General features: G+C 43.6%; 5 protein-coding genes across 12 annotated transcripts; 2 read left to right on the top strand and 3 right to left on the bottom strand.

The window, feature by feature from the left end:
* Positions 1–1638: 1638 nt before the first annotated feature.
* Positions 1639–123070, bottom strand: anks1aa (ankyrin repeat and sterile alpha motif domain containing 1Aa). 7 transcript variants are annotated; one of them, XM_029719200.1, is made up of 26 exons: positions 122617–123069; positions 88069–88149; positions 87748–87904; positions 86653–86718; positions 75903–76199; positions 74863–74938; positions 74615–74716; positions 74388–74474; positions 74029–74198; positions 71712–71774; positions 71239–71365; positions 69924–69970; positions 68585–68702; positions 59899–60425; positions 36504–36551; positions 34146–34215; positions 28964–29079; positions 12855–12953; positions 12575–12721; positions 11986–12402; positions 11803–11874; positions 11312–11398; positions 10749–10886; positions 7680–7862; positions 6015–6115; positions 1639–5074 (listed from the first exon to the last, which is right to left on the bottom strand). In XM_029719200.1, the coding sequence occupies exons 1-26, from the start codon at positions 122790–122792 to the stop codon at positions 5059–5061; spliced, it is 3588 nt and encodes a 1195-aa protein (XP_029575060.1). In that variant the 5' UTR covers positions 122793–123069; the 3' UTR covers positions 1639–5058. The 7 variants fall into 7 exon arrangements, with proteins under 7 accessions (XP_029575060.1, XP_029575061.1, XP_029575058.1 ...); XM_029719201.1 differs by having other exon boundaries at positions 1639–3581; positions 122617–123068; XM_029719198.1 differs by having other exon boundaries at positions 1639–6115.
* Positions 123071–124263: 1193 nt separating this feature from the next.
* taf11 (TAF11 RNA polymerase II, TATA box binding protein (TBP)-associated factor) lies at positions 124264–126098 on the top strand. Its single transcript, XM_029719211.1, has 5 exons — positions 124264–124745; positions 124880–125010; positions 125116–125203; positions 125318–125414; positions 125551–126098. The coding sequence occupies exons 1-5, from the start codon at positions 124584–124586 to the stop codon at positions 125679–125681; spliced, it is 609 nt and encodes a 202-aa protein (XP_029575071.1). The 5' UTR covers positions 124264–124583; the 3' UTR covers positions 125682–126098.
* A 2738-nt stretch (positions 126099–128836) lies between these two features.
* LOC115165806 (UHRF1-binding protein 1) lies at positions 128837–183874 on the bottom strand. Of its 2 annotated transcripts, none has more exons than XM_029719195.1 (21): positions 183551–183874; positions 157501–157663; positions 155714–155752; positions 155445–155536; positions 155086–155275; positions 151970–152110; positions 151581–151751; positions 146831–147014; positions 146401–146487; positions 141615–141785; positions 141262–141398; positions 140046–140187; positions 139650–139843; positions 138031–139304; positions 137718–137881; positions 137276–137424; positions 132667–132817; positions 130586–130842; positions 130290–130398; positions 130066–130154; positions 128837–129451 (listed from the first exon to the last, which is right to left on the bottom strand). In XM_029719195.1, the coding sequence occupies exons 1-21, from the start codon at positions 183592–183594 to the stop codon at positions 129335–129337; spliced, it is 4065 nt and encodes a 1354-aa protein (XP_029575055.1). In that variant the 5' UTR covers positions 183595–183874; the 3' UTR covers positions 128837–129334. The 2 variants fall into 2 exon arrangements, with proteins under 2 accessions (XP_029575055.1, XP_029575056.1); XM_029719196.1 differs by lacking the exon at positions 183551–183874 and adding an exon at positions 183020–183506.
* A 43-nt stretch (positions 183875–183917) lies between these two features.
* Positions 183918–187150, bottom strand: LOC115165815 (U1 small nuclear ribonucleoprotein C). The gene is made up of 6 exons (XM_029719218.1): positions 187046–187150; positions 186328–186370; positions 186070–186178; positions 185853–185942; positions 184878–184985; positions 183918–184694 (listed from the first exon to the last, which is right to left on the bottom strand). The coding sequence occupies exons 1-6, from the start codon at positions 187051–187053 to the stop codon at positions 184582–184584; spliced, it is 471 nt and encodes a 156-aa protein (XP_029575078.1). The 5' UTR covers positions 187054–187150; the 3' UTR covers positions 183918–184581.
* A 5792-nt stretch (positions 187151–192942) lies between these two features.
* Positions 192943–199787, top strand: LOC115165811 (protein ILRUN). The gene is made up of 5 exons (XM_029719210.1): positions 192943–193702; positions 195078–195232; positions 195463–195660; positions 197035–197348; positions 197491–199787. Exons 1-5 carry the CDS (start codon positions 193545–193547, stop codon positions 197524–197526), a joined length of 861 nt encoding a protein of 286 aa, XP_029575070.1. The 5' UTR covers positions 192943–193544; the 3' UTR covers positions 197527–199787.
* Positions 199788–207126: the final 7339 nt, after the last annotated feature.

Raw genomic sequence — 207126 nt, 5'->3', positions numbered from 1 at the left:
AGTTACAAAACATATTCATGCAGTACAATACATACAGTGATTAACTTTACAAATGTCTATTGAAACAGCTGCATATAGTGTAGTACAGTAAATTTGCAATTACAAAACTACAGTAGTATACTGTCCCTGTTCTCTTCTCTGAGTGTCCTTACTATGGTGGACACAGAAAATCGGCTCAAATTGGGTTGCACTCTAAGTCCTGCTTCCCTCATTGTCAGTCCATGGACAAGAACATGGTCTATAACTGTTGCTCGAATTTCATCAGATATTTCCACTCTTTGTCTTCCTCTTCCTCTTCGTCCTCCTCTTCCTCTTTCTTGCCCTCCTCCTCTTCGCCCACCTCGCATACGCACTCGTCCTCTCACATTGTTTCTTCTGTCCATTCTCAGACTTTCTCCTTCCCACCTTCAACAACCTGTTTGCTCTCTGAACTGGCTTATATTGGTTGTGTCGCATCATTTGAAACAGGTTAAATCAATTTTGAGTGGTTGTGTTCAGTCAATGACATGTGTTCTCTATTTGTATTTGATTGTTGCCACTTGTGTTTACCAGTATGGATGACATCTGCATTAGAGTGCAGAATGTGTTTTGAGAAAGAGAATGTGTTTAGAGTTTTGCTGAAAAGTCTAAGTGAGATCTGCAAATTGTGTTATACCATGTGAAATGGTTTAAGGTATTGACAACAAACTGCATAATTAGCTAAATGAGTCCAGGCAACTGAGAACTTTGTTCAGCCAATGGGTTTTAGTGTTTTAGCAATTGAGAAAAACTGTAACAGTTGAAAGATATGAGAAATAACATGCAGGTTTAATGCTTCATTTAAAAATCCTCCAGCAGGTGTAGAGGCCAGGGTTTCCCAAACTCGATCCTGGGCCCCCCCTTGGGTGCACATTTTGGTTTTTGCCCTAGCACTTCACAGCTGATCCAAATAATCAAACCTTGATGAATTGGTTATTTGAATCAACTGTGTAGTGCCAGGACCCCCTGGTATAGACTGTCACGAAGCTCCTTAAAAATATTTTACTTCTTGTACCTGTGGCTTGAAAAACACCTTTTCCTTACACCTCTTACATCTTAACGTTACACAGACAAGCTCTTTTACCTGTGTATTGGCTTTATGCTCCTAAACACCTTACATCTTAACGTTATAGACAAGCTCTTTTACCTGTGTATTGGCTTTATGCTCCTAAACACCTGACAAGCATGACACAGCTCAGCTATTACAGCTGCAAATTACAAGTATAAAGCAATTAAACAAACACCATCTGTAAAAATTTAAACCTGTCCCATTCCCAACCACTTGTCGAGCTCTTCTTCTGCTCTACTCCTCACCGTCATCTTATTGAAACATGAAATATATTTGTTATCGACTATCCCGGCCCTCAGTTAACACTACCAACTAAGTCCAATGAGGAATTCATTTTGGTGCATCTTTTGAAACAGCTCAATATCAGCTGCTTCAAAGGATGCACCGTCAAGCCTGTCTGTTTTCCTTGCCCAGACTTGTTCATGTTGGTTTGTCATATTACAGTATCATCACCATTACCTTTTGTCTGTCTGGGACTACGCAAATGTAAAGGATAGTACTATGCAACTCTTCATGGCTGAACGATTGTCATGAAAGAAAGAAAACAGGAATCTGGTTCATAATTTCTTCATTTATTAGTTGTACAATTATGAAAAATAATAAATCATAAAAAGACTGGAAGCCCAAGATTATTTACAATCTTTTTCTTTGTTTCTTTAGTGCGGTCGCTCTAAGTTCTTTGTTTGTTTTCAATCGTTGGGTATCATGATATGTTGAACTTTATAAGACGCAGTCCTTTTTCTCTTTACGACAAATGTGGCAAAAAATTACATACATATATATATAGATATCTATAAAAGCAAAATCATTCAAGTATCAAAATACAGACTGCTAGAGATTAATTTACAATCCAATATTGTTCTCATCATCATAGTCATCATCAATATCATCAGAATAGTCACATTGTACTACCAATGATCCTTAGTAAATGTGCAAATGCGAAGATGGGACCAGATTGATGGCTGCAGGTGCTATCAACCAGCTGAAGCCAGTGTACCATATTGAGTGTACCATAACTAGTCAACATACCAACAGACTCAGCATTCACAGAGTACCCAAAACAGACTCAGCATTCACAGAGTACCCAAAACAGACTCAGCATTCACAGAGTACCCAAAACAGTCTAAGTACCAGGAGAGATAGCGCATGGGGAGAAAATGCTTGGTACATTATTGTACCTAAAATCTTACATGACTGGTTTTGTGGTTTGACTAGTTCAAAATTAATTCAGAAATAAAGTGAGGGGGAATAAAATGCAATCAGTAGGACTATCTCCTAACACCAGCCTGGTCATATAGTATCCAGCATCAGGACAGTTAAAACGTACAAAAAGACAATACATTATTATTATTTTTATCAAATAAAAGCCATTCACCCTGTTTAAATATGATCTGTAGTGTCAGTTTAACAGCCGTCCAAAATTCCTCCCGCACACTATTCCATTATTTATCACAGTTCTGTATGTTATGAATGAGGAAATGAAAATAAGGAAGAGATGCTTTGATGTCGCTGACCTGGTGCTTGGATGGATGGACAGGAGAGAGTCTGTGAGTGTACTGCTGCATCTCACATTGTAATCATTTTACCCAATTCTTCCCAAATGTAGCTCTCATTTCCCATAGGTATTGCATTGAAATAGTCAGGTAGGATCTCGATTTTCTCTGCTCAAAAATCTATAATTTATGTTGATTACTATCACTGTCAGAGTAAAGAGTAGCTTAGCGTAGTCCTCAGTGAAGACACATTTAAGTGTATGGGAAAGGCCTCTCTGAGGAGGAGTTGTTTGAGGCACCAATCTAGAGGAGGCAACCATCTTCACCTCTCATGGAATGGATAAACAAGTCACAAAATGTCTGGCAAAAAACAACAACTGAGAACTTGTCACTCTCGTACCCATAAATAGAATACACTGTCTGTCTGAACAGCATTCGCAGGCCTGTAAAGGATAAACATGCTTAATTTGTACCATGTTTATGTTTAATTTGTACCATGTGTACCATGTTGTACCAAGGTGGGATGTTGAAGTTGAGTGCTTCACAATGAAAGAGGGACACGTACCAAACAAACACCCACCTTTGTGATCTCTAGATAACTGACCAAGTTTTGACATATTGAGTCCATTGTTCAGTATATGTAAGTGGATGCAGTGAGGGTGTTGGTTGATTCGGTTTACTGCCTGGGGGCAGTCAGTCACAGTGCTCAAAGGACAGGACAGGGTGGAAGAAGCCAATAGCTGACTTCCTGTCTGTCTGCTACAGAGCTGACCCCTGGAGCTGAAGAAGTGGAGGATGAGGAGAGGGCCGGGGGCGGCAGAGAGCAGGTAGGGCCTTCCTGGTGTATGCAAGCACAACCCCCAGTGGGTGGAGGGGTGCATGGAAAGTGGGCCTGGCCTTTCTCTTGATTCCAAAAGGGCATCCTGCCCCACAACAAAATACCATTTGTCTGGGCACCCCTGATCTCTCACTCTGGCTGGGTGTCTGGTCATGGTAGTCAGCTACATGGAAGGGAGATACACACCAACACAGCACTGGGGTTAAAATAATGTATAAACATGACGGAGCCAACTGAAAACTAAATGGAGAAGATATAAAAATGATGGATTTTTCTAGATAATGATCAACTGCCGCTTCAATGTTAGCACTGAATATTGACTGAGGCAGCGTGGATTCTAAATCAAACACAGACAGACATCCATTAATGACAACATGAACATCAAGGCATGAGTTCTGAAAAGGAGAAGAAGGAAAGGAAAGCTGGGTTTAAAGCTGGGTTTAAGTTTCAACAGTGGGTTGATTGGGTCTTAACACTACTTGGAATATGGCGATGAGTTTGAATTTTAGATGGATGTGAACAGTGATTTGAACACTTAATGCACTGAACCTAGCACACCAACAGTAAGTAATGATGTACTTTTATTATGTCTATATGTAGAATCAGTGCCTTGCCAACCTAATGCCTTCCTCTTTCAGTCCATTAAGACATGCTTGGATTGTGAACAATGGTATATATATATATATATATTTTTTTTTTACGTACTTCATATAACCTCTCCTCTCCACTGAGAGATATGATGAGCTCTCTTCCTCGTCATTAAGGTTACTGGCACTAATCAGCTCTATATTGACTGATGTACCAGCTAGGCTGAGTTATTACCCTAAGACCATCACCCAGGTCTATTACGGGTGGCTAGAGCAGAATTCACCCATTTCGGCATCTCTTTGGTTCCTACTCTATTAAATGAACAGTCAATTCAATTTCTCTTCATATCATCTTGGATGCACACAATATTTCCCCAGCATCCAAGCACTCACAAAAAGTGCTCATGACACTCCAAATTAGGATTGCACTAGATATTAAATCAAAGTCATCTCAGTCATAAACAGAGAAAGGCATGCTCAAATAGATGTCCCACTAGGCTGTCCGTCTATAACAGTAAGCACCTCTACGTAGGACACTATATTCTGTGTGAGCCTCTGTGTCCTATCCTGTCCACTGTCGTTCCCTAACAAAAGGCCCCGTCAATGTTAACTCCATTAGTTCCCAATAGAGATCTCCTATCACAGAGCTGGACCCTAGCCTCCTTTGGCAGCCTGACACAGAGGGACAGTTTTCCCCAGACAGTTTCCGGTAAACCCACACAAAGAGTGTAAATCAGTCTGACAGGACACGCATGTACGTGCCCTTCCCCCTGTTAAACCAAATGGACCAATCCCAGGGGGGGATGGGTTTAGGGTTTAGTCCTGTGCAACAAGGTTGTCATCCATCCCCTTGCAGGGAAACAGGCAATGTTCCTACTAATGTGTGTAGAGTTAGAACAATGGAACAGCCGGTCTCTTACAGATTCTTCTAGAAAACAATGTTCATCCAGGTAGTTGATCCTTGGCTGTAGAGAATCATTAATTTTTTTCTGAGCACTGGAGTCAGGAGATTATTGTTCAGAAAACAAGGAGGGAAAGTTCTTCAAGAGCATCTCACAGTGGCCGTCGCCTGGTAGAGCAGGAAAAGCACCCAGAGGAGAAAACAAGATTGATGAGTAAAATGAATGAAAAACAAAGGAGGGATATATTGAAGGAAAAATGAAGGATTGTTCTAAGAGAGTTTGGGGGATAGTAGTTTGTGAGTAAGAGGTAAATTAGAGTGGTGAGAAGTGGGAAGGTACTGTAGGTAGAATGGAGATCGCTACCACTGAACAAACTTAGTCAGTGACTTGTGGATTACACACTTCACAGCTACTATACTGGATCGGTCAGATAATGCCACTGAGCCTACTAGCATTGGTAAATGCTACAAATAACAGCACCATACATTACAAAATTGAAAGCAGGGCTAATGCAGTGCCAATGTGAATGTGAGGAAGCACAGGGTTCATGAGAAAACGAAACAGAGGGAAGGTTGTAGAAGGATAAGGTCTCATGCTTCTTGGTCACAAAGGTAAGAGGAACTACAGTAAATGCCTGGGGAACGGTTGATGATTGCTTCACAATCATAGAGGAGGTTGGAAGGATTCAGGGCCCAGTAGTTGGCAGGACTTATTAATTAGAGGGAAGCAAGAGGTACGTGTTCCAGTTAGGAGAGCGGTCCAGTAACAGTTAGTCCCCACAGTCAGAGCTGTGGTTGGGGGGAGACAGCACAGTGGCGAGGAGAGCAGAAGGTAGACGTGGTAGACTAAGTTGGGTAGGGAGGGGGGTGGGGGGGGTTGAACTTCTCAGACAGCAGGGTCCAACAGTGGCAGAGGAAAGGAGGTGGAGGGAGACAGGAGAGCAGGGGTCAGGCCTGGAGCGGAGACAGGCAGAGTCACATTGAAAGGCACACAGAAGGAGAAGGAGAGGAGGAAAGGTACAGTAGATTAGGAGGTCAGATCCAAGGTAAAAGGTCAGGAGAGGTGAGGTGAGGAGGCAGGTCTACTCAGAATATGGTGGTCTCGTACTTAGTGCTGATGGTCTTCTTGGAGTCCTTGGGGACGGGGTCCACCAGCCACGTGGCACTACCCTGGGACTGGGAATCCCCCACCAGCTCCAACGGGTCCACCTGTAGGGGTAGGGGACACAGAGGGGGGTCAGACAGGATACAAGTCAGATTTAGGGTGAGAGAGCCAACAAATGAAAAATCGGTGTGCTGAGCTACGTTAGTCATTCTGAGATGATCATTTCCTCTCCCTGAAAGCGTTGTGAAATCAGAGAAATCATCAGAGGAAATGATGACTCATTGTACTAAGTGTGATTAAGAAAATATGAACAGAAGAACCCCTGAGGGAAAAGCTATAGCACATCATCATCACCAAATCAAAAGTGTGATTACCAACCTGGAATGTTCATACCACTAGGGGGCTCCCAAGGGTCTTACAACTATCAAGGGGTCTAGTAAAGAACAACACAGTAATCAACAGAGTTGATGGTGTTTCAAAATGTCATCTTTTGAAAGAAAAAAGAATAATGTGATTCCAGGTTGGGAACCCCGTTGAGACAAAAACAGAGAAAATTAGGTGTGAAGAGGAGAGATAAATGAGTAATGTGGATGGATTGAAGGTGAGGAGAGAAAATGTGAAAACTGTATTGGTGATTGGGGGGGGAATCAAGCCAAAGCGGTAACATTATATAGAAAGGGTAGATGATAGAAGGATGCAGAGAGAGAGAAAGGATGAGAGAGAGGGAGAAAGAGCAGCACCTGGGCGGCAGGGCTGGCAGAGTGGTGCAGCGGAAGAAAGGAGGGATGGTGGATGGTGCAGGTGTGACAGTAACAGCAGGAGTGAGTGTCCAGCTGGGGAGGAGAGCCCTGGGAGAGACAGACAGGACAGCCAGGAAGTGAATGGACAACGAGAGACAGACAGGACAGCCAGGAAGTGAATGGACAACGAGAGAGAGACAGGACAGCCAGGAAGTGAATGGACAACGAGAGAGAGACAGGACAGCCAGGAAGTGAATGGACAACGAGAGAGAGAGAAAAGAGAGAGAGAGAGAAAAGAGAGAGAGAGATACAGAGAGAGAGACAGAGAGGGACAGGGAGGAGGTAGGGACAGATTCTTACAAGACCCTGGTTAGTGGGGGACATGAGATGTTTGTGTGATTTCAGGTGTGTGTACCGATGAGAGGGATGGGAGTGATGTGCCCATGCTGTGGTGAATCATCCCCCGCTCCACTACAATAACATCACTACATAACTGTCTTTGTGTGGTTTTCATGCCAAGCAAAAATCACACCATTCCCATTAAAGGCGGGATGAGATTGTGTGCGAACACACATTCTGGTTGTTATATCTAATGAATGTTCCCAGCTGTGTGATCGTAACATTATCATTAAGTAGCATTCCATCCGTTAATGTTTTAATGCTAATGGAGTGTTGCTACTGGCAGATTTTCACAATGTATTCACAATGAGAGAATTGTGTGTGCGTGTGTTGGCAGGTAGCCTAGCGGTTATGAGCGTGGGGCCAGTTACCGAAAGGTTACTGGTTCGAATCCCGAGGCGACTAGGTGAAAAATCGGCCGATGTGCCCTTGAGCAAGGCACTTAAGCCTAATTGCTCCTGTAAGTTGCTCTGGATAAGAGCGCCTGCTAAATTAATAAAATGTAAATGTTTGCGTGTGACAAACTCACCCCTAATTTTCTTACGCTGCCCCGTGGTTTAGGAACGGGCCGGCTGGATTTGGTCTCGATGACCTCTGTCCCAGGTCCTGCTGGGATGCCCTGGTGCTGTTTGGTCCTCTGGGCCTGGAGAGCCAGCTGATAGGCCACCTCAAAAGCTTGTCCCAGTGTCAGGATAATCTCATAGGTCAGGTTCTACCAGAGGGGGAGGAGAGAGAATCCTGCTCAGTATTCTACTCCTCAGTAGGGTTGGGGGAAAGCAGAAACATCCGGTTCTCAGGGATACAGTATGTTCAACCTAGCTTCCTTTTCCCCTGAAAAATGGATGTGGGGACCTCGCTCGGGTGTTTCTTTTACACCTGCTATGTTAAGTTACATGTCAACAGACAGACAGACATGGTCCTGAATATAATGCTGCTGCATCACTCTACAGCAGACTGAGTCTTAGTCATTATGAAAGTAAACACAGGCATACGGTGCATCTATAATTCCTAGGTAAGACAAGTCAGGGGCTAAGTATGTACAGTATTTAAAAGCATACACATTGAGTGGATGAGACAACAAGCCACAATCTCAGCTCGGCTCAGTCTCCTCCAAAGACCCAGGAGAGATGCTCAGTCATACAATGGCATCGAATACTTTACTCTAAAGTTGATTTTCCTGTGCAACTTTGTAAACAGACTTAACTCAATGGCAGAGAAAGCAGTCAGGTAGAGAGGAAGTGTAGTGAGAGAGCAAGCAGTTCCCCCCTGACTGCAAACACATGCTACTGCAACCCACTGAGGCTGGAGCTGCACCACATTAAAACAGTCAGATTCTACATAGTGGAAAGGTGCAGCTGAAGGTGAACATGCACTTGGGACCAGAGACAAACACATTGGGTGGGGTCCATGTGTGTATTTATTTGTTCACCCAAAAAGCCCTGGATTTGTTTTGCATTGAGAAAGATGGATTTTAATGGCTTCCTCTGATACTCTTTGTCGCTGACACATACAGCACCATGGGAAGCTCAACCCAGTCCAGTGAGACACCACCTGATTGGCTCTGTTAAACATATTCTTGTAAAGTTAAGTAACAAAATAACTCCAGCTTGAGAAAAACAGAAGGCTGATTATTAGTCTCTGTCTCCGAGGAACTTTCTCTTTGTTTATTTCCTTTGATCTGGGATCCGTCCCATTGTGTGGGCTGGTGAAAAATGAGCCTGTGGCGTCCGATAGCAGCCTGGTCAATACTGTTTAAAAGCTCTGATCACATCTCCGGCTATTACACCCCCCCACCTCACCTCATCTCAGATAGTCATCAGCCTGCTGCATTACCCCTGAGGCCATTCAGTTCACAGCCCTATTGAGTACAACACAAGCCACAGGGCCAACAGCAGACCTCTCAGAAAGGTGAATTGTCCTTATGTTAGGTCCTGATCTGGCTATGCCAAATGGCTGTGGGCTACACTAGTTCATTTAGCAGATAAGATTTGCTTAGAATTCCGTGGCATTATGATTTGAAAAAAGGCATGAGCTCTGCTTTGTTCTTTGCACAGGATTCACTGTTTATTGCCTTAAGCTTGGCATCATTCACAAGTGATAATATATAATTCACAAGTGATAGGCTAATATTGTCACTCATCAGACTATTCTTAATTTAATCTTGTCTTTACATATACTGAATAATATACGTGTGAAATTTGGTTTGATTTAGAATGGACCATTATCATGCACCTGTCTCGAAACAGAACTGGGAAAAAATACATGTAATCTATGCACTTAAATAGCAAAAGGACAATGCTTTTCCCATGGTTCATTTTCATGCCAGCCTGGTGGGCTATACTCCTGTTGTAAATAGAACCAAACATGCTTAATATTAGGAAAGTTGAGAAATAAATATAGTAGGCCTATCCTATGGAAAGCTGATGGGATCCTCCTCTTTTTAATAGAGGCCATCACTCTGTTTTCTCATGCAATTGCATAGCCTATAGAAATGTTGCACAACATGAGCTCATGGGCTCTCATGAAGTGTTTGATTAGATGTTCGAATTCATTTGCATTGATGTCAGAGTGATTAGAGGGACGATAGAGTGCTGAATACCAGGCGGTTAGCAAGTTTGGTAGGCTACTAATGACTAGCAGCAGCATCAGAGCTTGGAGAAGCCTAATTACTGTGACTAAACGTTTATGTGGAATTTGACTGCCGTCATGACCCGTGACCACCGGTGTGGCGGTAATACGGTCACCGTCACGGGCCAATTTTGTCTTGAGCAGATGGTTTGTGGCCAGAACATGCTTCAAACCTTGATTACATATGATCAAATATGCCTCTCTATTTATGCGTGGGAATACTAGGGACAGATTTTCTAAATTAAAAGCACTTTGAGCTGAATTCCTGGTGATTTCACTTTTTTTTTCTTCATTTTAGCAGACCCTCTTATCCAGAGCGACTTACAGTAGTGAATGCATACATTTTTTTCTCCTTACTGGTCCCCGTGGGAATCGAACCCACAACCCTGGTGTTGCAAACACCATGCTCTACCAACTGAGCCACACGGGACAGTCCTTAATGTCCAACATTTTTGTTAAAGTACCCCCCAAAAAAATTCACTCAGAAAACATGGGTGCCCGCCTATTGGGGAACCCTGGATTAGACAAATAATCAGTTCTCAGGAGGAACGGCGTGGTGGAGGTTGGCAGTTTAGTGATGGCCACATAGCGCCATGACTGTTGGAAAAAGGCAATCAAGCGTTGCTGAAGTGTGAAACCTCACAGGTAGATAAGCTGGTCTAGAGAGTAAAGATAACAGAGATAACAGAGATGCTGCCAATCAGAGTCACATCTCCTCTGAGGATTAAAAAAAGGTGTCTGGGAAGGATCCAACATGAGGACAGAGGAGAGGACATCACAGACCATTCTGTATGGACCTGCATCTACAGCTGAAAGATATTTGTATATGTACTGTGGCAATAACATGTCTTAGTTTGGACATATTCTGAAACGAATGCGATAGTATAACGTACAATGAAGTCAAGTCACGTCACTGCACGCTGGAGTGATTGGGTTAGAGTGGGATGATTGTCTAGGCATGTATTCTCACCACGTCCACCGTGCTGAACACATGGCAGTAGTGGTGGTTGGTCTGCAGGTCCTTGGTGATGTAGGCAAACGTGCACAGATCCTCTGGGTCCTGGGCCGCACACGAGATGTTCCGGATCTCATGCTCAGCTATGATGTTCTGTATGGGAGGAGAGTCCAACAAGACACTACAATGAGTATACTGTATGTATAGTCACAGAGACATCAATAAATATCACATTCACATCTCCATTATGAAAGAACATGTCAAAATGTTCTTAATTGCAATGGCGACACAGAAGTTTCTACCCTTGTGACCCCTCAAAAAAGGCCTATCGGTCATGTCTATGATACACTTAACAGACACACTTAACAGACAGGGGTGACATTTAGTATGAAGGAGGGAGAGGGTGAGGCTTGATCAATGTGATAGGTGAGATGTGATGCTGGGCAGCCTCTTCCTCCCCTGGTGTCTAGTCTCCCTGGCTGGGACAGGTGTGTGTGTGTGTGTGTCTGTGTGTGTGTGTGTGTGTCTGTCTAGTTTTCAGATATCGCCGTATGGTCAGGGGCACCCAGCCAACCAACCTTATTGGCTGCGTCAATGAACTTCACCCCTTTGTATGTGATGGAGAGGACGATGGTGGGGACCTTCCTCATCTGCTCTGTCGACCTCTGGGGGAGGGAGAGAGAGAGAGAGAGAGAGAGAGAGAGGGAGACAGGGAGAGAGGGAGAGATGGAGAGAGGGAGAGAGGGAGGGAGAGAGGGAGAGAGGGAGGGAGAGAGAGAGAGAGAGAGAGAGAGGGAGAGAGGGAGGGAGAGAGAGAGAGAGAGAGAGAGAGAGAGAGAGAGGGAGACAGGGAGAGAGGGAGAGATGGAGAAAGGGAGAGAGAGAGGGAGAGATGGAGAGAGGGAGAGAGGGAGGGAGAGAGGGAGAGAGGGAGAGAGGGAGAGAGGGAGAGAGGGAGGGAGAGAGAGAGAGAGAGGAGGAAATGAGTCTGGGTCCTTTCAGCAGAGATAGAGAATGATGTCTCTCTAAACATGAGGAGACTAGAGCAGTAGTTAAAGGCGTGACCTACCCTCATTTTGGCACAGGCGTCCTGGGTGGACTCTGTCCCACGTAGCTCCTTAATGAGCATAGATCCCAGGTACTGGATTTTGAGTGAGAGAGTGTGAGAGTGAGAGACAGAGAAACATGAATATAGTAGTACATAGAGTGGGAGACCATATATATTAATGAAAGCCATTAGTGAGTCCCTTACATTGGCTTCATAGTCACAGGACTCAAAGATGAGCTTCTCAGGCTGGTGGTGCCAGTTCTGTACAGGGGTGTAAGGGGCTGCCAGGCTGGGGGGTCGCAGGGTCAGACGGGGCTCCCGATGCCGCTCCTCATACCTCTCATGTGAGCGGTGTCTTCCACTGCGGGGCCGGTGGGGGTCCACATCGTAAGCTGGGTCAGGCCCCTTCCTCCTCCCAGGCTCCCCCAACGGCAGGAGGGGGTCCATGGAACGACCCGTGTAGGAGTCCATGTGACTGATGGGAGAGGAGGTCTGGGATACCAGGTCCTGACACCTGATCTGGGACAGGCGGGGGGGCTTGACAGGAGGTTCCTCATAGGGCCGTTCTGCCAGCGAGGCGATGATGCGTTTTCGGTGTCCCAGCAGGGTGATTTTCAGTACCTGGAAGATACAAAACAGTCCTAACCACTGAACAAACCCCAACACACATTTCAAGTTAAGTCCACAGTAACTCATCGAGCATATTGCCATTTGAACATATTTACTATTTAAAAATGAAATGACTATTTCAAAATGTGCTCTCTCAAAGTAGATTTCAGAGAGACACACTCACGTTGACAATCTCCAGCTCCCACAGGTTCTTGACACAGTCGAGGCTGCGGTATCCGCTGGACAGGAAGTTGTGGAGGTACTCCTGCAGGCCCAGGAGGTCCAGCCAGGAGGTGAGAGAGATGCTGCCGTCACAGCCCAGGGCCTTCACCTGCAGGGGGAGACAGTCACACACTGATCACTCCACTCCCCACGTAGTCAGGGCTGATGACACTCGCTAGAGCCACTTCATGGGGCCGTAGGGGAACTCATTAAAGTCAGGAGTTTGGAGAGACTAGGCTCACCTTTGGCAGGGACCGAGCTGCATGCAGGATCTTCCTCCGATGTCCTGGGTCAGTGATGCCAATCTCCCTCAGGTCCTGTTCCTCCATCACATTACTGCCCTGTAACAGAGAGGACAGGTTGGGTTAAAATGACATCACAGTGACCATACTAACATGGCTTCAATGTTGCCGTAACAGGCTTAGCCGTGTAAACTGGACAGTAATTCAATGGAGGTGGTTTTCTCATATTGTCAATAGAAATCTAACACAGCATTTTAGTGTTAAAAGGCTAACCAGACCCAGACACACCCACGTGGTTGGTTAGTGAGCTGCCTCCCCTAATGCTGCCATTGCAAAAATAAGGGGTCCATTTCTTTGGAGTGTCAAGCACTTCTCCCTTCTCCCATAGAGAGAACATACAGCTGACTACAGCACTGAAATAAACGTCAATAAATCACTCTAGTAAATGTAATTTAAGTGGATGAGAGAGGAAAGGGGAGGGAGGGGGACAAGCACCAGGGAGCATGAGCAAGGGTCAAACCTTGCTCATGCGGCAGGTAGCCTAGTGGTTAGAGCGTTGGGCCAGTAACCGAAAGGTTTCTAGTTCGAATCCCCAAACTGACAAGGTAAAAAAATCTGTCGTTCTGCCCCTGAATAAGGCAGTTAACCCACTGTTCCTAGGCCTTCATTGTAAATAAGAATCTGTTCTTAACTGAACTGCCTAGTTTTAAATAAAGATAAAAAAACAAAACATCTACAGTTCCACACAATACCATCTCCAAGGCTGAGACAGCCAGCCAGCAGGAGCAATGGGTGGCTAATCAATGGATCAATCAGGGAACTTCAGGAGGGGGACAGGGAGGAGCAAGGTGGGAAGAGCTGAGTCCTACTGAGTCGACAACCGCAGGCAGCACTAAATGACTTTGACCACAAAGGAAGGTTAGCCTCCCTCCACTGAGTGTCATTCATCAGGGTCACTCAATGGGTCCTTCCGTGGGCCTGACGTGGTCAAATGAAGAGGAATTACTAGCCATTACTCAAATGACCAACTAGCTAGAAGTCTGCTTGTGTATGAGCATTGTAGACTTGGAAGGTGCTGCTGGCACACACTTAGTAGAAAAGTGTGTAAAGCTCCATGGACCCTGCAACAGTGTTGTGCATGAGCCCTGTCAGTGGGGTGGAGGTTCAGGAGCTGACAAGCTGCTTTCCTGCAGGGGCAAAGGGCAAAGGGAGTGAGATGAAGCTGGATAGGAGGGAGGGGGCATCAGTGTGTTACACAGCGTAATCTATACAGGGGTGAAATGAGGACTGTGGCCATGGCAGATACCCAGGGATTGTGTGTGTGTACTTTCTTTTGGCTCTACTGTATTAACCTGAGCATGTGCAGTGTGTGTGTAAAGATCATGACTCAGGTATTTTCCACTCTGTTAGGATTATGTATGTGTTTATGGGAAGAGGGTAGATACAGAGAGAGATTCAGAGAGAGACAGCGAGAGACAGAGAGAGAGAGAGAGAGAGCTAGGAGTGTCAGTGGGCTATCAGAACACAGCTGCAGTCAACTTGAACAGAGCCATACTCAATCATGAGGCATCAAAGCCAAAGGAACTGAGTAATATTAAGAAATGCTATAGATCGAAGGAATGTAGTTTGGAAACTTACCAAACAACAGTTAAGCAACAACAAATTAAATTCCTTTTAGACAACTTCCTGGACAAAACGTTCCACTGTAGTAGTGAAGGTGTAAACTTGACAGTATAAAATCTTAACAATATATTTGACCTCTCAGCTTCCCTATCAAATCTAAAAATCTCAAATAGATAACCGAAGAAAATGAACAACAATGACAAATGGTTTGGTGAAGAATGCAAAAATCTAAGAAACAAATTGAGAAACCTGTCCAACCAAAAACATAGAGACCCGGAAAACCTGAGTCTACGCCTTCACTATGGTGAATCACTAAAACAATACAGAAATACAATATGAAAAAGAAGGAACAGCACGTCAGAAATCAGCTCAATGTAATTGAAGAATCCATAGACTCTAACCACTTCTGGTAAAATTGGAAAACACTAAACAAACAACAACACGAAGAATTATCTATCCAAAATGGAGATGTATGGGTAAACCACTTCTCCAATCTTTTTGTCTCTATAACAAAGAACTAACAGCAAAAACATACACATGATCAAATACAAATCTTAGAATCAACTATTAAAGACTACCAGAAGCCACTGGATTCTCCAATTATCTTGAATGAGCTACAGGCCAAAATAAAAACCCTTCAACCCAAAAAGGACTGTGGTGTTGATGGTGTCCTCAATGAAATTATCAAATATACAGACAACAAATTCCAATGGGCTATACTAAAACTCTTTAACATCATCCATAGCTCTGGCACCTTCCCCAATATTTGGAACCAAGGACTGATCACCCCAATCCACAAAAGTGGAGACAAATTTGACCCCAATAACTACTGTGGGATATGCATCAACAGCAACCTTGGGAAAATCCTCTGCATTATCATTAACAGCAGACTCGTACATTTCCTCAGTGAAAACAATGTACTGAGCAAATGGCAAATTGGCTTTTAACCAAATTATCATACGACAGAACACGTATTCACCCTGCACACCCTAATTGACAAACAAACAAACCAAAACAAAGGCAAAGCCTTCTCATACTTTGTTGATTTCAAAAAAGCCTTTGACTCAATTTGGCTTGAGGGTCTGCTATACAATTGACGGAAAGTGGTGTGCGGTTAAAATAGTAAAAAACAAACATTTCTTCCCACAGGGCCATGGGGTGAGACAGGGATGCAGCTTAACCTCCACCCTCTTCAACATATTTATCAACGAATTGGCGAGGGCACTAGAAAAACCTGCAGAACCCGGCCTCACCCTACTAGAATCTGAAGTCAAATGTCTACTGTTTGCTGATGATCTGGTGCTTCTGTCACCAACCAAGGAGGGCCTACAGCAGCACCTAGATATTCTGCACAGATTCTCTCAGACCTGGGCCCTGACAGTAAATCTCAGTAAGGCCAAAATAATGGTGTTCCAAAAAAAGGTCCAGTCGCCAGGACCACAAATACAAATTCCATCTAGACACTGTTGCCCTTGAGCACACAAAAAACTATACATACCTTGGCCTAAACATCAGCACCACAGGTAACTTCCACAAAGCTGTGAACGATCTGAGAGACAAGGCAAGAAGGGCATTCTATGCCATCAAATGGAACATAAAATTCGACATACCAATTAGGATCTGGCTAAAAACACTTGAATCAGTTATAGAGCACATTGCCCTTTATGGTTGTGAGGTCTGGGGTCCGCTCACCAACCAAGAACTCACAAAATGGGACAAACACCAAATTGAGAATCTGCATGCAGAATTCTGCAAAAATATCCTCCGTGTACAACGTAGAACACCAAATAATGCACGCAGAGCAGAATTAGGCCGATACCCGCTAACTATCAAAAAGAGGTGTTAAATTCTACAACCACTCAAAAGAAAGAGATTCCCAAACATTCCATAACAAAGCCATCACCTACAGAGAGATGAACCTGGAAAAGAGTGCCCTAAGCAAGCTGGTCCTGGGGCTCTGTTCACAAACACAACCCACAGAGCCCCAGTACAGCAACACAATTAAACCCAACCAAATCATGAGAAAACAAAAAGATAATTACTTAACACATTGGAAATAATTAACAAAAAAAACAGAGCAAACTAGAATGCTATTTGGCCCTTAACAGAGAGTTGACAGTGGCAGAATACCTGACCACTGTGACTGACCAAAACTTAAAGAAAGCTTTGACTATGTACAGACTCAGTGTGCATAGCCTTGCTATTGAGAAAGGCCGCCGTAGGCAGACCTGGCTGTCAAGAGAAGACAGGCTATGTGCACACTGCCCACAAAATAAGGTGGAAACTGAGCTGCATTTCCTAACCTCCTGCCCAATGTATGACCATATTAGAGACACATATTTCCCTCAGATTACACAGATCCACAAAAAATCTGAAAACAAACCCCGATTTTGACAAACTCCCATATCTACTGGGTGAAATACCACAGTGTGCCATCACAGCAGCAAGATTTGTGACCTGTTGCCATAAGAAAAGGGCAACCAGTGAAGAACAAACACCATTATAAATACAACCCATATTTATGCTTATTTATTTTCCCTTTTGTACTTTAACCATTTGTACATCGTTACAACACTGTATATATACGTAATGGCATTTGTAATGTCTTTATTCTTTTGGAACTTCTGTAAGTGTAATGTTTACTGTTCATTTTTATTGTTTATATCACTTTTGTATATTATCTACTTCACTTGCTTTGACAATGTAAACATATGTTTCCCATGCCAGTAAAGCCGCTTGAATTGAGATACAGAGATACAGAGCGAGAGAGATAGAGATACAGAGCGAGAGAGATAGAGATAGAGATACAGAGCAAGAGAGATAGAGAGAGAGAGATACACACAGACAGAGAGATGCACAGAGACAGAAAAAGATAGACAGAGAGAGAGAGACACACACAGAGCGAGAGAGCGGGATACACAGAGAGAGACACAAAGATACAGAGAGAGAGAGAGAGAGAGAGAGAGAGAGGAGAGAGAGAGAGAGAGCGAGATACAGAGAAAGAGAGAGTTAGAGAAAGAGAGTTACAGAGAAAGAGAGAGTTACAGAGAAAGAGAGTTACAGAGAAAGAGAGAGATACAGAGAAAGAGAGAGAGAGAGACAGAGAGAGAAAGAGAGGCAGAGAAAGAGAGAGAGACAGAGAAAGAGAGAGATAGAGAAAGAGAGAGAGAGAGACAGAGAGAGAAAGAGAGAGACAGAGAAAGAGAGCGATACAGAGAAAGAGAGCGATACAGAGAAAGAGAGCGATACAGAGAAAGAGAGAGAGAGAGAGAAAGAGAGGCAGAGAAAGAGAGAGAGACAGAGAAATGAGAAGAGGAAATAAAACATTGAGACAAAGGCTCATTGTGTTTCCTTTATTCCTCTAATAACTCATAGTGGAATGACAGCTCTGGGGACTTCTACACTCACACCTTATCTGATCACTTCATTCATCTCTCCAGCTGACGATTTAGAGCTGAACAATACAATGATGAGGGGAATGAAGCCAGAGTACAGCTGCCCACATTTTCTTGGAGTGTTTAGAGTTTGGAGCACAGACGGTACTACTGCTGCTGGTGCAGATGAGGCTATAGCTGATCAATGGCTCTTTCTGTGTATGGAATACTAACGGGGGAGTAGCTACCATTCACATCAGCCCCATACGTCCGTCAGCACCAGGATTCAATTACGTTACGCAACAGGTATAACAAAAGACCACTGTGGAACACATACCGCTACATTTTTACTGCTGGGCCGGGCTGGGGAGTCAGTGAGAGGCACGAGGCAACATGGTGCAAGGCACCGGTAAATTATACAAATCAGTATATTTTCCAATCAGGCCATCATATGAGGATCCAAGATGTAAAGGGGAGTTATTCAACAGTGTAGTAGCATTCATAAGACATTCATAAGGTTTTTCTCTATTGGAGACCATGTTTGGAAGATTTAGTGTCCTTCACTAATGGCGTCAGAGGCTGCCGTCCACGTCGACAGAGTGATTTCCAGGACCAACACAGACACACATACTGTAGATCCCTCATCGCTGGCTGACTGCATCTCTCTGATCCTGACACTCACACTAAACGCCTTCTGACAACCCCCCACATCTACACCAGTTACCACAGAGACTAGAGAAGGGCCCTTGCCTCAATGACAAAGGAAACTTGAAATGGATTATCCAATTTCTGATGAAAGGCAATTGAGTGGAGGAAATTCTCTAACTGCCTGATATGAGACAAAATGCAACATTCACCCCAACCTATCCCTGCTGTATAAGCGTTCATCGGTCAACCCACCAAGGCCACAAACTGCAAGAGAACTTGTGATACAGTCTTAATCAGACTCCGACGACTGGGAGAATCTCTCATGGACTTTGACCTCTTTGCAGAATATAGTGAGAATACATTACATAGAGCTGACTACAGCACCAAGGACTGAAGGGGACATGCTCAGTCTGGAAAACGACTGGTGCAGACAGCCTTGTGCCATGAGCCTGGGGGACTGAGGCAGTTAGCCTGGCTAATGGATCATACCACCTATGTTATGCCAACCGAAGAAAAAGTGAGTGGTGGGCTGGAGGGGGTGTGTGTGTAGATTGTGAAAATGTTTTAACAAACGGACCTCAATCAAGAAATTCCCTTCCAACTTAAAGCTAGTCCTTTTTAAATAGCTCAACGCACACAACAATGTAAAAATCAATTAGGTCCTTCCTCCGCTATCCCTGAGTTTACCGGGCGCGGAAGTTAGTCTGTCCTCTCTCTGTAATTTATTCTCACTATAACTCACACACACCACTGCCTCAGATGAATAGGTAATGGAAATATTATTCCCATTAGAGGCTGTGGTGTGTTCATTACGTGACTACTTTGAGCCAAACCAAACAGAATAGAAGAGAGAGACTGGACTGTGAGGATCACACAGGCTGGCGTATTAACAGAGGAAGGACTGGCTGGCTGCTCCTCTCCTCTGATATTGCTCATTGGCATCATTGTGATGTTTGATTACAAGCCGAGCAGCAGTCTGAGCCTCTTCCCTGGGCAATCATTACCGCTACTGTGTGCCTGCGACTTCTCCGCTGATCTCAGAGACTTCAAGGAAATACATTTTCCCTGGCTGCCTTGATGAACACACTCTCTACTGCTGTGAAGTCTCACCAACAGAGCGGGAGCCTCAACGAAGATAAGAGATGTTGTGAATGCTAACTCAGTCTCGTTTCTATCACAGTACCGCTTGCCACTAGTAGGATGCTTTTGAAGTTAGAGTAGTCATTTATGTAGAAGGAAGAGATGCCCGTTTCTTGCGACAGGCATTACCAGTCCAGCTGACAGCGTGCAGAGTACAGATGGATGCTTGCTTCTTCCACTCGTTCTCTCTCTGGGTCAATATAGATTCAAGCTTCAATGTCACGTGCACAAGTACAGTGAAATGCCTTTCTTGCCAGCTCCAAACCAAACAATGCAGTAATGAATATCAATGTAGCACTAAAAAAATACAAAGGTAGAAACACAAGAGAAATAAAAATAAAAGGAACATGATAAAGTAAGAAGCTGTATACAGGGTCAGTTCCAATACCATATTTACAATGTGCAGGGATCCTGGGGTTATAGAGGTAGATATGTATCGGGGTAAGGTGACTACGCAACAGGATATAAGATAAACAGAGTAGCAGCAGATAAATTAAGATTGTATGTGAGTGTGTGTGCGTAGAGTCAGTATAAATGTGTATGCATGTTATGTGTGTGTTGGCGGGTCAGTGTGCAGAGTCCTGTGAGTGTGCATAGAGGCAGTGCAAAGATCAAAAATAAATACAAGGGTCAACTCAGATGGTCTGTGTAGACATTTTGTTAGCTATTTAGCAGTCTTATGGCTTGGGGATAGAAACTGTTAAGGAGCCTGTTGGTGTCAGACTTGATGCACCGTTACCGCTTGCCGTGTGGCAGCAGAGAGAACAGTCTATGGCTTGGGTGGCTGGAGTTTAACAATTTTCTGGGCCTTCCTTTCACACCGACTGAGGTCCTGGATGGCAGGGAGCTTGGCCCCAGTGATGTACTGGGCTGTCCGCTCCACCCTCTGTAGCGCCATGCGATCGAGGGCGGTGCTGTTGCCATACCAAGCAGTGATGCAACCAGACAAGATGCTCTCAATGGCGCAGCTGTAGAACTTTTGGAAAATTTGAGGGCTCGTGCCAAACTTTTTCAACCTCCTGAGGATGAAGAGGTGCTGTCTTGCCTTCTCCACGATCAGCTCCTTGGTCTTACTGATGTTGAGGGAGAGGTTGTTGTCCCTGCACCACACTGCCAGGTCATGGACCTCCTCCCTGTAGGCTGTCTCATCATCGCCGATGATCAGGCCTACCACTGTCATGTCATCAGCAAACTTGATGATAGTGTTGGAGTCGTGCATAGCCACGCAGTCATGAGTGAACAGGGAGTACAGGAGGGGACTAAGCACACACGCCTGTGGGGCGCCCGTGTTGAGGGTCAGCATGGCGGATGTGATGTTGCCTACCCTAACTACGTAGGGTCAGCTCGTCAGAAAGTCCAAGATCCAGTTGCAGAGGGAGGTGTTCAGTCCCAGGGTCCTGAGCTTGGTGATGAGCTTGGAGGGCACAATGGTGTTGAACGCTGAGCTGTAGTCAATGAACAGCATTTTCACATAAGTACAGTATCTTATCTAGGTGGGTGAGGGCAGTGTGGAGAGCAATTGAGATTGTGTCATCTATGGATCTGTTGGGGCGGTTTGCAAATTGGAGTGGGTCTAGGGTGTCTGAAATGGTGGAGTTAGCGTGTGCCATAACCAGCCTCTCAAAACACTTAATGATTACTGATGTGTGTGCTCCAGGGCGGTAGTCATTGTGACATGAAGCCTTCGAGTTCTTAGGAACAGGGATGATGGTGGTCAACTGTGGGGATTACAGACTGGGACAAGGAAAGGTTGAAAATGACTGAATATGCCTGCCAGCTGATCTGTGCATGCTCTGAGAATGCGCCCTGGAATACCATCCAGCCCCACGGCCTTGCGAGCCTAAGAGAGCGAGATCACCTGGATCGGTGGGGGCCCTCACGCATGGTTCTTATTGTTTTTATTGTCGAAGCGTGCATCAAATGTGTTGAGTTCGTTTGGTAGATCACGGCTGGGTCTTCCTTTGTAATCCTTAATGGACTGTAGACCCTGCCACATGCGTTGGGCGTCAGAGCCTGTGTAATAGGATTCCAATTTATTCCTACATTGTCCTCTTGCTCGTTTGATGACTCTGCGGAGGTCATAGTGGGACTCCTTGTACTTGTTCTGGTCCTCAGCCATAGCCTCAGGGTGGTCTACGATGGCCCCATGTGTGGTAGCCCTGTCCTTTATTTTAGTGCCAATCTGTTTTAATCCAGAGTTTTTGATTGGGAAAGCAGCGAACCTTCACTGTGGGGACAACGTCGCAGATGCATTTCCTTATGATGCCAGTGACGGAGGTGCTTAGCTTGTTGATGTTATCGGCAGAGTCTCAGAACATATAATTTTAATTATTTAATTTTTTACCTTTATTTAACTAGGCAAGTCAGTTAAGAACAAATTCTTATTTTCAATTACGGCCTAGGAACAGTGGGTTAACTGCCTTGTTCAGGGGCAGAACGACAGATTTGTACTTTGCCAGCTCGGGGATTCGATCTGGCAAACTTTCGGTTACTAGTCCAACGCTCTAACCACTAGGCTACGCTGCCGCCCCATATTCCAATCAGCGTTAGCAAAGCATAATCTCTGATTCTGATGATCATTTCTCAACAGAAGCGAGTCACGGGTTCTTCCTGTTTGAGGAAGCAGGAATACGGAGTCATGATCTGATATAGAAACACATCTCATAATTTTTTAAAAGGGCTTTCCTTCACTCGTATCCGACAACACAATCACTGTTATCGTATTGATCTGGTGCTGGGAGCAGCTCGAGGGCCAAGGAGAGATCACAGTACTCAGACTGCTGGAATAAATTGAGTTTAATTAGGAAACTTAAAGGCAGCTCTGTACAACATACATTACGACACAACACTGACTCCCCCCAAAACCATGGGTAAAATCTTCAGATGGGTTGTTCTCAGATAGCCATCATTTCATTTCACATGCATTTTTGTGCAGTCAATATGAATTGAAGATGGGGGGGAAACTGATTAAAATGTATTTTAATTATTTTCTGACAGCAGACTCTTTGAGCAGCTGAACCTAAAAGCTGAGAGTTGTCCGGTAGCTGGAATAGAGGTCTTAATCACACACACAAAAAAAATGTGTGTGTGGAGTCTGTTTTTGTACCCCATTGACAGACATGTGGCAGAGTGACTCAGTGCTGTGAAGGTTTATTAATGAGAAGGGTATATGAGGAGCTTATGCAGCTTTCAAAACCTACTGGTAATGGACCAGGAGATGAATATAAAGGGGTTCAGCTGTCTGGTAAGCACAGTTTTAATTACTTTTGGCAAGGACCATCATCTTCCTTCCAAATTCGGCAACAGATATAGGTCCAGTACAGTTGGCACGAGCAGATAGATAGATATACACACACACACACACACACACACACACACACACACACACACACACACACACACACACACACACACACACACACACACACACTCTCCATGCCTCCCTGATGATTTGTGCACATCAGATATTCATAGCGCATAGGGAGGGATGTAGAGTCACTGGTGCTTAGCATGCCTGGCACTTGTTGTAGGCCCAGTGCTGTCACATCCCTGGGCCAAAATATTACACTTGTTTCTATGTGTCTCAAGCTGGAAATGCTTGATCGATTACAAACCAGTCCACGCACATTTGAAAGACTGTACAGATTCCTGTGGGTGGTTTAGGGGGGGGGGGGATATGGAACAAATTGAGAACTCTAAAAAGGTCACCATTTACTGAAATATCTGACAAGAAGAAATGCTACAAAAAAAGTTACTGCTTTTATCCAAATCCCTCATACAGAATTGGGCAAAGCAGGTGGTATCTGAGCCTAATAAAGAGGTAAAAAATTGGCAGTGCCATCCTTTGGAGAGGATTGAGGGAAAGAGGAGGGAAAGAATGAAGGGAGAGGGAGATCAGAGCTTCACGTCAGAGCATTTAACACAGGTACTGATGTGAGAGAGAGAGACAGTTAGACTTTCCCAACCCCATGTCCTTCTCGCAAGCTCCAGAATCTAGACACTCTATACAAACTTGTCTGTCTGTGCGTTAGAATTTCAAAAGGCTGATCATGGATTGTGCAGAAACCCAGAGAAATAAACCAATCAGGAGGTGAGAGAAAATGTAAACGACTCAGCCCTTTAAAATCCCACTGGAGAATGATCTGCAATTCGCTGGCGTATGCAGAGTATGCACCCATGATGTAGTAGTTCATTAAAGATAATCATAGCAGGTGCATTTTCATGTAGCGTATCCACTCTGACACAGCTGGTCCATTCAGCCATTAAACCAAAGTGGCAGTATAGACAAGGCCAGGGGCAGGTCAGGATCATAAACCCAGGCCAAGCTGCTCCTGGTCAGACTGCTGTCTCCAAGGTTGTGTTGAAGCCACGGGTGACTTTTTTCCAAAGTACACCGCAAAGCTGGAAAATACTTCAGATTGGCGAACCGCCCTTGCTGTCTCTGCCTGGCCGGTTTCCCCTCTCTCCACTGGGATTCTCTGCCTCTACCCCTATTACAGGGGCTGGGTCACTGGCTAAATGGTGTTCTTCCATGCCGTCCCTGGGAGGGGTGCGTCACTTGAGTGGGTTGAGTCACTGACATGGTCGTCCTGTCTGGGTTGGCGCCCCCCCTTGGGTTGTGCCGTGGCGGAGATCTTTGTGGGCTATACTTGGCCTTGTCTTCGGACGGTAAGTTGGTGGTTGGAGACATCCCTCCAGTGGTGTGGAGGCTGTGCTTTGGCAAAGTGGGTGGGGTTATATTCTAAACAGATTACCGACCATTTCGAATCCCACCGCACCTTCTCCGCTATGCAATCTGGTTTCAGAGCTGGTCATGGGTGCACCTCAGCCACGCTCAAGGTCCTAAATGATATCGTAACCGCCATCGATAAGAAACAATACTGTGCTGCCATTTTTCATTGACCTGGCCAATGCTTTCGACTCTGTCAATCACCACATCCTCATCGGCAGGCTCAATAGCCTTGGTTTCTCTAATGATTGCGTCGCCTGGTTCACCAACTACTTCTCTGATAGATGATAGAGTTCAGTGTGTCAAATCGGAGGGCCTGTTGTCCGGACCTCTGGCAGTCTCTATGGGGTTGCCACAGGGTTCAATTCTTGGGCCAACTCTTTTCTCTGTATACATCAATGATGTCGCTCTTGCTGCTGGTGAGTCCCTGATCCACCTCTACGCAGACGACACCATTCTGTACACTTCTGGCCCTTCTTTGGACACTGTGTTAACTAACCTCCAGACGAGCTTCAATGCCATACAACTCTCCTTCCGTGGCCTCCAACTGCTCCTAAATACAAGTAAAACTAATGCATGGTCTTCAACCGATCGCTGCCTGCACCTGCCCGCCTGTCCTGCATCACTACTCTGGACGGTTCTGACTTAGAAAATGTGGACAACTACAAATACCTAGGTGTCTGGTTAGACTATAAAAACTCTCCTTCCAGACTCACATCAAACATCTCCAATCCAAAGTTAAATCAAGAATTGGCTTCCTATTTCACAACAAAGCATCCTTCACTCATGCTGCCAAACATACCCTCGTAAAACTGACCATTCTACCGATCCTCGACTTTGGCGATGTCATTTACAAAATAGCCTCCAATACCCTACTCAACAAACTGGATGCAGTCTATCACAGTGCCATCAGTTTTGTCACCAAAGCCCCATATACTACCCACCACTGCGACCTGTACGCTCTCGTTGGCTGGCCTTCGCTTCATAATCGTCGCCAAACCCACTGGCTCCAGGTCATCTACAAGACCCTGCTAGGTAAAGTCCCCCCTTATCTCCGCTCACTGGTCACCATAGCAGCACCCACCTGTAGCACGCGCTCCAGCAGGTATATCTCTCTGGTCACCCCCAAAGCCAATTCCTCCTTTGGCCGTCTCTCTTTACAGTTTTCTGCTGCCAATGACTGGAACGAACTACAAAAATCTCTGAAACTGGAAACACTTATCTCCCTCACTAGCTTTAAGCACCAGCTGTCAGAGCAGCTCACAGATCACTGCACCTGTACATAGCCCATCTATAATTTAGCCCAAACAACTACCTCTTCCCCTGCTGTATTTATTTATTTTATTTTGCTCCTTTGCACCCCATTATTTCTATTTCTACTTTGCACTTTCTTCTACTACAAATCTACCATTCCAGTGTTTTACTTGCTATATTGTTTTTACTTTGCCACCATGGACTTTTTTTGCATTTACCTCCCTTATCTCACCTCATTTGCTCACATTGTACATAGACTTATTTTTCTACTGTATTATTGACTGTATATTTGTTTTACTCCATGTGTAACTCTGTGTTGTTGTATGTTGTCGAACTGCTTTGCTTTATCTTGAAAAAGCCAACTGACACTTACTCTTGTGTTACTGACTTGTTGCACCCTCGACAACTACTATGATTATTAGTATTTGACCATGCTGGTCATTTATGAACATTTGAACATCTTGGCCATGTGCTGTTATAATCTCCACCCGGCACAGCCAGAAGAGGACTGGCCACCCCTCATGGCCTGGTTCCTCTCTAGGTTTCTTCCTAGGTTTTGGCCTTTCTAGGGAGTTTTTCCTAGCCACCGTGCTTCTACACCTGCATTGCTTGCTGTTTGGGGTTTTAGGCTGGGTTTCTGTACAGCACTTTGAGACATCAGCCGATGTAAGAAGGGCTATATAAATTCATTTGATTTGAAATTTGATTTAGCACCTGTGACTGTAGATATTTTAAGGGAAGTAGCCTCTAAATATTCTCTCACCAGCCCACACACACACACAGACGAACACAGGCACTAACTCTTTTGAGATGTGAATGTTTCAGGGAAGGTGTGTGTGTGTAGGATAGAGCGTTAAGCCTAGGTGAGGAGGGACATCTTCATTCTGACACAACATGGCTCTCTAATTTACAGCTCCCGGCCCAACGGCCTACTCTTCTGCCTGGCCAGCAGGGACCTCCATCCTCTCCTCCATCAATCATTACTGAAGCTGCTAAAAACCAACATGTCTGGAAAACAACAACGCAGCACATCGGGGGCTGGATAACCCTTGTCAGCCTGGTAACACCACAATAACAGCAACCCACCGGTTATTGGCATACAGTTCAATTATGGTGAGGCAGCAGCTGGTACTCAGGCAGTCAACTGATTGTGAGTGAAAGAATGTGAGACTGTGGAAGTGTTGGCTGAGTAGCTGTAAGGTGAGAGTTAGGCACAATGGGGCTCCCAACAGTAATAATGGCATCAAACACATAACTGCTGACAGCTACGTGATAACACAGGTTGTGTTGGACTTGTGAACAGGCTGAATAGGTTTTGTGTGTACTGTGCAGCTTTCTGTTCGGCACAGAGCCTAGATACCTCGAGTGTTAAGCCTTTCCTTGTCCCCCTCACTCAACCCTGACTCGGGTTGCAAAGCTACCGATAATTTACCAAAGTTACAGGAATTTTCTGTAATTTTGGTAATTAACAGAAAATCTATGGCAATCTATCATAACTTTGGTAATGTATAATTGAATAACTTAAAAAAAGATATATTCATATATAGTATTCATTGTTTGTGTCTATATTGTCCATGAGTTTCTAGTAGATAAACCATATGGTTCAATAGAAAATAGCCTAATTAATGAAAAAATCTTAACAATGCCATTATTTTCTATTTACTCTGCAACTCTTCAAACTATTGACTTATTTCACAACTGCCCCCAGTTTGATGCCAAAACATTGACAACAAATACATATTGACATAGTGAAATAAATAAAAGTGTGTATAAAAAATAATGGTATTCACGGAGTTGATGGTTTATATTTAGGATAATGTTTTACCGCTTTGTCAATGTATGTTTTACTTAAAATCATGTTATTTCATTATTTCAAATATTTTACTTGTGATACGGCCACACAGTAGCCTAGAGATAATTACAGACACCTGTGATAATCTCAAGTACCCAAAAGGGCCACCAGATGTCTTGTGATAGATTATATAAAATCCTTGAAAGATACCAAAATGATGGTAGTTTACTGGTAATGTTTCCAGTAATACACCCTCTGGTAGTTTACTGGTAAAGTTTCCAGTAATATACCCTCTGGTAGTTTACTGGTAAAGTTTCCAGTAATATACCCTCTGGTAGTTTACTGGTAAAGTTTCCAGTAATATACCCTTTGAAACCCTAACTGCTCCATCTGCAGTGCTGTGGTGTGCTCTTGACTGCGGCGCTTTATTAATCACGGCACTTTCCTTGGAAATATTTAACAGTAATTTATTCACAGCAGTTGTGACTGACTGTCAGTGTGTGTGTGTGTGTGTGTGTGTGTGTGTGTGTGTGTGTGTGTGTGTGTGTGTGTGTGTTAGAAATAGTGTGAGAGAGAGAGAGAGGAAGCCTAGGGGGTTCACTGGTATTTTCATCTTTAAACGCTTTCGTTAATTTCGTTTACAGAGTAATTTAGTAAACAGGAACATCACATTAAGGGGATTCGATGCCAATGTCACCAACCATGTGAACATCATCTAATCAGACAGCCACTGAGAGGGGGGGACCCAATACATCAACCTCCAAGCATCAAACCAACCAACTGCTACAGTCCTGTCAGAAGGGCAATGCTAAAAGGTGACCTTTCCAATGAGATGATGCATGCCTCAACACTGTACAGCACATGTAATCTGAGCAGGGAATTTGATTAACTGTATTCAATTATCCAATGAGGAAAATTGCATGGAATATTTGGTGACATTACATACATAAACACGCTTATCAATTCTTTTCAACATAAAGCTTAAATCATGAAACACAATGATGCAATCAATCATGCAATGTAGGCTTTAACCTGTGTGAATGAAGAAATGGCAATTCTTCAAAAAGTTCCTGACGTGAATGAGATTTCTGACAAAGACATCACACAAGAAAGGACAGGACCCCTTGAGGACAGGGGTCTTATTGCACAGAGGAGAATCAGGAACGTGTGATTGAATGAAAGGGTGAGGCAGGGATCTCAGGGGGGTTTCAGTAAATTGGAATTTACAGGGAAAGCTAATGGGATCTGCTAAGGCTAATGGATGGCTGCATCGACACTTGATTAATACCAACTGAAGGAAGAAGAGGAGACTGACTCTCTGAGGTCTGACTGACTTTGAAAGGAGGTAGGCAGGCAGAACAAAAGAATAGACAGAGTTCCAGAAGATGAGAGAAAGAGGCAGTGAGATAGGAAGGCGGGAGTGAGACAGCCCCAGATTAGCCCCCAAAGGAGTGAGAGGTAGGTACAATTTAAGAGGATAAGGAGAGAGCGAGAGAGACAGCGAGCGAGGAAGGAGGGGTGTGTTTGTGTGTGTGAGAGATTGACTCACCATGTAGTGCAGGTCGTCAAAGCCATTGAGCAGCAGCTTGCTCTCGTACTGCGGCAGCCCCACGTGTTCCAGCCAGTCTCCCACTGGCTGGTCCAGCAGCCGCCCAGCCGCCCCACCTGCAGACAGAGGGAAGCGCTTGAGCAGGGAGAAGCCTTTGAGCCGGTAGCAGCGGCACTCCGACGACGACACATGGCACTGCCACATCATCCTGGGCCAGCAGAACCGAGCGCACCAGCACCACGAGGGCAGGGGAGACAGCGTGATGGTGGCACCACGAGGGCAGGCCGTGGCTCCCGCACAACAGCGGGGGCCAAACCACTTTCACCTGGGATCGGGTTAAAGACCACTGGGTCTCAGGGGGCGAGGGACTTCTGGTCCCCTCTCCTAGTTAACAGCTCGAGTGCTCTGTCCACTCTGCTCTGGTTACCAGCTCAAAACCACTCAAAAACAGAAATACATTCAACAGAGTCGAGAACAGCCACACATGTAACATTGTCAATGGTCCATATACTACATTTTATTTACACAAGATGAGTTCCCTTGAAACAGGAAATAGGCTATTCTGTCTAAAGTTGCAAGCTTGCCGATTCCTCCTCGCGCTAATTTGCTCCAGTTGTTAATGAGGGAGAGGATCTCTGAAACGAGAGAGAAGCATATCACAGCAGTTGGGGGGGTTTGTCTCCCAGTGAAAAGTTCTTTAGAACTCGCAATGAGCAGCAGGAGACGAATGATTAAGACAGTTCATCCGTGGCCCATCCCAGTTTCTCGCCACTTCTCCACACGGTCAGCAGATCACACTCGCGGACACACACACACACACACACACCAGGCAGGAGTCTCCCACCTGGATTACATGTGTGAATCAGGAAACCCAGCGTGGCAGAGAGGAACGACAGACAACGGTGATAATTGAAAACAGAGTGACAGTAACTAGCTTTAGATGGCTATGATGAATCGATCAAGGTTTCTTTCTAGCTGTGCTTAGAATGAACTCAATGTCTACATGTGACTCCTGAAACAGACAACACCAGAGTGGGATGGGTAAGTGCTGAGATGGGGCATTCACTCTGGACCTGTAAACAATTTAATCTAATACATGAAGTAACTAATTCTGATCAAAGCTAACTCAAAACGTGCACTTTTGAGTTAATCCTAACGATTTAGGCTGTAAATGGTCACAAGCTTGCATGACTTGGGATCAACATCACTCATTTAACTCAAAGCTGAATATTAAAACTTTCCAGCAAAAATAATCTGTCCCCCTGTGCAGCCATCTGCCATCACCACTCAAACAGTTGGTCTAGTATCCTTCAAATGAACTGCAAATCATTTCAATATTTAAATAGGGCACTCACTGCTTCCAGGCCAATCTTGAGAATCAATTATTTCTGTGCCAAAATGATGTTATAAATACAGTAGATTTAAGTCATCAATACAGAGATATCTAATGCAAAACAATCTATATTACAATCAATACGTTGTTAACCTATAGAAACACTACTACTGTCCTGTCTACAACCCCTGATCCTGTCCTGTCAGAGTGTACTACAACCCCTGATCCTGTCCTGTCAGAGTGTACTACAACCCCTGATCCTGTCCTGTCAGAGTGTACTACAACCCCTGATCCTGTCCTGTCAGAGTGTACTACAACCCCTGATCCTGTCCTGTCAGAGTGTACTACAACCCCTGATCCTGTCCTGTCAGAGTGTACTACAACTCCTGATCCTGTCAGAGTGTACCCAGAGTTCAGATCCTGTCCTGTCAGAGTGTACCAAGAGTTCTGATCCTGTCCTGTCAGAGTGTACCCAGAGTTCTGATCCTGTCCTGTCAGAGTGTACCCAGAGTTCTGATCCTGTCCTGTCAGAGTGTACTACAACCCCTGATCCTGTCCTGTCAGAGTGTACTACAACCCCTGATCCTGTCCTGTCAGAGTGTACTACAACCCCTGATCCTGTCCTGTCAGAGTGTACTACAACCCCTGATCCTGTCCTGTCAGAGTGTACTACAACCCCTGATCCTGTCCTGTCAGAGTGTACTACAACCCCTGATCCTGTCCTGTCAGAGTGTACTACAACTCCTGATCCTGTCCTGTCAGAGTGTACCCAGAGTTCAGATCCTGTCCTGTCAGAGTGTACCAAGAGTTCTGATCCTGTCCTGTCAGAGTGTACCCAGAGTTCTGATCCTGTCCTGTCAGAGTGTACCCAGAGTTCTGATCCTGTCCTGTCAGAGTGTACTACAACCCCTGATCCTGTCTTGTCAGAGTGTACTACAACCCCTGATCCTGTCCTGTCAGAGTGTACCCAGAGTTTGGATCCTGTCCTGTCAGAGTTCTGATCCTGTCATTCTACACAGAACATACTGTACACACACACACACGTTAGTCCTCACAGCACACACACACACTTCAGTCCTGTCCACAGCCAGTACACTTCAGATTAGGAACAAATCTAGCAAGTATCCAGAGTCCACTACTTCATGCGGCTTTTAAGACCCGCTGCAAGTCTCCAGGTTAAACTCCTATGCTGCCGGCATGAAAGCTTTGAGACCGCAGCTCTTCAGGCACACAGTCTGTTTGTCCCTCCTCGAGTCTAACGGCAGGCAGCTCTCTTCTGCTTTAACTCACATACTCCACTCAAGGTGTTCAGGCAAACGGACGGTCCACACACAATCCTAGAGATGCTCGGGGTGGTGTCCTTCCATTGTCTGGACTGTTCACAGAACAACTGCCTGCAATTCCTCTCTCTCTCCCTCTCGCTCTCTCTTTCTCTCTCTCTCGCTCACTCTCGCTCACTCTGACTTCCAACTCGCTTGCTCTTCCTCGATTACTCCCTCCTCTTCCCTTTCCCCTCCCCTCTCTCCTTCTCTCTTTCTCTGAGACACCACAGGGCTGCTGTTCATTGTCTGTGAGTGTGAGCTGCTGCCATTCCTTTCAGCTACAGGGAACCCTGTCCCTCACTGCTTTCACTTGTTCTCTGTTAGTCCCTGATCTTTTGATCACCATCCCTTTCTTTTTTCTTTCTATATCTCTCCATCTGCCAGCAGAGAAGAATAGGACAGGGACTTGGGACAGGCTCTATAGGGACCAGCAATGGGGAACTTCACAGCTCCGCTGCTATCCACCACCACCACCACCGTGGAGAAGGAATACACTGAATTCAATCAGAAGAGAGAACAGTGTCTTTTCACATGGTGTGCAACAGAAAGACAGCCTTTCTCAAAGAAGCCTTTCCTAGCAGCAGGTCCCATGATCCCATGACAGTCAACTCATTGAGATGGTGCTAAGGGGTGTGGCTGGTGGAAAATATGCTTTAGTTGATTTAGGCTCAAAGAGGAAGGTTAACAACCCAAACAGCCCACGGAGCGCAGCAGATGCCGTCCAGGGCAACAGCTTTACTGCAGTGGGCTTGCCTTATTGCAAGTTTGCAAGGCAAAATGAGCTCATTCCCTGAAATACATGCCTCTTAATATTTTAACAGCTCACTCCAAATGCAGACCACAACAAACAAGCGAAAAACTGCCAGAATGCAATAACGAGATGGCCAACGATTTTGGAACATAGCCGTCGGCTTAATGTTCAAGGCTGGTTCATCTTCCTTCTGTGACTGTAAAGAAGCAGCATGTTGTGGAGAGGAGGAGGAGGATGGAGGCTGACAGGAATGGAGGCCATGGTTCTGGTTCACTACCACAGTCCCCTGGTCCCTGAGTGACTATCCATCAGAGCTAAAGGACAGGCCAGCTTAACAGGAGAGTAGCAGACTGTACTTTAGGCTAACATAGGTGGTATATTCAGTTCCCATAATCCTGGGACTGCACAGATATCTGTTAATATGGGTCTATAGTAAATCCAATTTACGGAAATACACTCGGTCCCTTCCAAGTTTAGCCATATTGTCCTACAGCCACAAAGGAAACGAGGGCAAAACCAGCGCGTGGGGGGTACAGTGTCGGACCCCCAGTGAAGACATTTTGGCAGAAGTGGTGTACCAATCTGGGTCAGAAAACAGTGTCTGAGACACCCTTAAACCAAGGACAGCCACAGTGTGAGCCAATGGATTCATGTCCTCACAGTAAACCTTCTACTTAGGTTACATAGAATACACTGGGAATTGTTGAAAGTCGTTTCGAACAATGGCTGATTAAACTCAACTATTAATCTACATTCAAAATATGGCCATGTCCTTCACTGGCACTAATGTCATCTCTGGTCACCCACTATTATAACAGGTCCCTCGTGTGCTATTCAAAGAGCCAGCTGCCACCCGGATGGTACATTTGTGTGTCCGACTCAGTCATCACTAACATCAACCCATTCATCATTTCCCACATGCTCTCTGATTCCGAGGGGTTGGTGTTTAAATGCGGAAGACACATTTTGGTTGAATGCATTCAGACTAGCTATGCCCCTTCCCTCTATACCGCCAGTGTGGGTATCATGATTCATGTATTACAGTATCTTTCAGTTCCCCGGCTGTAAGCTATTCACATGGCTCAAATGACTGGTCTCCGGGACCATTACAAAGCCCAAACAGCATACACATGAAGTGGTGGTGGGTCCACTAACAGAATGCCTAAAAGACACACACAAGCACAAATAGGATGCCAAGGCGTGAACAACAATGCCAACTGAATTACATACTTTATTAAGACTAATGGACATGGCTTTGGAGAAAACAGAAAGCAGTGAAATGGAACATTCTGGAAAAAAATGTACTTGTTGAATTATCTCGGCCAAAATAGCCAGGCGTGTAATGAAAAGGTTTTACCTTATAGCACCAGGGACACATTGTTGGAATCACAGAGCACACCATTCTAACTGGGATGGAATGTATTACACAAGATGGTAAAGGACGATAAAAATCTAGAGGAAAGAAACGATCAAATGTATTTATTCTATTTATACCCAACCACACGCAGAACTGACTATAGGAAAGATAATACAAAGCTGGACTTTGGAAAGATGGATCATGGGAGTCTTAACCAGAAAGAGAGAGTTTCAATAGTAGACCAGGGAAATAAAAGTTGACATCAGGTTGGGATGTTCTTAAATGAAAGTGACAGGGGAAATGAAACCTGTACCATGTTCACCAAGCAGAGTAAGTGGATGCATTGCATATGCTATGATAATACTGCATGATAAGTTACGTAAAATGCTTTGGTTCAGGGGACTGTCATCTTACAGTACCTGGGGTAGCGTACTGCTGGTCTCTGGAGAAATCAATGCCTGCGCCAATCAGCGTCATGATCTTCTCAATCTGAGGAGAGGAACAGAGCAGAGTGTCAGAGGGAAAGACAAGATGGCTGCCACACCTCTCACCACCAAGGGGACAAGAGTTACCCACATGCATTGAATCCCACACTGCAGTACAGTAACCCTAAACGAACCCTTACATAATGTAGAATCTCACTGACCAGATTTGTCTGAGACCTGGGGGCTGTGAGAAGAGAATGGGCTAACCAATACATAGAAATGTTATTAAGAATTGATCAAAAATGACTACACATCTGAGGTTCATGTTACAACTTCATTTTTAGAGGGACTGCAGGGTAGTCTAATTCATTTAATTTCAACATTTCTTTCTTCTGAGCCTTAGCCGCCTGCAGTCAAAACATTGTAACAATGTAGCTAGGCTCGATATTACAGCAGCAGCCAGTGAGCCATTCTCCCATTAATTCATTTACAGTACCTGATGTCAAACTGAATCAGACTTCAACAGGAAAGAACACACATTTGGTTAGAGAAAAAGAACTGGGGCTGCATATGATGTAGCTATTATTTCCCTACTTCAGGGACCTCTATGTTTCCTTATTTGTCCTTTCTAAATATACGACAGAAATATGGCAATCGATCCAAGCCCAAGAGGACTTGTTATTGATTATTCCCCAACGAAGCATGCCTCTAACACATACAGAACACACCTCCCCCATCTCATCCATCATCCAACTATAGATGATGCCCAGGTACTCTGATGAGGTATAAATCACCATGAATCCACATAAGAATGGAAACACACACAACACACACTCCTGTCCCAAACCCATCTCCCTCACACTCATTCAGCAGCGAAGCAGCAGTACCAACAGGCTGTAGAGCAGAAAGATTAAAAATGTCACACACCAGACAGGCCGACCCAACATGAGAAATAGATTCCCTCATTCTAGTTCTGTGGACCCAGGGCAGAGACAGACGACCAACAAACACTGCTGTCAGCCACTATCACAGTGTCCCCCAAACACTTCAGTCTCCACTTGCAGGACAAATGTGCTCCGTCATGAGAGACAGGCTCTATTCTTTACATGAGGCCCCTTTTCATAGTATGGAACAGATGGCTGTTCCACATGACTGACACTTAATTAGTGATCATTTTCAAGGAGAGACGTCATTTCACACAGGAATAATTGTAGGGTTTTGATGTAAATGTCAACAGTGCTTTTGCACAGTTGTAAAGAAAAAGGCTAAAACTCTAAAAGCAATGGAATTTCACTACCTAGAGCACTTTATAGTTTATGAAAAAGCCTCGTCTCTATCCAGGTGAGAGGTTAGATGCAGTGCAGAGACTAGCTATGGGCCACTCTGCGTCAGCATGTCTGATTTGACCTCTCGGCTCTACGCTGACCTTTTCTACAAGGAGCACCTGCGCGGCTAAGTTAAAATATGTCGGCGCACGCAAAGAAATGTAGGAGCACAATGGCAAATATTTGAGATATTAAAGCTAGAATCCTTAATTTTTCTAGGCGCACTGGTGCTCCTAAACTAAAATTCCAGGTCGCAGAGGAAAATATTTAGGCGCATATGCAAGTACAATGGTCACAATGTAGTGCCCTGCCTCTGGTAGACACTGCATGCTGCTGCCTGGAGGCACTAGGAGAACAGGAAGTCTTATATAAACTCTTGTTAACAACTTAATAATACTATCTACCATTCTCAACCACTAGAACTAAAAGGAAGAGATGGGAAGTAATCCCACATTATAGACATCGGACCAGAATAATGAAATGTGATTGCCAGTTTCTCAGGTCAATGCACAAAGAACAGGCCTGGACTCTTATTATGTAACCTTACATTTGAAAAGGAGGAGAATGAAATGCATTAGTCCCAATTCCACATGAGAGGGCTACCTTGGAAATGACTTTAACTGGACACCTTAGTCAGTTAGACTGACTGCTCACCAAGTGTCAATGTATATTTCCCAGCAAAAAAGATAGTGTATATTAGCGTTCAGAGTGATCACGGTTTAGTCATCATGGGAAGAGGTAGCTAGCAATAAAAGAAGTTGACTATGAAATGTCAAGCAATGGAGCCTACTTAGGTAGGGGTCTTGCCTTACAGACAAAGCAGTGAACAACAGACTAAACGGTTAGATTGGTAGAGTAACAAGAATCTCACAAAAAGGTTATTCCCAGAAATGAACAATCGTATTCACCTCCATCAATAAGGACCAAGAAGAAGAGGAAAGACACACACCAGAAAGAGAAGAGTACCACAGGACAAAAAAAATTAAAAAAACACCAACGGAGATATATGAAGGACGTGCTCTCTTACACTTTCAGAGGACTGAGATCTCCGAGGAGGTAGTGTGGGAGGCATCTGCTGGGAGAGAGTCAGGTTGTTGTTTGGTTTTCATTTCCACATTCTCATTTTTCGGCCCAGCAGAGCAAAATGTGTGAGACCAGACCTGACTTCCTACATTAAGAAGAACATTCAAAATGGAAAACATAAAACAAAATTCCATATGGCCCTGACAAACATCCTCATTGAAAAGGAGAACATCCTGCATCAAGAACCAAACTGCAATTGTGAGAATACTTTGTTGATAAGCGATGCCCAGATCTTAATGCATATTAGATGATTGCAGAATTATTATTATTTTTTTGTAAACTATGAACTAGCATCATGCAGCCATCCGGCTGATCATTTAAAGAGCTGAAGTGTGTGGTAGTGCGTGTGTATTACTCTTTTGAAGTTTCCTTTCCCCTTGTTCACTTTCAAAGTTAATCCTGCAAGAAAGACACTTCATTTTCATTTCGATGCACGGTGTGAAAAGATAAAAAAAGAATTTGATCCATTTCATGCTCTATCCGATCTCAGACTTTTACGTCTCCCTACACTGAGGAGCAGCACACTCCAGAAGCAGCCTCAGCGTCACCCTCACCCTAGACAGATCAGGACCTGGATGAGTCACACAGCTCTATTAGAAACACCCACACACCTCTCCATGCAGTACCATCAGAGATGGCTCACGTTTTACTGAGGGTTTAACCCTCCAGGTGTCAAAACCTGTTTCATGTCTTTTCTGCCATTTAGAACAATACTGGAGCTGAAGGTAGGCCCGGAAATCTTCCTTGACCCTTCTTTTAACATTTTTCACTGACACTATGTACACTCACAGGACTCTACACACTCACACACAGGACTCTACACACTCACTCACACACACACACATTCATACTGACTCTACACACACTCACATACAATCATTATATACGCTGCTGCTACTCTGTTTATCATACATCCTGATGCATAATCAACTTACCCCTATACATATCTACCTCTATCACTCCAGTATCCCAACACATTGCAAATATTGTATTGGAACGGATACTAGAACTGATCCTGTATATACAGTACCAGTCAAGTTTGGACACACCTACTCATTCCAGGTTTTTACTATTGTCTACATTGTAGAATAATAAGGAAGCCATCAAAACTATGAAATAACACATATGAAATCATGTACTAACAAAAAATATTTTATATTTGAGATTCTTGAAAGTAACCACCCTTTGCCTTGATGACAGCTTCGCACACCCATGGCATTCTCTCAACCAGCTTCAAGAGGTAGTTACCTGGAGTGCATTTCAATTAACAGGTGTGCCTTGTTAAAAGTTAATTTGTGGCATTCTCTCAACTAGCTTCACCTGGAATGCTTTTCCAACAGTCTTGAAGGAGTTCCCAAATATGCTGAGCACTTGTTGGCTGCTTTTCCTTCACTCTGCGGTCCAACTCATCCCAAACCATCTCATTTGGGTTGAGGTTGGGTGATTGTGGAGGCTAGGTCATCTGATGCCGCACTTCATTACTCTCCTTCTTGGTCAAATAGTCCTTACACAGCCTGCAGGTGTGTTGGGTCATTGTTCTGTTGAAAAATAAATGATAGTCCCACTAAGCGCAAACCAGATGGGATGGCGTATCACTGCAGAATGCTGCGGTAGCCATGCTGGTTAAGTGTGCCTTGAATTCTAAATAAATCACTGACAGTGTCACCAGCAAAGCTCCCCACACCATTACATCTCCTCCTCCATGCTTCATGGTGGGACCCACACATGCGGAGATCATCTGTTTCACAACGACACAGTGGTTGGAACCAAAAATTTGGACTGATCAGACCAAAGGACAGATTTCCACCAGTTTAATGTACATTGCTTGTGTGTCTTGGCCAAAGCAAGTCTCTTCTTATTATTGGTGTCCTTTAGTAGTGATTTCTTTGCAGCAATTCAACCATCAAGGCCTCATTCATGCAGTCTCCTCTGAACAGTTGATGTTGAGATGTGTCTGTTACTTGAACTCTGGAGTATTTACTTGGGCTGCAATTTCCGAGGCTGGTAACTCTAATGAACTTGTCCTCTGAAGCAGCGGTAACTCTGGGTCTTCCTTTCCTGTGGCGGTCCTCATGAGAGCCAGTTTCATCATAGCGCTTGATGGTTTTTGCGACTGCACTTGAAGAAACGTTCAAAGTTCTTGACATTTTCCAGATTGACTGACCTTCATGTCTTAAAGTAATGATGGACTGTCGTTTCTCTTTGCTTATTTGAGCTGTTCTTGCCATAATACGAACTTGGTCTTTTACCAAATAGGGCTGTCTTCTGTATACCACCCCTACCTTGTCACAACACAACTGATTGGCTCAAACGCATTAAGAAGGACAGAAATTCCACAAATGAACTTTTAACAAGGCACACCTATTAATTGAAATGCATTCCAGGTAACTACTGTACCTCATGAAGCTGGTTGAGAGAATGCCAAGAGTGTGCAAACCTGTCATCAAGGAAAAGGGTGGCTACTTTGAAGAATCTCAAATATATTTTTATTTGTTTAACACTTTTTTGGTTACTACATGATTACATGTGTTATTTCATAGTTTTGATGTCTTCACTATTATTCTACAATGTAGAAAATATAAAAATAAAGAAAAATCCTGGAATGAGTAGGTGTGTCCAAACTTTTGACTGGTACTGTAGCTTACTGGCACTGACCCTGGAACTGATCCTGTATATAGCTTACTGACCCTGAAACTAATCCTGAATATAGCTACTGACCCTGGAACTGATCCTGTATATAGCTTACTTACTTCTCGTGTTTTTGTTCTACTTTACTTTATAGTACTACTGATATTGATTACTGCATTGTTGGGAAAGAGCTTGTAAGAAAGGCATTTCACTGTACTTGTCCACATGACAATAACTTGAAACTTGCTCACCAACAGAAATGGCATAACAAGCATAATAGCATAACAAGCATAAACACATTTTAACCTGTAAAAACATGCGGCAGGTTGCAAATGGGACTTCTATGACAGCAAGCAACAAGCTGGCTGGCACGCTGGATGGCTCATTCAGGTAGCCTAATTTGAAACAGATGGGACTAAACTACCTTTCCCATCACCATCTGCTGGTTCTCCATATCAGTCTTAACTGGCAGCCTCCATACTGGCTCTCCTCTCTGTGTGCTCACTAAGGATGAGGCACATGCATGCTCAAAAGAAAGGGGACAAGAGGGTTTAGCCTGAAGCATCTGTGGAATAGGGGGGTTCACTGAGCTTTTTGATCCCACTCTTTTCTCTCTGCCCCTCCCTCCTCATTAACTAGTCCACTCCATGGCACTGGCACTGTTCTCTTTACAATGAAAACACCATGGAATGACAGATCCCTCCCCCATTATTGATAGATAGGCTATGTACAGTGCCTTTGAAAAGTATTCAGACCCCTTGACTTTTTCCACATTTTGATACGTTACAGCCTTATTCTAAAATGCATTAAAAAAAAATGTTTTTACCCTCATCAATCTACACACAATACCCCATAATGACAAAGCAAAAACAGGTTTGTAGAAAAACGGAAATATCACATTTATATAAGAATTCAGACCCTTTACTCAGTACTTTGTTGAAGTGCCTTTGGGAGCGATTACAGCCTTGAGTCTTCTTGGGTATGACGCTACAAGCTTGGCACACCTGTATTTGGGGAGTTTCTCCCATTCTTCTCCACAGATCCTCTCAAGCTCTGTCAGGTTTGATGGGGAGCATTGCCGCACAGCTATTTTCAGGTCTCTCCAGAGATGTTCGATCGGGTTCAAGTCCGGACTCTGGCTGGGCCACTCAAGGACATTCAGACTTGTCCCAAAGCCACTCACGCATTGTCTTAGCTGTGTGATTAGGGTCGTTGTCCTGTTGGAAGGTGAACCTTCGCCCCGGTCTGAGGTCCTGAGCGCTGTGGAGCAGGTTTTCATCAAGGATCTCTCTGTACTTTGCCCCATTCATCTTTGCCTCGATCTTGACTAGTCTCCCAGCCCCTTCCGCTGAAAAACATCCCCACAGCATGATGCTGCCACCATCATGCTTCACCGAAGGGATGGTGCCAGGTTTCCTCCAGACGTGACACTTGGCATTCAGGACAAAGAGTTCAATCTTGGTTTCATCAGACCAGAGAATCTTGTTTCTCATGGTCTAAGAGTCTTTAGGTACATTCTGGCAATCTCCAAGCGGGCTGTCATGTGCCTTTTACTGAAGAGTGGCCACTCTACCATGAAGGCCTGATTGGTGGAGTGCTGCAGAGATGGTAGTCCCTCTGGAAGGTTCTCCCATCTCCACAGAGGAACTCTGGAGCTCTGCCAGAGTGACCATCGGGTTCCTGGTCACCTCCCTGACCAAGGCCCGTCACCCCCGATTGCTCAGTTTGGCCGGGCGGACAGCTCTAGGAAGAGTCTTGGTGGTTCCAAACTTCTTCCATTTACGAATGATGGAGGCCACTGTGTTCTTGGGGACCTTCAATGCTGCAGAAATGTTTTGGTACCCTTCCCCAGATCTGTGCCTCGACACAATCCTGTCTCAGAGCTCTAGGGTTGGTTTTTGATCTGACATGCACTGTCAACTGTGGGATCTTATATAGACAGGTGTGTGCCTTTCCAAATCATGTCCAATCAATTGAATTTACCAAAGGAAGACTCCACTCAAGTTGTAGAAACATCAAGGATGATCAATGGAAACAGGTTGCACCTGATCTCAATTTCGAGTCTCATAGCAGAGGGTCTGAATACTTTCGTAAATAAGGTATTTATGTTTTCTAAAAACCTGTTTTCGCTTTGTCATTATGGGGTATTGTGTATAGATTGCCGAGGATTGTTTTCATTTAATCAATTTAAGAATAAGGCTGTAAGATTTGGAAAAAGTCTCGGGGTCTGAATACTTTCCGAACGTGTGTTAGACACTCATGAGCAGGGATGTTTATTTTCAAACAGGACAGGTTTATTATATAGGGGTGGAGGAGCGTTGGGAACGAGAAAGAAATAAACTAACTATGAGAACAATGGATGTCATAACCATAAATCATGCTGAATAAAAGACAAAAAGGTCAATAAGGATACCTTCCTGAATACTGGTATTCTCACAGGATGAGGGCATTCTTTTCTAAATATATATTTATAGCTTGTGTAAAATACAATTTAGCTCACTCTAGTGTCCATAAATGACATTGCATTGCTTCCCTTCCAAACCTGATGTTGCAATTAAACGGAGAGATTGATGAGTTGGGAAAATTATCACCCTGTGGAGGAATGCTAGGTCTCCTGTAAAGTGGTTACACAAAGCTCTAAGTGTGGCCTGCCCAGATAAAGATGACAGGACTGTGGCTTCATTCAGATCTATAGGCTCTCTGTTTGCCTGCAGAATAAAACCCTTGAGTGTCATCAGTTCCCAGTAATGAGCAGTTTTGGACAATACAGCCCAGCCAGCATCCTCTATCTGTCTGAGTGGCTGTGCTATATGCTGCTGTCTGGTAATCTGGCTAGGAGCTGTGGCTCTCAGGGGGAAATGCTACAGTAATGTTATGCTACATTCTTTCATGGAGGAGATGTCTGGATTCTATCTCCCCCTCCAGAACCTGACTGCCAAACCCTGTACCTCTCTGTAATGGTCTACCAGCCTGTGACTCAGGACAATACCCTGAATACACCTCCTTCGAGCATATTGGACCCGAAAGGTGCCAATAGGAAGAAATGATTGATTACTGTACATCACACAGCTGTATACACACACACCAAGCTGTGCTCCGACACACAGACACGCACATGCACCCAACACACACACACAAAAACACACACTATGCGGTGCTAGCACCATTCAACTTTGATATTTTGGCACCCCTCATCCAACATAAGAATCAGCTTTCAAGGCTGCAGTTGGCTGGCTGTGACAGACAGGTCTAATATACTGTGAGACTAAGTAAATACATCCTGATCTGAGCAGAGGATATAACGGCCTGGTGGTTCCTCGAGGTACGGCCTATAGGCCTACATACACAGCCAAGGAAGCTTCTCACTGGGATAGATACTCATAACCAAACACAGAGCTGAGACAAGAGAGAAGGTTTCAATCCATATATAGGTCCTAGAGACACATCCATTGTGAGAGGGGCTCTCTAGTGTCTATGGGCACCATCGACCTGATAGGATGAGAAGAGGTCAGAGGGGTGTTAAAGGTCAACAGCTGAGAAAGGAGTGGGTTAGCTATCAGGTGGGGTTGGGGTCAGAGTGAGGCAGATAAAAAAAAATCAGAAAGAGGGAGGGAGATGGAAATGGAGAGAGAGTGATATAGAGAGAGAGAGAGAGAGAGAGAGAGAGAGAGAGACAAAGACAGAGAGAGCCCTTAGGCACTGTGACCCAGGGCCAGCTGGCAGAGTGTGCTGGAGGTAAAATAAAGGTCTTCCACATGGAAAGCTTGCCCAGACCAAGGAGCCGAGGCTCACATTGGCAAGCTGGCACCGAGAGCAGGGCCTGGAGAGGCCATTCAGAGGGCCTAAACACTAACACAACACCCTCTGAACAGGTGCCACAGGATCTACACTGACACTGGTACACAGCACAATCAATAGTCTCCACCAAATGCCCCAGAGTGACCCTCTGTTGGTCACCCCAGGCGATGACACACCACACAGAGTTTGATTTGATCCCAGCAGCAGGTCCTAACCCACAGCATGGGGATTTACCGCTCTTATTTCTACAGGGTCGCTAGCCATCTCCTCAGAGGGAGAATCTGGGAAAAGAGCTTAACCCTCTCCATACAAACAGAGTTGATATTAAACATGCTAACAGATACAGAAAAAGATCATAGCAACATATATATATACTCTCAAAAACCAGCCTGTGGAGTTTAAAATGCCACAGAAGATTAAGCAGAAGTCTTGATCAATGAGGTTGGCTAAAGTAGGAAAACATCCTTGGCTTAGTTAAAAAGAAAATGTTACAATATTATTAATATTAATGGAAAAATATCCTAAAAGAAAGAGAGGTAGGCTACAACATCATTTCTATGAATGGAAAATTGAAAGACACTGTAAAGAGAATCAATATACTCACAAAAGCTGGCTTCATAGTGGCCATGGGATCCGTGGGGAGCAGGACAAAAAACTGTTAGATGACTACCCTTTCTTCTCAGTCTGTCTATGCGTCGCCCTCCCGCTCTCTTTCTTCTTCTCTCTCTATCCCCTCCCATCTGTGGGTCTACTCTAACTGGCCCACACAATGTATCCCCTGGATTGTCATGTTTAGTATGATCCTAAGACTGAGACAAACCTGCATTAGCATGGGCTTTAAAACGCACACACACACACACACACACACACACACACACACACACACACTTAAATGCAGAAGCGCAGGCCAAGACCTCATGCAAGTCAAATCTCCTCGTCTGTAAAGGCAGGCTGTGTGTGTAAAGAGAAGAGGGTGTGAGAAAAGGAGGAGTCAGCAGACCCAGACACACAATGAAATAGCTTTTTTTGGTGCCCTGGGACCCCCTCGTCCACACGCTGTCACACAGCTCAGTAGAGTGTTCCAGAGCAGCCAGCCGTGACCAGCAAGATGGCCGCCCGCAGCCAGGCTGGCTGCTCCTTACAGCAACAGTAGGGAGTGAGAGACAGCTAAGAGAGGGATAGAGAAAATAGAGAAGGGCTACACTTTAAAAACTGACCTATTTACAGAGGATATTCGCAGGCTTCTAAATAACTAAAACAAAGGATGGGGAAAGTTAGAAAACATACTTTTGCTTAATATTGCTTTGATTTGTTATAAACATTCCATCAATGATGCAGACCGAGTACTTGAGGTTTTCTTGAAAACAGTGTGAGAAAAGAGTTTCAGCTTGAAAAATGTATCTTTGCTAAGAAGCAATTTGTTTATTTTGCTTGCTTTTGCTGCTTGCTTGCTAACCCAGTCTGCTAACTTGCCAGCCCCGGTCTGCTAACTGCTAGCTTGTTTAGCCCCAGCCTACTAACTGTTAGCATCGGCCTGCTAACTGACTGAATCACCGTGTCCCCAGTCAGCCCAACCACTCACTGGACCCATATGTTCACTTGGCTACGCATGCCTCGCTCTAATATCAATATGCCTCGTCCATTACTGTCCTGGTTAGTGATTACTGTCTTATTTTACTGGAGAGCCTCTAGCCCTGCTCAATATGCCTTAACCAACCATGTTGTTCCACCTCCTACATATGCGATGACATCACCTGGTTTAAACGTCTCTAGAGACTATGTCTCTCTCATCATTACTCAATGCCTAGGTTTACCTCCAATGTACTCACATCCTACCTTACCTTTGTCTGTACACAATGCCTTGAATCTATGCTATCGTGCCCAGAAACCTGCTCCTTTTACGCTCTGTTCCGAACGTGCTTGACGGCCAGTTCGTATAGCCTTTAGCCGTACCCTTATCCTTCTTCTCCTCTGTTCCTCTGGTGATGTAGAGGTTAATCCAGGCCCTGCAGTGCCTAGCTCCACTCCCACTCCCCAGGTGCTCTCATTTGTTGACTTCTGTAACCATAAAAGCCTTGGTTTCATGCATGTTAACATTAGAAGCCTACTCCCTAAGTTTGTTTCACTCACTGCTTTAGCACACTCTCCCTACCCGGATGTCTTAGCCGTGTCTGAATCCTGGCTTAGGAAAACCACCAAAAACCCTGAAATCACCATCGCTAACTATAACATTTTCCGCCAAGATAGAACTGCCAAATGGGGGCGGTGTTGCAATCTACTGCAAAGATAGCCTGCAGAGTTCTGTATTACTATCCAAGTCTGTACCCAAACAATTTGAGCTCCTACTAAAAATGCACCTTTCCAGAAATAAGTCTCTCAGTGTTGCCGCTTGCTATAGACCTCCCTCTGCCCCCAGCTGTGCCCTCGATATCATATGTGAATTGATTGCCCCCCATCTATCTTCTGAGCTCGTGCTGCTAGGTGACCTAAACTGGGACATGCTTAACACCCCGGCCATCCTACAATCTAAGCTTGATGCCCTCAATCTCACACAAATTATCAATGAACCTACCAGGTACAACCCCAAATCCGTAAACACGGGCACCCTCATAGATGTCATCCAAACTAACTCGCCCTCCAAATACACCTCTGCTGTTTTCAACCAAGATCTTAGCGATCACTGCCTCATTGCCTGCATCCGTAATGGGTCTACGACCACCCCTCATCACTGTCAAACGCTCCCTAAAACACTTCTGCGAGCAGGCCTTTCTAATCAACCTGGCCGGGGTATCCTGGAATGACATTGACCTCATCCCGTCAGTAGAGGATGCCTGGCTATTCTTTAAAAAGTACCTTCCTCACCATCTTAAATAAGCATGCCCCATTCAAAAAATGTAGAACTAGGAATAGATATAGTCCTTGGTTCACTCCAGACCTGTCTGCCCTTGACCAGCACAAAAACATCCTGTGGCATTCTGCATTAGCATCGAATAGCCCCCGTGATATGCAACTTTTCAGGGAAGTTAGGAAGAAATATACACAGGCAGTTTGAAAAAGCTAGCCTTAGCTTTTCTAACAGAAATTTGCATCCTGTAGGATGAACTCCAAAAAGTTCTGGGACACTGTAAAGTCCATGGAGAATAAGAGCACCTCCTCCCAGCTGCCCACTGCTCTGAGGCTAGGAAACACTGTTACCACCGATAAAACCACAATAATTGAGAATTTCAATAAGCATTTCTCTACGGCTGGCCATGCTTTCCACCTGGCTACTCCTACCCCGGTCAACTGCCCAGCACCCTCCACAGCAACCCGCCAAAGCCCCCACATTTCTCCTTCACCCAAATCCAAATAGCTGATGTTCTGAAAGAGCTGCAAAAGCTGGACCCATACAAATCAGCCGGGCTAGACAATCTGGACCCTCTCTTTCTAAAATTATCTGCCAAAATTGTTGCAACCCCTATTACTAGCCTGTTCAACCTCTCTTTCGTATCGTCTGAGATTCCCAAAGATTGGAAAGCTGTCGCGGTCATCCCCCTATTCCAAGGGGGTGACACTCTAGACCCAAACTGCTACAGACCTATATCTATCCTACCCTGTCTTTCTAAGGTCTTCGAAAGCCAAGTTAATAAACAGATTACCGACCATTTCGAATCCCACCGTACCTTCTCCGCAAATGCAATATGGTTTCAGAGCTGGTCATGGGTGCACCTCAGCCACGCTCAAGGTCCTAAATGACACCATAACCGCCATCTATAAGAGACATTACTGTGCAGCCGTATTCATCGACCTGGCCAAGGCTTTCAACTCTGTCAATCACCACATTCTTATTGGCAGACTCGACAGCCTTGGTTTCTCAAATGATTGCCTCACCTGGTTTACCAACTACTTCTCTGATAGAGTTCAGTGTGTCAATTCGGAGGGCCTGTTGTCCGGACCTCTGGCAGTCTCTATGGGTGTGCCACAGGGTTCAATTCTCGGGCCGACTCTCTTCTCTGTATACATCAATGATGTTGCTCTTGATGCTGGTGATTCTCTGATCCACCTCTACGCAGACGACACCATTCTGTATACTTCTGGCCCCTCTTTGGACACTGTGTTAACTAACCTCCAGATGAGCTTCAATGCCATACAACTCTCCTTCCGTGGCCTCTAACTGCTCTTAAATGCAAGTAAAACTAAATGCATGCTATTCAATCGATCACTGTCCGCACCTGCTCACCCGTCCAGCATCACTACCCTGGACGGCTCTGACTTAGAATACGTGGACAACTACAAATACCTGGGTGTCTGGTTAGACTGTAAACTCTGCTTCCAGACACACATTAAGCATCTCCAATCCAAAATTAAATCTAGAATCGGCTTCCTATATCGCAACAAAGCATCCTTCACTCATGCTGCCAAACATACCCTCGTAAAATTGACCATCCTACCGATCCTCGACTTCGGTGATGTCATCTAGAAAATAGCCTCCAACACTCTACTCAACAAACTGGATGCAGTCTATCACAGTGCCCTCCGTTTTGTCACCAAAGCCCCATACACTACCCACCATTGCGACCTGTACACTCTCGTTGGTTGGCCCTCACTTCATACTCGTCGCCAAACCCACTGGCTACAAGTCTCTGCTAGGTAAAGCCCCGCCTTATCTCAGCTCACTGGTCACCATAGCAGCACCCACTCGCAGCACGCGCTCCAGCAGGTATATCTCACTGGTCACCCCCAAAGCCAATTCCTCCTTTAGTCGTCTTTCCTTCCAGTTCTCTGCTGCCAATGACTGGAACGAACTGCAAAAATCTCTGAAGCTGGAGACTCATATCTCCCTCACTAGCTTTAAACACCAGCTGTCAGAGCAGCTCACAGATCACTGCACCTGTACATAGATGGGCTGTTTACAGATGGGCTATCTACCTACCTCATCCCCATACTGTATTTATTTATTTATCCATCTTGCTCCTTTGCACCCCAGTATCTCTACTTGCACATTCATCTTCTGCACATCTACCATTCCAGTGTTTAAATGCTATATTGTAATTACTTCGCCACCATGGCCTATTTATTGCCTTAACTTACCTTATTTGCACTCACTGTATATAGACTTTTTGTTTTCTTTTGTCCTACTGTATTATTGACTGTATGTTTTGATTATTCCATGTGTAACTCTGTTGTTGTATGTGTCGAATTGCAATGCTTTATCTTGGCCAGAACTTGTTCTCAACTAGCCTACCTGGTTAAATAAAGGTGAAATAAATAAAATAAAATACATTTTGGGCCATTTTAATTGAAAACAATCACAGTAAGGTATTCAATTGTTACCCAGAAATGATTTGATGTTGAGATAAAAACTGTATTAGACCTTTAAGAAAACTGTCCAATGGGTGATGAATCTGGTATAATGTAACCCAGGGAAACCCCTCCTGGGTGACTGAGCATTAGGGCCCTATTAACTATTCAATAGACAAAAAAAATAAGAAATAGAATAGTCATGAAAACGAGGATATAAAAAGAAATCTAAAATTAACTTTTTCTTGCCAAAGGAAAGAACTTGCATACCGTACTCTCTCTTACACACACATACGCATCACGGACAGGTTACATGCTAATCCGAGTGATGGGTTGAAAGGCAACGTTCGGCTGTTATCTTGAACACTGCAGCTCAGGGTTTCTGCATTAGCATTCACCTCGGCTAGGTTGTTGAGCAAACTGTCAACTCTCCGGGCTGCTACACCGCAATAAGTGATCCTACCTGACAACCTTCAGGCTGAGGGGGTGGCAGAGAGAGCGACAGGGAGGCTGTGAATACAGACAAGGTGGCAATAATGGGCGATGTAGAAACTGAGATCTCTGGTAACCGTCAAACCTTTACATGAAAGGTGTGTGAAGAAAATAAAAGATTGTCTTTTAAACGTTCAAATATGAAGCAATCCTGCTACTACTCACAGGAGGTACAAGTACTCAAAACAGGTCAGGGCACTCAAAAGATTGCAGTACCTAAATGAAGCCACTACCCTGAACACAACAGAAGGTCTCCTCATACCTACTTAGATTCCGTCACACAGGAACACAACTCCACCTCAAATCAAAGTTTATTTGTCACGTGCGCCGAATACAAGGTGTAGACCTTACAGTGAAATGGTTACTTACAAGCCCTAACCAACAGAGCAACTTTAAAGTAAAAAATAGTTATTAGGTAAACAATAGATAAGTAAAGAAATACAAAAACAAATGTGAAATGACAGTGAAAATAACAGTAGCGAGGCTATATACAGGTGGTACCGGTACAGAGTCAATGTGCGGGGGCACCGGTTAGTTGGGTTAATTGAGGTAATACGTACATGTATACTACCATTCAAAAGCTTGGGGTCACTTAGAAATGTCCTTGTTTTTGAAAGAAAAGCACATTCTTTGTTCATTAAAAAAACATCAAATTGATCAGAAATACAGCGTAGACATTGTTAATGTTGTAAATGACTATTGTAGCTGGAAACAACTGATTTTTAATGGAATATCTACATATGCATACAGAGGCCCATTATCAGCAACCATCACTCCTGTGTTCCAATGGCACGTTGTGTTAGCTAATCCAAGTTAATCATTTTACAAGGCTAATTGATCATTAGTAAACCCTTTTGCAATTATGTTAGCACAGCTGAAAACTGTTGTTCTGATTAAAGAAGCAATACAACTGGTCTTCTTTAGACTAGTTGAGTATCTGGAGCGTCAGCATTACTGGGTTTGATTACAGGCTCAAAATGGCCAGAAACAATGCACTTTCTTCTGAAACTCGTCAGTCTATTCTTGTTCTGAGAACTGAAGGCTATTCCATGCGAGAAATTACCAATTGAGCAGCGCAAACTGGCTCTAACCAGAATAGAAAGAGGAGCTGGAGGCCCTGGTGCACAACTGCGCAAGAGAACAAGTACATTAGAGTGTCTAGTTTGAGAAACAGACGCCTCACAAGTCCTCAACTGGCAGCTTCATTAAATAGTACCCGCAAAACACCAGTCTCAACGTCTACAGTGAAGAGGCGACTCCGGGATGCTGGCCTTCTAGGCAGAGTTGCAAAGAAAAAGCCTTCAATCAGACTTGTCAATAAAAAGAAAAGATTAAGATGGGCGGGACACAATGCAAATAGTTGGGGTAGCTATTTGATTACCTTTTCAGGAGTCTTATGGCATGGGGGTAAAAGCTGTTGAGGAGCCTTTTGGTCCAAGACTAAGTGCTCCGGTACCGCTTGCCATGCGGTAGCAGAGAGAACAGTCTATGACTGGGGTGGCTGGGGTCTTTGACAATTTTTTGGGCCTTCCTCTGACATGGCCTGATGTAGAGGTCTTGGGTGGCAGGCAGCTTAGCCCCAGTGATGTACTGGGCCGTTCGCACTACCCTCTGTAGTGCCTTGTGGTCGGAGGTCGAGCAGTTGCCGTACCAGGCAGTGATGCAACCAGTTAGGATGCTCTCGATGTTGCAGCTGTAGAACCTTTTGAGGATCTGAGGACCCATGCCAAATCTTTTCAGTCTCCTGAGAGGGAATAGGTTTTGTCGTGCCTTCTTCACGACTGTCTTGGTGTGTTTAGACCATTCTAGTTTGTTGGTGATGTGGACACCAAGGAACTTGAAGCTCTCAACCTGCTCTACTACAGCCCCATCAATGAGAATGGGGCGTGCTAGGTCCTCCTTATCCTGTAGGCCACAATCATCTCCTTTATCTTGATTACGTTGAGGGATAGGTTGTTATCCTGACACCACCCGGCCAGGTCTCTGACCTCTTACACTGTTGTGTCATCTACAAACTTAATGATGATGTTGGAGTCGTGCCTGGCCATGCAGTCGTGGGTGAACAGGGAGTACTGGAGGGGACTGAGCACGCACCCCTGTGGAGATCCAGTGTTGAGGATCAGCGTGGCAGATGTGTTGCTACCTACCCTCACTACCTGGGGAGGCCCATCAGAAAGTCCAGGATCCAGTTGCAGAGGGAGGTGTTTAGTACCAGGATCCTTAGCTGCTCTGTGACTAGATCCTGCCACAGGCAAGGGAACACTAGTCTCCAAGCGGATAACCCTCTGCTTTCCTTTGCTGCTTAGGTTCAACTCCTACATTATGCAACCAGATGCATTGAGGCTATTCTCATTGACGGACATTTAAGGAGAGCAGTGTAACGAGATTTCAATTTACACAAAACATACATAAAATGTTCAATTTACAATACATCCTTGCCTTACCTTTCCGTTGTGATTGGCAAAGTGACATTCTTATTAAGCTCAGTCAATTCAGATCTAAATAACTAACTGTAGAGAGTAGACATTAGACTGTATAATAAGGGAGAGTCGACCAGGAAATAACATCTGCAGGATTATAGCTGGTGCTGCTCTGATCAGTAGGGAGCTGCTGTGGTGTGGCGTCTCCTCTTCCTATCGCCACACAACTGCATCATGACTTAATCCACAGGCAGCCTCTCGGAAAGGCCGAATCCCATCTTCCAGCTCCAGGACTTCATGAGGTGAGGTGTTCAATCAAGCTGTGGGTGATTACAGCGTACAGAGTTGGGTCTGGCTCCTGTGTCACTCATAATGTAGGCTAGTCCCAGTAGCTACAGTATCACCAGGAGGGTATAAAGTAGTCTCATATTGCTGAACGTTTCAGCAGGGGAACTAAAGATTCAAGTCGGCAAGCTGTTCCAGTCTGGTGACCCCGTTACCCAGTTGGGACTGAATGCTCTACAACAGAGAGAAGACCCACACTGATAACACTAACACTGTGCCTGCAGGAGGGGACTGGAATGACAGAGCACTTTGAAGTAATGTGACAAAGTTCATTCTCTGCAACTTCTAATGAACTGTTTTTGATTTGAAGTAATTCGATATTGGAAAACGATGCATCTATTTAGAAGGTGAACTCTGAACGGCGGCTGTGACACAGACGTATTCATGAAGTTCACAGCATAACATTTGAACAGTAGCTTCATGAAAGTAATTTAAGTGGTGAATGAACACGTCTAATATGTCTTACAGTTGTACAAACAGAATGTTATGACTGGAGTCTCGATACAAAAGTGAAACAGTCTGTTCTCTTCAGTTTATCTTCTCCTCCTCTCTCTCCCATTGTCAGAGTGTAATAGTCAACACAGCAGAGACCCCCCCCGCCCCCCCCCCCCCCCCCCCCCCCCCCCCCCCGCCCCCCCCCCCCCCCCCCCACAGTCTACTTGAACAGAACAATGCTGAATGACGAGACATCAAAGCAGAACAAACGGCATACTATTAAGACGTGCTATAGATGGAAGGAAAGTAGTCTAGAAATCTACCGGGTCAAACCGTTTCACTGCAACAGTGAAGGTGTAAACTTGTCAGTAGAAAGCCTAAACAGTATATTTGACCTTTCAACTTCACTACCAAATCAAAACATTTCTATGCAGACAATCTAAGAAAATTAACAACAATGACAAATGGTTTGATGAAGAATGCAAAAACCTAAGAAATAAATTGAGAAACCTGTCCAACCAAAAACAGACTTGAGCCTACGCCTTCACTATGGTGAAACACCAAAACAGTACAGAAATACACTAAGAAAAAAGAAGCAACAGCACGTCAGAAACCAGCCCAATGTAATTGAAGAATCCATAGAATCTAACAATTTCTGTGAAAACTGGAACACACTAAACATACAACAACATGAAGACCTATCTATCCAAAATGGAGATGTACAGTGGGGGAAAAAAGTATTTGATCCCCTGCTGATTTTGTACGTTTGCCCACTGACAAAGAAATGATCAGTCTATAATTTTAATAGTAGGTTTATTTGAACAGTGAGACAGAATAACAACAAAGAAATCCAGAAAAACGCATGTCAAAAATGTTATAAAATGATTTGCATTTTAATGAGGGAAATAAGTATTTGACCCCTCTGCAAAACATGACTTAGTACTTGGTGGCAAAACCCTTGTTGGCAATCACAGAGGTAAGACGTTTCTTGTAGTTGGCCACCAGGTTTGCACACATCTCAGGAGGGATTTTGTCCCACTCCTCTTTGCAGATCTTCTCCAAGTCATTAAGGTTTCGAGGCTGACGTTTGGCAACTCGAACCTTCAGCTCCCTCCACAGATTTTCTATGGGATTAAGGTCTACAGACTGGCTAGGCCACTCCAGGACCTTAATGTGCTTCTTCTTGAGCCACTCCTTTGTTGCCTTGGCCGTGTGTTTTGGGTCATTGTCATGCTGGAATACCCATCCACGACCCATTTTCAATGCCCTGGCTGAGGGAAGGAGGTTCTTACCCAAGATTTGACGGTACATGGCCCCGTCCATCATCCCTTTGATGCGGTGAAGTTGTCCTGTCCCCTTAGCAGAAAAACACCCCCAAAGCATAATGTTTCCACCTCCACGTTTGACGGTGGAGATGGTGTTCTTGGGGTCATAGGCAGCATTCCTCCTCCTCCAAACACGGCGAGTTGAGTTGATGTCAAAGAGCTCCATTTTGGTCTCATCTGACCACAACACTTTCACCAGTTGTCCTCTGAGTCATTCAGATGTTCATTGGCAAACTTCAGATGGGCATGTATATGTATTCTTGAGCAGGGGGACCTTGCGGGCGCTGCAGGATTTCAGTCCTTCACGGCGTAGTGTGTTACCAATTGTTTTCTTGGTGACTATGGTCCCAGCTGCCTTGAGATCATTGACAAGATCCTCCCGTGTAGTTCTGGGCTGATTCCTCACCGTTCTCATGATCATTGCAACTCCACGAGGTGAGATCTTGCATGGAGCCCCAGGCCGAGGGATATTGACAGTTCTTTTGTGTTTCTTCCATTTGCGAATAATCGCACCAAATGTTGTCACCTTCTCACCAAGCTGCTTGGCGATGGTCTTGTAGCCCATTCCAGCCTTGTGTAGGTCTACAATGTTGTCCCTGATATCCTTGGAGAGCTCTTTGGTCTTGGCCATGGTGGAGAGTTTGGAATCTGATTGATTGATTGCTACTGTGGACAGGTGTCTTTTTTTACAGGTAACAAGCTGCGGTTAGGAGCACTCCCTTTAAAGAGTGTGCTCCTAATCTCAGCTCGTTACCTGTATAAAAGACACCTGGGAGCCAGAAATCTTTCTGATTGAGAGGGGGTCAAATACGTATTTCCCTCATTAAAATGCAAATCAATTTATAACATTTTTGACATGCATTTTTCTGGATATTGTTGTTGTTATTCTGTCTCTCACTGTTCAAATAAACCTACCATTAAAATTATAGACTGATCCTTTTTTTGTCAGTGGGCAAACGTACAAAATCAGCAGGGGATCAAATACTTTCCCCCCCCACACTGTATGGATAACCCACTTCTCTAATCTTTTTCGCCCTATAACAAAGACCAAACAGCAAAAACATACACATGATCAATTACAAATCTTAGAATCAGCTATTAAAAAGACTACCAGAGCCCACTGGACTCTCCAATTACATTGAATGAACTACAGGACAGAATACAAACCCTCCAACCCAAAAAGGTCTGTGGTGTTGATAGTAGGGATGCACAATATATCGGTAAGCATATCGGAATCAGACGATATTAGCTAAAAATGGCAACATTGGCATCGGCCTGATGTCTAGTTTAACGTCGACGTGTAAAACCGATGTCAAAGCTGACGTACATATTTCACCCTGCACACCCTACAAACGTAGGTAGATATAGCGCTACACATGCAACACAGCATTCCTAACCTAGCCCACAATGTCTGCTGTGTGCATCGAGCAGTCAACAAGTCGAGCAGTCATTTGAAAGAGTAAGAATATTGTAGCGAGACAACTGAAAGGTGAAATCCATTAACACCAAGATAATGGAATTCATTGCCCTTGACAATCAACTGTTCTCTGTCGTGGGTGATGTTGGCTTTCGCCGACTGGTCGAGCACCGGTACACACTACCAAATAGGCGCTATTTTTCAGATGTTGCCCTGCCGGAGTTACACAGTATTGTTGATACTCACATCCATGAGCTAACGTTACTTGCTATGGGCGTCACTGCTATTAGCTTCACGACGGACATTTGGACCAGCGATGTCAGCCCCATGAGCATTATTAGTCTGACAGTACAGTGGGTCGACGAGCATTTCGTACTGAGGAAAAGCTGTATTGCATGCTCAAGGACGTGCTGGTTCTCATAACGCTGCTGCCATTTCAATGGCATTTGAGAACATGTTTGAAACTTGTAAACATGAACACTCCTAGCTCCATTCAAAACAACTGACTCGAGAAAAAAGCTCAACTGCGTCTGCAGCAGACGTGATACCCTCTGTCATGGCATTGAAACGCCTACTCAACAAAGATGTCAACACAGACCGTTGGGTTAACTTGGAAATGTACTCTACTAGAGACTGTGAACAAGCGATTCGGTGGCATTCTCTCTGAGCCTCTGCTGTGTCGCTCGCCACCATGCTCGATGCTAGGTACAAGTATCCAAAACGAAATAAAATACACAGACCACAAATTCCAATTGGCTATACTTAAACTCTTTAACATCGCCCTCAGCTCTGGCTGATCACCCAAATCCCAAAAAGTGGAGACAAATTTGACCGTGAGATCAAAATGAACCTTGGGAAAATCCTCTGTATTATTATTAACAGCAGACACCTACATTTCCTGAGCAAATGTCAAATTGGCTTTTTTTAACACATTTCTGTACGGCAGACCACATATTTCACCCTGCACACCCTAACTAACAAACAAATAAAACAAACGCAAAGTTTTCTCATGCTTTGTTGATTTCAAAAAAGCTTTTGACTCAATTTGGAATGAGGATCTGCTATATACATTGATGGAAAGTGGTGCTGAGGAAAAACCTTATAAAGTTCATGTACACAAATAACAAGTGTGTGGTTAAAATTGGCAAAAAATGCAGATTTCATTCCTCAGTGTCGTGGGGTGAGACAGGGATGCAGCTTGAGTTGCAGCCTCTTCAACATACAGTATATATCAACAAACTGGCAAGGTCACTAGAACAGTCTGCAGGCACCCAGCCTCACCCTACTAGAATCTGAGGTCAAATGTCTACTGTTAGCTGAAGATCTGGTGCTTCTATCTCCAAACAAGGAGGGCCTACATTAGCACGTTGATCTGCTGCACAGATTCTGTCAGACCTGGGCCCTGACAGGGAATCTCAGTAAGACAAAATGAATGGTGTTCCAAAAAAGGTCCAGTTGCCAGGACAACAAATACAAATTCCATCTAGACACCGTTGCCCTAGAGAACACAAAAAACTATACCTACCTCGGCCTAAACATCAGCACCACAGGTAACTTCCACAAAGCTGTGTACCATCTGAGAGACAAGAAAAGAAGGGCCTATGCCATCAAAAGGAACATAAAATCCAACATCCCAACTAGGATGTGGCAAAAAAATACTTATAGAATCAGTTATAGAACCCATTGCCCTCGACAGTTGTGAGGTCTGGGGTCCACTCAACAACCAACAATTCACAAAATGGGACAAACACCAAATTGAGACTCTGCATGTGGAATTCTGGAAAAGCATTCTCTGTGTACAACATAAAACACCAAATAATGAATGCAGAGCAGAATTGGGAGGATAGCAGCAAATTATCAAAATCCAGAAAAGACAATCACCTAAAAGGTCAGCGATTCCCAAACCTTCCATAACAAAGCCCTCACCTACAGAGAGATGAACCTGGAGAAGAGTCCCCTAAACAAGCTGGTCCTGCGGCTCTGTTCACAAACACAAACAGACCCCACAGAGCCCCAGGACAGCAACACAATTAGACCCAACCAAATCACGAGACAACTAAAAGATATATTGGAAAGAACTAAACAAAAAACAAAGCAAACTGGAAAGCTATTTGTCCCTAAACAGAGACTACACAGTGGCAGAATACCTGACCACTGTAACTGACACAAAATGAAGGAAAGCTTTGACTTCACTCCCATATCTATTAGATGGAATACGACAGAGTGGTATTTGCTTTCCCTTTCGTACTTCAACTATTTGCACATTGTTACAACACTGCACATAGACAATAATATAACATTTGAAATGTCTCTATTATTTTAAAACTTTTCGCTGTTAATTTGATCGTTTATCATCTATTCAACTTGCTTCAGCAATAGAAACATGTTTCTCATGCCAATAAATTGTATATAAATAAATACATTCCCTTTGCATTGAATGTAATAGCCTTTTGTAGATAAAATAGCTGAGTGTGTTGAGGAGAGGCATCAATGGCTCAAATAAACAGGTTACTGAGATAATGATCTGTGGTTCAGTTCCCTGAGTGGTTGTGTGGGTCACACTCACTGACTCCCTCCACTTCCTCTCTACAGCTGTCATCACAACTATACTACTGGGGCTGAGTCTGAGCTGTGTGTCTGAAATCACACCCTATTCCCTAGGCCTATACAGAGCCTTAGCCAAAAGTATTGCACTATATAGGGAATAAAGTGCTAATTTGGATACAGCCAGAGCCTAGCTCTTGTTATCATTCCTCTCAGCTGAGGTGAAGGTGGGGCACAAAAGGCTCTACTCTGGGTTGATTATCAATCATTTTGGCTGATGGAACAAAAACACAATTCTCTCCTGCTCCACCACCCCTCTTGGAGAGGTCAGGGAGAGGGGTCATCTAAAAGCATACTTCTGTGTAGGACACTCAAGGTCGGGCACACAGGCAGACTCTGCTCTGGCCACCTGCATACTAACCACAGAGAAGAGAAACCAGGATATCGACCCCCATCTCTCCCATTATCACGACTCCCAGTGCCTGTTGGTATAGGGTTGTGTAAAGGTACACCGACTGACCGCAGAGCAACGTGATCTGGTCACTGTGGAGAGCCTGTTACTTGAGCCCCTGGCTGACTCACTCTGCTCGGCATCACAAATGCATCATGGCTGATTCTGCCACAGACATAATAGGGGAATCGAGTCATGCCAGTTCGCAGACAAAGGATGTAAATAGTGGAAGATTTAAAAATCCATGCAGATTGCATCTCAAAATACCATACTGGTGCAGTTACACACGTACACAATGTTGCGGATAACACTTATTCCAAATGGCTCTATTTTAGAATACTGAATGAAAAGTCTCTCTCTCCCTCGCTCTCTCCCTCGCCCTCTCCCTCTCCCTCTCGCCCTCGCTCTCTCACCCTCCCCTCTGAATATATACAATTTTGAATATTATCTTCTCACTGCAGTGATAGACCGGGTTAGGCTCCTATTTCAGCAGGGTTAATACAGAGTTTAGGGGCAGAAAAACAGCAGATATGAATGTGAAAACCTGGCTAAAGAGAGGGGTGTGTGTGTGTGGATCTCACTCATGCAGGCCTAATGTTCCCGGGTCTCTCAGCTCCATGATGTCATTCTACTGTACAGCTTAACCCCTCAATAACTAGACAACAGCTCCATGATGTCATTCTACTGTACAGGTTAACCCCTCGATAACTAGACAACAGCTCCATGATGTCATTCTACTGTACAGGTTAACCCCTCGATAACTAGACAACAGCTCCATGATGTCATTCTACTGTACAGGTTAACCCCTCGATAACTAGACAACAGCTCCATGATGTCATTCTACTGTACAGGTTAACCCCTCGATAACTAGACAACAGCTCCATGATGTCATTCTACTGTACAGGTTAACCCCTCGATAACTAGACAACAGCTCCATGATGTCATTCTACTGTACAGGTTAACCCCTCGATAACTAGACAACAGCCCCATGATGTCATTCTACTGTACAGGTTAACCCCTCGATAACTAGACAACAGCCCCATGATGTCATTCTACTGTACAGGTTAACCCCTCGATAACTAGACAACAGCTCCATGATGTCATTCTACTGTACAGGTTAACCCCTCGATAACTAGACAACAGCCCCATGATGTCATTCTACTGTACAGGTTAACCCCTCGATAACTAGACAACAGCCCCATGATGTCATTCTACTGTACAGGTTAACCCCTCGATAACTAGACAACAGCTCCATGATGTCATTCTACTGTACAGGTTAACCCCTCGATAACTAGACAACAGCTCCATGATGTCATTCTACTGTACAGGTTAACCCCTCGATAACTAGACAACAGCTCCATGATGTCATTCTACTGTACAGGTTAACCCCTCGATAACTAGACAACAGCTCCATGATGTCATTCTACTGTACAGGTTAACCCCTCGATAACTAGACAACAGCTCCATGATGTCATTCTACTGTACAGGTTAACCCCTCGATAACTAGACAACAGCCCCATGATGTCATTCTACTGTACAGGTTAACCCCTCAATAACTAGACAACAGCTGCATGTCATTCTACTGTACAGGTTAACCCCTCGATAACTAGACAACAGCTCCATGATGTCATTCTACTGTACAGGTTAACCCCTCGATAACTAGACAACAGCTCCATGATGTCATTCTACTGTACAGGTTAACCCCTCGATAACTAGACAACAGCCCTATGATGTCATTCTACTGTACAGGTTAACCCCTCGATAACTAGACAACAGCCCCATGATGTCATTCTACTGTACAGGTTAACCCCTCAATAACTAGACAACAGCTCCATGATGTCATTCTACTGTACAGGTTAACCCATCGATAACTAGACAACAGCCCCATGATGTCATTCTACTGTACAGGTTAACCCCTCAATAACTAGACAACAGCTCCATGATGTCATTCTACTGTACAGGTTAACCCCTCGATAACTAGACAACAGCTCCATGATGTCATTCTACTGTACAGGTTAACCCCTCGATAACTAGACAACAGCCCGATGAGGAGGGCTATAATGTGTCTCCTTTCACCTGTAACACTATATGGTGATGGTATAGAAGTCATCCCGGAGAACTCACCCAGGTGAGTGTATAAACTATGAATACAGAACACCATATTATAACATAAGTCCAACGGAACAGTGAAGCAAGGGTCTTACCTCGTCCCATTCAGAGGTGAAAGAGGGCGACTTCTCCAGCCGCTTCTTGGCTGCGCTGCAGTTGGAGACGGACTCACTCCGGCTGCCCAGCCCTCCTTCTTCCTCGCTAGGCGGCGATACCAGCAGGTCCGAGTCCGACTTGGAGAGGCTGCGGGCCAGCTTCAGGTCCCCAGGGGGACGCATCCTGCCAGCAGGCACAGCCCCAGACCCAAAGTCCCTCATCCTGTCTCTGTCTCTGTCCCTGGGCACCCCCTTAGACACTGTGGCATAGATGGCTTTGGGGTCACAGTCTGTCAGGATGGCAGCCATGTTGATGTTTGGAGGAGGCAGAGGTGGAGCTTCTGTTGTTTTGGTGGGTACCGCTGGAGCTGGCGCCGGCTGTTGGCCCTGGCTGGACTGTGTCAGTACCCCACCTGGCAGCCTGCTGAGGGGCTCCACCTGACCGTCAAACACAGGCGAGGATCCGTGCAAGAGGCCTGTGAACACTTCAGGTACTGCGACTAGGTCCTGGCCGAGTAGGGAGTTATCTGTAGAGATGAAGAGACCAGGAGAGTTAGGAGGAGAGACTAAAGAGCAGGGAGTTATCTGTAGAGATGAGGAGACCAGGAGAGTTAGGAGGAGAGACTAAAGAGCAGGGAGTTATCTGTAGAGATGAGGAGATCAGGAGAGTTAGGAGGAGAGACTAAAGAGCAGGGAGTTATCTGTAGAGATGAGGAGACCAGGAGAGTTAGGAGGAGAGAGTAAAGAGCAGGGAGTTATCTGTAGAGATGAGGAGATCAGGAGAGTTAGGAGGAGAGAGTAAAGAGCAGGGAGTTATCTGTAGAGATGAGAGGAGACCAGGAGAGTTAGGAGGAGAGACTAAAGAGCAGGGAGTTATCTGTAGAGATGAGGAGACCAGGAGAGTTAGGAGGAGAGACTAAAGAGCAGGGAGTTATCTGTAGAGATGAGGAGACCAGGAGAGTTAGGAGGAGAGAGTAAAGAGCAGGGAGTTATCTGTAGAGATGAGGAGACCAGGAGAGTTAGGAGGAGAGAGTAAAGAGCAGGGAGTTATCTGTAGAGATGAGGAGACCAGGAGAGTTAGGAGGAGAGACTAAAGAGCAGGGAGTTATCTGTAGAGATGAGGAGACCAGGAGAGTTAGGAGGAGAGACTAAAGAGCAGGGAGTTATCTGTAGAGATGAGAGGAGACCAGGAGAGTTAGGAGGAGAGACTAAAGAGCAGGGAGTTATCTGTAGAGATGAGGAGACCAGGAGAGTTAGGAGGAGAGACTAAAGAGCAGGGAGTTATCTGTAGAGATGAGAGGAGATCAGGAGAGTTAGGAGGAGAGACTAAAGAGCAGGGAGTTATCTGTAGAGATGAGACCAGGAGAGTTAGGAGGAGAGACTAAAGAGCAGGGAGTTATCTGTAGAGATGAGATGAGACCAGGAGAGTTAGGAGGAGAGACTAAAGAGCAGGGAGTTATCTGTAGAGATGAGAGGAGATCAGGAGAGTTAGGAGGAGAGACTAAAGAGCAGGGAGTTATCTGTAGAGATGAGGAGATCAGGAGAGTTAGGAGGAGAGACTAAAGAGCAGGGAGTTATCTGTATAGATGAGGAGATCAGGAGAGTTAGGAGGAGAGACTAAAGAGCAGGGAGTTATCTGTAGAGATGAGAGGAGACCAGGAGAGTTAGGAGGAGAGACTAAAGAGCAGGGAGTTATCTGTATAGATGAGGAGATCAGGAGAGTTAGGAGGAGAGACTAAAGAGCAGGGAGTTATCTGTAGAGATGAGAGGAGACCAGGAGAGTTAGGAGGAGAGACTAAAGAGCAGGGAGTTATCTGTAGAGATGAGGAGACCAGGAGAGTTAGGAGGAGAGACTAAAGAGCAGGGAGTTATCTGTAGAAATGAGGAGACCAGGAGAGTTAGGAGGAGAGACTAAAGAGCAGGGAGTTATCTGTAGAGATGAGACCAGGAGAGTTAGGAGGAGAGACTAAAGAGCAGGGAGTTATCTGTAGAGATGAGAAGAGATCAGGAGAGTTAGGAGGAGAGACTAAAGAGCAGGGAGTTATCTGTAGAGATGAGACCAGGAGAGTTAGGAGGAGAGACTAAAGAGCAGGGAGTTATCTGTAGAGATGAGGAGACCAAGAGAGTTAGGAGGAGAGACTAAAGAGCAGGGAGTTATCTGTAGAGATGAGGAGATCAGGAGAGTTAGGAGGAGAGACTAAAGAGCAGGGAGTTATCTGTAGAGATGAGGAGATCAGGAGAGTTAGGAGGAGAGACTAAAGAGCAGGGAGATATCTGTAGAGATGAGGAGATCAGGAGAGTTAGGAGGAGAGACTAAAGAGCAGGGAGTTATCTGTAGAGATGAGGAGATCAGGAGAGTTAGGAGGAGAGACTAAAGAGCAGGGAGTTATCTGTAGAGATGAGGAGATCAGGAGAGTTAGGAGGAGAGAGTAAAGAGCAGGGAGTTATCTGTAGAGATGAGAGGAGACCAGGAGAGTTAGGAGGAGAGACTAAAGAGCAGGGAGTTATCTGTAGAGATGAGGAGATCAGGAGAGTTAGGAGGAGAGACTAAAGAGCAGGGAGTTATCTGTAGAGATGAGGAGATCAGGAGAGTTAGGAGGAGAGAGTAAAGAGCAGGGAGTTATCTGTAGAGATGAGGAGATCAGGAGAGTTAGGAGGAGAGACTAAAGAGCAGGGAGTTATCTGTAGAGATGAGGAGACCAGGAGAGTTAGGAGGAGAGACTAAAGAGCAGGGAGTTATCTGTAGAGATGAGGAGACCAAGAGAGTTAGGAGGAGAGACTAAAGAGCAGGGAGTTATCTGTAGAGATGAGGAGACCAAGAGAGTTAGGAGGAGAGACTAAAGAGCAGGGAGTTATCTGTAGAGATGAGAGGAGATCAGGAGAGTTAGGAGGAGAGACTAAAGAGCAGGGAGTTATCTGTAGAGATGAGAGGAGATCAGGAGAGTTAGGAGGAGAGACTAAAGAGCAGGGAGTTATCTGTAGAGATGAGAAGATCAGGAGAGTTAGGAGGAGAGACTAAAGAGCAGGGAGTTATCTGTAGAGATGAGGAGATCAGGAGAGTTAGGAGGAGAGACTAAAGAGCAGGGAGTTATCTGTAGAGATGAGGAGATCAGGAGAGTTAGGAGGAGAGAGTAAAGAGCAGGGAGTTATCTGTAGAGATGAGAGGAGACCAGGAGAGTTAGGAGGAGAGACTAAAGAGCAGGGAGTTATCTGTAGAGATGAGGAGATCAGGAGAGTTAGGAGGAGAGACTAAAGAGCAGGGAGTTATCTGTAGAGATGAGGAGATCAGGAGAGTTAGGAGGAGAGAGTAAAGAGCAGGGAGTTATCTGTAGAGATGAGGAGATCAGGAGAGTTAGGAGGAGAGACTAAAGAGCAGGGAGTAATGAGTAAGGAGTAGTGAGTCAAGGCAGGCAGGAGGCTGGACTGAGACTGAAGGTAGATATCTAGCAGGACTAATAACACCGCCCCCACAGCCTCAGAAACAGATCTGTGATTGTTTGGGCATGAGAGAGAAGGAGAGACGGACCTACAGAATGCTGTCTGAAGCACTGGAAGACAGATAATTCCAATCCCAGCTTGCAGCCATCTCTCTGGATGTTTGGAAGTTTGTTACATTACTCAATGCTCTGCCATTTTTTTCCCACTCCTCTATCCCTGCCTGTCTCTGTGTGTGTCTCACTCCCTTTGAGATAACCAGCAGCAGCCCCTGTTTGAGGTCAGGTTCCACAGAAATGATACAGCACTGAGGAATCCCCACAGGAAATCAGCAAAGGAAGAAACCGGATGGGAGCAAGACAACAAGCATACTGCACAATCTGTGCACACACACACACACACACACACACACACACACACACACACACACACACACACACACACACACACACACACACACACACACACACACACACACACAGAAACACAAGAACAAACAGAAACTTACTTCTTCTGCTTCGAGCTATAGCATGAAAACGATCCCTGCTTACAGATCCTGGACAGCCGATCCAGTTGAAAACAATACGCTTTTCCCCTCACAACAACAGGCCCTCTTTCTCTCCCCCTCGAAGGAGACACTGACACCCAAGCCTGTTTTTCCACCATCAAATCGACCACCGGATGAGAGTTGAGCCAGGTTGTGCCTCTGTTCCCCTTCTGCCTGTCAAGCTCCCCCTCTGTCCCTCCCTTCTTGTACTTCTCCCTGAGCAGGAGCTGTGTAAACCAAAGCTATGTAGAGCTGTAGCTGTGTGAGCTCTCTGCCTGCCTGTACCAACTCACTAGCCGCTGACTGCATCTCTGGGATTGTAACTCTAGGATCACTCCATCCCCTCTGTCTGATTCTCAGCCACAATCCTGATAATTAGGCTTCTGACACATGGTTCATGTGTGTGTGTGTGTGTGTTGGAAATTGGGTAGGGGGGCTGTTGTGTCGTGCTGCCCTGTGTGTGTGTGTCCTCATTGCCAATTCCGGTGAGAGGGTCGTGGTGTTTGGTGACAGGGAAACTGGGACAGTGTCAGTGACGTCACAGCGGAGCAGTGGCCCCTTCAGTGTGTTTTAGTTTGTCCTTCAGAACAGAAGACAGCTACAAAAAGACTGCAGTTACTCCAAGCATTCTAATGAAGCTCTCTCTCAACAGGACACAGGGTTGCCAATACCATTCAGTCATTCAAACAGCTCTCAAAACAATATATTCAACTCTAAAAAGAGCTCCGTTAGAGATGAATATCTGTCCAGGGGAAACAGTAAGAGTTACTCCACCCTGTATGTCAGCTTGGTCGTGATGAATACAGTTCAACTAGGAGCTGGTACACTATGCTCTATGCACTGTTTAGCTTACAGGCCATTTGCAGTGAGGCAGAGTACCAACGGCCTGTGCCCATCTACGCTCAGCTGCCTACTACTCAATTTGGAAAGATGTGTGTGTGTGTGTGTGTGTGTGTGTGTGTGTGTGTGTGTGTGTGTGTGTGTGTGTGTGTGTGTGTGTGTATAAACATATGGATAGACCACAGCCAAACACCCACCCTGTCCTTGGCAGCTGGAGAGCGTGAATGACCAATGAGCGAATCGCTATGGCTCCCTTCAACAATCCCCCAGTGTGTTACACCTCCAGGACCCAGATTACTACACCCATGATTCAACGGTCCGACCGGGGCAGGAAACACTGAGGGACTCAGTAACCCAATGAGAGACATATGGATATTTACACTGCTTTTATGCAGGGATGAGGACACTGGTTACAGAACACATGTGTGTGTGTGTGTGTGTGTGTGTGTGTGTGTGTGTGTGTGTGTGTGTGTGTGTGTGTGTGTGTGTGTGTTTCATTTGGTGGCCTTGTGAGCAGTGATGTCATGTTAATTCTACAGTTACTGTTGCACTGATATCACTGAGACAGTATGTAGGCCAATTTATTTACAGCCCCTGGGGAAATTGCTTTTCTGTACTCAGATTTTGAGAACATTTTTAGCTCTGTATGTCATGTGTTAGAATGACATTTAGAATCTTCATTGAAAAAAGTCTAAATGATTAAATTGACGTTATATGTTAGTGGGGAACCTGTGTATATGTGATAGAGACTGAGAAGGAGAGCACTTTGGAATGGACATTGTTGATGTTAAACTGACACACACATTGATTTGTTTGTTTGGGTGCTCGAGAACATCCCAATTCTAGTCATTCACTATTGGCCAAGTGCAAGGCCAGGATGGGCAGTGTGCTCCACTCTCCACAGGTCCCCACAGCAGGCAGAAACCACTAAACACAGCTGTGGTTCTCACTACAGTCAAGCTAGCAAATAGATATACACTGAGAATTTAGCAGGCTATCATCTATCTAGTGATGCTAGCCTCTCCTGAGTTCACTCTGGCCAAGGCCACATAACCTGATAGTCATAAGATATTATGTCTATGGCAGATAACCTTATCACTATTTCGTATGTGAAATCTATTCTGCACCCAATTACCTGTGGGTGAGAGTAGTGCACTGTGTGGTTAGTTGCCTGTGAAACAGGAGGCATGTGGAATCTGTTGGGCATCCTCTGTGATTCCTTCCTTCTGAGGAAGGCAGAGTGTGTGTGACAGGTGCTCTGCCTCCTCTCTGCTGCTGCTGACAAGGCATGTCTCCATCACACACACACACACACACACACACACACACACACACACACACACACACACACACACACACACACACACACACACACACACACACACACAGCCTCGATGGGGGAGAGATGTGATGGGGCGGGGGTTAAGAGTAGCAGGGAGTGTGAGCAGGGCCCTAATCCCAATCCCTGAGAGGAAGCTGCTTTCAGATGGTAATGGAGAGGGACTGGGCCTACCTGTTTATATTAGAGTCCCCAAACAGCACACATCTCTATCACAGACACAGTCCCCAAACAGCACACATCTCTATCACAGACACAGCATGCTTAGCTATGTGTCGCTATGTGTCTGTGTTTGCATGATTATGCCCTGCTTGGATATGCATGAGCCTGCTATGGTGTTCGTATCAGAGAACGGACAAACGCAGCAAGATAAACAAAGAACTAGACAGCAAGATGGAAGAGGATAAGATAAAGATTGTCCAATCTCCAACCAACGTATAAAGTGTACAACGTTGCATTTCTAGTAGTGTATTACTGTAAGTAGGCTGGGGGTTCTTAGATAATAATACACTGTATGGTCAAATCTGACCAAGAATTCTGTTCCATGTAACAAACCAGATTAGTTTTCTTCAGCTGGCTTGCCAGAGAATGTCAATTCAGCCTGATCTAAACAAGCCTAATCCAGAACCAGAGCTGCTGAGCCTCTAGAATGCCAATCATACATTCCCAGACGGCACTAATCCAACCCTACCAATCTCACTCTGCAGTCAGATGCTAATGCATTTCTTACATTACAGCGACATGCACGGGTTATGTTCGGCCAAGTCTGGCGTGTTTCTCAAGCAGATTTCTTGGCTCCTTTGGCTCCTCAGAGTCAGAGAAGAGCACAGAACTGCTCATGACCCAGTAGCTGTAACTAGAGTATAGCAGTGAGACATCTGGGACCATGGGGATAGAAGGATGTTGGATTAGAGCACATTTAACAAATCTGATCTAACAATAAGGCCCACAATGTGTTTTTGCTGCATAAGATTTACAAGTTGTCCCTTTTCAGGTTTGTGTTCGTGTAAACTGATAGCCTAGCGAAGTCGGTGGTGGTAGTCAAAGTCATTTTTAAATGTAATGCAGTTGATTGGTGAAAATAACATGAACATGTATTGGGTTTGACATCCATACAGCATTATCCTCCAATTTTTACCTCAACATAGTGTGAAATACACATATAAACAACAGCCTAAATGTAGGATCATTTTGCTGGGGGGCAATGAGGACATTCGGGATCTTTCCCCAACGGCATCTTTCCTCCACACGTTTCCATGGCATTTCCAATTTTTTTCGGCACTGAGCAAATTTCAGGTCTGCTGAGCGCAAACTTGAACATTGTGAAAATTCTGTGCAACTTCTGGCGCGCGTTTATTGTGAACACTTAAAGCGTGTACAGCCTAAGTTACAGTTGTAACAGTAGGCTACTGTGGCTATTTGATCATAACGTAGGCCTATCATAGTGGCCCACTATCAAAAATAATGGAGAAAATGTATCCCAATACATTTGAACATGGAAATAGTTGTTCTATCATTCAGCCTACAGTAGCAGACAATGTGTGGTATTTAATGTAGGCCTACATTCCCTGAGACTTATGCAGGGTTTGACATTAACCGGTTTATCCACTTGTCATTCAGACAAGGAGGTGACTGAAAATGTGTTGTTTGATACAAGAAAACACTTTACAAAATAAAATTTATTATTATTACGATACCATTATTACAGAGAATGAGACAAATTGCTACCCTCTGCCTACTTAGCTTATTCAAGCTTGTCTCAAAATACAACACTGCCCCTTTAAGAAGCTCTTTATCTGACTCACTTTTCAAAGATGGCTAGAAATGACATGTTTTGTGGTCTTGTAGGAAGCAACCGCTCCCTCATTACTGGCTAGAAATGAGCTATAACTAGGCTAAAAACCCACTTACTAGCAAAGAATATGAACAAATGTTCACACGTGGCTACATGCAGCTCTCACTTTGATCTCAAAACAAACACATCTACTCACCACCACTCATGCTGTAAACACGGTCCAGTTCAAAGGAATGGCACAGATCCATATATGGCAATGGTCTATTTGCATATAGGTATACTGCAGCTCTGATTGGTTATGCTGCACTGGTCTGTATAGTATGGGCTGAGTCTTGCCTGTCAATGCAATAGAATCCTACTCCGGTGCCTACAAGAAAATCTCTTGCATAGTTAGTTTTGCATACTAAGTCTTGCATAGTCCATTTTGTTTCGGTATGTTGCATTGAAATGGGCTTATATTGGCAATTCCCACAATAGAGGGACACGTTGATAGTGTTAACTAAAGGGGAAAACTAGAAAGTTAAGTGAAGTTCAATCTCGTGCTTCTCTGCAGGCTGATATTTCTTATGCTTGGCAGTCCCGTGGAAGCTGTGTGCCCACGCACACGCGCAGCTTAGAGGGAACATTGCCCTTTACTGCATCTATGGTCAATGTGGAGCTTAGAAACAAGCACATCTCTCCCACCAGGACTGCCATCCAGTAGGTAGAACATGTGGAGGGTGGAACTCACCACCAGTGGAGCGGAGTCCCGTCCGTCCAGGTCCAACCACAGGAGGTCCGGGGAGCTTCAGGGTGTTGCCCGTCTCGCCTGGTGGTCTGAGGTCACTAGGGGCAGTGGGCTTCTGCTGCTGGAGGAGACCAGGGGAGAGATGAGTACACTAACAGCTGTCAATCCCAACTAAAACCACCACCACACTCACTGCTGCCATCACAGCATAGATTAGCACAGCCCAAATTAGCCCCACACTATGATATTAAATTAAGAAAGCGTCCCAGTGATTGCTTCCACGTTGCCGTGCATCATCATTCCTAATATGGATGATAGCCTCAAATGGCTGGCTGCTGATTAGAACAGAGTACACCAGTCAGTCAGCCTGCAAGTCAGCGAGCCAGTCAGCCACACAGAGACTCATTTAAAAAAAGAATTAGGCAGCAAAGGGACAGTTGCTCCAAATAAGAACCTCAGAAAAAAAAACAGATTTGAGATGAAGTTATGGGAGGAGGGGGGAGAGCAACGCAAATAAAACCCTATGGCAAGCTAACTGTATAATAAAAAGGTAGTAGAAATAGATATGATAGGATAATAAATAGAAAAGACAGCTTTATAGGGCCCTCCAGTTACATAAGATGAGACAGGGATAGGAGAAGAGGAATTAAAAGAGATTGAGGGGAAAGAGAGGTGGAGAGAGGGAGGAGAGGAGTGAAGGGAGAGGCTGTAAATCTTCAGGAGTCCCGGTGGCCAGGGTTGGCTACAAAGTCACTAAACAGAGAGATTGACAGAGGACCTCAGTCAGGGAGACATATTTCCTGATGAAGTACCTGTATGTAAGATATTTATCCTCACATGGTGGAGCAGTACCATGGTGGAAAAATACATGTTTAGGGAAAAAGGTCAGACGCTATGGTTCGATTTCCATGTTAAAGCAAAATGTGGAGGAGCCCAGGGACCTTTTATTTTGCTCTTTGTCCATGTCTTTCTCTGTGTTCATTATCATAATTATGAATTGGAAATGTGTTTTTTGCATATCCTACTCTCCCTGAGACACCCTTAGAGTGTGGGGTCACGGCCAGGGTCTGCCATTATCAATTAGGGTTAAGTGCTTTGCTCAAGGGCACATCGGCAGGGTTTTCCCCTTAACGGCTTTTCTGTTACTGGCCTAATGCTCTAACAGCTAGGCTACCTGCCGCCCTGATATGTAGCTACTAGTGGTAAATAACATCTTATTCATCACACAGCGTTCCAGAGCACAGATGAGTCAGATGACAGGCATGGTGGGATGAAGGGAGAGATGGAGGGATGAGGGGATGGATGGATGAGAGGAGGAAAGGAGAGGAGATGCAGGTCATACCTGAGGTAGGAGACTGTTGGAAGACTGTTTGACTGTAGCGTTCCCATCTGGGGAGACAGGATAGACAGCAGTTAGTTAGGTCATCATGCGTAAGGTAGTACAATTATCTTATTTCATTTCTATTCAATCTCAAGACTGCCAGGGATGATATTATGCAAAGTGAATAGGAAAGGGAAGCATAATAAAGCTCATGTTTTATGCACATGGTATTATGGGTTGTATTGGAGACAATGGCCAGACAGACACTCAGACAGACACTCAGACGACAGACACTCAGACGACAGACACTCAGACGACAGACACTCAGACGACAGACACTCAGACGACAGACACTCAGACGACAGACACTCAGACGACAGACACTCAGACGACAGACACTCAGACGACAGACACTCAGACGACAGACACTCAGACGACAGACACTCAGACGACAGACACTCAGACGACAGACACTCAGACGACAGACACTCAGACGACAGACACTCAGACAGACACTCAGACAGACACTCAGACAGACTTTTAAAACAGAGAGAAGAGCAGACAATTAAGCAGCCAGCAAAGACAAGCCTTCCTCAAACCAACACATTAAACATCTTAACAACAGAACAGAGGAATGCAAGTCAAGGACTGGACATCTAGTCATTCATCAACATAAAAGGGGAAGTGATTACATCAGCAATCAGACTCTCCACATTAATTTCTATGACACTGTTTAGTGACACACAATTCATTCATTAGGAATGTGACAGAACAGAAAGCCTGGGGGACGGTTTAAAAACATTTATATCAACAGACAGGGACTCCAATGTGCTGTTAATTAAATCCCATTTAATCCAATGAAACGCAGTGTCATTCAAAAGCCAAAGCTAAGGGGAAGGAGTCCTCTGATACAGCTATGACCATCCTGAGTAGGATATCACACATTAGCATATTCCAAGCCCTTTCCTACTGATGCTGTTGAGGTTAAACCTTAGCTGTATTTGAGTAAACAGTTACAACCAAACAGAGTGGAAGCAGGAGGGGTTTAGGGAGCGGTTGGGAAACTGACCCCCTCTCCATTCCATCCCTGGTGTAATGCTGCTAGGAATGAGGGGTCACACTTTGCAAAGCACCAGGGAGGGGGCATGGGGAGGGGGCACGGGGAGGGGGCACGTGGGTGGAGTGGGGGAGAGGTTGCAAGCGCTCCTTATTCTTCAGGCTGAGGGAGCAGTGTTTTATCACACATCATTTTCCATCAATTAGGAATAATGAAGGGATTTGAATATCATCCTTGATCCAATCCAAATCCCTTTCTACACCCCCTGTAAGTGTCTACCTTTCTGGGATGGGGGGTCCAGTGCGGACTGGGGGACTTTGGTCTGGGCGGACAGCAGCAGTTCATACGTGTGATCCTCCTCCTCTGTCTCCCCCCTCTCATCGATGCTGCTGTTAGTGAATAGGGCCTGTGAGGGAGAGATGGGAGACAGGGTCAGCATAGTACAGAACACCCATACCACCTCTGTTAGGCTTGTGTAGCATTCATCTCAGACTGTCCTGTGACGTTGAGGACTCCTACAGGGCGATAAGTCACTCCACAGTGCCCTCTCATGGTTGTACTAGATCTCACGGTTTCCACACAGTCCTAGCAGGAACTAATTGATTGCTTTGGCCAAAAGTAATGGAAAGGGGAAGGGGATACCTAGTCAGTTGCACAACTGAATGCCTTCAACCGAATGCGTCTTCCGCATTTAACCCAACCATTACAACATGGTCCTTCAAAACGGAGCTTTAATGACCATAGATTCTGACCTCTGAGCTAAGCTCCTCTACATGGCCTGGGGTAGGTTGGGATTGGTGAGCCAGCCGGTCTTTCTGTAATTGACAAACAGAGAACGAAATCACTGACTGTGCTCAGACATTAGCTTGACACATATCTTGAAGTACTGTAGAAGGTCGGTACAACTGAAGCCTTGAATTCAAACATAGATTTTTGCTTTAACACTAGAAAAGCTCAGAGCATGTCATGTGGACGCAAAACGAATGTACTTTTCTAATTATACATTTTAGTCTTGTCCTCCCCCCGCCCACATTCTTGACTTTTTCTAAACAAGTCTATATAACACACTGTAATTATTTTCATCTTGATATCACAAGCAGAATTTGCTTTATAAGCCGTTTTAAGAGGACATGTCATTTTTTTCTGCCTACCCTCATTCACTGGCAGTCAGCCTGCACAGCTGATAATGGCCCATCAAAACTACACTCACTGGCCGGTTTATTGGGTACACCCATCTAGTACCGGGTTGGACACCCCTTTGCCTCCATGCAGCCGCGATGGCATCACGCAGTTGCTGCAGCTCGGACGGAGGTACATTCAAGCTGTGAACAGCCCGTTCCATCTCATCCCAAAGAGGCTGTATTGGGTTGAGGTCTGGGGACTGGATTGGCCACTCAAGTAAACTGAACTCGCTGTCATGTTCCAGGTGATGTTTTCCACTCCTCAATTATCCAGTGTTGGTGATCACATGCCCACCGGAGCCACTTCTTGATTTTAGCTGATAGGAGTGTAACCCGGTGTGGTAGTCTGCTGCAATAGCCCATCCGTGACAAGGATCGACAAGTTGTTCGTTCTAAGTCACCACTGTTCTACTGAACAGCTATTTGTCTGTTTGTGGTCCACCTGTTAGCTTGCAGCATTCTTGCCATTCTCCTTGGAGTTCTCCCATCAACAAGCTGTTTTCACCCACAGGGATACCGCTGGCTGTTTGTTTTTTTGTTTGTTGAGGCCATTTCTGAGATACTGGATCCGGCACGCCTGGACTCGACGATCATACCACGCTCAAAGTCGCTTAGGTCACTCGTTTTTCCATTCAAATGTTGAATCCAACAGTAACTGAATGCCTCGATGCCTGTCTGCCTAATTTATATAGCAAGCCACGGCCAAGTGACTCACTGTCTGTAGGAGCGATCCATTTTTGTGAATGGGGTGGTGTACCTAATACACTGGCCTGTGAGTGTATATCGAAACTAATTTCACACATATAACTAGCTTAGAGTTAGCTTAAGACAAGATTACATTGGCAATAGTCTGATGGGTGAGAATAGTATCAATATATGAAGAATCTGATTAACAGCGCAGGGAAACAGAGCTTCAAAAAGTTACTTTTTCAAACTTCTACAGAGTCACAAGCAGGTAAGACGTTTTGATGTCTAGCAGATTCTGCAGTTTCCAAATCACTCTTAGAAATGAACCCTTGAGGTCTAATATTTCAAATTATAAACGGGGTAGTTTGGTCCCTGGTTGCTGATTGGTCGAAAGCTGTGTTATATCAGACAATATACCACAGGTGTGACGCAAAATGACTTGTTTACAGTTCTAATTATGTTGGTAACAATTTATAACAGCAATACGGCACCTCAGGGGGTTGTGGTACATGGCCAATATACCACAGCTCAAGGCTGCATCCAGGCACTCCGCGTTGCACTATGCCTAAGAACAGCCATTAGCCGTGGTATATTGGCCATATACCACACCGCCTCGGGTCTTTTTGGCAGAATGATGGCGATTCTATAAACTCCCCACATGCACTCGCAACATTCAAAGCACAGTAATATATTTAAACTCAAAATATGCCATTCTGTTCTTTTGAAATGCATTTTCTTAGTTTCATAATGTTCCTTAACAAATTAATAAGGAATGATCTTTCAGAATTGTTTTATTTAATGGATTTTAACACTTGAATTGTGGCATTTTAGTAGTTTATTTGTACATATAGCCTACAGTTACATAAACTAATGAAAATGCTACTGTGTACTTCGAAATACATTTTCTTTCGTAGTGTAATGTTACCTAAGACCTTCATAAACACAACCAAATGATTATATGAAATGTATTTATTAGACTGTTAGAATGTTGACGTCCAAAAGACTCGTCATTGTCCCAGGCTTTTCTAGTGTTAAAGAGATATGCTGTCATAATTTCTAAATCCAGTCCACTCAACAACAATTAAATGCAGAGAACTATTGCCCTCTAGTGGAGAAAAAATATTTTAGCTGCCTAGCCACGCAAACTTCCTGAGTCACATGTTGGGTGTTTCTGTGGTGGAAGGCAGAGTTCCAGACCAACCTTTCCGGCTTCACTGTCAGGCCGTCCAGAGTCCCTGTCGGAGGACTTCCCGCTGGCCAGGCTGTCTAGAGAGTGACAGGAGGTGGCCTCAAACAGAGCCTCATACGGGCTCTCTTCCTCAGGCCCCGGGGCCAGCCCCGAGAGCAGTGCACTCACCACCTCCATCTCTCCTACAACACACACATTTTAACACACATATTGGTACACATACAAATACAGGTGGCAATGCACAGCATCACACAGGTAGAGAGCCTTGGCTGGTGGTTACGTGTTGGCTGGTGGTTACGTGTTGGCTGGTGGTTACGTGTTGGCTGGTGGTTACGTGTTGGCTGGTGGTTACGTGTATAGATACGACATACCTTTTTTCCTCGGACTAGGGCTCTCATTAGGTGGAGGGAGAGGGGGAGGAGGCAAGTCCAAAACAGGGGGATTTCCTGACATATGACCTGCAGAAAGACAAGGAAGAAAAGGTCATTCAAATAATATCACTAGTCAGATAAAACATTTTGGGAAATCAGTTTGTGGTTAAGGTAAAGTCATCTTTCTTTATAATCCCATAGGGAAGCATTATGTCTGTATTTCTTACCCAGAATTAGAGCTGCTATCTGCCGGCTCGTCTGAGAGGGCATCTCTCTGACAGTGTCCAGCGCAGTCAGGCCCTTGTTGTCCACCATGTTGACATTAACCCCTGGAGCAGGACGGGGAAGAGACGCAGAGGACAGAGCAGGGGATTAGGGGAGGAGAGAGAGACGAGCAGGGGGTTATATCTGCATTATTCAGCGGGTAGAAACGTGTTGTGTCTTATAAGCATGTTGACTAAATGGAGTGTCTGACCTTCCCTCAGAAGTTTCTGCACCACGTCAGTTTTCCCAAAGAGAGCTGCTTCATGGAGGGCACTGCCCTTCTCCGTCTGCAGAGAGACAACAAACAGACCATCATCAAAACAATGGCTGAGCAATAACAAAACATGCAGCGACATCAGAGTAGACTCCAGACCAGCAACATACAGAACAGCAGAGGTCAGATCCCTAACCCAAACCCTCCCTGCTGAGAGGAACAGGTGAAGACCTGCTATCTAGACCGCCACAAAGCTTTGATTCTGATTCCTCTCATCTTGGTCAGCTAGGGCATACAGCTTAAAGCTAAACCAGCAGGATACTTCCTGAACACACAGGACAGGTTTGATCAGCGTGAAATAGAAGTTTGGCTTTGGTTATATATCCCCTGCTGGCCACCAGCCCTGTATGTTTTGCTATGGAGAATTATTTGGTTGAGGAATCAAGTAGATTATTTTCCAGCTCGCTGCGCCATGCTAATGGAAACTGCAGGAAGCAAGACCTGAAGGATTCTTGGTGGCCCAGACCTGCTACAGAGCAGAGATGAGGAAAGTGGAGGTAGGACACGACTGATGGATGGCACAGTCTGGTAGAAGAAGAGGGCGGCCAAAAGCCCCCTTAAACAGTCAAATATTGATGGGAAACTCTGTTACGGAGGAATGTAAATGCTTTTTTTAGGCTGGATCATGTTGTGTTGTTGTATATGTTAATTATGTAACGTATTGATCGTTGCTGCCTTCTTGGCCAGGTCTCCCTTGAAAAAGAGACTCTGGGTCTCAATGGGCTTTTCCTGGTTAAATAAAGGATTAATAAAATAAAACACTGCTTCTTTAGTCTAAATAAAGAGCTCAAGAGGTTTGAGTCAAGAGCCTATGAGTTTGTAGGCCTAAATGCTGCAATGGTGTGTACACAACATAACATTATGGACACATTCAGTCTCTATATATCCACATAACTACGCTCTCACAACACCACACTGAACCTGATCATTGAACAGGCAGGAGAGACAACAGACTCAGTGTCCTCCTCAGTCCTCACCTCATAGTTGATGTCCATGCCAGCGCCCAGCAGCACCTCCACCACGGCCAGGTGTCCGTTACGCGAGGCCAGGTGCAGCGGCGTGTGTTTCTTGGTGTTGCAGCTGAGCAGGTTGGGGTGAGCGGTGAGCAGCAGCTTGACCACCTCTAGCCGGCCGTAGAGCGCCGCCAGGTCCAGCGGCGTCTCAAACTTGTTGTTCCTCATGGTGGGGTCGGTCAGCTCCTCCAGCAGCAGACGCACCACCTGGGTGTGGCCATACTGGGCGGCACAGTGGAGAGGGGTCTCATTGTCATTGTTCTGTTGGAGGGGGGAGGAACGTGGACCAGAAAGGAAATGGGGAGGGATGGGAGGCAGGGGGTGAGCATCCACATAGAGGAGGTAGAGAAAGGAGGTAGGGGTGGATATTGGGAAGAAGGGAGGAAAGAAGGAAGGGAGGGAGCATTAAGTGAGTCATGGTCCAGCTTCCAGAAAGCAGTGATTGATGACTCATGATTGTGTCACTTTGGATAAGCAAATCGGTGCTTAGCAACCACCATATTAGCCAATATGTCTAAAGGTCACAGAAGAGCACCAATCAGGATGACGAGGCCCAAGGAAAGAGCTGGCTAGCTGAGAGAAAGGGATGCTGGGAGAATGCTGGGGAGTGGGAACTGAAGTCATGACTGGGAACAGTTCATGTTGAGTAGAACTGTCTAACACCTGCTTCTTACAGGGCATGGCCTGCTGTAAATGTGACGAAAGGACAATCTGTTGACATTTAGTAAAGGCCACCATATTTAGGAAAGACACTTCTGTGATGATAATATGTCATGTGTTGCTTGGTTGTTTAAGTAACTGCTTCGTGCAGACAGAGATAGGGGTGACAGCCAGTGTGAGAGAGTTGAGTGTTGTGGTGACAGACAAGTGTAGTGAGTGTGATCCATGCAGTGCTTCACATGCAGAGGAGGTATTCGTTACCAGGGTGACCCAGCTAGATCGTGCTAGAGGGACAAGGCTCATACGTCAATATAATCCATGGTCCTGAGAGCAGAACAGTGGCTGAGGAACTGGCTTGTCTAGTAACAGAGATGATGGCAATCCTGAGGTCAAAGTTCTGACTGCACAGGGATACAGCCTATGAGTGAAATGGATGGAATATATATATACATTTTTTAAATAGAAATTCTCAAAGTGCAGAGAGCAAGGATCAAAACTATATGTTCACTAGAACATTAAATCAATAGCATTACAAACACAGCTTTTACACTCAAAAAGTGCCCACAACACAAGCAATAAAGTTGACGCTGAGTGAGTTGCAGCATATTCTGTAGCCAAATGTAATCTCTATATCATATGGAGAGAATATCAGAGATAATATCAGAATACTTTGGGAGAGGATCAGACATATGTTCACATTGTAACATAATCACAAACGTCATATCATATGTCAGCAGCATATTCAGTAGAGTGGACTTGTGTTCAAATCTCCATTCCTTACTTGTTATTACCAAGTACTACCACCAGCAGCCAGAAGAGGGAGTACACTACAGAATGAAACATCAGCGGAGACAAAATAATGGTCTTAATAACCAATGTATATCCAACTCAGAACATTTTACATGTAGTGACATTATATTCTCTCTCAGATTCATCACAAAGGGTATTTGATGCTAGGTCATATTCCTAGAAGGGCAGACTGGGAACACTAGCTAACACACAGGACATTCCTGTGTCAACTCAAGTGGCCGACAACCCTAGCAGTATGCTGTGTACAACAGACAGGTTTGACAGTTTGTAAACACAATAGAAACCTAAAGGTAATGAATGAATAAATGTTGTAAAAGACCAACTATAACCTCCCCCAAGGCTAGCGACTCTGTGCCATTCCCCAAGGCTAGCTACTCTGTGCCAGTCCCCAAGGCTAGCTACTCTGTGCCAGTCCCCAAGGCTAGCGACTCTGTGCCACTCCCCAAGGCTAGCGACTCTGTGCCAGTCCCCAAGGCTAGCGACTCTGTGCCAGTCCCCCAAGGCTAGCGACTCTGTGCCAGTCCCCAAGGCTAGCGACTCTGTGCCAGTCCCCAAGGCTAGCGACTCTGTGCCAGTCCCCAAGGCTAGCGACTCTGTGCCAGTCCCCAAGGCTAGCGACTCTGTGCCAGTCCCAAGGCTAGCGACTCTGTGCCAGTCCCCAAGGCTAGCTACTCTGTGCCAGTCCCCAAGGCTAGCGACTCTGTGCCAGTCCCCAAGGCTAGCTACTCTGTGCCAGTCCCCAAGGCTAGCTACTCTGTGCCAGTCCCCAAGGCTAGCGACTCTGTGCCAGTCCCCAAGGCTAGCTACTCTGTGCCAGTCCCCAAGGCTAGCTACTCTGTGCCAGTCCCCAAGGCTAGCTACTCTGTGCCAGTCCCCAAGGCTAGCTACTCTGTGCCAGTTCCCAAGGCTAGCTACTCTGTGCCAGTCCCCAAGGCTAGCTACTCTGTGCCAGTCCCCAAGGCTAGCTACTCTGTGCCAGTCCCCAAGGCTAGCTACTCTGTGCCAGTCCCCAAGGCTAGCTACTCTGTGCCAGTCAACAACAATCGTGTACCAGGGTGTGGCAACAATGCCAGTCTGCAACATGCCCTGAGAGCCAGTCATGCCAGTCATGCCACAGACACCTAGGAGCAGCTGACAGCTGGCAGGAGAATACCCACACACTGTGTGCTAGGTTGGGTTGCTCCCTGGAGGAGGAGGTGCCAGCTGAGTCTTTATTCTGCCATCAGAGGCAGGATCATGGAGACAGGGGTAGGAGGGAGGTTACAGGGCACCCAGGACAGGGGTTGGTCCCTCCCCTCTGACTAACACAAAGATCAGTAGGTAACTACTCCTGTATTTTTCAAGGTACTGAGAGCGAGAGAGAGAGAGAGACAGAGAGAGAGAGAGAGAAAAGAGAGGTGTCGTACTACACTGGCAAAGACAGGTTACAGCTTGTGCTGAAAGAAAGGAGGAGAAATAAAAAATGACGATCCGAGGGAATACCAAACAACACCTGCCTTTCTGGAAAGACAGAGAGAGAGAGAGAGATGGGGGGAGAGAGAGGCCGGCTGAGAGTGGTCTGACCCTGTGTGAGCTGCACTAAACAAACACAAAGACCACGGAGCAGAAGAACACTCCAAAACAAAAAGCCTCTGTTAGGGAAATAAACCACAAGTCTGCTTGGGTTTTGTCAGTTAAGGTTTGGGATTTGACTAATTGTTTTTTCCTGCTTATCCTCTGTGTTTTTGGTCTAAATTAAGGTTTGGGTCTTTGTTTCTCTCTCAGTCTCCCTCTCACTCTCCGTCTCTGTTTCTCTCTCCCCGTTTGATGCAGGAGCATGGCACGACCACACACAAAGGAGCATGGCACAACCACACACAAAGGAGCATGGCGTCTCGCATCTGTGACGCACCATCAACTGTTTTGTCATCACGAGCTTTTTAATAGATTCAACTCTCAACTGTTAGATGCAGGCTACTTCAGAGGAACATGTTTAATAGCCTTGGGTATACAGGTTTACCTGCACAGCCTGGATAAATCTGCAATAACAATATCCAAATAGAAACCAGCTTCAACCTCTATGTGCGCTGGCTAACTGCTCGGAGTATGGCCGATTGAATTCTACCTGCAAAAACCAAGACTTCCTAAAGATTTACGGCAAAAAGGGAGACAGATTTGCCATATCATGAACACATGATCAGTGTCTAGTTTTAAGACACCAAAAACCACATCATCACCAATGAAGTCTGAGACTCCAGAGGATCCCCTCCTCTCTGTCTCAGTGGTGTGGCCAGTGATGTTCGTTCCGTGGCTTTGAGTCTGACAACATCTGATCATATTAGCCACGGCTGGCCTCTCCGGGCCGCAGTAGAGCAAAGCGTAGGGTGAGCAGCATGAATCAGACCTTCCCCGTGACGCCTCCTCCACTCCACACTAGCCTACTGCACAGGGGTCCACGTGAGCCTGCAAACCAACAGCTGTTCAAATGCTAACATAAGAAAGTAGATGGCCACACACACTCCTGTCCTGGTCACCCACATTGTGGAGTTGACTGACGTGATGGCAGCTACAATCAAGAGAAGGATTAGTACACTATGATGTAATCCAGGATAGTACACAGTATGAAGCCTGTGTGAACAACAGTGGTAGATTGCACAATAGGCGGCAGGTAGCGTAGTGGTTAGAGTGTTGGACTAGTAACCGAAAGGTTGCAAGATCGAATCCGCGAGCTGACAAGGTAAATATCTGTCGTTCTGCCCCTGAACAAGGCAGTTTTAAATTACCGTTACCCACCGTTCCTAGGTCATCATTGAAAATAAGAATTTGTTCTTAACTGGCTTGCCTAGTTAATTTTTTTTTTTAAATAGCATGATAAATGGGCCTTCATCTTAATCTAGACTCCAGTGCGTGTCAAACACACTCAGATTAAAGTGCTTTCTCAGATTAAAGCTGAACAGAACACTAACCAGGAACATCTGGAGATTAGGCCTAACTTCTGCACTGTTGTGATGCCAATCACACTCACACTAGAATGTTCCAGTTCCGGAAGAGAAGAAACGTGCTGCAGTCCGACTACGTACTGTAGGGCTACTGGCTGAGACGGTAACGAGGAGAGACTAGTGACCTCTGGCATGTAATGTGCTCGCTGGGCTGGCGGAGCGAGGAATAGGAGGGGTTACGTCATGCTCTGCCCTCTGGTTAAGGGGGGTGGGGCGAGGGACGGAGGGGCAAGCAGCTGTTGTGGCCACAGGGTTGCCCAAACGCTGCACACGACTACTCGTAGTATGCACACATATTTGTAAATCCCTGTTTCTCACATGTCCACACAGAGGCAAGCTCATCTCAAATGCCTGGAAACTGAAGACAGCAGATTGGGTAGCCAGGCAACCCAAACTCCTTGATTCGGCCAACAGCTACGCCACGCCCCCGGACGTTAGTTTCTTCTCCAGAGCCAGAACTCAAGTGGGTAAAGCAGCGTTTTGAAATGTCGTCATTGGCTTTGCTACTTTGATTTGTTAGAGATGATCCAATCGCTGATGACTTTGTTTTGTACAACACCCTTCATTTTGACATCACCACAAACGACTTCAACAATGGCAGGCTCATACTGAAGTATGTGGCGATAGTTTAAATCATCAGGCAAGTAGATAGTAGCTTTCTCCAGCATCTCTCTCTTCTCCTCCACTGGCCACAAGCAACAACTCTATCTACAGCAGAAAACCAGGCATATGCTGGATGTGATTATGCATAAAGGATGAAGGAAAAGAAACCTGTCCATCAACATGGACAGATGCCCTTCTCAGGGGCTCTAGCTTGCATGGATGTATGTAGGAATGTTGAAGGAGATATGATGGAGAAAAAGGGCTGGTGTCGGATGTGATGTGTGGCAGTAGACAGACGGACACAGGTGCTAAGCTGAAGCCAGTGAGAATGCTAACAGACTGTGGGGCAGTGTGCCTGCAGCGCAGGCTTCAACCCCTATTACCAGCCTGTTCAACCTCTCTTCCGTAGCGTCTGAGATCCTCAAAGATTGGAAAGCTGCAGCGGTCATCCCCCTCTTCAAAGGGGGAGACACTCTAGACCCAAACTGTTATAGACCTTTATCCATCCTGCCCTGCCTTTCTAAATTCTTTGAAAGCCAAGTTAACAAACAGATCGACCATTTCGAATCCCACCGTACCTTCTCCACTATGCAATCTGGTTCCCGAGCTGGTCATGGGTGCACCTCAGCCACGCTCAAGGTCCTAAATGATATCATAGCCGCCATCGATAAAAGAGTGTACTGTGCAGCCATCTTCATCGACCTGGCCAAGGCTTGACTCTGTCAATCACCGCATTCTTATCGGCAGACTCAATAGCCTTGGCTTCTCAAATGACTGCCTCGCCTGGTTCACCAACTACTTCTCAGATAGAGTTCAGTGTGTCAAATCGGACCTCTGGCAGTCGCTATGGGGGTGCCACATGGTTCAATTCTCCGGCCGACTCTTTTCTCTGTATACATCAATGATGTCGCTCTTGCTGCTGGTGATTCTCTGATCCACCTCTACGCAGACGACACCACTCTGTATACATCCAGCCCTTCTTTGGACACTGTGCTAACATACCTCCAAACGAGCTTCAGTGCCATACAACACTCCTTCCGTGGCCTCCAACTGCTCTTAAACACTAGTAAAACTAAGTGCATGCTCTTCAACCGATTGCTGCCCGCACCTGCCCAACTAGCATCACTACTCTGGACGGTTCCGACTTAGAATATGTGGACAACTACAAATACCTAGGTGTCTGGTTAGACTGTAAACTCTTCTTCCAGATTCACATTAAGCATCTCCAATCCAAAATTAAATCTAGAATCGTCTTCCTATTTCGCAACAAAGCCTCCTTCACTCATGCTGCCAAACATACCCTCGTAAAACTGACTATCCCACCAATCCTTGACTTTGGTGATGTCATTTACAAAATAGCCTCCAACAATCTACTCAGCAAATTGGATGTAGTCTATCACAGTGCCATACATTTTATCACCAAAGCCCCATATACTACCCACCACTGCGACCTGCATGCTCTCGTTGGCTGGCCCTCACTACATATCGTTGCCAAACCCCCTGGCTCCAGGTCATCTATAAGTCTCTGCTAGGTAAAGCCCCACCTTCTCAGCTCACTGGTCACCATAGCAACACCCACCCGTAGCACACGCTCCAGCAGGTATATTTCACTGGTCATCCCCAAAGCCAACACTTCCTTTGGCTGCCTTTCCTTCTGGTTCTCTGCTGCCAATGACTGGAACGAATTGCAAAAATCACCAAAGCTGGAGTCTTACATCTCCCTCTCTAACTTTAAGCATCAGCTGTCAGAGCAGCTTACCGATCACTGTACACAGCCCATCTGTAAATAGCACACCCAACTACCTCATCCCCATATTCCTCTTGCTCTTTTGCACCCCAGTATCTCTACTTGCACATCATCATCTGCACATCATCACTCCAGTGTTAATGCTAAATTGTAATTATTTCATCTCCATGGCCTATTTATTGCCTTACCTCCTTACTCTTCTACACTTGCAAACACTGTACATAGATTTTCTATTGTGTTATTGACTGTACATTTGTTTTTATGTAACTCTGTGTTGTTGTTTTGTCGCCCCGCTTTGCTTCATCTTGGCCAGGTCGCAGTTGTAAATGAGAACTTGTTCTCAACAGGCCTACCTGGTTAAATAAAGGTGAAAATAAAAATAAAAGATATCCTCCCCTCTTCAGACAAGCTGGCCCTTCCGATTAGAAGGCAAAGTCTTTTTTTTTTTTAAAGGCACATTGCATTGTCATTCAACACTAGCTCTCATCTCTGGTGTGAATCGCAGACTGACTGAAATTTCACACTGTTCCCTTTTTAGGTTCTCTGGTGTTATTTTCAGGGCACTGTCAGCCTACTGCAAGCAGTATGTATTACACTGTGTGTTTAACTTAGTGCCCCTGCCATCTCATTCTCCCTCTGTGTATAAAACTGGGAAGCTGGTTGCATGACTGTGTTCATATTTACCGCAGTCAGCCAACCATCTGAAGGTACAGTACATTTTGTTAGGCAGGTGACCTATATTGCAGACAGAGGACTGTTAGACTTGCAGCTTTGACATATTTCAAGAGCAGTACCGCACGTTCCTCGAAAATACCACTATCAGACACCCGGTTGTTTCGATGGAAGACATTGTTTTTAAAATAGGAGACGGGAAATAACAATAAGCAGGGAAATGATGACTAAGTGTTATATTTTATTTGTATATTACAATCAAGCTTCCATGATAAATGGCTTTTCCTTCCAAATCAAATGTTATCAAATCAATTGGGGCACTATTGGAATATCATCAAGTGGCAGGCCCATTGGAGATGGTAACACTGGGAGAACGTTGTAGCAACGCTTAATAAACATTACAGCTAGGCAGCACTAAGGCCAGGAGGACAGAGAGAGAGGGGCTGTTTGAGCTGTGTCCAGGCTGAGCTACGGTGCTTCCCTGAGGGGGAGAGCCTGCACTTACAGCCCCCTCTTCCTCCATAAACCCATACCCACAACTACCCCTCCCATCTCTAGCTAGCTAACTCCATGACACACACCCCTATCTTCTCTCCTGCTGCGTGTTCCACTGGGTCAGTCATTGCTGCTGCAAGACCAATCAGCCGTGACACCGTTACCATGACAACATCCCACCTCTCCCTTGCTCTCTTCCACAGTGGTGCAGACTCAAAAGCAGAAAAACAGAGAGGGAGACACACACACACACACTGAGCAGAGAGCACACTCTGCTTGACATTGATGCAAAGAGACTGTTACACAGAAAAGCACCCTCTCCTGGGAAGACATTTCTCTGGTTGTTACAACAACACTGAGATGTTAGGAACCCAAAGGCTCTTTTGGGGAACCCAAAGAGAGATCCACAGTCACATGATGCCATCACTGCAAGAGCATCCATCCATCCTGCTTCCATCCAGCCTGCATCCATCCATGTTTCTGATTTGTTCATAACAGCTTATCCATTATTTAGGTCTGCTGTGGTCAGGTACTGGACCCCATACTGCTGTACTCCAAAAGCAACAGAGAAGCTAACCCACACAGACGACAACTGGTCAGTCTGTCAACTAAAGCACATCCTAAACGTTTGCATTAAGAGGAGCAATAATTCTACAGCACTAGAGGACATGTAAGATGATTCAGTGTTTGGTAAACACATGCTGTATGGGGCTTTAAGGCAGCCAAAGCTAAGAGGCTTAAGTTGGCACTGAGGAAATGTGACACCATTTTAAAAATAGTTTGATTTCCAGATGCTTTCCCCAAAACACAAGCGTTGAACTCTCAACACTCCAGTGATGGTGTTAGCCTCAATTTGATGTGAAGGTAACATTGCCTCTGTCAGTAAACTAGATGAAGTGTTAATGGTGAAGTTAAATAATTCAGAATCTCCGGGGGAAAGACTGTCTGACTTGAGCTTGACTGTCGTGAATGATGCTTCTACACATACAGTAGGACGTAATGACCCTAGACAAACATGAGCACATACACGTCTAGAACAAGGTCAAATGTAGAGAGAAACACCAAGGAAAACACACAGGTCAGAAATGACTGACACGTAACACCTATGTCACTGAAATCACATCCATTCTATGTTGTGGTTCTGTCCCCAACGGACTAATTGTTCCCCACGATAAAATCGGGGAGGGGACTGTGGATCGGTCTCCGTCCATCTGTTCGTACGTTAGTCACATGCGATATTGCAGACAGCAATGGCCCCATTTTTACAAAACTTGGGTGAATAATGTGTCTTACCATAGAGAAGTGTTTCCCGACCCTGGTCCTCCAGGACCCCCAACAGTCCAACCCTGGTCCTCCAGGACCCCCAACAGTCCAACCCTGGTCCTCCAGGACCCCCAACAGTCCAACCCTGGTCCTCCAGGACCCCCAACAGTCCAACCCTGGTCCTCCAGTACCCCCAACAGTACACATTTTTATTGGAACCCTGGACAAACACACCTCATTCAACTTGTCAACAAGCCCTCAATGAGTTGAATGAGGTGTGTTTGTCCAGGGTTCCAATAAAAATGTGTACCGTTGGGGGTACTGGAGGACCAGGGTTAGGAAACACTGCCATAGAGATCCAGCATTTACAAAATGACACTGATTGGCCCAAAGCGGGAGCTATAGTAATTAACTGAAATGTGTCACACCAGAGAGGAAGAGGTGAAGCGAGAGGAATAACTGGGCCCAAAATCTGTCTTCTACAACAGGTGGTGTTTTTTGTAAAAGGTTTTTTTGCTCACCAAGCGAAGACTTTTTGTATGGAGGTCAATGAGTGTCAAATTTGGTTAACAAAAAATGTAATGGCTTGTTTGCTACGTGTGGCGTATTTAATCGAATAGAAGCTTCACAATGCTTAGGTTGTTACAAGTGTACGGATATAAGTAGGACACGTGACATCCCGACAACTTTGAGAAAAAACACTTTATATCAGAGTTATGCCTGTTGTTCACAAGCATATCTGCCCTCTCATTGGCTAGAACAGTCCCACCTGATCTTGCCTCCTCCAGACTGCCTTCTAGTCTGAGTAACAGTATCTTTAGGTAAAATGCCACTCCTTGCCATTGCTAAAGACTTGACATGGATTACACGGAGTTAAAGAGACTGGTATCCAGGCTAAATGCCATTTTTTAAGAATATTTTTTTAATTGTTACAGCGGCCACTTCAATCTGGTCAATATAATGGATAATCTGTGGTCACACACAATAACACACAATCTCAATTGGCCCAACAGGGGGCTGCATCATTCGTGGGGAAGACATGTTTACTGTTGCCTTACTCATATTTACAACTAATGAGAGAGGACAGTCCCAAAGAGACATACATCAGAGTCCTTCAGCATCACGTGACTGTATAAACAGGAAAACTGACTATGGAACAACAGCAGAGTACTAATAACATTGCAAATCCACCTTTCCAATTCTTCTGTTACCAGGTGAAAGTATCTAGAGAGAACCCCAAGAAATCCCAAGAAATACCCACAAGAAATACCCAGAAAAGGTGAAAGCAAGTCCCCTTATCTCTACAACAGACTGCCAGTGCAAGCTAAGCAAGCATCAAAACTATGCATCAAACCCAAGCATCAAAACCATGCATGGCGAAGAGATTGTGTGCAACTAGCTGTGTGAGTACAATGGAAGCAGGGAGGAGAAGAGGGCAGCAGCCTTCTGAGCAGCTGTCTGTCTGTCTGTCTGTCTGGGTACACACCTTGGCATTAATATGCAGGTCAAAGGGCCCACAGCGTTTCAACTCTTTGTGCTCTACAGAGGAGCTCTAGGAGGGAAGAAAAATGAAGCAATGGTTTTCACTCACACACAGGCAATGCATGACAGTCAGTTGCAAGGCTGAGTCAAAATAAATGAACAGAAATATGAACAAAGTTGAGTTAATGAACAAACAGATGTCATGAACAGGCATAGAGATGGCTGAGAGAAATGACACAAAATGAGCTGGCAATGGATCAGAGGATTATTCCAATAACATGACTCCAGTGACAGTCTAATAACCTAAAATGTCTTTGGAGTACTACTGGTAAGTACTACAGTGATGTCGTACTTTATCAGTAGGATCTTGGCTCTATGGCTATGACTGAATTTGTTCAATTGCCTCATAATGGGTAATTTCTGCCAAAATGGTAAAGACACTAAACATGAGATCACAGACAGGACAGGGTAAATACTGAAGGTGCTGCTGGTGGTTGTGCAGTGGGCAGTCTCTACACAGCATGCCTGGACTTAACACATTACATATCAAACAGAACAATCCATTAGTTCAAACATGACACATTCACTTGGCTGGTGTCAAGTCACTTCAAGACAAATATTAGTGCAGTCAAACTCATGATGCAATGCAGTTAATGTGTATGGTCTTGCACTGAAAGAACAAGCCCTGTCCTACTTTAATTTGTATTAAAAAAATATATATTTTTTCAAAAACGGCAAATGGTTTTTGCAAACCACAGAGTGAGATGAGGAACATGGTCCACAGTGTACCCAGTTAAAAATACATTCTATAGAAATGAGCATAGTGAGGTCAACACTGTAAATGAATGATGAGTTGTATGGATAAATGTCCATCTTTAATACTGCATGTGACTGGGTGTAACACTAAAGTTCACCGACTCTAGTTAACAGGGGAAATAGTGAAGGGTTATGGGGTGTTAACTGCACCCGACCTGTTACACAGATCAGATCAAAAACCACTGCTGCTGTGAGCAGAGGAAGACAGATTCCTGGAGGTATAAGGGGAACAGATGAGTGAGAAGAAACAAGGAGCCACACTTAGCAGGGGGGGAAGTCAGACCTGCTCGTTGAGTTTGGGGTGTGAGGGGCCTTGGTGAATGAGCAGCCTGACGATCCGTTGGTCCCCCTTCCATGCAGCCAGGTGCAGGGGGTAGCAGCCCTTATTGTCAGCGATGTTGGTCAAGGCCTCGTTACGTAACAGTGACTCCACAACTTCACTGTGGAACGGACAGGCAGACACTGTCAGAAGAGTTGAACATTATGTAGGCTGTTGACAGTGTACTATATCAATATTAACCACACAAATATGGCATTTCCCACTAGCTGACCTCAGTTCATCTAAACTCCCATGACAAAAGAGCAGAGCTAGCTCTAGATCTACCTGTGTCCGTTTAGGGCTGCGTGGTGTAGAGGAGTGTATCCAGTGCTGTCCACACAGTTCACATTAGGACCCCTCCAGATACTGTGGGGAGAGAGAGAGAGAGAGAGAGAGAGAGAGAGAGAGAGAGAGAGAGAGAGGGAATATTAGATCATATAACAGTATAATGCAGCTGAGGGAAGAGCCTAAAGCTAGCGTGAGCAGAGAGACAAGTTCAGTAGGCAAACGTTGTGACATGTTTCCGATGAAAACGGCAAGTCCTACCCCTCAGTGTCATTGGCAGTCATGCTGCATTGTAAGTTGTGTACCACGGTTTACATCCTAGCCCAGTCCAGGTTCACAGCCCAGCCCAGGCCAGCTCACACCCAGGTGAGAGGCGTTCCCTGAGGAATTGAACCACAGCACTGAGTGAGAGGGAAAGGAATGAGGAAGCATGGGCCAAGCCAGCAGCACCAGGCAGCAGAGGACAGAGGGGGTTGGCATGTACACACACCCACACTAAGACACAGCAGGAGGGCAGTAAAGTTGGTGTCACCAGTGGTAGACTTAGTGATTTGGAGGCCCCAGGCAGAAGCCAGTCTTTGCCCCCCCCATGTATATTTAACAAAATCATGGCAACTGAACGTAGAGCTGTTCGGAGCCAGCTCTTTTAGGTGAACTAAGCAGAATGAAAAGATCTGAAATCAAAAAAAAAAAAAAAATCTGCCAATTGGATTGGTCCCCTCTACCACACGAAACCCCACTAATCTACAGACGGAAACGCACGAGGTGGCTAAAAACAGACCTCCCTCCATCTTCTGCCAGCTTGCTACCTATGGCCCGGCTAGCTGTCTAAATCTCACTGGACCCTTTGATCACTCGGCTAAGCATGCCTCTCCTTAATGTCAATATGCCTTGTCCATTGCTGTTCTGGTTAGTATTTATTGGCTTATTTCACTGTAGAGCCTCTAGCCCTGCTCATTATACCTTATCCAACCTTTCAGTTCCACCACCCACACATGTTATGACATCACCTGGTTTCAATGATGTTTCTAGAGACAATATCTCTCTCATCATCACTCAATGCCTAGGCTTACCGCCACTGTATTCACATCCTACCATACCTTTGTCTGTACATTATACCTTGAAGCTATTTTAATCGCCCCCAGAAACCTGCTCCTTTTACTCTCTATTCTGGACGTCATAGACGACCAATTCTCATAGCTTTTAGCCGTACCCTTATCCTACTCCTCCTCTGTTCCTCTGGTGATGTAGAGGTGAATCCAGGCCCTGCAGTGCCTAGCTCCACATCTATTCCCCAGGCGCTCTCTTTTGATGACTTCTGTAACCGTAATAGCCTTGGTTTTATGCATGTTAACATTAGAAGCCTCCTCCCTAAGTTTGTTTTATTCACAGCTTTAGCACATTCTGCCAACCCGGATGTCCTAGCCATGTCTGAATCCTGGCTTAGGAAGACCACCAAAAACTCTGAAATCTTCATCCCTAACTACAACATTTTCAGACAAGATAGAACAGCCAAAGGGGGCGGTGTTGCAATCTACTGCAGAGATGGCCTGCAGAGTTCTGTCCTACTATCCAGGTCTGTACCCAAACAATTTGAACTTCTACTTTTAAAAAGCCACCTCTCTAAAAACAAGTCTCTCACCGTTGCCGCCTGCTATAGACCACCCTCTGCCCCCAGCTGTGCTCTGGACACCATATGTGAACTGTTTGCCCCCCATCTATCTTCAGAACTCATGCTGCTAGGTGACCTAAACTGGGACATGCTTAACACCCCAGCCATCCTACAATCTAAACTTGGTGCCCTCAATCTCACACAAATTATCAATAAAGCTCCCAGGTACCACCCCAAAGCAGCAAACACGGGCACCCTCATAGATATCATACGAACCAACTTGCCCTCTAAATACACCTCTGCTGTTTTCAACCAAGATCTCAGCGATCACTGCCTCATTGGCTGCATCCGTAATGGGTCAGCGGTCAAACGACCTCCACTCATCACTGTCAAACGCTCCCTGAAACACTTCAGCGAGCAAGCCTTTCTAATCGACCTGGCCCGGGTATCCTGGAAGGATACTGACCTCATCCCGTCAGTAGAGGATGCCTGGTTATTTTTTTTAAATGCCTTCCTAACCATCTTAAATAAGCATGCCCCATTCAAGAAATGTAGAACCAGGAACAGATATAGCCCTTGGTTCTCTCCAGACCTGACTGCCCTTAACCAACACAAAAAAATCCTGTGGCGTTCTGCATTAACATCGAACAGCCCCCGTGACATGCAACTTTTCAGGGAAGTTAGAAACCAATATACACAGGCAGTTAGAAAAGCCAAGGCTAGCTTTTTCAAGCAGAAATTTGCTTCCTGCAACACAAACTCAAAAAAGTTCTGGGACACTGTAAAGTCCATGGAGAATAAGAACACCTCCTCCCAGCTGCCCACTGCACTGAGGATAGGAAACTCTGTCACCACCGATAAATCCACTATAATTCAGAATTTCAATAAACATTTTTCTACGGCTGGCCTTGCTTTCCACACCGCGGTCAACAGCACTGCACCCCCCACAGCTACTCGCCCAAGCCTTCCCCATTTCTCCTTCTCCCAAATCCAGTCAGCTGATGTTCTGATAGAGCGGCAAAATCTGGACCCATACAAATCAGGCGGGTTAGACAATCTGGACCCTTTCTTTCTAAAATTATCTGCCGATATTGTTGCAACCCCTATTACTAGCCTGTTCAATCTCTCTTTCGTGTCATCTGAGATTCCCAAAGATTGGAAAGCAGCTGCGGTCAAAGGGGGGGGCACTCTTGACCCAAACTGCTACAGACCTGTATCTATCCTACCCTGCCTTTCTAAGGTCTTCGAAAGCCAAGTCAACAAACCGACCATTTCGAATCCCACCGCACCTTCTCCGCTATGAAATCTGGTTTCAGAGCTGGTCATGGGTGCACCTCAGCCACGCTCAAGGTCCTAAACGATATCGTAACCGCCATCGATAAGAAACAATACTGTACTGCCATATTAATTGACCTGGCCAAGGCTTTCGACTCTGTCAATCACCACATCCTCATCGGCAGACTCAACAGCCTTGGTTTCTCAAATGATTGCCTCGCCTGGTTCACCAACTGCTTCTCTGAAAGAGTTCAATGTGTCAAATCGGAGGGCCTGTTGTCCGGCCTCTGGCAGTCTCTATTGGGGTGCCACAGGGTTCAGTTCTTGGGCCAACTCTTTTCTCTGTATACATCAATGATGTCGCTCTCGCTGCTGGTGAGTCTCTGATCCACCTCTACGCAGACGACACCATTCTGTATACTCTGGCCCTTCTTTGGACACTGTGTTATCAACCCTCCAGACGAGCTTCAATGCCATACCGTGGCCTCCAACTGCTCTTAAATACAAGTAAAACTAAATGCATTCAACCGATCGCTGACTGCACCTGCCTGCCTGACTTAGAAAATTTGGACAACTACAAATACCTAGGTGTCTGGTTAGACTGTAAACTCTCCTTCCAGACTCACATCAAACATCTCCAATCCAAAGTTAAATCTAGAATTGGCTTCCTATTTCGCAAAAAAGTATCCTTCACTCATGCTGCCAAACATACCCTCTTAAAACTGACCATCCTACTGATCCTCGACTTCGGTGATGTCATTTACAAAATAGCCTCCAATACCCTACTCAATAAACTGGATGCAGTCTATCACAGTGCCATCCGTTTTGTCACCAAATCCCATATACTACCCACCACTGCGACCTGTACGCTCTCGTTGGCTGGCCTTCGCTTCATAATCATCGCCAAACCCACTGGCTCCAGGTCATCTACAAGACCCTGCTAGGTAAAGTCCCCCCTTATCTCAGCTCGCTGGTCACCATAGCAGCACCCACCTGTAGCACGCGCTCCAGCAGGTATATCTCTCTGGTCACCCCCAAAGCCAATTCCTCCTTTGGCCGTATCTCCTTCCAGTTCTCTGCTGCCAATGACTGGAATGAACTACAAAAATCTCTGAAACTGGAAACACTTATCTCCCTCACTAGCTTTAAGCACCAGCTGTCAGAGCATCTCACAGATCACTGCACCTGTACATAGCCCATCTATAATTTTTTTTATAAAAGAATAATAGGCCTATAGGTCCAGTATAATCTGTACATACAGTAGGCCTACCTTCTAACTGGTTTTAATTAGTTGGGATGCACTGATGTGGAAATTCTGGGCCAATGACTACAGTTGAAGTCGGAAGTTTACATACACCTTAGCCAAATACATTTAAACTCAGTTTATCACAATTCCTGACATTTAATCCGAGTAAAAATTCCCTGTTTTAGGTCAGTTAGGATCACCACTTTATTTTAAGAATGTGAAATGTCCGAATAATAGTAGACAGAATGATTTATTTCAGCTTTTATTTCTTTCATCACATTCCCAGTGGGTCAGAAGTTTACATACACTCAATTTGTATTTGGTAGCATTGCCGTTAAATTGTTTAACTTGGGTCAAACGTTTCGTGTAGCCTTCCACAAGCTTCCCACAATATTTGGGTGAATTTTGGCCCATTCCTCCTGACAGAGCTGGTGTAACTGAGTCAGGTATGTTGGCCTCCTTGCTCGCACACACTTTTTCAGTTCTGCCCACAAACTTTCTATATGATTGAGGTCAGGGCTTTGTGATGGCCACTCCAATACCTTGACTTTGTTGTCCTTAAGCCATTTTGACAACTTTGGAAGTATGCTTGGGGTCATTGTCCATTTGGAAGACCCATTTGCGACCAGGCTTTAACCTCCTGACTGATGTCTTGAGATGTTGCTTCAATATATCCACATAATTTTCCTGCCTCATGATGCCATCTATTTTTGTGAGTGCACCAGTCCCTCCTGCAGCAAAACACCCCCACAACATGATGCTGCCACCCCCGTGCTTCACGGTTGAGATGGTGTTCTTCGGCTTACAAGCGTCCCCCTTTTTCCTCCAAACATAACGATAGACATTATGGCCAAAGAGTTCTATTTTTGTTTCATTAAACCAGAGGACATTTCTCCAAAAAGTACGATCTTTGGAAACCGTAGTCTTTTTTATGCCGGTTTTGGAGCAGTGGCTTCTTCCTTGATGAGCAGCCTTTCAGGTTATGTCGACATAGGACTCGTTTTACTGTGGATACAGATACTTTTGTACCTTTTTCCTCTAGCATCTTCACAAGGTCCTTTGCTGTCGTTCTGGGATTGATTTGCACTTTTTTCGCACCAAAGTACGTTCCTCTCTAGGAGACAGAACACATCTCCTTCCTGAGATGTATGATGGCTGTGTGGTCCCATGGTGTTTATAATTGCGTACTATCGTTTGTATAGATGAACGCGGTACCTTCAGGCGTTTGGAAATTGCTCCCAAGGATGATCCAGACTTGTGGAGGTCTACAATTTTTTTCTGAGGTCTTGGCTGATTTCCCCAGGACGTCAGGCATAGAGGCACTGCGTTTTAAGGTAGGCCTTGAAATACATCCACAGGTACACCTCCAATTGACTCAAATGATGTCAATTAGCCTATCAGAAGCTTCTAAAGCTGTTTAAAGGCACAGTCAACTTTGTGCATGTAAACTTCTGACCCACTGTAATTGTGATACAGTGAATTATAAGTGAAATAATCTGTCTGTAAACAATTGTTGGAAAAATGACTTGTGTCATGCACAAAGTAGATGTCCTAACCGACTTGCAAAAACTATAGTTTGTTAACAAGAAATTTGTGGAGTGGTTGAAAAACAAGTTTTAATGACTCCAACCTAAGTCCAACCTAACCACCTTTGGCTTTCCTGGATATAGCCACTCTATTGTGATCACTGAATCCAATGGGTACGGATACAGCTTTAGAACAAAGTTCTACAGTATTAGTAAAAATGTGATCGATACACGTGGATGATCTTGTTCATGTAGTGTTTGTTTAACACCCTGGTAGGTCGATTAATAACCTGAACCAGATTACAGGCATTGGTTACAGTAACAAGCTTCCTTTTAAGTGGACAGCTTGATGAAAACCAGTCAATATTCAGTTCCCCAAGAAAGTCGACCTCTCTGTTTACATCACATACACTATCAAGCATTTCACACATATCATTTAGATACTGACTGTTAGCACATGGTGGCCTATAGCATCACCCCAAAAGAAAAGGCTTTAGATGTGCCAAGTGAACCTGCAACCACAACACTTCAATAACACTTGACATAAGCTCTTCTCTAAGCATTACAGGGATATGGCTCTAAATATATACAGCAACACCTCCCCCATAAGCATTTCTGTCTCTTCTATATGTAACCGATGTGAAATGGCTATCAAGTTAGCGGGGTGCGCGCTAATAACATTTCATCGGTGACGTCACTCGCTCCGAGACCTTGAAGTAGTTGTTTCCCTTGCTCTGCAAGGGCCGTGGCTTTTGTGGAGCGATGGGTAACGATGCTTCCTGGGAGGCAGTTGTTGATGTGTGCAGAGGGTCCCTGGTTTGAGCCCAGGTAGGGGCGAGGAGAGGGACGCAAGCTAAGCTGTTACATATAGATGTTGTTATCCTTATATTGCTACTGCTGTATCATCAAATGAATTCTTAGTTTCAGAAATGGCTAATATATGAATGTTATCTGATGTGAGCAAGTTATTGATTTCATGAACCTTATTTCTAAGGCTACATATATTAATATGGGCTATTTTCAGCCCTTTCCTGGGTAGCTTATCAGAGATCAACATAATACTGAAAAGAGCAAACAAAGCAAGGGAAAAAAATATACATTCAGCAGTCCATTAACTGGTGTGTGTGTGTGTGTGTGTGTGTGTGCGCGCACGCTGCGGGATTGAAGCTACGAATAATGTAGAAAACAGTAAAAATAAAGAAAAACCCTGGAATAAGTAGGTGTGTCCAAACATTTGACTGGTACTGTATGTTTTATTTAAATAAAAACACCCGCGGGATAAAATCGGCCCATGAGCCTCGAGTTGGGAAACCCTGCCCTATAGGGTTATGCGTGGGAATACTGATGATTTCGTGGTGTTTTTAACAGTCTGTTATGTCCAACAATGAAAATGCAAAAAAATGTAATGTTTTATTTATTTTTGCTCAGAAAACTTGCAGGGCCAAATAAAACCACCGGCGGCCAAATTCAGTCCCTGGGCCGCCAGTTGGGGAACCCTACCTTATAGGGTCCAAAGAGTCTGTACAACACTGCTCTTTATCATAATATAACATCTCTGTTCAGGGATGTCCATAGTTACGAAAAAGTAACAGTATCCAAAATGTGTGAAAAAGCACCTAATTTCGGTAAGAGCATAATTATAGTGCTCAGGGGTCACATTGAACCAGTATCTGGGTAGAGGAGGAGACAATGAATATGACGAGTCTCCTCTCTAGCCCAGTTAACTACCATTCATTTTCCCATTACACACCTTTGCAAGCGTAATAATGTCAAAATATGTTTCATTATTCACCAAATATGGAGTTTTGCTGGGCAACTATCGTTTACTGCCATGCTGCCCTGTATGCTCTTCCAAAAAAGCCCTTTTTTTAATTTTCTTTTTTTACAATCGAAAAATTGTATTGTCTGGAAATAATCTATGTATTGTTTTTGACAAAGTGCACATGCGCCAAATCCACCCCTGTGCCACCCCTGTGTAATGTTATTATCGACCCCTCACTTCATTCTATCCTCCACTGCTTGAATTGAAGGGTCTGGACTGGAGGATATATATAGGTCTAGATCTCTCATACACTTAGGGCTGAACTCAGCTGTCAGCTGAGATGGTTTGTTTCTTTTAATCAGCAGATAGAAAGAGAGAAATGGAGAGAGGGACTAATTAAACAGGCAAAGGAAGCCTGGGCTCTGGGAGGATAGCATGCCATGCCAGCAGCAGGTCTACAGTACCAATGGGATCTGTGCACACTGAGCACTTCCTAAATAAATAATTTGAATAGAAAATCCAGCCAAGCACTGGAAAAACAAAGGTCTGAGAGAGAGGAGAGATGGGATGGATCTCGTGAAGATAAATGAAAAGGAGATGAGAGCACTGAAATGGAACCAAGAGAGGGATTCTACCAACAGTGGGGAGGATGATGCTGCTGCACCATGCAACCATGTAATCTATCTAAGATAAAACCCCTGGAATGTACCAGATTAAAAGATGAACATTGATGTTCACGTGACGTAACATTAATCCATATCATCAACGCTGAAAACAAAAAAGAAACTGAAGACAGGCACGCAATGCACACACTTACATACTTAACAATGCTGACATGTTTAATCTCAGAAAGGTCTAATGGCTGGGGCGATGACTGTGACAACATGATGACATCACCATGGCCATTGGAGAGGGGGGCACAAGGCAGAAAGAGGACACGGGCAACAGAATGCTCCCTTCATCCCAGCACAGCTCCACAGTAGCATCGCTCTGATGAGAACCCTCTTGTTTTGTAATGGTCGCTTTTGCCCCCTAAAATAAATCTCCCATAATAGCTCTGAGAGCAGCCTGCAATTACCCAGTCGGAGCAGTCCCGTTAAATAAGTGTCTGCATTCTAGCTTTCAGAACAATACAGGCCAAGGCTCTGTAGCCCAAAGAAGAGACGCTGGAAGATTCATCCTTCCCTATATAGTGTCACATACACTGAGTGTACAAAACATTAGGAACACCTTCCTATTATTGAGTTGCGCCATCTTTTTCTCTCATAACAGCCCTAATTCGTTGAGGCATGGACTCTACAAGGTGTCAAAAGTGTTTCACAGGGATGCTGGCCCATGTTGACTCCAATGCTTCCCACAGTTGTGTCAAGTTGGTTGGATGTCCTTTGAGTGGTGGACCATTTGGGTGGTGGACCCTCTCTTTCTAAAAGTATCCGCCGCCATTGTTGCAATCCCTATTACTAGTCTGTTCAACCCGTCTTTCGTATCGTCCGAGATTCAAAGGGGCTGACACTCCAGACCCAAACTGTTACAGACCTATATCCATCCTGCCCTGCCTTTCCAAAGTCTTTGAAAGCCAAGTTAACAAACAGATCACCGACCATTTCGAATCCCACCGTACCTTCTCCGCTATGCAATCCGGTTTCCGAGCTGGTCACGGGTGCACTTCAGCCACGCTCAAGGTACTAAACGATAACATAACCGCCATCGATAAAAGACAGTACTGTGCAGCCATCTTCATCGACCAAGGCTTTCGACTCTGTCAATCACCGCATTCTTATCGGCAGACTCAACAGCCTTGATTTCTCAAATGACTGCCTCGCCTGGTTCCCAAACTACTTCTCAGATAGAGTTCAGTGTGTCAAATCGGAGGGCCTGTTGTCCGGACCTCTGGCAGTCTCTGTGGGGTACCACAGGGTTCAATTCTCAAGGCCGACTCTTTTCTCTGTATATATCAATGATGTCGCTCTTGCTGCGGGTGATTCCTTGATCCACCTCTACGCAGACGACACCATTCTGTATACATCTGGCCCTTCTTTGGACACTGTTAACAAACATCCAAACGAGCTTCAATGCCATACAACACTCCTTCCGTGGCCTCCAACTGCTCTTAAACGCTAGTAAAACTAAATGCATGCTCTTCAACCGATCGCTGACCGCACCCGCCCGACTAGCATCACTACTCTGGACGGTTCTGACATAGAATATGTAGACAACTACAAATACCTAGGTGTCTGGCTAGACTGCAAACTCTCCTTCCAGACTCATATTAAGCATTTCCAATCCAAAATAAATCTAGAATTGGCTTCCTATTTCGCAACAAAGCCTACTTCACTCACGCTGCCAAACATACCCTCGTAAAACTGACTATCCTACTGATCCTCGACTTCAGCGAAGTCATTTACAAAATAGCGTCCAACACTCTACTCAGCAAACTGGATGCAGTCTATCACAGTGCCACCCGTTTTGTCACCAAAGCCTCTTATACCACCCACTACTGCGACCTGTATGCTCCGGTCGGCTGGCCCTCACTACATACTTGTCGCCAGACCCACTGGCTCCAGGTCATCTATAAGTCTATGCTAGGTAAAGCGCCACCTTATCTCAGCTCACTGGTCACCATAACAACACCCACCCGTAGCACGCACTCCAGCAGGTATATCTCACTGGTCATCCCCAAAGCCAACACCTGCTTTGGCCGCCTTTCCTTCCAGTTCTCTGCTGCCAATGACTGGAACAAATTGCAAAAATCGCTGAAGTTGGAGACATATCGCCCTCACTAACTTTAAGCATCAGCTATCTGAGCAGCTCACCGATCGCTGCAGCTGTACACAGCCCATCTGTAAATACCCCATCCAAATACCTACCTCATCCCCATATTGTTTTTAATGTACTTTTTTTGCTCACACTCAAACCGGTGCACCTGGCACCTACTGCCATACCTCATTCAAAGGCACTTGAATCTTTTGTCTTGCCCAATCACCTGCTGAATGGCACACAACATCCATGTCTCAATTGACTCAAGGATTAAAAATCCTTTAACCAGTCTCCTCTGCTTCATCTACACTGATTGAAGTGGATTTAACCAATTACATCAATAAGGGATAAAAGCTTTCACCTGGATTCACCTTGTCAGTCTATCTCATGGAAATGTTTTGTGCACTCAGTGTGCATTAGTCCAGTCATTCCCATACAGTCAACCCCAATTACAGGCCTGTATGGACCCATAGGCCTGCCTGCTAAAGGCATCTCACACTCAGCCATAGCTGAGAAGGATACCAGTGGCTCTGTCAGTGGTACAGGTTAAATCTACACTAGCAAAGTGAGTGAGGAGGAGGATATGATGGGGAAGGATAGTATTTTGCTAGGGGAAGGAAATCACTCTAGAGGTCCAATGCAAATCCCTCCACACCCGCACCCCCAATGTACCTCAGCTAAGTAGCGAAGAGTACTGCCCAGGACTGACTGGATGTGCACATTTCCAGTTTCATGCCCACTGAACACATCATACACAAAAACTGTCCTCTCGCTAGTTGCTGTCCCAGATTAGAAATAGATTTTATATAACAATTTACTTCAAATAATGCATAACCAAATCAAAAAACTGCTCTGGTCGTGCTGCCTGCTTGATTACATACGCAAGTCTGACTACAAGCATGCAAGGCTGTTTGTCTCTATTGCATGATATAGTCTATGACTGTAAGCAGTGTGAAATGTAGCCTAAAACGTGGCGACAAGAGGCCTTTCTCCTGCCACCTCTAAAGCTTTGTTCACATTGGCAGTTTGAAATGACTCAAATACATCTTTTTTGCATATCCGATTTGAAATTGGTTATTTTTCCTGCAGTCTGAACAGCCAAAAGCCGCATGGAATCGGATATTTCAAGCCACATACAGTCAAATACAAATCTGATTCCTGGCCATAGACTGTTATTTGACATACCTTCTTGCTTGCTAGCTAGTTTGACAAGAACATGATGTGGAAGCTAACTAGCCTGTTGTTAATTGTTTACAAATAAAAGGCTTTAAAAGTGTTCTTACACTATGATTTTGAACATTCAAAGCAACTGGGAAATGTCCATGGCAGGCATTGTTGTCCCCTTAGCTTGCTACGTAACTTCTGAGTGATAGGAAACATGAGCACCACCACCAATCAGCCTACACCACTGTGCTCACACCCGTTGTCACTATGACAGCTACTGTAACTGTGTCAGCCAATGACTGCTGTCTGAACACACATCCGATTTAGTCACTTGTAACGTGCTGTTTGGACAGTCAGTTTTCCAAAACGTATTTGAAAAACTAAACTAAATTGAGCATCAAGGCCTGTAGTGTGAACAAGGCTTTAGTGTAAGGCTCACCACCTCCCCTGAGCATCTTAGTAGGGCAGAACTCAAGGGCATGAGGTAGTGGCACTTGACAATCCACTTCATCCTCTTATAGCTAGAGCGATTCAGAACCAACAACCGGACTGAGGGAATTCCACTTTGAAAGGAAAGAGCTAATCCTTAATTTCCCTGAGGGAATATCAACTTGATGAGGCTGAAGTCTGAAAGGGATTCTGCAGGCTGTAATTCCGCGTTGCACAAAGCCTTGCCACTAAGAGGACAAATGATAATAATACCATTCCTCTCCCTCTTTCTTGCATTCTTTATGTATAAGGAGAGGACAGCTGAAGCTACTCATGGACGTACGAGACATCTTCACGGACCCTATTCTTTGCCTTTTCCTCTGTGTCACTCTCCTAAAAATTTTAAGAAAATCCCTTTTTTAGCCTTTGTTGCTGCCCTCTTCTTGCCATTTGTCTATGTCTCTTTAGGATCCACTACATTAGCATCTAAAGTACTGTGAGCCAAACAACCCTCTTATTTTCAAAGTAGTAGCTAATGTCAAAACAAACTCAATTTCAACAGTACTACAAGATGACAGCTAAAACAACAGCTGGCGAGGTGAATGAAGCAGTTGAAAGGGAAAGCAGGAGTCCCACTGGGGCTAAAGGGATTTAGGTGCTGTGCTCCTGGGAGGAAAGACCAGGTGAGGCTGAGATCTGCTGTCAAATAAACAGATTTGTCCTCAGTCCAATTAAGCAGTGCGACCACACAGATAGGGATTAGCGGTGCGGCAGTGCCCTAGGGCGCCTGGCGCATGGCGGGGGCCAGGGCACTGCCAGGGTAATAGGGCTTAATTAAGCGGAGGGAGGGCTGCCAGCCAAGCATTGAGACCAGATGCACCATTTGCCAAACAGTAGCTCAGCATGCCTTGCAGTGAGTGTCCAACCTGTACTGTACAGCCTCCAGTCCCCATTAGAGAGACTGACACTTCTCTACCTGCCAATGTCCTAGCTCTTACAGTGGATTATACTGAATCACATTGACTTAATGAGCTCAGGGGGTGTAGAATACAGAAGCATGAGGTCTTCACGGATATACCCGAATACCAGAGAAATACAACATTTTGGATTCGACCTGGTCGTATCCCGGATCGGATCGAAGATGTTGTAGTTAACCCTCTGATCCCAGGTCAAATCCAGCTCGGTGGCCACGGATAATATTTGAAGACTTTAGTTCCTAAACAACATAGATGCAAATTTCACACATTTATATTTTATTCTATTAAAATGATTGGTTTCAGCAAACCAAATGTGTGAAAATATCATTGTGACAAAACGGCATATTCTCTTTATGAACACAATCCACTGCGCAGTGCATACTCTGTGAAACAGGGTATAGCTGGTGTGGGACAGCAAGCTGATGCAGCGGAAGAGAGTGATATCCTAAGCTATAAGGTGAGTTTCTGAAAAATCTAATAGTTCTTCGCTGATGTGAAGAATAAACTGAATGAAAGAGTACGGGAGGAAAAATCAACAGGCGAAACATCTGTATGGGCCTCACATATGCACATTGTGGATACAAAGGGGAAAAAGGTTGGTGCTGCGCTTGGCCCATATTTTGAAGACCTGAGCTATTTCATGTATTTGTTTCATTTATAAAATGTGCTAGTTTACATATTACTTATTTGTTGAGGCTTGGCTTATGTCGTAGGCCCATATGCTATTTTGTTAACTAATGTTGAATGACTTTAGTCAAGTTTGAAATGTCAGCGTAAAGATTACTCACTCATACTCTGGTTTTGTGGCTTTTACATTATTATTATTTTTTTACATTTAACCTTTATTTAATTAGGCAAGTCAGTTAAGAACAAATTCGTATTTAAAATGACACCCTGGCCAAAGCCGGATGACGCTGGGCCAATTGTGCGCCGCCCTATGGGACTCCCAATCACGGCCGGATGTGATACAGCCTGGCATCGTTCAAAATAATTAAGTTATAGTATAATGCAGCATTACCGACACATTCTTTATGGTCGTCGTTGATAAAGAACATTTTGGACCAAGTTAATCTGCTCGTGTGTGTTAGACTGATAGCCTAGGTTTATCTACAGAAAATATTGTAGCCCAATGTTGAAAGGCTGCCGATTTATTGATTGTGTAAGGCATGGATAGGTATAAGAAATATCAGGACAACGTCTCCTGATGAACCTTTAATTAACTATCCGGGCGATAATCCTAGGCTACATCTCTTGTATTCACACCAGACTGTGGTGCGCAGATTACTTTTCTATTAAACCCATCCAAACTAATCTCAGGCTGTATTGGCTAAGTATTTTCAGGAAAGGCTTTATACCTACTATTAATTTAGAACTAACAATTTTAGGCTATTATAATGAGTTAGAATTGAGTTACAGAAATAACCTAACAATATGTATTTATATACAGTACCAGTCAAAAGTTGACACACCTACTCATTCAAGGGTTTTTCTTTATTTTTACTATTTTCTACATTGTAGAATAATAGTGAAGACATCAAAACTATTAAATAACACATATGGAATCATGTAGTAACCAAAAAAAAGTGTTATTAAAAGTAACCACCCATTGATTTGATGACAGCTTTGCACACTCTTGGCATTCTCAAAAACCAGCATCATGAGGTCGTCACCTGGAATGCATTTCAATTAACAGGTGTGCCTTGTTAAAAGTTCATTTGTGGAATTTCTTTCCTTCTTAATGCATTTGAGCCAATCAGTTGTGTTGTGACAAGTTAAGGCTATCTTCTGTATACCACCCCTATTTGGTAAAAGACCAAGTCCATATTAGGGCAAGAACAGCTCAAAAAGCAAAGAGAAACGATAGTCCATCATTACTTTAAGACATGAAGGTCAGTCAATCTGGAAAAAGTCAAGAACTTTTAAAGTTTCTTCAAGTGCAGTCGTAAAAACCATCAAGCGCTATGATGAAACTGGCTCTCATGAGGACCACCACAGGAATGGAAGACCCAGAGTTACCTCTGCTGCTGAGGATAAGTTCATTAGAGTTACCAGCCTCAGAAATTGCAGCCCAAATAAATTCTTCAGAGTTCAAGTAACAGACATCTCAACATCAACTGTTCAGAGGAGACTGTGTGAATCAGGCCTTCATGGTCTAATTGCTGCAAAGAATCCACTACTAAAAGAAAACCAATCAGGAGAAGAGACGTGCTAGGGGCACGAAACACGAGCAATGGACATTTGACTGGTGGAAATCTGTCCTTTTGTCTGATGAGTCCAAATTTTAGATTTTTGGTTTCAACCGCTGTATCTTTGTGAGACGCAGAGTAGGTGAACGGATGATCTCTGCATGTATGGTTCCCACCGTGAAGCATGGAAGAGGTGTGATGGTGCTTTGCTGGTGACACGGTCTGTGATTTATTTTGAATTCAAGGCCCACTTAACCAGCATGGCTACCACAGCATTCTGCAGCGATATGGCATCCCATCTGGTTTGGGCTTAGTGGGACTATAATTAGTTTTTCAACAGGACAATGACCCAAAACACACCTCCAGGCTGTGTAAGGGCTATTTGACCGAGAAGGAGAGTGATGGAGTGCTGCATCAGATGACCTAGCCTCCACAATCCCCCGACCTCAACCCAATTTAGATTGGGAGGAGTTGGACCGCAGAGTGAAGGAAAAGCAGCCAACAAGTGCTCAGCATATGTGGGAACTCCAAGATTGTTGGAAAAGCATTCCAGGTGCCTACCTCATGAAGCTGGTTGAGAGAATGCCAAGAGCGTGCCAAGCTGTCATCAAGGCAAAGGGTGGCTCCTTTAAAGAATCAAAAATATATTTTGATTTGTTTAACACTTTTTTGGTTACTACATGATTCCATGTGTTATTTCATATTTTTGATGTCTTCACTATTATTCTACAATGTAGAAAATAGTCAAAAGAAAAGAAAAACCCTTGAATGAGTCATCGCTGGCCAAAGCTGATTCAACGTCCTAAAAATCACCACAAAACAATATTTTGCGGGTCCAATTCGGTTTGAATCTCAATTTCGGTATCCGAGAAGACCAGTAGCTTGAGGCAAGACTGACAAGTGTGCATGTCATGTCTGGGACTGGAATAATGATGCAAAACTGAAAATGAAGAGAAAGGGAATATTTCGAACGTTTCTAATGACATGGTCTTATATTCAAGTCTGAGGTCCTAGCAAGTAATTTTGCTCAGACCATGAAAGATTTGTTTAATATTGTGGTTTCCATCTCTGCCCATTTAAAGTTGCATTTCTCCTGGAAAGAACAAAATGCATTGTTTTACCATAATATTGCATACAGCAACAAAAAAACATAAGTAAAAGTACAAAGCACTGACTTGACAAGTAGTCCTATCACTCACAAGGAGATTTTTAGAGGATACGAAAATGTATTTTGACAAGGGGAACATCCTTGCCATTAGATCAATACATTTTCAGCAGTATAGGTTCATTAGCCATCATATACTGAACAAAAATATGAACGCTACATGTAAAGTGTTGGTCCCATGTTTCATGAGCTGAAATAAAAGATCCCAAGAATGTCCATACGCACAAAAACATCCCTGTTAGTGAACATTTCTCCTTTGCCAAAATTTTCCATAAACCTGACAGGTGTGGCATATCAAGAAATTGATTAAACAGCATGATCATTACACAAGTGCACTATGTCCTGGGGACAATTAAAGGCCACTCTAAAATGTGTAGTTTTGTCACACAATACAATGCCACAGGTTGAGGGAGCATGCAATTGGTAGGCTGACTGCAGGAACGTCCACCAGAGCTGTTGCCAGAGAATTTAATGTTAATTTCTGTACCATAAGCCGCCTACGTCGTTTTAGAGAATTTGTCAGTACATCCAACAGGCCTCACAACTGCAGACCATGTGTAACCACACCAGCTCAGGACCTCCACATCCGGCTTCTTTACCTGTGGGATCGTCTGAGACCAGCCATCTGGACAGCTGATAAAACTGATAAAACTCATTCTGATTGGCTGGGCCTGGCTCCCCATGGCCACGTCCCTGCTCATTCATGTGAAATCCATAGTTTAGGGCCTAATGCATTTATTTCAATTGGCTGATTTCCTTATATGAACTGTAACTCAGTAAAATCATTGAAATTGTTGCATGTTGTGTTTATATTTTTGTTCAGTATAGTTAGTAGACAGTTTTAGCTAGTTGTTAACTCAGAATATTTTGCAACAGTTCAGCCTCTGTGTCTGGGCAGCACGATTGAGTCTTTATTGCACGTGAACAGCTCTCAGTGAGCGTCTGTTTCACACATCATCTGTGATGCAGCAGAAGGCAAGGATAAACCGCTTACACCACACGCCGCTCTGACAGCAGAGCATGTTAATGGGCCAAAGGAAAACCAGAAAAACCACATCCCTTTACAAAGAAATGCTGGTACCAAAAAGGAAGGGAAGAAAGAAACAGATTTTGAAAGAGGTGAGGTGTAAAATCAGAAATTGAATTTCACTCTTTCTTTCAGCAAGTCCCTCAGACAGGCTGGCGTTTCCCACACTGATTTCCCAACAGATGCCACAACAGTAACTATACATCCCTGACAATCTTACGATCCAAGCTACAGTGCCTTCAGAAAGTATTCATACCCCTTGACGTATTCCGAATGCGTGTTACAAGCTGAATTCAAAATGTATTAAATGTTACCCATCTACACAAAATACCCCATAATGACAAAGTCAAAACATGTTTTCAGAAATGTTTGAAAATGTATTGAAATTAAATACCTAATTTACACAAGTCTTTACACCCCTGTCTCAATACATGTTAGAATCACTTTGGCAGCAATTACAGGTGTAAGTCTTTCTGTGTAAGTCTCTAAGAGCTTTGCACACCTGGATGGTAAAATATTTGCCCATTATTCTTTATAAAAATGATTCAAGCTGTGTCAAGTTAGTTGTTGATCATTGCTAGACAGTCATTTTCAAGTCTTACCAAAGATTTTCACGCAGATTTAAGAAAAAACTAACTCAGGAACATTCAATGTCGTCTTGGTAAGTAACTCCAGTGTATATTTGGCCTTGTGTTTTAGGTTATTGACCTCGTGAAAGGTGCATGTGTCTCCAAGTGCCTGGTGGAAAGCAGACTGAACCAGGTTTTCCTCCAGGATTTTGCTTGTGCTTAGCTCTATTCAGTTTATTTTTTATCCTAAATAACTACCTAGTCCATGCCGATGAAAAGCAAACCCATAGCACGATGCAGCCACCACCATGCTTGAAAATATGAGGAGTGGTACTCAGTGATGTGTTGGGTTTGCCCCAAACATAGCATTTTGTATTCAGGACATAAAGTTCATTTCTTTGCCACATTTTTTGCAGTATTATTTTAGTGCCTCGTTGCAAACAGGATGCATGTTTTAAAATACTTTTATTCTGTACAGGATTCCTTCTTTTCACATTGTCTATTAGGTTAGTATTGTGGAGTAACTACAGAACCAGTCAAAAGTTGACACCTACTCAGTTGACATCAAGTCAAAGGTTGACAGTGTTTCTCTTTATTATCCATGCAACACATGTGATTTGTTAAGCATACTTTTACTCCTGAACTTATTTAGGCTTGCTATAACAAAGGGGTTGAATACTTATTGGCTCAAGACAATTAAGCTTTAAATTTTTTATTAACTTGTAAACATTTCTAAAAACATTATTCCACTTTGACATTATGGGGTTTTGTGTGAAGGCCAGTGACACAAAATCTGAATTGAATCCATTTTTTATTCAGGCTGTAACAACAACATTTTGAAAAAGTCAAGGAGTGTGAATACTTTCTGAAGGCTCTGTATAACCTCTATCAACATTTTGTTTGAAATAGTGAGCTGCTGTTTAGTTTCAGCTACAATCCAACCGGACGGACCAGGCAGCAGCAATTCCCAGTGATGCCGATGACCCACTTCTCCCATCTGGAAATAGCTCAAGAACTTGTGTATTTTCTAGTTCGGCAAGGTCCAAGTTATTTTGCCAACTAATGCTTTGGCTGAGTATAGAGAAAATGTAATATCTTTATAAAAAGCTGCAATGTGAGAGCAACACCTCCGGGCCTGAATGATGAATCAGCGATGGAACGGAAACCCTATGTATCAGCCGACAGTAACCTCACAGGACCCAAGCTTTCACCTCGTAGCTCTGCCTTTCCTCCCTACTCTGCTGGATGTTGGCCACAGACAGGGGGGGGGGATTACTTTATCTCAACAGATCAGGCTAGGGAAGGAAGTGTCTAATAAAAAATAAATGTCAACCATTAGTCATCACACCGACATCCAGAATACACTGAAGAAACCTCAACACGATGGTGGGAAGTGCAAATAGACTCTGGAGAATACAGATTAGGCTGGTTTGTTCAAGACAACCATTTTAGCGCTGACATTTATTCATTTAAAAAAAAGACTTCCTCAGACAAAATAAATAAGACTGGGCTAGCAAAGGCAAGGAAAGTGAAAGCAAAGCAGAAGTTAAAAGGAGCTAGGGATAATTGGTGGCTAATGTGCATATTATTGAGGAAATGCATTTCTCTTTTCTGACTCCAAGTAAAACATGTTTGAAGTCTGGGAGTAGGGGATGGTGCTTTCAGAAGTCTTGCCGCGGTGCCAGCAGGTGGGCAGGAGACTGTTGAGAGCAGCAGGGAGGGAGATGGAGAGACACCAGCCAGGGCAGGCCAGGGAGACCATACCCACTGGGCACAGACGTCAATTCAACGTTGGTTGAACGTCATTTATTTGAAATGACGTGGAAACAACAAGTGTGTGCCCAATATCTGGGGCAGGAGCTTTTTTCATTATTTTTTATTTAACCTTTATTTAACTAGGCAAGTCAGTTAAGAACAAATTCTTATTTACAATGACGGCCTACCAGGGAACAGTCCAGGTGCAGGTGCAGAACGACAGATTTTTATCTTGTCAGCTCGGGGATTCGATCCAGCACCCTTTCGGTTACTGGTCCAATGCTCTAACCACTAGGCTACCTGTCGCCGGGGCGGCAGCGTAGCCTAGTGGTTAGTGTGATGGACTAGTAACCGAAAGGTTGCAAGTTCAAATCCCCGAGCTGACAAGGTACAAATCTGTCGTTCTGCCACACATTTGTCCTCCAGTGCTGTTGAGGCTATTCACTGTAAGGGGTGAAAGAAGGGTGGTACAAACAAACACATCGGAAAGGGTTCATTAGAGGTGCCTGTTTCTCTTGTGAAATACCAGGCCCATCGTGGAGAGGCGGAGGCCTTTTCTGGTTGTTTTAACACAGTAAATGCAGTGGGAGCCTATAAATAACACTAGTTTCTGTCGGGAACCAAGTTCTTATTTGGAACTAACGCACAGTAGTTTTCCTGTCAAGATTAGTTTCTATTTCTGCCTTCTCATTTTGGGCTGAGAAAATAACAATGGAATTTAAACATTTTGTGGAAAGGCATCTTTTCTGGAAACTACCCTAAAATCCCCCACCCAAATTGCAAAATCAAATTTGATAACCCAATTATGGGCAAGTTATATTCTGTTTAGGCTCCCAGTCCACAATGATGATCATTTAAAGCAATGACTTAGGTTAACCTTTTTCTTACATACAGTCTATTGCTTTTTGAAAGATGAACAGCAATCACAATCACAGTTCTGCAGTGAAACAACCTATTTAGAGATGTGTAGCGGCAGCAATTGTCACGGTCACAGCAAAGAGAATCCACCACTGTACATGACAGGGCCAAGAGAGGCCTCTTCACAGAAGTATCTCTGTCTTCCCCCCTCCCCTACCCTCCACACATCTGTGGAATTCATCATGCATAAAGGAGGGCTGTCAGCTGCATCTATTAGCCTAGTGCTTTCTCTGACAAGACAAACATGTTGGTCGTACACCGTACATGGCCTGGCATTCACACGGTCAGTGTCACCCCTAATTCAAATACTCCAAGAATGCCAACACGGGTGTTGGATTTCCCAGCAACCACTTCGCTCTCCTGGGTGGAATGGCAACATCGAAAGACCGTTCCGAGGTCCTCCTTCCATCCCCTGAACGTGACACTTGCTGCATGCTGTTTGCCAAACTCATAACTTGGCTTTTAGCTACTGGAGACAGGCAGCAGCTATTCCACAAATACCTGGGTGCCAGGCACTCTATTTAACTACCATTTCATGAGCATTCTCTTCCTGCTTCACCACATGCCTGGGTGGGTAGTGTCATGTTGTTAACATTAAACCACAGACACACATATGCTGGGAATTCAGAGTGACAGAGTGGTATGTGGAGACACCATGCTCACCTGAGTGGCTGACATGACTGAGTGATTACTCATCACAACATCCTTTTCTCTGATTCACTGCCTCTCTCCCAAAGACAGATATGAACACTCAATTGCACAAAGTGGACAAGCCAGTCATGCTGAATGAAAGATAAGAGGCATGCATATCAGTTTACATATGTGTATCATTGATCCCACAGCAACCACATTTGTTGTTATTGAACAACAAATGTAGCCTAAGCTAACATGCGCTAACAAGGCATTGGCTATTTTGTCTCGAGGTGTTAGCTAGCAAGTTACAGAGTAGCTTCCCAAACACTGCTAACAGGGCAAAATCCTGGCGGGAGATAACAGCTCAAGGGTAGTCCAAACTACGCAGAGACCATCCAGAATCCCTGCAAGAACATTTGAGAGGTCGCAAATTCACTTGCTGCAAACCGTTGTGGCTTTCACAATTACAGCTTAAGGCTTATTGTGATCACCACTCTGATTTGAGCAGAAGAGACCTCCACAGCTGAGTAACCTGACCCTGGCTCGCTCGCTCGCACACGCGCACACCTCTCTCTCCTCCTAGTCCCTTCCTCTGTGGCTACGGGTTAGAGTTCATCTGATGTCTGCACTCTGCAAGCTCTGTTTAGCCTACATTTATTCTTTCAAATGTAGTTTTTATGCAGATTTAAGAAAATTCTGAGTCACTCAGGGCAAGGACTTAACTCAAACTTCCTAAAACGTTACTAATGGTGACTAAAAGAGGCTAAATGCATTGCTTACTTATTTTAGTTGGCCTACTTGAACAACTTAATCCAACGCTCAGCTAGCCCTAAAATTGGCCGATTCTATTTCGCTTCCTTGACTGACTGATGTGGATCTTTCCCTTTCAAGACAATACGTGTCTAGATACATGGGCTCCGATACCATAGAGGAACGATACGTGGAGCTGACTTGTGTGTGTGTGTGTGTGTGTGTGTGTGTGTGTGTGTGTGTGTGTGTGTGTGTGTGTGTGTGTGTGTATATATATCATGAGCCTGAGCTGAGCCATAAGGGAAACTGGGCGTCTACCACCCCACTATCAGATAAGGGGGTCAACATTTGCTTTTTGTCCACCCAATTTTGATCTGAAATCACCATCAGCAATTCATTTGTCATTTTTGCAGATTCAAAGTGTTTGAGCTAGTAATGTATCAATATTTACCTTTAAATTATTTGCAATGACATAGCCAATGAATATACTGCACAACTTTGGATTTAACCTGTCTCCAAATCAAATGGTTAAGACCCTTTCGAAGTTCTCTTTTCCTCCCACTTTGCCAGTGCAGTCATGGTTGCCATGTCCGTGGTTTTCCCCAAAATTGGGCTACTTTGAAAACGATGTCGTGGGTGAAAATGTATTGGTCGCAGGTTTATGGGATACTTCTAAATTGCACTGTGGCCACCATGGCATTTCTCTTTAAAAAATTATATTTATATTAATTTCACTGTGACCTGCTACTGCTGACTGCCTATGAGACAGTGTGGCAGGATGTTGTCGAGTGAGTCAGTGAGTGGTTGGGGGGGGGGGGGGTGTTGAGCACAATCATTGGTGTAGAGAGAGTGCTGAAGCAGGCAGTCATGACAAGTAAAGTGAGAACAAACAAATTAACTAGCTAGCTACATACTTCTACGTCATAATTCTAGTTTGCCTCGTTCGTTGTATCCTGACCACCCCCAGTCTTACCAATCATTTGCCTACTACAGCCAACAGAATGGGACAAAAACAGTCAACAGTTTCAGAGAGAGGGAGAGCGGATCAAACAATGTGCTTTCTCTGTGGGTATGTAGCCAGGGCTCGAAATTAAGGGTGTCTTGTTATTCCGGGATGCTAAAAAAAAATTAAGACTCTGGGACAGTTCTGGGAGGATAGATACAAAATTCATACAACTATTGAACATCAAAAAATATAATAAATAAGCAATGAGGCTAACGCATCAGATCAGAACGTTTAGCTTAAAATGTTGATAAAGTATTATTTCTTCACATTATAAGAGCAGCAATGCGCACATGGCAGTCGGCTACACGCAAACGTTCCAAAATGCAATTAGCGGGAACACACCATTCTAAAAAGCGCACGGCCCATGTGAGCAATTTCATGTGACATAGATGTAAATATCCATTAGAAATTTTGAAAGAGGGGAGCTCTAAAGATGCAACTAGCATTGGTAGCTAATATGACTAGGATTGTGTCTTTGCCTGCTGAATAATGAAAGAAAGTTGATTTGAAAACCAATAGAACAATAGAAAATGCTGGCTTCAATTACTTAAGTGTTTATAAAAGAATTCCCTTAACATATGGTCTGATTTTAGCTAGGCTACTTTGAAACAAGGTTAAATATGCCTCATAAAATGACATAAAACCTCCAGATTTTAAACAATTATGTATATGGTTAAAAATTCTGACTGCCTCCACTCAGGTTACAAGGTGTGTGTGTGGTGCACAACAGGCGCGGGCCTTTCTCTCCACTCGTGACCACTTGATCTGAACGAACCGTGCCTCGAGTATGTCAACAGAATCAAGCTAATGGAGGTTAATGTTAATTATAATTGTCAAACATGACTGTTGTTCAGCCTATATTTATGTTATTAAAAGTCTCATTAAAAAGTTTGGCTACATTTTCTGGTGCCTCCCTCATGCCAGCATCGGTGTGGACATGAGGCTGTAGCAGATATGCATATAAACTAGGCTACAGTTTTACATGTAGGCTAATTATTTATATGGGCCTACATTTCTGAAAAATATTATTCCAAAAGTTTGACCTTTTTAGAGACAGTTTTTAAAATATTTTTTAGGTGAATTTCTGGCTCAGTTGGCAGCCCTGTTTATTAATTTCAGTAGTAGGCTACTAAATTACTGTGAATGACATAGGTCCAATGAGTAGACCCATGTTTGCATATCAAAACACTTAACCTACATTACAATTTTTGAGACAGTTTAAATTGCACTTCGGGACGATTCTGAGATGGTAATGAAACGTTAGTCTTGAGCCCTATATGTAGCAAGCTAACATTGGCCAGAAGTTGAAGTCAGAGAAGAGAGAGAATGTTCCGTAGTGGCGCAGAGGTGAGGACAGAGAGGAACCGATTAACTTCATCACTGACCATCAAATTCTAATAGGAATGACTGATTAATTAATAGCGGAATAAAACTCGATGTACTGGACATCCTCTCTCTCTTTTCTTTCCATCTTGCTCCAGAGGGACGGATGACTGGGACATCAGGCCACAGATGAAGACATGTCTTTATGAAATAAAAGAAACCAAAAACCAAATGCTTGGGGGCTTTTAGATTGTTATACTCCAGTTGAAAATACAATTATTTTAGAGAAATGTTACTTAAAATTAACACCATTTCACAATGTTTAACATTGTGTTAACACCATTTCACAATAATGTTTTCTGGAAAAAATTCAACATAAGTCTTAACCGTTCACGATCAATCACTTCTATAGTTAAGATTAAATAATTGTGTGATGAACCAATAAAGGGAGAAATGCAGATTACAAGGCAAAGCAATTTTATCAATTGTATTTAGATTGTCATTAAGGGTGATGTAACCAAGGGTGATGTATGCCTATTGTTTCAATATTGCGATTCCCCTCTTGCTGCTAACAAACATTTTTGGCCTCGTTTTCAGGCCCCGGGACCGGTTGTGTCGTCATTGGGCTGGACATTTTTGCTAGACCTAGCAACCCTGCGTGCATTGCAGGTAGAAAAAGCGATTGTTGTCCTCGTTATGAAATTATCAACATTACCTTGTATACCTAAAAATGACCATATGCACTGATTGTTCAGGTTCACCATCAGCAATAGTTTTGCTTAAAACAATCAAAATAACATCTAAAGCCCCGATCAGCAAGTGGGCTATATATAGCACTGTAGTACGAGTCATATTATCCATAATTTTTCCCATGTTTTTTTTAAAATAAACACTTCAAATTAGTGCTGAGTTTCGTGTAGGCTTACGCTAGCGTGATGTGATAACCGTGTAAAAATTGCTCTCGGACGATGTGACTTCTATCAATTTATTTGCCTTTATTTACCCCGCAAAAATGAACTGCTAATTAGCTGCTAACGTGACTATCATACAGACCTTAACTACAAATGCCTGTATCAAGCTTCACATCACTCACCAGGGCCATGATCTAGACGAGACTGCCAAATCGAGTCTCTCGATTAACTATCTAATGTAAACTAAATGTAGTACCCGTTATCTAGATAGCTAGCTAGCTAGCTCAAAATTGGCAACATTAATCTGGCTACATCAGCCGTCTATTTGTCTGGCCATTTAAATGCATGAGAAATTCTCTAAAACAACGTTAGAGGCAGTTTATGTTCGAGAAATTAACATGCAATTCTCTGGCAAAAGCACTGGTGGACATTCCAGCAGTCAGCATGCAAATTCCATGCTCCCTCAAAACTTCAGACATCTGTGGCATTGTGTTGAGACAAAACTGCACATTTTAAGGTGTCCTTTAATTGTCCCCAGCACAAGACGCACCTGTTTAATGATCATGCTGTTTAATCAGCTTCTTGATATGCCACACCTGTCAGGTGGATGGATTATCTTGGCAAAGGAGAAATGCTCACTAACAGGGATGCACACTAATTTGTGCACAAAATTGAGAAATACGCTTTTTGTGCGCATGAAAAATGTCTAAGATCTTTTATCTCATAAAACATGGGACCAACACTTTACATGTTGCATTTATATTTTTGTTAAGTATATAATAGGAATATGTTTGCATCGTTTAGTATTTTTATTTTGTTAAAGCAATGGAACTGTTGGAGTTCAGGTGTTTGACGGGTGACTAGGTGCATTGTCGTCAAATAAATATGATTCATTCATGATTATGGATATCTTCTGCAATGAGTTAATATGGCTTTGAATCTGCCACACAACATGTCAACAAGTTAGTTTTGAATTGCTTTAACAAAGTAGAGCAGTCTGACAATAGGAATTTAAATAGATTTCACCTCGTTCATAAAGTTGGCAGAAATTATAAGGGATTAAATATAGACATCCACCAGCTAAAGGAGGATCTGGTAAAATAAGGGTATGTTGCTAAAAAGGGTTGCAAAGGGTCGGTAAACTTTCCGGTGAATTTCCTGCATTTTTTGGGAAGTTTTCCATGGGGAAGATAAACCCGGGAATTCTGCTTAAATTCATTAAATTTAGCTTATAACAGTGAACCTTTTTTGTGGGATACACATAAGGCAATTCTAGGTCTAGTGGCATATTTTGGTTAAACTATCCCCAATTCAATGGAATTGCAACCCTCTGCATGCACAGTGCATTCTTCCATCACATTTATAGCTAATTCTTGCCCTCTAATGAGATACTATAGGGCCCACATAACTACACTGTCTGAGCCAGGAACTACATGCTTTCTGGTAAGTTTTGATTACAATACTGGGTGGGGTGAATATATTTTATGACACATGATTTGTTGTTAACTAGTAGCCTACAGCAAAGTGTGTTTAAATCATTTCTAACTTGTTAACAATTTCTGCTAGTTAGTTTTTGCTACCATGTGGGGTTTAGCTTGCTTGAGCCTGCTAACTCAGTGTTAATTCACCTGTTTCCATACGTTTCATTTTAAAACATTTATCTTACAAAAGGAGTTGTTTAATCTAACTGCTTAAATATTTACCTGTAAATGGAATTGTATGTTGTTTTTTTTAAACTAATTTTTTTCTAATCTTTACAGGGAAAAGCCCCGGGCACTATCTGATGTGGAGACATTTCACTGCAGCTAATGTAGAAGGAAAAGCTGTGTACATTTGCTAATACTGTGCCACATCATATGTGAAGAATGCAACAAAGATGCAGAATCATCTGGCCAAGTACATAAAGTCCCCGCAGCGCTCACAACAAGCAACCTCTGACAAAAGTCCCTCTACTTCTATTCGAAGTGAAAATTATGAATCAGACACCTTATCGATGGCAACAGCTCAGGGTCCTCCTGGAATCAGACGATTTTTTGACTCAATAGAGGAACGTAGTCAGAGAAATGCTGATGAATGTCTTGCTTGAGCTGTGTATGCAACTGGTTCACCTCTGATGCTCACAGGCAATGTGTATTGGAAGAGATTTCTGAATGTTCTTCACCCAGCATACACCCCTCCAACCAGACATGCTTTATCTACTAATTTACTGGATGCAGAATTCAACAGAGTTCAAGTGAAGGTCAAGCAAATCATAGAGAAAGCAGACTGTATTGCAGTCATCTCTGATGGGTGGTCGAACGTTCGTGGGTAAGGAATAATTAACTACATCTCCACCACTCAACCAGTATTCTACAAGAGCACAGACACAAGGGACAACAGATACACCGGTCTCTACATTGCAGATGAGCTGAAGGCAGTCATCAATGACCTTGGACCACAGAAGGTATTTGCACTGGTGACAATGCTGCAAACATGAAAGCTGCTTGGTCTAAAGTAGAGAAGTCCTACCCTCACATCACACCCATTGGCTGTGCTGCTCATGCATTGAATCTGATCCTCAAGGACAGCATGGTACTGAAAACAATGGATACACTCTACAAGAGAGCCAAGGAAATGGTTAGGTATGTGAAGGGTCATCAAGTTATAGCAGCAATCTACCTCACCAAGCAAAGTGAGAAGAATAAGAGCACCACATTGAAGCTGCCCAGTAACACCCGTTGGGATGGTGTTGTCATCATGTTTGACAGTCTCCTGGAGGGGAAGGAGTCTCTACGAGAAATGGCCATATCAGTCTGCTGATACAGACAGCCCCATCAAGAGGATCCTCCTGGATTATGTATTTTGGGGGAAGAGTGGTAAGCAGCCTGAAACTCCTGAAACCTATAGCAGTAGCCAATGCACAAATTGAGGGAGACAATGCCATTATGTCTCATGTTCAGACTCTGCTTGCAGATGTAAGAGAATAAATCTGTACTCCCCTGCCCACTTCACTGTTGCTCCAAGCAGAGGAAACTGCAGTTCTGAAATACATCAAAAAGCATGAAGACTTCTGCCTGAAGCCCATACACCCTAAGTATGCTGGAAAGCGCATCCTGTCTGGTGCAGAGATCCACAAGGCCTATGGTGTCATCAATACCTTGTCTCACCACCTTGGCCTGGATGAGGGCAAGGTTCTTGGCAGTCTGGTGAAGTACACTTCCAAGCAAGGGCTTTGGGATGGAAATGCGACATATTGGCACAACTGCCATATTGCATCAGCCACCTGGTGGAAGGGCTTTGTGGATCTGAGGCTCTTTCCCCTGTTGCCTCCATCCTCCAAATCCCAACAACATCAGCCGCCTCAGAGCGCAACTGGTCCCTGTTTGGGAACACACACACCAAAGCACGCAACAGTCTGACCAATACAAGGGTTGAAAAATTGGTGGCCATCCGGGCAAATTTGAGACTTTTTGAGCCTGACAACAAGCCATCCTCAACAAGGTTGGAAAGTGACAGTCAAGATGAAGCCTCAGAGTCTGATGCTCAAGAGGTAGACATTGAAGTCCTGGAAGAAGACATGGAAGCCTGAGAGGAAGACAACCAAAGCTTTAGTTTCTAGATTTTACAGATGTATGTTGAAAACTTATTTGGGAGATGCGATGGATCATTGGGGATCATTCAATATTCCATTTCTTTTGTTGTTCAGTGAAATCATTCCACGTGAAGAGTCAACTCATGTAATAATGGAGCTGTGAGTCGGGAAGCAGGTGAACGTTTAATAAAACTGGTGAGTGAACATAAGAGAGTGACATAAAGGGGAGGAAATGATGAAGGTAATGAAGTCCAGGTGTGAATAATAATGATTAACAGGTGGGCGTAATGAGTGCCAGGTGTGCGTAATGATGAATGCCAGGACCGGTGGTTAGTATTCTGGCGATGTCGTACGCCGGAGGGGAGGAGCAGATGCAGAGTTCCTCTGTCCAGTGTTTGTCTTCTTTGGCCCATCTTAATCTTTTATTTTTATTGGCCAGTCTGAGGTTCTAAGCAATTCTGCTTAAAAGGCCAGCATCCCGGAGTCACCTCTTCACTGTTGACGTTGAGAATGGTGTTTTGCGGGTACTACTTAATGAAGCTGCCAGTTGAGGACTTGTGAGGTGTCTGTTTCTCAAACTAGACACTAAATGTACTTGTCCTCTTGCTCAGTTGTGCACCAGGGCCTCTCACTCCTCTTTCTATTCTGGTTAGAAAAGGTTTGCGCTGTTCTGTGAAGGAAGCGTTGTACACAGCATTGTACGAGATCTTCAGTTTCTTGGCAATTCCTCACATGGAATAGCCTTCATTTCTCAGAACAAGAATAGACTGACGAGTTTCAGAAGAAAGTGCTTTGTTTCTGGTCATTTTCAGCCTGTAAATCGAACCCACAAATGCTGATGCTCCAGATACTCAACTAGTCTAAAAGCCAGTTTTATTGCTTCTTTAAATCAGAACAACAGTTTTCAGCTGTGCTAACATAATTGCAAAAGGGTTTTCTAATGCTCAACTACCATTTTAAAATGATTACTTGGATTAGCTAACACAACGTGCCATTGGAACACAGGAGTGATGGTTGCTGATAATGGGCCTCTGTATGCCTAGATATTAGATATTCCATATAAAAAAATTAAAAAAAAACATTTCCAGCTACACTAGTCATTTACAACATTAACAATGTCTACACTGTATTTCTGATCAATTCCATGTTATTTTAATGGACAAAAAAAAAAGCTTTTCTTTCAAAAACAAGGACATTTCTAAGTGACCCCAAACCTTTGAACTGGACAGCATTTCCATTAATTCCCACAGAAAGTTTCCACCTCTGAATATTCCTCAAAATGTGCAACCCTAGTTGCTAATAATCTTCTAGGTAGCTATCTAGCTATGGTCAGCATGTGAAGCAGCACACTATTTGTCCAGGCTACTGATATTGTCTGGGGTTGTTCAGCATACAAAATGACTTGCAGATCAATGACTGTCAACAGTTACATGCAGTTCGACACTAACAGAGGACACATCAGTTGTCACCAGAAATGTGAGGTATTTTCAGAAGGTAGAAAGAAAGTAATATGAGCAAAACAATTTAGTGAACAGGCGATTCGGAATATTTGAATCGATTTCCTGATTGATGCGTGATACATTTGGATAGGTTTGGGGTCCCCCGGACCTTGCACTCGCATTTGAACCGGGGACTGACGCGTATCGGTGAATCGTTACATTTCTACCTATAGTACTATTAAAAAAATTATTTAAAAAAAAAGAGTCCATTTGGAGAAAAGAGAATGCATTTAAAAATTTATTTTCTACAGCTGACAGCTTTCTTCACTTGGACATTGAGCCTAGAAAATGCCCAGACTGGTCCTGGGCAATGGCTGTTCTAGATGTTGTGTCAATGGGATAAAGGAGCTTGCTGTTAATTTGAGAGACAATACCCAACCCTTCATCTAACTAAGCTTGGTGAGTGTCAGTTCGGTTCGTGCTCCTCCATGTTAACTTCCCGTAAGTGGGAAGGCCAGGCTCTCTCTTGCTCTCCCTGGCCTGCCATGGACTCAACTTACCCTGGCCCTGGCCCAGCCACAGCAGCTGGGGCTGTTTGGACAACCTGGTACAGGAAGTGCCGGAGAGGAGCTCTTCCTGTGGACCTCCAGGATCGAGACGGGTCACGGAGCCCAAGTGAGATCCTGGCAGTATGTCGCAGTAAATGTACAGTTCACTATTTGTAAAGGCATAGCTTGCAGTTAATGTATGACATTCAGATTCGTTTCACCACTTCTGCTTCTTTAGTTGATCATAAGCCACTGGATTAAAGCACCTCCATTGGCCTAGGCCCAATCACATGTTTCATTGTAGAGAGGACGAGCACAGTGGTAGTCAAAAAAACACATCAGCAAACAAAAATAACAGAGGTCAATTATATTGAAATGGAATTCAATTCAGGAAGTGCATTGATATTCAACTAGTGAACTGAATACCACATGGTTATTCTGGCATTGACAGTGAAATGTCATTGAACCCAACCCTGGTGAAAAGGAAGCCATATCAGGCACCGCTCTGCTGCTGTTCAGTCTGAAAGGTTGTTATTGATGCCGAGCAGGGAGCTGGTAATGTTGACACTTTGGGCTGCCCGTCTCCTACCATGATAGCTGTGGGGAATACCATCCAGCGCCAGTCCATTCAATTCTCTTTCTGTTTCAAAGTAATACAAAGCACACGTGGGTCTTCTGAACATGACGGGCTCGTGTCTGTCCAATTGAGTCTTCCATTCAGGAAAAGTAGACATTCTGCAGAGTGAAGCTGTGCTCCTGCCTGGTTACAAAAGCAACAAGTCTCAACACGTGCTCCATTCCAAAGAAAGAACTGCAGAAAATTCAGCACAAACACACCGTCGCCACTGATGATAGTAAATGTGGGAATAAAAAACTGTTGCATGCATTATGCAAAGAAGAGCAACTACCTATGCTGTGCCTGTGCTGTAAACAGATGGCAGTGTTACAACCTACAGTAGCTGGTGGGGAAGTAGTGCAACATCAAAGTACAATATGCATAGATTTGGGCCTAGGCCTATAGGTTAGTGCTTTTCCGTCATGAAAATAAGTTGAGCAAGCTGCACACTACACAGGCCAACCAACCATCTTTAGGGTAAATCCATTTGAATTCAATCACTTTATGACATAATCCATTTTGATTCAAACAAAACTTTCCATACATGTTTTCCCATGGAAGAAGCGGTCAGAAAGTGTATTTTTTTTACCTGAATGCCAAAACATTCAGGAGGTCAAGGTGTTCCGTGTGGCTCAGTTGGTAGAGCATGGTGTTTGCAACGCCAGGATTGTGGGTTCGATTCCCACGGGGGACCAGTACGCGGGACAAATGTATGAAATGTATGTATTCACTACTGTAAGTCGCTCTGGATAAGAGCGTCTGCTAAATGACTAAAATGTAAAATTGAAATGTGTTCAAAGTTGACAGATATTGCATACCCCACCATGATAATTTATTATTTAAACGAGAGGCTGCCTGGATCTTTAACTTAAAGACCCTTGCTCCCTTCGGTCTCAACATAGACTTTGATCTGAAGCCATTCTTGTGACTATTGTGACTTTGCCATTGTAATTGTTTGTAAGCTTGTGTAGTCTAAAATGAATCTATGATCGTATGCTATCCATTTGTTTTTTGTATGCTGTTCTTTGTATACCATTTTTATATTTGAGAATTAACCAATGATATTAGGCCACACTTGGCCATGGTTAGACACCTGTGTGTCTTTTGATACTATATAAACGAGTCATCTCACAGTGTTTGTGATGATACCCTGATGAAGACAGCTTGGCTGTCCAAACGTTGGATATTACATTTTTGCATCTGAGCTCCTAGAGCGTGCGGCTCTCCCTTATTTTCAAGTTTTCTACTCCGCTAGCCAGCACCTCGCCTTAATAGGTGTGCGTTTCGTTTTCTTCTAGAGCATACCCCACCATACCATGAGACATTCATGTCTTAAATCACTGGAAATGATAAACGGTTGAGTTTGATAACATTTAAAACCTAACGAACAGTGTTGTCAAACGAATGGCCCTAAACGTATTGACCTTTTCATTACGTGTTAAATTAAATGTCACATACAATAGCAAACACTACCCCTGAGCCTCTCTGTGGTAAACATGTCAATAAATCTGTATAGCTCACATATACTTAGAGGCAATGCTAATGGTATATTGTAAAGGCTGAAGGGCCCACAGGCTTTCAGAGAAGTGAGGGATATTAGGCTGCAGTAGTGAAGCTTTTAACAGTCAATGGTTAGACCATCGTTTTTATTTATTTCCAACAAGTGCTAGCCAATCATTTCCAAGAGGAAGGTTGGCAGCCATTGATTAAGCGAGCCAGACCAGATGATACAATGGGCTCTTCAGTCCATGCCCGCCCACAGATCAGTAACAGAGAGGCAGGGATGGAGGCAGCCTTGACTGAATCATGACATCCCTGAATTTCCAATTAAGAAGGTTTAATGTAATTAGCTAGAGTACAGTCAGTGTAGTGTACAGCCTGGCATGAGTAGCGCAGCGATGCATCACCTAGGGGCTTTTAGCAAACACTTGTCTCAGCCACGAGACGTAGGCACCCTGATGAGGCTTATAGGAGGTTGATTGACAGGGCTGCTGCGCACCTGTATGTTGCCAGCATCCTGATTGTCATCGGTTTATCTGGTCCTAGAATGCAAAATAACAAATTAAAGCCCTTTCCGTGGTTAACACGGTTTCTTAGCCAAAGACATGAGATGGAAGGCATATCATGGCATAAAACCTTTGAGAGTTTAAGAGGGAGGTCCATGTTATGACCATGTTACCTCCAATCTTCTTCCATGTTAAACTTTACTGTGTAGGGTTGGGCAGTTGGTCCTTGTGTATTTTCTGTAAAAGGTTAAGGTCAGGAGGTGCTTTACCAACCCAACAGCACACAGTCCTTTGCTAGCTTGCCAAGTAGCAAAGGACCACTAACATGGCAGGTTTAAAGCACCTTGGAGAATGTTACTGAGTAGACAATAAAGGCCACCACAGGTCCCAGGGCAATGAATGACTCAAAGCCCAGTGGAAATGGCACTGACAGTCTCATAGGGCTCGAGTTAACCTAGGTCTAGGGCATTGTGTTTTCACTGTTTCCCTTTCTCATGCAACCTTTACCTGAAATGGCTGTAGAGGTGCCACCAACATTATTATTTCTGACATTGTCACCCCTCAGTGGGCGTTCAAGTGCACTCACTTCATCTATGCCTATGTAATTCTATCAGCACAAAGAACCCTGAGTAAGATGGACTGTGGTTAAAATAAACCAATATTTTTCCCTGCATGATCAAGTAAAAAACAGCATGCAACTGCCCAGGCCGTCGACAAACTGCATTCCACCCACTTGCTAGTAGAGACTAGCTCCAGGAGGGCATGGAACAACAATGCCAGGGGAAGAATGTTCCATTTCACTGACAGCTCGTGTTTCATTGCCTTTATCGCGGTTTATGTGAACCAAATTAATCGTGGCATATGAGAATGAATGGGTCTGGCGTCAATATGATCAAAATACTATAATTATGTTTGGGCGTTTGTAGATAATTTTTCTCAATGACAACGGTCCAAAATGTTTAGACAAACCAAAACCATTGACTAGTTAGCTACGATTAAATGGAGGACTAGAGTTTGCAATACGACATACTGGTAACATTATGATATGAATATCTTGCGTATGTAACAAGGATTCTGTTGCATGTGGCATTTTATTTATGTATTTTGCACTGACGATCATCTAACAAAGAGGCACTCCATTGCGCATGCAACGTTAATGTATTATTATTAAACATGGAAAGGGTCCACTGCATGGATGCAAATTAGCAAATGAATATCTACTGCTGTGATTGCAACCGAAATACAATAAAATGATTGATCAGGGGGGGTTGTTTACTGAATGTGGCTTTGCCGTTTACAACACACTTTATGAGCACCGACCGTTCTAGGTCGGAACCATCTCGCTCTGCCTTCCATTCATCCACTGCTCTCCCCTACCTGAGAAGGCTGGAAAGCGGGTGCGAAGCATTGTGACCACTGCTATTGCTGCTTCCACCAGTCCCTGATGATCCACTTCCACTTCCAGTCGATTGTCGTTTCCCAGAGAGAAGCTTTTCCACGGCGGCAAGATTTCCTGTGCGCGCCGCCTCTAGGAGTTCCTGCTCCTTCCCCATCTCGGATCGAGAAGGGGGTCGGAGGATTTGGGAAAGAGGGGGTTAGAAAGCGGGAGAAAACAATCCTTTGCGGTCCTCTACTAATCTCACAGGCGTACTCGTTCTTTCAACGCCGAGGAAAACGATGGTTCCCTCCACAGCTGGATCAGTCTCTCCAGCGTTACAATTTGACAGAATTTCTAATCCCCCACTGTGGCTCCGGGGAAAACTTTAGTTAAGCACCACAGAGCCAAATGAAACTTCCTTCGCCCAGTCTCAAGCGCGCGTCACTTCCTCAAAACTGCCCCTATCTGACGACGTCGATCAATCAGTTTGTTCATAATCTTGCATTATTGTATTTAGTTGGTGATTATTGTATTCCATTATATTCTACTACCAATGTTGAAGAACATAATCATTTTCCTACAACTACAAAAGCACATAATTCATCCCCAAAAAATTCTATGTACAAAATATATAAGTGCTGAAGTACACAGTACATGGTCATTACATTTACATTTTTGTCATTTAGCAGACGCTCTTATCCAGAGCGATTTACAGTTAGTGCATTCATCTTAAGATAGCTAGTTGGGACAACCACATATGACAGGCATAATAAGTACACGGGTTAGGGTTTGGTCGGCGTAGGCCGTCAATGTAAGTTGGAATTTGTTCTTAACTGACTTGCCTAATTAAATAAAGGTTAAATAAATAAAACACCTCCTCAATAAAGTGGCTATCAATAAAGTCAGAGCTAGAAAGGGAGGGGTGGTTATTTAAGATACTCTTTGAAGAGGTAGGGTTTCAGGTGCATTCAGAAGATGGACAGGGACTTTGCTGGCCAAGCTTCAGGGGAAGCTGGTTCCACCATTGGGTGGTCAGGACAGAGATGAGCTTGGACTGGGCTGAGCGAGAGCTGCCCTCCCATAGGGGTGCAATAATAAAGGTAAAGAAATATGTTTTATTTTCACATACACTGGACAGGTGCAGTGAAATGTGTTGTTTTACAGGGTCAGCCATAGTAGGTCAGCACCCCTGGAGAAAAGTAGGGTTAAGTGCCTTACTCAAGGGCACAGCAACAGATTTTTCACCTTGTCGGCTCAGGTATTCGAACCCGCGACCTTTCGGTTACATGTCCAACGCCAACTCTCTCTTTCTCCTGACATTTTTTTTTTGTTGCGAGACGCTGGAGGAGCAATCATAAAACAAAAAATGTCCTTATGGGTTCCAGAGAGTTAAATGTATTTTAAAGTTAATTATCGAGGCTATTGACATAGTTTAAAACGTCGATTACTTAGAGCACTGATCATCTTTCCCATTTAAACAAACACTGTAACAAGTATGACTAGTTGAATGGAAATACGCCACTGTACATAAAGCACTGGACCAAATATAATGGAATGTGTGTATCTTTTCTCAAATGATATATATATATATATATATATAAAAAATTGTTGTCAACGCTCTCTTAGTAAAGGACAATAGAGGGTTTAAGACGGAAGTTGATTTCAGCAGCAGCTTCCGGCCTGAATGTTCTCCATGTTGTTTTTTTGATGATGCTTCAAAACATTTCTCTTTCGCGCTTTAGCTAATATTTTGCTAAAGTAACGGTTTTATTTTCTTGATCAATAAACGTGGTACACAAAATTCCACGAGGATAGTAAGTCACGAGGATAGTAAGTGAGCGTAGCTGGCTGTGGTGTTGTTTGCTAGCAGTTAGCTGAGTTGTTGATGTTTCTCGAGTCAAACATTTCCGTTTTGACTGTTGCATAATTCTACATTAGATTGGTGTGGTAAGATTTCGAATGAGTTATGGCAGACCCAGCAAGGATAAAGACTGAATCCAACTCGGAGAAATCATTGGCTGCTAGAGAAAGCCCTAAAACCGAAGACACTGAAGAAGTGCCTGTGACCTCGGATGCAGACACCGAATCAAAAGATCCCTCACAATCAGTCAAACGCGAACACAAACAGGTAAGTGGCTTGTTAGAATAACTATAAAAAGTGTATTGAAACATTGGTCCTACATCCACATTCAAGATATAGTAAATCATTTCTTACTTTTCTACAATATCTACAATCCTTTGTTTACTTTGCATGACCTGAAGGACTCTGTGGCTGGAGATGATGAGGATGAGGGAACCTCAGATCAACCTGCTTCCAAAAAACTAAAAGTGGAGCCTGAGAAGAAAAAGGAGAAGCGCCAAAAGGTTGACGAGGATGAGATACAGAAGATGCAGTAAGATTCTGATACTGTACATTTTGTTTGTGTGGTAACGGCACTAAGACAATTATTTGTTGCAAGCATTCATACATTAACATTTTTCCCTCTGGTGTTGTCCAGGGTTTTGGTCTCATCCTTCTCTGAGGAGCAGCTTAACCGCTATGAGATGTATAGACGCTCTGCTTTCCCCAAAGCTGCCATCAAGAGGGTAAGACCTTTAGGCACATCTGCAATTATATTTAATCAGAATTAGTTCAATTTTAATTACATTTCACTGATGCTTGTATTTCAATGTATGCTTTTCTTTACCTGGTTGATACAGCTGATACAGTCCATTACAGGATCCTCAGTCTCTCAAAATGTGGTTATCGCCATGTCTGGTATTTCCAAGGTCTTCGCTGGAGAAATAGTGGAGGAAGGTCAGTGAGGGTCATCAGAGTTAATATTGACTAGTTGGCCAGATATGAGATCTGGATCGTTTGTCTTGTATCTTCACCAACGAAGGCTTTGAAGCATTTTGACTACGCTGACATGCTTCTCTGTTTGGTCCTGCAGCTCTGGATGTGTGTGAGAAGTGGGGGGACACGCCTCCCCTGCAGCCCAAGCACATGAGGGAGGCTGTCAGGAGGCTGAAGAGCAGAGAGCAGATCCCCAACACCAAGCACAAGAACATCCTCTTCCACTGAGCCACTCATGCCCTGCCGATTATAGCTAGATCAGAGCGGTGATGTATTCACCTTTCAGATGGTGGCATCTTACACACCACTTTCATGTTCATTCTCTATTCCAATGTCTATTGGTTTGGCCATGAAGGCAAGTGCAGTATACTGTTGTCAGGAACTCCAAAGTCAACCTTTGTGTTACATTTGAGGGCATTTCTTGGATATACTAATGGTCAATAATAAAATGACCACAGCATCAATGTTTGTGCCAATGTTCTAAAATACATCTTATTATTTGAGCTGTTGGTGAAGCATGGAAGTATCCAAAACTGGTCACTTCTAGTACTTCCTGGAAAAAAGTTGTTTCAGTTAAAGCATTTTATTAGACCAAGTCAATAATTGTGGGCCATATTTCAATAAATAAAAGGACACATTTGTTAATGATTTGTCTTCTCTTGTTAGATGAATACCGGTAAAGTCTCGTAAGATGAGCTTGTGTCTGACTTTAAACCTGCTCACTGGCCAATAAATGCGTAATACAACCATACTGAATATAGACAGCACACAAATAATGACAAAGTTGGTTCAATAGTTTATCACTTTGAAACATTTCACATACTAATTTGGTTCACAGAACCAAGTTTAGTCTTATTCAATGATGTGGTGACTAAGCAAGTGTTACACAAATATTACATAATACTGTCAGAGGGCCACCCACAACATTAGTATCAGGAAAATATCAGGGATGATCCTCTAAGTGATTCACATTAAGCAAGTGCAAGTTCTAGTGAACATACCACACTTAAAAGTGCAAATAATCCACAAGGTATAGAGCAAAAGAACAATCAGTTCAGTTACAATGCATGCACTCACTCCTTCCACAACAATGATAATATTTTTGCAAAGTCATTCTGATGACTAAGATGGAAGAAGAGAAAGCAGCCCATGTAGGGGACCCCCATACATCATGGTAACCCAAGCAAGATAAGGGATGCAGTAGAAGTGTAACTTGACAGGCAGTGAGGAGGGAGCTGGCTGGGGGCAGACTGGGCACCCTGCTGCGGACAGAGAGGTACTAACAGGGTTGTTCTAAGGAGAGGGTGAGGGTTGATTTTTAGACACACTTAGTCACAGTCAATCACATAACTGCATCCTTCCAACATGGGGATGTCATTTTCGTTCCCCATCACGCTGACAGCCAAGGCCATGCCAAAAAGCAAATATCAGCAAGAAAATTGGGGCGCAGCATGTGTTTGAGGGTTGCTGATATTATTGAGAACGGAATCACTGCTTTGTTACACTGACTGACCTTGAGGGAATTTTCAAATACAAAACATGCAGGACGGGAAAAAAACTGAACCATTAGACTATTTTTATTTGATAACTTTAGGCATTTGTACATGCCTAAAAAAAATTTAAAAAACGGTTCCCTCTCGGGATATGGGCAAAACAGACTTCCTCCTATTGCTTCATGCTACTTCCCACAATTAGAAAGTAACACTGTCATTCATATTCATATTGGAAGGCAACCAGAAAAACAGTGGCATATTATTCTGACCACCAGAGGTCTCAAGCTACCACTCAAGAGATTAAGAGAGTGGAGAATGACACTAAAAGCTCAACTGAGGGTTGTTTAGTTAACTTGTTAGCACTGTACCACATACACAAGTCTCTTGACCCATTTGAGTTTCTCACAACTCACACTTGTTTTGCGGAATGTGACTTGGATCTAAGTAACGTTACTCCAATGTCTCTCCTCTCCCTCATCAGGACCAAATACTAATCTAAATACAAAAAAAACATACAAATAATAAAACTTAAATACTTTTAAAGTCACCGCCACATCATACCCTAGAATTGCTACAAAAATATATAATTAAATCATAACCACATCATTAAATAATACTAGAAATGATTCCAATTAGTACAAAGGCTTCACGACTTTTACATAGTAATAGAAAGGTACCCAATGGGTGGAATACATCAACAAATTGGCATTAGTGCACCTGTCAGTTTTACTGTAGATAAAAGGATTAGTATTATACATATATTGTGCATATATAGACAATTAAGATTCATTATCTCTATTCTTTGATCTGATGGCTGTGCCACTAGTGTTTGTTTGAAATGGCTAGTAGCTACACTGTCTTATGGAAAATCATTTAAAAAAAGACAATAGCTGCAAAAAGTAAAATTCATGTTACATGCCTGTAAAAGTTCATATCAAAAGAATAACACTACATTTCATCCATGCAGTGAGGTATTAGTATATGCGTTTCTCCATGCAGATGAGTGAGTTAAGGAGATCAAGTAATACCGGTCTGAGGGCAGGGTACATCTCATGTAACAAACTAAATGAGTTAACATACCGCAACTATTGTGGAACCTTTCCTCAAAAGGCATGCGTCATCTGAACATTAAACGAAGAATACAAATATCGTTTTACAGTCACAAAATGTAATACTTTTTTTATGATGCAAAGATAACACTGGGGAATGACCTGGTGTCTGAAAAAGTCTGAACAGTGTGGAGACAGCTTGCCCTACCCTCTGATACACAACCAATCAATCAAAGGGATAAGTATGCAGGTTTGTCTGGTGCTCCCATTCACAGGAGCTCTATGGATACAGTGCAGTACTACTTGAAATCAAAGTGCTTTTCTTTCCCTACTCTTCTATTTAATACACTATGGTCCTAAACAATGGTTACATTAACGCATCTAAGATACCAGCTCCTAACTATACAGACCTACAGTTATGTACAACTATGGACAGGACCTACTAACATTGACAAGAAGTTTTATCTTTGAAGCTTTGTGGATGTTTGTAAACCCACACACCAAGGTTCCTAAAACACTAGTGATCTTCACACAGCATGCCTGACAGTGAATGATTTGTACAGAAAAACATATCAACAGACTTCAATTACAACTCTGACTGTTCTCTGGCATAAAAGACACAGTGCATATAATTAAGCAATAAGGCACAATGGGGTGTGGTATATGGCCAATATACCACGGCTAAGGGCTGTTCTTATGCACAATGCATTGCGGAGTTCCTGGACACAGCCCTTGGTATATTGGCCATATACCACAAACCCCCGAGGTGCCTTATTGCTATTATAAACTGGTTATCAACGTAATTAGAGCAGTAAAAATAAAATGTTTTGTCATACCCGTGGAATGCGGTCTGATATACCACGGCTGTCAGCCAATCAGCATTCTGGGCTCTAACCACCCAGTTTATAAGACACATTTTGGCATGTGTTCTTCAAATCAAAGATAAATGGCCATTGAGTTGCAGCCCAACAATGAGTTAACTGTTCTCTATGGTGGTTTAAATTAAAAATGCTTTTGTACAGCAGAAGGGAACATGTTTAGATTGTCAGATGAAACTAGTACCTGTTATGTACCTCAGAGTGTAAAGAGTGACTCCAGTGGGGCTTCTTGTTAATACAAGGGCCCCCTATGTGTTCTCTGGAAGTGACATGCTGTTTGTACAATTCATTACAAGAGCTTGAGCTTTCGAACTACCAGGGTGGATTCCACCATTGGGTGCTCATCTTTGTTGTTTACAAATTGTCATATGCCTGGGTACAGACATTTCATTCAGTTCCTTAACTCCCTTATTGAAGCAGTGTCAGTATATCGCCCTCTGCTGGTCGGGGGAGTAAAGCGGTCACAGGTGAAACATGGGGTCGTACTTCCTGACCTCCAGGAGGAGACGTTCTCGGTCAGTGAGGGCTTGAGAGAGGGCCAACTGAGCCTCCAATAGCTGGGACACCAGGGATGGACTCTGAAGGGAAAATGTTGTCGGCTTTATTAGTTTTCACTTCTAGCTAACGTTTCTCTGCTAGGGCAAGTAGCCAGATATCTCTTCAGCTATAGTTGGAATACCTGCTGCCCTGATTTGGCCCCTCATAGCCTTAACAAGATAACCAGAACAGGAGAACTACAACTGTCCCGTTGGCAACAGATCCTTCAACTATTACAACAGGAATACAGGATCTGTATAAGTAGATGGAATTGTGGACTTACCTTCATCTAATCATTTATCATTTAACTTACAGCATTCCATCTAAGCCCTATGAGTATGTGTTTCAAAATCAACGGTTTCACACACAGTTAAGGTTAAAAAAACATAGCTACTGTAAGTACAATGCAACTATTGTAGGGACTGTGCTATCATAAATAAACACCATCTATGCAACGCTTTCATTTTACACGGTGGTGAGAACTAGCCTTACTCACCCTAACACAGTCATGTTTTTGTTAACAGCTTGTGCTGTCTGTTTATCTTGAGTCATTATCTTGAGTTCATTAACCCTGTAATAATCTGTAATGGGTGAGCGAGCCAGAGAGTCAGTGGTTATAGAGAATATAAGTATTTAGGTTTTTGAATGCTCATACCGTGTTCTGCTTTGGTTGGACAGAGCAAGAACTGTCTGGTTTCTCCAAACATACTACAGCACCACCTACAGAGTCTGGGCCTGCACCACCTGCAAGACCGACAATATATATTTAAAAAACAGATGACTCATAACTGTTATTCCATATCAATCAAGCAGTGAGAGACAAAATAATTGTAATCATGGTGATACTCAAAGGCATGTCCGTGTCCTCCCCCCAATCACCTTTGATTCTCAACAAGCCATCATCAGAGCGCTCCAGAACCACCTGGTCTACGGTAAAGGTGGCAGGTTGGGGCTGGGGGGCCGTCGGGTAGATCTTGGGACCGTCATCCTAAACAGGAATGGACAACACTGGTTAGCTCCATGGTATGGATAGCAGGCTAACTGTCATTTATTTAAATCGGTCTCCTATGGATCGCTGTTGGGGTCTTACCATGTATAACAACCATAGGGTGCATGTCAAATGGTGTTATTTGACCCCAACAGAGTTCCATAGTCTCCTTGTGCCACCAGCTGACCTTCAGAGTGATGGTGACATTGTCCAGGTGGATCTTCATGGGCTGGATATCAGCACTGAGCTCATCCTCCAGGAAGGGCCCCAGGGTAGCCAGGGTGGAGGCCAGGAGCTCCGCCCGACAGCCCTGCACACCCAGCTCCAGGTGACCTACCAACGCAGAGAGGGGACCGTGCCGTGCTGCAGAGGGACCCATCTCCATTCGCATGCCCACCACTGGAGCTGACCTGCAGCCCTGTCTCTGGCCCAGGGTGGACCCACCTGGAGATTAGGACATCAAGGAAAGCGTGAGTTATATAGTCAGAGAATGGATACTACGGATATGGATCCCTGCTAGTCCGTTGGTTTCCACGATGACAACTTGTCCATGTCACTTCGGTTAATTGTGGGTTCTTTGAGTGGCTCAGGAGTCCGAGTTTTGAAGCGCAGACTCTGAAGCATGAAGGACAGACATGTGCTTCCGCTGGTGTTGTTGGTCCGGTTGTGCGGGAATGGTGCTTTGATCTGGCTACAGTTAGATGGTTGTTTCTGTCCCTCTCGAAGTGGTCTACTGCTGTGTGGGTTTTGGAGTGCCAGGTGGATCGGTTAGAGGTGATGTCTGTGAGTTGGCTGGGCTGGATATGGCAGAAATTTAGGTTGTGTTTAAGGTTGTCTTTGATGCGCTTTTTGGGTTGGCCTGTCTTCTGGTGCCCCTGCTGCTGCTCGCTAAAGAAGATCCTTCTTCAGAGACGATGTTGGGGCATCCTGATGGTGTGGCAGGTCCATCGAAGCTGTGTCTTAATGATCTTAGCTTTAACGCTGGTGCTGTTAGTTTCTGCAGTAACTCCAGGTAGGATACCTTGTCTTGCCACTGGATACCCATTATAGATCTCAAAGATTGTGTATGGAATGTCTCCAGCTCTTTGACCTGGAGACTTTACAGGGTCCAAGTTTCACAGCCATACAACAGAGTTGTGACGACTACTGCATTGTAGATTTTCATTATTGTGGAAAGTGTGATGATTTAGTATCCTGTTCCTCAGCCTCCCAATGACTGGCTTGCTTTCTGGATTCTGCTAGTTATTTATTGGTTGAGTGAGCCATCCTTGGAGATGGTGCTCCCCCCCAGATATGTGAGATGGTCAACATTCTGGAGCTCAGATCCACTTAGGTGGATGCTGTGGACCACTGGGTTGGACAGGGGTGGTGGTTGACTGAAGACTAGTTTTTTTCTAATCCGATGGTAAGACCGAAACTCTTGCAAGCTTCAACAAAGTTGTCTGCGAAAGACTGCAGGTCTGCCTCCGTTTGCGCGATTAGGGCACAGTCATCAGCAAAGAGGGCCTCACGGACAAGATGTTCTTGTGTTTTGGTCTTTGCTCTGAGCCTGTGCAGGTCGTAGATTGAACCCTCATCCCTGTATCTGATGTAGATGCCTTTGTTGAGGTCCTTAGTGGCATGGTTGACGAGGGCAGTGAAAAAGAGGTTGAACAGCACCGGGCCCCAAGACACATTCTAACTTGATGCTGTTGGAGATGGGAAAGGCTTCAGAAATATCACCACCACAGTGGATCTGGCCTTGCATGCCATCATTGAGTAGGATGTTGACTAGTTTTTGTTGCCTAGATGCTCGTAAAGATGTAAGTGGTTCGTCCAGGTGATGTTGGATGGCCTTTTGGGGCATCAGGTTTATGGCTGAGGGGTCGACAGTGGATGTTCTGTTCACGTGATTGTCTAAAAGTAGCATTGAGTCTTCAGTTGTAACATTGGATCGAGAGAGTAAGATGATTACATGAGTCATTATGTGACTATATGAGTGTATGAGTGATTCCCCCGATGGAAGAGAGAAAGTAAGAGTAGGTTGGGAGCGTTCTTTAACAAAAAGAACAGCTATTATTGGAGACGTTGAGTGACAGTGGCTTGCGACAGTTGTTCAGTTAGACCGATGCTATAGTAAGGTGCAGTGTCTTTTGCTAGATAAGTTCTATTTCATTCTGGATGACTGTCAAGAGGCAGTGTTTATTATCCAAATCCAGTGAAAGCACTGCCACTGGCGGTCATCCAGAATGAAATAGAACCATAGTTTTTTCCGTAACTTGAGGTTACCTGGCATTTGTCTGGCCAGCAGGTCAGAGACCCTTACGTTGCCCATCTGTCTGGAGGTGAGATGCTGGACCTCCGCTGCCACCACCAGGTCCTCTCCCTTCAGGTCCGCCACACAGGCAATACCACTGAGCACCAGCAACAACACAGAGGCCTGCACAGCACAGTACAGGAGAAGTAGTTACCCACAATAAGAATTATGCATTACCTAACTGTACAGTATGATTGCCGAGCATCCCTTCCATGCAAATACAGTGAGAGCGCTGACTAGGTCTGTGGCGGTCCTTAAATTTTGTCAACCAGTGATTATCATGCAAATAACTGCTGGTTTCATGTCTCACGTTAATTAACCGTTAATTAACATGTTTATCATCTCCTGGCTTCCACACAAGCCACTGATGCAGACCGTTGGAACATCTACATTTTAAAAAGTCTAATAAATGCATTTAACAAATATCCATTATTTATTTTAGACAGGTCTAAAGAAACATAAGAAAATGTATCCTATTTCAGAAGAACAGAATAGCATATGCCTGTGGGCTACACTAGTTCATTTAGCATACGAGATTTGCTTAAAATTCCATGGCATTATTTTATATTATTTTATAGTATGAAGAATCAATTGAACATAGCTGAATAAAATACAATGGATATTTTCTCTAAACGATTTCCGAGGGAGTGCGCACATGTGGCTATCCTGTTTTGAGCGGTTAACAAAGAAACAGGCCCTCCTATATACTTAACTTAGAGTTATTTATGCAACTTTAGTTGTGATGAAAATGTTAGTTAGGCTATACAGTATGTTTAGATTTGTTATTCATTCTAAGGCTGCATGATGCAACTCTAATGATAATTTGAAAAAAGTTTAGCTCTGCTCTGTTTCTTGCACAGGCTGCACACACAGACATCAGTCTCTCATTCACAATTTGACAAGCACTTGATAATATTCTCTCCCATCAGACTATGGTTGGCCCACAAAAAAAAAAAAATGCGCATCCATAAGGCCAGGGGAAGCTTTTCCTAAAGTAAATTGAATTGAATTGTCAAAATGATATAGCCTACTTCTGTCTATACAGAAATAAATTAAAATACAAATCGTTGGAAAAATATTGTTTGGAAAGGAAATGGTTATTGCTGTAAAGAGAAGACAAAGAAAAGACTGATCTGTATTTCAAATAAAAATTCTCAACTTAATCCAACCTTCCCTGTAGCTCAGTTGGTAGAGCATGGTGTTTGCAACGCCAGGGTTGTGGGTTCGATTCCCACGGGGGGCCAGCACAGGAAAAAAAAAGTATAAAATGTATGAAATGTATGCATTCACTACTGTAAGTCGCTCTGGATAAGAGCGTCTGCTAAATGACTAAAATGTAATTGAGCGAAAAACTGTATAGCCTATCTTATTGGCACCAGTGGAGAGCTTGCCAATATCCCCAGTGAGTGTGCATTGCACATATTCACTATTTATCACTGTTGATTCAGTGCTACTTAAGTTTGTTTTTAGATGGACGTCATATTCCATGTGTGTCTCCCCATCTCGTAGGCCTATTATATGGACAACGTTGTCTTTATTGATCTGTTTGTCAGTGTCAGCAGAGTAGGCTATCCTGCAATTTATTGTATTAAAAAACATTCTGCAAATGTCTCCAGTCATATGAAGTGTAGTAGAATTGCATGAAATGTGTTTATAAAAAGCCACATTTTTCCCATGCAAAGAAAGAAGAAACGTATCTGGTATAGCCTAGGCCTACTCTACGCTATATGCGCTCAGCCATCGAACAGTCTTTTTTCACAAACAGTGATTGAGTTATATTACTAGCCTAAATTATGACTATCCAATCTACTCATCACATTATGAATAATAGTAGGCTATCTTGCAATCTACTGCAGAGATAGCCTGCAGAGTTATGTCATACTATCCAGGTCCGTGCCCAAACAATTTGAGCTTCTACTTTTAAAAATCCACCTTTCCAGAAATAAGTCTCTCACCATTGCCGCTTGTTATAGACCCCCCTCAGCCCCCAGCTGTGCCCTGGACACCATATGTGAATAGATTGCCCCCCATCTATCTTCAGAGTTCGTACTGTTAGGTGACCTAAACTGGGATATGCTTAACACCCCGGCCGTCCTACAATCTAAGCTAGATGCCCTCAATCTCACAAATTATCAAGGAACCTACCAGGTACAACTCCAAATCCGTAACCATGGGCACCCTCATAGATATCATCCTGACCAACTTGCCCTCTACAGTGAGGGGGAAAAGTATTTGATCCCCTGCTGATTTTGTACGTTTGCCCACTGACAAAGAAATGATCAGTCTATAATGTTAATGGTAGGTTTATTTGAACAGTGAGAGACAGAATAACAACAAAAAAATCCAGAAAACCGCATGTCAAAATTTTTATAAATTGATTTGCATTTTAATGAGGGAAATAAGTATTTGACCCCTCTGCAAAACATGACTTAGTACTTGGTGGCAAAACCCTTGTTGGCAATCACAGAGGTAAGACGTTTCTTGTAGTTGGCCACCAGGTTTGCACACATCTCAGGAGGGATTTGGACAACTACAAATACCTAGGTGTCTGGTTAGACTGTAAACTCTCCTTCCAGACTCACATTAAGCATCTCCAATCCAAAATTAAATCTAGAATCGGCTTACTATTTTGCAACAAAGCCTCCTTCACTCATGCTGCCAAACATACCCTCGTAAAACTGACTATGCTTGACTTCGGCGATGTCATTTACAAAATAGCCTCCAACACTCTACTCAACAAATTGGATGTAGTCTATCACAGTGCCATCTGTTTTGTCACCAAAGCCACAAACACCACCCACCACTGCGACCTGCATGCTCTCGTTGGCTGGCACCCACTACATATTCGTCCTCAAACCAACTGGCTCCAGGTCATCTATAAGTCTTTGCTAGGTAAAGCCCCGCCTTATCTCAGCTCACTGGTCACCATAGCAACACCCACCCGTAGCACGCGCTCCAGCAGGTATATTTCACTGGTCATTCCCAAAGCCAACACCTCCTTTGGCCACCTTTCTTTCCAGTTCTCTGCTGCCAATGACTGGAACGAATTGCAAAAATCACTGAAGCTGGAGACTTATATCTCCCTCTCTAACTTTAAGCATCAGCTGTCAGAGCAGCTTACCGATCACTGTACCTGTACACAGCCCATCTGTAAATAGCAAACCCAACTACCTCATCACTATATTGTTATTTTTTTATTTAATTGTTTTGCTCTTTTGCACCCCAGTATCTCTACTTGCACATCATCATCTGCACATCTATCACTCCAGTGTTAATGCTAAATTGTAATTATTTCGCCTCTATGGCCTATTTATTGCCTTACCTCCCTAATCTTACTACATTTGCACACACTACATTGATTTTTCTATTGTGTTATTGACTGTACGTTTTTTTATCCCATGTGTAACTCTGTGTTGTTGTTTTTGTCGCACTGCTTTGCTTTATCTTGGCCTGGTCGCAGTTATAAATGAGAACTTGTTCTCAACTGGCCTACCTGGTTAATTAAAGGTGAAATAAAATCTTACATAAGTCTGCAAATGAGATGATGCCTGGAATGCTTTATTATAAGGGTTACTTTTTATCGTGAAAATTTGCTTCCGCAAACTTGAAACTCACACGTTGCCTATGAATGCCAGGTTGTAAAGCGGATTATTGTGCTTCATTTTAAGAAGTGAGCAATAAATATAGCAGCACGAGAAAGCTGGGATCCTCTTTTAAAAAATTGCCAGTCAAAACTCTGTTTTCACATGCGATTACGCAATGACTGGGCTTATAGGAACACATTTCACTAGGCTCTGTGCTCTCTAACCATGTTCCAGTGGTCCTCGGCCTAGAGGCTACGTTTGGAGTTACTTGGCCAAACCTTTTCAAAACATATAGGCCTATGGGCTAGGCTACATGACATGTGCGACTATGATTTAAAAAGTTTTAAAAAAGGCATATGCTGTTTCTTGATGCTGGGCATCATTCACAAATGATAGGCTAATATGGTCACCCATCAGACTATTCTTAATTTAATCCTGTCTTTACATATACTGAATAATATATGTGTGAAATTTGATTTGATTTAGAATGGACCATTATCATGTGCCTGTCACCACAGGGGCAGGGACAGAAAATGTTATCTATGCACATACATAGTGAATGGAGGACGCTTTTCCTGCAGAGCATTAAAATGCCAGCATGTAGGCTATACTCCTGTTGTAAAGCAAAGCAATGTGCTTAATATTAGGATAGTTGAGGAATAAATATAGTAATGGGCTCTCATGAAGTGTTTGATTTGATTTTCGATTGCATTTTCCTTTATGTCAGAGTGACTAGAGGGACAATAGAGTGCTGAGTACCAGGCAGTTAGCAAGTTTGATAGGCTACTAATGACCATCAGCAGCATCAGAACGCAGTTTTGGAGAAGCCTAGTTACCATGACTAAACGGTCAAGTGGAATTTGACTGCGGTCATGACTCGTGACTGCCAGTGTGGTGGTAATACGGTCACCGTAACAGCCCTATTTCTGACAATGCCTCTACTGTCGGTCTCTGTAATGTCACACTGGACAGTGTGTGTATGTAAAATGGGACTGACTGTGTCCTGTGTGATGTCCTCAATGCTCTGGGACAGGGAGCTGCTCAGGTCGGCTGATGACCCCCCCTCTGTCCCCGGGGCAGCGCTGCCTCCACTGGCCATGGGCCCCAGGGTGCTGTTGGGTTGCATCATGGACTCTACTCCTGACTCTGAAATCACAACAGAACACACAGGGGCAAAGAAAAGTGGGATTCAAGACTAATCAGCCTATTGTTTTGAAACCATGTTACTAGCGAGATAGATTCTGTTTCTTTTCAAATGTTCTGTCTTTGTGTGACTGTTCTTGTCTATCAGTGTTTTGTTACTTGTCATGTTTTATGTTTTTGTCTGGACCTAAGGAAGAATAGCTGCTGCTTCTGCAAAAGCTAACAGGGATCTGAATAAATCAATAAACTATTGATACAATATGCATCTATGTTGTGGAGTTTGGATGAGGAGTTACCATCCATGAGAATGTTGTCGCTAGTGTCGCTGTCCACTGATAGGTGGTCGTCGGGCAGGCTTCCGTCCAGGATGGCGCTGTCAAATGAGTACTGCGAGAGAGACAGCTTCATGGACTGGAGCCGCAGACTGGCCATAGGGCATCCCTCCTCAGGGCGCTGCTCCCTACACAAACAGAAAACAGGAAACAGCCTTTATGGTCATTCACACCAGTAAAACCACACATCCATACAGTTGACACTATCGACTTGATAGACCTTAACCATATGGTGTAATGACAACAGCAAAGCAGGAGAGCATGCTGGGAAACCTACTTGGCCTGTGTAGTGAACAGCTTGCTCATCCCCGACCCGCGACTCATGAAGCTGAAGGCATCTTTTGTGATGGAGAACGCCCCTTTAGTCAGGTCCAGGGAGGCACTAAAGGCATCTTTGGTGACGTCTTTGGTGGCGGTGAGGGCGTTGGACAGCTCTTCCTCCAGGCTGAAGGTAGAAGGGTCCCTAGACAGAAGGGAGGGATGGTGTTCAGGGGAGAAGGGAGGAGAGGGGACAGAACCATCCTCCTGGGTTGTCTCCCCCTCCATGACCTCTACTGCCTCGCTGGCCTCCTCTACCACACCATCCAGTTCCTGCTCAATGGGAGGAGAGCTGTTGACGGTGGCAGTACCGTTTCCTATCCCACTGTCCTCAAGAGGGCCTGGCGATGTAGCCTGGTGAGTGGGGGAGAGGTCGGAGTCTGTCAGGCTGGGGCTTTCAGATCCTGGGGTGTGGGCCTCCTCCTCCTCTGGCTCTGTGGCTGCAGGTGGTAGCAGGAGCCCCAGCTCCACTGAGTCCATTAGGAGGGCTAGGCACATCGTAGGGGGCTCAGACTCCTGACCCCTGGCCTGCTTAGCGTCCCTGGTGTCCCGGCCCAGCTCGCCCCCCAGCCTGGCCAGGGTGTCCTTCATCCGCAGCAGGGCCACATACTGGTAGTGGTTGAGCCATACTTTGACCGGTGTGATGGCCTGGGCCAGGAAGTGAATAGAGGCCACTGGAGCATCCTTTTTACTGTCCTGGTTGTGGTGGTCAGGGTTGGAAGGGAGCTGGTTCTCCTGCTCTGAGGATCCATGGTTGGGATCTACAGGAGCTGGTTCACTGGGAGAGGAGACCAGGGAACAGCCCTTAAACGCACATGGACGACATATCCACACAGACATGGTGAAAGGCTCCACGAAGGGGTGAGCTCTGCCCTTGTTGCTTTTCCGTGCCCCTTCAAAGCTCACGGACAGGCGGGAGAGACTTAGGGACCAGACGTCCTTGGCCCGGAGGGGCCTCATCTCAGAAAAGGGCAGGGGCTCCATCTCCAGGGAGTGCTGGAGGAAGGCAGAGGGTAGGGGGAGAAAGGCGCTCTGGTCTCGGGGGAAGGAGCAGGGGGGAGCGGACTGGAAGAAGTGGCAGGTGGAGAAGCTGCTGTAGGTGGTGTTGAGGTCGGCCCGGGTGCCGTGGGGGGAGTGGCAGGTGTTGCTGAGGACCGTCTGGGGAACAGTGATGTTCAGGGACTGGGGCCTGTCTTGGTGGTCCATGATGGAGGACTCCAGGGGAATGATCAACTGCAGACAGACAGGGGCGAGGCACAGAAACAGTCATCTACTGACCTGATACATTAACCTAACAATAACATAAACTCCAACGTTTACATGATGTGCCCCTAGAGAGAAAACAGCTCATCATAAAGACACAAGCCGCATTATAAAATGGTGAAGGGCAAAAATTTGGCAGGTTTGCAAGGTTTCCATCCAATTTTCATGAGCAACACTACCTGTTTGCAACATTTCCAATGACTTAAAAGTTGTGTAATGAGCTGCAATACTCTGCTCTTAAAAGGGACACAGACTGCAACGATGCAGCTCTCTTCCTCCTGACAACTTGGCCTGGTTTCATTCATTCAATCTCACCATGATCTGTGCTGCGTCCATGCGGATGTCCACGTGCTCCTCTGCCTTGCTGCCGTCCTGGAGTTGGTAGAAGGCTTTGACCTGCTCCAGGGTATGCAGCAGGCCCCGCGAGAACAGGTTGACCCACAGCAGACTGGCTGGGTCTAGGCACAGCTGTAGGCCGTTCAGCTGGGCATACAGGTTAGTGTTGGGTACTGGGGAATGAGAGGGGGATGGAGAGAGGAACATTTGTTCAGTTGTTGTAAGACAATATTCTAATGGTTTGTTTTGTTCCACAAAAAAACGGAATATTAAATCGGAGGATCCGCAAGAAAATACTGTTTCAATAATTTACTAAGATAATACCAGTTTACTATAAACACACAACAGTATATACACAATGTGGTCAGCTCATACCAGGCAAACCGGGGTTGTCAGGAAAGTAATACTCTGTGAATTGCAGGTGGATGGCTGGTATATTGTCTGCTAGGTTCAGGGCCTTGCGGTTACATGATAGTAAGGACTGGGTCTTCTTGCTGTGGCGTCCCCCTGTAGACACCTGTGTGAGGGGATGGTGTGGCAATAATGATTCACATGAAATTGATCTCTAAAGTGCTTTTCTCGCATCGAAAATGTAACAATCGGCAGGAGTGAAGTAATGAGTTTTCTGTCACAGTGAACGGAACTCAAGAGGAACTTAATTACTCAATGCAGTACTAACTATACACCAGGGTTCCGTAATAGACGACCCAAATTTGGCCCGGGGGTGATTTTATTTGGGACCCCCAAGCTCAAACTGATTTTAATTTAGGAAATCTGTTCCCAAGTATTCACACGCATAAATACAGGCATATGCGATCGTGTCCCAATGTAATCAAGGTTTGAAATAATTCTGTTTTTGTCAAATACTATATCTGTTTGACTTTCTTACGGTCAATTTGCAGTGTACAAATGATCTAACTATGTTCCGGCCCCCCGACCATCGTTCAAGGAAAAATTGGCGCACGGCTGAATGTAATTGGGGATCCCTGCTATACACCATAGAATGCAAAAAAATATGTTATTTATTTTCAGAGAAAAAGGGGAACTACTACCAACTCAACCCAAAAATACCCATAATCATGTCATGCTGCATTTTAAATCTGTTTTCTTCTATGGCTGGAAAATAAGAAACTGCTGAGCTTTATTTGTGGTGGCAGGCGTTTTCTACATCACAGCTGACATGTTTTAGGGTAGTCGAGCATGACGAGGTGAAAAGGATTTCCTCTCTTAAGCGGTCCGCACAGTTCATGCGCGTCAATTTGCACTTGGGAAGAATACGATTTTTGGAGCAACGCGCACCTTTTGGTAACATGATACTTTGCCTGTCCATGAAATAGCAACATTCCCAAGGGGGTGATAGCAGAGATTTCATTTCTGTTGTCTTCCCATTTGTGGTAAAGGCAAATAAGAATGATGTTGAAAATATCCCCACTGTAAACTAATTTGAAAGAATATTTTTTTATAATAGCAACATGTAATGAAAGTTTAGGTTTGTTTTACATTACCTCTTTTTGTGCCTGCCAATAGGCTGTAGGCTACTCTGACAGCAACTTGCTAGCTGGCTAAAAACAGAAAGCAAGCACAGTCTCACCTGATGGATATCGAGGTCGTCCATTCGTACCACCACACAGCTAGAGCGGAGCCTCTTCAGAGGGTTCCCCGGGACAGGAGGTGCTATTGAGTTCCTCCTGGAGCTCTGATCCCTGTCAGGGGGGCTGGGCTGTCCATCTGTGTCAAGAGAGAGCCAATTGGGGCCCGATAATGACACAGTGAGGACAAAAAGACCACATCAAACATTCCTGTTCAGTATCTATCAACACCTTTTCTCTTTCCTTATTAATAACTTAACTTACACGAGGTAGCTATTCTCATCACTAGGTACAGGTTTGTCTGTTGGTGGATCAGATCCATACTACAGTAAGAAAACCTGGTAGTGAGTCTCACCGTGAGCCCTCTTGGCGGGGGAGTCCTTGGCCTGGTTGGGGATCTCAGAGTGTAGACCAGGGATACCTGACGCCTCCACCCTCCTCTGGAACTCCTGCAGCAATCTGCAAGCCCACTGGGCTCGGGCCTCCATTGCTCCACAGTGACGCTCCCAGTGCTGACAGCCATCAGCTGCAGGTCAAATGTTATTTTTATTTAACTAGGCAAGTCAGTTAAGAACAAATTATTATTTACAATGACGGCCTACCCCGGCCAAACCCTAACCCGGACAATTCTGGGCCAATTGTGCGAAGTTCTATGGGACTCCCAATCACGGCCGATTGTGATACAGCGTGGTTGGATTCCAACATGGAAACAATGCCTCTAGCATTGAGATGCAGTGCCTTAGACCACTGTGCCACTTGGGAGCCCTACGTTATGTCATACAAAGGTCATTCATTAGAGTTATACAATAGGGTTCAGTGCATCCCCAGGGTTATTATTGAAAGAATCCCATTTCTCATACTAATCAAAATATTTAAAAAACCATACCAGTTATACACATCAACTTCTCCAAAGATTCTGTTTTACTATTTGATCTGGGATTTTGCATGATTGCGCAAGCAAACCACTCCACTCTCTCTTAAAATGGGTTTTCTGTAATTGTGTAACAGACCAGTAGTACCGATGAAGTGAAGTGCAGAGTTCTGGAAGGGATTGTGGTTCCACTGAGAATAATAGCAATGGGCATGCAACCTTCCCCATCCAGGCTATTAGTTTGCATGAATGAATGGCGATGAGGCTTACTAGAAGTCTGAATGGAGGTTGAAGTTTCAGTGGGAGTACCATCTACACAGCAGTGAATAAACATGAGCTCTAATTATAACCAATAGGAGCACGAGTCTCTTGACAGAAAGGGGGAAGTACACCAGTGTTTCCTCTGGAAAATGTTGTAGCAGTGGGACGAAAAGGTTGCGGGGGGGAGATAATTTTTTGAAGTAGGACTGAGAAGCATTTTGTTACGTTACAGCCTTATTCTAAAATGGATTAAATAAAATAAAAAATCCTCAATCTACACACAATACCCCATAATGACAAAGCAAAAACTGGTTTTTAGAAATGTTTGCAAACGTATTACAAGTATAAAAAAACGGAGCTCAGGTGCATCCTATTTCCATTGATCATCCTTGAGATGTTTCTACAACTTGATTGAAGTCCACCTGTGGTAAATTCAATTGATTGGATATGATTTGGAAAGGCACACACCTGTCTATATATGGTCCCACAGTGACAGTGCATGTCAGAGCAAAAACAAAGCCATGAGGTCAAAGGAATTGTCTGTAGAGCTCTGAGACAGGATTGTGACGAGGAAAAGATCTGGGGAGGGGTAACAAAAAAAAGACTTTCAATACCTGCAGTCCCCAAGAGTTTGCCAAAAGGCACCTAAAGGACTCTCAGACCATGAGAAACAAGATTATCGTGTCTGATGAAACCATGATTGTACTCTTTGGCCTGAATGCCAAGAGTCACGTCTGGAGGAAACCTGGCACCATCCCTACGGTGAAACAAGGTGGTGGCAGCATCACACTGTGGGGATATTTTTCAAAGGCAGGACCTCAGACTGGGGTGAAGTGTCACCTTCCAACGGGAAAACTACCCTAAGCACACAGCCAAGACAACGCAGGATTAATAGAAAAATAGAGTTTAAGTTACCTGTGATGAATGTTGAAAACAAAAACTGTAATTTCTATATGCAGGAAATCTTATTTTAATAATGGGTATGGTAAGAATTGACTACTAAAGTGTGAGTCGTAATTCTCATGACACCTTCCAGCAAAATCTGAAAAGTGGTTCCTTCATTCATTTATTCCATAGGATATATTTAGATTCACTTCAAATAAGGTCTGTGTTTCGTGTAGGCTTACACCACCTTGCCAATTTGATAACTGTGTAGATATCCATAGGACAAGGTACCTCTGATCAATATTGGCTAAATATCAACACACTTTTTTTTTTGTGGAGTGGATTTATTATAATATGCTGACAAACATTACCTTATCCTAGCAAGATTTACACGAGTATCAAAACACCTAGGTTGTTTAAGCCTGCATGAAACACAGACCTTATTTGAAGTAGATCAATACATTCTCTATGGAAGACATGAACGGTAAAATAACGAAGGAACCCCTTTCATGTTCAGCCGCAAATTATTCTAGGAATTATGACGCGTCAACTACTTCTTTCTATACCATTTGTATTTCATATATCTTTGACTATTGGATGTTCTTATAGGCACTTTAGTATTGCCAGCCTAATCTCGGGAGTTGATAGGCTTGAAGTCATAAACAGCGCTGTGCTTCAAGCATTGCGAAGAGCTGCTGGCAAACCTAGTAAAGTGCTGTTTGAATGAATGCTTACAAGCCTGCTGCTGCCTACCACCGCTCAGTCAGACTGCTCTATCAAATCATAGACTTAATTATAATATAATAAACACACAGAAATATGAGCATTTGGTCATTAATATGGTCAAATCCGCAAACTATAATTTTGAAAACAAAATGTTTATTCTTTCAGTAAAATTCGGAACCATTCCGTATTGTATCGAACGGGTGGCAACCCTAAGTCTAAATATTGTTGTTACATTGCACAACCTTCGATGTTATGTCATAATTATGTAAAAGTCTGGCAAATTAATTACGGTCTTTGTTAGGAAGAAATGGTCTTCACACAGTTCAGAATGAGCCAGGCAGCCCAAACTGCTGCATACACTATGACTCTGCTTGCACTAAACGCAAGAGAAGTGATACAATTTCCCTAGTTAATATTGCCTGCTAACATGAATTTCTTTTAACCTCTTCACTATAGGGGGCAGTATTTTCACAGCCGGATGAAAAACGTACCCAAATTAAACTGCCTCCTACTCAGAAGGTAGGATATGCATATTATTAGTAGATTTGGATAGAAAACACAGTTTCTAAAACTGTTTGAATGATGTCTGTGAGTATAACAGAACTCATATGGCAGGCAAAAACCTGAGAAAAATCCAACCAGGAAGTTTGACCTCACATGGTTGTAGTCATTTCAAATGATGTTCTATCTAAACTACAGTGTCTGTGATGTCATAATGCACTTCCCAAGGCTTCCACTAGATGTCATTAGAACCTTGTTCGAGGCTTCTACAATGCAATTTGATTGAATAATACCCGGAACAGTAAGTGGTCGACCTGGTGTCATTGACTTACCTTGTGCGCGCTCACGTAGGGCTAGCCATTTTTATTTTTCTTCTGTAATGAATCTGCTATTGTCCGGTTGGAATATTAGCGAAATTCTACGTTAAAAACACCCTAAAGATTGATTGTGAACATGGTTTGACATGTTTCTACAAACGCTGAGGGAACTTTATAACTTTTCGTCGACGGTGGATAGATGCAATTTGGAATGGTGATCTGGACGCGCCATCAAAACGGATTTATTTCGACGTAAATTATGGACTTTATCGAACAAATGAACATTTCTTGTGGAAGTGGGAGACCTTACGAGTGCATTCAGCCGAAGATCAGCAAAGGTAAGATAATATTTTTAACATATTTCAGCGTTTTGTGGATGCCGTGGCTGGACGGCTAACTGAATAGCTTGGGGCTCAGTACTCAGAATATTGAACAATGTGCTTTCTCCGTAAAGTTATTTTGAAATCTGACAAAGCGGTTGCATAACGAAATAGTTCATCTATACTTTTTAATTAATTGTTATATATTTTGTCAACGTTTATGATGAGTATTTCTGTAAATTATGGTGCCCATTCACCGGAAATTTTGGGGTGAATACATTTTCTGAACGTCACGCACCAATGTAAAATGGGTTTTTTGGATATAAATATGAACTTGATGGAACAAAAAATGCATGTATTGTCTAACATAATGTCCTAGGAGTGTCATCTGATGAAGATCGTCAAAGGTTAGTGCATAATTTTAGCTGGTTTTGTGCTTTTGGACGGCTACCCTTGCTTGGAAAATGGCTGTCCTTGCTAGGAAAATGGCTGTGTTGTTGTATTTTTGCTGTGGTGGTATCCTAACATAATCTAATGTTTTGCTTTCGCTGTAAAGCCTTTTTGAAATCGGACAACGTGGTTGGATTCAAGAGAGGTTTATCTTTCAAATGGTGTAAAATAGTCGTATGTTTGAGAAAATGTAATTGTGGTATTTTAGTTGTTTTTGTATTTCGCTCCATGCGATCCCATTGGCTGTTGGCTAGGGGTCAGCGGAACCCCTAAATGTAAGAAGTTAACTAAATAGTTTCGAAAATATATACTTCTGTGTATTGATTTTAAGAAAGGTACATTTGTGCAACGATTGTGCTTTTTTCGCAAATGCGCTTTTGTTAAATCATCACCCGTTTGGCGAAGTTGAAGGAGGCTGTGATTCAATAATAATTTAACAGGCACCGCATTGATTATATGCAAGCTAGTTAGCTTAGTAATATCAACCGTGTGTAGTTAACTAGTGATTATGTGAAGATAGATTGTTTTTTATAAGATACGTTTAATGCTAGCTAGCAACTTACCTTGGCTCCTTGCAGCCACAAGGTCCTTTTGATGCTGCACTCGCATAACAGGTGGTCAGCCTGCCACGCAGTCTCCTCGTGGATTGCAATGTAATGGCGCCCAAAAAGGCCGATTACCGATTGTTATGAAAACTTGAAAATCGGCCCTAATTAATCGGCAGAAATATTTTTTCATGTTTCATATTATTTTGCTGTAGCGCAGCGCAATATATAAATGACTGCAGCGGAAACACTGAAGTACACTCACCAGGCCGGTGGATGGGGTAGTAGTCAAAACCCAGCTTGCGGAAGGTCAACTGCATTGCACCCTGGGAGCCTGGAGGTGGAGGCTCATCTGTGTGACATAAGAGGTCAGAGGTCAAAAGCTTTGTTCACCTCTGACAACTAAGTTCCACCATCAAGATCCTAATTGTTTTAATTAAAGAGTATTAGGAAAACCAGAAAGTATAGATTGGATCTCTTCAGGCAGAAAAGGTCATACTCTCCGAGGGTGTCTCAGGGGGAGTAGGATATGCAAAAACTAATTTCCATTTCGTACCACACACTTGTACAGGTTACACACTTGTACATGTGTGAAACAGGGAAAAAATAAGCACCCCCCTATTTGGCCTTTGTTATAGGCTAATTCTGTGCACTGACATTTTTGGGGTGTCTGTGGGATAGTCTGTGGGACTAACCGGGGTCTGCTGAGGAGCTGTCGTTGCATATGTGCAGGTCTAGACGAGAGATGAAGGTGTGGTAGGAGGACTCTTTGACGTCGTGTTGATCAAAGTACTGGTCCAGGGTACTGGGTACACCAACGCTGGGAGGGGGTGATGGGTCTGTCCATAGATTGTGGATACCAGGGGATGGGGGTGCAGTCTGTAACACAAAATCATACCATTATTATCTCTTAACTATCACAAAGACTATTATAATATCTAGACCAGCAATACTCAACAGGCAGACCCAGAACGGGGTCAATACGGACCATGGGTCCCGACAAATTTTAGAAATTAGTCATGCTTTTACCTTAGGCTACTGATGTTGAGAGTAGTTAGAGTTTGAAATGTGGTAATGCATGGGCAGTTTGTCATTCCCTGACAGAACTGAGGGAGCTACTTATAACCTGTCATAAATGTCCAGTTGATCAACTAGCTCATGTTAGCTTTGTAGGTAAAATATAATAACCAGCAATCTAAATCTTCTAATTACCATGGCCAGATTATGTGCCCAAGGGTGTCACACCCTGATCTGTTTCACCTGTCTTTGTGATTGTCTCCACCCCCCTCCAGGTGTCACCCATCTTCCCCATTATCCCCTGTGTATTTATACAGGTGTTCTCTGTTTGTCTGTTGCCAGTTCGTCTTGTTTGTCAAGTCAACCAGTGTTTTTTGTATCAGCTCCTGCTTTTCCTAGTCTTTCTTTTCTCGTCCTCCTGGTTTTGACCCTTGCCTGTCCTGACCCTGAGCCCGCCCGCCTGACCACTCTGCCTGCCCCTGAGCCTGTCAGCCGTCCTGTACCTTCGACATGGTCTGCATCTGGGTCTTACCTTTATCCTGATAAAGGGCCTCGACCCCAAGAGGGCCCCCATTGAATTTGTTGAGTCACTCAGGTATCATAAATTGTTTTATTTACTCTAACAAATGGGGTGTGAACAGTTTGGGGTTACATGCATTGCGAGGAGGGGTTCGTGGGAGAGGTGAAGAATGTTTTATACGCCCCATTCTCCGGGAGAGAAGCTGCCCGGGAGCTAATCCAGCTTCGGCAGACTCCTGCAGTGTGTCTGACTATGCGGTGGATTTTCACACATTCGCAGCGGAAAGTGCTTGGAACCAGGAAGCACTGTTTGATATGTTCCTGCACAGCGTCTCGGAGGTGGTCAAGGACGAGCTTGCTGCTCGGGAGTTACCTACGGATATCGATTCCCTCATCGCTTTGACCATCCAAATCGATGGACGACCACAGGAATGACGGAGGGAGAGGAAATTGGACTTCACTCGCACGTCCAGGGATTCCACCTTGCCTCCGAGTTGTCCCGGAAGTCTCCGATGATCCCGTTGCCGAGAGAACCCGAGGCCTCCCAACCTTCCCCCAGATTCGTTGGAGAAGGCTGAGTCACCGCTTCCCGAGCTGACGCAACTAGGTAGAGCTGGGCTATCGCCAGCGGAACGGCAATGCAGGATTTACATTAAGAGTTGTCAGTATTACAGTACTTTTGTGTCCTCTTGTCCTTTAAAGAGATCAGGCTCACTGGTAGGAATGAGTACTTTGGTGGGTCATATGGAGAACTTTCCCGCTTCCCTTGCTCGCACCCTTCTTCATGGCATTCTGCTGTGGGGAAGCCAGTCTAAAACTCTCCGGGTCCTCATTGACTCTGGGGCCGACGAGTTTTTTGGACGCTACCCTGGCTTCCGAACTGAACATCCCCACTCAGCCCCTCTCCACTCCCATGGATGTTAGAGCGCTGGATGGGCGCTCTATAGGCCGGGTCACTCATTACCACTCCCATCAACCTACGGGTGTCAGGGAATCATAGCAAGAATATTCAATTCCTGCTCATCAAGTCTCCTCAGATTCCCGTGGAATTGGGATTCTCCTGGCTCCAGCGACACAATCCCCTCATCTACTGGTGCCATCATGGGCTAGAGTCCATTCTACCACGTCCAGTGTCTGAAGTCAGCGCAACCTGCCCCGGGACGTCTTCCTGGGGGCTTGGAAGGTGCACTGGACCTCTCCACCATTCCCGTAGAGTACGAGGACCTTCGGGAGGTGTTCAACAAGGCCCGGGTCACTTCGCTTCTGCCGCACCGACTATATGACTGCGGGATTGACCTTCTACCTAGCACCACTCCGCCCCGGGGACGACTGTACTCGCTGTCGGGACCGGAGACCAAGGCTATGGACACCTACATTGGGGACTCCCTAGCTGCAGGATTTATACGTCCTTTGTCCTCTCTGTGCCTGTGCATCGACTACCCGGGACTCAATGACATAATGGTGAAGAACCGCTACCCACTACCACTCATCTCATCGGCCTCGAACTGCTCCAGGGGCCCACCGTGTTTTCCAAGCTGGATCTACGGAACGCCTACCACCTGGAGCAGATACAGGAGGAGAATGAGTACAAGACCGCCTTCAACACAGCCAGCGGCCACTACGAGTATTTGGTCATGCCATTTGGCCTCACCAACGCCCCTACAGTGTTCCAGGTTCTGGTAAATGATGTTCTCCGCGACATGTTGAACCGGTTCGTCTTCGTCTACAATGATTACATCCTCGTCTTGTCCCGCTCCCCCAAGAACGTGTGCTCCATGTCCGACAGGTTCTTCAACACCTACTGGAGAACCAGCTGTTTATCAAGGCAGAGAAGTGAGAGTTCCATCACTTCACCATCCCCTTTCTGGGGTACATCCTCTCCGCTGGGAGTGTCCAGATGGATCCCGGGAAGGTGAGAGTGGTGGTGGATTGTCCCCAGCATTCGTCCAGGGTGCAGCTGCAACGTTTCCTGGGGTTTGCCAACTTCTATTGCCGCTTCATCCAGGGTTACAGCACCCTGACTTGCCCCGTCAGCACTCACTTCTCCCAAGGTTTCGTTCACATGGTCCCCTGCTGCTGACCAGGCGTTCCGGGACCTCAAACATCGCTTCACCACTGCTCCCATCCTGGTTCATCCTGACCCTTCCTGTCAGTTTGTGGTGGAGGCCGATGCGTCGGATGTAGGAGTGGGGGCGGTCCTGTCCCAGCATTCTGCCCTGGGCCTGAAGTTACATCCCTGCGCCTTCTTCTCCCATCGCCTCACCGCCACGGAGAAAAACTATGATGTGGGAAATCGTGAGCTTCTCGCAGTGAAGCTGGTGTTAAAGGAATGGAAGCACTGGCTGGAAGGGGTGGAACTGCCGTTCATCATATGGACCGACCACAAAAATCTGGAGTATCTCCGCACTGACAAACGCCTCAACTCCAGGCAAGATAGATGGGCTCTGCTGTTCACACGGTTCAACTTCTCCCTCTCATATCGGCCGGGATCCAAGAATGTCAAGCCGGATGCACTGTCTCGCTGTAAAAGCCCCACGGCTATTACCCCGGAGCACGAGACCATCCTTCCCACCTCATGCCTGGCAATGTCACTCAGCTGGGGGGGTTCCGATAACCGGATGTTCGTGCCTGACGCGGTCCGCTCCGCGGTCCTCCAGACTGACGCGGTCTGCTCCAGTCCTCCAGACTGGCCTGCCACCCAGGTTCCCGCCAGAGCCTAGCATTTGTGCGACGACACTTTTGGTGGCCCACCATGGTCCCTGACGTCTCCGCATTTGCCGCCGCTTGCACAGTGTGTGCTCAGAACAAGACTCCTCATCAAGCTCCGGTTGGCCTTCTGCAACCTCTGCCTGTCCCTCACCCTCCTTAGTCCCACATATCCCTGGATTTCGTCACGGCTCTCCCCCCCATCTAAGGCCAAACGTTGCCATCCTGACTGTGGTCGACCGGTTTTTCAAGGACACCCACTTCGTTCCTATCCACAAAAACCCTCGGCCAAGGAGACGGCCCAGGGGACAATGATCTCCGTCCGGGGTCCTCAGTTCTCATCCCAGTTCCAGAAGGCGTTCTGCACCGTCATTGGGTCGTCAGCCAGCCTGTCCTCTGGGTTCCACCCAGTCCAATGGCCAGTCGGAGATAGCCAACCAGGACCTTGAGACAACTCTGCACTGCCTGGTCTCCGCCAACCCCACAACCTGGAGCCAGCAGCTTGTGTGGGTAGAATACGCACGCAACACCCTTCTCTGCTCTGCCACGGGCCTATCGCCCTTTTGAATGTTCCCTGGGGTATCAGCCCCCGTCTCTTCCCCGAGCAGCCCGGTCGGCCCTCCTCAAGACCACCTCCAGGTATCGATGACAAGTGGATTGTTGATACCGGCTCCCCGGTATCGTCAAGGGAAGAAGGTATGGCTATCCACCCGGGATCTGTCCCTCCGGGTGGAATCCCCCAAACTCTCCCCCCCCAAATTTGTCATCCAAGTCTGGCATTCTCTGGATTTATGGTGCTTTCAAGACAACTGGGAACAAAGAAAAAAATAACAAGGTTGAATCATAACGTCAGTGATGTTCAGGTCGGAGCTCTAGAAAGAGGCCAGAGTTCCCAACTTGGAATTCTGATTTGGAGCAGGCAGGGCGATTTGGAGCAGGCAGCAAAATCGTGATTGTTTTGCGACGCTTGCAGATAGCCAATGATTAGCCAACAGATAGCGCTCGCAGATAGCCATATGTTTTACTTGTTTTAGCTAAATATGCAGGGCTCAAAACAGGTTGGGCTCTGCCCCACCTACCCTGAAAGACGGGTCGCCACTGAATATAGCTAGATTTGACATAGAACTGCAGTACAAAATAAGTGCAGGCTGCAGACTCTGTGCTGTTGTTAACACATATAAAAGGAAGGCGGGAGGACGGTACCTGTAGGGACTCTGCAGCCATATTTTTCCTCTGCTGGGCAGACTTCTCCATGGCCTCACTCAGGGACTTGGCGTAGTGGATGACAGCTTTGAGCTGAGAGTCCGTCAGCACCCACAGCAGGTCGTCCAAAATGAAGAGCAGCTTAGAGGCCAGTACATTACAGTCCTTCACCTGGGATATGATTAAAGACAGAGGAGAAACCTAGTTAGCCATCATGTTACAGAGGAAGCCATTTTACATTCATACAATGACAGTGTGTTTATTTACTCTGAAGCACCTTGAGAACAGTTGCATGTGAGAAAGAAAGTGTAACATGGTAAAAAAAAAAGAAAGAAAAGTCACATCAAGTAAACCTCACCCTCCCTGGCCCACCCATGGCCCAGTCTTACCCTGCGCTTCAGGGCGATGCGGATGCGTCCCTGGTTGGTAATGAGGCGTAGTGGGATACTGCCCAGGTCCTGGTCCTCACTCTCTATGGCATCAGCCTCTATACGCAGACTCTGCCAGTTGATCTCCTTAAACGTCAAAACCTGGGGAGTTGCACAAAACATACACAGACAAAGACACAGACACACGTATATACATATTAGGAAACCAGTGTATGGGACGAGCTACAAGTACACTGGCCTAAAAGTCTCTTTACGAGAAAAACAGGGAGACCATGTAAATGAGGTAATTTCTAAGGATAACGCAGACGCATTTCCTGATCTCAATTAGAGGGGATGGAAATCATGTCTAATAAAACGCTGAACAATTGGCGTAATTAAGTGATTTATTGCTGGCCTGAAAAACAAATACAGTGACTCTGTAGGCTGGACATAGTGTACTAACTCTACCATGAAACCTGGACATACTGTACTAACTCTACCATGAAACCTGGAGATACTGTACTAACTACCATGAAACCTGGAGATACAGTACTAACTGTACCATGAAACCTGGACATACTGTACTAACTCTACCATGAAACCTGGACATACTGTACTAACTGTACCATGAAAGGTTTCATGATACAGTTAGTACAGTATGGCCAGGTTTCATGGTACAGTATGGCCAGGTTTCATGATACAGTTAGTACAGTATGTCCAGGTTTCATGGTACAGTATGTCCAGGTTTCATGGTAGAGTTAGTACAGTATCGCCAGGTTTCATGGTAGAGTTAGTACAGTATGTCCAGGTTTCATGGTACAGTATGTCCAGGTTTCATGGTAGAGTTAGTACAGTATCGCCAGGTTTCATGGTAGAGTTAGTACAGTATGTCCAGGTTTCATGGTAGAGTTAGTACAGTATGTCCAGGTTTCATGATACAGTTAGTACAGTATGTCCAGGTTTCATGATACAGTTAGTACAGTATGTCCAGGTTTCATGGTACAGTATGGCCAGGTTTCATGATACAGTTAGTACAGTATGTCCAGGTTTCATGGTACAGTTAGAACAGTATGTCCAGGTTTCATGGTACAGTTAGTACAGTATGTCCAGGTTTCATGATACAGTTAGTACAGTATGTCCAGGTTTCATGGTACAGTATGGCCAGGTTTCATGGGACAGTTAGTACAGTATGTCCAGGTTTCATGATACAGTTAGTACAGTATGTCCAGGTTTCATGGTACAGTATGTCCAGGTTTCATGGTACAGTTAGTACAGTATGTCCAGATTTCATGGTACAGTTAGTACAGTATGTCCAGATTTCATGGTAGAGTACAATCTGGACACTCTAGACCCAAACTGCTACAGACCTATATCTATCCTACCCTGTCTTTCTAAGGTCTTCGAAAGCCAAGTTAACAAACAGATTACCGACCATTTCGAATCCCACCGTACCTTCTCCGCTATGCAATCTGGTTTCAGAGCTGGTCATGGGTGCACCTCAGCCACGCTCAAGGTCCTAAACGTCATCATAACCGCCATCGATAAGAGACATTACTGTGCAGCTGTATTCATCGACCTGGCCAAGGCTTTCAACTCTGTCAATCACCACATTCTTATCGGCAGACTTGACAGCCTTGGTTTCTCAAATGATTGCCTCGCCTGGCTTACCAACTACTTCTCTGATAGAGTTCAGTGTGTCAAATCGGAGGGCCTGTTGTCCGGAGCTCTGGCAGTCTCTATGGGGGTGCCACAGGGTTCAATTCTCGGGCCGACTCTCTTCTCTGTATACATCAATGAAGTCGCTCTTGCTGCTGGTGATTCTCTGATCCACCTCTACGCAGACGACACCATTCTGTATACTTCTGGCCCCTCTTTGGACACTGTGTTAACTAACCTCCAGACGAGCTTCAATGCCATACAACTCTCCTTCCATGGCCTCCAACTGCTCTTAAACGCAGGTAAAACTAAATGCATGCTATTCAATCGATCACTGCCCGCACCTGCTCGCCCGTCCAGCATCACTACTCTGGACGGTTCTGACTTAGAATACGTGGACAACTACAAATACCTGGGTGTCTGGTTAGACTGTAAACTCTCCTTCCAGGTTCACATTAAGCATCTCCAATCCAAAATTAAATCTAGAATCGGCTTCCTAAATCGCAACAAAGCATCCTTCACTAATGCTGCCAAACATACCCTCGTAAAACTGACCATCCTACCGATCCTCGACTTCGGTGATGTCATCTAGAAAATAGCCTCCAACACTCTACTCAACAAACTGGATGCAGTCTATCACAGTGCCATCCGTTTTGTCACCAAAGCCCCATACACTACCCACCATTGCGACCTGTACGCTCTCATTGGTTGGCCCTCGCTTCATACTTGTCGTCAAACCCACTGGCTACAGGTTATCTACAAGTCTCTGCTAGGTAAAGCCCCGCCTTATCTCAGCTCACTGGTCACCATAGCAGCACCCACCTGTAGCACGCGCTCCTGCAGGTATATTTCACTGGTCACCCCCCAAAGCCAATTCCTCCTTTGGTCGTCTTTCCTTCCAGTACTCTGTTGCCAATGACTGGAACGAACTGCAAAAATCTCTGAAGCTGGAGACTCATATCTCCCTCAATAGCTTTAAGCACCAGCTGTCAGAGCAGCTCACAGATCACAGCACCTGTACATAGCCCATCTGTAAACAGCCCATCTAGCTACCTACCTCATCCCCATACTGTATTTATTTATTTATCTTGCTCCTTTGCACTTAACTTACCTCATTTGCACTCACTGTATATAGACTTTTTGTTTTCTTTTGTTCTACTGTATTATTGACTATGTTTTGTTTATTCCATGTGTAACTCTGTGTTGTTGTATGTGTCGAATTGCTACGCTTTATTTTGGCCAGGTCGCAGTTGTAAATGAGAACTTGTTCTCAACTAGCCTACCTGGTTAAATAAAGGTGAAATAAAAAAATATAAAAAAACCTGGACATACTGTACCATGAAACCTGGACATACTGTACCATGAAACCTGGACATACTGTACTAACTGTACTATATATACTGTGGCTTGACAGTGAGGAAGTTGAACACGGGGTAGATGTATGCATAAATAATAGTGTTCATTTAATTTTGTGGGTGTACCTCTCCTCTCTTGGGGTCTGTGATGCGGGTGTAGCGGAGGTCAGTCTTCTGCCATTTGGGGTTGAGACTGTTACCCTGGAGCTGCCAGAGCTCGAAGGAGGCGTGGAAGGCACGGGACTGCACCTTGATGGTGATGGAGTTGATGATGACAGACATACCCTCCACCACCTTCTCAGCGAAGCCATACTCACTGCAGCAAGACACAAGAATAGACAGATGAGAATATGACAGTGGGTTTACAGTAAATTATATTTGTCCAGAGCAACAGTTATATACAGTATATAATAGTATAAAATAAATAGGATCTATCACAAATTTCCCTCAAAAGGTTTCAAACAGACAGAAAAGGTAAGGCTTACCTCTGGCCAGCAGTGATGGCAATAGGGGAGGGGCCATTTGGTGCACGGGGCTCCTCACACGTTCTCATCTCCACCTCCACCTTGTCCAGGAACTGCGGGAGTTGGAAGAAGGGTGCATAGTTACCATAGTTCAGCACAGCAGGGGTGGATGCAGTATTACAATAGTAAATCAATACACTTTACAACAGGAGAAATAAAACGGAGAGAGAGAGGGAGAATGAGCGGGACAGAAACTCGTGGAGGAATAGAACAAAGGGCAGAATTCATACCAGGCAGATGGGGCTGGTCTTCAACTTTGTCCATTGTATCTGAGGGAGACAAAACAGCAGGGGACCAGTCAGGATGGCACAAACACTTTCCTCAGCACTGTTCTACTGGACTGTTTATCATTCACTGTGTACAAGATACAGAGAGTGGCTAGTGCTTTTAGACCTCTTCTTGTAGATTTATACCCGACCTAGACTGGCTTCAAATTAGTAATCTTGAAGATAAAACATTAATAAGGGGACATCTGATCTGGGCCATACAAAGACAACCCAGCTAATTTCCAATCTGATCTGCAGTCCACATCTTTCTAAACAACAGGTTGAGCAGGTCATTCAGGGCTTCGGTGTGGTGCTGTGCTAGCCTCTGGCCTTTTGTGTCCTTCCCCCTCATGCTGCTCTCTCGCTGTTATCTGAGGCTAGCAGTAGGCCTGGAGATGTGTCCACTGATCTTAGTGTTATTAGACAGTAATGCTGCTTATCTCTGCCGTGCTGCCAGTGTGTGTAGCCTATGCCCTCTGCAGCTTTCATTGATGTAGCTATAGGCTACACTATGAAACCCCAATGACATGGTCTTGTCAAACCACTCACCATACGTTTTACTGCTTTCATGTTAATCTGCCATTGGTCAGCAAATATGACCAAGTGTTTCCCCTATATTAATTTAGCAGTGGCGGGCCCTCGCTGCTAAATAGTTGCCGCCAAGAAATATGAAAAACATTGGGATGGTAAAACATTGTCAATTAAACTTAACTAAAGCCAGATATAAAGTATGTAGAAATGATAAAAGAGCTAAATATTTTTTAAATAAGATCATCTTTGAGAACTAACAATCACCAATAAAAACTAGGAGTCAGAGAGAATCTAAAATTCCCAAAATGTTATGGCATGGAGCCCCCACTGATTTTGTTATAATGTTTGAGACACTCAGATAGCACAAGAACACGGCATAAGCCATGGCAAAATGTATAGAATTGCAGGAAATTTGCTTTAAAACAGATTTTTTTTCTCTCAGCCCCATGACAGAATGTGTAGAATTACAGGAAACTAGCTTTAAAACTGGGACATTTTCTCTCCGCCCCATGGCAAAATGTGTAGAATTGCAGAAATGTGCTTTGAAACAGCAAAATGTCTGCAGCAAAGAGGAGGGCCTTTAAAATCTTTGGTCAGAGACTGAGCAGTTGGCCACGTCCACTACCACGCTGCCCACCACACTATCTTTTCCACCGCTGCTGAAAAAATACTGACCTTAACTACTAAATTAATGCAGTGACATAATTCTGGAACACTCTTTCTTATCTGTACGCAGCCATTGCCATCGGGGAAACACATGGTTTATTATAAGAATAACACAGTTGGGGCCTCCTGAGTGACGCATGCGGTCTAAGGCACTGTATCGCAGTGCTAGAGGCGTCACTACAGACCCGGATTCGATCCCGAGCTGTATCACAACCGGCTGTGATCGGGAGTCCCATAGGGCGGCGCACAATTGGCCCAGCGTTGTCCGGGTTAGGAGAAGGTTTGGCCGGGGGGCTTTACTTGGCTTATCGTGCTCTAGCGACTCCTTGTGGCGGGCCAGGTGCCTGCAGGCTGACCTCGGTCGGCAGTTGAACGGTGATTCCTCCGACACATTGGTGCGGCAGACTTCCGGGTTAAGCGGGCGGGTTAAGCGGGCGGGTTTAAGAAGCACGGTTTGGCGGGTCATGTTTCAGAGTACGCATACCTGGACCTTCGCCTCCCGAGCCCGTTGGGGAGTTGCAGAGAAAATAAAAAGAATAACACAGTTGTCTCACCCTGATTGCAGCCTTGTTGCAGTAGACCCGGGTGACAGCCAACCAGGTGGGCAGGTCCAGCATGTTCTGCAGCACCTCCTCATCCAGCTCCAGGTTGGACAGCTGACCCTCGCCCTTCAGTGTGCTCAGGTTGATCTTGTCTGGAGACAGGTTCTTGGTGAACCTTCATACAAAGGAATGAGAGAGGGGTAAGTTCAAGAAACCATAAAACCTGGACATACGGTACTAACTCTACCATGAAACCTAGACATACTGTACTAACTGTCAGCATGGAGCCCCCATTGATTTTGTTATAATGTTTGAGTCACTTAGATAGCATAAGAACATGGCATAAAAACCAGACTGATCACCAAAATAGTTTACACGTCATGCATGTGTGGTTAACGAGGGTTCGGAGGCTATGTGAGACAGTGTAAATGAGGTTAAAATTAGATGCTAGGCTGACCAAGGTTGGATTTTTGCAGAGATACTGGCAGTGAGATGTAATTGTGAGCTTCATGCTGTAGGCCTAATTGAATCCCAGGCTGCAGTACAGACCGTGTCTTTTCCAGATTCCCACCATATGACTTTCCCCATCTGGCTTCATTGACCTTACCCTCCACTAGAGCTAAAAATGAACTGCTGAGTCATTTGCCAGAGCAAAACCTCACACAGTGAAACAGCAGTGGTGAGGGATAGGCTAGCTGTAACGTATTCTGAAAAGATGATGAGGCAACAAACAGACCATTTATAGTTCAAATCTACCACACTCACCATGACTGGATAATTATGACCTTTACTCCACACTCATTAGTCTAACTAAAACCTGACATTTCAGACTCCAACACAAAGGCTGGTGTTTCTTGGGCTTTGGCAGGTGGTGACAGAGCTAAATGCCAATACACAAGAGGTCTGACTGTAGTGCTGGACTGACTCATCAGTCCACTGTCTGGGTAACATATTGTAATGCTACTGAGACAAGTGAGACACTGGTTCAAGATGATGTTGTCAGGGGCTTTTCTAGTAGCCTAGTGCTGCCTTTGGTATGTAGCAAGTCTCAGAATTCCTTTAACTAGAGGGCTTCATTTGAAAAGCTGAGATACCATCATAGAGTAGAGCATCAACCTCAGTCCAACAAGATTTGAATTAGCCTTCCAGTAAAGGAGCTTGACTATTACCAGTCATCAGCTGTAAAGAACAGTGAAATACGAGGTTAACCAGCCCACATTAATGAGTGCTAAGCTATAAGGTGAACAGGTGAACCACTCCACCCCTCAACCATACCTCAATCTCTATCCCAGTCGCAATACTGGCCTGTCATTGACTAGGCTGCTGTAATGAGATTAAAGCTACTCCACTATGACTAGGCCTATGCACTCAGAACCTCGTTCCACTGAGTGCACACAGCCTGGACCCTCTCTCTCCCTGAGGGAGCACTTTCACTCCACCCAACACTCCTACAGACCACTTTAGCACCCCATGATGAAATGTCCAAGTCTGAAAATAGACCTTCACCAGGGAGAGGAGCCCAAGCCTCCTCCTGAAGACCTACAGCGTATGCAGGGTTTTGTTCCAGCCTTTAAAGCAGGGCTGGGCAAAAGCCTGCACACCCAGTAGCTTTTATGTGTACACTAACCCTGCTCAATAATGAGAAGAAAATAAAAGACATTCCTCATTCAAAACAGCTCACACAGCATCCAACATGTCCTAGCTGGGGATTCAACCCTTTTAACAATAATGCATTTGCATTTTAATATGCTATTTCTATCCTATAAGAGCGGTGAAAATAATAAAGAATAGCCTGAAGGGTTAGGGTCAATTCCATTTCAATTACGGTAGCCTAAATTCAGAAAGTAAACCAAAATCACATTTTTCCCAATGAAAAAGCACTGAGGAGAATTGGAATTGGAATTTCAGTGTACTTCCTGAATTGACATGGATTTGAACCATGATAGGCTGTAGTCTGGAACACCACACAGACTATCATGGTACTAATTCAAACTAGGCTACAGCTATTTTGGGGGGATTAGCATGGTTTAAGAGGTACAACATTTCTAGGGTTTATGCAACCCATAATGGCCTGGCTTGATTTTCAAACCATCTTCCAGACAGTATGAAATAGGCTATGCTAAGGGAAATAAGTTTTTAGTTCCAAAGTGAGCTGTATTCGTACCAAATTGAGCTTCCCTTGTCCATCAACAAGGATCAAGTCCACCAAATCAAATCAAAGTTAATTGGTCACGTACACAGATTTTCAGATGTTATTGCCGTTGCATCCAAATACTTTTGTTTCTAGCTCCAAAAATCCATTAATACAAAACAATATACATATAATCCAACAAGTAAAAATGTATTAAGAAATCAGAATGAGCAATTTCAGAAAGAGAAATTTCAGAGTCCGGAATATAAATATACACTAAATATACAAAACATTAAGAACACCAGCTCTTTCCATGACAGACTGACCAGATGAAAGCTGATTCCTTACTGATGTCACTTGTTAAATCCACTTCAATCAGCGTAGATGAAGGGGAGGAGACAATTTAAAGAAGGATTTTTAAGCCTTGAGCCAATTGAGACATGGTTTGTGTATGTGTGCCATTTAGAGGGAGAATGGTCAAGACAAAAAAATGTAAGTGCCTTTGAACGGGGTATGGTAGTAGGTGCCAGGCGCACTGGTTTTTCACGCTCAACAGATTCCCTGTGTGTGTAAAGAATGGTTCACCACCCAAAGGACATCCAGCCAACTTGGCACAACTGTGGGAAGCATTGGTGTCAACATGGGCCAGCATTAGTCTTATTCTAACATTTATTAAATTGTTTTTCCCCCCTCAATCTACACACAATACCCCATAATGAAAAAGCAAAAACAGGTTTTTAGAAATGTTTGCACATTTATTAAAAACATAAAAATTAAATATAGCATTTACATAAGTATTCAGACCCTTTACTCAGTACTTTGTAGAAGCACTTTTGGCAGCGATTACAGCCTCGAGTCTTCTTCGGTATGACACTACAAGCTTGCCACACCTGTAATAGGGGAGTTTCTCCCATTCTTCTCAGCAGATCCTCTCAAGCTCTGTCAGGTTGGAAAGGGAGCGTTGCTGCATAGTTATTTTCAGGTCTCTCCAGAGATGTTCGATCTGGTTCAAGTCTGGGCTCTGGCTGGGCCTCTCTAGGACATTCAGAGACGTGTCCCGAAGCCACTCCTGCATTGTCTTGGCTGTGTGCTTAGGGTCATTGTCCCGTTGGAAAGTTTCACTTCACCCCAATCGGCGGTCCTGAACGCTCTGGACCAGGTTTTCATCAAGTATCTCTCTGTACTTTGCTCCGTTCATCTTTCCCTCGATCCTGACTAGTCTCTCAGTCCGTGCCTTTGAAAAACATCTCCACAGCATGATGGCACCACCACCATGCTTCACCGTAAGGATGGTGCCAGGTTTCCTCCAGACGTGACGCTTGGCATTCAAGACAAAGAGTTCAATCTTGGTTTCATCAGACCAGAGAATCTTGTTTCTCATGGTCTGAGAGTCCTTTAGGTGCCTTTTGGCAAACTCCAAACGGGCTGTAATGTACCTTTTACTGAGGAGTGCTTCTATCTGGCCACTCTACCATAAAGGCCTGATTGGTGGAGTGTTGCAGAGATAGGTGTCCTTCTGGAATATTCTCCCATCTCCACAGAGAGACTTTAAAGCTCTGTCAGAGTGACCATTGGGTTTATGGTCACCTCCCTGACCAAAGCCCTTCTCCCTCGATTGCAGTTTGGCCAGGCGGCCAGCTCTAGGAAGAGTCTTGGTGGTTCCAAACTTCTTCCATTTAAGAACGATGGAGGCCACTGTGTTCTTGGAGACCTTCAATGATGCAGACATTTTTTGATACCCTTCCCCAGATCTCTACCTCGACACAATCCTGTCTCAGAGCTCTACAGACAATTTCTTTGACCTCATGGCTTGGTTTTTGCTCTGACATGCAATGTCAACTGTGGGACCTTATATACAAAGGTGTGTGCCTTTCCAAATCATGTCCAATCAATTGAAATTACCACAGGTGGACTCCAATCAAGTTGTAGAAACATCTCAAGGATGATCAATGAAAACAGGATGCACCTGAGCTTAATTTCAAGTCTCATAGCAATACTTATGTAAATAAGGTATTTCTGTTTTTTATTTGTAATAAATCTTCTAAAAACCTGTTTTCGCTTTGTCATTATGGGGTATTGTTTGTAGATTTGTGAGGATTGTTTTACTTAACCTAACTGTTATATTATAAAATAAGGCTGTAATGTAACAAAATGTGGAAAAAGTCAAGAGCTCTGAATACTTTCCGAAGGCACTGTATATACATATAGAGTATACACACACATACATAATGATGTGCATAGGCAGTATGGACAGTATCTGAATAGAGTAGTTGTGTATAGCAGTAGTTATATAGAATGAGCCATGACTAGAATACAGAATATACACATTTATACAAAGGGTGGGTCTAATCCTGAATGCTGATTGGTTAAAACTGCATTCCAGCCGGTGTCTATTCCACAAGTTACCACCGGCTACATCTATAATGTTAAAATGCCTATTTACTCTGTTCCATCTAACTGCGCAATCCACTGTCTCATTAGCCCAGCCAGGGAAGTTATACACTTGATCTCCACTAGAAAAAGCATCTAGACATTATCTCACATTTCTTTTAGACTAACATTTCGTTTCAACAGCGGAGATTTGTATAAACCTTGCTGTCTGTCTCTGACATTTGCAACATTGTTTCAATATGCATATTAAATCTCCAGCTGTCCCATAGTAATGAAGGTGTCGGGGCGAGACAAGACAGGCAGGCAGCGTTTCTCAACCAGTCGAAATCATGAATCAGCTGGCATCATTTTTATGAATATATACAAAGGTAAACGAAACGAAGTGCATCTAGCTTGCAGTCTTTCCAGCTTCAGTTTGAAGTAATTGTGTTAGCTGTGTTGTTGGCTAGCTCCTCTGAACAACAGTGTCCTGACGAGTGAGCAATTTTTCTATGCCAGGCGAAATCACACTTCATTAGCTCATTGTTATAGATGTATCCAAATAATTGTCTCTAGAAAACAGCTTAAACAAATGCAGCTACTTAGCTGTTTTTCTGGCTGCACTTTTTGATGTGACTGTAAGTTAGCCATAGTTGGCTAGCTAGAAAACAAGGAATAAGAACGTTGTCAGCCAGTATTGAACATTTAGAACAAACAACTGGGATACAGAAAGAAAAGACTGTTGCGGTGACCATATTACCGCCACACCGGTGGTCACGAGTCATGAAGGCAGTCAAATACCACAAGACCGTTTAGTCACAGTAATTAGGCTTCTCCAAGCTCTGATGCTGCTGCTCGTCATTAGTAGCCTACCAAACTTGTTAACTGCCTGGTATTCAGCACTCTATCGTCCCTCTAATCACTCTGACATCAATGCAAATGTAATCGAAAATCTAATCAAACACTTCATGAGAGCCCGTGAGCTCAGGTTGCGCAACATTTCCATAGGCTATGTAATTGCGGGAGAAAACAGAGTGATGGCCGCTAATAAAAATATAAAGATCCCATCAGCTTTCTATAGGCTAGGCCTACTATATTTATTTCTCTACTTCCCTAATATTAAGCGCATTGCTTATACTTACAACAGCAGTATAGACTATCTGGCTGGCATGAAAAAAAAATACGGGGAAAAGCGTCCTCTCTTCACTAATTAAGTGCATAGATGACATGTATTTTTTCCCGCTGCCCCTGTTTCGATACAGCTGCATGATAATGGTCCATTCTAAATCAAAAATGAATTTTACACATATACTATATAGTAGAGTTGAAGTCGGAAGTTTACATACACCGTAGCCAAATACATTTAAACTCAGCTTTCACAATTCCTGACATTTAATCCTAGAAAAAATTCCCTGCCTTAGGTCAGTTTAGGATCACCACTTTATTTTAAGAATGTGAAATGTCAGAATAATAGTAGAGAGAATGATTTATTTCAGCTTTTATTTCTTTCATCACATTCCCAGTGGGTCAGAAGTTTACATACACTCAATTAGTATTTGGTAGCATTGCCTTTAAATTGTTTAACTTGGGTCAAATGTTTCAGGTAGCCTTCCACAAGCTTCCCACAATAAATTGGGTGAATTATGGCCCATTCCTCCTGACAGAGCTGATGTAACTGAGTCAGGTTTGTAGGCCTCCTTGCTCGCACACGTTTTTTCAGTTCTGCCCACAAATTTGACTTTGTTATCCTTAAGCCATTTTGCCCCAACTTTGGAAGCATGTTTGGGGTCATTGTCCATTTGGAAGACCCCTTTGCGACCAAGCTTTAACTTCCTGACTGATATCTTGAGATGTTGCTTCAATATAGCCACATAATTTTCCTACCTCATAATGCCATCTATTTTGTGAAGTGCACCAGTCCCTCCTGCAGCAAAGCACCCCCACAACATGATGCTGCCACCCCTGTGCTTCATGGTTGGGATGATGTTCTTCGGCTTGCAAGCCTCCCCCTTTTTCCTCCAAACATAACGATGGTCATTATGGCCAAACAGTTCTATTTTTGTTTCATCAGACCAGAGGACATTTCTCCAAAAAGTACGATCTTTGTCCCCATGTGCAGTTGCAAACTGTAGTCTGGCTTTTTTTATGGTGGTTTTGGAGCAGTGGCTTCTTCCTTGCTGAGCAGCCTTTCAGGTTATGTCGATATAAGACTCGTTTTACTGTGGATATAGATACTTTTGTACCTGTTTCCTCCAGCATCTTCACAAGCTCCTTTGCTGTTGTTCTGGCATTGATTTGCACTTTTCGTACCAAAGTACGTTCATCTCTAGGAGACAGAAAGCGTCTCCTTCTTGAGCGGTATGACGGCTGCGTGGTCCCATGGTGTTTATACTTGCATACTATTGTTTGTACAGATGAACGTGGTACCTTCAGGTGTTTGAAAATTGCTCCCAAGGATGAACCAGACTTGTGGAGGTCTACAATTTCTTTCTGAGGTCTTGGCTGATTTCTTTAGATTTTCCCATGATGTCAAGCAAAGAGATACTGAGTTTGAAGGTAGGCCTTGAAATACATCCACAGGTACACCTCCAATTGACTCAAATCAGAAGCTTCTAAAGTCATGACAATTTTCTGGAATTTTCCAAGCTGTTTAAAGGCACTGTCAACTTAGTGTATGTAAACTTCTGACCCACTGGAATTGTGATACAGTGAAATAAGTGAAATAATCTGTCTGTAAACAATTGTTGGAAAAATTACTTGTCATGCATGAAGTAGATGTCCTAACCGACTTGCCAAAACTATAGTTTGTTAACAAGAAATTTGTGGAGTGGTTGAAAAACTAGTTTTAATGACTCCAACCTAAGTGTATGTAAACTTCCGACTTCAACTGTAAACTGAAATTAGGCGAACTACACTGCTCAAAAAAATAAAGGGAACACTAAAATAACACATCCTAGATCTGAATGAATGAAATAATCTTCTTAAATACTTTTTTCTTTACAGAGTTGAATGTGCTGACAACAAAATCACACAAAAATAATCAATGGAAATCCAATTTATCAACCCATGGAGGTCTGGATTTGGAGTCACACTCAAAATTAAAGTGGAAAACCACACTACAGGCTGATCCAACTTTGATGTAATGTCCTTAAAACAAGTCAAAATGAGGCTCAGTAGTGTGTGTGGCCTCCACGTGCCTGTATGACCTCCCTACAACGCCTGGGCATGCTCCTGATGAGGTGGCGGAGGGTCTCCTGAGGGATCTCCTCCCAGACCTGGACTAAAGCATCCGCCAACTCCTGGACAGTCTGTGGTGCAACGTGGCGTTGGTGGATGGAGCGAGACATGATGTCCCAGATGTGCTCAATTGGATTCAGGTCTGGGGAACGGGCGGGCCAGTCCATAGCATCAATGCCTTCCTCTTGCAGGAACTGCTGACACACTCCAGCCACATGAGGTCTAGCATTGTCTTGCATTAGGAGGAACCCAGGGCCAACCGCACCAGCATATGGTCTCACAAGGGGTCTGAGGATCTCATCTCGGTACCGAATGGCAGTCAGGCTACCTCTGGCGAGCACATGGAGGGCTGTGCGGCCCCCCAAAGAAATGCCACCCCACACCATGACTGACCCACAGCCAAACCGGTCATGCTGGAGGATGTTGCAGGCAGAACGTTCTCCACGGCGTCTCCAGACTGTCACGTCTGTCACATGTGCTCAGTGTGAACCTGCTTTCATCTGTGAAGAGCACAGGGTGCCAGTGGCGAATTTGCCAATCTTGGTGTTCTCTGGCAAATGCCAAACGTCCTGCACGGTGTTGGGCTGTAAGCACAACCCCCACCTGTGGACGTCGGGCCCTCATACCACCCTCATGGAGTCTGTTTCTGACCGTTTGAGCAGACACATGCACATTTGTGGCCTGCTGGAGGTCATTTTGCAGGGCTTTGGCAGTGCTCCTCCTTGCACAAAGGCGGAGGTAGCGGTCCTGCTGCTGGGTTGTTGCCCTCCTACGGCCTCCTCCACGTCTCCTGATGTACTGGCCTGTCTCCTGGTAGCACCTCCATGCTCTGGACACTACGCTGACAGACACAGCAAACCTTCTTGCCACAGCTCGCATTGATGTGCCATCCTGGATGAGCTGCACTACCTGAGCCACTTGTGTGGGTTGTAGACTCCGTCTCATGCTACCACTAGAGTGAAAGCATCGCCAGCATTCAAAAGTGACCAAAACATCAGCCAGGAAGCATAGGAACTGAGAAGTGGTCTGTGGTTACCACCTGCAGAACCACTCCTTTATTGGGGGTGTCTTGCTAATTGCCTATAACTTCCACCTGTTGTCTATTCCATTTGCACAACAACATGTGAAGTTTATTGTCAATCAGTGTTGCTTCCTAAGTGGACAGTTTGATTTCACAGAAGTGTGATTGACTTGGAGTTACATTGTGTTGTTTAAGTGTTCCCTTTATTTTTTTGAGCAGTATATTACAATTTTAGCAACCAGGAAATGGCAGAGCGATTTCTGCATAGTGGCTTGGTTTTTGCTCTGACATGCACTGTCAACTATGGGACCTTATATACACAGGTGTGTGCCTTTCCAAATCAGGTCCAATGAAGTGAATTTACCACAGGTGGACTCCGATCAAGTTGTAGAAACATCTCAAGGATGATCAATAGAAACAGGATGCACCTGAGCTCCAATTCGAGTCTCATAGCAAAGGTTCTGAATACTTATGTAAATAAGGTATTTCAGTTTATTTTTTAATACATTTGCAAACATTTCTAAAAACCTATTTTCCCTTGGTCATTATGGGGTATTGTGCATAGATGGATGAGAAAAATGTATAATTTAATCAATTTTAGAATAAGGCTGTAACGTCAAGGGGTCTGAATACTTTCTGAATGCACTGTACGTCGTGTCTGAGCCATTGAATTGTGACTCCACTTTGTCCCCTTACGGTTGTTTTGCCTCTGATTGCCTTATGGAGGTCATTGCTAGTTTGTAGACTAGGGCTGGGCTTTATACCGTATTTGACTATATACACCGGTATTTATGCACAGAACGGTTGGAGTTTTTACTTTACCTTCTATAATGGTATATGTTTGGTTTGTTAAATGTGATAAGCAACTCCGGCATGTATAATGTCTTTTTATATTTTACTTGTTTGCTACTTGAGTCCTCTCTCCTTCTCCTGCATGCCGCTAACCACACCAAGCCTTGCCCCGTCACTCAAGGAGAGAGCAGTTTCTCGACCAGAGTTACAAGCACTTTCTTGCCATTCACTCTGCAAGATCAAATGATGCAACAATGTTGGTGACATGCTGCTTTCCACAAGTGTTCTATAATTACACTATTAGTTTGTGTATCTTATTTTCTGTGTTACATGAGTAGGAGAGAGACGAAGCAGGTACGGGGAGTAACATTTAATAAATAACGGACATAACAAGACAAGCACAGCGTCAGCAAACAGAAACTAAGACAAAAAAAAACAATCAATGCCGCAGCGGGGAACAGAGCTGGGGAACTGTCAAATATAGGGGAGGAAATAAACATGAGATAAGTGAGTCCAGGTGAGTCCAATAACGCTGAATGCGTGTGACGTGGGAAGGCAGGTGTGTGATGGATGGCAGGAGTGTGTGATGAAATGTCATCTGGCTCCCTCAAGTGCCAGGGGAAGGGAAGAGCGGGAGCAGACGTGACAGTCTGAACACTACTGTTTAATAGTTTGTCTTTTTTTTATCCAGGTGTTGCTAAAATAATTTGTGTTAGCCGCTAATGCCAATCGCTAGTTAGCTGGCTAAATGTACTAAGAGTCAGAGCAGACGTAGCTAGTTAGCTTATACTGCCTGGTACCAATGCTGGTATAGGCCTATATAAGCATGTTTGTGCAACGGTATCTTGTCAGAGAGGAATAGGCGAAGCATGAATATGTTGGTTAGCTTGCTAGCTACATGAAGTAAGAAAACATGAAATGTAACATCTAATTAGGGTCACCTGGAAACACTGACCAACACTTTGGTTCCTACCCTGTCAATAATTCCTCACTGGCTTATTCATTCGTTGTCATGTCAAACAATGTATTCAAGGTGCTGCCCACTATATTCCAACTATAGAATTAGAATAAGCATTATATTTCCATGATTCCAACACCAATTAACTACGCCTAGATTTTTTTGCCCAAACCATGCTGCGTGACACAGTATGGAAGTTATGATAAAAATGAAAGAAATGCAGAAATTTATGAAAATGCTGAAAATTATTTTTGTTTAGAGTTGGATTGAATAATATAAATGGAGAAAGCCCCATTGAAATCACTTATAATTTGTGTTGCCACCCTAGGGTCATGAGATACTCAGAAACCATATTTAGAACATTTATTATTCAAAAACATAAAATACCTTCAAAAAAATTGTGATATGCTATTTTGTCCATATCGCCCAACCCTACTGTACACATCCATGTTCCCAGTCACCTTGCTGTGGTTAAATGTGGGGGTTCGTGCCTTTAGTTTTGTGCGAATGCTGACATCTATCCACGGTTTTTGGATTGGATAAGTTCTAATTGTCACAGTGGGAACAACATCCTCTATGCACTTCCCGATGAACAGTCACAAAGTCAGTGTATGCGTCGATACTATTCTCAGAGGTGAACCGGAATATTTCCCAGTCCACGTGATCAAAACAATCTTGAAGCATGGATTCTGATTGGTTAGACCAATGTTGAACAATCCTTACCACGGGTGCTTCCTGCTTAAGTTTCTGCCTATAGGTGGGGAAGGAGCAGAATGGAGGCGCGATCCGATTTGTTAAAGGGAGGGTGGGGGAGAGCCTTGTAGCTGTTCTAGAAGGGAGAGGAGCAATGGTCCAGAGTGTAGCACGTGAAGCAGGAGATGTGTAGATAGCATTTCAGTAGCATTTTTCTCAGATTTACTTTATTAAAGTCCCAGCTTCAATAAATACAACCTCAAGATGTGCGGTTTCCAGTTTGCAGTGTAGTTCATTGAGCATTCGCAGTGTCGGCTTGTGGGAAATATACACGGCAGTGACGATGACCAAAAAATAATCTCGGGAGGTAATGCGGTCGGCATTTTATGGTGAGGTATTCCAGATCAGGAGAACAAAAGGGACTTGAGTTCCAGTACGCTACCACAATCACACCATGAGTTGTTAATCATGAAACATACCCCTCCACCTTTCTTTTTCCCGGAGAGTTCTTTCCTGCTGTCTGCGCGACTGACGGAAAACCCCATGGAGACCACAAAGACTCCCTGAGGGTTAAGCTTTACAGCACATCTCAGTGTTTCCCTGGACGCTTGTCGCTCACAGGCCCAATGTAAAATCCAGGGAAATATTTATAATCCTTTGGTTTGAAGACACAAGAAAGATTGCTGAGGAATGTTCTATTTCCATCAGCCTTCTGCCACAACATAGGGCCTAGATTTGGTAGAATAGGCCAAGACGTTATCTCCCAGTCTTATCTGTTATTCAGAGCACAGACAGGGCTCCTGAGCTCCTGGTCATCTCAGTCACAGAGCCTGTCTCTAGCAGTGACGTGTCCTGCGCTTGGGTGAGCCTGGTGATTTGGTTCTATTGTCATTCTGCCAAGTGGAAGAACCAAGATTGCGTGAGAGAGGGAAGGGATTGAGTGGGTGAAATTGAACATGACAGAATATTCTGCAGTGATGTTGACCTCCACTCTGCTAGGCCAACAAATAGTGTCCTCTCCTCTCTCCGCAGCAGACATAAGCAATATGTTCCCAGATAGCACACATACGTCTGCCCAACATAAGCACGAGGATACTAATCTGGAAGATGCCGTTAAGACAGCGTTGCTCATCGTCAAGACGTCTTGCAGATGTATGTAGAATGCCTACATTGTAAATTCTGCAGTTCTACATCGTTTATACGTCGGCCAGACATCAACATTTTATTCTAATGTCTCGCCGACATTTTCCCAATGTGCAAACAATCTCCAAATTACATATTTTCCACACAATTTGATATGTTGATTAAAGGTGTGCGTGTTACCTTGGTTTGGAACATCAAATCGCAAAATTGAATCGCAATATGTATAGAATCGTGAGAATCGCAATACATATTGTATCGGCACCAAAGTATCATGATAATATTGTATCGTAAGGTCCCTGGCAATTCCCAACAAAGCAGGGCCACATCAACAACGCTACTGGAGTGAAGGGGAGTTTTGAAGCCAGAGGCAGGTGAGTTGCTGAGTGGGTATAATGGGACTGAGTGACCAAAGACAAGCTCAAACATGGCATCTGCATCTTCCTCACACTTACAGGACTGAAACAGCCAGCCACGCTAACTATTACACACAGTAGTCTCTTTGTGAGGTGTTAACACTCCAAGAGAGGTATGTTTTCTGACAAGCCTTTATTATAAATGTGTATGCAAGGAGGGGGAAGAAAACAGTCATATATTAGCCCAATGCAGGCCATGGGTCATACTAATGCACTCCCAAAAAGAGCATTCAAAGAGAACAGAAGAGATTTCCCCACAAAAATAAGCTAGTCTAAAACAACGTTGCTTCTTTGATTAAATAAATCACTAAGCTACACAAGTCTGAATAAAATGTCCTATGATCACCAAAGCCCTGGCAGTAGCAATGAATAGACCATGCCCTGCAATTATCCTTATTTATTCTGTCCCATAACGGAGAGAGAAGGTAAGGATGTTTAAGCGTTACATTTGTCAGCATGCAATCCAGAGGCTAGATGTTCTCAATGCCATTGCGAATTGGCTCATTCACCTCCTCCCATCTAGTACGCAATCTTTCTCATTTATTCAACAGTCACCACAACGGACAAACAGAGCAAAGCCAAAATGTGTCAAACTGACACACTGGAAATAGGCCAATGTCTTATGAACAAAAACACCACACTCTCCAGTCTTAGCCTTTTCCCCATACAGCTGAATGAGCTCATCACATTTCAACACAAAAAACCATGCCCTTACTGACAGTGATTGCCAATTTGCCAGGCATTAAAAAACCCAGAACAGTCAAAGACTTAGGCACAAACCGATATTGCTGCAAATAAAAGCTTAACGCTTTTACATAACTCAACATTCAAAGGAGTGCAGCTGTAGACTACATTTAAAGACAAGTGACTTCATAAGCCTGCGTAATGGCTTCAGTAAGTGAGATGCAGCCTATCAGGTAGATAAGAAAACCAGCAGGCTCCGGACTTGAATACCCCTGCCCCAATCTAATCTTACACAGAAAGTCTGATACCCAAATCACCATACTGATGCATGCCCAGCTTCAGCTCCTCTGTATGGCAGGGAGAAAACAGTTAGACACACTGACATCAACAACTAAAAGACAAACAATTGGACCATCTTCTCAAAATAACATAGCAGCAGCAAATACTTTTGTAGTGATGGGGAGAGGGAAATCGATAGTTACATATCGGGATATTATTTTTGACAATATATCGTATTGTTTTGACAATATCGCAATATAATTTTTTGCACTGATTGGCTGTACCTGTACCTTCACCAAAACTCCAATCTTCTTTTTAAATAGGGAGCTACTTTGTTTTCAGCACTTTTATTTCCCTGACCGATCAAACTTGTTTTCTCTTGTTCTCTCTTGTCTCTCTGTAGCAGACTTTAATTTATTTAACTAGGCAAGTCAGTTAAGAACAAATTGTTATTTTACAATGATGGCCTACCCCAGCTAAACCCTCCCCAAGCGCTGACGACGCTGGGCCAATTGTGCACCGTCCTATGGGACTCCCGATCAATGCCGTCTATAGTGACGCCTCTAGCACTGAGATGCAGTGCCTTAGACCACTGCGCCACTCAGGAGCCTTATGGTGAACAATATGTTGAAATCAAATTGCAATGAAAATCACAGTATCAAATCGCAATACATATAGAATCGTGAGAATTGCAATACATATTGTCCTGTACAAAAATGAATTTGTTGCGGCAAACTTCCCCCAAGTTTGTGGCAAACTTGCTGCAAACGAAATAGTGTGCCACAAAATGTTGGCAGTAGTTTGTAAATGTTTGCCACTAGTGGTGAATCTGCAACAAGCCTTTGGCAACCATAATATTTATTGCCACTAGAGGCAAACAGTTCACCCAGAGTCTTTTTTCTAGCAAAGAATTCTCTCACGATTCTATTTGAATCTGTGGCAACAATATTTATTGCCACTTGCGGCAAACAGTTTACCAGAAGCCGTTTCTTGGGAACACATAAGTTCCAAGACCAGTCACCGTTGACGACCAATCAAGGGGATTAGAAAAACATGTTGGAAAATGGAAACCAAGCCATCTAGCTAGCTACCTACCAAAGTTGTAATAAGTTAAACACTCACCGGACATTTTAAAATTGTGTTAGCTAATTGATGCCTAGTTAGCAATGTCATGTTTTATGGGATAGAGAAACACATTTTGTTGATACCAGCTTCAATATGTTTGTGTCACTGACTGGCTGGCGCTTATCTAGACATGATATTAGCTATTATATTTTTGCGCAATTAATGTAATAGCTAGCTAACTAATGATTTCCCTAAACACTTACATTTTTAGGTGAATACATTGTTGTCTTTTAATACCAATATGCATGTTAATATGCTAGTGTCACTGTTCAGTAGCATATTAGCTAGCACAACAGCTAAGGTAGCAACAATAGGAGCTGACTTGACATCAAAGCTTCACTTTTGCAGATGGATACCCTTCCCCTACCCATGGTGTTGAAAGAGGTTGTATTGGGAGGAGGATGCATCAACACCCTGGAAATATGTTTATAGTGCACTCACTCATAACCCTTTTGAGTGAATCGTCTTCAAGCTTGATAAGGTAAGCAAATGCATGTATTATTCTCATAAATGTAGCCCATTCTTTGTAATAATTCAATCTTTCATTGCTGTAAACTAGTAGCTAGCTCATCTTGATCATGTGTTGTTCCTTCTCTCTTTCTAGAAGCCATCAGTTACAAGGCAAAAAGACAGATTGAGGCATTTAATCAAACTGAGGACAGAGAAATGTGCACCAGGGCAAGGCTTTGTGCATGCATGGCTTTGAGATGTCAGTTAACAATTATTCATTTTGGAAAAATAATATACATTTCCATATTAGGCATAACTCAATTTTATGTTGCATTTCTTTTGAAGTCTCCAGTCTAGGTTGAATATCATAATGAGTTGATTAGTTTGAATCAATTGTGTTGAGGGCTTGGCTGGAAAAAAATCTTGTATACTGTGGCCACACATTTATACAAGGCAGAAACTTTATTTCCTTGCTGAAACGTATATAAAGAATGCCAGTTCCAGTGAGAAGCATAGCAACATCAAGGTAACTTTGTAACAGCTGACCCAGTTTTTCAAAAGCCAAACCCACCCGCAAATTAGCCCGAGTCTATGCCAAAATATAAAATGTTTCAGTATCTTGTTTTTGTTTTCTGATCATTTCAGTGCATCCATTCAACAAGCATTGGATGAAGGGATGCCACAGGGATGCCATCTCCAACATATGTGGCATCCCTGTGCCACAGGGATGCCACAGGGATGCCATCTCCAACATACACTCAAAAAGGCAATAGTTCTGAACTGGGTTCAATTTAGTTTTTGTTGGTTTAATTATTTATTGTCAATTATCTTATCTTTTAAACGTCCATTGGTTGAAATATATTGCTCAGTAATCACTTGGCTCATGTCAATTCTGTATATGCCCCTTTAAACAGCCTAAGATCAACATCCCCAAAGTGTTCACATTTGTGACTCGTTTCAGAAAACTAGTCGTATGTCGCACTATTTCACAGGAGCAAGATGTTTTTTGTTTTTTTAAATGTGTTTTTGACAGAAATGCCTTCAGGAACATGTGAACGTTTATGTGCCTTAATAACGAACATATTTAATCCATAAATACAAATAAAATGGTTAAATTACGAGCCTAGTTGGTTTAGCCATGGAAAAAGACAGGAACCTTCCCACTAGCCATAATTGGCTAAGAAAATGTATGGGCTGGACATGCCGGGAGATGAGTTTGGATTGGTCTGCCATGTAGCTCGCTTCTGTATATAAAATGAGCTGTTCACAGTATGTGTTGACAGTCCTTTCTACCGCGCCGCTTTTGAAAGATATAACGTTAAATTTTTTGCTACTTTTCTCAACAACATTGATGCCTTGAATTTAGCAGGTGCTATCGACAGATCAGTAGGAAAAAGTGATGGGCTACATTCTGCACACGCTACGGTCAGTGTGAACCGGAGTTAAAAATGGTTCCAGTCTGCCGTGAAGCGTTCATGTACACAGGTAAGAGTCTAGCTACATTTTCCATATATAAGTTTCTAATTTTGTCAAAGTCATTTTTATTGCAAGTTAAAGCGTACTTTTAGTTATCTAGCAAACGTTAGCTTGCTGGCTCACTAGCTAACATTACGTGTATGATCTGTGTAGTAATATTATTCGAATCAGAAATGTATTAGCATTGCTAGTTATGGCCTAATGTTAGCTAGTTGACATTGAACCTAGTTTGTTAGCTTTAGCAATCTGCAGATTCATACTACAACTGACAATGTTTGTATTGGTAGTAGTATGAGTTGGGGTTACGTCAGTTCATTGTCTAGCTAGCTACCTAGCTAGCTAGCTAAATGTCTAAACAAAAGACTCCACTTTGACTGGATTATTACATGACCCATCAAATTAGCAGGTGTGTCTGGGGGTGATAACGGCCCTCGATTCTATTGTATTTCGTGTACATGTCTAGACAATAGTGACCCATTCACTTAGCTAGATGTGGGTGAGGGGTGGTTAAAGCATTTCCTGCACATGACCCATCAATTTAGACAATTGTGTCAGGTAAGCGTAATCTAATAACGATAAAATATTTTTTATCTGGACACTTTCTGTTTTTGGATATTGCCACTATGCAAGTACAATCACTGTACCGTTTACACCTTCTGTTTATTTGTGCATGTAACAAACTTAGATTTTACCACATGGCCTCACATGTGATTCCTTAAAGAGATGGGTGGGACTAGGGTTGCAAAGGGCTGGAAAAGTTCCGGTAAATTTACGGAATGGGAAGTTAAGCTTGGGAATTTGGGGAATTCTGCTTAAATTCATCAAAAAACATTAGCTTATAACAGTGAACCTTTTTTGTGGGATACAGATAAGGCAATTCTAGGTCTTGTGGCATATTTTGGTTAAATTATCCCCAATTCAATGGAATTGCAACCCTCTGCATGCACAGTGCATTCTTCCATAACATGTACAGCTGATTCTCAAGATCTTGCACACTAAAGAGATACTATTGAGCCCACACTACTACACTGTCTGAGCCAAGGACTACATGGTTTCTGGTAAGTTTTGATTACAATACTAGGTGGGGTGAATATATTTTATTTGACATATACTACCGGTGAAAAGTTTTAGAACACTGACTCATTCAAAGGGTTTTTCTTTATTTTTACTATTTTCTACATTGTAGAATAATAGTGAAGACATCAACACTATGAAATAACACATATGGAATTATGTAGTAACCAAAAGTGTTAAGGAATATATATATATATTTCAGATTCTTCAAATAGCCATTCTTTGCCTTGATGACAGCTTTGCACACTCTTGGTATTCTCTCAAACAGTTTCACCTGGAATGCTTTTCCCACACTCTTGGAGTTCCTACATATGCTGAGCACTTGTTGGCTGCTTTTCCTTCACTCTGTGGTCTGTCTCATCCAAAACCTTCTCAATTTGGTTGAGGTAGGGGGATTGTGGAGGTCAGGTCATCTGATGCAGCACTCCATCGCTCTCCTTCTTGGTAAAATAGCCCTTACACAGCCTGGAGGTGTGTTGGGTCATTGTCTTGTTGAAAAACAAATGATAGTCCCACTAAGCGCAAACCAGATGGGATGGCGTATCACTGCAGAATGTTGTGGTAACCATACAGGTTAAGTGTTCCTTGAATTCGAAATAAATCGGTGTCACCAGCAAAGTACCCCCACACCATCAGACCTCCTCCTCCATGCTTTAAGGTGGGAAATACACATGCGGAGATCATCCGTTCACCCACACCGCGTCTCACAAAGACACAGAGATTGGAACCAAAAATCTCCAATTTGGACTCAAAACCAAAGGACAAATTTCCACCGGTCTAATGCCCATTGCTTGTGTTTCTTGACCCAAGCATGTCTTTTCATCTTATTGAAGTCCTTTAGTAGTGGTTTCTTTGCAGCAATTTGACCATGAAGGCCTGATTCACACAGTCTCCTCTGAACAGTTGATGTTGAGATGTGTCTGTTACTTGAACTCTGTGAAGAATTTATTTGGGCTGCAATTTCTGAGGCTGGTAACTCTAATGAACGTATCCTCTGCAGCAGAGATAACTATGGGTCTTTCGATCCTGTTGCGGTCCTTGTGAGAGCCAGTTTCATCATATCACTCGATGGTTTTTGCGAAAACACTTGAAGAAACTTTCAAAGTTCTTAATGTTCCGTATTGACTGATCTTCATGTCTTAAAGTAATGATGGACTGTCATTTCTCTTTGCTTATTTGAGCTGTTCTTGCCATAATATGGACTTGGTCTTTAACCAAATAGGGCTATCGTCTGTATACCCCCCCCCCCCCCCCCCCCCCCCCCAACTTGTCACAACACAACAGATTAGCTCAAATGCATTAAGGAAAGAAATTCCACAAATTACCTTTTAACAAGGCACACCTGTTAATTGAAATGATTTCCAGGTGACTACTTCGTGAAGCTGGTTGAGAGAATGCCAAGAGTGTGCAAAACTGTCATCAAGGCAAAGATTGGCTACTTGAATAAACTCAAATATACAATATTTTTTATTTGTTTAACACTTTTTCTATACTACATGATTCAAAGAAACCACTACTAATGGACTTCAAAATGTCTTCACTATTGTTATACAATGTAGAAAAGAGTAAAAATAAAGAAACCTTTGAATGAGTAGGTGTTCTAAAACTTTTGACCGGTAGTGTACATGATTTGTTTGTTAACCTCTCTGGGCTAGGTGGGACGTTTGCGTCCCACCCTAGTCAACAGCCAGTGGAATCCCGTGGCGCGATATTCAAATACCTTAGAAATGCTATTACTTCATTTTCTCAAACATATGACTATTTTACACCATTTTAAAGACAAGACTCTCGTTAATCTAGCCACACTGTCCGATTTCAAAAAGGCTTTACAACGAAAGCAAAATATTAGATTGTCAGCAGAGTACCCAGCCAGAAATAATCAGACACCCATTTTTCAAGCTAGCATATAATGTCACAAAAACCAAAACCACAGCTAAATGCAGCACTAACCTTTGATGATCTTCATCAGATGACACTCCTAGGACATTATGTTATACAATACATGCATGTTTTGTTCAATCAAGTTCATATTTATATCAAAAACCAGCTTTTTACATTAGCATGTGACTAGCATGTGACTAGCATTCCCACCGAACACTTCCGGTGAATTTACTAAATTACTCACGATAAACGTTCACAAAAACATAACAATTATTTTAAGAATTATAGATACAGAACTCCTTTATGCAATCGCAGTGTCCGATTTTTAAAATAGCTTTTCGGTGAAAGCATATTTTGCAATATTCTGAGTAGATAGCCCGGCCATCACAGGCTAGCTATTTTGACACCCACCAAGTTTGGTACTCACCAAACTCAGATTTACTATAAGAAAAATTGAATTACCTTTGCTGTTCTTCGTCAGAATGCACTCCCAGGACTTCTACTTCAATAACAAATGTTGGTTTGGGTCCAAATAATTCATAGTTATATCCAAATAGCGGCGTTTTGTTTGTGCGTTCAAGACACTATCCGAAGGGTAAAGAAGGGTGACGCGCCCAGCGCGTTTCGTGACAAAAAAATTCAAAATATTCCATTACCGTACTTCGAAGCATGTCAAACGCTGTTAAAAATCAATTTTTATGCAATTTTTCTCGTTAAAAAGCGATAATATTCCGACCGGGAGTCGGAATATGTCTTTGTTTTCGTTCAAAGACAGAGAAAGTAAAATGGACTCTTCACGTGCACTCGCGCACCCGTCTCATTGTTCTCAGATCGACCACTTACCAAATGCGCTACTGTTTTTCAACCAGAGACTGGAGAGTCATCGTTCAACGTTCTGGCGCCTTCTGAGAGCCTATGGGAGCCGTAGAAAATGTCACGTTACAGCAGAGATCCTTTGTTTTGGATAGAGATAACAAAGAAGGCCAAGAAATGGTCAGAGAGGGCGCTTCCTGTTTGGAATCTTCTCAGGTTTTGGCCTGCCAAATGAGTTCTGTTATACTCACAGACACCATTCAAACAGTTTTAGAAACTTTAGGGTGTTTTCTATCCATGCATGCATATTCTAGTTACTGGGCAGGAGTAGTAACCAGATTCAATCGGGTACGTTTTTTATCCGGCCGTGCAAATACTGCCCCCTATCCCCAACAGGTTAACTATTAAATAGTAGTCTATAGCAAAGTGTTAATTTTTTTATTTAACCAGGAAAATTGTGTTTAAATTATTTCTAACTTGTTAACAATTTCTGCTAGTTAGTTTTTGCTACCATGTGGGTTTTAGCTTGCTTGAGCCTGCTAACTGAGTGTTAATTCACCTGTTTCCATACATATTTAATTGTAAAACATTTATCTTACAAAGGAGTTATTTAACTGCTTAACCTCTCTAGGGTAGGGGGCAGTATTTGCACGGCCGGATAAAAAACGTACCCGATTTAATCTGGTTATTACTACTGCCCAGAAACTAGAATATGCATATAATTATTGGCTTTGGATAGAAAACACCCTAAAGTTTCTAGAACTGTTTGAATGGGGTCTGTGAGTATAACAGAACTCATATGGCAGGCAAAAACCTGAGAAGGTTCCTTACAGGAAGCGCCCTCTCTGACCATTTTCTTGGGCTTCTACACTCTCTTTATTGAAAACTGAGGATCTCTGCTGTAACGTGAGACTTCCTACGGCTCCCATAGGCTCTCAGAAGGTGGCAATGGGTTATTTTGAACCAAACCAACATTTGTTATTGAAGTAGAAGTCCTGGGAGTGCATTCTGACGAAGAACAGCAAAGGTAATCAAATTTTTCTAATAGTAAATCGGAGTTTGGTGAGGGCCAAACTTGGTGGGTGTCAAATTAGCTAGCCGTGATGGCTGGCTATCTACTCAGAATATTGCAAAATGTGCTTTTGCCGAAAAGCTATTTTAAAATCGGACATAGCGATTGCATAAAGGAGTTCTGTATCTATAATTCTTAAAATAATTATGTTTTTTGTGAACGTTTATCGTGAGTAATTTAGTAAATTCACCGGAAGTTTGCGGTGGGTATGCTAGTTCTGAACGTCACATGCTAATGTAAAAAGCTGGTTTTTGATAGAAATATGAACGTGATTGAACAAAACATGCATGTATTGTATAACATAATGTCCTAGGAGTGTCATCTGATGAAGATCATCAAAGGTTAGTGCTGCATTTAGCTGTGGTTTGGGTTTATGTGACATTATATGCTAGCTTGAAAAATGGGTGTCTGATTATTTCTGGCTGGGTACTCTGCTGACAATCTAATGTTTTGCTTTCGTTGTAAAGCCTTTTTGAAATCGGACAGTGTGGTTAGATTAACGAGAGTCTTGTCTTTAAAATGGTGTAAAATAGTCATATGTTTGAGAAAATGAAGTAATAGCATTTCTAAGGTATTTGAATAACGCGCCACGGGATTCCACTGGCTGTTGAGTAGGTTGGACAATTTCGTCCCACATACCCTAGAGAGGTTAAATATGTATCTGTACATGGAATTGTATTTTTTTCCAAAAATCAATCTACTCTTTACAGGAAAATGCCATGGGCACTATCTGATGTGTGGAAACATTTCACTGCAGCTAATGTTGAAGGAAAAGCTGTTTACATCTGCAAATACTGTGCCAAATCATATGTGAAGAATGCAACAAAGATGCAGAATCATTTGGCCAAGTGCATAAAGTTCCCTCAGCGCTCACAACAAGCAACCTCTGACAAAAGTCCCTCTACTTCTATTCGAAGTGAAAATGATGAATCAGACACCTTATCGATAGCAACAGCTCATGGTCCTCCTGGAATCAGAGTTTTTTTTGACTCAATGGAGGGACGTAGTCAGAGATGCTGATGAATGTTTTGCTCGAGCTGTGTATGCAACTGGACCACAGAAGGTATTTGCACTGGTGACAGACAATGCTGTGAACATGAAGGCTGCTTGGTCTAAAGTAGAGAAGTCCTACCCTCACATCACACCCATTGGCTGTGCTGCTCATGCATTGAATCTGATCCTCAAGGACAGCATGGTACTGAAAACAATGGATACACTCTACAAGAGAGCCAAGGAAATGGTTAGGTATGTGAAGGGTCATCAAGTTATAGCAGCAATCTATCTCAACAAGCAAAATGAGAAGAATAAGAGCACCACATTGAAGCTGCCCAGCAACACCCGTTGGGATGGTGTTGTCATCATGTTTGACAGTCTCCTGGAGGGGAAGGAGTCTCTCCAAGAAATGGCCATATCACAGTCTGCCGATACGGACCGCCCCATCATCAGGATCCTCTTGGATTATGTATTTTGGGAGAGAGTGGTAAGCAGCCTGAAACTCCTGAAACCTATAGCAGTAGCCATTGCACAGATTGAAGGAGGCAATGCCATCCTGTCGGATGTTCAGACTGCTTGCAGATGTAAGAGAAGAAATCCGTACTGCCCTGCCCACTTCACTGTTGCTCCAAGCAGAGGAAACTGCAGTTCTGAAATATATCAAAAAGCATGAAGACTTCTGCCTGTAGCCCATACACGCCGCAGTGTACATGTTGGACCCCAAGTATGCCGGCAAGAGCATCCTGTCTGGTGCAAAGATCAACAAGGCCTATGGTGTCATCACTACCGTGTCTCACCACCTTGGCCTGGATGAGGACAGGGTTCTTGGCAGTCTGGTGAAGTACACTTCCAAGCTAGGGCTTTGGGATGGAGATGTAATATGGCAGTAGTGCCAACATATCTCATCAGCCACCTGGTGGAAGGGACTTTGTGGATCTGAGGCTCTTTCCCCTGTTGCCTCCATCATCCTCCAAATCCCACCAACATCAGCCACCTCAGAGCGCAACTGGTCCTTGTTTGGGAACACACACACCAAAGCACACAACAAGCTGACCAATACAAGGGTTGAAAAATTGGTGGCCATCCGGGCAAATGTGAGGCTTTTTGAGCCTGACAACGAACCATCCTCAACAAGGTTGGAAAGTGACAGTGGAGATGAGGCCTCAGTTTGATGTTCAAGAGGTGGACATTGAGGAAGTCCAGGGAGAAGACATGGAAGTCTGAGAGGAAGACAACCAAAGCTTTAGTTTCTCGACTATCATTTTACACATGTATGTTGAAAACGTTTTTGGGAGATGCGATGGATCATTGGGGATCATTCAATACTCACTTTCTTTTGTTGTTCAGTAAAATCATCCCATGTGAAGAGTCAACTCATTTAGTTAAAGTTCAATTCGTAACTAAATGTTTGTTTTATTTTTTTTATTGGAAGGATTTAATCATTTGCAATTTTGTCTACTTATGATAAAGGTTTATGTTTCTGTCTCCATATGATATGGTAAATATATCCAATGCAAAAAACATCTACATTTAAATGGTATTAATATTAATTTGCATATATTTCTGTTAATTCCCAAATTCCTGTTAATTCCAAAGGAAAGTTTCCACCTCTGAATATTCCCCAAAATGTGCAACCCTAGGTGTGACTAAGGCTTAAAAGGGTGTGAACGATGCTGAATGGGTGTAGACAAAGAACTCTCCAGTCGGTGTACCAAAACATTCAAGGTGCATTTTCTCAAAAGTGGGGTTTCAAGTTTATCAACTTTCAAAGCAGAATTACTTTCCCATTGTTCCTCAACTGCCGTGTATGATATACAATTTTCTAGCTCTGTGTCCCTGCTTTTATCCAATGTAAAAAACACTTTCAAATTTTGCTACATAAGACCAAATCGAGGCGGTCAGCCACATCTCTCATGTAAATGTTGTAGCTACATACAAATATTAAATAAACAATTTATTTGGGAAATATCCAGTCTGCTCTTTTCTTCATTAGCATTCTGATTTCAAGCTGTATTGGATTTACTTCTGTTAAGACATTGAATAAATGTTTAGTATATTTAGTATGTTTAGTTCTCTGTGAGAAGCAAGTTCATTTCAAGTTGAGATTTGATTTATATAGATACAGGGGCACAACTTTCACTGGGGACGTGTCCTCCCCCCCACACATTCTGAAATTGCATTTTTGTCCCCCCCAGTTTTATCATTGGAATGTGATACAAAACGAGGCTACGGTGTGCTTTAGGACCATGCGGACACCTCCAAGCGGTCGGCTCTGACTGGATTTAAAAAACTATTATAATAATTGTCCTCTCACACTTCTAAAACCAAAGTTGCACCCCTGTGTGGATACAACATTTCAATTATAAAACACAGTAACCCAAAAACGGATCTAATTTCCATATTCAGACTGAGTTTGCAAACTGTATGTTTCCCAGAATTGTTAGTCAGAAGTTCACAAATTTGCCACAAAACTAATTTGCATGAGAAGATATGGGCTTGCAGCAAACTGGCCAAAGGTTTGCCAGAAGCCAGTTTTTTTTTTTTTTTGGTAAGGTGTATCGACACCTAAGAATCGTGATAATATTGTATTGTGAGGTCCCTGGGAATCCCCAGCCCTCACTGATTGATGTTAATTCTATCACATGAGATCCTTGTGAGATGTAAAGCCAAGTTAGTTTAACCACTGTAATAAGTGATGACAAATTACACTGAATGAAGGGCTGGCAGCCATTCAGCACCAACTTGGAATGACACCCAGTCGGCATGTGTCCTCACAAGCACCCAGTGTGGTTTGACCAACTACAGGACTGTCTGATTCTGAGACTATTTTCTGACTCAAACAAGGAACATTTGTGTAGTAATAGTCCTGAAGTTACCTGAGCTTAATTTCTCTATAAGGAGATTTTCCACTTACTCAATTGCTTACCAAGGATGTCAGAGGCTTGACAATTGTTTAAACCCCGTTCAGGAGCTTAGACTGTGCCTGTACTGCTGTCGGATCGTTAGGCACAGTGCTGACAGGTCCTGAAAAGTCTACATAAAAGCAACGTCTATTGGATGACTGACAGTGTTATGTTCCAAGCAGAGAACTTGAAGGTAAACATAACATTCATCTCTTATTTACAGTCATACTCCGGAGAAATGGTACCATTATCAATACTGGTTTCATTTCTTTACAATCAGCAATATTGATTAATTATGCAAGGTGACTGACAAATCTCTCGTTTCTCTTCTTCCAATAGCTAAAACGTCTGTTGGCATGCATCAATCAGCCTTGCACTACTAGCTAGCGAGTTTGCCAGCAGACGTATAAAGCACAAAATACATAGTGGGCTGTTACAAATAATGAATATGTTGCAAGTTATTTGGCTATCTCTGGTTTACATACCTAGTTAGTAGCTAGCCAGTCAAAGCAAAGATGTTAACGTTAGCCGAGCTAGCAAGCAATCTTTCTTACCTGGACAAATGTTTCAAGATTTGTTTTTTTATTATTCCTGCCATAGCGGTATTGGGGAGAATAAGATCGCTAGCTAAATTGTTTATTTGTAGCTAGCTTATTTGCATCTCTTCACATTCCACGCCCTCTTATCTTCAGTGAAATGCCCAGCTGGCTGCCTTCTCTCATTCATTACGATTGCACAGTCATTTCTGTCTAAAAGTATTTTTCCCATAAGACATAGCGAGCAAAAAACATGCTGCCTTGGGTTCAGGTGCCTGGGTCACAAATATTGCATTCTAGCGCCTCCTGCTGAATTTATGAAGAGATACGTATACAAATGACAGCGGTGTTGTTCAGATTAAAACATTAACGTCCACACAGAGAGAACTTTGCTTTTTCGTTTAATAGACCGTAATACAACAAATTCAAAGCCAATAGTAACGGCTCATAAAATTGTAAAAAATTAACTGCTGACTCATCTGACTTGTACTGCCAACAAAATAAAACCAAATCAAATGGGAGACCTTATAATACACCTCTAGGTGAATGATAAAACACATTCAACATTTTCATAACTTCCCGTTGTGTCTTGGGCACTTGCCAAGACACCAAAATAACAATGAGCAGGGAAATGGGAATAAGCAGAGGGAACATTATAAAATCTGTAGAATAATAAAAATGAACTCCATCCAGGGAAAATGGATAGTACAGCAAAGGCAAGATAACCAACACATTATGTAAAGTGAAGTCCAAGAAACAGTTGTAGAGTGGGTAGGGATTTGCCAAAAGGTTAGTTCGACAGGATCAGTAAAGCTCCTTACCTTCAAATCTACTTAGTAGAAGTTTGACGCAAAGTTACCAATAATTATATGATCAAATAGCTACATGTGAGCGACGGTGGCACTTGTCAGAGACAAACATTTTATATTTGAGACCACCTTATTCAACAATAGATTTCCCTAATCTAACCGATTTTATAAGTGAGAAAATAAGCAATTTACTGATCATGTGGAACAAACCCATGGTGTGTTTTAGGGAGTCGGGAGAGTTTATCGGTCTGGCCGTGCCATCATTGGCCGCATCATCATTGGGTGACCGGGAGGCCGCATCATGTGATGTCCAGGCATCATCTGCATGCGGCCACCCATTGGAGGTCGCATACCTGAGAATGTAGGAAAGAAAGCATTTACAGGTGGTGGTTTCAATCATTTATTTGTTCAGATTATAGTATTTAGTTTTAGATAGTGATATGTTTCCTCCACAATATTGGAAAACTGAAGTATACATAGATTCAAACAAGTGACGAGTATGTATATCATAGAAATAAGAGTTGAGGTTATCCTACCTGGTCCACCCATCATTCCAGGTGGTGGTCCCATTCCGCCCATCATGGGCATCATTGGAGGACCACCCATCTGGGGTGTTGGTAGCATCCCTGGACGTGGGGGGCCATCTATTGGTGACACATTAACAACAATTACCACCAGGAAACTTAGACCATTAGAGCAAAAATATTCTTATATAAATAGGTTGTAAGATTTGCTTTCCAAGAAAGGACTCTCGGTTGCTCTTGGATGCGATCTTCGCATCCTAACAAACATACTGAACAAAAATGTGCAACATGCAACAATTTCAAAGATTTTACTGAGTTACAGTTCATAAGGAAATCAGTCAATTTAAATAAAATTGGGCTCCCCATTCTGTAGCCAGGCCCTGCCAATCAAAATTAGTTTCCCCCATGAAAAGGGCTTCATTAGAGACAGAAATAATCCACAGCACCCCCACCCCCCCTCAGACAATTCCACAGGTGAAGAAAACAGATGTGGAGGTCCTGGGTTGGCGTGGTTACACGTAGTCTGCGGTTGCAAGGCCGGTTGGATGTACTACCAAATTCTCTGAAACGACGGAGGCAACTTATGGTAGAGAAATTAATATTACATTATCTGGCAACAGCTCTGGTAGACATTCTTGGAGTCAGCATGCCAATTGCACACTCCCTCAAAACTTGAGACATTGTAGCATTGTGTTGCATGACAAAATGGCACATTTTAGGCCTTTTATTGTCCCCAGCACAAGGTGCACCTGTGTAATGATCATGCTGTTTAATCAGCCTCCTGATATGCCACACCTGTCAGGTGGATGGGTTAGCTTGGCAAAAGAGAAATGCTTACCAACATGGATGTAAACAAATGTACACAATTTGAGAGTTTTTTGTGCATGTGGAATATTTCTGGGATCTTTTATTTCAGCTCATGAAACCAACACTTTACATGTTGCGTTTTATATTTTTGTTCAGTATACATGGCCTTAATGCACTTACTGAGGTTTGGTGGAGGGATCATGGCACCCCCTGGAGGTGGGGCTCCTGGGAATGGTGTTGGGGGCATCTTCCCTTGTTGGAAGGCAGCAGCTAAGAGAAACACAATGACAAAGTCAGAGCTCCTAACATATTAGCCTTCAGGCCCCGTTCACCTAAGACGGTATTGGCTTAACACGAGGTAACAAAGACAGGTCAGGCTTTTTTTCGTGTTACTCACTTGTTTTGTCAATGAGGCTCTGCGCTTGTTCTTCCATCCATTTCTGGTAGTAGTCTTTTACATTTTCTTTGTGTTTGCGGCCACTGCAGTGTGTTTTCCTCACAGAGGGCTGCCAAACACAGAACATTCATCAATGTTGACCAACATAACTTATAATAGGGTAAAAGAAGAAAAAAAACTCATCACATTCAGCTTAATGACAGAATCAACCACATGCAATCAGGAAACAATTCCACTAGCAATGTTATGCAGACTTACCGAGTCATGAGTAAGGTAGGTATCACAGTAATCACAATAAAACCTGATGATAAACAGACATATTGAGTGGTAGATCAATTTGTGTAGGCAGAACCAGATAGTATAAAAACAAATAAACAATGATGCTATTGCTGCTGGTTAACACTTCCTTCCCAGCCAACAGAGTTAACACAGCCAAAGTCAAAAATTGACTAGATCGTCAAATCGTGAAAACCAAAACATGCTTTTTAGTCTTAAGGTTAGGCATAAGGTTAGCAGTGTGGTTTTGGATATGTTTAAGATCAAATTGTAAGAAGAGATCACTCCAGTATCCCTGAACATTGTACATATGGTAATGGTCTGACCATGTATATAATAGTATAAATACTTTCTCGAGTTATTATTTCACGTGTGTTTTTTTATCTATTTTTATTTGTAGTATTACATTGTTATTGATTACTGAATTGTTGGGTTTAGACCTTGAAAATAATACATTTCACCGTAATTCTGCACGTGACAATTTGAAAACGTGATATTGTAGAAATAGGCGGGGTTTATGACTTTGAGGCTGTGGTAACTAGTGACGACCCCAACAAAGGTGCTGAAATATGAGGCCGGTTGAATAAACTACTATAACTTCGATTCGTTAAATTAGATATACATGTTCAGTCTTCATTAAGGTCAAATACCTTCAAAAGAGAATAAATACTCTACTAAGAGACAAAAGATAAATACTTACTTCGGCATTTTGAGCAGCCTTGCTAACAAGCACTGAAATATGTTAAAAACGGCCCTTTACCGGAAGCCTAAGTAAACGACGACTCTTTTCAAGGAAAGAGGTGCGCCATAATGAGAGTCCTCATAATAACTGCAGCGCCACCACCCCCACTACAGGTGTTGCAAATAATACAAACTATACCAGCAGGGCACTGACTGACTCAACAATGTTTTATACATTACTGTATTGGCCATTTGGAATTATCTTGTGAAGGCTGCGTGCATTTCTAATAATTCCCTTTCCAGTGCAAAACAATTCTGAAATCTGATCATCTTAGCACAACTACAATATACGCGGGTGCGTTCGTAAATTCCCTCTGGCACTTTTTTTCTGATTTCAGAAGACTCTGGTTTGTGGGTACCAGAGCGCAAAATAATTTATGTATTTACGAACGACCTTGAACCCGGTTGTTATGACACGTGTCAGTAAACATCAGCAAAAAAAAAATAAGAAAAAAAATTGGTGCCAGTTACACAGTTAGCCATTAACCCTCGAGACAACATGAAAACGTATAACCAGCTCTGATAGGGCAAGTACAATGGCCAAGTCTAAATGGGGACCACTGCAGGCTCCTCAGAGGAGGAAGGGGAATACTATCCTCCTCAGTGAATTTCATGAAAATAAACCTTTACTAAATATATTCACGTCACCAAATTATTTATTAAAACACACTGTTTTGCAATGAAGGTCTACAGTAGCTTTAACAGCACTCTGTAGGGTAGCTTCATAGTGTAGCTAGAGCAGGGGCGAAAATCTGATATCAACTTTGGAGGGGACAATCACATGAAATTTTCTCTAGAGAAATTCCTGAGGGGGACACCAAAAGTAGTGCTGTAACACATAGCCTACATTGTAATATGGTAAATGTATATTGAGGAACCAAAGAAATAAGGTGTTTGCCGTACTCCTAACTACCGGTACCCAAAACTACACAACTAATCACAACAGCAATACCATTGCCTTTAACAAATCTTAGTTCAGTCACCAGTTTAAGTTGATGTTAACTTTCACTGCTATGCGGATGACAGACATAAGGAAGTGGATGGCTGCAAATGTTCTACTTTTAAATTCCATGGAATTTTCCAATTATGTTCCTATTTTACAAGTCAAAAAAATTGAGAACCTTTAATAATGTTGCCAAACAAAGACTCAACAAACTTACCTGAGACTCCCTGTCTCTGCCAGTCTGTCCCTGCATGTCTGTGAGCCATCTGTTGCCTGCTCTGCCTAATGACATCATTGTGAAACATTTCCATTAGAATTTCATTTCTTTCTTATGAACATTTTATCAAGTAGTCTTTGAGATATTAGGCTACTAGGGTTCTTACTTTGCGTTTTGGTGTACTGAAAAATACTGATGTCCGTCTTTTATTTTTCTGCCATTTTTCTACCTGGCTGGCTGGCTACACACACACACAGTGTGTAGGTTATTTACAGTAGGAGATGGGCTTCTATCATCTTATCTTTTATCATTCTATTTGGGCTTCGATCTAAAAGGTAGCTAGCAAATGTGAAACGGATTAAAATGACAAGAGTTGACAGCTGTATGAGTTCACCATTTACACAACATATGCTGCAACCTTTTGTAATTTGAATAGTTTGTTTCATATTGGCTGGCTTCCAACAATAGCTGAATTTGCAAAGCTAGCGAGCACCAATTCCGTTTCAGTGGTGTTTGCTATAATCTTTGCTACTCGGGTTAAATAAAGGTGAAATAAAATAAATAAATAAAAGTTCGCTTGCAACAATTTAGCTTTTGCAACGAGACCATTAAATATATTTATGACAATTGTAGAAGAGAGTGTAGTTCTGTTCAGTTTGGACTTCAGTTTATCGCTAACCTTATCACAGGGACTTTGAAGCACTAACTTACATCACCTGCATGCTGATCTTGGAATAAATTGACGATAGCAAAGATTCCATCTTTGACGAGGCCACATAAATGGAATAATTACTAGCTAGATTAATAGTTCATATTTGCCCGCTAGCTCTGCATATTCAGCTAGTGTGTGTGCGCGATTGACTGGATTAACCTCACGTCAGTTAGGTTCATTGAGTGCCTTTCAGACAGTGGATACCACCCCTCTGTTACCTTGCCAACTAAGGAACTGGCAGTGGATCAAACCATTGTGTGGCAAAGGGTGGGGGGGGGTCGCAATCTTTTAAAACTTAAAAACGCGCTATTAAGTGTCTATAATCAGCACAATTGCTTTCATTGCCTATTATTAATATTATTTAAATTACATAGTTATGTTTCAGTGATATATTGGGGGGGGACAAATCATATTTTTCCCAGGATGGGGGGGTCGTGTGTCCCCCGTGTCCCCCGGGATTTCCGCCCCTGAGCTAGAGGACAGCTGGCTTCTGTCCTACCTTTGCAGATTGAAAACCTGTGGTTTGAATTGGAGACTTGTTTACATGCTGCTGTGCGTTTTGTTGCGAACCTTACTTTGCTACCTGCCAACTTTACGGTTTTTACTTTTTAATTACCGTTCTCCCCATTAAGCAGCGAGTCGGAGTCAGAGGCCGAGCCTTCACTGATCTCTACTCCTCCCATTACGGGGTCTGAGACGCCAAAGCCTCCCACCATTAGCTCTGACAAATTGAGTATCAGTTTGTCTCTGTGGATGGTTTGTCCTCTGACAAATCAACTGTACATTTCGGTGTTCTTCAAGGTTCCGTTTTAGGACCACTATTGTTTTCACTATATATTTTACCTCTTGGTGATGTCTTTTGGAAACATAATGTTAACTTTCACTGCTATGCGGATGACAGACATAAGGAAGTGGATGGCTGCAAATGTTCTACTTTTAAACTCGGACAAAACAGAGATGCTTGTTCTAGGTCCCAAGAAACAAAGAGATCTTCTGTTGAATCTGACAATTAATCTTGATGGTTGTACAGTCGTCTCAAATAAAACTGTGAAGGACCTCGGCATTACTCTGGACCCTGATCTCTCTTTTGATGAACACATCAAGACTGTTTCCAGGACAGCTTTTTTCCATCTACGTAACATTGCAAAAATCAGAAACTTTCTGTCCAAAAATGATGCAGAAAAATGTATCCATGCTTTTGTCACTTCTAGATTAGACTACTGCAGTGCTCTACTTTCCGGCTACCCGGATAAAGCACTAAATAAACTTCAGTTAGTGCTAAACACGGCTGCTAGAATCTTGACTAGAACCAAAAAAATTGATCATATTACTCCAGTGATAGCCTCTCTACACTGGCTTCCTGTTAAGGCAAGGGCTGATTTCAAGGTTTTACTGCTAACCTACAAAGCATTACATGGACTTGCTCCTACCTATCTTTCCGATTTGGTCCTGCCGTACATACCTACATGTACACTACAGTCACAAGACGCAGGCCTCCTTACTCTCCCTAGAATTTCTAAGCAAACAGCTGGAGGCAGGGTTTTCTCCTATAGAGCTCCATTTTTATGGAATGGTCTGCCTACCCATGTGAGAGACGCAGACTCGGTCTCAACCTTTAAGTCTTTATTGAAGACTAATCTCTTCAGTAGGTCTTATGATTGAGTGTAGTCTGGCCCAGGAGTGTGAAGGTGAACGGAGAGGAGCAACGAACCGCCCTTGCTGTTTCTGCCTGGCCGGTTCCCCTCTCTCCACTGGGATTCTCTGCCTCTAACCCTATTACAGGGGCTGAGTCACTGGCTTACTGGTGCTCTTGCATGCCGTCCCTAGGAGGGGTGCATCACTCGAGTGGGTTGAGTCACTGACGTGATCTTCCTGTCCGGGTTGGCGCCCCCCCTTGGGTTGTGCAGTGGCGGAGATCTTTGTGGGCTATACTCGGCCTTGTCTCAGGATGGTAAGTTGGTGGTTGAAGATATCCACCTAGTGGTGTGGGGGCTGTGCTTTGGCAAAGTGGCTGGGGTTATATCCTGCCTGTTTGGCCATGTCCGGGGGTATTATCGGATGGGGCCACAGTGTCTCCCGACCCCTCCTGTCTCAGCCCTCAGTATTTATGCTGCGTCGGGGGGGCTAGGGTCAGTCTGTTATATCTGGAGTATTTCTCCTGTCTTATCCGGTGTCCTGTGTGAATTTAAGTATGCTCTCTCTAATTCTCCTTTCTTTCTTTCTTTCTTTCTTTCTTTCTTTCTCTCTCGGAGGACCTGAGCCCTAGGACTATGCCTCAGGACTACCTGGCCTGATGACTACTTGCTGTCCCCAGTCCACTTGGCCGTGCTGCTGCTCCAGTTTCAACTGTTCTGCCTGCGGCTATGGAACCCTGACCTGTTCACCAGATGTACTACCGGGTTCCAGACCTGCTGTTTTCAACTCTCTAGAGACAGCAGGAGCGGTAGAGATACTCTGAATGATCGGCTATGAAAAGCCAACTGACATTTAATCCTGAGGTGCTGACCTGTTGCACCCTCGACAACCACTGTGGTTATTATTATTTGACCCTGCTGGTTATCTATGAACATTTGAACATCTTGGCCATGTTCTGTTATAATCTCCACCCGGCACAGCCAGAAGAGGACTGGCCACCCCTCATAGCCTGTTTCCTCTCTAGGTTTCTTCCTAGGTTCTGGCCTTTCTAGGGAGTTTTTCCTAGCCCCCGTGCTTCTACACCTGCATTGCTTGCTGTTTGGGGTTTTAGGCTGGGTTTCTGTACAGCACTTTGTGACATCAGCTGATGTAAGAAGGGCTTTATAAATACATTTGATTGATTGACTGTCCTCATCTGGGTACATTGACTTCAATACAAAACCTAGGAGGCTGAAGGTTCTTACCCCCTTCCATAGACATACACAGTAATTATGACAACTTCCAGAGGATGTCCTCCAACCTATCAGAGCTCTTGCAGCGTGAACTGACATGTTGTCCCCCCAATCAAAGGATCAGAGAATTAATCTAGTACTGAAAGCATAAACTACAGCTAGCTAGCACTGCAGTGCTTAAAATGTGGTGAGTAGTAGGGGGGGGGGGGGGGCAGTGCCCCTGTGACAACAATTTTGGACCCCCTTGTGGCCCCCCTAAATGTGGAGTATGAAATAATTTTTACATAACTAATTTTTGCTATCTTACTTTTTTTACATCCGTTATTAGACAGTGGCAACGATGATGATTATGAACATGGTCTTTTGCCTGCTAATGCCTGCAATGCAGTGAAGAAAACAATATGACAGCAATAACGTCTAATGTAACTGGCCCCTCTAACAGTTGAAATGGTCTAGAACCGTCACTGCTAACCTGTATCCCCACTCATTGACTCTGTATTGTTATTTTATAGTGTTACTTTTTTTCTGAACTCTATTTATTGAACTGCATTGTTGGTTAAGGTTTTGAAAGTAAGCATTTCACGGTAAGGTCTACACCTATTGTATTCGGGGCATGTGACAAATACAATTTGATTTGATTTGAATCTTAAACGACAACCGCCACTGGTAGGGATGTTTCAAGCATTCCAGATATCACTCACCCAAGTAAAATGGTCAGAGTGAGTATTCTCCCAGGGGTGTGTTCATAAATTCACTATGGAGAGAGCTCTGGGACGTTCGTAAATTGAGTGTAGCTAGATTATCCATTCGTAAATTCAGAGAATTTCGCTCTTGGAGAACAGTGCACACTGCGGAAGCTCTGGCAGAGGAGTAGGGTTGATCCGAGCGTTCTGACCTTACAACGGCATTCAAGCACCGAAGCTAATGTACTAAAATTGGCTAGCTACTTCCAGACACAAATGAGAGAACATCTCACTCTTACCATTTTATTCGCCCTAGCAGAACTATTTAGGCTGTTTTCATGTTATCTAGATCATTGGTAACTGCGCTGCTGGCAACAATTTAATTACTTTTTTTTGCCGTTGTTGACTGACACCGGTCATATTCAACGGGTGTTGCATGTTGTAAATTCATCAATTATTCTGCGCTCTAGCACAGATTTGAAATCGGATTAAATAGCCAGAGTGAATTTACGAACGCATCCACGTGTTAGAAAGTATTGTGTCTAGCGAGCTAGATTGCTTGACTGCTTTGTGAGGTCAGAACGCTCGACCTGAGAGCGAAACGATCTGAATTTACGAACAATCTGACAACGCTCTAAATTTACGAACGGCCCAGAGCGCACTCCATAGTGAATTTATGAACGCCAACTGTGGCCTAGTTCAAGAAGGTCGGCCTGAGCCAGGCGCTGCGTGGATTCGATTACAAAATACAATGTGTATGTGTTCACCACATGTTGTTTGATATTAAAGCGATTTACAGATTAAATAATCTATTATGTGTACTAAAATAAATAGCGGACAGTCTGAGACCTGAACTCAGATGTTTTTGTTGCAGATTATCTTGCTACATCGACCATCTTGAACAGGCCATGGGTTGACGTAGTCGCATAATTGTCAATGACATGCGCATTTGGGTTGTTGTTGAGTTTGTTATGACAGGTTGAGGCCTCGGACTAAATTAGGAAAGGAACCCTGTCTATGTCCAGGGAAATCCGCGATGGAGGGCATGGATTTGGACCTGGACCCGGAGTTAATGCAGAAATTTAGCTGCATGGGCACTACCGATAAGGACATCCTCATAGCCGAGTTTCAGAGAATGCTTGGGTTTCAACTGAACCCGGCTGGATGCGCCTTCTTCTTGGACATGACCAATTGGTGAGTTCGGGGAATTGTGGCCTTTCTGTGATTGCTAATACTAGGATTTTGTTAGTTGCATGACGGATAGTCAGCACTGTTTATTTATTTGTGACTTTGTTTTTATTTACAATTCAACGAGACAAAACTGTATTGTCTTGTGTATATTCTTAAATGGAAAATGTAATTAAATTGGGTTGTCATTTGGATTGCATACTAGCTAATAGGCTACAGTCAGTATAGTCCTTCCTTGGTTGAAAAATCATTGACAGATCTGGGTCTATTTTCTATCATTTTATACAGGGGAACGTGTCAGTTACATATCTTTATTTTCCAGTGTTCAGTTGTGTTATGGTCAGACTAATTCTAATGTCTGGAGAGGGTCTTCTTGAATTAACTGAGCCTAGTATAATTAGCAAGAGTAATCATAGCTAGCTAACTAACTACAACAGAAGGCTTCAAACAACGAGGTTCGTTTGTCCATTCTGCTTTTCTTTTTCAACTATGAATTTCTTTCCACATGAAAGTGCCCAGTCATTACAAGACCGCTAGTGCTATACGGGATACTTGGGACGTACCTACCCTTAACACTACCCTTAACAATTATAAATGTAAACTTCAATGGAGTAGGGACATTCCAAGGATCTCTGATAGCAAGGACCTTTACAAGACCACGGCCTGCCTCACAACAAGGTTCCAAGGCCCTCCTTTAGATCAGGGAACATGCCCAAGTTTCATGGGCAACAATGTTACAGGTGGAAGCTTTGCCCCCACACATCTGTGTTCTGCAGTGGAAACGTGTCACAATTAGTTTTTTAATGTAATTGCGCTTCCAGAATGAGCTGTCTAAAATTAGAACCGCTGCACTCACAGCTACAGTATGACAGTAGGTATGTTGCTGCACATTCAGATTTCTGTAGTGTTGCTCTGAAGAACATGCATAATTCAAAAGGTCAATGTCCACTCAGACATCTGGCCAAATTGTATGAGGAAAGAATGTTTGAAAACCCTCTTATGTCAGAGAATTTCAGAAATATTTGGAATATTTGGTTTAATTCCTGTTGACCAGCTTGTTAGTCAAGGCCTTTAGGGGTGGTGGCTTAAGTAGGCTTGACTCCCTGTCATTATATCCATGTGTCACAGGAGGGATCCAAGAGGCAATACAAGTTTCACTGCTGAGATTCATATTTGACGTACTGACTTGACTTAAACCAATTTATTCCATAAGGAGCATAGGTCATCCATAAATTGGCCAGTTCAATAAGCAGGCCTTCTTTTGGTAAAAATATGATACTGATTTTTGCTTCTAGTTTCCCCCTCTTTTTAACCTCTGGGGATTGTTGTGTTCTACTAACTGATATCTATTCCTTTCCCTAAATTGTTACGTCTCTTATAGGAACTTACAAGCAGCCATCGGCGCCTACTATGACTTTGAAAGCCCCAACATCAACGCACCATGCATGTCTTTTGTTGGGGATGTGACGATCGGGGAGGGGGAGTCTGTTCCCCCTGACACGCCATTCACTAAGACGTGGAGGATACAGAACACAGGTTGGTTGTAGTGAAAAAACCCTTTAGGAGCTGCACACAGTCATAGACAGTGTTGACAACAGTGTTGACAACAGTGTTGACAAGGCCTTACTGTTAGCTTTCAGGCTGTGATGTTCCATCCTAGTAGTAAACAGCATCCCAAACAAGCTACTGATCGTTACTGGAGCTGGCAGTTGAGGTTATTGTTTATTAATTTCATCATGCATGTTTTGTTTATTTGTCTCTTGCAGGAGCAGAGTCTTGGCCCCCTGGGGTATGTCTGAAGTATGTTGGAGGGGACCAGTTTGGTCATGTGAACATGGTGATGGTGCGCTCATTAAACCCCCAGGAGATGGCTGATGTCAGCGTGCAGATGCGCAGCCCCCTTTCCCCTGGCATGTACCAGGGCCAGTGGAGGATGTGCACAGCCACCGGACTCTTCTATGGGGGTGAGAAACTTTGTTTGTCAACCAGCTTAATGATAAGCACACAACTGTTGTTAACAATTTAAACAATTATAATAATCTGTAAACTAATTTATCGTTTAAAGCTTTTATACATCTTTTATAAAGTATACTTTAATGTAAAGTGTTACCACAGTCTAATGTTGAATACACCAAAGTTAGCGTTTACATCACTTGAATATATTGAAGGTCTAATCAGGGCTCTGAAGTGTGACAAAATATTTTGCTGTGTGACCAGGATAACAATTTTGGGAGCACTGTGCAACTAGGAAAAAAATCTCCCAGATAATAATTGTTGTAATGATAAGGCTTCGCTGTACTGTTGTTTCCGAGTGCCCTAGAAAAAAGGCATCCTGGTTGCACCATTACTATAGTGAAAACGGCTTGCTGATAGATCAACCAGTGGTGCGTGTGTAAATTGCCTCCAGTGTGTCAGAGTGCGCTCTGTGCCGTTCGTACATTGAGCGTATTCAGATGGTTTGTTTGTAAATTCAGAGCATTTCGTTCTCGGAGCATTCAGAGCGCACACTGGACACTGGCCGATGAGTAGGGTTGATCCGAACATTCTGACCTCACAACGGCAGTCAATGGCCAAATCTAACTGGCTAATGTTGGCTAGCTTGGTAGCTACTTCCAGACACAAATGAGAGATCACCCCACTCTGACCAATTTACTCGACTTAGCAGAGCTGGTTAGACTGTTTTCATGTTATCTAGAGCTTTAGTGACTGTAACTGTGCTGCTGGCAGCAATTTATTTAAAAACATTTTTGCCGATGTTTACTGACACCTGTCATATTTAACGTGTTGCGCTTTCGTAAATTAATCAGTTATTTTTCACTCCGGCACACTTAAACGAGAGTGCTCTGTAATCGGAGTAGATGGCAAAAAGTGATTTAACAAACGTACCCCAGGTCGAAAGATCTGACCCATATTACAGGCGCAACATTTTTTATCTTCCTATGGCCGGGAATGCATTTTACATTCATAAACCATGTTGTGGGCCGTTGTAAAACTATTTGCGCGTCGTTAACCATTTGCTTACACTTTGTTCAGTCATGTTACCTAATTGGCTAGCTAACTTTACCAGTATATCCAAACATTTGGGGGCACAGAAACCTAATATTCCACAAATGACTTTGTAATTTCAATAACAGGGATTTGTATCAACATTTTAGCTTTTATAATAATCTAATGTCTTTACAGTGTTACATATTAGTTTCTAGGGCATAACATGTGCTTTAAAAGTAGATACAGCCTATATGAATTCTATCTCAATCTTATTTTCTGCTGCTTTAAAGTTCAGAGCACCAATTCTACCAATGAAAAATGTGGAGTGTTAATGTCTCTCCCCACTGTAGATGTGATCTGGGTAATCGTCAGCGTGGAGGTGGGAGGCCTCCTGGGCGTGACGCAGCAGATGTCCTCCTTCCAGGCCGAGTTCAACACCCAGCCTGCCCGCAACGTGGAGGGAGACTACAACCCCTTCGCCTCGCCACAGAAACACGCCGGTGGCCACGATAACAGTCACCATGACGACAGCGGCCTCAAGGACCCTGCGGACATCTGGGAGGGTGGCCCGGACCGAATGCAGCAAGAGCAAAATGGACTGTCACACAACTCTGTGAATATAGCAACAAACGGGCTCCAAAGCAACCTAGTGACTTACAGTCAGGTAAGGCCTATGTGAAGCAACTGCAAACTTTTTAGGGATACCCTTCATTGTTCAATTATACCATAGCTCATCAGTACAATCACAACTTTGTATTTATAAAAAAAATCTATATCCACAAAATGTTTCTTTCTTTTACCCACAGGGTATTCGCGAACCCTATCCTTTTGGGCAGTCTTAAAACATGGGAAACATCGTCACATCCAGGTAGCACTGTGTTCCTGGATTCACACCATCTATTGAGGGAGGAGGCTTTATTTGTGGCTGGTGGAGTATCCTGAGATTCATACAAACACTTATGCAAAGTTCCCCCTCCACTTTACGCAACACACGGAAACCAGAAGACAAAGCTGCTCTGTTCTCCCAGCATACGACTCAACCAACAAGATCCCACATCCAGTGTATGCATGTGTGAATGCTAAGTTAAAAATGAGTGCTACAAATCTTTTTTTAAAGAGATGGGATACAATTTTTTTTTTTTTTGGTCTTTATTTTTAGTTATTTAGTTGTCGTGTCCGAATGCTGTTGAGACTACACTGATGAAAGGAGGAGTGTGTGTTTGCGTCGGAGTGTGCATGTGCGTGGGTATGTGTGTTTGCGTGGTTTATGCAACCTGAAAGAGACAGACTAGGGAGGAAAAGCCATTTATTTTGCGTACTGATCCTCTAGTTCCTAAGCTGACTTTTAAAAAAGTAACCTCTCTTCTTTTCATACTTTTTAAAATCCTAATTTCACAGTGTATACTTTTTAGGGACAGGAGAATAATTCAGCAAATTTAGCAGCCTGATAAGCATGTATTGTTTTTGATGTTTTTCTGGTAACAACAAAGTAAGAACAGCTTATTCACATGCAAATCCCATTTGCTGTAGCTTCACTTTTGATTGTTGGTTGGTTCTGTTACTCTGAAGTTGAGCTACAGTATATCCATCCACTAGAGGGAGGTCTTAATCAAAATTGCAGTTTCCCACTTACCAATTGGTTAAAAAAAAAATAACCATTAACTAACATTTACTCAAAGGACCCTCCATGTCAGGATCAATACTTGGAAAGTAGATTATATCACCATCCTGTAGGTTCAATTTGTTTTAATAGGGCTTCATAATTTTGTTCTGTGAGATTGCAAAAGTCCACATGTTGCAAAGCAGTGTCGTTTCTTGGTTTTGTAATCTTGAGTTGAATGTATTTGCTGAATGTAGAGCTATGTTGTTTTGAAGCATTTTTGTTTTATCTGCCCAAAGATCTTTTACATTTGCCTTGAAGACACAGCTTCATTTAAGGTTTTCAGATTTTCTAGCTATTTTTGTTAATTATTGTTTATTCCAAAGCCCAGGAAAATGAATCTGTTCTTGAGAGAAAATTCTGAAATTACAATTAGTGTCCTCTTGCTCAGACAATGTTAAACCCAATCATTTATTCAAGTATACAGGCCTTCAATTCATTAGTCCCTCAAAAGAGTATATTTTAAAGAATGTTTTAAATTACTTGCACTAACTGGCTAATCTCTATGCACTGAGTAGTTTGGCCTCTAGCCCAAACGGGAGATATTTTACTATTACTCCTTATGATGGCCAGTTGTCTTTATGCTTCAGTTTCATGCCTGGTAGGCTACATGCCTGGTAGGCTACATGCCTGGTAGGCTACATGCCTGGGAGGCTACATGCCTGGGAGGCTACATGCCTGGGAGGCTACATGCCTGGGACACTACATGCCTGGTAGGCTACATGCCTGCTAGGCTACATGCCTGGTGGTAGGCTACATCTGTGGTCCTCCTCGGTTTTGTTATCTTTCCATCTGCAACCAGGGATTGACTTTGAAAACCTGGCTTGCAAGATTACATTTTTCAAATATTTAGTATTTACTTCATTACATTGGGGCAGTTGGGCAACAAACGGCAGCAAACTCATTTGCCCCCAGGGATGATTGCCTCTGCTTTGACAATGTCACAGCAGTGTCATTGTCCAGAACCACACCTCCTGTCATAGCTAATCTGCCTATGTTACAGTTATGCCCTGAAGGCATTTGGTAATATCTTCGATCAATTGCATGTGCTCTTCAAATGTATGAAGCAAGGTAATGACAAATGTTTCTCCTCGTCGTAACAGGTATACACTGCCCATTCATCTCCTTGGTTGTGTCTCAAATTGCCCCCTATTCCCTTTATAGTTTCCTTACTATATAGGGAACCATAAGGGACACATCCCACATTCGTATGTTTTTTGTTTACAGTCCGATGTCACGTATTGAGTGATACATAGCTTTTTTTAGGGGGTATGATAGATTTTTCTTTCTGTGAAGTTTTCAGGGGTCAGAATGGTGAATGGATGACTTTTGGAATTCTACAGCAGATCATTTATGAGACAGAGTCAGAGCAAAGATATGAAAGCCTTTTTCCTGTATGTTTGAACGAACGTTTGTATGATTAAATTATCACTGAAAACAAAATGCTGGGCGTTTCTCCGTGGTCTTTATTTTGCACATACTTTAGATTTATAGACTCAGTAAATGTTTTTATTTTATTTTAGAGTTAATATTCAGTTTTATGATTTTAAAAGAACTGGAATGTTAACTTATCTTGCTTTGAGTATTTTTGCAGTTACTACAGTAATACATTTCTCTCCAGATGAATTTCTTCAACTGATTAGCTTTAATCATGCACTAAAGACGCATGAGGACAAAAAACGTTTATTTACTGTGTATAGGTAGTGGAAATGGATGCCTGTAATATTTACCAAGCAACTTGAGAATGAATAACTTGCATTCATCAACTGTACATTTTCCTCTACTAATGTCAATAAGGTGTCCAAATCAAAGGTCCTAAACTCAGGTTATGACGACGGTCACTGGTTTTTGTTCAGGTTCCCACTCCACAATAATGGATTATTTTCCCTGCACCAAATGTAACAGAGCCTCATTCATAAATGAATCCCAGCCATCAGTCAGTCACCTTGTGGGTGATTGAGTCTCAGGTAGCATTGATCTACATGTTTTTGGCATGGTAAAATTTGTCTGAAAAGTCAGCCAATCTTATGAATAGCCAATACATATCCAATTAGACCAGGATATAAACGTCATTATAAGGTAAAGCTGCATAGGTTTAAGGCATGGATAGTGTAGAGCTCTGACTGAAGAAAAGGGGGATAGCTTCCACATACAGTAGTCTGTGTCAAACCCCCAGGGCATAATTGATGGACAGCGTGGGTGGGTGTTTCAACCAAAGTGCTTTTTCAGTTTAAAGAGGTTTTTGGTTACAGTCACTAGGTCTGCGGGGCAAACTTGCCAAAACGCTACAGTTCACTAGTTTCTGTTTATCTGCTGAGCACACAGCCTCAGGGAACGCTGCTCATCTGAATGTTGGCGACCTTGAGCATTATGTAAATATCTTAGAGCTCATCCACCTGAGATAGCAGGGGAGAAGGCTATTGCAGAGCGTGATAATGACAGTGAAAATACGTTTGAAGACAAGATGAGTTACTTACTATGATATTATGTAATAGTAGGTTGGATCAAGGGTAGAGTGGATGGAAGAGGTTACCCACCCAGTTCAACGGTTAGTTTTGATTTCCGTGAAATTTCGACAAAATTCCCTGACATTGTTTACTTTTTGCAAATCCAATCATTTTCCCACGTTGATTAAACGTCATCACATATATTTATTTGTTGTTGAAATGATGTAGAAACAACGTTGATTCAATCCGTTAGTGTAACAGTGTTGTTACTCTTCTGCACCTTCCATCTGCAACCAGTGATTGACTTTGAAAACCTGGCTTGCATGATTACATTTTTCAAATATTTACTATTTACTTCATTACATTGGGGCAGTTGGGCAACAAACGGCAGAAAACTCATTTGCACCCAGGGATGATTGACTGTACTTTGTCAATGTGACAGCAGTATCATTGTCCAGAACCACACCACCTGTCATAGCTAATCTGCCTATGTTACACTTTTCCCCTGAAGGCATTTGGAAATATCTTAGATCAATTGCATGTGCTCTTCAAATTTATGAAGCAATGTAATGACTAAAAATACAACATTTCCTTACATTGATGAGTTTTTGCAAATCCAATAATTTTCCCACATTGATTAAACATCATCACATAGATTTTTTGTTGTTGTTGAAATGACGTAGAAACAATGTTGATAATCTGCATAATCTGTCATTGGCATCAAAACAACACTGAGATGTCAGATGTGTCTATTAACTTACTCTGATGATTCATCCAACTGCGTTGGCACATGGTAGCTCTTTAGAATATTTCAACAGCCCTGCACAAACATTGCTCTTTTGTTTAAGCAAATATTTGCGCTCGCTCTCTTACAATATTGCTGTTACACAATTTCTCTGAACATTTAAATGAGGGATATCACCTTTTCTGTGACAGACATTTCATAAATGTCTCTGTCTTTTCAGTACAGCTCTCACACACACATAGCCTGATTGAACACACAAGTCCCTCAATTAATTTGTCATTGTGATTCTGTGGGCTAAGCTTTAGCCTCTTGTGTTATACCTCTGTCCCCTGGCTCTGAACATGTATGTTAATCAAGAACACTGGCTGTAACTTACACCTAACCCTGACTGGTTAGTTAGTTCTCAACCTCACCAGACTGCTCAAACAACTCTAAAGCGTGTGCTTGTCATCTCTGTATCCCTTCAAAATAGTTTGACCTAAAGTTGGCTCCCTTTCCAAATAAAAGCCAACCCTGGTACTATGACACTTTCAACTCATGACAACTTTCCAAGTAGATTTGAATGGCATGATTGTGGTAGATGGAAGATTGGTAGAAGTTCCAGGAAGATTTACAGATTGGGAAAGATGTGAAATTGCATCTTAAACTTCTCTGTGGAAGTCTGCATTTCCTAATGCCATTTTATCCTAGCGACATCAATTTTAACAACAGTTCATCAGAAAGTTGCAGATCCTCCTCAACTTCACTGCAAACTGTTGTCATGAGAAAACATAGTTTGGCTAGTGACGACATCAGACAATAGAAAATGGTGCAATTAATTATCTTAGATGCCACAAAGACAGTTTGAGTATATCAAGAAAGTGTGTTTTAAACACATTTAGGGAATTCCTGGATCTATACCTTGTGAGTTGGTTTCTGGCAGAAAATTGCTTTGCTTTAATTTTCTGTTGTGCTAGTCCTACTATCAAGGTGTTTACCAATGTGTTTTGTAATGTCTTCGCCTCAAAGTGAAGAGAATAACCATTGTTTAACACCTTAAACACCTCATGTATGTTTAGCAAAAGCCAGCTTCTCATTTTTATTTATCACCTAGATAAATAGAACCAACAACATTTCTGGTCAGCCTCTCTAACCTCAAGTCTAGGGCCCAGTCCCAGTCAATTATCAGACTGATCAGACAGTGTTTGTGTGTGACAGGGGAGGCTGGTAGGAGGAGCTATAGGAGGAAAAGCTCATTGTAATGGCTGGAATTGAATACGGTGCATTCGGAAAGCATTCAGACTCCTTCATTTTTTTCACATTTTGTTACGTTACAGACTTATTCTAAAATGGATTAAATTATTTTTCCCCCTCATAAATCTACACACATGACAAAACAATATGTCAAAACACAAACAGAAATACCTTATTTACATAAGTATTCAGACCATGTGCATCCTGTTTCCATTGATCATCCTTGAGATGTTCTACAACTTGATTAGAGTCCAGCTGTGGTAAATTCAATTGATTGGACATGATTTGGAAAGGCACACACCTGTCTATATAGTGTCCCACAGTTGATTGTGCAAGTCAGACAAAAAAAACAAGCTATGAGATCAAAATAATTGTCTGTAGAGCTCCGAGACAGGATTGTGTCGAGGCACAGATCTGGGGAAGGGTACCAAAAAATGTCTGCAATATTAAAGGTACCCAAGAACACAGTGGCCTCAATCATTCTTAAATGGAAGATGTTTGGAACTGCTAAGACTCTTCCTAGAGCTGGCCGTCCGGCCAAACTGAGCAATCGGGGAAGAAGGGCCTTGGTCAGGGAGGTGACCAAGAACCCGTTGGTCACTCTTACAGAGCTCAAGAGTTCCTCTGTGTAGATGGGAGAACCTTCCAGAAGGACTACCATCTCTGCAGCACTCCACCAAATAGGCCTTTATGGTAGAGTGGCCAAACGGAAGCCAGTCCTCAGTAAAAGGCACATGACAGCCCACTTGGAGATTGCCGAAAGGCACCTGAAGAACTCTCAGACCATGAGAAACAAGATTCTCTGGTCTGATGAAACCAAGATTAAACTCTTTGGCCTGAATGCCAAGCGTCACGTTCAGTTGTGGAAAAAGTACTCAATTGTCATACTTGAGTAAAAGTAAAGATACCTTAATAGAAAATGACTCAAGTAAAAGTGATAATCACCCAGTAAAATACTACTTGAGTAAAAGTCTAAATGTATTTTAAATATACTTCAGTATCAAAAGTATATGGAATTGCTAAAATGTACTTAAGTATCAAAAGAAAAGTATAAACCATTTCAAAATCCTTATATTAAGCAAACCAGACGGCACATTTTTAATTTGTATTTTTTCTTTTTTATTGACGGATAGCCAGGGGCACACTCAAACACTAAGACATAATTTACAAACGAAGCATTTGTGTTTAGTGTGTCCGCCAGATCAGTGGCAGTAAGGATGACCAAGGATGTTCTGTTGACAAGTGCGTGAATTGGACCATTTTCCTGTCCTGCTAAGCATTCAATATGTAACGAGTACTTTTGGATGTCAGGGAAAATGTATGGAGTAAAAAGTACATTATTTTCTTTAGGAATGTAGCAAAGTAAAAGTTGGCAAAAATATAAATAGTTAAATACACATACCCCAAAAACAACTTAAGTAGTACTTAAAAGTATTTTAACTTTTTTACCACTGGTCATGTCTGGAGGAAACCAGGCACCGCTCATCAACTGGCCAATACCATCCCTACGGTGAAGCATGGTGGTGGCGGTATCATGCCGTGGGGATGTTTTTCAGTGGTAGGGACTGGGAGACTAGTCAGGATCGAGGGAAAGATGAACGGAGCAAAGTACAGAGAGATCCATGATGAAAACCTGCTCAAGAACACTCAGGACCTCAGACTGGGGCCAAGGTTCACCTTCCAACAGGACAATGACCCTAAGCACACAGCCAAGACAACGCATGAGTGGCTTCGGGACAAGTCTGAATGTCCTTGAGTGGCCCAGCCAGAACCCGGACTTGAACCCGATCGAATATCTCTGGAGAGACCTGAAAATAGCGGTGCATCCAACCTGACAGAGCTTGAGAGGATCTGCAGAGAAGAATGGGAGAAACTCCCCAAATACAGGTGTGCCAAGCTTGTAGAGTCATACCCAAGACTCAATGCTGTATTCGCTTCCAAAGGTGCTTCAACAAAGTATTGAGTAAGGGGTCTGAATACTTACAGTGGCAAGAAAAAGTATGTGAACCCTTTGGGAATACCTGGATTTCTGCATACAATTGATATGATCTTCATCTAGATTACAACAAGAGACAAACACAGTCTGCTTAAACTAATAACACACAAACAATTATACGTTTTCATGTCTTTATTGAACACACCGTGTAAACATTCACAATACAGGGTGGAAAAAGTATGTGAACCCTTGGATTTAATAACTGGCTGACCGTCCTTTGGCAGCAGTAACCTCAACCAAATGTTTTCTGTAGTTGCGGATCAGACCTGCACAACGGTCAGGAGGAATTTTGGACCATTCCCCTTTGTTTCAGTTCAACAATATTCTTGGGATGTCTGGTGTGAACAGATCTCTTGAGGTCATGCCACAGCATCTCAATTGGGTTGAGGTCAGGACTCTGACTGGGCCACTCCAGAAGGTGTATTTTCTTCTGTTGAAGACATTCTGTTGTTGATTTACTTCTGTGTTTTGGGTCATTATCCTGTTGCATCACTCAACTTCTATTGAGATTTAATTGGCAGACAGATAGCCTTACATTCTCCTGCAAAATGTCTTGATAATCTTGGGAATTCATTTTTCCGTCGATCATAGTGTCACGACTTCCGCCGAAGTCGCTTCCTCTCCTTGTTTGGGGGGCTTTCCGCGATCGACGTCACCGGCTTTCTAGCCATCGCCGCTCCATTTTTCATATATCCATTTGTCTTGTCTTGTTTCCATACACACCTGGTTTTCATTTCACAAATTAAGCTACTTGTTTTTAACCCTCTGTTTCCCATCATGTTTTGTGTGTAATTGTTTTATGTTGCTGTGGTGTCTTTTTATGCGCTTTACTTTTGTTATGTTCCGTGTTTTTGAGCGCATTTGATTTATGTTGTGCTCTCGTTTTGGAACTTTAATAAAGTGCGCCTGTTTACATCACGCTACTCTCCTGCACCTGACTTCGCCTCTTTTACACACGCTGACACATAGCAATCTGTCCAGGCCCTGAGGCAGCAAAGCAGCCCCAAACCATGATGCTCCCTCCACCATACTTTACAGTTGGAATTAGGTTTTTATGCTGGTGTGCTGTGCGTTTTATTTCTCCTCACATTGTGTTCTGTGTTCCTTCCAAATAACTCAACTATAGTTGAATCTGTCCACAGAATATTTTGCCAGTAGCGCTGTGGAACATCCAGGTGCATTTTTGCAAACTTCAGATGTGCAGCAATGGGTTTTTTTGGACAGCAGTGGCTTCTTCCGTGGTGTCCTCCCATGAACACCCTTCTTGCTTAGTGTTTTACGTAATGTAGACTCGCCAACAGAGATGTTAGCATGTTCCAGAGATTTCTGTAAGTCTTTAGCTGACATTCTAGGATTCTTCTTAACCTCATTGAGCATTCTGCGCTGTGTTCTTGCAGTCATCTGTGCAGGACGGCCACTCCTAGGCAGAGTAGCAACAGTGCTGAACTTTCTCCATTTATATTAAATTTGTCTTACCGTGGACTGATGAACATTAAGGCTTTTAGAGATACTTGTGTAACCCTTTCCAGCTTTATGCAAGTCAACAATTCTTAATCTTAGGTCTTCTGAGATCTCTTTTGTTCGAGGCATGGTTCACATCAGGCAATGCTTCTTGTGAATAGCAAACTCAAATTTTGTGAGTGTTTTTGATGGGGCAAGGCAACTTTAACCAACATCCCCATCTCATCTCATTGATTGGACTCCAGGTTAGCTGACTCCTGACTCCAATTAGCTTTTGGAGAAGTCATTAGCCTAGGGGTTCACATACTTTTTCTAACCTACACTGTGAATGTTTAAACTATGTATTCAATATAGGCAAGAAAAATACAATAATTTGTGTAGTATTAGTTTAAGCACACTATGTTTGTCTATTGTTGTGACTTAGATGAAGATCGGGTCAAATTTGATGACCAATTTATGCAGAAATCCAGGTAATTCCAAAGGTTTCACATATTTTTTGCCACTATGTAAATATGCCACTATGTAAATATGATATTTCAGTTTTTATTTTGAATACATTTGCTAAAATAAAAATCAAAAACAGTTTTTGCTTCATCATTATGGGGTACTGTGTGTAGATTGAATAGGAAAAAAATAAATTTTAGAATAATGCTGTAATGTAACAAAATGTTGAAAAAGTGTTAGGTTTAAACAAACATGGTTTCCATATGTTTGATGTGTTTGATACCGTTCCATTTATTCCATTCCATACATCACAATAAGCCCGTAATCCTATAGTTACTCCCACCAGCCTCCTCTGGCGTGTGCGTGTGTGGGTGTGGGTGTGTGTTTTCACAGGTGTGTCTGAGATGTAGTTTGTAAGCTGCTTTTTCTGTGCAAACAGTGATATACAGACATACT

Source organism: Salmo trutta, chromosome 28 (genome assembly GCF_901001165.1).
Source record: "Salmo trutta chromosome 28, fSalTru1.1, whole genome shotgun sequence".
Lineage (NCBI taxonomy): Eukaryota > Metazoa > Chordata > Actinopteri > Salmoniformes > Salmonidae > Salmo > Salmo trutta.
This window is presented reverse-complemented; position numbering and strand designations above follow the sequence as displayed.

Coding starts and splice junctions, on each gene's coding strand:
- anks1aa (XM_029719197.1), bottom strand. CDS start 122,792: ATGGGGAAGGAGCAGGAACTCCTAGAGGCGGCGCGCACAGGAAATCTT. Junction 88,150..122,616: donor CCGCTTTCCAGCCTTCTCAG/GTAGGGGAGAGC, acceptor CTCTCCCCACAG/TATCTGGAGGGGTCCTAATG. Junction 86,719..87,747: donor ACCCCAAACTCAACGAGCAG/GTCTGACTTCCC, acceptor CTTCCCTCCTAG/AGCTCCTCTGTAGAGCACAA.
- taf11 (XM_029719211.1), top strand. CDS start 124,584: ATGGCAGACCCAGCAAGGATAAAGACTGAATCCAACTCGGAGAAATCA. Junction 125,204..125,317: donor CCAAAGCTGCCATCAAGAGG/GTAAGACCTTTA, acceptor TGGTTGATACAG/CTGATACAGTCCATTACAGG. Junction 125,415..125,550: donor TGGAGAAATAGTGGAGGAAG/GTCAGTGAGGGT, acceptor TTGGTCCTGCAG/CTCTGGATGTGTGTGAGAAG.
- LOC115165806 (XM_029719195.1), bottom strand. CDS start 183,594: ATGGCAGGAATAATAAAAAAACAAATCTTGAAACATTTGTCCAG. Junction 155,753..157,500: donor GCAACAAGGCTGCAATCAGG/GTGAGACAACTG, acceptor TGTCTCCCTCAG/ATACAATGGACAAAGTTGAA. Junction 146,488..146,830: donor CAGCTCCTCAGCAGACCCCG/GTTAGTCCCACA, acceptor TATGTCACACAG/ATGAGCCTCCACCTCCAGGC.
- LOC115165815 (XM_029719218.1), bottom strand. Junction 185,943..186,069: donor GAGCCTCATTGACAAAACAA/GTGAGTAACACG, acceptor TGTTTCTCTTAG/CTGCTGCCTTCCAACAAGGG. Junction 184,986..185,852: donor GATCCCTCCACCAAACCTCA/GTAAGTGCATTA, acceptor TGTCACCAATAG/ATGGCCCCCCACGTCCAGGG.
- LOC115165811 (XM_029719210.1), top strand. CDS start 193,545: ATGGAGGGCATGGATTTGGACCTGGACCCGGAGTTAATGCAGAAATTT. Junction 193,703..195,077: donor TTCTTGGACATGACCAATTG/GTGAGTTCGGGG, acceptor CGTCTCTTATAG/GAACTTACAAGCAGCCATCG. Junction 197,349..197,490: donor ACCTAGTGACTTACAGTCAG/GTAAGGCCTATG, acceptor TTTTACCCACAG/GGTATTCGCGAACCCTATCC.